The sequence below is a fragment of the Homalodisca vitripennis genome, chromosome 8, assembly GCF_021130785.1.
Source record: "Homalodisca vitripennis isolate AUS2020 chromosome 8, UT_GWSS_2.1, whole genome shotgun sequence".
Lineage (NCBI taxonomy): Eukaryota > Metazoa > Arthropoda > Insecta > Hemiptera > Cicadellidae > Homalodisca > Homalodisca vitripennis.
The window spans coordinates 78,716,862-79,005,219 of record NC_060214.1 but is presented as its reverse complement, the minus strand read 5'-3'; positions in this window follow the sequence as shown (position 1 = coordinate 79,005,219).

Sequence of the window (288,358 nt, the reverse complement as noted above, 5' to 3'; positions counted from 1 at the left end):
GGTGATATAGAATAGTTTACCAGAGGTGTAATGTAGATCATGTCGAAAGTGAAGCGAAACCTCTCTCTCTCTCTCTCTCTCTCTCTCTCTCTCTCTCTCTCTCTCTCTCTCTCTCTCCATATTCCTTTCTCTCGCAATTTTTGTTTACATTAAATACGTTTAATTAAATAAGAATACTTAAATATACCTAACATTAAACGAAGGTATGCCATCATGCGCAAGTCTGGACCAATAAGTTCCAATATCCATGACATCTCCACAGATCACTAGTTTACAGAACAATTCAAATCCATTATTTCGGCTACACCTAATGTATCTCTCATATAGCTTGTGTACTCATTGAAAAGACATTGCGCTAACAGAAGTAACTTGTTAGCAGTTAAAATCTTAAACCTTCTCTACCCCACTCCCATGCTTAAACTGAACAATTTGGGAAACGGTTCACTATCGAAGGCTATAGAGAGTAAAAAGGTCTATTGAAAATGTCCGACACGCATTTTGAGCACACTGACCAGAGTATAAAATTAAGCGCATTCTAACCTGTAGGTCTACGGTAAATTGTCAGTAATGGAATGTTCCATTTTTATTATTACCTGAAAATTAATTTGGATATATCTTGAGCGGCTATATAAGATGAAAAATGTTTAATATAGAAAATAATCGTACGTATTAAGCCATTAAGTATGGCTAAACAAATAATTACTCCTAATTTTCGGTAAACAAAGTTCACACCATGAGGTCAGCAAAAAGCAACTGGGTGTAGTGCAACTCAGTGAAGCAGTTGCCGGGTGCCGGGGAATGTGAACACCATACACGTGTTTTATGCTGGAGACGGAGGTTCACGCAACGTCTGGTGCATTCTGCAACAGAGAACATTTTATTTTCCAGACTAGAGCACGCAATACGAACTGTCGATGTCTCTACTAACCACTAAGACCTTTAACGGAATTCCGAGAATACTCTGTAAATACTAAGCGGGAGTATTTTTGGGTGCATAACGGAAGGCTGAAGACTACTCAGCTTGCCTACTCAACCGGGGCGGATCAGGGTTACTGTTGGTTGAGCGCGCCAATTGAGCTGAGGGTAAAACTATCTTTCTGTTGTAGGATCTATCTGTGACTTTCCGGGCGAGCTAGCTGAGTCGCTTTCCTAGCTGTTTTGCTACGAAACTTACTTAAGTACCTTAAAGGTACACACAGAAAACTAATACATATGACTGAAAACTATGAGTAAAAGAATTTCCTTCGTTACAAAATGTTATTCAATTTATTAAAAGACAACAACTCAAATAGGCCTATTGGTTAGAGCCTATTTGAGTCTTAGTTTTTTCATCAATACAAGTTCTAGATTCCTATTTCGCTATCGACAAACTAATGGTATCGGTATAACTGATTATATTTAACATTCTCTTCGCTTTGACTAAAATTAACCTAAGTATTTCAGTGCACTAAATGTAATGTTTGCATAAACCAGAGATCTCTATGCATAAATCTTAGAAATTCTACCTGAATAAGTTCAAGAATCTGAAAATATATGATTAGACAAAGGATCTTTTTAATTTTATAGCTCTGTAAGTAAACAAACCCACAAAACATGAGTTATGCGTTACTAAAGAAAGAGTAAAAATAAAATGAGGAGAATTTCTTTAAAATAATCCTTAGAACAAAATAATTTTGGTGCGTTTGGTTTTCGCTCTTCATCAATTCAATATTGCAGTGTCGCATATATATATATATATATATATATATATATATATATATAATATGTGTGTGTGTGTGTGTGTGTGTGTGTATCCTATATTATATACAGCCTCCTATATATATACAGACGCATGTGTAACTGATTGACTGACTGACATATAGGTTATACAAATTCTAACAAAGTTATAGAAGTAATGGAAATGTGAAATTTTGCACACACGTCGCACGTATCTTCAAAGCTCCGGGAAAAGTCTGAAAACCGGACTTTTTTACTTTTGAACCCCTCAAAAAAATTCCGGAACGGACCCCTGTTTTGCCCTTGCAGGCTTTCCTTTGAAGCCCGATAGCGGGCAAACCGTTGGAGCTAGCTTCGATCAGACGAAAAATCCGTAGTGGGGAATGAAGTGGGCTACAGAAAAGATCTTGTGACTTTTTGCTCTATCTCCATTGGTTTGGCCGCAAAACGCGATTAAGTGAATTTTTTTATAAAATTTGGCCTAAAAATTTACCTTTCGGGCTCGATAGCGGCTAAACGGTTGGTCGTAGCTCAAAACAAATTCTCAGTGAGATTTAGTAAACGACGTGATCTACAAGAAAGGTCCAGTAACTCTTTGCCCTATCCTCAATGGTTTGGCCGCATCACGCGTTTGAAAGTATAGATTTTTTAAGTTTTACGTGAGATTTTGTTTTCTGGGCTCTATTCCAGGCAAAAACCTAGTTTTAGGCCAGATTAAAAATTTTATTTTAATACTAAAGGTTGCTATCTACAAAAAAGGCTTCAGTGACCTTTTGCTCTATCTAGATAGGTTCGGCTAATAAATGTAAATATTTCGAAATTTTTATTTAAGAACTTTGTTGCTAGAGTCGATAGCGGCCAAACAGTTGGGTATAGCTTAAATGCAAAAACTTGTATGACTAAAAATTGATGGGATCTTCAAAAAAGGTCATGTTACTTTTTGTTGTATGTCTTTTAATAAGCTCTAAAAATGCTATAGCCAAAATAGCAAAATATTTGTCGTGAATTGGCAATTTTTGGAGTTTTAAACATATATGTGACTAATATTTGTGTAATTCAATCCAGATTCAGGCTTTGCTAGGTTAACGAGTGAATAAAACCCCACATTAGAAGTTGGCTGAGCGTTAGCTATGCGCCAATAGTAGATAGGGACAGAGTAAATTTTTATTTTGTTCACAGACACAACACCCTCTAAAAAAGGCACAAGTGTGTCATTAACCCCCAGTAACATTAACCCCCCCAGGGGAAATTTACTGGTATGACCAGATAGCCTCCTCAGTAAATTAAACCCCCTGATGTGTTAACCCCCCTGGTAACATTAACCCCCCCCCCAGGGAATTTCCTGGTATGACCTCATGTCCGAATTCTAACAATCACCAAATCTCTTAACCCCCATTGGGAAGTTCCTTGTATAACCAGATAACCCCCTGATGTCTTAACCCCCAGTAACTTTAAAACCCCCTCCCAGGGATTTTCCTGGCATGACCTCATGTCCGAATTTTAAAAATGACCAAATCTCTCTTATCCCCGAATTTGCAATCGTAAATTTAACCGCTTATCCCCGATTTTGCAAGCGTACATCATGGGGGCTTGGGGCGAGCCGAAGGCGAGTATATATTTATACAATGTCAAAATGTTCTATGTAGAAATGTCAAATCTACAGGTAACTTATTTCTTGAGATATCGTGCGGACATACCTAAAAAGAGAAATATAACTTTCTGAATTTTTCTGAATTTACAATCTGTTCCTGAGTCAAAAATCCATATTAGTGGTAAATTTTCTACATTCCCTCAGAAAACATTTAGCTCATTTTCTGGAATGATATATAATTAATGGTTTAGGATTTACTACTATTTGCCAAAATGATTACTAGTGAAATGTTAAAAACGGTGAGTAATATTGTACTGAAATGAAAAATTCTAGAACGAAAAAACTAAATGTTTTTATAGATATGTTTATTATAAAATAAGACGTATATTATAGAGGTATTCGGGACAAGGCAAATATTTAGACATTAAAAGTGAGAGGGATCATAAATAGCAAGCTCTCTGACGAGTGCTCTTTACAACTAATCTAAGATGAGTACTTAAAGCAGACTTGGAAGTGATGCTTTACCTCCAAACATTTTCAGGGATGAAACAGTATCAAGAGTCTCATGCCGACTTAAGCTCTACTGAGCGTTGTTTTATAAAACGTCTTCTACACCTTTCAGTACAGTTTTGGGGAAAGCTCAATTGCAGATTTCATAAAATTGTAGAATAATATAGTCACGTTGATTACTGAGAATAAAATTGTACCGTTTTAATAAAATTCATAATCAAGTTCTTTACGTTGAAAACAACAGTGATTATACATTGTTAAAAAAATCTTAATTTAAAACTTCCTTTTATTTAAAATGTTATCTCCTTGTATTTTCAATGACGTGTTTTTATTTAAGTGCAAATTTGTTTGATTTAACAAATTATCCACTTTTATTTCAGTTATGTGGATCTGATGGTGTGTTCCTTGAATGCGACAAACCTCACAGAAATAAAATTGAATTATTATTGTATTTTTTCTTTGTAAATTAAGTAACGGGACACATTATAATTTTATTTTTTGTAAAAAAGTAAAGCACAATTTACTATTTTTACAAATATAATGCATGCGTTAATTTATGTACATTTAAGGCACTGTGACGTCGGGGCCCATGTTCCCGCCGTCTGGAAGTACTGGAGGGGGAGGTCAGCAAGGTGAGCGCCCGAGGCGGTGTGTACGTGAGAGGACTCCGGCGCGAGCGGAAGTCCGAGCTCCCTGAGGGCCGATCTAGTGTAGGGTTTAGCCTAGTGATGGTCGTGACGCGTGGTGTCCGTGGGTTCGGAAGTGTTGTCGTATAAATAAAGTTGCTGTAATCTGAGCTGCGTTTGATTCCTGAGTACACCCCCTTCGCCCCAGCTGAGCAGGAGCGTGACAAATTGGTGGAGGCAGCCGGGTATCCTGAGGTGATCCAGAACCAAAGACGGATTAACGATCCCAGGTTAGTAATATAATATTTAATAGTAATATATATAATAGTTGAATATTTCTTTTTAAAATTCGGATTGTTTTTTAAGTAAATTGTATTAAGTTGAAAAAAAATGTAGATTGAAAGAACAAGAGAGAAAGTTAGTTTTTGATCCAAATAATTGTAGTTACCTTTTGAAAGCAAAGTGTAATTTGGAGTAAATAATTTTATTTGTTTTCTCGTAGCTTGTAAGCCGAACATAATTTTGTAGTCGTTGTAAGAGTAGCCTACTTAGCAGCCACAGTGCGTCGAACCAAGGTACCGGTAGGGGAGGCAACCTACCCGTGATGTAAACAAAGCTGGTTTCTTTTTCTTGGTGTGAATAGAATAATTTTGAGAAATAGTTTTTGTTTTTATAAAGTAGTTAAAAAAAAAAGAGAGCTTGTCCATGGGTAGGCCAGGTCAAACCCAATTGGTACGACGACTGTCGCGGCATTGAAAATGTTGTGGTGTTTTGAATAACCCTTGTGTTTCAGGGGAATATGTATATTTAAATTGTTGATTTGATTTGGATTGTGATTGTGATTGTGATTTGATTTTGTTTTGATTTAATTTTGTTCTGATTTGGTTTTTATTTAAATCTTAATTCGTGATAGGGTGGAGCAATCGTATGTCGTCCCCAAACATCAAGTTTAGTGTAAAAACAAGAAGTCAGTCAAGGCTGACATCAGTTAGTGAGGTTCCCGAAGACCCAGGACAACCCCAAAGACATCTTGAGGAAGTAAGAACCGTAGCTGAAGTCGATTTAATTCCCTACCTGGTAGTGGTCCTGACGGTGAAGAGGAAGTAGAAGCTATGGCTGAAGCCAGGGGGCCTGTTATTACTCCAGGAAAGTTCAGGGGCGGAATGGAGGACAACGTGGAGGAGTATCTAGCCCAATTTGGGAGAGTGGCAAAGGCCAATGGCTGGAACGAGGATAAGATGTTGGTTATTCTCCCCTGTTACCTGGAAGGCGCAGCTCTGAAATGGTACGAGAACCTAGAGCAATCTTTAGGAGCCAATATCACATGGGAGCGGGTAAAGAATGGAATGAAGGATAACGTTTCAAGCAATCGCTTGGGATGGACAGATGGAGTTCCGACTGCGGATGCGGATGCAAGGGGAGGAGGAGCCCGTAGAATCGTATGTACAAGATGTGTTAAATTTATGTTCAAAAAGTGGACCCCGGAATGAACGAGAGAAACTAAGATCAAACATGTTTTTAAGAGGATTAAGGCCATCTCTATTGGAGAAAGTGATGGTGATGACCAATGACACTCTAGAAAGCCTACTGGCTAACGTAAGGAAGATCCAGACCGCACGTTTCATGGCTGGACAGGCGGGTAGACCACCTACTGGGGGAAGTTCTCATCAAAGGCGACAACTACAGGGAACGCCAGTCAGCCATCCAAGACGGAAAGAACACAGGAGCTAGAAAGCAAACTAGAAAACTTAACATCCTGAATTTTGCCAAGTTAAGCATGCGTCTTCTAGAACAGCAGGAGAAGAATCGAGATACACGAGGCCGCATGACTGAGAAACAATAAGCAACAGCCAAGGGTTCAGTTCAAAGTTCCGAGGGAAAGAAGAGCACAAGATGGTGAACAGTATGGAAGTTGGAACCGAGGGAGAGCAAGAGGAGCCTACTCCACCTCGAATCGTGGAAGAACTAGTGACGGTCGAGTTGATATGCTACCAGTGCAATAGACCCGGTCATTATGCTGTTGCCTGTCGCTCAGGAAATCAGGGAAACGACAGAGGGAACCACTAAATCAGGGAGCGAGTGGTTCCGCTAGAATGAGCTCCCGACACACAGAGGATGAGCGTCTTGTGCCAAGAACATGAGCGCGAGAATGGCATGACACATGGAGGAGATACAACCGTAATCCACGCCATGAGTATATCGCCGTGGGGATTTTACCAACGCTATACCCAAGGAATTCCCTCGTCCCGAGGCCAGTACTGTTAGGACCGTGGGAGTATTGGAAATAAAAGGAAAATTAAAACAGAGGACAATGCCAATAATATTAGATACTGGGGCCTGTGTGAGTTGTGTTGATGAGAATCTGGTAGCCAACGTGAGAGACAGGATTAAAGCAGTACAAGGAATGAATGTTAAGACAGCCACCGATGAGCGGTACAGATTTTTGGGTAGAATAGAAATTATCTTAGAAATCAGCCACTGTGTGATATTGTTCCCAGTGTTTGTGGCCAAAGGAGTGGGTGACTGTTGTATCCTGGGTAACGATTTCCACCTGAAGTTTGGTACAACAATAGATTTCTCGAGGAGAAGAGCCCAATTTATAATCGCCAACGGAAAGAAAAATCTCAGTAGATTTCCTCAGCGCGGAAAAAAGGACGCCAAGTATTATGCGTCCACCTCCAGACCCCTCGTAGTTGAAGCACATACAGTTTGAAGAAAGACAACAGATACAGGCGAGAGTAATATGTGATGATTCTACTGAACTCCCTCCAAGAAGTCAGAGACTCCTGAAAATTAAGTACGAAGGTTTGATGCCCAATTTAGGAGTTATGGAACCAAAGGAAGGAATATTTAGAGAAAAATCTGTTCTAGTGCCCTACGGATTGACTCACGCCGAGCCACCTAACCAAGTATTGGTGATGAATCTGGCAGATGATAAAAAGTGCCTACAAAGAGGCGAAGTGTTAGCGGAGGTATATGAAATTTGTGAACTGCGAGAAGAACCGACCAGCGAAGTCGAGGGAGCAAGACAAGAAAAGAGCGAGCTTGAGGAGGCAAACATAGATATTAATCCGCAATTATCCCCAGAGAAAAGAACAGCCCTACTTAAACTGCTGACAGAGTTTTTAGAGACCGCTTTGCCTGTCTCAAATAGGACAGCAAGTGAAATGGCTGAACTCGAGCCTCAGTGGGAAATCCGATGTATATGTAAAGTCTAATAGTATGTCTGCTAGAGTCCAGAGGAGCTTAAGTGTGATAGGAGATTTCGCCCATTGGTGCTGTGGAGTAACGACCTAAACGACAGTTAAAACCTTTATTCACTAATCAATATTTAATGTCAAAATTTGAAAATAGTTTAAGTGAGCAAGTAACTAAAGCCTTTTCAGAAATAGAGAATGTCAATTTAGGTATGAAGAATTACAGTGCAGAAGTAGAGAGGACCTTCGCACGTGTCGTGGATGTTGGCGTTAACATAACCAAGTTAATCGATCGATTTCAGAAGCAGGAATTCACAAACGAACAGAGAAATGATCACAAAGAGTTTTAGTTTGTTACAGGTGAGGCGCGCACCATACAGTACGTCAGTTACAATTGTTACAACTTGTTACACGCCTAGAGATATTGAGTCAATGTCGAGAGGGGAAGATCCCGAATTCTATAATAACTGTAGATAAGCTAAGAGAGGATTTTAACAAAATTGACAGTTGCATTAAAAGCGGACAGCTATGACCTAGCGATACCAGTGGAGGAAGTGTCTAAATACCTTAAGTTAGAAATAGCTGATTGTGTAATTTCTGGTAACTCAATCTTAATAAATTTGCAGATTCCAATCAAGAAACTTACGTCCCAATGGAGATTGTATACCCCTCTAATAATACCTTTTGCGTGGAATAAACAGACTTGTACCATTAAGCAGGAAACGTCATTTTTGGTCAACAGTGAAGACAGTATGGTAGTGATACAGGGGGCAGCCTTGCAGCACTGTCAGCCGAATATTAATCCACTATGCTATGTCCCTAGATACGCCGGTGATGCTGTGTCCGGATCACGTTGCCCTAGAAAAACATTTATGGGTGCGACCATACAAGAGCTGAGCTCACTATGTGTATTTTCATTGTGTGTCAGGTGACGTGCCACTTATCACCCAGATAGACGGACTTCACCTATGTACTAACCCATATTGTTGAGCATTTTAGAGTTTGTGTGCAGATACACTTCGAACACTACAGTTAAGATAACAGAGCGTAAGAGCCTGGGTGGCACTACACGTGAGAGTGCCGTGTGATTGTAGCTTAGTCGCTGACTCCCACATTTTGGTTTCAGAAAGCTATCCGTGTAGACAGGAAGCGATAAGTTAGCTGTGGCACACATACTTCCAGCTTCGTGGTCAAAAATTAAAAACTTTGAAAATCACCTCTAAAATTAATCATGTTTCCAGCACTTTCGAGACACTAGACGAATGCTTAGACAACGAATGGCCTAGTCAGCTGCCGCACTGGAATTTATCTTTTCAGAACATAGAAAGTTAGAGAGCCCGACGCTTAAAGTTTTGTCAGTGGAGAGGGACATGTATACATCACTGTCAGCCGTGCTGCACTCCATTTATTTTTGTTTACTAACCATAATTGTTGTGAGAAATCCCATCTAGTAGGCTTAGGTATAGGAGCATTTGTGAGGGCAGAAAATGAAATAGTCTCCCCGAATCAGGAACAATTTATTGTGGATTTATTTTGTGGCATTATAATAATATTGGTTCTGATTGGTTGTCGGTACGTCGTGGGATTATGGGTAAACTGGAGATCCAAGGTATCGAGACGAAAAGGCGACGACATAGCGATGACTGCCAAACGTGACGTCAGAGACGATGGCTTGCCAAAGAACTTACCTATCACGGAGGTCGATGGAAAGGAGCTGAGAATCACTCTTGAATGGTGGGACCAAGTTCGTGATCAGGTATAAAGGATACCAGGTAAATCGTTGTAACCATAGATAAACTTCGAGGTAAACTGTATAATTGTGAACGTTATAGTGTATGATTAATAAAATGTATAAAATAAATTATTTCAGGAGATTATTGTTATCATGAATTCGGTAAACATGTAAGTCCAGTGTGTGAATGAAAATGTGGGGAGTGTGAAAGTTTGAATGAAAAAAAACCGAGTGGGCCACTCAGATTGAATGTGAGTGAATATGAGTATTAGCTAATATAAAGAGTTTATATTTCAAAACTGTTTATTATGATTGACTAGGTGAAATACATGTTCTGTTTTCAGCGGTACGTATACATACGCCAATATCAGCGTGGAATGGTTAGAAGTTGATTTTGACTAATAATAATTAAATTGTAAACTCATAATTATTCTGTAAATACAGGGGACCCTTGAAATAGTTTTAGAATTCCTAGATTTGGTTAAGACTTAATGTTTAAGAGGATTGGTACGTCGCAATGACATAATAATTTGTTAGTAAAATATAATTGCCTATTGTATTATAACACTGATGTAAAACAGTTAATAATAATTTATGTTGTTCTTCCAGTTGTCATTAACGTAATTATGAATTAAGCGTTGACAAGTTAGTTTCTAAGATTGTAACACTGTATACGAAACCAAATGTTGTATATGGTTATGCTAACCAATGTTAAGAAATAAGTAATTGCTTTTGTAATTTGTTTGTAAATTGGGGAATAAAAATAATCAAGTATTAGCTTGTCAATGCATACAAAGTAACTTATAAGTCGTTCGGGTATAGTTAGCTATTAACATATTCTTGTGTGGTATTGAGGTAGTTATGTTAAAAAGGTAGTTAGATGTATGTAAAGAGTAAAATTTAAGAGGTAAGAGCTTTGTTGAAAAACGAAGTCATTTCATGCTAAGTCTTAGAGCACCGGTGGGAAGTCCCAGTAGCTCAGGAGCCAGGCCGGTGACCCGAGAGGTCAGGTGACCAGAGAGGCCGGACGGCTACTGCTGACCACAGCTACTTTTTGTCACGTAGACACTGCCGCTGTGCACAACTTCAGTTATAAAACTTTGTACCACCTCTTGCACTGTAAAATATCTGTATCCTGTAGTACATGGTTACGCTTAAAATGTCCTACTATAGTTTGTTTCACTTGTCTTTGTTAATGAGTAGGAAGATGTCAAATATCTAAAAGCCTTGTCGTGGACTTATAATAACAATTATTTAGTTTGGGTCCCTATAATAATATCCACTTTGTAAGGTTATTATCTATAAAAAAAAGTGTTTTTTGCAATAGTAAGTTATAGTATGGGTAGATAATTAGGATTAATGTACTAGTTTAGTAATTTGGTAAATAGTTCTAATAATAATATTATCATGTTTGAATTGGAATATCGTCATTGTACTAGATCATAAGAAAGGGCAATATAGAGGATATTTTGTTTTGTATGACTCGCACAGAACAGCGGAATGGTTCCGGAATGTGTCATGAACTCATCTATTCATATACAATTATAATTTCTCGCTTCAAGTAATTATAAAGACATGTAAAGTTGATTAATGTATTTTTAATATAAAATGTCGAATATACCTACACGTAAGGATAGATGTATAATATAAGGGTGGAATGGACATCACCGCGGGTATTTAAGAGTAAGTTTCTATGAACTAATGTTTCTGTCAAATAAATGCGATTACACCAATAGCAAACATTGCTAACTAGAGTAGGTAGATAGGCTCTCGTAGGAAAACATGTTTTTTTGTAGAAGGCAAACCTTTGTGAGGAACGATTCATTGCCTGTTGCTGGAATAACATTAAAATTTAATAAACTTTCCCTGGAAATGTATTAGTGAAGCGGGTACCTATGGGAGCGAACGACTAAGGCTCGTGATCGGGCCGTCCCAACGCCAGAGACTTTATGTGTGATCGAGCCGTCCAACTTCAGAGACTTTATGTGTGATCGGGCCGTCCCAACGCCATAGACTTTATGTGTGATCGAGCCGTCCCAACTTCAGAGACTTTATGTGCCAGTGTAAATGACTGTCCCTGAGAAGTGGCTGCCGCAGTGTCGTTGTTCCCCATGTGTTTCCTCCACATCTAAAGACAACTATTGACTGTTGGAGAACCCCGACCGCTAGCCACACTGTTAGCGATACGCGGCGAAAACGTGAGGGTAGACGCCATAGTAACTTGTGCACGTGTCCCAGCCGCCCAGCTAAACACAACCAAGAGACCAGCTGCCAGGCCTGGAAGAATGAAGAAGACGAACTCCTAGAGGGCATCCACCCCAACAACCACCCTTAATTTTGGCTGGGGGTGTGTGACGTCGGGGCCCATGTTCCCGCCGTCTGGAAGTACTGGAGGGGCGGAGGTCAGCAAGGTGAGCGCCCGAGGCGGTGTGTACGTGAGAGGACTCCGGCGCGAGCGGACGTCCGAGCTCCCTGAGGGCCGATCTAGTGTAGGGTTTAGCCTAGTGATGGTCGTGACGCGTGGTGTTCCGTGGGTTCGGAAGTGTTGTCGTTTAAATAAAGTTGCTGTAATCTGAGCTGCGTTTGATTCCTGAGTACACCCCCTTCGCCCCAGCTGAGCAGGAGGCGTGACAGCACCAATTTAAAAAACATACTTTTTAGCTGAGCATTAGCAAAGACTATTACTCGAAAGGCTGGAAATATAGGTGTGTACAAGTCTGACGGCTTGTCTGTTCACATAATATCTCAAACATGAACTGACATATAGACTTAAAATTGTTCACGAAGACCTATTTCTGTGTGACGGACTCTGGGTTCGACAATGGTTCATGTCACTTCATGGAATTTGGCTGAGCATTTGCGTACATTTGCACTGGTATTATAAGTAACAACATCGGTGGCTACGAGAAAATTACAAGTAAAAATAATCATTAATGGAGGATTAATGATTTCCTAAAACCATATATAACTATTTTTCAAACTCAATTAAATTAAATATTTAGTCATAAAATAATAATAAATAAAAAGTGATTAATAAAAAAATAATTTTTCTGTAATTACAAACGTATTAACATATTATTCATTCAGTATTGCTTTCCTTTGGAAACCAATATGTTATACTAAAGACTATGGGATATGTATTAACTTGTTTGCGTACACAATTTTAAACTACAAGCAGAAATTAATGTGTAAACAGTATAACCATACTGAAGTTCAAGACAGACGTAAAACAAAAGGCTAGTTGGATTAAGCGTATTTGCTATTCTTGTTTTATATATATATATATATATATATATATATATATATATATATATATAATAAAATATATAATATACATTATACTACTATTATAATAATAATATATAATGAATATATACATAATATTCTATATTATGATTCTTCATAAAATCAACAAAGTTCTAAATGTTTTCTTAATATTTTGGAATTTTCCCCTGAAACTAGAAATTTATTTTTTAAGCCTTAAAGTAATTTTTTAAAAACCTAAAAATTTACAAAGCATTCTCTCTAGACCGAAATTAAACTTTGAGGTTAATCCAAAAAGTAATAACATCAAATGTAACGTGTGCAATTCTTGTAACAAGCCAAGATGCAACATTTTTAAGATGTCAGTAAGTTTTAAATCTTTTAAAAGTAGTGCAACTGAAAAACAAAATTCTATTAAAGGTAATATTGATTGCACTACAAAAGTCGTAGTTTATCAACTAACCTGTAAATTCTGTTCAAAAGACTGTATTGTAAAATCCATCACTCCATTAAGAGTGAGAATGACCAATCATCGGTTTGATATTGTTCATCAAAATTATGAGAGACCATTATCTACTCATGCGATTCAACACAATAAAAATAAATTAAAAAATTCCTTCAGCCTAAAAGAAATTTATCATTTAGAGCCACATCTCAATCAAAAAACTAATCTGATAAATTTAAGAAGTGTTGAAATTGCACATCAATTAATTTTAAAATGAAGGCAACAGATGGGTTGAACCTAAGGTGATTCGTTTTCCTTACTTATAAAAAGATTTAGTTTTATGTACATTTATTTACAAACATTCAAAATGCAGCTGATTGAAATCTTGTTGTTTATGGTATTTATTTGTAACAAATTTATGTAGGTTAGGTTTTTAATTCTTGGTTTGAGTTTTGTTTGTATGTTTTTAATTCTGTGTGTTTCTGATCACTGATTTCTGAGAACTCAAAAATTAAGAACTATTGTAAAAGTTTGTGTTAATTTGGTTACTAATTTCAATCTAACTCTAATAATAAAATCTTTTGTTAATGCGAATATTTTCATGTTTTGCCATTCGCAATATAACTGCTCAATAGAAATAGTGAAAAAGTATTTGAGAGGAAAATAGTAATATTTTTTTAATTGATGTATTTTAAACTTAAAAATCAGTGAAATGTTTTTTAACTTCATATGACTACTCAGGCTGCAGCAAAAGAAATAAAAATCATCTCAGATAAACTAAAACTATATTCTTTACTACTAAAATGAAATGAATATTCATAGCAGACCTGGGTTTTTAATATTGACTTCTACATGTATAAAGTGATATCAACATTTTCAGATAGACTTAAGCTCTGATGAAACTTAAAGCAAGCTTGGAAGCGATGTTTTACCTCTAGACATCGTTTGAGATAAAGAGGTATGAAGAGACAGAGACTGACTTAGGTTGTACTTATCTTTAATAAAGTGCCTCCTGAAACCTTAACCACTTGTTTACGCAACTTAAAGTTATGCCATGGTAGTTTACAGTAAACTAAAGCAATTTTATTTTTTAAAGTTACAACATGTAACGAAATATTTATAACCTAGATGTTTGGATTTCGTAATTATCTAATATATATACAACCGCATGTGTAACTGACTGACTGACTCACGTATACTAATTCTAACCTACTTCCAGATGAGTTAGAGACTTGAAATTTTGGTACACAGATAGCTTTCCACGTGTAACCACCAGGAAAATCCCGAAAAGTGAGAATTTTTCATTTTCAACCCCTCAAAAAAATTCCCAAAAAATCGCGCATTCTTCACCCCTGCAGGCATTTTTTGTAAGCCCGATAGCGGGCGAACCGTTGGAGCTAGCTCGGATCTGACGGAAAATTCATGGTCAGGAATGAAGTGAACTACAAAAAAAGGTCTAATGACTTTTGCTCTATCTTCCATGGTTAAGCGACAAAACGCTCGAACATTTGAAATTCCAGAGATTTTTTCGATAAAAATAATGTTTCAAGCCCGATAGCGGCCGAACCGTTGGTCGTAGCTCAAATCTGATTGACCCATCAAATTAGCAAATTGCGCGATCTACAGAAAAGGTCCAGTAATCTTTTGCCCTATCTCGATTGGTTTGGCCGAAAAAAAACGTGATTATGTACAATTTTGTTGTAACTTTTACGCGAAACTTTTGTTTTTGGGGTCGATAGCGGCGAAACCATTGGTCGGAGGTCAAAATAAAGACTAACGTTTTATTTAGGAAATAAGATGACCTACAAAAAAGGTCCAGTGACTTTTTACTATATTTCCCTTAGTTTGACCGCAAAACGCGATTAAGTGAAAATATTGGGACATTTTCGCCTAAAAATTTACATTCCGGGCTTGATAGCGGCTAAACGGTTGGTCGTAACTCAAAAACAAATTTTAAACGGGATTTAGGAAATCACGTGATCTACAGAAAAGGTTCAGTGACTTCGGGAGTTGGCTGAGCGTTAGCTAAGCGTCAATAGTAGATAGGGACAGAGAAAGATTTTATTATGTTCACAGACACAACACCCTCTAAAAAAGGCCCAAGTGTGTCATTAACCCCCGGTAATATTAGCCCCCCCCCGGGAATTTCCTGGTATGACCTGATAACCACCTGAGTGCATTCAACCCCCTGATGTGTTAACCCCCCTGGTAACATTAAACCCCCCCAGGGAATTTCCTGGCATGACCTCATGTCCGAATTTGACCAGTCACCAAATCTCTTAACCCCCCTGGGAAGTTCCTGGTATGACCAGATAACCCCCCGGAGTCTTATCCCCCAGTAACGTTAACCCCCCCTGGGAATTTGTTCAAATGACCAGACAATATCCTGACGAATTTAAACCCCCTGATGTCTAACCCCCTTAACATTAATCACCCCCCCCCCCGGGAATTTCTCGCCTTGACTAGATAGTCTCCTGGTGACATTAAACCCCCTAAACAACTTAAAAATAATGACTCAGGTTTGGGTTTTTGTTATATTTACACTAAACAATTCACAAAAGCCCACCAGTGCAGTCCTTTCTCCACAGCTCCGTACTGGCTAAACCAGACGTCGTAGCTAAAATCTGATGGCATAATCGAATGACAAAATTACATTTCCAACAAGAAAGGTCCAGTCACTTTTTGTCGTATCTCTAACGGTTTAACCGCAAAATGCCCTCAAAGTCAAAAGTTTTTACGAATCCGGAAAAAAATCTATGAAAAAGGTCAATTTTTAAATCCCTTGTCATTTACTTAATGTCCGGACTTAACCAGTCACCGAATTCCGCTTATCCCCGAATTTGCAAGCGTTTACTTTGGGGGCCTGGGGGCGTAGCCCCCAGCGAGCCGAAGGCGAGTCTATTGACTATAAACTTAAGGTCTCAGTTAAATATCTAAGTATCAATAAATTCTTATAGATTAACACTACTGTTTTAGATCTTAGACTTTCTTTAGCCAAAATCATTACACAGTATTTTCTCTTAAGAAATATGACCTTCTTGTTTTGGTTGTATGATTAGGATGCACCTTTGTTTAGGGAGAAGAGAGCATAATATAATTCTAAATGGATTCTTGCACTTTAGAACTTTCAGCAAACTGCAAATAAGAATTCATGTAGCCTTATATCAAAGAATAAAATAATTATGTTTTGTAGAACCTGTACCTTATATTATTGTGATATATTATAATTATAAGTTTGATTTGGGAGAAGAAATTGCTTACAGTATGCACCTGGTATTGTAAACTATTTACAGACAGGCCGTTTTATGGAACTGCGGCTCAAATTACAATTGTTTCACCATATTACTACAATTTAAAATTTAATCATAAAGTAATACAGATTTAGATATTACTCTAAGCGAGATGTTTGCGAGTTTTTATGAACGAATTTATAATTAGTAATCAACACTTAAAAACTTTTAGTGCTACAAAAAAAATTAAAACATTGTTGCTGAAATGTATTTAAACAATATATGATGGCAAAGTAGTAATTTGTTAGAAATTATTTACATATATTATAATATTATCAGCCTAGAGTTTTGACTGGATTTGACGCTTTTTGATGACTAAAAAAAATTTAATTACGATAAATTAAGTATGTCTCACTGTCATATAAGCAGGTAACTTTGCCAAAATACAATAAAAAATAAATGTAAAGTAAAATAAAATTAGATTTTACCAGGATAATATTAGTAATTTGAAAGCATAAACGATTACGAAATAGTTTTATTTATTTCTCAAAACGGTGCTGGAAATAGGGACTGAGTAAAGACAGTTATATTGTACTTTAGTGCGTTTAGTAACAAATATTTCCTCAGCGGTAATAAACCGTACTCTTTTTGTTTTATTGGAGTTATTTTATGGTAGTTATGGAATAGAAAGTTTGGAATTAAATTTTCACTGTTCTTTGTCAATGTAGTTTACGAATGATGCACAATTGTTTATTAATATTTAACCTCAGTATTCAAATTTACTAGGCAGAAACTTGTTATTGAAAAATGACGGAAAATTATGAACAATTGATTAATTTTAGTGCGCTAAAAATAAAAAAATATATAGATTTGGACCAAATATTGATTATTATTTTAAGAGAATGCTTATACTCAATTTGTTTAAAAAACTTATTTGTTCTCTAATTTTCTTTTTCACATCGTCGTTAAGCCTAGGACCAACTAAAAAACATTCCCTAACCATCAAACAAATCCGATGGAATAAAATGCACCGCCATCAAACTCTAAACCATATTTTACCACAAACCTATTTCAAACCCGCTGGAGAACTGAAGCATTATACAACATTTCAGTCTAAAGCTCAGTTAGTTCTCAAGATATATGTGGAAATACAATTAAGAATGAAATTTTCTAGTCATTTGAATGATAGGCTTCGCCAACACTTAGCCAAGAAGCGATTATTTCTCTAGCAATAAGAAAACTGAAGGATGAAGTGTCATGTAGTAATTTGAGATGTACAGTAAAAATTAGAATTGCAAAGAGCAATAATTAAATAATTTGAATATTAGAGAAGTTTTTTATAAATATTTTAGTCCTATTGGCAATAATGTCCTGTTTTAATTTGTGAATTTTATTCTTAGTTATTAAGGACCACATATTGTTCAAAGGAGTATAATTGGACATTCGTATCAGTAACCATTACTAATACGGTTGGATTATTAGAAACTACAGCCTGACAAACAACTTTATCATCAGTGGAGATAACGACTCGGCTCAAAATTGTTCAAGCGTGCCAAGAGTGAAAGATATTGCCAAGTTTCGACCTACACAAAGTTGTGAAAACTCATAATTCATAGGAATACATAAAATTTTAACCATTAATACCTCAACCAACAATAAATAATTAAATATTGTAAAATTTTTCATGAAGATAAGGAGATTGGCCAAACATGCTGCCGAGCACAAAAAAGACAAAATTGAAGAATGTTATGAGCTTAAAGAATTAATAAGCTGTTTAATAGTAGTATAGTATTTCACTTATTTAAATGAAAAACGAAGATATAAAGATTCTATATTTCGTGGGATGTGATACCCACATCTTCGGGGAGCAAAATATAAAAATCAAAGAACAACAAGAAACACAGCAAAGAGGAAGAAAATAACCAAAAATGTAAATACGCAAATAAACATTCAAAGACCCAGCTGTTACATCATTCATGTCACATAATGAAACTAATAAGGGAAGACCTTATTAATTCTATATAATAAGGTCTATATATAATAGGTTTTATATTATATATATATATTATATATATATATATATATATATATATATATATATATAACTTTAAGAACTCTTAAAGTCTTGCATTAACTTCTGGTCTTATGATAAAATGATCTTCTATATCCATAGTAAAGGCTCAAATATTTATTTAGAATAATTTAAAATATTAAACCTGAAATTTCTGGAAACTTTAAGATTGCCGATCACTAATTTAGTGTGAAAACAAATTTAAGTCCCTCATGCATTGGATTAGTTTTATAATGCTCCACATTGTAAACTGAATAATTTAATGAAATCTTGTCTTCGAATTTCACTAAAAATGTTGTAAAGAAAATAGTTTTGTCGAGTTGATGGAGGTAGTGATGAAGATGAGAGTGGTGCAGAGGGTAATTTAAATTAACTGAATTAATATAAGTTTGTAAAAATGTGTTTTTAATTTTTTATAGGAATATATATTTAATGTAAAATTTTCAAAAAATAATAAAATCATAAAATGTAGAATTTACTGAAAATAAATTAAAATAAATATTTTCACTGACTTTATCTAAGGCAATTTTAACATCATCTGTCACTCCGTGATGAGTGACAATGCTTCGTGAGACCTCTCCGAAGCTGAAAATGCTCTGATGTATATCGGATGGATCCATTAGCGTCCTGGTAAATTTATTGTTTGTGACCCAGCAATTTATACAATTTTAGAAGTTTTTTTAACTCGTCCCACGCACACATTTCATTTAGGAATTTTTAAAACCATAAGTTATGATAAAAAAACTGATATTGGATGAAAAAAAATGTGTATGTAAACAATGAAGGATTTTAATAGTTGAGAAATTCTAGCTCTGATTTTACCTTTGCCACTGAGTGGATTGTTTGATTATTCTTACTATATAGAAAAAATCAATTTCCTTGAAGGAAGTTTCAGCAGTGAACTACCTTAATTTATATAAATAATCCCACGCTAAATAATTTCATAATTTAGTTTTTTTTTATGAGTAGGTAAAAAACCTTATTTTTGCCGTACTCATGCCTTCACTAGTCAGCCTGTTCGATGATATTATCATTGACAATGAATGGGTAGTGAACAATTTTTAATATACAGTGAAAATTTGATTGTAGTGATAAAAAGGCAATTAACTTTATTTGTATTATATTGTACATAAAGGCGAAAGCGAGTGGATGCAAAAAGCTAGTCACAGACAAATCTTTAAGACAATTGTCTGTAACCGTGCAATCATCGACTCTTCATGTATATATGTATATAAAAGGTTTTACTTTAAGATAATGATAAATACAAACAGTTAAAAATTGTTTTTGGATAAAGTTAAAACGAGACAAAAGGCTTTTGAAAGTATATTCTTACGGATTTGATAAAAAAACTCTTTTCTGGACTTCAATCAACCTCATCAATCAGATAAGTGTGCACAGAACGAGCAAACAAAACTCGCAGTTCGTGACGGTAGTCCGACGAGTGTTCGATCCCTGTGTGTCAGAGTGCTGCAACGATTTTAAATGTGGACAATCGGTCTATTTAATTTGCATAAAAATTTTTATTTTAAATTATGTACCCTTCTAGTCTTGATTAATTATAAAATCTTAGTAGAAAATGATTATTATTTTCTAAGAAATTTTATTAATTAAACTGTTACTATGGCAATGTTACAATAATTTTTTAAAGGATTCAGTAAAGATAATCTTTTTACAATTTCTAATAATAATGAAACCATGCATAAGCTTAAATACTAAAGTTATTAGGTGCTGTAAGCTTTCAAGACGTTCATTTTGAAATATTTTCCATACCAATGCAAATGAAGTATTAAAAGAATTATTTTGTGTTTGAGAAACTATTGGTTGCCTGCTGTACTAAAATATATAATATTCCAGCTTAACATTATACGTTGAATAGCCTCTATGTTTAATCAATAATTTTGCTTGTATATGTCTGTAGCATGGAAGATACCTGGGATACTTATTGCTTGCAGGAGATTTATTTATAAAACATTAAAGTAATATCCATAAACTGATATTGTCACGTGTTAGAGAGGCATATTCATAAAGTCCAAAACCGAGACTTAAGCCATCCATGATTCAACCATGCACTCTGCAAGTCAAAATCTCCATCATCAGAGTGTTTGCGACTATTAATTGTATCGGTTGTGTATCTCAGTATGACCACACTTATATCAAATTCCTTTAACGATACTTTCCTACCCAAGCAAAATGATTATTAGTATTTATAGAATATAATATATAGAGACTCTTTGTTACCTATCTTTATCCGAGCGAGTGTTGATACCATACCCACGTACAACCTTTAATGAATATAAAACTTCTTAACAGTGCGATTAATAATATATGGCTGCAGTATAATAAGCGCCCACCAACACAATCGGAAGATATTGAATAATATTGAATTATTAGAATCATGGAGTTACATGACTATTCAAAGGACTGAAAGCATTACGTCCGACTAAATGATGTATTGCATATTTAGAAGAACAATATGGTTTGGCTAGTTTTCAATCTTAGACGTTAATGTATAAATATAATATACATTTACCACTAAAGAATAATATTTACTTACCTTAAGTATTGTATTAAGTATATACGTCACTGGTTGAGAAATAAATATCTAATGACGTAATAAATATTTAGATGAACTACTGTATATTGTTTTGCTTGTTTTCAAATGTATAAATATCAGTATAATCCACAATTTAAAATAATGTATATTTTTTACAAAGAAAAATACAGTACACAATAATTTAATTACAACTGAACAATAACATGTATTTAACATAAACATAGTGTGAATTATATACGTCACTGGTTGAGAAATAAATAAAACACGTAGGTTACTAGCCGCCATTATTCGACTACGAAACAAACTATTTAATTTGGAATTTATAAGGTTTTATATACATTACAAATTAAAATATTGTATACAATGATTATAATTGAAAACTAAGTAATAACACTTACTTACCCTAAATATTGTATTTAGGGATAAACATCACTGGTTGAGAAATAAGTAAGACACGTAGGTCACTTGCCGCAATTAGTCCATTACGAAATGGAAACGCATGATTGTAATTTAGAATCTATTAACAAACCCGTATGTAGTCTACTTAAAAAAAAAACGTGGAAAGAGTACGTCAAACTGAGTGAAGTTTTAGGTTTCAAAAATGGTAATATGAAGAAAGTATATTTTTATATTTAAAAGAAATGAATTGGGGTTTAAAATAGTAATTAAACTTTATTAAAGGTTCTCTTGAACCACGTTATATTACATAACAGGATGAACATCTTTAATTGAATTTTAAAAATGTTCAAGTGGATCACCTCCAATAATCATCATTTCACGTCTATACACAAATTCTGCAAGATGATCAGCAATGCACTCACTTCTGAAACCCGTTTAAAAAATATTTCTTAGTTGCTCTCCGATTTGATTCAATTGTTTGCGTGGTTGAAGAAGTCTACGGATCTATGAAGTTCGTACTGTTGTTGACAATATAATGATCATAACCTTGTGTTTTTTGTCCAAAATAAGCCTTCCATAAATCAGTTACAATTGTTGTTTCATGTTTAACATGCTTAACAATTAATTGGGTGAGTGATTCAGCATCGCGTTCATTTTTTGGGCAAATCTCTAAACGGAATTCACCACCTCTTCTCCCCCTTTCAGAAACGTCTACATGTCAGTGTTTATTTCCATCATGCCTATTACCCATGTACCTTCTACTAGTCTTCCACGATTAAATTTTCTTTTCCAAATCTTTGTTTCATTAATGTCAACTACCACTTTTTCGCCACCCAATAATTATTCCTTTTCGAATTTGGTCGTCCAACGAAACAAAACATAGCTCTCTACAATAAGAGAGCCAATCTGAAATTGTATTACTGCACGTACTTATACTGTTTAAACTACACTCATTTACCACAAGGTCATAAGTTGTTTCTTACCAACTTAAATAATAAATTATTTGTATTATGCTAACTTTGAATCTTCAAAAAAAGTCTTATATAGTGGGTTTATAGTCACATCACATATTTTCTGGCTTTTCTTGCAGCAAAAAACAGTCTAATTGTCACCTTTGATTCTGATTTTCATCTGATCATTACAAACTGTACACCACGGATTTAAAGGAGCTAGCTCCTTTTCTTGCAACCATTTAAAACACTGTTCAGTAACAATGAACACATTTTTAGCTATTACTTGCATATTCATAGCCATCTTGTCGTTGTCACTAGCCTTCTTTTATATAAACTAAATAATAATTGATTGCAATGACGTCAGTAGTAGGTATTAGCTGATATTGATCCTACTAGCAACAGCTCGCAAGACGTCACCTGTCTAAATAAAGCTGGGAAAGCAATTACGAACATCTATAGGTCAAATGTCGTATTCGATGAAATCGATATTTAAAATCGATAATTATCATCCGATTGTGTTGGTGGCCGCTTACTATAACGTATCCTTAATATTTATCTAGCAGGTTGAGTGACTCTGTATTATCTACCCTCATCCATGTCCTTTGGTTATACTACAACAATATGTTAACTATAGTAATTGAAAATTACCTTCAAAATGTCGTTGTGAATACGTATTTATCACATTGGTCAAGGATGTCTGTATTACCTTTCTGAAATATTGTTGTGAACTCGGTAACGATGAATTGACAAAGTATTTTACATACTTCTTGATCGTCATCGGTTCATCACCGTATTTCAATATTTACTATACATTTATTTTAGTTATTTTCCTGCCGGTATCTTCATGTCTTGTAAAATTATTATAAGTATCTTCCCCCGAAAACCCCATAGTACTGATGTTAAAGATAATACGCACCGTTAATTAATAATGATATTTTGGTTACCTTTGACAATTCCTGAGTTAATACCTTTAACATGTCATTTAGTTATTCAGAATGTTTATGTTACAACTGGAAAAGACTGTAACTGTCCAGGTCCAATCAATAATTAGGCCAACTGAAAGTGTTCACTCGGTGTATTCCTAACTTTAAAATAGTCCATTAACTAAATTCAAACTTAAAATTCGTTTAAAGTAAAACTTTAACGTCCCTGTTTGTTTTTAAACAACAAATTTATAATTTTTACAATTCAAGTGGTAAAGCCACATCCAAACCTTATCCTTCTGTTTATTAGAAAATTGCCTCCTAGATCAGAATTAGTAATAATTTTGGCTAAAAATGTAAAGGGGGCTGGCCCAGTATCGCAATCACTTTTGCATGGTTTTGGAAAACAATTTTGTACTCAGTCAAATATTGCCCAATTTGTTTTGAAACTTTCAGGTTAAGTCAAAATAGACTTTTTATACACACTTAAGAAAAAACAAAATTGTAAATATAAAATTTATGATTTTTTCAATGTTTGTTTTTTTTTTTTTTTTTAAAATCTTTAGTCTAATGTTTTAACATGATAAATAATCTACCTTATGAGAATAATTTTCACAAAATAAAATGTATCTTGTTCCTAGGCAATATTTTCTTGGCCTGAACTAAAAATATCTTACTACAATGAAGATCTGGTGAAAATTGCTCCAATACTTTTGGAGTTATGATGTAAATAATAGGAAAAAGAACAATGTTTCGGGAAATCGCAAACAAACATATCTTATGGATAAATTTACTAAAATTGTACTCTAAAATCCTCCAGCAGCATAAGAAACACCTTCCTTTTCCTTGTATTGACTTTCCTTTTCGATTCTAAGCCTCCTCCTTGCTCTCCCTTTCTTCCAGACTTGCCATCATGGTTCTTTTATTTGCGTCGCGCACTCGTCGAACGTCAAAAGTCTCCCATGCAGCTGTTGAAGTGTTTTCCGGGTTTGATTTTCAAGTGGTCTAAGCACTTTTGACATTGCATTATTACCTTCATTAAATATCAGGGAAGCTTCATGAGCAGCTATTTCCACAATATCCCTTCCTGCAAATCCTTTTTTAGGACACAGTGACCACAAAATACTGTTGAAACTTTTGTTGGAGTTCTGTGTTTTTTCCCATAAGACATCTTTGGAGGAGGTTTGGCATTGTTAGGTCTACAAATATTGGTTTTATCTCCAGCATGATGGCTTTGGGGATAGTGTTTTTATGTTTAAAAAGTCCCAAGACTGTTTGAAGCAACTGCTTGTTGGTAACGGCAACCAAGATTCTTTACCTTCTGGACAAAAATGATGGAGCGGCCTGCTCATCGTACTTGCTTTATGGTTTCCAGATGGCCCCATACTGCCTTTTGCATGTTTATGAGATCATTTTTATTATTTCTAATTGCATTTCCATAATAAATACAAAGTTGGTTGATAATAGGTTTCTGATAGCCTATTTTTACCAACTTATTTTTTTCCATCGCTAAGTACTTTTCCTTTGTTCTTGGTTTTGAATTTCATTAGTCTACTGTACATACGTTTTTTGGAACATGGCCTACACACTCTTCTTTCACAATACTCACACCCAGATCCATATGGTTCCACTTCACTTATTTTAGTAAAAGTGGATGTGTCCCCATCACCAATATATTTTGTATACCGTACACCGTGTAACTCCTCGGACCGATTGAAAATAATCTTCAATTCCTTCCACTTCCATGCTACCTGCAGAGCCAGAATGGTTTCTTTTGTACTTTTCCACTTTTCTTATGCTCTTCAAGCCAATTCTCATAAGCCACACCTGACTTGGGTCCTTTTATAGACCTACATCCATGGCAGAAAGACAACAGAACTTCGACATCAAGAACTTTTGAGTTTGAGCTCCGATTGCTGTACACACTCCCGTGTAAGGATGTATGCCCTCTTCGCATCCAGGTTCCATCTCCTGAGATAGTAATATCAGTATTCGGATCTGTTTCTGTTTTTTTTTACTTCTTCTTCCTTTGAGGCCTGAATCATACTATTATGTTTTGCAGCTTCCTTAGTCGCAAGCAAAATCTGTTTGTTGATGAAGTTTGTAGGTATTTTTAGAAAGGGCCGGCATATTCATTACCCTACAAAAACTGTTTAGGCCTTGTCCAATTGATATGCCATAAACTGCCCTCCTGTTGACTTCATAGGTTTTTGTTCTTTGTATTTTCAACTAGCCTACTTGTATGAAAATGTACCGTAGATTCAGGATCACAAGATTTGCAGCGCATTACAACTTTGGAGCCTAGTCCTCTAACATTAAATTCTAAAATATCAACATCTCCATGGCAGATCTTGCACACTAAACAAGATTTAATTCCTTCAGACAAACTCTCAATGTCAATAAATCTATAGCCAACAGGATCTTTTGTGATCTTAGGGGACTGATTCAGGCTAGGCCTAGATGAAGTGGGGATGTTTTATCTTTATCTTTTTTGCTAGACGTACTTTTATACTTTTCCTTCACATCAGTGTACTTGTTTCAATGAAACCTCCGCTTCTTGCTTCTGTACACACCCTTTTTACTCATTATAAAATCAGTAAAATCACACTGTATCACACATGAAACTATTTCACTCCACAAACTACAATAATAATCACCGAAAGCCAAAACAAACAATAACAATAAGTAAGTATGGGCCAGCTGTCTGCTGTAGTTTTGGTAACTGTATATCTTATGTCAGTTTTGAACACAGAGTTTTTCTCTCATTCAATAAAACCATAGAGGAACAAAACTCGAAGAATTAGTAAGGGAGTACTATAAATGTGCCTACATATGAATGACTGGAAAATAGAATCAAAACAAAGTCTTGTCTGACATACGTAATACACTTTTACCTGTAACTCCAGCCAAAAAAATCGTAATGCCCATGATATTTACATCAAATTAATTGTAAATAAACAAGAAACAATTAAAAAAAATATAAAAAAAATTGCAAAAAAATTTTTTTTTTTACTGGGCCAGCCCCCGTAAAATATATATTAATAAATTGCTTGATGCAATATAAATAACATAAAAAACACTCACACATACACGTCATATTGTAATATATAATAATCTATATTCATGTTATATGCGTAGCTATACTATACAATTCATTAAAAACAACTAACTATACTGTTACAGTTTGATATAACAAATTTATTTTCCTAATGTTGGTAGCACAAGTGTTCGTACAAATCTCTAAAGATTACTTCCCGCTCTCCATGAAGCTATAAACCTACTTCAGCCCTGTCTGATCCCAGGCTTCATTCCACTTTATCTCTCAGAGGCCGTTTAAAGGTAAACATAGTTTGCGAGTCAGAGTTCAGTGATCATCTTGGATTAACTGTTAAGTGCACTTCAAAGGATCTTGTTGAAGAGCGTCTCGTTCCTTGATTTGCATATCTTATACGATGTGACTGTTTTATTGGCTCAGTTTCTATATGCCTTTATGTGCTCTTGTCTTTATATTTAAAAATTTTAGATTTTTTAACAACAATATACATTTAAATTTAATGTGATTATAAAAGTTTACCTATAAAACATTATTGTAAGTATTTTATGATTTTTTTGTGTAAATAATATAATTCATTTCATTACAAAGACAGAAGCATTCTAGAAAAAATGTAATGTTTGCTACAGGAGTGCATAGAAGAAAAAATTGTGGACTTGAATTTAAAAAAGTTGGACATCGTTTGAAGAGGAATGACCAGCTCTTAAAACCAATCTTGAAATATATAGAATAAATATTTATAACACAGATATCAATCTCCAGCCTACATTGCTTTGATGGAGATGGAATTTGAGTATATCAAAAAGGTGAAATATATGAAACGATAATTTTTGTACCGATGTTCTAGTATATCGTATCGTATCGTATCGTATCGTATCTTGTATCTATAGTTGTATCACTGTGATATAAAATAGACAGTTAAAGAGATTGAATACCGTTACTTTAAAGGTATGTCTATGAGCAGCTGAATATGATCATGTATATTTATATCTATTGGAATGTTTTAAGTTTGTCAAGTTAAAAATAAATGATCCGAAAAATTAACCTTTCATATTCTCAACCATTTTGATACCTGCAAATTTTGAATAACGCCTCAAACTATTGGTTCTGACGATCAATTTTCTTTATATGAAAAATATCTCTACCGATTTCGATAAAAATTAGTTGAGCTATTGTAACTAAAATGTACCACCTGCTTTGAAAACATTTTTATTCCAAGACACTTCAACAAATAAAACTTACAAACAGCTTGAAGCTAGCTTGAAATTAATCAACAGATTTATTAGAAGAACTTCAATCTTACGTAGAACTCTTTGACCTTTATTATATAAAATGATTCGTTTCAATGTAACTTATTGTAATTGATAACCAGGATCTACGATATAGTAAACGTTTGTTAACTAAGTAATAACAAATTAAAACGTTTTAAAATAAAATGGTAAAACTTTAATTTTATACGAAGAATTCAGGACTAAGAAGTCCTCTCTTACCCTAAACCTGGGGGCAAAGGGCATAACGGAGACTTTAGAACCCCTCAAAATGCACGGTTACACATGCTATTTACAATAACAGGATTGCCAAGCTACCACCTATTTAAGCGTCACTTGACTCGGTTATCTTGCGATACACCGCACCACTTGTAAAATTAAATATTGATTGACATAAATCTCAAAAGGAAAAGTCCCTTATATCTCTATGATGTTAGCAGGATGGAAACAGCCACATTATATGTGAAGCAGGCATGCAGGTCAAAACTATAAATCATGATATCTGAGGCAAAATTACGCATATAACACGTAATGATTTATGTTCACATAGATAAAGACTGTCTCTACTCTTTTAATACACGGGACTTTCATTATTCATGTAAACAGCTTGAATTAATCCTTATCAACACGCAGTAACCGTACACTGACAGCCCAACCAAGCCATCATTATACCCCGTACTGCAAGAAAGGTTTGAAAAATTTTTGTCAATGCTATATGACATAACTTTTATAGTTGTAAAAATTCATATTTAGTTTTTATGTCTAATGTAAATTCTCATAATGTTAGTAAATAAAGGATTAGCAAAAGTTTCATTGTGCATCATAATTATAATTATAAACGAAGAGGATTGTATGACTATTTTATAAAGTTCAGACTCGTATCTAAGCAATTCAAAAAAGTTGGACCTTAACGGACTCTTTTGCAAACGTGGTTAACTTAAACCACTGAATAAAAGTATGTGATTTTTTACTTTTAAGCCTACTACGTTGCTGAATTAACTGTCTAGAATGCAATACATTTCATTAATATAAATTATTATTGTATGTATATAAATTATTTTTCAGATATCAGGCCAAAGTAAAGTAATACCTTACAAAGTTTAACAGGTTACTAAAAATATTTTGTGTTTGTGTTTAAAATAAGTTAACAAACAGAAATGCGGAATATGGTTTATAGAACCTTGCGATTAAATCCTTCACGAAATCTGCATTACAAAAAGCATACTGCGTCTCTTCTCGTCGCAAAAAACATTGGTCCACATTTTATGGAAATGAATAATGGAATGCTAAAATAGCTAATGGGATTATACATCGCAAAATGTTGCATGAACTTTTAGATCTAAAGTCTTTTGGTGTTACTAGAAGGAAAGTAGTGCTCTTTGGTTCTCACAAAACTGCACAGCTTTCATACTGCATTCAGCGAGATAACAGATGCAAGAAATGACTGAATACCAGTTTGGTATTGAGATATATTACATTCAACTAATCTTGATTCTCACTGGGATTTTTAATTTTGTAATTTTGAAAGACCATGTTTATATTGACAAGTCTGAAACCATTCAAGAGTAGGACACTGTTCGTGAAGAAATAGTCTAGTTTCAGATCTAAAATCTGAGGATTGTAATGCAAAATATAATTAAAAGAGGCAAACTTTAAAAGACTACTATTAAAATCCAATTAATGGACATAGTCGCGTTCAACTTCCGCTAGTCATACATCTTAAAACGCCTGAACTCCATATATATACAGTTAATATTATCTGGACAGTAAGAAAAAGATTTTATGTTAAGAAGACACCTTTAGTAGGCAATATATATGAGTAGGTTTGGTCCTTTATTTTACTATTATATTTCTGGAATAACAAATCTCATTTGCAAAGTAAAAAATTGGCAATTGTCTTATAAGTCTAAAGTATTACCAACCTCTTTTCTGAGCGGATAATTTGCACTAGAATTTCCCACGGGTATCATTTGTCACTGCTGCAACTTGTATACAGCACTAAAATATACATTCGTTTAGTTTTAATAAACCAGTATTACTAAAATTCAATAAAACTTTACATTTGATCTTGGAATCATTTTAATGTTTATTAAGTTATTAACCCTAGTCAAAAACATTAAAAATAAAATATTTTATTTTTTATTATTTGTTATCTAAATCTACAATAACGTCATAATCCATCCATTACAACTCTTTAGATATACAAATGTAATAACAATAATATTTGCCATTCTTAAATACTGCGGGAATTTTCTCTTAACTCTGTGTACACCAATTTCTGATAATAATCCATCCTTTGTATATAATTTAGAAAAGGAAATTTTGATCCATCCGGTTATTTCCTCGTTCAGAAGAACGATTAACAGGGTATATTATATATATATCTTGTCACGTGTTATAGTTTAGTATCAATTTGGATTTAAAACTTCCTGAAGACGGGAGTATTAAATCTCTCGAAATATAGAAGTGAAAAATAGTTCTTTTGTTTTCTTCTTTTATATATATATATATATATATATATATATATATATATACATTATATCTTATCTTCTTATAATACTAATCACTGTTTTGAATAGAAGAAAACAAAAGAATATATATATATATATATATATATATATATATATATATATATATATATATATATATATATATATATATATATATATATCTTAAAAAGTCTTGAATCTAAATATATATATGTTATTCTCGAAATGGTTGACGTATACAATAAATGAGGTTGAAAATTAATATCCATATGCCTGCTGTAAATACAAATAGAAAAACAACGCAAAAATTACTGAAACCGATGGATTAAGAGAAGCAACAGAAGCTGTAGGTAATATTGAGTTCGTAATTCGTTGAAATCTCAAAATATAGTTAGAATAATACACATGTTTAGTAATTATAAATAAATTGTGCAATTCATATCGTAGTGACTTGAGGTAAAAGGTACCAGCTACCTAAAGTCCAAGATAAACTGCAAAGCAAAGTGACTTGTAGTCAATTTAGGTTTAATACTAATTAAATCTCTTCGTTGCACTGTTAGGGACTTAATAACATGCAATAATAGTCACTAAAATCTGTACATTCTTATTGCCTGAGCGTTATTATTTTCATATTAGTGTTAATTCCTCTGTTTTTCCATTATGAAGGGTACAAGGTTTGGCTTAATGACATGACCTGAACGAGTAAACTTAAAATTTGCATCCAGCCTTATCAGAGGTTATCACTCAATACTGATGATATTCCCCTACCTTAAATTAGGAATATTGGGTGTATTACAGCTCATTGGTTCCAAATATAAAGAATTCCTTTTTATACATCAGTATCACTTATTTTTTAATAAGGTTTTTGCTGCTAAGTAGTAAACTTTGTTATTTGTTAAACTATTTCATAAAATCTGCTAGTAAATAATATATACCTAATAGTGCACAAATCTAATAACTGTTTTCGTATCAAGATAAAGTTACAAAATTAAAAATAAATATTCGTCGTTTTCAAAAGTCTGCGAAATAATGTTTTATACTCTGAATAAAATTATGAAAATTGTTTAACATTTGTAGACGCATAACTTTGTATTTCTATTTTTACATCCAGTCTAATGTACAGTGTGACGAATCATAAAACAGTCTAACCCCGAGCCACATCAAATATTTATATTTATCGTCGAGAAGGGTTATAAAAAACAAAGACGCTGCTGATGTACTCTTTACAGTTAATCTGAAATGAACACTCAAAACTGACTTGGGAATGACGCTTTAAGTTACCACTTAAAACTCCAGACATCTTTAGTGGTAAAGTGGTATCAAGAGACTCAGACTGAGTTATGTTGTACTAAAATTTGTTTATATAATACTCTCCACAACACCTAAAACCGCTGGTGTATTCTTTTACAGATAATCTGAATGAACATTCAAAACTGACTTGGTAATTATGCTGAAACTCCATAATCTTCATGGCTAATGTATTATCAAGAGTCTCAGACTGAGTTATGTTGTACTAAAATTTGTTTATATAATACTCTCCACAACACCTAAAACCGCTGGTGTATTCTTTACAGATAATCTGAATGAACATTCAAAACTGACTTGGTAATTATGCTGAAACTCCATAATCTTCATGGCTAAAGTATTATCAAGATTCTCGGACTGAGTTGGAATCGATTAGACAAAATGATTATGGAAATTTATTTTAAGGTAGTCATTTTATATTGAAACTTACTGTAATAATCATGCAGTACATGATTCTGAATAGTCTCGTTTTCCTCATGGTCCATTATGTCTTAAACAAGCTGCTACCCTATAGTTTTAAAATTCTAGTTATGCATAAAAATTAAATACAAAATTCGAGTATAAAAATTTGAATTAAAGACAGTTCACGAAATAATAAGATTAGTTCTCGTGAACATTTTTTTTTAGTGTAAATAAGAAATGAACGAGATGCCTGAATAACATAATGTATTTAGTTATTCCCTTTACTTTGTGTCGAGAAGAAATCATATTTCACATAGATAATGTACCACCGTATACTATTCTGAAATATAACATAGCAGCGCATGGTTCTTAAATGTAATGAAATATATAATATAACAAATAATACAAAATAAAAATCAGTTACCGTCTAAAAACACTAACAAAAGATGCAATAAAATCGATTTATTGCATACAAATTGTAGCTAAATATTTGGTCCGTAAAAATATAATTTGTAAAACGACCTTATATTACTTATAAAATTATTTTAGATTCCCATATAGGTTACAAATTCTGAGCATGAGAGTGAGCCACAAACAATTATTTAGAATTTCAAACCGAACAAAATTGTAGTGAGATTGAAATGATTATTTTATAAAAAATATAAATGACAGTAAAATGAGAATTTATTTCCAGGTAGTAATTTTCTAATGAACTGATTAGTAATTGCAGTACATGATTCTGAATAGTCTCGTTTTCTTCAACTTCCATTATGTCTTAACAAGCTGCTACACTGATGTAGTTTTAACATTCTACTTATGCGTGAAAATTAAAAACAAATTCGAGCATAATAATTTCAAAACGGAGACAATTTACGAAATAATATGATTATTTCTCGTAAAGATTTTATTTCTTGAATTGTAAATACCTAATAACATGTTTAAAAATATTATTATGTTATTGAAACGAAATGCCTGATAAACATATTTAGTTATTGCCTGTACTTTGTGTCGAGAATAAACCATATTTCACATAGATAATGTACCACCGTATACTATTCTGAAATATAACATAGCAGGTGGTGTTAAACATAGCTGCGCACTGATCTTACATGTAATGAAATATGTATACGTGTCAGGGATGGGTAGCATCGTAAAAGCGAGACCACTTTAGATGTGCGCTCACCAGCTTATCTGAACTAAGCTCTGGTAGTCAGGATATTTAAAACATTTACTTCCTGAGTCATTCCTGGGCATAAACTTACATGCAGGAGCCTCATACAGTCTTTACTTTTGATTAAACTTACTATAGAATGTCATCAACCTGAAAATTTGTTTTATTTCCTTTGGAGTGTTGGGTTTACCTATTAAACATAACGGGATATCGTAACACGGATTTTGTTTTAGTTATATATTCAAATGTTACGTAAGTTAGGATATTTTTATTCCTAATGGTCTGTTGTAATGTATCTTACTGATAAGTAAATTATCTAGGTTGAAATATATACACTAATTGAGTGGGCGTGAGCAAAGCATAACACAAGAGTTATTTCGTTAAAGCGAAAGAAACCACACAATCAATTCTTTTTGAAAAAAATCTATGTAGCACCTATGTTCTTCTAGATAAAGAATGGTACGCATACAGAGCACTCGAATACTATCTTAAGAGATTTTTTCTTTTTTCACCACCTATGTCCGCACTAATGGCCAGGGGACTTTCCGATCGTTACTTCCCTCCTCTCTTAAACGTGATGTAGCTCACGTCGGAAAGGTTGGACGGCCTAGGTCATAATTTGAGGTCGGGAACTACTGCGCTATACCGGTCCTTGTGCGCTTTTATAACATAATATTTTATTTCTGTCCGTCTATTTGACTATGTCATATTTTGCGAGTACAGACTGACCTAGAATCTTGAAATGTTGCGTGATGCCTCACAGATATATACGAAACAAGTTTGATGTTAGTGCACGTTACTACGCGTGATTTGGCTGAGCGTTAGCGGAAATTTAACTTTGGTCGTAAGGATAATCATGAGGGCTGGTTTGAAATTTCTGAGTAAATAATTTTCTAAAGAATATTAGTGCAATCATACTACATTTCATATTATGAAGGGTATATACTCGATATACATTTTTGAAACAAACATATTTCTAACATGTTTAACCCATTTTAATTGAGATTACGGAAGGTGTATATACATTTAAATATTGTACTTAACTTTGTTCACAATGTTCTGCAAGCATCAAAAAACATTATTTTAGCTAAGAGTTACAGTACCGTTCTAAAGGGGCAGTAAAGTTTAAGGGGTGACGGCTTGTAGATTAAATCTCTTTACCGTTTACTCTAAACGTGTACAATTTATTCAATCCAGTTTCGAAACTGAATATTAAAATTTAAGTATCTTTTTAAATTACAGTAATAATTTACTGTCAGATTTAGAAACTAGTGCGATAAATACAATACTATTTGTAGATAAAATATTTTTAAAGGGGTTCTGGCGAATTTCGTCAACTAATGCGTATAAATGAGATAAGAGTTAATATTATCAAATTAATAATTATCAAAATTATTGTTATATTAACAAGTATCAAATAAAATGTTACACCGATCGATGTATATTTAATTTTTGACAATACATAATGTTAGATAAATTTAGTTAACAAATTCTATCATTACAATACTGGATGCCAATTACATGTGTTTTAAATTATGGTTTGAAATTTAAACATCAAATGCATTTTAACCTCCTTGTAAACTAGCCTACGTAACATTCACATTATTAACAGGGAAATTATTAAAATGTATTTATATTTGTACTGTATGAATATAAGTATGAAAAGTTGAATATATGTAAATGACAATGGTTTATGTGAAGAAATTTGTTTTTCAGGGTCGTTTTTCTTAATACATTATTTTCGCATGCTGTATTCCTAATTATGTTAAAAATTTTAAATGCGAAAACTAAATATAATTTTTTGTGAGTAAAAAAAATATTGTCTTGTATAAATTAAAATATTCACTTTAATTTCAACAGTAGCTTTTGAATTTTATTTCAATATTACTTATAAATAGAGAGAGAAATTATATTCTTATGTAGAAAATTAAAACTGTAATAATAAAGGTTGAAAGGAACAATTTTAGATTTACAATTTTCACAATAAATTTTAAAATGCAGCACACATAGCACCCATATGATAATTAAATGTCATATAATACAGTGCTTAGAGCCGCAGAATACGACAGAACGACTCCGGTAAATAATAGGTAGACGGTAACCCATACACTTAAAGATACTACACTACGTATTACTGACGGTAAAAAATAGGAGAACATCAGTTTCCAAGAATCTTAAACTTCTTTTACTAGTAATGTAACATTCGTAATCGTATATTCACATAACTCTGTGTGTAAATAATACGTTAATAGAACAGACAAAATGCTCTTTCTTAGAATGGGTAATAATTTTCATTGTATCAGTTACTTAGGAGATAAATTAATTATTATTATGTACTAAGACACTAGTGTACTAAAAACGGGGTTACTGTTATGTGGAGCTACAAATGAAATTAAGCCATGAAGACAAGGAATTAAGCCGTCCTTAGATGGAAGGACAGGTAAGACATTAGGTATAAAGGGTGCATAAATGCCAACTCAACGATGTTGATCTTGCTTTTTACCTCGCTTTATCCGAGGGGGGGGGAGAGAACTCCTAGCTCGGCGAGAGCCTCTGGGACTGCAATGGGATCTACGGAAGATCAAGACAATTTCACTAAGAATCTTCACTAGCATCGGGGTAGGAACAAGTGCAGAAAGGAACCATCAAGAGGAGTAAGCTACTGCCTTCAGACAATGTCACTTCCTATGAGAACTTCGGGACACTATACAATGAATACGAGAAAACAGAGCACAAGTCCCGGGACGACACTTAAATTACCGCGAGAACAAAGTAATGAGCAACCGCAACCGGACCATGTCTCCAGAACGGCTCCTACAGTACTGCTAACGAGTACGAGACCCAAGGTCATAGAGGTCATAGAGACCCAAGACGGCACTACTATGCTTGAGAGACAACAAAGTGCGAGACTTAAAGTGACCGCGGCCGGACCACATCTTCAGGACGGCTCCGACGATACAACTAAATGTTCGGGCGTCTAAGAGCCGCTCCTGGACGGCAGGCAGACCGACAGATGAAAACACGCGATGTGACCACTAATAAGAGGCGGAAGTTAAATCGAGAGGATGATAAACACAACGGTGACTTGGGTAAGCTCAACAGTATTGATTTTGGTACAGGAATGCCCTAAACTATTTTAAAGACATCATTGATGATACGTTTATGGAGACGGGTCACTTTAAAATATGTGATTCTACTACAAACACGAGAGTTCACGTAGGATTTTACAAGTCAAGTGATTCTAGCTAATATGACCATATAGTAGATATTAAATTCGTTTGAATGGCTAAAATAATACATTATCAATAACAAATAGTATGCAGTCTTACCACCCTCCTATCAGCGAGTTCACCCCAAGAAGAGTTCACGACCGAAAGGATATTTGGAATATGGTGGTTACATTGACGAACCTGGACACACAGCATTGTCTGAGGAGAATATTTTGCGAAGTTACTCTCTATTGTATGGTGTAGCAAGGTTGCTCTATATAGGTGCTCGACTATAAACGTCTCTATCTCTTACGTTAAATAAACACAAATGTAGAACCGTAAAAAAATGTTTTATTTGTAGATCTACTAATGATTGAACTACAGTAGACTTAAGTAAAAGAATATTTATTTCACTGGCTAAACGTAAAAAACAGATTTCTCTAGATAAGACCTTACATCATAACCAAGTATTGTAATTTGTTTTGGTAAGAATAAAATTAATTTTCGAGAGTTAAACCTAAAGAAATTGTTATATTTTGTGTCAGTCGGAATAATATGTTTGTAATAATGGTTATTATACTGTAAAATAATAAATCACATGTAAGTACCATATATTTAGTAGATCAAGAACTGTTCGAGATAAAAAACATTTAGTATAAACAAGGTTTAAGACTTGTAATAAGCATTGCAGAACACTTTTTGCTTTTAATTTATAACCAGCGGAAAAATAATTTTCATTAAAGTGTTTGGATACGGTATAAGAATTTTGTTTCCTAGGAATATAAACGAGTTGTGGATTTTTTAAAGGTTCAAAGAGACGCCATGACGGTATTGTTATGGAGTTGATTAAATAAAACACTTGCGGAATATTAGATCGAATAAATATCCATTTATTACATACTATTCAATATAATATAATATTCACAAACTTAAACCAGATTGGATTTGAATAAACAATTTCTTATAAATCCGACACTCATTTATACTGCCACAAAACCAATAGTAACCGCATTTTATATTTAATTAGACACGAGTCTATTTAACACTGACATAGTCAATAATTATTAAATTCCATCTGCTATGAGTATTATAAATTCTTTCTGTTATTTAGCAAATTCACTTCAGGAGCTCACCTTCACTCATTGCGTCGCTGCAACTCCTTATATGGTTAATAGCGCTTCGAGAGCATTCGCAATCGACATCTTACCAGAATACGGACGTGCAGAAGGGAAGGACAGATAAAAGCGGTGAAAGATCACAGTGCCCAGCCCACCCACCGCCCACCATCCCGGAGGACGGAACACCTCACCGAGAGCTCTCTCTTCAATTACGCTATTCAGCTATTATCCCTTTTAATATAAACGGTATCTAAAAGTTTCGGTCATATTCCTTTATATTAGAGTTTGACTTCTTTATCTGGAACATTCTCCCACATTCTCGTAACAGTGCGAAATTGATTACCAACTATGATTAAGTAGCCGAGATATGCATAACGTCAATTCACGTACCAATTGAAAAATATTTCGGCATCCCTCTCGCCAGTTCTTCGTGGTACAACATTGCTATCTACAAAATGTTTAGGAAATGATGCAAGCATTCCAGAATACTTTATTTTTTCAGGTCTTTAGATAGCGAAGTTTTGAAGTTTGAATGACTGCAAAATTGTAACAATATAGCGTACATAAACCATGCCAAAGAAATTAGTCAAAATATTCTTAAGATCAAGTTCGTACAAATGATTTGGGTTTTTTTATGTTATATTATAAAGTGTTCAGAGAAATTATACTCAAAGCCTGAGAACTTTGTTGTTCATTCACTAGCCGTCATTATAAATACAAAAAAGATTGTGAGACAACGGTGCTATAATAACCTTATCATAAAACCATTAGCTCTTTTCAAGCCTTACTTTTATTGATTGGCATGGTTGATCTCAATATTTAAACAGTTTCTTTCAGTTACTTATTCAGTTAAAACTACAGATAATACATACTTTTATGAATATCTTGCCATTGAGATGTTTAACAAACGGTTTTGCAAGGACTGCATTAGCTTTAAAGTGTTGCATAAAAAACGCATATAGGCTAATTAAAAGGGTAATAACCATAAAAAGTTGAATTATTAGAGCAGAAAATACATATTATTATTAATTTTATATATATATTATCACAGTTCTATAACACAGTTTTATATAAATTTACTCATATCATTTAAAGGTAACAAATATTCATACTATCGGAAGTTGTAAGTTCTTAAGTAACTGGTAAACTCCCCATAAAATGCATTGGTTAAAAGTGCAATCTATTCCCTTAAACATTTTTTTTATCACAACATGATAAACAAGAGTGAAATCTACCAACTATAAACAGCTCCAGACTTAATGAATGATATAGGGGTTTTGTTGGGTTATTTGGTTGAAGTGTAATATTATAACTAAAACGTTTCCAACACGCCTTCCAGCACGGCGAGTGTTACTGACTTCCTGCTTGCTTGTTTATAAAGTTAAATACATGAAGTAGAGCAGAAGACAGAACATATTTATTTGTATTATCCAGGAACATCACATGATGCACTGTACAAAACCAAGGGATGTGTCTTGTAAATTGTCATATCTGTGACGTCATGAAGATAGACTCGAGGGAAATCACTTTCATGCCTCTCAGTCTCCTCTCGCACTGGAAACCAGCTTTATTGCAGTAGGCTTTGTGTAGCGAAAGTTTAATATAACCTGTAAGAACGTGTACTACATGGAAAGCAGACTTTAGGAAATTCTTTCACATTCCTGATTGTAACGCATCGAAACATTACTCCTACGTATCTAGGACTCACCCGTATGAATCCAGGTAATACTCTATACATACAATAAGTATAATAATTTCACTTCTAACAAAAGTAAAAGAATTTTTTAGGACAAATTTAAGAAAGGACCATACGGTCTCAATAAAGAAGTGTTTCTATTCTATTCTAAAATTATATTACTGCGTAGAGTAGAGATCCGCAAATTTCACAAAATCCCTTTCTATAACTTTATTATTAGTTCAACTGCACTTAATTATATAGTTTAAGAATTAATGAGTTATATTTATTAGGATATTATAGACATGGAGAATACTTTCTCTTGTCACATTAAAATCTGTACTTTAAATTACATTCATTGTACTAGTTAGCTTTTTAAACTTAATTCTAAAAAGCTCTGAAACCCATATTTATTGGAATTTTTTTCAGATTTTCTTCTTTAAAATTATGAAAATTAAGTTAAAGGTGATTAAAAAAAATTAAATCAAACTAAAAGTACAATTTTCTTATCAAACACAAATAGAATTTAAATTTAACTCAAAATAAAATATGCTTTTCTCTATTATAAACGAGACTAAAATAACTGATATAAATAATTCTTGAAAAGTTATTTGTACCATTTGTGCCAAAACCTGCTGCAGTTGGAGCAGTCTCAATGTTCAAACTGTCATTTAACTATGTTGTATGTACTTCCCTTGCAAGTTATTATTGAATAATATAACGCATCATTTTCGTGACAAATCTTTTTGTATTATTGTATTTATGTACTTCTTCACGCAGGAAGACTAGAGAGTGAAGTTTGCTATATAACTGCATATAGTACATAAGGAACTCTATTACGACATCAGGGTGGCAGAAGTCCACCTTATTAATTATGAAGTAAAAAGGCCAAATATATCGTGATTTCAATTACGTCATTGACACCTTAGTGAAAAGGACTATAATATTCCCCGTAATTCGACAATGTTCGTTCCTTATCATGTAGTATTCACAGTATCTCGTGCATATTGGTTATTCTCCACCCGAAAACATTAAAATCATATAGATGTACGCAACTACTATTGGCTTAATGCTGATGAGATGTAAATCTGCCACTAAATCATTGAACCAGTTGAATAAAAGGGAATTGTGGATGCACTGCCTGTGGGCAACGTCAAATCCTGGTGTATAACAGAATGTAATATTAACGACTAGGACCCCCTCACAATTCATTTGAGCTCAAAAGAATTCCAAGAACAGGGTTAGTCCGCTGAAGCAGGACGTAATGGTTGGTAAAATATTATTTACTGCCGCCAATAATTATAATATAGAAATCTCAATTAGCCAAATTACCATACACCACGATATATAATTAATAACCTATATACTGTATCTGAGCCTATATGTGCATTATACTCATAGGTGGCAGTTATTTTTACTGAAATTTCTTAATATCTCAACAGTATTTTGGTGTATATGTCCCTTATCTTTTGCCCTTCTTTCATTAACTATTCCAATAAAAATTATCAAAATATTATTTTTATTTATTGCAGTTATAAATTTACTTTGTGGTAAAATCTGGAAATTTGTTGTGATAAAACCTTATAAATTAAATGTGAGGGATAAAAGTTAAATTTTCAGTAATCTTGGAATAATTGTGCACTTAGTTAAAAGTAGCTATATGAAAAAGTGGTAAAAGCAATTTTTGTAAAACAAAATCTATTTCTTACTTTGAACCTAAAACCCCAGATAGGGGTGTTCGCTGCAAATTAAAACAATGAGCATCAGTAGATTTTGCGACGTCCGCTACTTCTGAGAGGTTCGTTGTCTTTGCTCATTTCCGGTTAATGAACAGCAGCACTACCGGTCTTTTCCTCCGGATTCGCTGGCAAACAGCACAAATTGTAAAATATATAGCTCTTAAAACTTATAACATTAGGATGGTAACATTTTTATTGTTTGTACAATTTTACTAAATCTCTTAATCTTAATTTGAAAATAAATACATATAAGCTGATATTTTCATGGAATTTAATACTACAGTTTTGAACAGACTACCACACTGGAATTCATTGGTTAAGTTAATGTATTTAGTGATATGTACTCATAAGGATATATTTTAAAATTAAAACCTTATAGATTTAATGGTTACTTAAAACAACAGGTCATGTAAAACATTTTAGGACACGATTTTAGGAAACATGTCGTTAATTTACAATGTTTTTCATTATTTCCAAGAAACAGGATTTAAACTATATTTTTTATCTAATTAGTGATACAGACATCAATAACACTACATTTTGAGATCTGTAATCTGATCTCTTGTGAATACATTTAGGTAAAATATATTTAGGTAAAAAATTTGACAATAGTTTTTAAATAGAAAATTAATTCTAAAAAGACGTAAACATGAAATTAACACAAAGAAATTTCTGACGCAGGAAAGAAAACTACTGAAAATATGGTATTACAAAAATGTCCAAAATAGTTGTCAAGTTTATTTGTTACCAATATTTTTATTTATACTAGAGTTGCCTTCCTTAAAATTACAAATAGGCTCAGAAATAGAATACCTTGCGTACAATATAAGTTAAAAAGCAAGTTTCAAACTATTAATTGCTATATATAATATAATTTTTATTTATAAGATCCATCTCACGTCATTTATTCTTAAGTATGTCTCTAAGGCAATAATTTATTTTCAGATTCCACGCGATCGGGTTTTAAATAAAACATTTTTTCATTATTTAGACCTTTTTAGAATATGGTGTTCATAAACAAATTGTATTTCAAAGCGAACTTGAGTTTTAAAAAATTTTAGTTTTAATTTTGAAGATCATCTTAAATCGCACAAATGCATTTCACATAGTATTTTACATATACTTATTACACCAGAACCTAGGTCCTACATTGTCAATTTTGATAATTAAAATTGTTCTGTAATATAATTAAACAAATAATGATGTCTCGGATAGGATAATGATAGTCCAATATAAAAACAAAACACTATGGAATATTTATCAATATTCGTATAATGTTTTATGCAGGGTAAGCCAATCATATGTAATATCTCGTTGAAGAATACCTTTGCCAGTATTGTGAAGATAGCGAGGGTTGACAGAGACACAATCCAGTAAACCTAGGCTCTGCATAGCCCGAGGAGAATATTGTAGCAAAACTCAGTCCTCATTGTCCACTTTATAAATGTTTGTGCTCGGGAATAGTCACAAAAAAGAGTGCTTCTTTACAAATCACTGTTTCGCGAAAGATATCTATACGTGTCCAATGCTTACGAAATTGCATGCAAAACCGAGGGTTAATGTTAGTATTCAATAAAGCCTTCTAAAAAACGTAAAAAATACACACCTTTTGCATCTCCATAATTTGAGTATGGTTAAGTTTCTCTTGCTTAACGTAGAACATGAGTTAAGGTGATCAGCATAATTAATAATGTTTGAAGATCTCAACGTACCAATAAACTTTATATTTAAGAAAAAATAAATTTAAATTTATTTATGATAATTTTTGCAGACATTGTAAGTTATAAAGGTAGGGATACAACAGTTATATTTCATCTCAGTTCAGTTATATTTCAGATATACATAAATAAACAAAAAAGCAGAACTGTGTAGGACCAATTGTGTTGATGTGACCATTTTTGGCTGTTTTGATGCGGTCCGTTACGTATTACAGATGGTCCACATCTGATAATGCGGTGAGGGCTGACATTGCGGTGGACATCATTCACTACACAATGTGATTCATGTATCGTTTCTTTTAGCCTGAATTTCCCGTTCCTAGGGATATAATTACAAGGCTTTTTTATAGCATTTAATAATCCAAGATGGATTATAAATGTAGAAGTTCTTAGTTAGAAGCGAATGTTGCTATAAATGTTTCCACCCCCTTCATGTGCATTGTTAAATTGCAAACTACGGGAGGACTACGTAAGGGGTTTATTAAAATTTATTTAAAATTAGTAAGCTTTAAACTTTAAAATAAGTTAATATCTTGTTATTTAAGCTCGATTACAATATTTTTGATTTTAGCAGAGAAACTTCAAGTTGTTTGCAAACCTCCAGCTCCTTATTTTCCTATTAGTACATTTAATTCAAGAGGACTATTTTATAACTTTATAATAAACAATAACTAAATTTTATCATTTACATCTCATTTGATTGTATATTAGTGTTAAGGAACATTCAAGGCATTTCAGTGATTTTTGTTTAACATAATTCAAATAACAACATCCATCACAGTATTTTAAATTTATATTAGGATTAAAAAAACACAAATATTGCACTAAATAAAAGCACAGAAATAATTGAAGATCTTTATATTATGTTTATTATATAAGGAATTTCAAAGAGTCTCATATACAGGGGAATAAAATAAAATAATTATAATGTAGTATGGTATTTAAATGTAATAACTGGAATGCTTATATTTAAAATTGAGTTGAAAAACTCATAATATTTATTAGAAGGAATGATAAATCACACCACGTGTCAGTTAGTAGACTTCGCTGAAACTGTATGTAAGAGTTGATAGTTTCTTGAAAAGCACTGTGGACAGAAAGAAAGTCACTCAAAACCAAATTTTAAGTTCCTCTTAGTACATAAAATCAAATGATTATCAAAAGACTATCCGAAGGATATCACTTACGCTAAATGGGTTAATATGTCATATTCTGAAGTTTCAAATAATTGTACACAGATTTAGAAAAAAATGTATTCGACGACTTTCTTGTTACCACCATAGTTACTTACATTACTAGTTTAAATTTTTTTAGTAATGGTCAGCCAAATCACAGGGTGTGACACACCTTCATGAAACATGATGTTGCCTGTGTAGAAATGAAGCAGGATGAAAAATATTACTTCTAGTTGTTTAGTTGTAAAAGATATTATTCTCTCGGCTAAACACTTTGCGCAGCATAATTTCCTTAGGTATAGATGAGTGAGAAACAGTAAATCGTCGGTTCGTTTAGTTGCAGCTCCTCCATCATTTCTTACGTAATAAGCAGCAGCACCGATAAATACTTGCAGTAAAACCATTCTGATTAAAGCATTACAAGAATTTCTTATCTTTAAATTAAAAAATCATTTATTATAACATTTAAACGTGATGGTTACAAGATAAGCGTTAAACCAAAAAACAGTTTGATTTATACTTTTATAATAAACAGCTAAGTTATCTCATTTTACTTTCTGTAGGAGATTTCTAAGTAAAATATGGATTTTTCTTATTAAAAAAAAAGAGGACGATATTAAAATTTATGGTTTTCATTTTATTTTTACGTTCGTTCATGAAAAATTCGAAAATTGCGGGGAAATTGTAATCGTGTCGTAAATAATGACGCCCAGACGTCAATTTAGAGAACGGTGGATCAGTTAGAGTGGTATTTTGAAACTCAAATATATATAAAATTTTGTACATTTTGTGTGCTGGAATACGGGTTTTCTATAACTAATATGACTATCAAATATGTTCAATAATATTTCATTATACATGCTTGACCTTAGGGATAGGTTCCTGTTAAAGTAATGTGATTCAGAACCACATCAGATACATAGAATCGATAAAAATTGATGATGCGGGGCCAATTTTAAACGTGCCCAGTTCCAGTGAATTGTAATTTTAAACGCAAATTTTGAGTTTACATTAATTGATCAAGAATATGTGAAAAATTTTTATTATAAGGTTATTTTAATTTACCACGGTCTTAGGGTTTTTTACGCAGTTTATTTTGTATTGTTTCTCCGTGAGTTTCTGTAAACATCAAGAATATGTTTACAGTAGTTCTTTCGTTGGACAACACATATAGGTTATTCTTGGACGTAACCCGTGAAAGTTGTTCTTTCCGGTATAAGCGTAAGGTATAGACAGTGTGCACAAAGACAGTACTCAAAATAACAATTTTTGGACAAACGTTTCTCTATTTTATATACAAGAAATCTAACTATCATACCTAGGAATCTGCCCTAGTTCATAAAGAAGTCAACATTGGAAACTGTATCAAAATCCGTTCAGTAATTTAGAAAATAGAGACACAAGCGTACCAACAATAAAACGAATTTATTTGGTATTATGTATTGATGATATATCGTTTAATCCTGAGATCATTTGTAACATGTATTAATAATGTTCCTAAAACTGTAATGTTTAAAATTATTTACTTCTGGAATATGTAGAAAAGAGTAGAATTTGCAATCTCCAATAAACTACTGATCAATTCCTGTTTTCTTTTCATTTCAATATAAACATCTTTTTTATATTCTTGACAGCTTAAATCGTATACAGTTGTTTATTATCAGTTAAATTTGGATTATTTTTCGGATATATATTGTCATATTTTTTTAATTCTAGAATATTTCGGGTAACGTTTCAAATATATATCTCCACAAGAACCTTTTTTGTACTGTGGTGATATTAGCGCTTTATTATTATTCATAACATTGTGCAATCTTCCTGGGGTATAATTTCTAAATCTATTAAAATTAGTTAATCTTATATTAATTATAAGATTTTCTAATGCTATATTCAACTTACTAAAGTTACATTAATCCAGTTCTAGACATTAAATTTAACTATCTGTAACAAAATATGACGGATATCATTGAAATATGAGATTTTGATTTACAGAACATAAATAAATTACTTATTTGTTAAGCTCGTGATCATTCCTGTTACGTTCAGCATGTTTAAATGCACTTCATTTTAATCCATATGGAATATTTATTCGCCGTGTTACTACGTACTTCATTGTACTGTATATGTATACATTAACAAACAGATATTTTATTAATTGAAATAGGGCATGGGATAAGATAACCAGTCCACCCACTTACCTCACCTGTTAATATTAAATAAATCTTAGTTAATTTGGATTTAAAATACAATTGTAGGAAAATAATTTCTAATTATTCTACCATTTTATTACATATCTACAAAAATTTATCCTATCACCTTGCACGATGCTTGTTAGTATTCAATACGCATCTCAAACAAATGGGTTGATCTTGAGATATAAAATATAAAATTAGAATGGCTCCTACGTAAACAATAATGTTTTCATGGTAACCAGGTCACTGGTGGAACACAATTTTTATCTCGTAAACATCTGGTAAGATTTACCTTGCTTATTCAAGGTACCAACAGTTTTGATAAGTTTCAGACAAAACAACATTTTATTTTTAAATTAAGGTACAATATGCTTATCTATTACCAATTCATTATATGATAATATTTTTTTACATTTTAGTTTCAAATCAAATCTGATCTCTCTTACAGAAAAACACACAGTGACAGATAATTTATATTAGAATAAAATTGAGAAAGAATCTCAAACCATCTCATAACACTATCTTCAGTGTAAAATTAGCTAACCTCAACAATTGTTATTACTTTTCGTTTATTCATGTTATTGTTATTGGTTTACAATTTTTTTTTATTCTATAATTTTCTCGTTGCCATCACAGTCAACACTGGTTAAGTCCAATATAAAACTTGTACCGAATGACGGCAACACATGGGGTTGGTGACTTCTGAGTTCGTAGTAATAAATACTCGAATTTCAAAGTTTATTTATAAGTTCAATTTAATTAATGAAACTTACAAGCACCACTTTTAGTTGGTAAATTAAATGTATGCCTTGCCACGTTGCTGCCAATTAGAGTACAAGAACTAAAAATATATATCTGATAGGTGGGCCTAAAATATCCCATGCTCTATGGAATTATGCCTACGATTTTAAAACTTTAAGATTTTACTTCCCTTCGCAATATGTAGACTCAAAACCCAGGCGTCGGCGTCTTGGCACGAAACATTGAAGCTGTAGTCTAAGAAGGGTTATTTCTAGTAGGTAATTACTAGAAGAGGAGTAGAAGTGATGAAAGTGGTAGCCATCTACTCAAGTAATACGTGAGCTCGCTTAAAACAAATTCGCGATGGTATTAGCCATTTTATGAGACAAAAACCTTACCACGACAACGTGCTCGTCAGAACGACGACGCCACAAGTTGTATCCATGTCAATCAAGCAAATTAAAGATCTTTAAGGGTAAGTTACTTTACTATTTACAACTTTTCTTTACGTTACATTTAATTTTATGTGTTTGGCATGAAAGGGCTAATTTAAAAATACGAAAATATAAATTTTACTTACGGACATAGCGCGCAAGGTGAAATCTGTCACGTAGTTGGGCTGCTACGAAGGGTTACAATAAAATATTCATACGCGTGCCAATTAGGTAGTTAGTCCGTCGATACTTTAGTTCCGGAACATTGGATAAAAATTAATATTAAGTTGTACTGGCTAACTAGGTTGTGAAATGTATTTTATATAAAATGGAACTAACTAACGGTACAAATTGTTCAGCCTTATTCCACGGAGTGACATGCATTAAAATCGAAATAAATTCAAAATTCAAAATATACAGATCTGTTAGTAATTCAGTGAGACAGACACTTAGAGAAATGTATTTTTTCCTGGTCCCCGAATGAAAGGATTTACTAAGGAACAGTCAAAACTTTCTTGAGCATTATCAATGTCTACTGAATCAGAGATAAACCGTGTATATTCTGAATGTCCTTTTCATATTACTAATAAATAATGCAAGATTTAAAAATGTATAACTCACAAAAAAAGCAAACATACCACACACATATAATATTCTCACTGGTTTAAACACAAGCAAACGTTATCATATAACTTTCGGGAATGTCTATGAAATAGTGATAAAAATTGCTTTTAATTCATATCTAAACTTATTAGATAAAAATATGAACAAATTCATTGCACTAGTTTTACTTAGCGGCCTTCCTATAATGTAAATTAAAGAGTGAGCTAAGAAAACATTGTCATAAAGTAGCAGAGCCTTCCCGCTACTGCTTCAATATTTCCTGGATATGATGTATTCCTAAATTATTTAAAAACTCATTCATAAAACAAGATATTTCTACCCACAAATGTCTCGTTAATGACTTCGCTCAAGTCTGTAGTACATTTCAGTTTAGACATATCCAACGACAGACTCACACGCAGCTAGCCAGACTGAAAATGCATGTTTGAACACCTGGCACACTGATTAAACAATCTGTTAGCCATCGAATGCAAGAAATCAATGATGACGCTCAATCAAATCCGATAGATAGATTCAACCTTGTAGAGACGATACTCCACTGTTTCAAATAACTGGTACAAACGTTTGCGATACTCACTTTTCAAATTAATCCCTGATATGACTAATATTAAAGGCGTTGAAGCTTTTCATTCGCCCCATTTAGACTTCTGGCCCAGTCAAGAAGCTCATTCAAGTTCATTCATGGTTCTGGTTAGACAAGCTGGTCCTGAGACTTGTTCTCCATTTTTTTTAAACTGCTACAAATCATCTGAGCTAATAGTCTAAGCGGTTATCCAATTCAACCTCGTTGTAGGTATTATTGAATATATTAATAATATATTCAAGGGAATTATTTTGGGCTTTATAATTGATACATTTATTTTATGTTTTCCTTCTGCATATTATGTACATAAGAACACAAAAAGTAATTTTACATGTATTTGAAAAATTACGCAAAGGAATAAGACCTAATTATCCTGTGACAAGCAACATCTGTTGGCTTCTTTTCCTCTTTATTTTAATTTTTTTTATAAATATTAGGAACATGCGAATTAGTATGCTAGGTTTTATAATGTAAAGCAGTAATTTTCATATTTTTACATTCTAAATTTCAAGGTGCTGAGTATTTTTAATGTCAGTGTTCAAATCTGTTAAAATATTCGTACTAAACCGGGAAAATATAAAATGAATCGGTCGCAAAGTTAGACAAACCTCATAAAAGATCGATCGTGCGTTTCTTCCACCCAAATTAGTGGAGCACAGAAAAATAGTTCTTTACTGTTTATCACAATATGAAAGTAATATTGGTTAAGTAAAGCTGCAGGTCAAGATACAGTACTCACCATTATTATAAAAGCAACTATTCAAAAAAAATTTCACTACGGTCGTATGTTGATGAGATACTGAATAATGATTCATAACGATTAGTGAATAATAATGTTGATGACACATGATATATACAATGTCCTCTATTTAGTATTGGGGTTTTTCGGAGTTTTAATGGTGATATTGAGGTAAAAAATGAAAAGATTAACTTTAAATGTCAGCTTTTCACACTCCTTAATCAGCCCTTATCGTATGGAAAGACGAATAAGACTTAAATTTTTTTCAACATAAACGAGATGCTACGGTAAACGCACGGTAAAAAATAATAAATAAATAATAGCATTTATATATAAGTGAAATTACATATAATGAATTTATGGAATATTAAAAAAAAACATATTCAGCGAAAAGAGTTTATAAATATGAAAAGATTCGTAAATAGTAATTTGGTTATGGATGGTTCATGTAAAAATATTAAGGCGACAATTCTGGAAATCATAAAAGTATGTACAAAACTGTTGTCCTAAATATGTAATGAATTATTGTTTATATAGTGAATATTTTATGTTATGATAATTATAATATCGTATTCAGTATAAGGTAATGGCATACATACATGTTTGTTTGTTTATTTGATAGTTACGTTGTACGTGTGAGAAAGCGTATCTGTATGTACGATCAACATAGACTGAAATAGTGCATGTCACTGACCCTGCAATTTCCGCCTGTCTGTCCACAGAATCACCCACACTTCGGTGTATATTGTGGGCCGACACTGCACTAGAGTCTTGCATCTTCTCGTAAATGTACATTCTTTCTCAAGATCACGTGCTTTTCATACAGATTGCCCCATGAAAACCTTTAATGTCTATTAAATTTCCGAGGCATATAAATTTATAACTTAGCTTAATGTTTAAGGCACATAAGGTACATAAAGTCTTGCACAGGTGAACGATAACAGATAAATCAACAAGATTTGGTATATCAACACTAAACCTAAAAATCTACTTTTTGAAGGAACTATCAGTTTTCTGTAATATCATGGGGACGTCCCGCAAGGAGTCAGAAGGAAATCTTAAATAGGAGCATAGGTCAAAATGCACATCATTTTAAAGGACTTATCTAGCAGAGTTTAATTCCGCAAACCGCACTCAAAAGGATTAATCCAGTACTTCCTGGATATATATATTACTTCCTACAGGGAATACGGTGTAATACTTTATTTTACAAGCGTGCATGTCAGTTAAAAGTTGATCACGGATTTTTTCTCACAAAAATACAGATTCTTTTCCAATAAATACCAGGTTTCAGGCGGAAATTCATTTTAGCTTTTCCAGGTAATATCATCTTTAAAGATTGTCTCGTAAAACCACTAAAGATGGTTCTTTTATCAGTTTAATTCTTCAAACTTTGGGATGGAATTTATCTTTTGAAAATAAATTTAAAACATGAGTTGGGATACGGGATGGGATTTTGTTATGAAAATAATTATGGTGACTGTAATATAAATAAAATAAGTTAGCCCTTTCTAAATGTTGAGCCTATGTATTCTATCTATGTTTCATTGCTGATTTTATATGAGTCTTTGACAATGATGTTGTATTCCTCTTAAATTTTCTAATGATCTGTCTGTGTGATTATTACGCTGAAGTAACACTACGGTAAATATATAAGTATTAGGAAGGTTGTTCAAGATAATAAAAAAAAATGTTATGCTGATAAAACTCAGGTGTTATTTATACTTCATGTGGTGAATTTTTACATTCTACGAATGTTGCAAAAGCAGACTCGGAAGCTGCCAAGCATAAAGTAACAATGTTATAACAGGTGGCATCTTGTTATATTGCATAATTCTTTTACTTAAAAATCACATTTATTTTATCTAATAATATGTTACATTTCGAAATTAGATCATGGTCTAATATTTCCGTGTTTTACTAACCTGTCAAAAAAAATTACATATAGGATGTTTTTTTTCTATGGTGGTATTGGAAAGATCTTGATTGTTTCATATAGAACACGCTATATTTTAATTTTTCATAGTAAATGTTAAGAATTTTCTATACTTAGCACTTGCTATATTTGTCTTAATAATGGACATGTAATTGAATTTGTGAGATGTTTTATAGAGTTAATCATTAAGAAAATATATTTATTTAAAGCAATTTGAATATTCTAACCTGAAAATCCATATTTAATTTTTTTATTATATATTGTTATTTTTAATTTTGTAAATGAGTGTTACTATATTCTGTATTCATTTCAAACCAAACCATTTAGTAACTGAAGCCTTTACAATAAAGAAAGCTAGTCATACAAAATGTTATTTTCTATTTATACCTTCTGAACGATCAAAGACACTTTTAAAGTAAATGAATATCCAATTTAATGTTTATAAAATATATTAGTACGAAAGGAAAATTTTAAAATCCAATGTGTTGTAAAAGTAGAGTTTACGTATAATTTGTTTACTCAAGAAACCGGAACATCATTTCTGTCGGTCCTCAAGATTTCTAAAGAGTGAACTGGGCTATTGAGAATAATGCGAATGAAATGAAATGTTTATTCTCTCTTTACAATCAATTAACAATTACAATTTATATTATAATATTATATTATTAATATAATATTATATTAATATTATATTATTGTTGTTTTGTTACAATTAATTGTAACAAAACAACAATAATATAATATATCTATATAGTGATCAACTAAGTGTTATTTAATTAGGACGCATTTTTCTCTTCTTGAAAACTGACGTTATAATGGAATTTATAAAACGAAACAGAAATATAAGCTGTTGCTGAATTGCTGAGAAAATAAATACACACGCAAGAGAAGATACATTCATCTGTTTTTACGTGGGAGTCACCAGTATTTTATATTTTCAATAGGGATTTTTACTGTTGTCTCCTGTTACCGTAGACAAACACACACACACACACACACACACACACACACACACACACACACAAACACACATCCAGTATGAAAACATATGCTATCCCCTGTAATATTATTTCCGTAATTATTCGATCGTGTCTCTCTTAAAGGATCTACTTCCAAAATTATTCAGTCAAAGTAAATTCGTTTATGACTTTTTTTAAATTCATGTCTTTAGTTCTTCTTTACAGAAACATATTATCGTATGAAAAATGTATTTTAGTAACTAGTTTAATACAGCAAAGATTTGTTCCAATTAATTAGTATTCAATTAGTTGTAGTGATTCAAGAGCCTATCCTTGACACGGTTTTTAAGGTTTTCATTGTGGGTGAATTTTTTATGTAAACAGGTACTCTATTGTAAAATTTGGGTCCGAGGTGTATAAAACACTTCTGCAGCAAAAAGCTATTCACTCTCAGTGGCCTGATCATTTCTATCTGCCTGGTAATATATCCTCCATGTGTTGATTGCAGATCAAACGTTACTTCTGGATTACCACTAATTTTTAAAAATAGTCATAGCAGTTTAAAAACTAATAGATGCCATAGTGGAAGTATTTTTAACAAAAAAATCAATGGAAATGCATGTTTGTCTATTTTTCCTAACAATAATTATAATGAATGATTTTTTTAATACTTTCTGATTTTCTTTAAATTTGTTGGAAATGTACTGCCCCAGCATGACAGACCATAGTTTAATTTAGAATAAACTAGTGCTTAATAAATTTATATTCATACATAGTTACGACAAATTTGTCTAATAAAAGAAAATTTTCTAAGAAATGCAAGTAAATATGTTCTAATTGTTTTTACAAGTACCCTCCAAAGAAAGTTTTCTTAAATGTGGAGTACTTCACAGTGTTGCCCTGAGTAAGGGTGACACAATCAAATTGATTCTGTTGACAACTCAGATTATAGTACTTCAAAGGTTCATCATATTTGTAAATGTTTTAGTTAATGAAAAGTTTATACATAATGATTTGTGAGCATTTAATAGAAGTCCATCATTACTGAACTATAATCTAAGATAGTATAGATCTTGTGTATAATTCCACAGAAGTCTTTTAGTTGGGGCGCTATAAGATAAAGCTGTATCATCAGATGAAACTCAGTTAGTTTACAGTAAAAGGGGCCTCTATAAAGATCATAATAACAATTAAAAATAATATGGGGCCCAAAACAGATACTTGCGGCACACCACACGTAATTGTGCTAGACTAGCTTTCGTAGTAACCAATACAAACAAACAGATGTTTATGATCTAAACAATTCATAAGCTATAAAACGCACTCCCACCCTATTCAGCTTTTTAGTAACAGCTCATTGCTGGCCGTGGGATATCCAAAAACAAACCTGATGCATTGGAACATTTTGGATTATTCAAATTTAGTTGAATCTGTTATATAAAACATTGTAGAGCCATTTCCGTGTTCACTCCCTCTATAAAACCAAACCGTGTTGAAGCTATAAAGTTATTATGGTATATAAATGGTATAAGTCTTGAAATTAATGATATTGGCCTGTAGTTTTCGACGGAAGTACTTTGTCCTTTCTCAAACATAGGCATAATTTTATCAAATTTTAGTTTTTCAGGAAAACCCCATCTTTTAAACTCTTATTAAAAATATCTGTTAGAACTAGAACTATGTGTGATGAGAGATTTTTTACTATTAAACTAGATATAGAATCAGCCCTAGGTGCCTTATTTCTAGATATCGAAATTATCAATTTTACTAATTCATTTTCTGTTACAGGAAACAAGGATTCAGGAGGCGAGCAAGTCCTGAACAGCCTCTCATCATCAATACTTTGGTGCTTTTGTATTTATGTATCGTAATCCAAATGTTACTATTACTAGGTACCAGTATCACTTTGTTAAAAAAATTAGTAAAATATGAAGTATGCAGTGCTTGATTGGTAGTGTAATATAGATCTCATACAATATATTTAAATAGAATGAAATAAAAATAACGTTTTAGTTGTAAAAAATGAAATATTTTTTTCCACATTGAGCAAATGCAAACTTTAAAATATCTACTTAATATAATACAATTGAAACACTATCAAAAAACCAACATGTATGAAAAAAGATATGAATTGTTTAATAAGATATTCCAACCTTGTAGACTTCCTTAATGTTGTAATATAGCATTAAAATCCTATTTTTGTATGCATTCCTAACTCGATGGTTTAATTTGTAAGCATGTTTACTTTTTCCTAAACATTTTGAATAGCTAAGACTTTTTGAAATGTTACAGGTTTTAAAAACTCACATTTCTTTACGTTTCCTAAATAAATGTATTAGATAAATAATAGGAGTTTTTCTCACTTTTTCAACTTTACGTTTAGGAATTTACAGCCTTTGTAGATAATTGAGCCTCACAGCAAACAAGGCGGCACTTCTAGTGAGTAACTAATTATGTTTATAAATAAATATTTTTTTTATATATAATTTGCGTGTAATATTATGTCATTTACGTCATCGTAAAAATTATTAAAATAGTAGCTATGAGATTAAAATTTGACAAACCGTATTCAAAAATTCACATGTATTATGTGAAATGTAACATTTGGAGAGTAGTGGTTAGATATAAACTCAAATAATTAATGCCATTTACGTACATATTACCATGCTGCTTTATTTATGAAACGAATCATACTCATCGATGTGTGTTAGCTTCTGAAGCAACCAAAAAGTCTGTGGATACATGAAAGTGAGGTAGTCGCGGACTTAACGGCTTTACTAACTTTCTGCTAATAATATTAATAAATGATGCATAATATTTTATAGATTTACTGTATATTTTTTACAAAAGTTTGTTTAGATAAATATAGTACAAAACCATAGTTAGTAACTCTATGACTTCAGGGTCCTAAAAGACTGTTCTTTAAACTTTAATCTAAAACGCTTCAGAATATTGGAATAACTTTGTGTGAATATTAATTATCTCAGGAGTGTTTTAAACGTCATAGAAAAATAACACGTGAATATATTGTGCTTTTTTAATAAGAAATTGCGTACGAAGTCACGGGTAACTGCTATAATACAATAAATATGTTTTCTCTTACGAGACATATATTATAGTACAATGAATAGCCCTCAGAAAATCTTTACAACAGACTCAACTTCAAACATATCTCACTTTGTCGTACCTCCTTACTTTGGTATCAAACGTAAATTATTTAACTAATTAATTAAAATTTTTATGTTTATAAAATAGAATAAAAAGGGTTATCTTATCTAGATGTTGGATTAGTATATTATTTGAATAAGAAGAAAAACATAAAACTAAGCAAATGAGCGTTAAATTTTTATCTACTAAAGTATTAGGAAGTTAACTAAACATTTATGGTATTACATAGAAATAAAATTTAGTTACATGTTTTTTTCTCAATTGACTAATATGTATAGAAGACCATTTTAGTAATCAGGCTTGATTTAAGTTTACTGCAGTTATTTGTAATAAATTTTAATCGTGAACCCCTAAATCACTTGTGGATTATCTGGTTACAAGCAACATCATATTGAAATAAATGTTTTATATTCTCCAGTCAAAATAAGGACCGGATGCCTATAAAGTGTTATTTATAGTCTATAATTTATTGTTATACCTGAGAGTATGGTGGGAAACAAGCAGGCATGTTAGTAAATAGAGCCTCGGAGTAATATGGGTACCTACTCGGGATCCTAATATCTTACGTGAAAGTAATTTTCCGCTTTAGGCGTCCCAGGGCTGTTACAATTACTCGGCAGTATAAAATTCTCCTGCTTAATTTATTATATAATTTATGGAGCAATATATCGATATCCAGACAGTAAAAATTTTATATTCACAAATACTTATTACATTTTGTTAACCTATTTCATAATCCTTTATATAGTAATAACAAAATAGTTCCCGTGTGTTTTTCATGAACTCGATCTAATAATTCATATTTAAGTAAATACATATATAATTTTATTTTTATAGTTTTATACTAGTAGTTGATGGAATCTTATGTTATAAAAATTTTGAGAGAGAGAGTGTGTGTGTGAGGGGGATGGAGCGATTCCTTGCGGTAACAAAGAATTCACAGACAGATAATTAGCAGTATATGTGTAAAAAAATATTTACGCCTGCTTGGAAAACTAAAGACAATTGTCACAGTAAAGATTAAGTAAAGAAATGCTCTCTTCCAAGCGTTATATTACACATTATTACATACCTACAAAAATATTTATTATAAACGTTCAACGCGTTTTCTAAACTATTAAGGGTTTTTGACATACAAATAACAGGGTATATCTTAATCCAGTAAAACCAAAAGTGTTATCCAGTTTGTTAGTTAGGTAAAAAACGTGCATTATATATATCAGTAACGACTTCCTTCAATACGGGTATACATCTAACCAACGAGAGAGAGAGAGAGAGAGAGAGAGAGAGTGAGAGAGAGAGAAAAGAGAGAGAGAGAGAGAGAGAGAGAATTTGATAATTTGTTTATTTCCCCTGCCATGGTTTAGACCAATGGTCCAATCCACCACCATGACAGGCATCAAATACACATTTACAACAAATACATGAGTTATGGCCCCTTTTACATTAATATACATTTTATTTTGTCTTATCATACTATTTACTTACTATTAACACTAATTTATATTTCGAAAAAGAAAACATATCCGTTTTTACACACAAAACGATACTACTATCATTATATTTTAGAGAGAGAGAGAGAGAGAGAGAGAGAGAGGGTTAGAGGAGAGAGAGAGAGAGAGAGAGAGAGAGAGAGAGAGAGAGAGAGAGAGAGAGAGAGAGAGAGAAAAAATTACTCGTACATGGTAAAGATATATTTACCTAACATTGCCCTTCCAAGCGTTAAGTTTTCCGTTATACTCTACAAGATTATGATATAACACGTTCTATAAACTATTAGGTGATTTTTTAATGCAAATAAAGAGGGGATATCTTAATCCAGGAAATTAAGTGTTATCCTTTTCGTTACTTACATAACCACATGCATTATTTATAATTAATTACGACCATTTATCAAAGGTATACATCCAAACCAATAATTAGCGTCAAATTTAAAAATAATTTTTTATATATCTATAGATATTATGTTTTTAAATTTCACCTAGAAATACAATTTTTATATAAATAATTCATTATCAGTTACCACATCGTGATATACGTTTCAATCAGAAAATGTTATATATATATATATATATATATATATATATAGATATATATATATATATATATATATATATAGTAAACGTGCAACGATAATGTCATGTGGTTTGGAGTGTGGTTATGAAGCTACTACGCTAATAACCATTAAAATATAATAAGTGATGGAAAATTTGTCTAATAGTTTTGTACACAAAATATACAGATCTAATACTGTATGAAGTGAAGGTTACATTGTCCATAAGAACCTCTCGGTCGTCCACTTTTAGAGTGTTTATGTAACACACGTCTTCTAACTATTGCCGATTTAAAATTAACTAAATTTTATTTTTTTAATCATACCTACAAACAGTGTTAAAATTCTTTGCAAACATGTATAATGGGGAATAATGTTTTGTAATGATATACATAGATTAATTCTCAACTAATTATCGTGAGCAATATAAAATAAGAGTGAATAACACCATTTTACTAAGTCTCGGAAACATTATTATACCACCATTCACCATTCTACATTACACTTGAAATTTCTATCGATGGTTAAGTGTATAACCATTACCTTTCTCAATGAAACATTATCACCCTCCAAGCAGTGTTAATATATTATTTCTAGTAGTCTCTACTCATTAAAAGTCAGCTTACACAGCGTCACAGTAAATAACACTTCACGCTGAAAGCTGTAATATATTCAACTCAAGAAAAGAGGTATCTCGCATTAGACTATATATACCTGCAATTAACGCGGCAATCATCGTATGACAGCTTGAATCCTTTGGATGTTTTAACCATTCATTACGAACTTTTTAATTAATTGTATCATTGATAACTGTACAATTACTCTAATCAGTTTTGAAATAGCACTCCACGTGTATTTGATAGCATAAAAGTATCAATGTAGAATTATATAGTAGAAAGATGTATATATATATATATATATAAATTTTATTGTTGTAAGCGATAATGGCGTTATTTATTATTACAGCTTACGAAAAATTATTGGCGCAAATAATAAATACCTATTAGTCTTAAGTACCCATGAATAATAGGATCATAACAAATTACAGTCTAAAGAGAAACTTTGACATCAGCGGTGTGAACAAATCGCATCAAAGGTGTTTAAGCGTGCCAAACTTTGGATGTAAAATAGGTATGGGGTTTAATCAGGAAGAAGGTACATTAATTGAATGTGTACATTTAAAAGTCTTAAAACGGCTTTATAAATTATTTTTCGGTTCTAAGAACTAGTATGAAGATGATTTTATTTTTTTCCTCTTATTTGTAATAATTTAAACTTTATTTTGCTTTGAGGATAAATTTGAAAACCAAACAGTTATATGTATGTATGATTTTATTTTTAATACGACGGATTCAAAGTATTTGTAATGACACTATATACGTTCTATTCAGTTTAAATATACTTTTCATACTTTAACAAAATCATTTTTTTACTAGCCTTTTTAGTAAATAAGGAGTGAGTGTACCATAGTTACTAGGTTGGAGGTTGGAGTATTTAGGATATTTTTCTTTCTATTTACATAAAAAATATTCTGTTTTATTTAAAGTAAAGCTGCTTGAATAAAACTTACTTGATGCAATATTTGTTAAATGATAGTTCTTTGAGATATTTGTACTTTTGAAGTTTTTAATGGGCGCCATCATGAAATAGAATCATGCAAAACTGCTATTATAAATTTTATAAATGGCCATTATAAATTTTATCATCAACGTAAAGATTGGTTCTTGTACGTAAGTGGGTTTTAGATAAGTATATGTGTTGATGAAAAATTCATATATACGTACCTAGACGGAATACCATAAATTTAATAATCTAAATATAGTTAAAATAAGTTTCTTATCAAATAAGGAATCATCCTCTAAATTATTCTACAGAACACTTTATATAATAGGAATGTCAATTTTGAACAATTAATATAATAAGTAAATGTTTAATTTACTGAAAAGATAATGATACATGTAACTTTGTATTTATTTCACTATTAATTAAGCCATTTTAACAGCAGCTGTCACCCCAGCAGATGAGTGAGAATGTTCCGTGAGACCACTCTGTAGCTGAATACGCTCTGATGTATATTGGATGAAGCCATTAGCGTCCTGGTAAATGTCAATGGGTTTGTGACCGGAAGACTCAGTGATATATGTGGTTTTAGTTAGTAAGGAGCTTTAGTCACCCCACACAACGCATTTGTGAGTTTTTCCTCGACCTTTTTATACAGTAGAATATTTTCAAGACTATTACATTGCATTTTATAAAATACATACCTGTACTAAGACAATGTAATATTGCAATAAGTTAGAAACTAGCTGTATTTATACCTTACCTACAAGAGTACAATAATTGACCTAGGAATTTACAATGCAATTTATTTATAAAGAATATGTAGTTATTCTTTTTTTATTACATAGGAAGTAAAAAAGTCAACTTAATTGAAGCAAGTGCCATTGAGTCCCTACCCTTTAATAAGCTATTTGTGTTGGTGAAATAGCTATATTTCATATTATTCAATCAAATAATATTTTTCTTTAGTTCATAAAAATAGCTGAGATTATTATCTTTTTAAAGAAACCCGCTTCCTTTTCAAGATTGCCTATCTATCCACACATCTTTTCACACGTCATTGTGGGTGAATTTTTAATGTAAACAGGTACTCTACTTTAAACAGGTACTTTAATGCTTGGTAAACATCGTCGCCTGCTTATTAAATAACACACTGCAAACCGGCGTCCCTCTAACTTCTAGAAGAAAATTACGTTCAGCGGACGGATGTTTTGGAATCACTCATGCGATTTTAGCAGGCGTCGGCGTGGATTTTTTCATCTTCGCGTGCGCACTGCTTCACATCAACATTAACTAACACGCTAGTTCATCGCCACGTGGTCTCTTTATTGGTCACTGAACACTATTATTGTGTTTTTGAACCACAATTATTAGTTAAGGTTTTTCAGAGCTGGCTTATTTGATCGATTTTGATTAATTATGGAGCAGCTCGTAGAAGTGAGAATGCATGCAGCGCCCTTGGATATTCGTGAGGATATGGCCCATCAAACCAACACCGTGTATCACCACCGATATATTTTCTTTTACTAACTGTATATAGCAGAACTGTGTTATTACCATGACTACTGAAACTGTCAGCAGCAATCCATGGTACACTTTTCTTAAACTCAACGTACACCAAGGTACACTATATGCCTGTATTGCGGCGTAAGATAGTAAACGAGTAAAAATAAAATCCAACCATCGATGGTTGGACGATCAGTTTGAGACCTTTAATCCACTAGGCTGTACAGGGATTTTATCAAACAGAACATAGGATATTCAATCACTGTACAATTACCATAGTTCTGTTAAATAAATGTGTCACAGGTAAGGATTTGAACTTCGCCAACAATAACTTGGTCCAATATCTAACATCGTAGGTATAGCCTACTGCTACTGCCTCTTCCAAAGTCTTCTCTTTGAAAATTGAGGTCTATATATAAATTAAAAAATTCAAATAATGCTGATTCAATTAAAATAGAGTTCATTTAAAAATGGCTTTCTATTTCAGAATTATTGCTCAGTACATAAAACGATACAGATATTCAAAAGGTTTTTACATTTTTATAAAATAATTAATCGTATAGCTTAAGATATATTTCGCTCTCGTATTTTAATTTTAATTATGTTACATCTGAAATTAAATCTTTACCCAAAGTAAAATATAACATATTTGAGGCCAATAACTTTACCGAAAACATGTATAAATACCCCTAATCTTATAATTTAGATGTTTTTATATATTAAAAACGTTAATGATAAAAATTTTGAAAATAAAAAATTAGAGTAGCAGATAAAATTTAAAAAAAAGGCATAACATTGGCATTATCTTGTCACAGTGATAAATGAATGCTAACAAACAATATTATACAGGGTGTTTGAAAAGTATGGGTACGGCTTAATATTTAAAAAACCAAGAGGTGATAACATCTATATAAACTTTGCACAGTGTCATTATGGCTATGTAAACTATTTTTCCTTGCTATTACCATGGAATGCCAACCATGGGGGGACGGCCCACAGAGGAAAACATGGAAATCTTAAATTGAAGCATGGGTCGAGTGATACCTCATTTGAAAGAGCTCACTTAGTAGAGTTGAATGCCGCAAACCGCATCTCAAGGTTTATCCAATCAGAAATGGCGGCTTGTTTTAGGTACACATTGTGAAGTACATTATGCGCTGCCATTTCTGACTGGATCGTCGTATTCTGGTGCGGTAGGCGGCGTTTCACTCTACTAACCAATGTGTTTTCACTGACTTTTTTTTAATTAGCAAATTATGTCATAAATTTATAAAACAATAAATAAAACTAAAAAACATTGGTATTTATTGTGTTTTATTCATTGTGTCAAACAACAAGGGCACCGCCTTGTGACTTTCATGAACAGCTGTGTTAAAAGCAAATTGAATCCAAGGGAGAGTTCTTGGTCCCAAGTCTCGTGATTTTTAGCATGGAAAGCGATGAGGGCTGATCGCAGATTACGGTTAAAAACGCTCTGCGTGGGAGGGCTGTGGGTAGTAAAGGCGAAGTCGTCACATGGCGGATACCGTGCCCAAAGCACATTCTCTTGAATTCATTGGACAAAAACTGAGTTCCATTATCGGATACTATAGTGGCGGGAATTCCGAAATGTTGGAAAAGATTGGTACGGAGCACCTTAGTCGTGAGCTGAGCTGTGGCGCTTCGTAACGGAAACAACCAGACGAACTTGGAGAAAGCATCTACACAGACAAGCAGGAACTTATTACCTGACTTGCTACGAGGGAAAGCCCCAACGTAGTCGATGAAAAGCTTCTCCAGAGGTCTCTCCGCCACTTCAGATGACAACAGACCCAGCTTAGCGTTCTGGGCGGGCTTGCTTAACGAGCACAGTTGACATGACCGTACTCGAGCCGCAATGTCCCGATCCATTTGGAAAAATGAGAGGTCCCTAATCTTCGCGATGGTTTTATGTATACCTAAATGACCGCCCACGGGAGAAGTATGGAAATAATGAAAAACCATCGGTACAAGAAGACTTGGCAGCACTAATTTGGGCTTTCCCCGCTGCCTAGCTCGACAGCAAAGGGTACCTTGGGACAGAAAGTACGGGGGGTGGGCACCTCCCCCTTGAAGCTCACAGATAATATTGGCCAGCTCTGGATCATTTAGTTGATGAGGGAGGATATCCGAAAAGGCCATAGGACAGTCAAGCAGCACAGTCCCACATACCGGCTCCAAATCCTGAAGTTGGTCGCCGGGAGTATGGTACATCCTAGAAAGCGTTTCGGCAATGATATTTTGCGTGCCACGCACATGTTGCACAGTAAAATTTAAGGGAAGATATTTGAACGACCCAACGACCAATTTTCCCAAGCTGACGAGGATGAGCGAGGAGCCAAGATAGTGCCTGGTTGTCGGTTTCAAGGAGAAACTCTTTATGTTCTAAAAACCTTCGAAATTTATTTATCCCGAACACAACAGCCAAACAATCCAGCTCATAAACAGATGAACTCTTTTTTTCACAGGGTGTCAATGTGCGTGAAGCATAAGCAATTGGCTGCCTGACGCCATCCACCTCCCTGAGGACAACACCGCCGCAATAGCCAAGGAGGACGCATCAGTTTGTAAGAACGAATTTTCGACCAAAATCCGGCATAGCCAACACAGGAGGCTGCATAACAGCTTCTTTCAACAATTGAAAGGACGTCTGTTGTGTTTCACCCCATTCAAACTTAGCACCCTTCTTGCGAAGCAGATTAAGAGGAGCGGCCAACTCTGCAATATTGGGTATGAAACGCCTGTAAAAATTTATCATTCCCACGAAACGTGCAACTCCCTTTGCATCTTTGGGAGGAGGAAAATCCCTGATCGCCTGGGTCCGAGCTGGATCTATGCAGACGCCCCGGGTGGGAAATAAGGTGACCCAGAATAGAAATCTCACTTTGAGCGAAACTCACCTTTTCCGGGTTGACGGTAAGGCCAGCACCACGCAACCTAAATAAAACTTCCTCCAGATGGGGTCAAATGTTCTTCAAAGCTCTCACTGTATACAAGAAGATCATCCAAATAGTTAAATACAAATTTAAACTTGACGTCATGGAAAATAGAGTCTAATAGTCGGGTAAGAGTTTGAGCTCCCACAGCTAAGCCCATTGGAACACGGGTAAACTGATAGAAAATTCCAGGGAATACAGAACGCAGTGAGAGGACGAGATTCAGGCTTCAAAGGTATCTGGGGGTAAGTCTGGTTAAGGTCAAATATGGAGAAAAAATTTGGCCTTACCGAAACCAATCAAATGCCGAATGTAGATCGGGGAGAGGTACCGAGTCAATCTCAATCTAGGAATTAAGCTTTCTATAGACCAGGACCATTCTGGACTTACCATTTGGCTTAGGGACCAGGAAAGCGGGACTGGCATAACCTGAGCAAGAAGGTTCGATAACTCCATTCTCTAGAAAGTTCATTAATGATGCTCCTCAGCGTTTCCATTTTAGGTGGAGCAAGTTTGTAGGGGTGAGAACGAACCGGACGGGTATCAGTGAGGCAAATCTCGTACTCAAGAAGCTTCGTAACACCCAGTTTTGGTGTTGGTGTGAGTACTTCTGGGAAGCGGCAACAAAATGCCCCTTATAAGCCTCAGCCTGCTCCACGGTCAGATGCCCCAACGGATCAGGAATGGAAACCCTATCTCCCTCCGCTTCGACTGCGGCAGCCCCATGAGAATATTCATCCAAAAAAGGTATTGACACCCCGCCGAGAAAAGCGAAAGAACACCGGCCATTGCCCAAGTTCAAAATCATTGCCAGTCCTCCGAATAAAATCAGCCCCCAAGATAAAAGGAAAACACAACTCCCCTGCCACCAAAAACCTCCACACCCAAGAAAAATGGTGGATTTTTGATTTTAAACTGGACTTCATGAGCGATGGGCAAAGGAGAGCGAGACGCCGTCCAGCAAATTAAAAGAACTAGGTTCAAACCTGTCGGATGAGACCAGAGGCTGACAACTCCTGGAAAAAAACGCAAGGATATCAGGCTGCGTGCGCTGAACCATAATCCACAAGGGCCTTCGGTTCACATCTCCGACAAGGACATCTACACGTTGGCAAACCGAGCAACCCGCTCTCACACCCAATGCAGCCAAGGAAGCAATGGTCTCCTTATTGGTGGACCTTTTACAAGATTTGACTTTATTACCCCTGTTTCTTCACCTAGCAGACACGCGCTACCAGACATATTTAGGTCCGGCAACTATATTATCCTTACTAACAATATTCAGGTTTTCTTCGAAGTGACGGATTAACAAGGAGTCCGGTTCCAGGTTCCCGGAAGATTAACTAGTCAGGAGGAACCAAAACTCCACCACGTGCCCGAGGACAATCCCGCCTCAAGTGACCCCCTCTGGTTACAACCAAAAACCAAGTTGGGGGTTGCCCACGCGGGAGTTGCAACCCCCTGCCCTGACCCTGCTGAAACCCGAACCTTTCCAAGAGGTTCACTGGGCAGATGTCCCATCAATCTCTCCCTTAGGAAATCCGCATCCTGGACTCCTCTGGATGCAATGCAGAGACGGTCTAGATCCGCCAAGACGTGGGTCTTGTGCAGAAAACCAAACGACAACGGGCCTCCAGGTTGATTCCCTCCAGAATATAATGTCCACCAGTTGCCTTTCGCTTAAGTCAAGACGTAGTATTTGGGCCACCCCTCGTATCTCGCCCACAAATTGACTAAGCGTCTCTCCGGGTGCCTGTGGGCGATAAATACGTTCAACTCGCAAACGCTCCATGGACACGACAGGTATAAAATATTCAATAACTTGAGCATGAAACTCATCAAAAGGTGCTCTTCGCTTGAGACAGTCAAGTAGGCGGTCACTTAGTGGTCTCAAGCAAAAGGGGGCTAAAATTTCCATAAGTACCAAATCGGTCATTCCAGGAAACTCCTGAATTTTGAAAGCTTCCTGAAGAAAAGCAAGGAGGTGATTTAACTCCAATCCATCGGCCTTGGGCATGCTCTGAAATATATAGGTGAGAGTGGGTGGGACAACTTGGCAAAGGCTGAACTAAATAGACCTGAGACATCATGGCCATCAACAACCGTCCCACAACCTACATGATCCATTAACACAGGATGTACCGAAGACTTTGAACCTCCAATTGCAGCAGAAATGGCAGAGGATACCAATTCCGAATCTCGGCACCCTGGAGCAACACCCTGAGGACCTGCAGCTCCTCCAAGCTCAGCAATACGAGAATTCGAAATTGACAGAGTAGGAGGCTCCTGAAAGGAGGCCCCTCTCTCTCTGACGGACCTAACCTCGACCTAGACTCTCCAGGGCTGACTGTAGTTTTTCAGAAAGTAGTAATGGCCCATGCACCAATATCAGCGGTGAGTCCAAGAGCCTTATTAAGCATTGCACCCTGGCGCAACAGTGAAAAATCTGGGAGCCCAAACGAGCCTTGGCCGACCCAGTTAAAGGCAGTGACCCACTATCAATGTCATCCACTAATTCTTCCATCCTAGTCGTGCAGCTAGCTAATTCATCTTCCAAACAAAATGATTCCTGCCATGTCCTCTCTAAGTTCAAACAGGCCCCTGAGCTGAGCTCTCAACCCCTTTACGTCCTCCCGAGCCTGCTGCCCCCCTAGACACGACCTCAAAAACCAGCTCCGGCTTCCGGAGATACTCAGGCACCAAAGAGACGGCCATATCAACTTCAAGACAAACAAAAATCTAACTTACTAAACTTAAGTAGTCTCAACTCAAAAGGCAACCAAACTGACGAGGCTCAATAAGAGTACCCAGCTCTACTTTCCCTGAGGCAAAAAAACCCCAGTAAAACCCCGCACAAATACAATACTATAAACACGGAATAAACTAACACACAAAACTCAACATTACATGCTCCCAGCCCGGGAAACCGCTTGGCAAGCCATAAACCACGCTCTGCTACCATCTGAGCCACACCCCGCTTCCGCTCGCCCGTACCACGCTAGCTTAACAAAGAACGTGCTCCCATTGGAGCGGAGCGGGGCCCGACTCACGGAGAGAGAGCAAGGAAAGGCAAAGAAAGAACGTGGATGGCCAGCCATAGTGAAATATATATATATATATATATATATATATATATATTTGAGAAGAAAAAAAAAACAAGGGGACAAACGCAGACAAAACTACCCAGAAAGGTTGCCTACTCAGGTGCACCCTGGAGAAACAAACTATAAAGTGGTCAACCCAGACTTATAGGATAAAATTAAAAATCTTTATAAATTTAAGTTAGATAGAATTTAGAGCGCCAAATTTCAAACAGGAAAAGCCAAAATCACCCGGAGTCCTATGGCACAGGGCGGGTTCCTGAAAGGATAAATTAACCTAAACTTAACTACTTAAAACTAGATAACAAACTGGATAACAATACTTAAATAACAGGCACACTTGAGACAATATCACAGCAGGGTATCACAGAGAAATAATGTCCTCAGGTAGGAAAACCTTAGTAGCCCGCCATGGCACCGGTGTAACGACCCGGCCCAAGAATCATGGGAGAGGCGGACATTGGAGCTGGAGCTCGTGAACCTCGTCAGTTGACACAGCCGTGTTTAGCCAGACATTTGGGGCAGAAACAAAACCCAAAACAAAAACCCAAAACTAAATAAAAGGGTAAAAACAAAATAAACTTCACTAGTAACGGTCTGAACAGAAGTGAAAGTCGCTACTCTCTCGATCCAGTCGCAGACGACACCAAAGCCTCGAAGAGTCAACGAGAGCAAACACCAACAACAAAATAAAACACTATAACAAAAAGAGTCGGGAAAACCGAAAGGGGCACGAGAATTTTGACCCGGCTCAGAACTCCAAATGACATCATAATATCATACAATTCAATACTATATGTGTATACATGGAATCAGATAAAATACAATTTTTTTAATTTCCCCGTAAAATACGTGTATATTACAGAACTACCGAAGTTATAACAATAATAGAGTAACCATCTTTTTACGTAATTTTTAGCCATTTATAATAATCCGCATTGTATGATTAAAAAGTTGTGTCTTTTATAAACATTATTATGAGTGATTTGCTACATTGCAATACATTCACTGAAGCTAGTAACTGATTTATACAAACTTCACAAACGTTTCTGAAAATACTAGTTATAAGGGTAAAAATTGTAGGTAATCATATAACTTAAAAACGTCATTATCTAGTACGTAAAGTAGATACATTTCATAAAATATTGTGAAGTAAACGTGTTTTCCAGTTGTAAATGTAGTGCGTACGTTGGTGGTATTGATGTTTTAACAAAAACGGAATCAGAACACAACTAATGGTTATTTGAAATCAAATAATAAATACCATAGATTAGACATAAAAAAAAACAATAATGTAATAAAATAAACATATTTCGTACATAAAATCCACCTAACTAATGAGAGATACCAAACAATAAAAAATATATAAAGCATTTATTTCTGAGGACATTTAGATTGATTTTCCTGTTTAATTTTTGCTTACAACAAAATCATTGTTTTGTGCATATTTAAAAATGATATCGTGTGCTGCAAGGGATTGTTTATGTTTGTTATCATTAGTTACATGGTCAATATTATGGTGAAGATTTTCACATAGAATAGTTTCTTTCAAGTTCTATCCAAAACTAGAGTACTTATAACTCAAAATGTAACTTTAAGTAACGTAAAATATCAAATATGGAACATTGCTTAGTTATCAACCTATAACGATAAGGTGTTTTGGAATTAGTAATTAAAAACCTGATATTCTATTTTTGATAAAAAGAAAAATCGCTGTATAAAATAGTGTTCCATAACAGCATGGGTTATTCAATATTATATTATTTTAAATTTAATAAATATTGTTTGCACAAAATGAATGGTAAATCTAATCAGGATTGCTTCTGTACAAAACACTAATACACATTTAAAAACCTCGCTCTCACCTATGACATACACAAATTAATGTTGTTCAGTTGTAATCAATAACACTATACACATTTATTGCACACATAATTAACCATCTTGTGCCATATTTTGAATATTATCTTATATCTGAATTATTTTATAATATTGGTGAAACGAATGTTACATTCAGCGTACAAATCTCTAAAGATTACTTCCCACTCTCCATGAGGCTATGAACCTACGTCAGCCCTGTCTGATCCCAGGCTTCATTCCACTTTATCTCTCAGAGGCCGTTTAAAGGTAAACATAGTTTGCGAGTCAGAGTTCAGTATACATCTTGATTTAACTGTTAAGAGCTCATCAAAAGATCTTGTCTTAAAACCTTCTTCTCTTTTCGTGTTTTGCTACCTTTTTTGAGTTGTGACTGTTCTCTACAGGCTTACTTGATATTGTGCCTTTACGTACTCTCATGTAAACATGATATAGCTTTAAAACCAAACTTTAAAATACTCTGTGTATATTAAAAAGAATTCAAACCCAGTTTTGAAAGTAAAGTCATTCGTGTAAACGTGCCTAAAATTAAGCGTCCATGACATATTATATTACGCATTTTTTAATTTTATAATATAAACACTAAGATTAAAGGGAAAGGCTATAAACATAAAAATAGAGAATTTAAATTAAAGCAGCTGGGTATATTTTGATGAAAACTGAGGTTTTAAACTCTGGCCAATAGTTAAAGTTAGATTCGAGAAAAAGTTTTATGCTAAGCTTGTGCCACAAAATCTCCCTGATCAAAAGGTTGACGCAAGCTGAATTAAAACAGTAACAATAACAAAAACAGATATTTGAAACAACTATGGTACGTGTGCCGTTATAATTAACGAAAAATTATTATGATTGAAAATCAGTAAACAACTTTGATATAAACACTTTATATTGGAAAATTACATATTGATATGGAGAACATAAATAGAAAGACAAACTTTGCCTAGAAACATCAAAACCTCATTTTTAATTTTTGATTGATGAATAGAAGAAAATTTCAAAAATAAACAATAATTACCTACAATATAGAATTATAACAACTATGTATCACGCCTTTCTAGGTTTAAATACTAATGTATAAAATCTTACTAAATATTACTGGGTTAGATTATTTTTAGGATATGAGTAACGAAAAAATTCAATGCTCTGCGACGTTTAAGAAGTCTTACATAGCATTTAAGTATTTTCAGAAGATAAAACGTATATCTAGTGTGTAAATCCAGCAAAATTGTAAGAGATGTTTAGATGTAATATATTCGTTCAGACGTTCGTTTGAGTTCGGAGATATTACTTTGGTATGTTATTTCTACCCTAAATCACTGATTGCCATTGAAGTTGTGTATAGGAAGAAAACTACGAATTAATAATTAAGTAAAATTTCGTTTAAAAGATACGATCCCTAACACTAGCATACAATTATTATATTAAGATTATAGTGTTAAGAGAATAAGTGGTAAAACTATGCAAAGTTTAAAATCAATAGAAGATATATAAATTTACTTTTATTGTAACAAACTTTATTAAAACTGCCTAAATATGGTCTAAGTGTATACAAAGTCATGTCACACTGTTCATTGTTTATAGGTACTCTAATATTATTTGCATGTCTACGAAGCAGATGTAAATTAAAACGGCTGTTTTTAAAGTTTTTGTTACTTTATATATGTCAACCATCATTATTATCTACAAAAGTAAAGTCGGTTACCGATTTCACAAAATCCGTAAACATGATAGTTTTCCAAAGAAAAGGTAAATGTACTTGTGGATATCAAAGATTAATTCTGTGATTTCGGTGTGATGTAAGTATCATCGATTGTTTTGTGAAAATCCCTCTTGCAGACGCAGTATTTATTCATGGGATAAAATTATTTACGAAATAGAATTATTGGGTTTATTAATTATTGCGTAATGAACAACGCTCGGACAGGTGGGATAAAAACAGAAGAATAACCTTGTCAAGAGGACATTCAAAACAGTCTGTAAGAGTCCAAAAAGACTGCAGAAGCGAGGACTTGAGTTGAATCCTCCTAAATGAGTTTTAAAAGCTATGAAGAAAATAGCAAAACAAAACTATAAAACTTTGCTGTTATTATTCTGAATGAAAATTGCCTGGGTTCAAACCGCATCGTTTTTGGAGATTAGGCTCGTCTGGAAATGTGCAAAGTTCTAATTTTAAACACTGGAACCTGTGAAAGAGTTACCACAGAATTCCTAGTCAATGTATGGGAAGAGATGAAAGTCCACATTAACATTTGCGTGATGACTCATGGTGCTCGTGCTGAGCACAGATACAACGACGTAAACTTGTTCAAAGTGCTTTTTCATCCTTTATGTTATTCTCATTATTGTGCTGAACGTATGTGCTTTTGTAAATCAAATTTATTTAATAGTGCCACATGACTTTTCAGACCCACTGTATTCTACATGGTAGGTGGGCGCTACATCAGGTTTCATAACAATACGATTCACTGAGTTACACTCACATAGTACACAGCTTTGTGCTTATGGCTAAATTGTTACAGTGATATGTTTTAATTGATAATTGGTAAAAGAACAAATCATGAACATGCTATTTTACGTAATGAGGTATACTAGGTGAAGTGAACTAAGAAATTACTGTTTCTTTGTATACTACTCAGAGAAGCATAACTGTGGATATGAAAATAACATCATTAAGATCATAAATATGTGTACGTGTCAGGGATGGGTAGCATCGTAAAAGCGAGAACACTTTTCATGTGCTCTCACCAGCTTATCTGAACTAAGCTCTGGTAGTCAGGTGATTTAAAATATTTACTTCCTGACTTCCTTGTGGGGGTAAACTGACTGTTGGAGCCTCATTTTGTCTTAAATTTGCTTTAACTATCTATATAATGTCTAATCTGTGCACTATTTTATTTCTTTCTGAGTATTTTGTCAAATCATTCAACAAAAAGGGTGACTTATATATTATATTATATGCCCATGTTTCGTTTTCTAAGGTATTTTCATGTCGAATGGTATTTTTTATCTTTTGCTGTGTTTTTGTGGTAAGAATGTTAATTTGGTATAAATATGTCTTCGAATAAGCTGAGCTTTAGCAAAGTTTATCACCCAAAAGTGCCTGCTCTCACTGCCAGCTTACCTGCCCGTCCACACTATGTGTTAAGAACGAACAGATCCTTGTGACCGAATTGTTTTGTCTGTATATGAAACATTGTTACTTATTGGAATTAGCCTGAAAGTCAGCGGGACCATTTTTACTATTCGCTAACAGATCCTTGTGACTAAATGTTTTTGTCCATATAGAAAACAGTGAGTTTGATATTAAACATATTAGTTATTGAAATTAGGCTGAGAGTCAGCGGTACCATTTTACTTGAGTCTTATGGGCAACAATCCATATAGCATTTTAACATCTGACATATTGCCACGCGTGGATTAACTATCCATAAGATGTGTCCTGAAATAATTCATATATAGGCTTGAAATTTGCATGAGTATATATTTTTTTCTACTGTGGAATCATTTCTTATCTGTATGATTCTATCACATATCAATCACGTAAAAACTCTTAGACTGGTTTTACTGAATTTTTCAATGGGCATCCTAAAGTACTTAATTATTATATAGATCTATTGTTATGTCGAATATTTCTCCAAGCTATGCTCCATTAGTCTCTAAAATTGCGGAAAATCACATCTTGATCTATAAAAAGGCATTACGGCTAACAAAATAATATTAGTTGAATGACTATGTTATACATAATCAACTCTTCCAAGTAAACATTGTTTTTTAACAGCGCAACCATATTATGAAATAATTAAATAAAATAAATTTATTTTTTACATTGATACCCGGAGTATAAGATAGAGTAAGCTTGATAATATCAAAACTTATTATCTCAACCATTTCTGCAACCACTAGTGAGCACAGAATAAGATTTGATAAATGTATATATATATAGTCTCTTAGAGCAGTTTCAAAAGAAAACTACAATCTTTTTATTTAAAATATTTCGTTGTAATCACAACTTTGTCAAGTACACTTTTAAGTCATACACAGAATAAAATAAGGAAACAAAAGAACTTATATATATATATATATATATATATATATATATATATATATATATATATATATATGCAAATTAAAAGTATCAGTAAATGTATACATTGTATTTCACATACAAATACTTAGTATGCAGTGCTGGATCAGTAATTAAATGTAGATATCAAAGGAAGGGTAATATCATTCTTTTAATGTGAATTTTAAGATTGTTATAAAATACGTCTTAATTGCCTTTATCAGAAGTAGGTTCCTCAAACCTTAATACACACACATACACATAAATATATATACACACACACACACACACACACACATATATATATATATATATATATATATATATATATATATATATATATACTTCGGGGAGAAAATAAATATTCAACTATAGAGCAAACTTTACTAAGACAAGATTAAATTAAAATGGTAAAATTCTCACTTTTTGACATATTTTCTTATTCGTGGCAAAAAAGGAAACTCCGCATTGGCGTAGGAAATATAACTCAATTATGCCAGAAGTGCTCCCATACGTGCATAGTGTACGAAATTGCATACGAAGCCGAGGTTAACTGCTAGTCTTATCATACCTTCATCTGTCAGAAGCTGTAAGCATAAAAGACCTCATTTGTGCTGAGAGCAGGTATCGGTATTAACTCAGCAGTAGCGTTAAAGGCCAATGGTTTATTAATTGAATCCGTTTATGCTCTACTCTAAAGGGTAGAAATAGTTCATTAAATTTCATCCATACATGAAACGTTAAAGTCTACGTAGTATATGAACTTAAAGTCTTTTAATATTAATGTAATAGTGTAAAAAGTAACTTAATAATAGCAATTTAATTATTCTTGAGGAACCAAAAAGATATACATCATTTAATAAACTAACTGAAAGTTTTAACATTTCACACTAACGATTCACATAGTATAGTAATAAATTATAGCAATTACTGTTTCGTTCATATAATTGTTATAGTTTGTTATTTTTGCAGATCCTAAGTTTGTGAAATATAGACTCCAGATTCTGTCATAAGATTATTTTATCTGAATGTAAACACCAAGTTATATTGTAAATTGAAGTGGTATTAGTAATCACATGTGGTATTTATTTGGGAATAAATCTTCATATATTTCGTAATTGGTATAGTTCAAAACCCGAGAGCCAACCCGTTTTCAATATTACCACAAAATCTATGATTTCTTCAAACACATATTATAATTTTCCCTAAGAATAAAATTTTCTATTAGCAGCAATTTCTTTGCTGGAGGAGTAATTTAGTATGTATCAAAAGGGTAAAAAAATTCAAGTAATAAAAATTTCTTATTTATCTTATTTATGTCTGTTTTATAAAGTTAAAAACATGACTTAAGTCATTCAGACACGAAAATATACTTTAAATTTAACTTTAAAAAGACTGTTTTCGTTTAAATAATTGTAAATTGCTTCCATACTAAAATATTTAAATCGATCACTATGTTTTGATAACGTTTTAATACTTTTTCAACATTAATTGGTTAGATGGGATTGAACTAATATTTAGTGTATATACTTTAGGATAAATGTTATAATACATTTTACGTGATAAAATCCAGGATGGGAATTTCATTGCATCTTTGGGAGTAGCTTTTACAGCCCAGGGCAAAAACTATAGAAAAAAGAACTGTGAAGAATTTATGTAAACCTTGATACCTGTTGGATGTATTTTTAGGAAAATAGGATTAAGCATTTAATATGTAAATTTTTTACAGGGGCCAAATAGAGTATATTTATCAATAAACCGAATGTCTTATGATATACAATGTCTTACTATATACTAGATATACTTATATATATATATATATACTATATATATATATATATATACTATATAGTATATGTCTTATGATATAGTATTTGTCAGTATTACCTAAAGTAGGCCATAAAATATAGTAAACGTGAACGGCTCTTAACAGGATTTGAAGCCAAGGAGGTAATAATCACATGCCAAAACTTTATTAAATTCCTTGGGATGGATGTATTCTTAACCACCTTTATCATAAATTTTAAAAATTTAAATGTTTTTAAACCTAACGTAGGTTTGAAGTGTGTTTACATAAGAGGTCGGAGCTCTAAGATTAAATCTTGTACATATACAGCTTACTCTAAAAGTTTCTTTATTGCATACATTTTAAACTCTATTGGAATTCACATTTATTAAAGAAATAATAATCAAGAACAGCGCATAACTAGTTTCCTAGTTTTAGAAATAAGTAAGAACAGAGGTCTCAGAGACAGGAGGCTTCCATATACCATGTACTACCAAAGTCACTGACCTGCCAGAGGATGGAGGCCAGAAACTCCCTCAGGCATTTTGGCTTCCAAAGATAAGTTTTATCAATGGCCAGGGGTTGCTGAAGATTAGGATTTACTAGAAGCCACTGGACTCTATTAAATCAAATTTACCAGTTGCCAATAGCTTTTTCCAATACAATTACTCTCTCAATTTGAATATAACCAAACAATGGAGATTCTCATGAAATCCAGTTATTCGTGCAAAATCTTTTTCTACTACAAAGTTTTATTTTTGAGACTATCGTCAGCGCAATCCCTTTCATCTGTTCTAGACGCGAAAATGGCTTGCTTATTACGTTCCAATAAGTGCCTGTGTACAGAAAATAGGTCCATAGTACATTTAACCTTCATGAAGGGAAGTGATATAGGTTGACCTGATAGTGCTATAGTACTATTGTACTGATAGTAAGATAGGCATGTTGCAATTATGTAAGTTGCTTGTCACATTATCCCGCAAAGGAATATGATATGCCTGTTTTGATATAGATTAGAGATATATAACTTATATGTACATATTATGGAATTTGAGTCCATCTGCAAACTTATCAATTCAACACTAATCGTTACCTAGTGATTTCCGTGCCATTGTAATTTGTAATTTGAATGCCTAGAAGGTTTTTTTTAATCCTTAGTTACATACATGATGTCTAGGACCTGGATGAAAAGTAAAGCCAATTTATAAAATCAGAAGTATTCGAGTTGAAGTAAGCCTTGCGTATGTATCAACTAATGGTAACGATCGAAATTAATCCAAATACACGATTTAAATTCGCTGCGGGAATATTCTAATTCAATATTATATTCATATACTGCTATTTTGATTGTTTATGCTAAAAATCATCATATTTGATAAGATTACGGCTATAGGTTATAAAGCTATTTATATTATTACTAGTGTTAAATTATAAGAAAATAACGGACGTGTTTCTTTCGTCAGGAACTGAACGGACGTTCAGTTCGTCAAGACTTTGACGACGTGTTAATGGCAAACACTTTTCGGGACTTGGCGGTGGTGCCTCTTACTAGCGTGTATTGTCCACACAGTACGAACATAAATGCAAATATAGCTTCAAATTATTTAATTCCAAAAGTACCAAAAGTAAGTGAAAATCGGCTTTACTGGGCCTGATATCTATTATCCGGGAACATAACAGGTGGCGCTGTACAAAACAAGGGATTTCTCTTGTAAATTGTCATATTTGTGACGTCATGAAGTTATACTCGTGCGAAATTACTTTCATGCCTCTCAGTCTCCTTACACGCTGGAAGCCTACTTTACCGCGGTAAGCTTTGTATAGCGGCAGTTTAATGTACATTTTATGAACGTGTATTATAAGAAAGGTATGCTTTGGGTTATACTCTCAAAATTTGTTAAAGTCAAAGTCATAGATCAAACCATCAAAGTCACTTGATTAATTATAAATATATTTGCTAACAAGCAGAACATTACTTACTAATTACTATTTTCTAGTAATTAGTAACTACTTCTTATATGTTTTCTATTGGTTACTAAGGGTTACTAATTTTGACTACTCTACTCTTTTTACTGAGGCTTTATTAGTTATGACAGTTTGGTATGGTGATAGGAAAAATCTATATTCGGAATCTGGCTTTTTATAAGTGTCTCATAATTGTTGCAAACGTACCATTTATATGCTTTATGCGTGGATGTAATAGCAAGCGTATATTTTATATGGGAACCAATTTCGTCCTTTCAAATTGTAACGGCTGGAGTGTAGCAAGATGTTTGACTTGAACAATGCGAAGTTTTAATCATAGTTATGCTGTCAGTTTTGTTAATTTTATTTCGGTTTAGCGAATTATAGTTTTATTTGTAACGTATTTATCTTTCACACTTTCGTTTACCAAAATTTTAGATAAAATATAATTAGACTATTTTACGAAATATTAAATAATCCAGAAAAAAATCTTTGACAGATGATCAGCTTTTCTTACGTAATGTGCGTGATAAATTTTGAAATCCAAAGCGTGTCTTAGTCAAAAACCCCAATTCTCTTAGTCTTTTTGTAAGATATTAAATTTTAAAAAAGTTTAATATTTTCTCACCATTTAATATAGAAAAATTTAAAAGTTTAAATTAAAATAAAAATGGTAAATAATAAAGAGGAGTTTCGATGCGGGATAAAGAACTACAGAAAATAGTGTTTTTGCGAAAATGATGTTAATTTACTTAGGGGATGAATAATTGTAATTAATTTTTTGGGGATTTTACCGAGCCAATTAGCTAATATTAAATGTTTTTTGGAGACTGGAATTGTATTTATAGAGAACTGACACATTCTCTTTGCAACACGAAGATTATTTCTTTGTCTTTTCAAACGCTGTTCCACTTTAATAAATATTCCATTTTTTATATATAAAACAATATGTTTAATATAAAAAATATTACTAATTCGTTAAAATAATTTGGTTTTAAAATAATAAAGTCATTACGTATATTCATATTATAAGGTGCTATGTCTAATATTGTTGGCTAAGTTTTTTTTTCCGGGATACATATTTACTGGCTCGGTCAAATTTAGTTTGTAATTTTATAACGCCTTTAAATGTACGTTAATATACCTCATTATTTCAAATATTTTGTTTTCATTTCCTTATTAAACCAAATTGTAGGTCATATGTTTATCCTACAATTGTTAGTCAAAATAACAAAATAATATACTGCAGGTCAATAACTAAAGTTCCAAAGTAGTTTCTTCGCTAAGAGAAGAATTAAATCAAATAGATTTGCACAATGGATTTTTATTTTGAGAACTAAATTCTCTGCAGTAAATATCAATATTATCATGATTATATAGATCAAACCAACCATTTTAGATATTTTAACAAAGAATGTTTACCAGTATTGTAATAATGGCGAAAGGTATTAGTGACTCAATCTAGTGCAGCTTGGTTCTGCATAACCCGAGGAGAATATTGTAGCAAACTCAGGCCTCATTGTCCGGTGTAAAAAGGGTTGTGCTCGGGAATGATCTCCTATACAACAGTATTTCTTTACAATTCTCTGTTACTGTAGGCGAGTCAAGAGACGACCCCTGGCCCAGTGAATGGTGGAGCTGTGTATTGTAGTGGTATCACCTTATTGCAGGCACTCAAGTAAGTAATTACCTTTATAACATTAGTGCCCAAGATTATATTTGGAGTCACAAGAGAGGTAATGAACGCATTAATTTGGCATTTTACATGAGGTGTGATTTCGTGACTCGCCTATACTACCTCAGAGATTACTGTTTTTGTAACTCCGCTTCTATATGCTACATCAAATGAAGGGTTATATATTTATTTCTCAAATATAAACAGGGTGCTCGTTCCAGTGTTGGTTTAAGGCCCTTTGCGATGCGAATTTGGTGGTATATTGGTGAGGCACAGGGTGCATAAAACCGAGTGTGAATTTGTAGAATAAGAGAAGTGAATGAATATAAAATATTTATTTATTATTGGTTATATTATGGTCAAATTAATTTTATAGTTATATTTATTAAACTTTTAAGAGAAAACAAAACGTATAAAGGCGAAAACAAAATCGAAAACAAGGTTTGGACAAATATTTCTTCTGCTGTTTCTCTATGTATGAAACATTGTAAATACCAATAAATAGCTCAATCAGTTCCAAATAACATAGAGGGATATGCGCAGTCTTTGTGCACAGTATTATCCACTTTTGTATATATATATATATATATATATATATATATATATATATATATATGTGATTAAATGTTTAATCAAATTAAATAAGGCTATTGCCATTTATACAATGTAATGTAAATAAAAGTCGTTTGACAGGTATTTGGTCTTCCGATCATATGTTAGTATGCTTATTTAAACGCATATGTGACAGATACAGCCAAATACAAAATAATTGAATCGGAAGAAGTAAGCGCTCTGTGGTGTAATGGTAGCACATTTACCCGGCAAGTGAGAGATCCGGGTTTGACTCCCGGCGGAGCAAGTACTTTTTGTGATTCAATTTTTATTCAAATTAAATAAGGCTATTGCCATTTATACAATGTAATATATACATATATATATATATATATATATATATATATATATATATATATATATATATATATATATAACTGATTAAGCTACTCAGTGGACTTCCTAATGTTGTTGTCTATCTAGCTATCAGCCTTTTTTTCTGTCAGCGTTTTCATAGGATAGCTTGAGAATTAAATATACCATGGACTTATATTTTTGCATCGATTTAATTCCTAAATTGCCACAATTATTTTAATATGGTCCATGAACGCCTATGAGATTAAGCTGAAAGTCAGTGAGGCCCCTCATTCAGGCGGATATCACGAGCTCAAATTGAGGTACAGGTTTGATTTTTTACATGAATTTTCGTCTTTTATCCAGGCAAAATTACGTTTGTTGATAGTGCTCCTTCTGAGGGGAATTTTGCTGGGTGCAATTTTAAATTTGTCGCAATATAGGTTAAACACCCTCTGAGTTCTATACTTTAACTGATATATATATATATATATTTTTTTTACGTAATTGACCTAAAAAATAATCTTGTCCAGCTTCTTTGTTTTTTCTGAAGGGATTCTCAAGAGCGCTTAAACTACACAACTGTGAATTAGTATGATGCCTTCTACCATGTTTACGCGAAGATTAAATATATGATGCTTAGTTATATAATATAATATGTATGCAAATTTGGAACATTTTTAAAATCTAGGAAAAATTCCTAGAAAGAAATTTATAATCCTAGCTTCGATATTTAATCAAACAATTTTATATTTAGTTTAGTATGCTCAAAAGAAAACGACACCCAATTCATGTGTTGTTTTATATACATAATAACAAATTTATTGGAAAAAAATACGGCAACACCTGAAGATTTATTATTGAAAGTTTTTGTTATGCATATTCCAAGTAAATATAATTTTAAAACATTTTACCCTTGTTTGTATTGTTTTATTTACACTTAAATTTATGCGTTTTATCTTTAGAAGGTCATGTGGTTCTGGGATATTCCAAACTTTAATATTTCCAAACAACTTTTCTTGGCCATCTAGAATTTCGTCTACGGGAGACTAAAATATAAGCTATACAGCGGCATATAATTAGTGTTTAATTGACTAGCTACTACACCTCTAAATATAGGACATATTAATATGATTTTCTTGAAGGTTACAAGATTCTGCGCAGAGGAACCTATTATCTGCAAACATCATTCCTGACAAAATATTGGAAAAATTTGGTACATATAGTTAAAAGTGTTTTAGCAATTGTTCTGCATTGTAAAGCTTAAATTAATACTGTATTAAAAGTAATTTAAAAAGAGAGCACTAGAACTGTAAGAATCTATACACTTAGTACTTCCTACTTATATATCTTGAATGTTCCAGAAAGAAGATTTTAAAACATATTTCTATGTACCGTTCATGAAATGTATCTCATATATTGAAAGGTGGGTTTAAAAAAAATTATTTCGGGCTGTAAGATAAAAAGATCCTTTTCAATGTAACTAACAGACTATTTCTTTCCTGATAAATCAAGGTTATGATATAAAATGACAGATTTTTAATTTTACGTACCAACCAATAACCCAATGAATTATTTTTATTTAATTGCTTAATTTTTGAAAAAAACCAACATTTTTAAAAAGGTAACCCAAAAAATGACTATAAGCATCCTTTACGGGCTTTAATGATGAAATAGGGAAGTTATACAGAAAAGCTTTGAATTTGTATAATTTTATAAACATATATTAATTAATTTACGCGATATATTAATTACATTCTACCGTAAAATTTTCAAAAAGCACACATTTTGATATCAGCGCAAAATGTGAAGTACTATTTTGCATAATGTAGAGCTCCAGTGAATAGTGTAATAATTATAATGTATGCAGATTATAATGAATATCGTAAAGCATTAAAATGAATAAGTAAGTAAAAAGTATAAATGATTATCAATTGTTTTCCTCTAGTTCTAAGAAATAAATGCAAAGCGTGCAACGGTTTTGTTTGATCTTATTTCACTTGTGATGTAACTTAATCATAGATATACTCAAAAGCTGAACTGAAGTGACATGTTGGCTGTTTTGATGCGGCCTGTAACGTTTCACAGATGGTCCACATCTGATATTGTGGTGAGAGTTGGCACTGTGGTGTACATCATACACTACACAATGTGATTCATATATCAGTGCTTTTACCCTGACCACAGAAAGGAACGGTATATTACCTGATATTAGGGACATGTCTACAAAGCTGTTCATATCGTGAACTGTAAATGTGTAAAGTTTTAATTGACGGTAAAGTAACCGTAGGTATTTTTCATCATTTTTGTAACTTTGTGGCATATGAATTATATACAACATGTTAGGTAAATCAATACCCATATTATATTTTTAATAAAGAATTTAATTTTAATAGTGAAGAACGTGTGCTGTTTCCTTTCCTATAAATTATTTAATTATAGCTCACATTATACTAAGCAATTCCGAATTTTAACATACTGCAAGCCTCAGTGGCAGATGACTGTCGGCGCTTGATGAAATATGCTGGTTTGACGAAATATTGTTTACGTGTTTGACAGGTCATTACCAGTATAGGCCAATAGCTTACCTAGTTATAATTGACCCTGATAGTTATTCGGTGAATATTGCTAGACGTCTTTTTAATCCAAAAACTCCTAAGGCTCTTCCGTATCATAATACAAATGTATAACATGACAAGCAATTGTCTCTTCAAGAGTTGTAACTAACCATGAGGCCAAGTAACCAGTCCAATTATTGTAGTGTATCTTAACAATAAGTGTCGAGTAGAGAAACTGGATGCTATATATAACAAAAAACTTTTTTTCAAGACCTAATTAATACCATATTCTTAAAAAAGAAATTCTATTTACCTTCTAGCTGATCAAATAGGTAAGTACGTATAATGTTACGAAAAGAAATGGCTGTTTCTCGGTATATAAAATGGAGTTTGGGAATGGTTTCTTCGTAAACAGGAATGTTGCTACGGTAACCAGGTTGGTGGCGAAACTCAATTTATTCCTCGTCAACATCCTTCGAGATTGCTCTGATTAAACCTTATATCACCTTTCGTGGTGATTTTCTTTATGTTAGTTATAAAATAGAAGGAATACACCACGCGCCACGTTTTGCACAACAGGCTTCTCTGAGGATGCATGCAACATTTGAGTATATAGATTATTTCACTTTGAGATTTCTTACGGACAGACATATAATCATAGAGTATGTAAATTTTAACATACTCGGTACGCAAAAGATAAATTGTGCTACCCTACAGAGTGATAGGCTTTTTAATGATTATTAACCAAAATAAAACTCTTTCAGTACTTGCCAGTAAACATTTAAGCTATATGCAAAATTTGAAGCCTACAGATAATAGATTTAAATATATCTTGATGATAGTTAGGTTACTTGTTTCACTACGGTTCATGTTAAAATAGCATATGCTTGTACTCAGTTTGTTTACAATTTACATCAGCAAATTGACGCTCATGCAAATCTCATTTTCCTTTAAAAAATTAAAGTTTCAATCAAAATTTCCAATTTAGAAGTCTGTTTGTAACAGAAATATCGTGTTGTACCGTTTTACTGGCACATGAGGGGTTAGCTTTGAAATTTAAAATAAACTTTTGTGAAGGTTTAAAAATAAAAGTAAATCTTCTGAAATAAATAAAGTTCAAACTATAATAAAACTTCTTCTTAAAAATAATAACTGGAATTAAAATTAAAATAAAAATTTCTTGATGACTTTTAAATTCAAACTTGTAATATATTCTTCACTCCCAAAAATGTACAAAGTTCTTCCAGCTTGTCATTTATTCAATTTTCAAAATTCAAACATTCACACTCAAATCTGATCTGGCAATTCTTCACTTTAATTTATCTTCAGAATTCAATTTTTATTTTGTTACTAATTTTATTTACTTTACTTTAAAAATTATTCTTCAGTGTTAGAGATTTAAAATCAAAACATTCTTCAGTGTTAGAGATTTAATAAATCAAAAATATTGCTGAAATCATCTGTAACAATCACAAAACTCTTTTAGTATTTTTACATAACATTTTATATACATGTGCTCACTGCACTAACAAGTTTTATATTGCACAGATCAAAAGGACAAGTTCCTAAATTGCCATTAAATTTAATTTTTACAATATTTCTTTCCCCAAAATTATTCCAAAATAACTAAGAATGTATATTGACTGGACTCCAGTTAAAAGGTTCACTTACCCGCAGGTTCGATGACAATTAGCAAAAAGATTTACTCTAAGCACAATTTAATCTACTCGTTACAATCACTCCCGATTAACTGAGATGGAGGTACGGCACGTCTACCTCACCCCACCTCACAATTTCGTTATCAAACACTGCCGTCTGGGATGCGTGCCTCGCCGATAGCAGCCTCTTTTATATAGTCCAGTCCCTATCATTCATCTGGGCCTACTTCTTCCACCGGTAATCCAGTTACCCCAGAATTATTATTTAATACAATCGGTACAGTGTACATATAGACAGGCAATCGTTATATTGTTTCAGTATCTTTAGTGATAAGTCTTGCTAAGGCTCAGCTAAAAAGTTTTTAAACACTCCCATTTTTTATATAAAACTATAATATTATACTGCTGATTGTAATAATGCAATACTTTGCAATATATAGCAAATTAAAAATTTTATATTACATACAGAAGCCATTAAGGTAAAGGGTTTAGTGAAACAGTATTGTACGCAATGATATTTATTAAAAATAATAATAAAATTCCCGTATTATTTAACCAATAGAAGTTCCTTATGACACGGTAAAGACAAGAAGTCTACAAAGTAGGAGTTCTCTAATTATCTTTGAGGCCTTATTTCTCAATAAGTGGATTGCATAACAGCTCGCATTTAATATCCAAACATTTATCTTGGCAAAGAATCTAGCCAGTATCGACTCAATAACTATCCAACGCTGGTTAATAGATGCTAGGTCCTGTTATTTAACTTACTTTTAAGCTATAGTAATTACTTTCCTTTTACAATTTGAATGATAGCGGTCTTAGATTTAATCAAAAATTTACTCGGATACTTTATTAATATAGTAAATAAGTAAAATTAATTTAGAAACAATTAACTCTATAAGTTTTAGAAACTAGAACATAATAAACAAATTAAAAAAACGTCGTGGGATGGATTCTGAAATTTTGCTTCCTAAACTCAACTAATGGGATCATAATAAGACCGAAGCAGCAAGAAACCTTTATACTGTTATGCAGTATTTATCTATGACAAGGTGGTAATCCTTTATAGACTCAGGTTACTTAGCAAAACTTACTGTGTTAGAGCGCACCTCTTATGTAATGATCTGTTGGTGTCTGTGTTCACAACAAAACACTGGTAATAGAAATAAACTTTGGCTAAGCTCGATAAGATAGACACCATTTGCTAAATTGCTCAATACTATGAGTATGACCACATACTTAATGCAGTCAGAAAATGCTCTAAATGAAATGAAAAAATGTCTTTATTGAATACAAATAAAAACGTATTCAATTGGTGAGGTTAGAACTATAAGGTCCTCTCTTACACGTAAGCATAACTCTGAATCTAGATAGAGACAATAAGACACATAAGACGAGAATAATTTGTACATATAAACTCTAGCAGGTTTTACTCAGTATCCTGGATCGGTAATACTACCTCGTCATAGACAAGTGTTTTACTGTGGTACAGAGGTTTTTACCTGTTTACATCTTATTACATCAGGTGAGTATAGGAAGCAGATTTAAGCATCTATCTCACGACAGCTTTAAGATCGAAGTGGAACTAAACATAGTGAGGTGCCATTTTGGTAAATATATTTAATTTTCGTAAAACTAAAAATTATCATTCTTTAAGTTTATATAAATCATTAAAATACGTAATATTGTTGTAAGACGGAAATATGCCTGTTGACAATTGTTTTCAGACGCACTAACAGTAAATAAAAGATTACGTTTCAAGATAAGTGATCTGATCACTTCCTCTGAACAATAACAGTGTCCATGGAGTTGACATATAGCATTTTTGTTGTGTTTCCTGACTGATGCGTGGACACAAGGCTCTCTTATGACTAGTTTTTAATCTGCACTATAGTAAGGTGTTAGGTTAGATTTTTACCTGAAAAAGAGAAGAGGTCTGAAATTACCTTAAAACGTACTGTTACTGATTTCATATTGTTTTGGAACTTTTGTTCCCATCAAAAATCATCCAACGTCATAAACAGATCTTAAAAAAGGAAGTTAAATTACGTAAAATGTTTTCAGAGGAATTTTTAATGGTGGTAAGTATCGAATAGCATATGCAACAATTAACATTACAACAATTGTAATACCTGATTTCAACGCCACAAATCTGACAAAATTCTGATGTGAACCATAAATTCGGCTTATTGAAATTTCAAAAAGTATTAGTACCAGATTTTGTATTATTTCGAATTACGCGTATCGTAAGCAAATACAACTGTGAAAAAATGGTTCGTACAAACACCCATTATTTTGTTGTAGAGCTAGGATTTTAAATTAAGTATTAGATACTACCACTATCTATGATATTACATTGATACTGACTTTTTGTTATTACTGTTGTGAATTATAATGTTGGTACTAATATTCTGACTTTTATGTACTCGATATTATGTTTATCTCAGGTCACAGAAAGTGTATGGTTTATTAAAAATTCAACCTAGCATTTCAAAACATTGTAGCAATTCTTTGTAAAAGAGATATCAGACGTTAGCTCCATTAATTTTATTGCTCTAATTGGGATACATACGGCATTGTACATTTTAGATATTGAAAACGTTACAAGTTTAAAATAATACAAGTCCATAAAGCGATTTTTTGCTCTTTAATGATGACTAATCATTCTAATAAGTGAGATAGGACTCTGTAATTCTGGTGGAAATTACTCTCTGTTATTTACGTAATAACCATAACAGAGAAAATATATTTCGCCACTTTTGACAACACATATATAAAATTAAATACTTATACTCCATCAGCTAAGAGCAATTTAGCATTTTATAAGAACACAACCTCATATTTTAACCGATAGAATAATTTACCGGTAAATCAATTTCTCACTTAGGAAATATATCTTTTAATTTCAAGGAGAACCAATTTGTGTATTTTTAGAATTCACTGCTTGCTGTTGTTAAAAAGTAGCTTTGCCACCTTTTTTAAATTCCAAAACTCTCTATAGTTAGTTCAAGAGCAATTCTTTCAAAGATATTTTCATCCTAAGGATGTTTTTTTGTGATTACCAATAATTCTTGGCTGAGCGATGGCCTTTTACTAAAAAAAGAGTAGTAAGAGTCTCATGTCTGTCTCTCTCTTATCCATAGATATGTCTCTACGATATCTCCAGAACAAAATTATACTTAAGTTGTGATTTGAACGAGGCCCAATTTATTTATAAGAAAATCTAGTGCGGTTATGGCGTATAATGCTCCATGGGATTTGATTGAGCGTTAGCAAATTTTATACAATGGTCTTATAGATAAGATAATCGGTATGTCAATAGGAATATTGGGGAAAATATGCTTGTAAACAAACTGAGTATAAATGTATCAGGTTTTAACAAGTGACATAATTGCACGCGTTAATATAGACTTGAAATTGTGGGTGCAATCTCAACGAAGCCTGGACTCAACACGTGATGTGGTTCACTCGATCCTTGTCAGTATTAATTTCAACATTAACTACAAAATATTCTTGTCATAACGTTCAAATACATATTCAGTTTAGAAATAAAAGGTAAAGCGTCAATTTTTTATGTACATGAGGCGCAAACCATTTACTCGAATCTATGTTGCCTCCTAGGAGGATTATATTCCTGATAATTTAATCCTAGATTGATTTCCTGGTTAGTTGGTTGGTATAACCCAGCTGAACCTCCACTGGGTACAGCAAAAACAGATATTACTTAGTTACTAGTCAACTCAATAGATTTCCAGGAGTTATTCATGATTAACCGAAAATGTCGATACATCAAAGTAACTGTATCTACGTTACTTTAACAACAGCACTAGTGTTACTGTCGTGGTTTATTCTTGATTAGGTAAAGTTGCTATCGTGTGGAAAGGTATAGTAAACCTAAAGGTGATTAAAAATCCCTCATTAATAAAGTACACTAATATAGTTTCTCCAGTTTTATTTTTCGTATTAGGTTTTAAGTGTAGTTACCATTCGAACTGACAGAAATACTTCGTGGAGTTATTGGAATCACTCCAAAGTATGATGAAACTTATGACTAAAATCCTTTCTGTGCTACTGAAACACTGTTTGAAACTCAGTCATTGGAATCGAACTAGAAGCCAATAACGGCCAAACGAACTTGATCGAATGTAGGCAAGTTACAACACAGTTTGAGTTAATTAGCAAAACAAGACAACACCACTAAACCGTAGTTTGGTGTTTGCAATCTTTTTCGTTGATAATTAAAATCATACGCTCACTGCCTGAACTATAAAATTTAATATATAAAATTATTTGATATATTTATATGTGTGTATATATGTGTCTAAGAAGAAAGCTTCTTTTATCATTTTGTATGGACAATCTACCGAACCAAATCGAAATATTTATTACTTAAAAGTTCCGAACCGAAGACATCCCTTTATAGAATATTTATCTACTTTATCATTCATGTCTATAAAACATGAGATCACACGAGAATAAAGACCTCAACGGCATTGATACAAAGAGCAATAATATTATTTCATTTTTTTTTAATCATATCCTCACATAGCAGGCATACGTCAGCTTGAAGGGACCCAAATATACAAACGTAGTTTTCTTCGTTTAGGTTTAAAAATATTCATACTTAAGTCCATCTGTTTGAATTTCTTTGGAAAATAACATTTCTTAACGACAAATAGTTAAAATAATATTGTTTCTTTATTTTAATAATTATAAGGAAATTTTAATTATTTTAACATTAATAATATAGCAATTTTACCCACACAAACGCACAAGAAACTATTAGGAAAAATACTTTTAAAGAATCAAACCCTCTTACTATCTTTCAGGAATAAGTAAGAATTCTGGACCGAAGTCACCAATTTGCCGTTGTCCTTTATTTCTAATCCTCTTCTTACATTACAATATATGTGGTTTAAAGAAAGAACTGATATACCTGAGCTTACTAGTTTTTCAACTAACAACATTTCTAATTATCAACTTTGGTAATAAATTATATTAAATAGTTGATTATCAAAGCTTGAACAAATGCTAGCAATTATAATTTCATGAAGGATCTCGTGTATAACCTTTAATTAGTTACAATTTGTTTCACAGGAATTTAATGTGACAAATAATAAACTTTAATAATAATAATAATATTTAATATATTGGTAGAAACGCATATTCAACATTTTAAAAATGTATTAAAGTATTTATATTATATAGAACGGTTGACACCTGGAGTAATTCAGAGAAAATCTTGTTAGACGTAGACGAAGCACAAATTAAGTTTTGACAGTAACCTGGTTTCCATAGCAACACTCTTGTTTGTGCAGAGCAGTTCTGAAACTGTATTTTATATAGATTAGAATGAATAAAACTACAAATTTTATTTACCTTGAAATAATAATTTAACTTTATTTAAAAGTCACTTCTTTGTGAAGAAAATTTTTTTTTAATTTTTGTTTATTATTTCCATAAGTCCTGTATTATAATAGTTAAATATTATTAAGCATAATAGTTTTATAAATAAAAGAAACTTATTTCTGGAAAAAACTTCGAATATGGAAAATAATGAAATTTCTATTTGCTCTTCGTATTTTAGCAAAATATTTGTTTCAGTTCCAGTTTATTCTTGTAACTGCAGATGGTGAATGTTATAGTAATAGATATACAACTGAATTTGACTATAATTGTTTATTCTGTAAAATATAAAGATTTTCGGAATTTTGTTGCGTATTCTTTTACATTTCTTGTAGGTGCTTATAAAACTGATATGATATATGATACTGAGTGTTTTTAATGTTGCAAAAAGTCTGAAGACCATTCAAATACTCGTTGGCTAACTTTTGGTCCCGTTAATGCTATTTTACATTTTCGCCCTTTCTAGGTTTAATCTCCGATATTGTTTTAAATTTCACTCTTGTTGCATTTGTTTGGTATAAAGTTTTCTCTTAAAAAGAGAGAAATTAAGTTTTTACAGTTCCTCAAGTAATGTACAGAATGAACCTCTACTCTTGTAAAAGAGATACAATTTTAGGGCTGTAATTATCGAAGCAACTTTGATAGAATGACTACAGATTGAAATGATCTCAAACTATTCGAGTTTATAGAATTAATGTAGGACTCGTATGTTTTACTATATTTTCTAACATTTTAATTTGATTTACTATTTAAAAAAAATACTCTACGCGAGTACTAAGTTTAAACTAAGTAGTACTAACGCTGATCGTGAGGAACTGTATCCATTTGTAAGAAAATTGTCTTAGTTTTTTATTTGAGTAAAAATTATATACTTCAAATATGTATTAATTCATAGTCCAATATTGTCTACTAAAAGCACATCATTGCAACAGTACATTTGAACGAATGAAAACCTAATAAACTAACTTTTTTAGTTATTTTAGTTATATCATCTCAGATAATATATGAATATCAGACAAAATGGTTTTACTGCAATGATCCAATGCGTTCAGCAAAAATTTTAAACTCCACTTAGATAGCCAATACATCCAATTTGTTGAAGTGACAATAGAAATAAAATACAATGCTCAAATCAGATACAATACAATACAATATTGGGAATGCCGATGGCCGGGTGGTCTAAGACTTTGGAGTTTGAGTCTGAGTTAGAGATAGCACAGGTTCGAATTCTGTCTATGACCGTTGCACTTTTTATCAGTACCATCGACCTTGTACTTTATCGACTCTCCCCTTTATTCTGTTTGATAAGATCCTCTCACAGGCCAGTGGCCTATGAGGACGGGCAGAATAAGGCATAAATGGAGATCGGCTTCTCCTTTTTAATAAAAAAAAAACAATACGGTCACATAAACTACACTAATAATGTTAACTCTCTATCACTAGTGACAGTTGGAATTATCAGTACTTTTGCGCGATAGTAATTTTATTCAGTAGACTACTCATATCTTAAGTAGGTCTGTGGATATCTGAAATTTTTGTAAGGAAGGTTTCTGGGATGATTATATATTTAAATCTTTCCAAAAACGGTTGCATGGTAGCTCAAAGCGTGCAAAATAGTATGGTTCCGAGTATTTACGACTCAAATCCATGCTATTGACTTACATTTAAAACACGTTTAGGCTAGAGCTCAAGTTCCATAGGTTAAAGGAAATGTATAAACCTTCACGTTCATCATAGCCACTTACCATGTACCAATGTGTTTCATATTTATCTAAGCCTGCTATGAAGTCCAGGAACTATTACACCCAAATATAAGTGTTCCAAGTAACTAAACCTCAGTCTAAAGTACCGTTACAAAATATTCGAATTCTTACAGCCATACAACAACCTGGGAACATCTGATTACTAAATTGAAACAATCAAGGCTTACGATGTCTGTTTTCATTCAGAATTTATTGATTTTTAGTAATAACACTGTCATTGTATTGCTCTCTTTCACAAATTTAGGTGAATTTTTTGCTATTTGTTTAGTCATGTTTTCACGTAGCTACAAAAAATATTATGAACATTGATTCCCTAAAATTAGAACGCATTAATTAATTTTAAAAATCATGAAACATGATATTAGTAATATCAGCTTTTTATTGCTCTTTTACTATTAATTTTAAAACAGCAACAGCAATAAAACTATGTCAATTTTAATATGTTCTATTGCCTTCTCAGTTTGAGTCTGTGCTTTGGCATAACAGTAATTTATAAAACCTTTTGAAAAACTTGAATATATGTTAAAAAGTATATAACAATGTATGTAATGAAAACCAAAACATTGTTACTAATATAGTATGAGGGATATAATTTAAAATCTGTACTTTGGCTTAATTACTTGTAAGTTATATGAAGATATCGTTATTAAATAATCATTTATATATTAGATTTAACGCAAGAAACTAGTCTTCTATACTAACACTCGTAAGTCCAATTCAGGCCTCAGTGCATTATTACAAGTTTATTTACAATGCTATATTTTACTATAGTATCGTTTGGACGTCGTGCTCTATCTCTTGACTTTAAATTACATTTGATGTGGAATTCTCACTTAATAAGCACTCTTTTAAACATTTCTTAACATTTACAGTTTATGTGTAATTAATAATAATTTAAACGGGGTACGGAGACCTTACGGTTGATAATTTAGAGCTGAGGTTCAAAGATGAATACATCATAGCATACTATTATTTTACGGTCCCTTTTTCCTTTAAATCCATCCTTATCTCAATCATTTATATAATTCGTTTCCTTCTTTTTTGAATAAAAAATGTATAAGCCTCAATATGAGTCATGTTAAAATGTTTGCTAAGGTTTAATGTAAAATATAAATTCTATGTCTAAATGTGTAATTATGTAATTGTTAAAATGTCATATGATCTACTCAATTTTAAAGATATTCATTGATACTACGGTTTTCTCGTTGCAATATATAGTTGCCTGTAAGATATAAATGTACCTTGATGTTCAGCCTAATGTTATAAGTGGTATGCACCTTCATGAAACACCTTGGACACTATATAGAAATAAATCTTCATACATAGACAGGCAGGCAGAAAATACATGTTGCCAGACTCTAATGTGATATATAAATAAAACGCATTTTTATTTAAGGCAAATTTGCTGTCACTCGTACAAGGGTGAATCATATGTCACTTTTTGGGGATAGCTTTACAGATAATTAAAAATACTACCCTCTAATTCCTTAGCGTCTTATTAGATAACGATGAGTACTTAGGGTTGGTGACAGAAGCGCGGCCCGTTACTTTTGTGGCTAAGGAACCAGTTCTATGTCAGCAGCTAACAAACAGAACGAAGGATAATGCAGTTTCAGAAGCCAGCTAGATATGGAAAGCACAAATCTAGCATTACTTCAATCAATTTTAATCCTTATAAAAATATTTGATTTAATATTCCAAACTACTATATTAACTTTAATTTATATCATTGTACCATACAAAAACAAACACAACCTATCCGTTAGATATCTCAAATGTTTAGACTTTTACTTTTGTAGGAAATTAAATTTCTAGATCGGAAGAAATATTGTCAATATAATGTCCATTCATTAAGTCTTTAGCCGAGCTGTATTAAAGCTTATCACTCTAAAGGACGACCCAATTTCTACGCTTTCTGCCTTTTTGTAAAATTTTCTTTACTGTATTACTCGTTACTTTTTAAATATCTGTCCAAACAAAATTTCAAGAATGAAATGAGGTATGGATTTTAAATATTGCACAAAATTTAAACAAAACCTATTACGTGAGATGTGGTCTAGCGTACACCAACCTTGTAATTGTAGGATTTGCCAATTAGGGATACTATTCATTTGAAAATTTACAACAATAAATGAGGATGATGCTATTTAGAAACACCGGAATATCCTCGACTATAAAATTCTACATTGATAATTATCTGCGATAAAATACACGAGGAGCCCTTTCAAAACATATTCTAGTAATCGTACAGTTCTCATTGACACGTTGAATGAAATTATTTTTAATGAATGGTTAAAGCAATCAAACGATTCAAGCTTCCATACGATGATTGCCGCGTAAAGTGCAGGCTCATATAGTCTAATGTGAGATACCTCTTGTCTTCAGTCTCGTTAAATACATTACAGCTTTCAGCGTGAAGTGTTATTTACTCTGACTCTGTCTCACCTGTCTTTTAATGAGTAGAGACTGCTAACAATAATATATTAACACTTCTTGGAGTGTGATAATGTTTGCGTATGAAAGGTAATGATTATACACTGAACCATCTATACAACTATGAATTGTAATGGAGAAGGTTGGATAGAGGTGTAATAACGTTTTTTCCGAGATATGGCGTTATTCACTCTTATTTTATATTGCACATGATAACTAATTGACAATTATCGTTATACATCATTAAATAAAAATTATTATCTATTCTAAGTTTTTGGAATAAGACGTTAAAAACTATTTGTAGGTTGTATTTAAAAAATAAATTTTGGTAACGTTTAAAACGGCTTCATACAACTCTCTAAACTACACAACATTCACTTTTCACTTTATAAAAGATTGTATAAAGTTTCGCATTGAAACCATAACATTAAAATTATAAATCCTGATTGAAATTTATCATATAAACACTGGTAGTCACCCAATAACATATATAATGTAAACTATATTTTCTGAGGGACACCTTGATCTTTGTTCCTTATTATCCTCTTGTTGCTATCTGTTATACCACCAGGGGTACCGAACGATGTCGTTGTTCCCGTGTCTATATCTTACTCGATGCCACCCCGTTGCTTCATTACTGGCGTCGTTTTGTTTCGTCCTTCAGCCCCACTTAGCTGATGACCAAGAAGTCATCATTAATGACACGAACAGCCAAACTGGTTGCTAACACTAACATGCAGCAAACAAGCATTAAAATTGTTATCAAGCAATTTAAACGCCCCCCTGACCACATAATTGAATCTTTTGAAGTTTTTTGAAGTAGGCATGTGCAAAGAAATCATTGGAAATATTTATTAACTTAAGAATGTTCCATTGTGTACGCTAACAAATTGTGTTCGCCATAGCTTTTTAGGGACTTACAGTGCCAGTTTATTTCTTCTAAGAATGCTTTTCATTTCATTTGAAGCACGGATAAAAGACCAAAGTGTTTTACTGCTCTACTGCATCTTTACTAATTATGTTTCCTCATATTTGATCTTCTTGTGCATTGAACTGGTCATCATGCACACGCACCAAAGCTTCTTGGGATTCCGTCTGAATTATTTTAATTTTTTCTCCTTGGATCATTTTTGTAACTCTCTTAAGCTTAAATAAGATTTCAGAAAAATATATCCTTGCTTCGTGGACTCTGAATTCCTTCTACCAGTATACCTGTAGATCGCTCTATCTCATACAGTTGCCTTATATTGCCCTTGTATCACCAATAAAATCTCTCAAAGAAGTATTATTCTACCCCATTGGTAATTCCAAATGTTTTTCACCCTTATTTTATACTAGTTTTTTAAATGTATAATCAATGCCCATAATTTTAATATTGGTGCAGCAATCCTGTAGATCTTAGGATTATGTTAATTTTGTTTAATATAAAATTATTAAATTATAATCACAATAACTATGTACAAGTATAATAAAATGGAACACATTAGTGAAAATTACTGAGCTAAATATTCAAATAAATATTGAAAATTTATTCTAAATTTTTATAATTTACAACTTTTATGGTGTGGTCATGATAGCAAAATGTACTTATTTCATTTTTTTCATTTTAGATAAGAATGTTTATTTAAAAGATTTCACACAAGTGTGGAAACTCATCTCAGAGTACAAAAGACTAATTGCTCTGTGGTTCCCAGTCCTACCTCGTCCATTTAGACTTGCGCTCACAAAGCGACCTATACAAACTTCCACTTTGTGGTGCAGCTACAAGAACACAACACTCAGTCATCTTTTACCTTACCATAGAAACTAATTAGTCCTATTATTAATACGCGGGATTACATAGGTTTTGTACGTGGCAGAATTGTCAAATTAAATACTAAAAGAAATATTTTAACACATAAAATTATTTTTTGCTGTACTGAACCTAATATTCCGTAATTAATACAATTAATTATATTTCAACCAGAAAAGTCTTTTTTGTACGAATATGCAAAGTAGAATTAGTAAATATTATTGTACTACGTAAAAATGTAATTCTACGTAAATCTGGATGGATAATATTATCAAGTTTTCCCGGATATTAAACACGTAAAAATAAAGTAAAGAGTATATTATTTTATCAAACAAAACGTTACAGCTAAGAATCCCTCTTTTCTCAGATTATTTCACAGTATAATGGTGGAGATATATTATTTGGTAGTGCAGCCTAATTTATACATGACATATTCCTATACATGCTTCCACCTCATTATAATAAAGTTTATTTTAATTTACAACAACTCTGCTAGGAAGTTTTATACAATTATGTACTACGCAATCATTTCAATATGTTGTATAACGTACTATACACAGCAGAGATAACTTTTGGCTGGTTTATACCTTCCAGTTGAACCTACGACTGGACACAGCAAAAACTGATGTGTCACTTAAATATCTGAGCAACAATATGGATTTCCAGGAGCGGCACATGATTAACCGAAGATGTTGAGATTCTGGGGTTCAAGGGCAAGTCGATAGGTCTAGTCTCCTGCGGGAGATGACTGTTGGAGTTGGTGGGGTTTCTTCCCTAACCTAAGAGGTTCTTGCTAGCCTCACCAAGGGTGTGCCATCCCCTGCCTACTTTGGTTGGAGAGGCTGCTTCAGAGCTGGCCTCCTCTTCTTCCGGGGAGACATGACACTGAGATTTAGTGCCCTAATTCATCCTCATGGATCTCAATAGTTGGCGACCCCTACCCCCTATCCTTAGCCATCCTGAATATCCATTCACTCACGAAGTAGCGCTAAGGTTCTTGTAGGACTAAGTGCAATTTATAAGTTTTCCTAAGATAAAAAATTACTATTATCAGATCCATTTAAAAATTAGACATTACCACTTTATGACCAAACCCATCTAGCTGTCGAAGGTGAGACTGGTTTTTTAGTTTTGTATGAGAAGTTTTAGTACATTTTACAATTAAAAAAGAGATCTAGAAAAGGGTTTCATTTCAATTACTATTTTAAATATAGTTAAAAATATTTTAAACAACTTTAGGATATCAAAATAAAAGTATAATAGTATTGTGACGTAGAGTCTCAATTATATTTAAGATTTAAGATTATATTTAAGATAATCTGAAATTAGTCTCCAAGAAGGAGTATGCCACACCACGTGTCACATAACAGGCTTCACTGATGTTCTTTTCCAACTTCAAATATATGGCTAATTTCATTCTCGATATGTCTTGCAGACAGATCGACAGGTAGATATCATCCAGAAAAGAGATGTTTAACTCCACTACAGACATAGGGTAACCTGTGTCAGACCACTGTGTGATATGTTTGACGCTCAAGTAAATTTCGTGGTTGTACACGCTCTATCATAGAACTGTCTTCATCTCTATGTAGAAATGTAGTTTAATGCTAAAAACTTTTTTCTAAGCTTTTACCTTTCCAAAAGCAGGAGAAAATTTTTAAATGAGAGACTAATTCGTGTTTAATCCTAGCTTTGTAAATATTTCTGTTTTGTAAGCAAAGTACATGCACAGTATATATTACAGTCATAAATGTTTATTATGCTACTGTGTGAGCCGTTGCGCAATTTGCTTAACAGGGCGTAACATTTATATATTCAATAAAGCCTTGTTAGAAGTTTTTTTCATATACCCTTTAACAGTTTACAGAACATTGATTTTATAATTGATGAAATAATTCGAACGAAATTATTAGGGTTCCGTAGTTATTATTTCTATATATTTAATGTAATGTACTTTACAGTCACATATTAACTAACAATATTTTTAAATGAGAAGTAAACAAATTAGAATGAAAATTCTGTACAACTTATAATACAAATGGTTAAAAGTGTGTGGTTACTGGAAATGTATGCGTCAAATAATATGTTATTTATATATTGTTATATTTTATTAATAATCAAACTAATGTTTAAATGTAGATCCCTGATTCTCAATTTTGAATCATAATGTTTGTTTTCATTGGATGGGCTTTAGCAAGACCTATCGCTCGTAGGGCTGGTCAAATTTAATTTCTGCCTGTTCACACGATATTTCAAAAACAAAATGAGCTCTAGACTTGAAGTTCTGCACGAAGCTTCACTTCTATATTAGAAACATTTGGTTTAATGTTGTTGCATGCGACTCTATGGAGTTTTGCTGGTTTACCGTATATTTTTACATTACTCTTATGTGTAACCATGACGGCAACAAGTCTAAAATATGTTACACGTACAGTATAAGTAAACCAACACAAAATGAATTCAAAGTGACTTTGTGTGTATAATGGTACCTTTTAAACACTGCTGTCAGGCCTATGTATTAAATAATTATTATGAATGAATAACATAGCAAGATCTCATTCGAAGACGAGAAAGATCTCATACGTTGACTCAAATATTGCAGGAACCTCATTTTGTAAGAAAATGAGTTTTACGATTTATGTGTATGGATACATGTCTGTCTATCTGTCTACATTACAAATTCAGAGTTAATGGAGCTAGAAATTTGAAAATTTTCATGCAAACTCAGCCAAGACTGTTATAAGTGGGGTAGCTTATTCTACCTTGTTTAATGATAATTTATGAAATACGTTTTAATACGGTTAATTAATAATAATAATTCACAATATTCGTTCATAACATGTTTAATATATATTTGATATTAATATTAATTTGAGCTCACGCTTTGGTTGTTGTAGTTACTGATATAATTACATGCTTGGATGGTAAGAATTAATGCTGCTTGGTGCTGTTGACAAGCGGAAATATTTTACGCTAGCTCTTTGCAATCCAGCGATGCTTTTCAGTATGAACCGGCTGCTTACACTTTTCACTGCGTTCGCTATTCAACTAAGATTCCTTAGATTTAACGTTTGGTTCTAAAGCTAATTATTATTCTAAATTTCTAAAAGGAGAGCTCCAAATCGTTTTAGTTAAACTTAACCTAACTTCTGAGGTAAAATTTAATTTGCACTTGAAGTTTTTTTATGTTTATGTCCTTAATATGTATAAAAATGTATAATAACATTTATATTAAATGTAAAACACGAAAACTAGTAAGAAAAACAGTTATGTACATTTTTTAAATGTTGAATGAAAGGGTGAAAGTTTTATATGTTTCCTTATTATAACAATAATCCAGCATTTTGGATTAAATAACACAAAAAACAATTGTAAACATTTAAATTTTTCTTTGAAATATGCTTGTTTAAGTATTTTCTGCATTTTAATTTAATTGGTAATTGCATTCATCACGTTACATAAATATTGCACCTCTTGTTCAATGTCTAACAATTACTGTAGTGATGATACAAATAGGGTGTTAATATAAATATCCAATAAGGTTTTTAAATCGTTTCAATGTCAGTTTAAATATAGTTAGCAAATTACGAAAACATTGTATAGTGTTATAAAAATTAAATAAGTCATTTAAAAAAGATCTATACACTGTTTTACAATCATAAATAAACAAAAATGAACATAGTGAATGATTCGATCACGAAATAGGTTTAAGTTACATACTGTCATTGTTATGTATGGTGGAGGCACATTTATTCTAATAATATAATCCTGTTTCACAAATTATGTTGCATACAATAACCCACCTGAAGTGTTATTGTTATGTTGCGTTTATTTTAACTATTGGGATATTTATACAGTGTTATGCTCTTAGTTTTTAATTATACTGCATTTAAGAGGGTTATTAGAGGGTGCACAAAGAGCAACCGCTGTTCAGTAGTTTTTCATAAACTGAAGGAAAGGTTTATTTTATAATGTAATTAATAATAATGAAGGTTATGACATGTCAGTCCAGATAACTAGCAGAACATCATTTTTTAAACACCTTTTATTTTAACACGGTGTAACCAGTGTAAGAGTTCTTTTTCATAAACTGTAGAAATAGGTTTCGTTTTAGGTCTAATTAGTAATACTAGAGGTAAAAAAATGTCAGTAAAGAGAATAAACAAAATATTACTTGTCACACAAATTTAATTTTCCACTTTATTTTTTCTTCCATTTTATTAGCGTGGGAGCAAATACAATTCTCCATTTTCATTAAATTTTGCAGGATACCCTTTAATTATTTTAGGTTATTATTTAATATTGATTTCACCTCTAGTTAAGTTAACCTTCTACGAAGTTCCGCGTTTTAATTTGACGCTGTCACAGACTTCACTGCTGGAATTTGGACTCATGAATGCCTAAATTAGTCAGAGTACTACTGCACGAGATGGGACAGTAAAAATACCTGTTAACAATATGCTCTCCATTTTTTTATTGGTATCTTTGATGTAACTATGTAAAGACGTTTTTAGTTTCTTATTCACCAACGTTTTCATGGAACTTCTAAGATGAACATGACTTCAGATTCCAAAGAACAAGTCTAAGATATTAGATCCTGCACTTAAGAAAATCTTTTACTGGAGCTAAACTCAGCATTCTTGATAGTTCTCAGGTCTGACGCCAGGGCTGCACCTCGTGTTTGTTACTACTCAATTATTCAATACCTCAACTCTAACTTCTCAGATGGCAGGCCTATTATTCCCTTTTACCATCCCTAAATTTTACGCAATTGAAGTTCACTTCATGGATACTTCAGTCGTTTTAATCGTAAAAAGATATTGTCCGTAGTTATAAAAGTTAAGGCGTTTAAAATTAAAACAGATTACACCCTGGATCACACTACGAACCAAAAGATCAGGCCCCGTCCACGACAAATATATAAGTAAAATCTTAGCTAAAACTGGAAACGCAAGTAAATGTTATACACAATAGAATCATTACAATATAATGCGTTTCGGTAGTTTCATGTTATTAGTTATAATTCTAAAACTCCATACTTGAAAAGTAATATTATCCTAGAGTATTTACACAATGAGATGATAATCTGAAAACTTGGATGCGAGGGGTAGTTTAGGTCAGCGGTGTCAGCATTATAATGCCTGGCTCGTTTGCCGTGTCACCTGGAATTAATGTCCCGCCTTCCAAGTTGATGGCTTTGACGAGAAGCTTTAAGCTGATTTACGGACCCTTCATAACTTATGTAAGGCGGCTTTCAAATTATACCACACAGGTCAGCTGTTACAATATGGTACTCTAAAATTAGTGATAAAACTATTATTGGATGCTTTAACGTTTGGAAACTAAAGTATTAAAACAATAAATTCTACTATACTAAATTAATTTAGTGCGTATAAATCGATTGTAGAGTTTATTTGAAAGGGACATAAGTCTTTATACTATTTAAAGTAACTTAAGTAATTTAAATATGTATTTAAGTATTTGTCAGTGTAGTCGGCTTAGTTTACAGCGGGTGATGAATGAGCAGGTAGTTCTCCGATAGCGAAAAACGCTTTTACTAATTTAAGCAAGAGGGAGTACTGCCCCTTACCCGATGATAAATGCTGGAATAGACTTAACCTTTCCTCCTTTCAAGAGATACGGCCGAGATCTAGAGTCCGCCCTATACTTTCTCGTTCCTCCTCTACATGAGGTGGCCCCTATCCTCAACGCTACCCATCCTGAATGTCCTGCTAACCCAGAAGTAAGCCTAAAGATCCTATTGGGACTAGGTATAATGAGGATTTTCTTGGTTTCTTGTACTAAGTGAGCCAAATATTCTTTTTTCTAAGTTACCTCGACAAGTTAAAGCTCTTGGATCATGAACATTAGGAACTAGTGTCATGAAAACTTTTTTAAGTACCAGAGTTCATGGCTAAATAGGACAGTCTTGTAGAAATACTCAATCCATAAATTACTACGACATCAAAGTAGCCCGTGCTTTTATATGGATTTCTGAAATTTCTCGAATTTCTCTTTGGTATTTTATGTTATTTTATATCATTATCTTTATATATTTTGGTAACAAATATCTATTTAAGGCCACTGTTGAGAAAAAGTAAATCTAAAGAGAGACTAAAAACTAAGTCTTTAGCTTTTCAGTTAACACTCTTATAATTTAATGTTTTTACTGAATTTTATATAATCCAAATAAAAACAATTACAGATAAACCAAAGGTTCAGTACGTAAGATGAAATTTGTAACGTACAACGGACATTGACAGATGAATAAAATCAAACATGTGCCATATCCTGTCTAAACGTATATAATTATTCATTATACTTATTCTTCTTGACTGTGATATGTGATTAAAACAATTGTACTATCTCCTGATAAAGCCAAAAGGGATTTTTAATACTGGCGGCGATGATTCTCAAAGTAGGAATAAGTCTATATGCTAAATATATTGAGACATAATCAATAGATAGATTTCTAAATGATTGCATTAGGTAGGGATGTTTCCATTCAAAGACTGTTGTGTGTATTTATTTTAATAGAAAATTTAAATAACTTACCTTCTTAAAGAGTTTTATGTAAAATATATTACCAGCAGAGGCTACAAAAAATGTTGTTAAATAAAACACTAGATACAATGTGTGAATTATCAAGCACGAGGCGCAATTGTGGTCCCAGACAGCAGAGAAATTACTTTATGTTTATCACCTTCTGCTTTATTTTAGACAATTTTCTGTCTGTACTTTGTGTATGTTAAAAAGTTTCCTTCTTTTTCCATCAAAATTTATAATTGATTATAATTATTTTAATTATACATTTAAATAATCTTTGTGTAAAATGTTTTAGTACGTATAACATACTTTCTGATATTTTTAATATTTTGAGTTCTTTTAATATATCTCCAATAAAGATATTTTAGCTGTTAGAAAAGTAACTTGTAACCTATGAAGATGAAACAACTGACGGATATTGAACTTAAAATAACTTAAGATAACTGCATAAATGCTAAATCCTATGTAGACTACGTAATAATGCTATTTATGAATCTACCAAACATGCTGATGGAAGAGTTCGGTTTAGAATAACCAAAAAATTACCGACGACCGGTCTGGAGTAATAAGTGTGGTTTAGTCATAAATTAAGTCCCACCAGTTTCCGTCACGTAATGATCTGATCATCATCACAATTTGGTGATCAAGAGACTTATCATCATTAATATTCTCTACTAAATTTCCCTCATCATTTTTTTAAGATTAATACTAATAAAAGAGAAAGCTAAGTTGACGGCTTACTATTCAGTTGATGAATACCTTAATGAATAACAGTTGTTTACAAGTACTAATTATTGAATTTTTAGACTAATCTTACTAAGCTTTGCAGATATGTAACTATTTCATGGTTGGTTTAGATAAGTTTATTAGTTTATTTTTAAACATTGACAATTCATATTTTTATCTTTAGCTATGCTGAAAATTATAAACCTATGTGAAGCTTATAATAAATGAAATATTTTCTCTTAGTGAACAAAAGAAGATTGCTAGATAAATAAGTAGAACTTTTTTGACAAAGGTAGTTTTTGAGAATTAGATATGTATATATTTTATTGGTCGTGATAATAAAGTAAACCTAAATATTAAACAATAAACACATTATACCGTTAATTTAAACGGACTGAGGTATAGGATTTTTGTTTTATGACTGAAGTAGGCTTTTTAGACTGAATTTTAACGCTTTTGCCTGGAGTAGGTTTCTTAAAGCACTTTCACACGTAGATATATTTGAATATTGAGTTTGGCTTAATTACACCTTCTACTTAGTGCAATGTCCGTAATATGACACTATCAAAGTCTTGATTCTTGGAACATGGAGTTCTTGTTCGTCCTAAACGGAAGATAAAATAGAACTAAAAACATTTGCGTTGAATTTTATCCATTCCACCATGTCTGCTATGTTTCATGTATAAAATTCGTATTTTTTAGTTCTCGTTACCACCGTGGTCACCATAAGACCAAAGCAATGAGGATCACTTCCTTGATATACCAAATTTGATGTAACATAAAACCGACGTGTAGCAATTCTAATTCTGATGTGTAGATAGAATTATACTAAATTGAAATTATTTAAGTGATATCATTCGAAAGTTATCATATATAATGCAAACAGAAATCGGATTTTTCATCAGCAATTGGTGAGCTACAGCTGGTCTGGAGCTGCAAGTGGATCTGGTTTTTATATGTTATCAGCAATAGAAAGGTAAACACAGTTTGGAAAGGATTAACGTGTGATATGAATGTGAAAACACAGATACGCTAATATATGAAGTAAGGAGCACTTAATACTTGCAAATAATACTTTATTCCACGTCAGCACGTAGAATATGTGGCTAACTATTTGAACCCCAACTTATAAGATAATTAGTTAAGCTTTTCATACTACTTTAGTTTGATTTGTTGTCTCCGAGAACGGTAAACGTGATTCTAGAAAGCATATTGACATGAGATCCAAATCAAAATATGGGTCCAAAACCGACCTAAAACTACAAAATCAAACAAAGATCTGGATATTTTACTAAGTATATGTATATATATATATATATATATATATATATATATATATATATATATATATATATACATATATTAGTAGAATATCCAGATCTTTGTATATATATATATATGTATGTATGTATAAAACTATTTAATTTCGTAAATGTGTATTTTATTTATTAATAGAATTAAGTGTGCTTGATTGGCCAGCCTAACACGTTGTTCCGTGTTTTATATTTATAGAAATAATTGAAGACTTGTTTTAGTACAGATTGACAGTGTTTGCATACTTTCCTTCACAAGATATTATTGATATTTAACAGGCTAGTGGTTTCAGGTCAATTTTATATTTTAAAGGGTAAAAATCTTTAAAACAAAATTCGTAAACTAAGAAGACCCTTTGGTTTAAATGTTGTAAACCTCGTATAAGAAACTCCACACTACTCAAAATGCAATTTTTATAATTAATATCAGCTGTAATGATACTCATTCATGCTATAAAACTATATAATATGTCTTGAAATAAAAAAATATAGCCTGTTACTTTATATTTCAATTATGTGTGCCTTGTTCCATATTTTAAATTTTTTAGCTGTAGAAAAGTTTGCATTTAATAAAATTACATTTAAAATAAAATATAAATGTCTTTATTAGAGGCGAAGTAGGACTATAAATTCCTCTCAATTAACCTCGTATTTAGTTTTTTTTATTCAAAACAATTACGAAAAAATATAAATTGTAGTAGTTCATACATCCGCGGTTATAAAAATAAAATTATAAAGTATAGACAATAATATTGAAAATAAGAATAAATTTATATTAAAAATAAAATAACTAAAATATTGATACCACCTCATGAAAAGTTATAATGTGTACTGGGCAATATTGCTATACTGAAACCAGGAAAATCACACAAGTAAACTAAGCAATTAACGTAACAAGCTAACTGACCCCAACTGCAGTAAAGTGTGGGCGAATCGTGTATAGTGCGGTTCAGTAATAACAGCTAGGAATAGTTTGTCCAAGTAATGTCAGTTATTAGAGGGAGCAGGACGTATTTGCGGTACTAAATTATTCAACCCTAAAGTGATGAAATACGTTGGCCTAACTCAAAGTTAATCCTTTGTTGTTTTATTATCAAAATTGTTATAGGTATCAGATAATCTATGAGTTTCCATTTTAAACTTTTGAATATCATTGATAATGGTGAGTATACCGTCTTTATATTGGAAAATTTTTAACTAATGTATTATAAGTTTATTGTTAACTAATTAATTAAAATAAAACATCCTGACTGGCATAAAATGTCTACGTCTAAACAAAATAAAGAGTGTATTTTTGTAACATTTTGGAACAGTAGAAATCATTATAAAAGAATAACTTATTTGGTAAATTATTGATAATGTACCAACACAAACAGAATTCAAGAATGAGGAGAGTTCTATTTCTTCTTATATGTGACTGATAAAAGGAATTTTCCGGCCGCTAATATATGATTTGAAATTAGATAAAAAACTAACATTAAACAAGTAACACAATTATTAGTCATGGTAAATATTATCCTACAATAATTGTATACACAATTAACAGCACTAGAACTTACGTACATTAATACTAAAAAACCAATATTTAATACTTATCTTTTTTTCTTTTTTTATCAAGGATATCTTCTTCAGACACATCACAAAAGGACTAGAACTCATGAAAGGAGTTCACAACATGATAATTACAATAATTAACGGTTCATTATAAAATGGGAAATACTAGTAAATTACCTTGAAAATATACAAAACAAAAACATTTGACCTGTTTCCTCTGGTGATTTTCTTTTATAATAACCTACCTTGGATTTGTATGCACTAAGGTATGCAACCTGTAAACATTCCTTTCACTACTTACATTCCTCACTTTAACTGGTACAGATCTGTTTTCTTCCCTTAAAATTGTAAACCTGAATAAAACAGAATATTAGTTGAATACTACCAAACTTGAGGGAATTTGCTTTGCAATTTACTTTTAGCAATAAATCATGACTTCTACAACGTTTTATTTTTATACAAAGTATAAAGTTAGATGTAATTTTTTATATTATTTAGCAAAATTGAACGGATTACAAATGAGTAATAACAAAATAACATGATAGTTGGATCAAATAAACGAAATAACTTTTTAGTAATGTGTGTTGGTTCAGTAAACCTCAATTCCAAATTAGGCAGTGTAACAAGAGGACCAAACATGCTGGGAAGTGTTTGTGTTTCCTGTAACCAAACAATTAACCACGACCATCCCGGAGCGCAGTGGTTTAATCCCCTTAATTAATTTCCAGTCAACTTGCGACGGTGTTATAATGATCTGGCTAGTTATAAATTGAAATTTTTTTATCATGAGAAATGTAAAGTAAATTATATAACACTTAGGGCTATTTCTTTTATTTAAATTATGTTTTGTTCAAAATAGAACATAATTTTGGAATTGCATAGCTATCTACGAGATAAAACAATAATATGAAAATGCAAGCAGATACAAATTTTAAAGGATGGAAAGAGTCAAATGGGTAATATAAATATGAAGAGTACATTTTGTAACTTTCCTGATAAAGGTAGTTTCCATTCTAGACCCTTTGACATAGCCAGTTTTTTATGAATACCAACATCAGGAATGAGAAATCAATGACCGTTTAGTAACTGTTGGAGAGTTTTTATTGAAAAGCAAACCTATCTGGGAATTTAATAGTTTTCTTCCTTATATATTTATGAATAATGGAGATAGCCGTGCAAGATATCCGACTCTAAATTCTTCTTAAACAAGATAGATGTATATCACTCCTAACAGGCTTGGGTGAGGTTGCATGCTAACTTTATGAAGCTGATTTTATTAGGCTACCTGTATTACTATATAACACGTTGAAACATTACGTGATTGTAATCAGTTTATTTTAAAATGGACTTTTTTAATGTACAACTAGTCGCTAATACTTAGCCAAATGCTATTGATTGACATGCACTGTTATCAATACTGCTTATACAGAAATAAAATTTAAGTAATAATTTCAAGTCTAGGGGGTAGTTTATTCTGCGGATATCGTGGGGCCAAAAGGACAGATTAAATAAAATTATCTATATATATATAAAAATGAATGTTTGTATGTTTGTCCTTTATGGAATCGTGAACTATTGGACCGATCATGATGAAAATTTGTACGTATATGTATTTTTCCACGGAGAAGGTTTATAAGCTATGCCCATCCCTTTCCCGATTCAGGATTCCGCCCCACTGGTTACAGAAATACCCATAAGAAATGCATTGCAGCAAACATATGTTAACGTCTTTTCAAATTTTTAATCAGCTGTTCTTTGTAAACATATATTACACTTATAGTTTTAAAGCATAGAGTAAGCTTAAGAGAAACGACAAATTTTGTTTAAACTGTTTTTGCAATCACTGTTAAACATAGACTTTACTATCCAGATAATACAATTCAAATTTGACGTAAAAATTCACCTTTAACTGCAATATTTATTTAATATAAACCATGCTCATGCTTGATCAGAAGAGTAATGCAGATATCATAATTACTATCTTACGTTGGCTACAAATATAAAGAATGTTATAAAATCAACCTTAGTTGTTTTTTTTTGACAGAAGTATGGTTCTCAAAACTCCGTGTGTACATATTCTCTCGATCGAGACAACAAAGCAAGCTCAATCGTGGCATCGGAGATATAACTAATTTAATCTAAAATTTATTATAGTAAAAAAAAAAAATTTACTAAGTAATATAAGGACTTCGGTTCTTAAGATTTGCGTGCGAAGCCGTGGGTAACAGCTAGATAGAGGCAGGAATATGGTACATACCTTCATAATACGCCCAAGAGGCTCACGATGGAACGACTATCAATTATCTCAGCAATGTTTAGAATGTGATAGAAAAAGAATAAGTGAATATAGTGTACTGTTTTCAACGGGAAATTGCGTGCGAAGCCGCGGGCAACTTTTGCAAAAAATTATTGAAATGCGCAGCAAAGCGCGCCGGGCCCGCTAGTAATATATAAACAAAAATTGTCTAGCCCCACTAATGACTTTTTAAATGCTCAGCTGATCATGTTATACTTCTGGCTCATTGTATAAAATTATTAGATTTTTGGTAACAACTGCATTGTACAAATATGTGACTGCAGAGATCACCTGTTATATATTCAGGACTTCCATTAGCCAGGAGAACACAAGCCATGTAGCAAGTACGTTACCTACGGTTTGGCCTACGGTTATTCCTTATTGGGCCTGCTTTTAATTTTTGTCTCTAATCCATTTCATCCCTCTCACCTCCTGCGCGTTATTTACGTTATCTTACAACTTACCGTGCGCAAAACACTTTTTTCAGTTCACATGTTGTACGGTTAACTACAATAGTTACTGCATCTACTCAATTGGCAATATACCCTTTTAGTTTTGATGAAATAGAAGGGCACCCTTGATTCAATCCCTTATTTTTATACTATGCCCCGTTTAAACTATCGTTTCCTATGTGTAGTTAAAGTCAGGGCTGTTGTCAGTATTATGCTATGACATTTTAGTGTAAATCTGTCATTACAATTAGTTACACTGTATTTCTCTTATTTTTACTCTCCATAAGCTCGATTTTATGAAGCCTTCTTTGGTCTAAATTGTTTTTCTTCTGTTTATTGACGAAATTTATTCTTACGGGTTTATTTTTACTGTGAAATATATCTAGCATATTTTTTTCGAATCGTTTACTAATTTTTTGTCTATGTATAAATATAGAAACATGAATTAAGAATTGACAGTATGAACCCCAATCCTTGCAAGTAGATTTTCCAGAAAGACTATTGTTTATTAACACCAAACTAAATATGGTTCCTTAAGTGTATGATGGATATATTCTAAAATTTTTTTTGTAAATATTCCATAAATTTATAATTTTTTTAGTAATTTTAAGTATTTCAGTGTAAGGGAATAAAATAAGCTGTAGACTTTACAGAGATACATGTAGAGGACACGATACCTTGGTTCTAAACGTGTTCAATCATATTTAATATTTGTATGTTTATTCTTAGAAGAACCTCATGGTAGAGATCAAACTTATCATAAAAAAAGTTTGGACGTACGTAAAGTATCATTTATCCTATATATCTAAATATCGATTATTAGCATTTCTATTTGTATCATTGTAATCACTATAAAAAGATAAACCACAAATCTTAGAGGTCACCACAAAGTTGCATTTTGTACGTTTTAGTAGGAGTATTGATGAATAACGTAACCATGAAAACAGAACAGAAATATTAAACCCAAGAATAGGGTATTTTACATCGGTTTCTATGACAAAACCTTGTCATAATATCTCTTGAGATTTCAAGGTGAACGGATCACAAGTGCAATATGTGGCGTTTACGCGATTTCTGGAAGTGTGATGGTGTCCCCGGGACTCCAACTCTGGAAAAAGCTCAGGAGGCTCTCACTGCTCTGACAGTTTTTCTCCCTTTCCCTAGCCCACCAAGCGCCCCCACTCCAATCCCAGCGCCTCGGCACTGGAGACATTGGAGGTGTGCCGTTGGCTCCCCTTTTACCACCGGACTCCGTCCGGTGATACGCCTAACAAACCCTTTCAGGGCTCAAAACAAAGTAATACTGAATTTTGACTAATAGGATAGTTAAACTAACTGTTACTAGGCAAAAAAAGCAGTAGGGCTGAGTGGATGCTAACTTGTCGGAGCGCCGGCTCCGACAGAGTGGATTTTTAAAACTTCTTTGTTGCAAATTCGGTTTCCATGGAAACCTAAAGTGCATAATTAAGAATATAATTCCTATTGATGAAAAATTCTTACCTTATTTTTAGTGCTGTGTGTAATATATTTTTCAAGCCTGTTTTTATGTTAAAATATAGATAGATTTAAACTATATTGAAGGTACAATAGTAACTAATAGAAAACCAAACATATATTTTTTTATAATTTAATTTACGAAACTGTAAGTATTACCATAACCTTATGATTCGGGGACAGAAAAATAATATTTTATATCTTGATATAATCTGTATTTGGATATAATAGATTGTAAAATGGTCATTTGCACTGTACAATTTAGATTATAATTAATTTAAGATTTCATATCTTGAGTTCGAACGAATTCTCATGATTTCCACTCACCCATTTACTCTCTTCTGAACGATGACTTCCTGGAATCCTCAATAAAGTCCTGTTCCTGCAACTAATCAGTTTCTACGTAAATACTTAACGCATATTCTTCTCCTTCGTCGTCGGGAGCATTAGGTACTCGTGACAGCAATTGTAAAATGATTCGCATCAAGGGGTGTCAAAGAGGTTTTAAAGGAACAATTTTACCCCAGCAGAGCACAATGAGTGCCCGTTAAGAAAGATATTATTCAGGGGATTAAAGCGACAGTTTACAAGTAGCGTGGCGGGGTCGCGCTGCGAGAAGACGGAGTATTAATGATTATGAAAGGTGGGACCGTGGCAAGAATGTGACGTGTGCTGGTGGATAATAGGACCGTAGAGCAGCAACCTCAACAGAACGGACAGAGGATTGCAGTAGATGTCACCTTGACCTCGGTATCTCCAATGACCTTGGGGTCACGAGAGAGCAGGGATAGTCCACGGAAGCTCCAGAGCTGAAGTCTGTAGACTAGCTCTCCCACGACTTAGCCCGCAGTTTCACACGTTTTGCACATGGATGAACACTTTTGGTTAGAGTGAATTTTATGTCCGACACTAACGTTGAATCTACTTTGTTATCACGATCAAGACAATCCGTCAAAAAGTAATATTTATTCTGGTTTAAAAATTTTGATTCTATGGTTTATTTTGACTTGTTTTCCGATTAAAAATATAATGTGTTGTATATAATGATTTCATAAAAATTTATTAAATATATATATATATATATATATATATATATATATATATATATATATATATATATATATATATATATATATACTTCCCCCGCTGCGACTCAAACCTGGATTTCTCATTTGCGGCGCGAGCATTCCACAACAGAGCCCCTATTTATTACGAAATATTATCTGTATTTGACGTTTTTGTCTCAAATATGTTTAAATAAATAAAATAGCCAAATATACGTTTAAAGGCTTTTTTATATTTATTAAATTACTATAAGTGGCAATAGCCTGATTTACTTTTCAAGAAACATTGAATTGTAGAAACTACTTACTCCGCCGGGACTCGAACCCGGGTATTTTACTTACTGGCCGAATAAATTACCACTAAACCACAAAAAAACTTAATTTTTACGATTAAAATATTTTGTATTTGACTGTTTCTGGCACATATGTGTTTGAATAAGGGGTGTCAGTCGCAAGGGCTCTATGATGTATTGGTATGAATACGGAATACAAATTAAATGGATGCGAGTGTGTCTTGTAATAGTAGTGTATATATTTATAATGTTACATTAATTATTTATGCTTGTTTTTATGCTAAGGTTCATTTAATATATAATTAAAATAAATGATATTATGTTTGGTTATAAATGTATATATAAATATTAAAAAGTTAAAAAATATTAAACACATAAACAGTTATACTACTTATTTTACATAAAAATATAAAATAGAGCTTGTTGCAAAGAATATAGTTGAAATAGGTAGCAAAAAGAAAGTTATGTTTACTTTGTGAAAGAATAGGTGTTAACATGCACCGGTCGGTTCTAACGCGTTTAATGAAAACCTTAAAAAATATTCACAGATGAGTGTGTACTTGAGAGAGCTATTTATTAAACTTAACTAAAATTTTATATAAATAAACTAAGAGCATACGGTTACAGTTAATATTTCTAAATTTACTTTCGTAAAAACAATCAACATTACTTCACGTATCAATAGCGATTGGACTACTGCTATGATTTATTTTTGATAAATTACTGTAAATCAGGTAATTATATATTTATAATTAAACCACTTATTATACATACATTTTTTATGATTGTTTTTCAACAAAACTTGTTGAATACTTACTACTAATAAAATTTTTACCATGATGTATTTACATGTGCATGGAACATGTAACTTTTTATATCCCTCTAGAGTTTAAAAAAAGTGTTTATACTTGTTAGGTCTCTTGGGTTTGCTTCTGGTGCTTTTAGGTAGGTTTTTTTATTGGCAATGGAAGTGCAGTTTTATTCCAAGTACGTAAAGTTTAATCCGTAATACGTACTGCTTGTAAAAAACATTAACTATATATAGAAAGAGTTTTGTACTAAAAGAGCACGAGTAGAGTATATTAGGTTTTAATCCATGTAATGAATATAGAAAGCAATGAGTGTAAAATGAAAAATAATGCCCTTCATGTTTTATTATGTATCGTACGGAATAAGAATACTTCTTTTATAATTTATGCATACATAAATAATTAAATCAATGATGACGAAAATTAAATTTTGAATTCTGATTTTACGCGATTTATTATAGGTGATAAATTCAAATGTATTAAGGCACATCTACTGTTTATATGTCACTGTCAAATGCAACTATATGTATATCAAAGAGAGTTAATGTTGATCAAAATTATTTATTTTACAACCATTTTCAACACTAGATTGGAAGGAATTATATTACGGTTACTTATATTATGTGATTAATAATAATATAATAATAATAATAATTAATGTGATTAACCGAAAAAGATTTAAGCAGCATATTATATTTTCTCTTTTGTAAGGATTCATGCCTTACACCTTATCCTGGATAAACTTAAAAACCCCGTCGGGACATTCTATTTAAAAAAAAAAAAAACTTAAAGTAATTTCATGTATTTAATAACTACACCAACTCAATTTCATTTTCATTTATCCATGTCTTGTCTATATTTAGGGAGTGGTCACCCTGTACACCATAAGTGGTATTATTATACATATTAATTAAAAAAAAACTCACATTTCATTCAATATTATTTAACGAGTAATATGAAACTATAAATAGAAAACAAGGCATTACAAATAATAAAAGTTAAAAATTCATAACAGAGGTTATACAAACTTATAACTAAAACATTTGATATACTGGTCAATACTCTAAATACATTTGCACATTTTCTCTAAAACATTATACAGTATTGTACTGTGAAACAGAGTATAAAAAGAGTAAAGGAGTAAAGGAGTTCATGGAAGTGTGGAAACTCATCTCTTAGTGCAACAGATTATTTGTTCTGTGGTTCCTACTCTTATTTCGTACATTTTAAACTGAGCATACAAAGGGTCCTGAACGAACTTCTTAATTTGTTGAACCTTCATCAAAAGCATCTAGAACTCATTAAAACTTATCAAAACAACTAAAGGATCAACCGCGTTAGATTTCTGAGGATCACCTGCTTATATTAAATATTAAACTTTTAGACATATCTTACCTCATATATAAAAAAATTCTTCGGTAATAATACCAGAAATGATGTGTTATAATATTAACTGTACAGTAAAAGATCAACACATTTCACTTTTAAACCATTATCTGATATTTCTTTTTTATTCTCTTTATAAGTAGGAGTAAGCCAAACTATGTATCGCTTAACAAGGGTTTTTGAGGTTATAGAATAAAATTAGTTTATTACTCGTTTCATTACTCATCAACCAAAATATGGTACTATGTATAATTATGTTTTAATCAGACTATGAACATTAATTATTAATCTGTGAATTTCTTGTTGCTATATGATTTATCCATATGACTAGCGTAATAACGCTCAGAGTTATATATTAAAAGAAGTGTAAAATGCCAAACTCGAAGTTCAGAACGACAAAATGAAGTTAAATGTAAAATTTGGTATTCCGTAGGCAGTCAGGAAGAAAGAAATTTCTTTTAGCCCCTCAAGTGATACACTTCGTTAATGCTCAGCTAATAAAATATCTGTTTGCATTAAAAATTAACTAATAAATGCACGTTATCTAGCAATTGCATAATAAAACTTTTCATTTTATCAACATTTACAAAATTCCAATTTAGAATTCCATAAAACCAAACGTCACAAACCTCGAACGCTTATCATAGCTTCAGCATAATCTGCTATAACAAAACCAGGTTACTGATCTACTGAAATAACATAAGATTCAGCGCTTGTGAATCTTATGTTATTTACAAGCGTTGGAATGCATTCAAGGCAGTGTGAAGCTCTTTAATCTCACTTTCTCTTCAGAATGTGCTAATATGTTAACGTTTCATGTCACCTCTGAGTGCCTATCTCAGATTACATGCTAAATCCTCAACATGTGTGTCTTCCTTCCTACACGTATTTAAATTTATACTTGTTTGAACGTTCTATAATTATATAACATTAAGGGTATCATACGACAAAATATAATACGAGAAAACATTTTTTAATATTTTTAATTTAACACTTTTGATAAACTGTAATAATGAACCAAAAAGAATCCATCGAGTTTACAAGTCGACTTATTTTATAAGGCCAGTTTCTCGTTTTCTTGAAAAATAATAGGTACGTCTTATAGAACAAAAGTGTCCTGTAAGCTCCTGAAATACTAAGAGATATATAGATTATCGTCATTCATAATTAGTTAGAGAAATACAGTTGAAACTTCCTAGAACAAAACCACGTTACTCTAAAAAAACTCTAATACTGCTTAGTATTATTTATAATTTATCTTTCTGTGATGTTTAGAAAATAACCATAAACCATTCTTAGCACTATGGTCTAACGTGTTCTCCTAAAATCACACGTGTCTGAGAATATAGTAATTACAGAATACATCCTCTGCATTTTCTGTATATTTCAAATACTTTTACAAAATATACTGTCTTGAAATAGTTTTATCTTTTATTTGAGTATCTGACATTTACTAAACGCGTATCACACGTAAAAGAATAAAATCCGAGGAAGATATTATTTTATGACTTTAACAACTTCAATAAACTCATTTGGATTTCAACAAAAATTATTACTTCTAACGACTAACTTTTTTATAAGAGAAACTTCTCTATCGAAGTCATGGAAAAAAAGTTTGCGTTGTTATAAAACATAAAATTGCTTTCTGCTCCTAGAATACTATGAGCCAGATATACCATATAATTTGAACATTAATTATTCGTTCGAGAAGCAATTTTGAAACACCGTAACTCCGAAACCACGCATTCGTAATCTCTGGAAAAATTGCCTACAAAGATTATCAGTAGGTATAACCAAGTAGGTTGTATGGCTATCCAATGCTTTAAGCAACAACTATGTATTCACTAATTATTTTGATATTGCACTTGGCTGAGAAGTCATTGATTAATGAATTTAAACTATAGAATGTGATAAATAAATTAGAGGCTGCAGTAGGTCCAACCGTACGAGCAGCATATATTCCAAGCTATAGTCAGGTTTTTTTTCTTTAGAGACAAATATATATCGATTCTACGTCAGTTTACATAAGATAGTACCCTTTTTGAGAACCAGAGCGCCAAGAGGCACAGTGGACGGGCACAAGATTTATAGAATTATATTGAAAGTTTACTTTAGAATCCTGCAGTATATATTGCATCCTGTACTTGGGCCAAAGAGGTATTTTGGAATATATAATTTCCATAAACTGAGAATTTATTAGTATAATGAGTATGTAGCTAATATTACGATATGTTTCTGAATGAATAAAGTGATATTAAAATTAACATTACAGTTGTTTGTATAGCTAAATTATTTAATAATGAAATTTTATAATTAAAATTGTACTAAATATTTGAAACCACGCATTTATATAAATATGTGTAGTAATTTTATTTAAATTAATATATTAATTTAAAAGGCACTATACTAGTTTTACTGATTGCCAATGTTCTTCTTAGCTACAATTATATTCTTCCTAAACTAAAAACATCCAATAATAAAATAAGTAAATTTATCTCAGAAAGATTTGTATTTTTAGCTGCTCAAAATTTATTATTTCACTATTTAACCTAACGATATCTCTTAAAAATTTAGTTTACATAAATCCATAGTATTAACAAAACCGTCGAATAGCCTACTTGGTTGGAAGAATATTCTTCGGTCTGCAATAGGCATTTGATTAGAGATATGTGATGCCTGCAGCTACAACTCTTGGACAGCAGGCATAGTTCTAATTTTAATTGTAGATAATAATTATTATGATTTCGTAGTACAAAATCTTACTTAATAAATTAAATAACCTTCTTATAATGATGCTATATATCTTGAGTTTATACGACGTACACAGAAACTTGTAATGTTCTATTTAATCACACCAATGATTAAATAATGATAGATTTACGTAGATTTTTTTAAATTGAGTTGCATATAAAAATGTCGAATACTACACGAGTACACGAGAAAATTGTTTTCATTTAATATCTGTGTTTTATAATATATGAAGGGCCTAAACATATACATACATATAATCATAAACTGAAGAAAAACTTGAATATTAAATATTAAACACAGCGTTCCTGAAATATATATAAGTCTTTTTGAGAATTTCATGTCCGTTGGTTAGTTTTCCATATATCTTGAGGAGAGACAGAGAGATAAACAGAGAATGAGACAGAGATGTTTCTAGTTTTTCGAGTTATAGGCTTTGATAACACTCAGTCAGTAAGACTTGTAACTGCTTTTTTGATAGTATAAATGTGATCCATAAGATATAGGTTCACCCAGTGAAGTGTAATCTACAGAAGGTTCATCGATCAAGATCAACCACAGATTTATCCTGGCTCTAGATTATTTAAATCGTCTTCATTAGTCTTGCCTGATTAATGCTTGTAGGGAACTTCTTGTTTGCCAATAGTATACCGAATATGTTTATCATGCTTGACAGAGGTAATAAACTTGTATAGTATAGCCTAAAAAACTTATCATAGAATAGATAATTATAATAGAATACACATTACCTGATTCATGCAACGACAACTATTACAATTACGCCCAGCTGTGGAGGGATTTCAGCATTTAACATGTAAAGAAAATTCCAAAGAATATTATGTATTTTGATATGAACATATTTTTGAAAACATGATGAATACAGACAGTTATTCACTTTATAAATCTTTGTATCAAAAAATTTTACAGTATAACATAAATTTCTGTAATTTAAAAGCATATTTTACATTAGACCAGTTATTTCAACTATAGGTATGTTAGAAGCACTGCACAACCCATGTCGCATAACAGGCTTCATTGAGGAAGCATGTAACATTTCAAATGCACATTTCATTTCATTGTCGACATTTACTGCAGACAGGAAGACATACAAACAATCATACACAAAAATTTTGATGCAACAAAGATATTTTTTCAGGGACTACTGAGGGATAAGACTTCCAATAACGCTTTGGCAAATTTCCATGGTAATACGGGCCAAAATATAGCTCATCATTCTTGGTCTTATAATAATCATGCAACATTTAACATATACAAATGAGATGTTTTTTCATGTCTTACCACACTATAAAATTTGCATTATTGTTCAAGTTAGGTTTCATAGCATTGATAAAAAGACGAGTAGCGCTGCAGTACGGAGAATACTACAAAGGAAAATAGCGACGTAATCGAATCTCTTCTCCAAGTTTTGAAACATTGAATTTCTACTCATTTGTTAATTTGTGAATGTTTACATTTTAAAATCCAGTAAGGTCTGTGACTGCACTCAATTTCATAGAATAAAATTATTATTCTGCGATTTTTTCTTTGCCTTCTTATTTTATTGCGATATTTAAAAAATCTTGTTCGACTATGTTTGTTTAAAACGTAGTATTGTTAAAAATTTAATAAAATAGCACAAAGTAATATATCTATATATATATATAGTATATATATCATATATATTATTATATATATATATATATATATTATATTACAACAGCTCTTATTATTCATTTACTGGCTAGTTTTATGTGTCTCATATGTTCTTGGAACAAAAGGCTTAGCTGAATAATAACCTAAATTGCACGCGTAGTAAACTTTTCTCTCTAGAACTTTGAAGGCGAACACCAACCTACCGACAAACCATCTTGCTCGCGCCTTGTGTGTACTTAGAAATAAAATGTTTCTATTATATATTAACTATTTAAGATTATACTTATATCGAAAGTATTACAAAAGTAAGTTTGTATTATAAATTAAAGTTACTCTTATTATGATATCTGCAATGATACTAGATTTAACACATGGATATATGTAGTGGCTGATTTCCATCTAATGAGGCCATTATTATTTTGCTTTAGACGAGTTTGACAGGGTTATTTGACTACTTCTTGTAATATGTTTTCTACAAAAATGATTCTTCTCCTACATTTATTGCGTCTTCCTTTTTATGGACTACAACTGCGATTTCGAAAACCAAGAATAACGACGCCGAGGGCAGTAACGTCGTCGCTAACGTTAAGGGAATTCAGTTACATAGTTTTATGAAATAACTAAGTTTCGTAGGAAAAAATTCAGAAGAATATTAGGACTACTAGGCTCAACCCCCCAGACATAGATTTGATTTATTAATATTATTGGTAGCAAAATTGGAAATCCATATTTTATTGAAAATTAAAAGGTTTGTAATTTTTATTTTATTTGCTGCCTTTAAACTTTTTATATGGACTTAGAATTCTTAGTTATTTATTACTACGTCCTTAGTAGCCGTAATAAAATCCTTATCCTTGCTATTGATAATTCATCTATATGTTTAGAGTTAATTCTGATGAAAGCCCGATGAGTAGTTATAGATTTATAAAACTAATCCTACATAATGTAAGATAATTTAACTAAAATTATTAATAAAAATAAGTAATAAATCATTTATTTCCCCAAAATAACAAACTGGATATTACAAACAAATATTTATTGCCCAGTGCTTAATAATAAATAATACTATTACATAACGTATTTAAAATAGCAGTAAATAACAAAATACAAAAAGAATGTTTTCTACTTATTTTATTTCTAATTTATGTACTTAGAGTAATAAAATATAAAAAGCAGATTACATCCTTTTAGGTTTTTCTTTCTTTTTTTTAAACCAATAATTAGGCCAATAAATTTATACAATAAGGGGATAAATTTAGGTACCCCTCATAAGGCTGTGCCTGTGTTGGGGATACTATATACAAAAAGGGTAAAAAATAAAAAATGAGTTTTATTGTAGCTTATGTAGTATATAATGTACTATTAGGTATGTTTCAAAGTTTAAATTTATTATAAACTAAATGTGCTGTATTAAATAAAAATGGATTTATGCATGACTTACAATATTAAAAAACAATACAATACAATATTATTCCAGGTTTTGTATCAGGTAAACAAATTTTAACATAATTTTAGAAACGTACTATAAGACATAAAATGTAGGTCCTTTAATATCTCCTTGTGCCAGGTTTTTTTTATGGAGATGAGTTGAAATAAAACTGGAGTGTATCTATTAGTTATCTTTATAAATTGCTCTATACAAGAAAATTATAATAATACGGACAGCGTTTAATTATAACGTTTCCTTTAATTACTTCCATTTTGTACATTTCACCACAAATCACTATCACTCGCGCCAAAGAACATCCATCAATCAGGATAAACCTCAGCTTTATCCCCGAGTCCAGATTGTTTAACATCGCACTTCATTAGTCGCTCTCGTTTTGATTAATGCTCGTTTGGCACTTGTTGTTTGCTTTGCATTAGAGTGTCTTCACTTTGTCTGCATGATATATAATTCGTAAAACACAATTTGTTTATTGTCTTGTACCAGATTAAAACTGGTATATGGCCAGTCATATTTATAATCAGATCCCAAAAACTTTTTGATTTTTATACCTCTTAGTTATAGTACCATTTGTATGAGAAATTCCCTCTTTAAAGTTTTAATGAAGATAAAAACTTTGCAGCTTGTTCTTAATGGTAATGTTATTTCTTAATTAAATTTTTTTTTTTTTGCTTTAAAGCATTGTGTTGCTATAAGGACTGGACAAATTATATCTGTCTGTATAGCTAGGTAAACTGTCTTTCCGCACGATATTTCTAGAACAAAATTAACTGTAGACGTTAAACTCTGCATGTAGCCGAATCTATGTGTAGTATACTATACTAAATATACAATAATAGAGCTTTTAGTTTAAAACAAAATTTCCAAAATCATTTCTTAAAATTCAATTACGTTAGTGGTTTTGCTTAAGTTATAATTACAGAACATGTATTTATATATAAATAAATATAAATTTTAAAATTGTCTAGGAGATAATTCTAGACAGGAGAGTGGAACTTTGTTCTCGTATCGTTGAGTTTCATGAGCCAGATATTAAATTGGCAAACTAAAATTATTTTTCACTTGAGTGCAATTTCTACCGCCAATGGTTCTGTAAATAGGATAATATTGTAACTATCACAACACCGCTAATCCACACATTGTTGAAACAGAATCTACTCTAAAAAAAATAAATGACTGTTTAGACAGCTGTCAGTTGGATTGGGGTGATATCTACGACATTACAGGCAGTACAATGGCTGGGAATAGGTATGTAGAGGTTTTAAATGAGCAAGTCTAGCCTCATTTTTATGGTTCCAGAAATGGATCAAGCAATCTTCCAACAAGGATCGTTCTCCTCCTCATTTCGTAATTCCTGTCAAGCGATTACAAAATGACAACCTTCCTGACCGTTTGGATTGGTCTGGAAGTGATTTTTTTTAGATTAGCCACCTCGATCCCCAAATTTAACTGTGTGTGATTTCTTTCTATAGGGTTACTTAAAGGAACAAGTTTATATACTCGTAGCTACAATAATGATGAGGAATTAAAAGCAATTATTTTAAAAAAAGAACTTCTCAGGTTACCGCAGAATATCTTTACAAGAGCTTGTGATTCATTTGAAAAGTATGTTACCAATGATGAGTTAAAAATAGCTGTTACCAGTATGTTACTATGGATGAATTACAGTCCGAATAATTGTGTACTGTAATTATAAGTTTTTTTAATTGGCTATGTAATAATTTCCTGTTTGAAATGCCTTATTTCTCTAGAATCTATCTCAATAAATAATTTTACAAAAAACCAATAATTACTGTTGTTTTTTACTGTTTTAAAAAGTATAGTTTTTGAAAATGTTACCATTTAGTTTCAACAATTTCTAGAGAGCTGAATTTTCACAGAATATTTTTGAACCCGAATTAATGAAATGTGTAGAGTTTGAAAATGTTCACTGCATAAATAATCAAGTAAATATAAAATCAAACGTTGAGATCTCTTCGAGGGACACCCGGTATAATATAATAAGAGACTAGGTAATATTTATTTACTTCGAAGATTTTGTTAGCCAGTCTTAGCTAATAAAATCTTTAAGATAGCAGCTTTTCGATTTAAAAAAAATTATTAACTCAGTTATTTTTTAAAATATACTCAAAATGACCATTTGGTTTATAAATAGAGATCTTTTACATTTTGGTTACTTTTACGTTAATTATAATTTGAGACATCTAAATCACATTAGAAGAAGTTCACAGAGTCCCCTGTTAGGCAAGCCTAGTGGCATTTGGTAAGAGGAAAACACATGCAGCAGCGTTATCCATGTTAATAATGTCGTTGATAAAATTACGTTTTAAAGTCCCGGTGTATGTATGACCAAAGTTATATTTTAGAAAGTAACCTAAATTTAAAACTATAAAGAAAATTATTAGTAAAGCTGTTTCATTTCAATATTGACCGTGTTGGTAGTAAATAAACTAAAGAAGATACTATTGAAAACCAAACTTACAAGAAATATTTACAACAAGACAGTATCTTATCAGTGGCGACAAGTTACACAGGGTTGTACATTACATTTAAATTTATCAAAGCCAAAAGCAATAATGGACTCAGAGTGGAAATGGAACGTGATTTACTCGCTTAAACGCAGATTTGTAAAGTTATTTCATTTAACTTCCCTGATAAGCCCATCTGGTGCAGCCGCTTTTCCTTAATAAGAATTGGTTAACGAGTTATTTTACTAATGCATAATTGTCCACCATTATTGCAATATATTCTTGTCATAATTAAAAAATAAGATGCTATCATTCATTACATATATATAAGTTAATCTTTAAAATAAAGTAAACATTTTTTTATATTCTGAAAAATTAATAGGACAAAAAACTTACTATAATTATAGTTACTATACAAAAAACTTATAATGAAGATCAAATTTATTAAATCATATCTCCATAAGTTTTCAGCGAGAATTGGTTTATTTCTGATAGCATTTTGATTTACTTTTAATCCAACAGCAGGCAATTGTAAAAAGAAATATCTTTTTTCCTAAACAAGACGTGTTTTATTGCCTATCCGAGATTAGTTTACACAAAAAGAACAACAGATTAATGTAATTAAGATTTGGTTATATGAGCATTTTGAGCATGCTGAAATGCATGTACTGTAATTGTGTTCCTGTTTAATTCTTTAAGATTTCCACCCAAGCATTCCTCTGACTGTGCTAACTAAACGCTTGTATGATTTCCTAAGACTAAGAATTCTTAGGTTATAGAGCTCCCGGCTTCTTGTTAGATCTGCTCTGGACGTTCTTGTATTTTCAAAAATTGAAGAGACCTAGATGGATTCAGAATTTGATAAAATGTTTGCGCTACTGCAATCAGAGAATCTATAAAATCCCCCTATTGTGATTTGACTTTTTATTACTTACTGAAATATGGGTATTCATGGCCTTTTAGAATGTATTTTTGTAGCAAACTTGCACAGCAAATTTCAAACGTTCAGCTCCTCTGGCTTATTTAAACATAATTAATTGGCCATGTATATTCTCTGAAAGGCTACAAGGTTCTAAAAGTTTTCCATCGATTGAAATGTACACTATCATGGTTCTCATTCTTCTTGTTACAATAATAACTTTTAAAATCTGAAACAATTTGGTTAAAAAGAAGACCAGTAGCTGTTATAGATGAACGTTTATGCTATTAAAAAACATCATATTATACCAATTTAAGTAAACGCAATGGGTATAAAAAAACGTTTTCTGGAATGTTGTAACTATGGATCTGCACTTCTTTGGATCTCAAAATCACTCCAGTGTATTCCTGAACAAAACCAATTACATAGAACAATTCATGTCGTTTATACCAATTTATAGTTCAATAATGGTAATATAATAGCCTATTACCATCGTTTTTTGGATATTTATTATACCCTTTTTGAACCGGCTATCCAGTTATATTCCCTTGCGTTAATATTTCAATTATAATTGAAATTCTAAAGTTTAGTTATATTCAGTAATTTATTAGCTATATACTTCGGCTTATATGTTTCATCGCCTATACTCCATATGTTGTCAAGATATTTGAGTACACAAATCGAAACGTTCATTATATATGGAGTGTTCAGTGAATGTTTTTAGAAATCATTTATACAAAAAATTTGTAATGCTGGATGCTTTAAAAAAACTTTTATATCTAAAATAGCCATACCTTACAGCGTTACGAAGTGTGAATAAAACTTCACCTCGAGCGATACGAGCGACATCAAATATTTAGATTTATCGTCGAGAAGGCTTGTAAAAAATTAGGACGCTACTTATGTACTTTTTGCAGTTAATCTGAAATGAACACTAAAAAACAGACCTGGGAGAATGATGCTTTAATTCCAGACATTCTTCAGGGATTAAAAGTGATGTCAAGAGTCTTAGACTGAATTATGTTTTACAGGTTTTGTTTTGTATATACTAGCCTCCACAACACTCCTACCACCTTTGATAGGCATTTTACAAATTTTCTTCAATCTATTAAAATTATAATACGAAAATACTTAACCTTAATATAGTTGCCATGTATATTTTGTATTGAAACGCACGTTAAACTTCTGGATTTTCATTAATACAAAATGAACTCGTGTGATTATATATTTATTTTATGTAATATATGCGTTTATTATAACTGAATCTCTGGGTACTTGATCGTTAACTGCTTATAAGATATATATTTATTAGTTGAGAGTCTACACCGTAGTAGACATATGTCCGCATTATATCAACGAAAAAACCCCTAAAATCTGCACTTGAAATGTCGAAAACATTATATATGATGAACTTCTAGTTTACTGAGGGTGTGTGTCTATACGTGGAATTTTTACACAGCTTCTTGGCAGCCTAGAGTTATTAGGATGGCAGTTTTACTCATATTCTTGGGAGCTGTAAAGACCTATATTATGACTGCCTACCCTTGTTTTTCCACATGAGAGTTCGATAAGTGAATGAGCTGTAGACCTAAAAATGCAATTGCAACTCCAGACAAGTTTAGTACGTGATATTTACGTAATATATTTTAGGTAAGACCTCTTTGATTTTTTATCATCTAAGTTTTCTTGGCTAATAATGGAACGTTTTCCAAGTCAAAATTAAAGTTGTGATATGCAGTGTGAGTTAAATGTATGGAGACACTCTCTGTTTAGTTTTTGATACAGTAGACAAAGATGAAGGGCTGGAAATCGGAACAACTTTATAGGAAAGAGAAATGAACTTTTAGTCACTGATTTGAACGTTATCATTTATCGTCAAATAGTTGTATTATATGGGACAATAATTTTATGTCAAGCATTTTTCTACTATGTTCATCAAGCAAATGAACATAATACCATGGTTAGAAAACTCAAAAATGTATGTATTTCTACTAAGCAATAATACCTCAATGGAGATCATTACTGGTTAGCTGCACTGGTATATATTGCCTAAGCAAGGTCTTGAACTAGTCATTGGGGAAATCATTCTATATATTCTCACGCACAAACTATATATAAAAATTTTAAAACAAAAAAGAATTACTAGTAATGAGAGACAATATACTTATATGACGAGAGAAACCCGTTAACCGTCATCATTTAAGTTTCTGCCGGGTAACCATAAGAAAACTTGTTATTTAACATAGATTTTTTTATATACGAGTTTTCGGAAATTACAGAATTTTCATAGCAACACATATTAGGGTAGAAGGCATTAAAATTTTATTATAACTCTTAGGACAAAATTGTATTCATAAAAAAAACTATAAATTTAATTTAATAACATTTTTCTTTCACATTATATTAATAATTATTGTATACGCCACTGTTAATAATGTATAAAATTATATATTATTCACGATCAGAAATGACTATATGCACAATATTTTCTTCAAGTTAGATTAGTAGAATAAATACTTAATCAAGAAATGGATACTTTTGGCATAAAATCTACAAAGAAATTATTAAGGAGTGGCAAAAAAATGAAGTTTATATCCTTCCGAAGGCAAACTCCTGTATTCGTATTTGCACAACCAGGCTTAACTACAATACTTGCCGCTAGGTAACACTTTAGATAAGGGTATTTTATTCTTTTTAAGGTGTTACAGTTTAGTTATCTTAATATTCTAAGCATAAGACAAAATAACCGTATTCATAGCTTAATGTAGAATTTGAGAAGAAAATAATACTAGAAGTAGATCAATAAAATGTAAATCTTTTGACGTCGTTTAGAAATATTATATTGAAACGAGACAAACAAAGAACTAATTATAATGATATATGCCGCAATGATGGGCAAATACTTGAAAACTACGAAAATATTATTTTTTAAAAGAATATCAAGTAAGGATGAAAATAACTACCAATCAAATGTATGAGACATTATGATGAAGATGATATATGATCATGACCCTGTACTAGACGTGAACTTAAATATGTGATATTTTATTAGATTCTAGGGATTCCATAAATAAGTAGTGAAGTTATCTGGATTTTGTTTACAACGTACAATTTGAACTTGTACATAAGATTAATAGTCTAAGTGAGGTTATAATTTGGTATAAAAGAAATTCGGACATGGAGATTTAGTTTTTGCCTTGCCTGTACATAAGATCTCACAGTGTAAAAAAGGGTTTCCTTGTGTGTGTCTTAAGAGGATTGCAATTAGTCTTTCTGAGTGTTCCAATACTGTTTAGGTTAACACAAATAATTAGGTCTGTATGCGCTCGCTAATTACTAAATCTCGAAGGAAGAGTAATTATTCCTCTGGGAAATGGGTAAACCTTCTGCAAACAATTTGTGATGGTTTGGTAACAAAATGATTAATCCTACGTCAGTATAAATCTACGTATCAAACTGTGTATAGGGAATAATTACGTAATTCCAACGTAAATTTTTCTGGAATTCTGTTATAATGCTATAGTAGAGTACTTCTAAATAAATTAAACATAAATATATTACGTTTAATAAATAGCCATCATTTACAATTTTAGAGTATTTTGGAGCCGTTAAAAGCCCTTAGGTGATTAGGAATAATTTAGATAATAATATTTTAAAGACAATATCAATATGAACCTAATGAAACGTTTGATTGTACAAGGAACGATCATTTCACATATTTTTACATACTTTAAACTCATGGAGTAAAAATTAATATTTTCTATAAAACATTATTCAGACATCATCTAAAAACCCTTAAATTCAACCCTTTGATATTCGGGCTTATAAGGGACCACCAAGTTTTATTTTTTAATCGAAACTGTGTGCTAACAGGAAGCAACAAAACGGTTTAAGTTCATTCAGAGATAGTTTCTTTATTCTGTTTAATTTCTGTAATTTACCTTTATAGGCTACTTAAAAATATATAATTGTAAAAGTGCACACATACATTTAAAGGAAAAAGTTTTTAGATATCTATTTTACTTTATAGGTAGATAGTGAAAAGTGCCATTATATTAAGCAGAAATTAAAGCTAGTGAGATAAAACGGTTTAGGTTGATTTCATAAAATACAAATTTCTTGATTGCAATGTGAAAAAAAGCGCTTGAATTAGTTATCTACGTATGCTGTCTAGGATTAAAATAGTAAGGAAACCCCAATAACAATATTTATAAATACAATTAAGAGAGATTTACATTAACTTAAATGATAAAATATATTTCTTATAAGAATATATATTTAGTAGTTGCAAAATAAAGGTATGATATACTTACGTTTAATAAAGAAAATGTCTTATGATTCCAGCTGGTGTAATTGGAGTAAATTTTCTAACTAAAATTATAAGTTTTTCTAAGATTTAGTTTCATATAGAATATTGTCATTTATACTATTTATTTGCATCAAAACGAGTGCAAAACGCAAGGAACTCATTCGAAGTATGAATTACTATTATATCTTTATAGCGTTTCCTCTTTCTAGTATTCGTCAGCCACTAAACTAAAGAAATCTGTAACCAAGAGTCTTAGGTCTAAGTTTAGCGTCCATAACCAATGGAAGCATTGATTTTCATCAAAGTACAAGGAACGTATCTTTGGCCTCTTTGCATTTTTCACAAGTAATTCTCGTTAATTTTTTGAGTGGTCTTGGACGACGCCTGTTGGAGGATTTCCATCTTTCCTCTGACGAAGGTGGTGCGCCCAATGAATGCATTACGCTGATAATTGACACCGATTGCTGTCCTCGGTTAAAGTTTAGAGTAATACTACAAGATTTTCCTCCTTACCATTAAAAACCACCTAAGGCTTAAGTACAACCACAAATCGTTAGTCTTACATTGTGGTCCACAAGGGCCAAATCAATATAAAGGTACTAATAAGCTCTTTTGTAGATTGCTCTCATTATTAAAAAATACTAAGAGTATGTTAAAATGTAAGGTTGCATACAAATAAATAAAACTATTTTTTATAACAAATATCCCGTAAACAACTTGAATTATATTTTAAGGAAATAGATTTCACGAAAGCAACAGATTAATTACAACCCGAGGCATCGTGTTAATCTGGAACGGATTTCGGAATCTGCCTCTCTCTGACATTTCTGTTTACTTTCGATTACACTGCTGTTGATTAGAGACACCATTTTAAAAGACCATTTTCTCGTTATCTAACTTAGTTTCTTGCAGATAAAAAAACACATTTAAGAATGTGTTACTTGGCATTAGCGGTAACAAAACAAAATTTGTTTCACTAGGTTTAAGGTTGAGAACTGTTAACCATCGAAATGAATATGCTAATAATTCGCTACGTGCATTCAAATTATTTCAAAAGTTGTAGAGGTAAATTAAGAAAAAACTTATAAATATTTAACAAAAAATTAGTGTTATTTAAAAAAATTTAAAATTTTAATATTTTTAAAATAATGGCAATGTTTATGTTGACTAATATATCAACCTTTTAATTATTAGTATTCAAGCCTTGCACATGTGATTTTAATTTACTACATAACATACCTGAACGGGTCAAGGACAGTAAATAAATCATTCTCGTCAATCACGTACTAATAAAATAGAAAAAGAAAGTCTAATATCACCCTAAATATAATTATATTACCTCTAAAAAGAGATTAAAAAAACACATGTACATTAACTAAGTAAATAGGAATAGCCGAATATAATTTCACTGAACATTAATTTACAAAAAGTACTAGCTCAGCCTGGATATGAACATGTATCTCTCACTTGCAGGGCGAGTGCGCTAACACTACTGTACACTGTACTGTATACTATATGCGTAAAATAAATGCGCAAAGGCTTCTTATAAAAAGTTTGATCCTTTGCTTTTATACATTGTACATGTGTGTTACGTCCATACATTTTCTTTTTGAGAACAAATTCCGTCGAAATTTAAAGGATTATATGGTTTCTTTCTTTTATGTAAATATATATATATATATATATATATATATATATATATATATATATATATATTTATATATATATATATTTATATATATATATATATATAAAACACTTTTTATAGGCTGTTTTCATAAAGTATAATCCGAAACTTCATGATGTTCGCATTATACCTATTTTCTCTGGAAATTTTATTAGTTATGACAGGTGGGCCAGAATGGTGTCCGGAAATAAGCCAACAGCCAAATACTTCTCTGGATCAAACAGTCGCAGAGTAGGTCTAATAATTTTTAAATTTTTTAACAGAAACTTAATATTGAGTTATTTAAGCTCATATTTGTTATATTAAAATTCGACAGTGAGCAAATGTCCGCTATCTTGAAATATGCACATACTTTGCATAATAGAGAAATGAAAAGAATGCAATTAATAATGGATTCTTTAAGAGCTAAACCCTGCAATAATATATGTATAAGGTTTAAAAAAATATTAAACTGGAAAAGTTCTATCATTTATACCTACCTCATTTATTTAAAAAATAAAGTGAGAGAATAAACTAATGAAAGATACACTAATGTCTTCAAATAACCACATACTCATTTTATAACAAATACATTTACTGAGAGTAGACGAACCCTATCCCTCGAAAGGCTGGGAATATTACATTTTTATAATATATCTAGATATGAGTTATAGTTAAAGTATATCATAGTTATGTGTTGACTATAGTAGCAAGATTTTCATTTCTATATGAAGAATATTGCGTTCAATAATACTGCATGCCACACAATGGCCATACTTTTACATTGGTATTTATATATAACTATGATGGCGTCGAGAAAGTTGTAGCATAAAAAATGTGTTAACATTACGATTAAAATCCTATTATATTATTATATGTAACGTAGTAACAGCTATAGTTATTTCAAATGTTTATACAACCTCGGCGAAGACTGATACGCGATATGTGCTTTGGTGTACTCCTAATATAATGCAATAATATGAATTAAAGTATCAACCATAGTAAAAAATACTAAATTATTTGGTATTTGTTTTATAATTTTTCAGAAGCCCACCCAAATGTTGACTAAGTACTTTTTCAAACTTATGAAGTTTAATTAGTTCTTTATTTGTGGTCTATTCTACTTGGCAATGTATTATGATGTCTTTTGTTTTACATAATCTTATGTTTAAATGTTAATTTCCTCTCCAATACAGATTTTACTGTGTTTGATTGTCTCTTAAAAATTCGTAAAACACATAGATAAAGGTTAGGATTAATAAAACAGTATTATTCTATCGTGTCGTGTTTATTTTTTAAGTCATATATCAGGTTTATATCTATGCGTATATTCGATATAACGGGGATTAGAGCTAACAAGAGTTTTAATTAAATGTGAGATTCAGAGTTTTGAAAATATTTACGGCACTTTCGTTCTACAACGAGAATCAATGAATTTCAATTAATTTCAGTTTAAATGTTAAGAAATGATGCTGTCCCTGATTACACGGGAAATGAATGAGAAGATTTCTCACAGAACGATCCAGTGCTTTACTGCTTTTCACTATTTATTGTTTTAATTACACCTAAGGAAGCGGAGTTTTATCTAAATCTATATCCCCTTGGAGAATTAAGAGATATAATAATTAGTTATAACAAAACTATAAAGTTTGTTTTATGTTTATTTATATTATTCGTATCTTCAACCTCGTTCAACCTTCAACCTTCAACCTCGTATCATGTTCATTATTAAGATCTAGTTTACTCTACTTATTATTACTAGTTGAAAAAGGCTGTTATCGGTTGAAAACTACAGAACGGTTTTAACATAAATGCCTTGTAATTGAAATTACGTGTTGCATGAAATTTAAAATAAAATAATTAACCCCAACCAAGAATTAAAAGTAATTAAAACATTAAAAGTATGGTAAGTTATTAGATCTTTATAAAATAATAAATATTAATTCCAGAAATAAAGTAAAACATGATAAAAATAACAGGTATTGAAATTCATTTATGTGAATTTGAAAATTACATAAACAGTCGCCGTAGAATAGTACATCACATTGGTTTTTACAAAACCATATACAACCATTTCTCATGTTTGGTGATATAACAGATTAATTAGTACTCTTTTAAAGATACAAGATAAAAAAGGTTTGTCAGACAGTTTCCCATAATATGTTTTCTATAATAAGAAAAATGCCAAGTTTTGATGCACGTTTTAAGCTCTAAAATATTTGTAATTAAAAGTGTTGGAAAGTATACTGCATAAATTCATGGAAAACAAAACAGCATTTTTTTTAAATAATGCATTATGACAAATATTAAAGATATTTCTAATATAAGTTGTTTTGTAAAATTTTCATTCAATATAAGTGATTTCATACTTTTATCTGGTACCGTTTTTTGGAGTATTATGCAATTCTATTAGTCGTAAACCTGGTAAATTTTAGGCATGATATTGTTATAGTTTACAATTAATATTATATTTCCTTGAAATCGTTGTTTTAATCATATCACAGTTTGTACTGAATGCAATAAATGTCAGAATCTCGGAAATGGTTTTCTTTGGGAATAGTTTAGAATATCCCTTAAAATTTCATATCTTAGCTATCCCTTTAGCACGATTAATAGCAGTATTTATCCTGCAATGAAAATTGTAATGCTGTAATTAAATTAATATCCCGGATTAGCACATAATATTGTTAATTGACTTTAACCATTAAATATCTTGAAATATTCTTGAATAAATGCTAAGTTAGGTGAAACTGAAATTTCCTTAACTAGTTATAATAATATTGTGATCAAAAAAGAATAATTTTTATGCATCAACAAGCCTGCAACACTATTATAACCCAATTAAAAAACTATTTTCCTTCAAAAATACTCATGGATTTTTAATATATGAGCAAATTAAACATTTAAAAATTTATGTGCGTGTATGATTTCTATGCTGTAACAAGATATTTGACTTGGCAATAGCCAATTCGAACAACGTAATGTGGTCCTGTCAATTTTGTCTGCTTAATACAATTATATGCATTATTGGTTGAGCTTTAACAAATCCTATCAATCGAGTGGCTGAAAAAATGTATTTTTTGTCTACCTGACTATATAGCTATGTGTCCGCACACATATCTCAAAAACTAATTGAACTATGGACTAAGCTTCATTTATATTAAAACAAATATGAGTTTGATGATTATGACTGGTATATATGTCTGGCGTCCATGGTACATGACTGAGCATTAGCGAACACTGTTACATTCGTAATATTGGGTAACCGTGTTGCGTAATATTATTGTTGCATAGTAACAATATTTCTAAACTAAATAAGTACAGTTTTATAATACTTTAAAATCTTACATAGTAAAATGTTTACCCTGATAAAATGAGCTATATACTTGAAATTTTGACCTATTACACCAAATGTGGTATAGTGTACACTCGCCCTGTTTATTTATTTAAGTGTAGGTAGGTACCATGAAATAAATGTACGATCAACGTAACCCATTTTACTGTTAAGGGTAGTTTTAAAAGCAGCTTAAACCAAGATTTATTACTCTTAACATATATTCCACACAAGAAGATGGTGAATGCTAAGAACTGTTACACTATACTTCTTGAAACATAATTAAGCTTTGAATATGGATCAATGATATAAGCGGGTTATTTTATAATGTGAGCACTTGACATTTGTAAGAACACTCATCGAGAAATCTCTTTGCATGTTCAGGGTATGACAAGCAATTAGTAACATATATGGAAAATCTTATAGGTAATCCTTTAAAATAATAGTTTGGAGGATTCTAATTTTAGGGTCTCCTTACTCTTATATAAACATTAATCAAAATTCTCCTGTGATGTACTACTTTTTGTGTGAAAAAACAATTTACTAATACGCTAAACTATATGTCAAGCGACATGTTAGGCAATGGTTTTATGCAAATGATCAAGTCGATTAAATAAATAAATAATTAATATAATTAATAATATTATTAGTATTATTATTATTATTTATCTATATATGAATTTAATAATTATTAGATACCTACATTATTTTTCTAAGTAATTTTTTTAAATAAAAACCATTTTTAAACATCTTGTTTCAATAATTGACTTATATTTGAATTAATGGGACTCGCTCTCCCATGCACAGGTGCTATGCACTTATGAAAGGAAATATTTTCAAAAGCATTAGAGTAGTCTCTATATAAGTATTCATTTTTTTACAATTTTATGTTTTGGTGTTAATTACTAAAATAATTTTATATTATAAATGTAAAATTGTGTTCATACGATTTCTAAATTGTTGTTCTATAATGGAAATTAAGATGTTTGATTGATTAACTGCTACATGTCTTATTCTTTATATGTTAAAGTGTGATATATTTTCTTTAATTATACGTAAAAATTCATTTATTTAAAGATTTTCATGTTGTCATCAAGGTTATTTATTAGACCAAGATAATGAAGTCCACGAACTCTTAGGAAACTCGTAGGTGATATGCATTATTGGTACTTCGACGATGTCTATTTCGAATTGGAGGTTCGTGAAAATTTAGTGTTAAGGTCAGTTCATGTTCATATATCGTGAAGGCAGATATAAAGAAAATCATTTCTGATCCTCAGGTGATAACGTTCTTTTTTTCAAAAGTTATTACTTAAAGATCATATAAAAAGCAAAGGCTCCACTTTCTAACGATATAGATTTGTGGCTAAATTTTAAATAATATCCTTTGAATCCTTAGGGTCTTGAATATTCTATTCTTGGCGTAGGTTGTACTAGTTTTCAACGTTGTTCACGTAGGATTTGGGAAAGGTTAAACTGTTGGGTTAGCTGTCTGTTAAATTTTTAATTTTTCAAAAATTTCTTTTACAAAAAAACAGATAATTGAAGGGTACAGGCAGTTTAGTAGCCAGTTGGATACTTAAAGCATTGATAAAAATTTATACGAGAAATAATTAACATCATTAAAAATAAATTTTTTATCATACTTAACCAGCTTTTTCCCTGAATATTCCATTGCACTATATTTTAGTAACTAACAGATATGTCATTAAGGAAATGTAAATTCGTTGTTTAAAATTTACATTTTATTTTCTCTGAATTATATAATTAAAGCCTGGTTGTCCGTATATCTCCACATTTTAAAAATGACTTGATACATAGACTTCCAATTTTGCGTGAGACTTCCTTTCTTTGCAGACAAAGTGGAGTTTACTATTTTAAATAACTTTTAGGATTTTATATTGCGTTAGTGAACATTTTCCGATTAGCAAATTAGTTCAAAATTATACCAACGCACATCTTAACATCTTACCATTTAATTAAACTTAATCCTATAAAATCTGTGTGACTCAGTAAGACATATAAACTAGTTATGCTCGATATAATTGCATTTGTTGATTTAAATATTTGTTTAACATTTGTTTTTACATTTAGATGAATGATTTCTATAGTATAGCATGATCTACTATAAGATTTGGGGTGAACACCACTAAATGATACCACTAATTAGCACAAGGGCACAATTTATCTGCTGTCTACCGAGGAGCTGTACACAGGATATTCTTAGAATGATATGGATTATAGACCTGTTTCGCGACATGCCATCTGGCGCATCCATACCTTTTACCAGATTCCATACTCTTACCAAATACGCAGTTCATGCAAATATTGTAATTTCAGTTAATTTCCTTATAAAATAATAAATTATGGCCAAAATATAAAATGGTATCAAAAATAATCGATTATCCCTCACCATACAATTATAAATGGACAGGTGCTGTCCTTTCATTATACACTCTCGTAATTATAAGTATTAGATGACACAGTGAAAGGAAACGTTCGTGATGAATGGTTGAACTACTCAAAGGATTCAAGCTGCCATACGATGTTTAGCGCGTAAAGTGCAGGCAAATATAGTTAAATGAGGATATATCTTTCTTCAGTTCCATTGAATGCATTACAGCTTTCAGCGTTAAGTGTTATTTACTCTTTATTTTCAATGTCTTTTAATTAGTAGTATAGACAACTCACAGTAACTTAGCGTGCGATAACATTAGTGAGGACGGTAGTGGTAATATTTTTTGATTTTTTCTTAATCTGTATCGTTCAAGGCGCGTTGAACGAATACGTATTTCTATTTTTGATAAAGCTGACTTTTCATTACCTATGTTTTCAAATAATAGATACCTCTATTATTTCGCTGTTTTTATAATTTTTATCTGTTAATCCTGTAAATATAACTTTTGACTCGTGTCCGTCCAGAATAATTGTAATTGCTAATTTAAAATATGAATGTAAAACACACACGCGCACACACATACACACACACACACACACACACACACACACACACACACACACACACACACACACACATATATACACATATATATATATATATATATACATATATATATATATATATACACATATATATATATATATATATATACATATAATGCTGATTATATGTAAAGAACCTAGACATATAAAAAGTGTTTTATTTATTTCTTGTGTTGCACTTGTGGACAGTCAAGCAGCTAAAATAAAAATATATTATAATGCTCAATTTAATATTGTTACAATTGGATCCTTTTTTCTCCATCCTCAAGAGAAAAGATAATCAAATGATAACAGGATTTCGTCATGTAGCATGAGCGTTTTAACTATGTAACACTCATTTTATAAATAAATCACGTTAACAAAGAAACAAAAATGAATCAATGTTTAGTTTCTTTACAAATTATACTTAATTACTTTGAAGATGGCATGCAAGCCTACAGAGCATCATTAAAAACATAATAACATTGCAACTTTCATTGTGATGGCGCATATGTTAAACAAACAGCATTTTAAAGTTCACTCATATTTGAGTACATTTTTACTGGATATATTTACCAAAACCACATTTACAAAATTTTGTATTCATTAACTATTCACTAATTAATATCTAATTATTTATTGCTGCTACTGGTTGAAAGTTACTGAATTATATACCAATTTAAGGGTTTGAAACATTTTAATTGAGGGTTCTTGTATGAGCATCTAAAAAATGGACTGACCTATAGGTTTGAAACTCTGAATAAAGCTTGATATATGTATATGCAATTTTTGGTTCGATGAACCTGCACCATATGTTCTCTACGACATTTGCTTGATCGTTAGGAAAAATTTTTTTACTTGTATTGTGGATATCTACGGTGGAATCGTTAAAGCTGTAAATAAATAAATAAAAAAAACTCATTTTAAGTCATATGAATTTGTAGAGAATAATCTGTAACTAAAATTGTATTACCATATAGACAAGAATGAGGTATATATTGGTGCACGTCCATCCATGGCGTTTGGCTGTGCCTAAGTCTCTCATTTGCAGTTTTCTTTATTTAGCTTTTACTCACACAATTTTCATTATTTTGGCCAGAGAGAAGTTAACATTTCTTTTATTTTTTCTTTTTGTATAAATGATTTCATTTCTGTCTGTAGTACACCTCAAAAACAAATAATGAGGTAGAGTAATGAAATATTGTATAGAATATTGCATTTATTTATGAAATCTCAGCGATGGCTGTTACAAGTGCAGTGGCTTGGCGAACTTGTAAATGGGAGAAACAAATAGACTTAATGGTTAAATTTACAATTATTCGAAAATATGAAATATAAATAAAGTAGAATTTACATTAGAGCAAACTTACTTTTAGAGGTTTTTTTTAAAAAAAAAGAGAAGCCGATCTCCTTTTATGCCTTATTCTGCCCGTCCTCATGAGTCACTGGCCTAGGAAATCAAAATAGAATCATTACAATCGTAAAAAGGCTTAATTGCACAAACAAGTAACCACATGTAACCCTACAAACTTTATAGTTTTGCTGCGGGAAACAGCAAAAGCTTAGGGCGCTTTCGCAACTTTAACGAGAAAATTCACGGATGTTAACTAGAAAGGAATATCAAGATAAAGAGCTGGTATCCAAAATAATTTTTATTATTTGTATATTAATTGACTTCCTCAACTCAGAGAATAACTGAACTTATAATTTAGAGATTTTCCCAGTCTTGCATATGATTACATCAAATATTGACTGACCACTTCTGCTGTGAACATACAACCCGTGAAGAAAATAATAATATGTTATAAAATTAAACTCGTATGTCATAGTTAAAATTGTTTTAAGCCGTTTTCATTATTCATTGTTCACTTAGACATTGTGATTAAAACACTACTTTCTCAGTTACAGCATGGCTTTTACTTTTTTCAATTTTTTAAGTCTTATTCTGTCCGTCCTCATGGACCACTAGCCTGTGCAAGGATCTTATCAAACAGAATAAGGGTGAGAGTCGATACAGTACAAGGTCGATGGTACTGATAAAAAGTGCAACTGTCACAGACAGGATTTGAACCTGCGTTATCTCTAACTCAGACTCAAAGTCCAACGTCTTAGACTACTCGGCCATCGGCACTCCCAATATTGCATTGTTACCACAGCCATTGTTTGATAAGTGTTCGAACCCGTAAAACCAATGTGATGAAAGAACTTGTAGTCTAAGATGAAAATGTCATTGCATTTGTTTACACAATATTAAAGTTTTTTTGTGATCCATTATACCTTTATCTCTTAAATAGTTGGCATTTTCTTAAGCTAACTATCGTAATATAATGTTTTCCATCAACCATTATGCACTCAATCGAGGATTATTGACAGTATATAACTATAAATGTACTTATACCGCTCGGATGAGCTTGGATCTGTCGGCCTTGTCTCTAGGTATCTTAGCCTCTGGATTCCCTAAGGTTTCTCAACTTGTTGTCCTGTTGCACTTTTGCATTGTCTATCAAAGTATTTTTTTTTTTATTTTCCGATAGTTCCAAATTTTCGACATATACCTAAATGTATTCAATTTATCATATTAGATTTCTGTGTCAGATTTCGTTATAACTAATATGTTTCCATGGTTTCAATATGAAATGGCTTAAAATAATATGTTAATAAATAGTAATTAAATAATTAATTTAGTATGAAGTTAAATGTTTGTAATCTTTATTTTTACTGTGCATTGATCACATTATAATGTATTGTACATAAAATAGTTAAAACTCTTGTTTTATGGAAGTTTATGCTTAAAACGACCTTTTTTGTGTAATACTATTAATACTATTGTTTAAAATTTATAAATTTTACTGAAACGTTAATCATCTTTTGTCTTAATTTTTTACATAATAATAATATAATTATATTTAAGGACGTAAATATTTTAGCTGCAAGCAGTAAATACTAAATTAATGTATAGAAGTGGTATAAGATAGCATATGTATACAAGATTTCAATTCCTAACATTTTTAGCACTCATTTTGGTCATGGTAGAATTGGTACATATATCATTGTAAAAACAAGCGGATATATTTTTATACCAGTCCCCTGTAAAGACTTCTGCTGTAAGAACAGATTTCTATTAGCCGTATGTATGTTCTTTTCACTGAATTCACAATTCAGCACAGCTTTTCTATGAATTTGACGTTTATTTTTCATTTCTTGTGTTCGGAAGTGTAATAATGAGAGATTGATTCCACAAATTCAATTAAAATTATGTTTTCTGCACATTGACGTTAACTATAATTTGATCTTAAACATTTTGTTGTTTTTGTTTGAATGAATATATAAAAATTATTTTGTTAAATATAAAAAATATTCATATTAGTAAGAAAAATCAAGCGATGTAATATTTAGTAAAATGTTTAAAAGCAATGGTAACTTTTATGCATTTATAAAATTAAACCAAACTTTGGATCTAATGTAATGAAAATTATGAAAAAACTAACGAGTCTTCCTGGTATAAATATTTAATCTTTGACAAATGTAATTTTAATTCGTATTTTCATCCTTCAAAAATCTTAAATAATATTGCGCCGTATGTGATATTCGCTTCTTGTTCTAGTGATGACGAAATGTGTTTATAAAAATACTGTGTTAGCTACGAGGTTTACATTACTGTAAAATGTAGCATTAATTATAATTAAAAGCATTATTGTAAAATTTTATAGAAAAAAAAATCGAAATATCATAATTCCTACAGGGCTCGACGAGATTAACTATTTAGATTTTATTACATATGTTTTTCCATAAATAGAGATGTAAAAAAAGTTATAAAACACTTAATGAATAAAAATATAAATACTGAATGATTTGGCTACTCGATGGGTTCAAGTAGCAGATTGCAATCAATGCCATGTGTAGAGGAAGTACATTCATTCTAATGCAGGAATTTCATTTCACCATTTCCGCTGCTATCCAACTGAAGTTTTGTTGTTATGTTGTTTTTCCATTTTATAAGTGCAAACTTTTTACTCTATTATACTCTCTGTTTTTCAATATACTTCATTAAAGAGGATAGTTATGGCTAAACGGTGTAACATTTATACTGTAGTTATTCACAAGCCGTAGTGAGATATTTAGTTAAGAGTTTTAGGTGATTAGAATGGAAGTTAAGGTGTGTCAGTTTTGAGAGAAAACATAATTTAACTACTAACACATATTTATTTTGGGCTGTACATTTCATAACTAGATTTCACTATACACTAGAGTTGCAAAAATAACTCAATAATTTTAAATATTATTGGATTATACAATTTATAGTTTTAGTAACACTGGACATAAGTAATTAATAAGGATATGGTGTGCTGAAGTTGGAGTTATTTTTCAATTAGTTCTAAGGTCCGACGTTAGAGCTGCTCCACTTGTTACCATTTAAAGCATTCGCTGCCTTACCTTTAACTACTCAGATTGTACTTAAAGATCTTTACATTCTTCAGTTTACAGAATTATATGAGTTATCTCTGAAATACCAATATAATAAAATATTTTATCCTATAGGAAAGTAGTTCAGTACTAATGTTTATTAAGTAGTGTTCCACCAATTGCTGTTATAATTGCAGCTAAGGAACAGCCTCAGAAAGTCCTTTAGGCTATGAACCATGTCCTTCTCAATGAACATTTCACACCAGAGTGAAAGAAAGCAAGGCTGGTTTTCTTCTGGGAAAAAGGGAAATCCGAAAAATATTCCCACATCGTAAAAAACCTGCCTCGTGGATACGTTTGAAAAGCTGCTGGAGCATTTACCTCTGGACTGACTGAAAGTAGAGTAGGAAAGAACTGGTGGTCTGTCTGAGATATAGTTTTGGTTCAGGTAGGGCTGTTCTACGGTGAGCGGTGTCAAGAAAGTTTTATACTTTATAGGTCATGCTTCAAACGGCACCACACGCATCAGACAAATCCCAGCAGTAACTATCCTAGATATCCGGCATGCCTTTAACAGTGCATCATGGCAGAAGATATTAGATAAAATGAAGTCAAGGAGAACCGAAGCTTACTTAAGAAGAGTGATTTAACAATACTCCAGGGGCAGGATTATACTTGTAAAGACTGAGCAACATTTCCTACAGGTGGAAACATCCAGTGGAGTACCTCCGGTCTCAATACTGGGATCCACTTTATTGAACTTGATTTATGACTTCGAACTTCCTTTCTCGAAAGGTATATCCTTGGTGGGCTGTGCTGATGACTTAGCGTTAATTTTGATTGTCTCGTCACAGGGACTTCACATGAATAAGGTGAACAGAGTCATTAGTCAGTACAGGTTACCACATTTAAGGTTAGAAATCGCACCAGAGAAGACAGAAGCTAGTTATAGCAGTCTGAAGAGTGCTCTTGGACATTAAATTTGAGGTCACCGGAACTGAGGTCGAAGAAGCCTCAAATACCTGGTAGTTTAGTTGGACCACTAAAGATCATTCAAAGACAATATCGAAGAAGTGTCTAGGAAATGCACTATAGTTTCTGACTGTATTAGCAGACTTATAGGCAATATACAAGGGCCCAGTACAAGTAGACGAAGATTGCTGACAAAAGTTATGGGTTTTGCAGACCCAATCTGCATAAGGGCTTTAGACTCGGCAAGAACTGGAAGTATGAAGTACAAAAAGAATAATGGCTCTAGGAATTTGCAGTTATTATATAACCATTCTAGATTAAGCAGAATTTGTCATAGCAGGTGTCCCGCCCCTAAGCACAAAAGCCCATGAAAGAATAGATTACCTAGGCATAATTGAATGGAACCTAATGAAACAAAGAATAGGCTACTGTAGCAATGACAAGAAAGATGGCTCTGCAGTCAGAAAGGATCTTGGACAACAACTCTGATCTCCGATACTGATACAAAAGAAGACAAGGCAAACATGATTGTGTCCTTACACAGTTTCTCTCTGGGCATGGATATTTCCAAAAATACCTTTTCTGAATGCAGAAAAAAACTATCAGGATATGTACACGCCATAGCATACCATACTGGGTTGTGTCAGGTGGGTCCAGCTAAGTAGACCGAGACTGTACTTAGTGGAGCTTAGCATGCTGATGAGTGATAACATCATAACTAAGATAATCAAAAGCTAATATCAGTGGAACAAGATGACATAAGTTGTTGAGAAGATCATGAGGCAAAGGAGAAGGAAGGAATCAATACACTAGAATAGTAGAGTAGTAGATGCCATGCTGCTGAGGCTCTGCTGGACTAAAATAATGCCTTTTGAGTGATCCCAGTTCCAGTAGATGAAGCGCAGGAGGTTTTATAGGGCAAACTTAGGAATCGTAAAGAAGGATACGAAAACGGAGTCACACTCTCGGGGAGAGGATCAGGGGGGTGAACATTTACTGTTACTATTGTAATTTATAATTTGATATTCCTAGTGCTCTTTTATTACAAATTTATGAATTTTACGAGTAGTTAGGTTACATTTATATTAATTCTTCCATTTTTATATGCTTTTTTGTTTTGATTCGTATTGCTTATAACTTGACAATGAATTACCAAACAATAATATTTTTTGCTTTTTAAAATTATTATATTCTGTAAATTATTGACTGTGTAAACTATAGCTTGGCTTCATTTTACCTCCCACTCAGTGCAGGTTCTCAAATTTTACCCTGTAACAGACTTGACTCTTGATATCATAATCCATATGAAAATATCAGTGATAAAGAAGCCTAAATCAAACTCTTTCCATCGTGTAAATCTACACTACAAACAAATTTAATATAGATAAAGTGGTGTTCTCGTTATATCATCACGCTCACAACTGAGTACAGTACAATGTTTCTGATACGATCATAAATCCCACTGGAGTAACTGAGTTTTCTACATGTAACTTAGATAAATGGTGGGAGGGGTTGATTCAATAAAAATGATAAGTTAAGCTACATTAAATTTTTACTTACTATAGGGTCTGAAATCTAATGCTGTCACAAACTTGACTCTTTTTATTTTTAATATCACTCTTTTTATGAGTTTTTAAATATTCTTTTTCCATACGCTTCCAATTATTTCTTACAATCTCCGCACGTAAGAGATTAAAAAATGAATATGTATCTCCATTACTATAATTTACTAAGTTTATAAGGGAATAGTAAATACAAATAAAAATAATAATAACAGACAATCAGGTAGAGCAAAGTTTTCTCAAGTAAATACCAGAGCCTAAACTACTCAACAAATTTGGGGAAAGATGACAATAGTATTCCATTAAGGAGATTAATATTCCTAAAATAAAAAGTGAATAAGCTTTATATACAGATTAAAATTAAGTATAAGTAGTGCACACTCTTAAAAGAGTCAAAATTGCGTAACTTCGTGATAATGAATTTTTACTGTTATTTTAAATCATTTACTTTAATAACATTCCTTCAAACTGTTTTAAACATTATTCTTTTATAAATAACATGATGCATATACAAAAAGCGTTTTTAATATATTAATGTTAGTGTGTGTTTTTATGTTAGTAAATATATTTGAGCAAATAATGTTTTCGCAGGTTAAGTTAAACACTTAATTTGCCACAAAAAGGTCGTGAAGTCAGGTAGATGCTGTCTATGAGTTGTCATGTACAATGAAATTATGAAAGAAATTAAATGAATTAATGGAAAATGGAAATGAATGAATGAAGAATGAAAAATGCCTTTATTAAAGAGCTGGAGTTAAGCTACCAACCCCTCTCCACTACTGAACCTTATATCGTAGTGTGGTAATATAAGAGTCTTAATTATCATAATCTTAAAATTAAATGGCAGGTACAAGACAAACCGCTTCAAACCGTGGATGCCAGCAAAAGTTCTTCTGCACGTCATCGTAACTTGGACAGTTCATTTGAGATTTGAGTTCATGAGTTCATGATTGTTCAGAATTTTTGTAATTTATTTCACTACTTTTAAGTTTAAGTTTCGGATGGTGCCGAGATTAATTTTGATTATTATTCTCAATATACCAATTATCATTGTATAATAATTACCCAAATAAAGATAAATGTAGGAAAATGTAATGTTTATAAAATCAGCGTGACCTTTTAACGAAAATTTAATTATTATTAAAACATGGTTTTACATTTACACTTAATTACGTTAAGTCTATTTTTTTTTCAGGCAAAGCCATAACTCTACCAAACATACTGGGAGAACTGTTTGTGTTGGACTAACCAAACAGTTAACCACGGCCGGTCTGTGGTAATCAGCGAAGTTTAATCTCCTTAATTAAGACCCAGCCACTACGCGTGTCATAGCGTCATAAACACCATCAAAATTGTTAATCAGAACTATATAGATTGTTTAGACTTGTAAATGAAAAGAACGTAAATCGGGTTTTAGTAAAATAGATTAAGAAAGACAAGTATCCGTTATTATTTAAGATATTCTGGTATTAGTTTTGAATATTTATTACTCATAGGCTATTATAATAATCTAAATCGAAATTATTTAGGCACTGTGGACAATAAGTACCGGCATAGTAACCATGCAAGCATATTGGGAAAAATTAAAATAATCATTATTAATGTATTTTATCATCTAAAACCTCTTTTTAATTACTATATATTTATATTTTATACATTAAAAATAGAGATATATATAATTTGGTATGTAATTGTAGCCTTTTAAGAAAAAGGTGTATTTTTTAACTTCTATTAAGTGTGTTATTTCTGAATAATTTTCTTTTCTTTTCGTTATTTTTATTACAAAGATTATGTATTAGTATGGAAATTTAAACGTTATTTTAAGTAACTGTTTTGCGTTGCTTTAAAATAAAAAATATTATTTAAAAGTGGTTTATAAACTATGTTTAAATATTAATTTTTATTTGTATTTACGTGGAAATAAATAGATTTTGATTTCCTGAAGTTGAAAACTGATATTTGGACTACTCCTATGATAAAGTAATAATTGATGTTAAATTGTAAGAATTGTATAAACTCAATTGTCTGGTGATAAAAATTCACATTTAAGCATAAATTTAAAAAACACTGTCTAAGGCTAAATTGTTTTCAATATTTTCTAATACATTTTACGATAGCAATATCTCAGTAGAGCGAGTTTTTCCTTTAAATCAATTGTCAGCTCTTAATGCCCTATCAGAGTTTCAATAATAGAATTCAAATGCATTAAAATCGTTATTTAAATTATTTTGAACGTTTTGTTATTTGTAGCAGGATTTTAAAATGTTATTTTATTATAAAATTGTAGTTTTATATTAATATATTGTTTTTATTATGAAATATTTTTGTATTGTTAAAATCATATATAGTTGAAAGAAAATTAATTCGTATAGATAAAATTAAAACTTCTGGAGCTGTGTTATATATTTTCCATTAGACTATGAGGATGAATCTCCTGAACAAAATCTTTACAGGAACAAGGAAAACCAAAATAAATTAGGAAGGAAATATTTTACTGGACATATTCAGTATAATCGCAATTATTTTATTTTTTGGATATTTACATAAAATATATAAACGTGATGAATGCAACTTCCTCATACTATGAAAATACTAAATAAGCTAGATACTTTTAAACGACTGAATAAGCTTTATTGCTGGAAAATGCTTTACAATTTATTTAATTTTGAATTTCTTCAAAAGAATGAATAGCTAAAAAAATTTGATGTTTATAGAATGTATAGTTAACTAATAATTTTGTATTATATACAAAAAGTTTCAATTATTTTTAAAGAATATTACATTTTTGTTATAATAACCAATATTGTACGTTTTTAAAGCATTACGGTTTATAATTATCATGGAAAAAAGGCTACATATTTTGAATTGTTACAGTTACAGAGAGAGAAATAATTAGTTGCAAATTAATTGAACGTGCAATACAACGTAAATTCAAGTGAAATTTCAATCTGCCATAAAAGCCAATGCCTAAAGTTGCTTTTAATTATTTTAAAGTTCCTCCATAGCACCAATTACCAAAAAGAATATCTTAGAAACTAATATTTGTGTTATACTAGCTTTCACAGGCTTTTTTCGTAAATTGTTTTATACCCAACGTATCCGGCACATAAGTCTGGTAGCAGCTTGTATAATCTGATTTTTAAAATCCCCTTTTCAGTTTTTTTGTGGTATTTAGTTTGTACCTTATGCCGAGATGTACGTATTTTCTCACTACAAAACAAAGTACTTCATTACACAGTTTATATTAAGGATTTATTACAACCCACTGATTTACTGTACATTGACACTCTGCCCAGATACGAAAAAATCACTAAAAACTTATGGATTGCCCAGTTAGCTTTAAACAGTGACTTACTTTTATCGGATATTATTACTTTTTTGGTGGGTTAATGAACGTCCTGTAATTTAGTTCAAACACTGAAAACACTGAAGCTCCAGGATTTTGGCGAAAATGCAGGTCTTTGAACAGATAGACTTGATGCAATGGTACCCGTCTCAAAGACTGCCACCACCAAATACAATATCTAAATAACGTAGTTTTAGGGAGAGATTTTAAATTCTATTAAATAAAAGAGGAACTGCATGACCAGATGTGAAAATTAAATGGGGAAAAAATAAATAATACATAATACAAATACATTCCAATACAAATAAATAAAAATACATTCTATAATTTATAAAACATACAAGTTTTAGATACTTTATTACTTACGCAATGAAAAAATAAATTTGCTACTTAGAAGTTCTCTGTTTTACAACTTTTAAAATACGTTAAATAATGCTTGAGGACAGGCGTCATGGATGCGATTTATATATATTTAAAAGTTGTAAAACAGAGAACTTCTAAGTAGCAAAATTTATTTTTTCATTGCGTAAGTAATAAAGTATCTAAAACTTGTATGTTTTATAAATTATAGAATGTATTTTATTAATTTGTATTGGAATGTATTTGTATTATGTATTATTTATTTTTCCCCTTTTACTTTTCACATCTGGTCATGCGCAGTTCCTCTTTTATTTATATATATATATATATATATATATATATATATAATTCATATTCATAACTGTGGTTATATATATCGAAAACTACAGTTAGAAATCTAAATACAGACGATTTAATTCATTGAAGTTACGAGACAGACTCATTTTAGATTCTCTAGTGAATATATAAATTGTTTTTTAAAGCTGCATGTAGAAATGTAATTATCCAAAGTAACTGATAAAATGATAAAAGATTCCGCAATGAATATTTAACTAACTTTTCTTTTTTGTTGAGAATGTTAAATTTGGCAGATCTGGTTATTTTGAATATAAAACGACAAATTAAAAAGTATAAAGTTTTAAATTACAGCTTAGCCGGGTAAACTGTTGTTTTAATTACCCCTTTGATGGGTCCATCATAAATTCATTGATTTACTAAGCCAACATTGAGGGAACACAGAAAGACCTTTCTTTGGTATAACGCAACCAACAAATTCTACTCAATTAACCCTGTTATTCGTGTTAATGAAGACAAGTAAAAATCTCAAGTGAAAAATTATAACTACCATGCAAAATCAAGCTTTCTAATTTAATTAAGAAAATTTAATCTATACAAAATTAAAAGAATTATTTTTGGAGAGGAGCCGTAACATATTGTTTAAACGAATTAAATAATAGAACGCACTGGTTATCACCTAATTGATTCTTCATAATTTACAATTACGGTATCAAACCACTAACAATGAAATACACTAACCTTTTATTTTTCAGTCCGGTTCATCATAGTTTATTAGATTAAATTCTTAGCACAGTATTAAATACATTATAGAATTTAGTAAGTATAGAATAACAGCCAAAGTAGCATGTCGTTTCACCAATATAACATGTGACATGTAATTATTTATATGTTCTAAAATTGAGATAATTGTCAGAATTCACCTTTACGCATAAACTTTATTAGTTAGTATTTGTTAAAATGCCTGCTTTGCGGTAAAAAGCAGATATTTTTCCTAATCTATCCCACTAAATCTCTTACTTTCAGTATGCTGAATTATAATATAAATATAAAATATCTAAAAAGTAAAATATAAGAATCCCAATTGATTCTTGAGACACTAAGAGATCCCAATTAGACCACCCAGCAGGCTATGAGGAAGTGTTTGTGTTACCAAGTATTCAAACAATTAACCTCCACAGATCCGGAGCGTGGTGGTTTAATCTCCTTGATTAATATAAAGTCAATTAGCGGCAGTGATGTAATAATCTTGTAGCTTAGAAAGTATCATTCGAATGTTATTATGGAGAAAAAGTTTCAGTAATTTTATCAAAATATATAACTAATTTTGAGTTAAGCTCCATTACATATTCCGCTTGGTCTTAAATCTAAAACTGGTGCACATTGGCTCCTGGATTCTAAAGACCACATCTGTCTGAGTAGATCCATTAAAGTTGGACGAACACGTTAAAAACGAAACCCTTCCTTTATTTCGACAACAGAGTCACATAGACTACTATTTAGCTAAGTTATGGTTACCCAGAACCTGTACAGTGTAGTCTAGATAAAAGGGTGTCTCATAAAGTGCTTAGTTTAATGCACTACAATGCCTTAGACACGATCCCAAAGGAAAGCGGAACAACTTTCTATACAAAACGCAGGTTGGTGATGATTCGATGCAAAAACTTACCCGTGTCAGACTTCATGGTGACCAAAACTTAAGGTGAAATAGAATTGAACTCAATATTTGCATTAATCAATCTTTCCCACCATAGCTAAATCTTGTTTAGTGTTTTAGTGTTGGCTAATAATTTAAACAGTGCATATGTATCTTTTATTTTTTTAACTAACATATTTTGTATTAGAACAGAGTATACTGCGTTGAAATTTTAGTATAGCCTTACTGAATATCATCCATTTTCTTTTCTGAACCATGTCACAAACAATAATATCGGTCCCCTTGCCTTACTTTGTTTCTAGAAGCAGAAATCTTTGTTAATGAACATATAAAAGAATAATCACAATAGGACTAGGCTTTTATCTATGTTTGATGCTTAATTTACAGTGGTGGGAAGGGAACCAATTTCCGCCTCGTAGACACAAAACGGGTTGCTTTAGAGGGAGAGATTATACAGAATATTGGCAATCGTTCAATTCAAATGTTTTAGTTTTCAATCTTTCCGAAATATATAATTTTGTAAAAAAACTATTATTAAATTAAAAAAATAATTAATGCTTATATCTTTTTTAATTATGCTAATTGTGTTGGGAATGAGTTACAACACCTCTACTACACAAGTAGGATTGTATTATCGCTTTTGCCTGAAGTAGTTTGGAAAGTGTGAAAATTTTAAACAAAAAACTGCATTTAGTAGTTATTTAGTTTTACACATAACTTAACTATAGTGTTTAGGGTTAAACAAAGTGAATATTAAGTTCAATTCTTTTCAGACTAATATAACTCAAGATTCTACGAGACAAGTCTGTGACAGCGTCAGAATTCAAACGCTGTACTAAGAGGAATATGAGTTTACAGCACCAGAATATAAAAAGTGTTATACTAAAACAGCACGAGTTTATTATATTAATATATGATAAAACAGTGAGTATAGAAAGCATTGCACTTTTAATTAAAAAACAGAACTATTAGTAATTTTTTGTTCTTTATCATGTAGAATAAAAACACATAACTGATTAATTTATGAATATACTTAAAATAAGATCAACGATGACAAAAAAAAAAATTTAAAACATGAATTAGATTTAATTTCTATACTTTTTATTTTTCTAATAGTTAACCGAATCATGCTTTGATATTTATGGTTTTCAATCAATATCTTGTGTACTTTTGGGCAAATCACGCCTTAAACCGTACTGACAATAATAAGAACAATATCTTCCTTTTCACATCTGTTTCAATATTATTTAAATTCTAATATCACACTAAAAATACAAACATTCATATTTAGTAAAACATAATAAAAGTTATGACACAGATATCAAAAACAAATACTGAGAACATGCTGTGGTTTACTGATAAAAAATTAAGTGGACTTGCATATGTTCTCTAAAAAAGTAGATAAAATGTCGTTGAGGAAAATAATAGGTAAAGAAAGCTAAGAAAAGGAATTCACGGAAGTGTGGAAACTCATCTCGGAGTACAACAGATTAATTTTCCAACTCCTACTTTTTCCATTTTGAACTAAGCTTACAAAGGATCCTGAACGAACTTCTTAATTTGTTGTAAATCAATGCAAAACAATTAAACACGTATTGAAACCTACAAAAAACGAGATATATTATTTTTCTGAGTAGATATATGACTAAACATTGTATATGTAAAAATAAATCTTAAATACATATGACACCACACATATTTTAAAATAGAAAACTTTTTTATACGTGTTATAAATGATCATTTAGAATAATTTCCACTCTACAATCAAGTACCGACGCACTACTTTTTAGTTCACTTTCCGACATCCCGTTTTTATTTTTTTATATTATTATAGAGTAGAAGTACGCTATACTATTTTTTTATGTTTATTCTAACAAATTTTATTACGTCTACATAAATTAATATGTCGGTTAGTATTGTAGTCAAAATAAAATTGCTAACTAATTATAATTCCATATTTAAATAAGCAGTTCTTACAGAATGTATCATATATTATAGATTTAAACTTACATTATATCACACAACCACTATCACAAACGTTATGTTTGCTTTAAAATACACAGCGTCGTATAAGTCAGTCAGGCTCTATTGTACTGGTATATAGGAACAGAAAGACAATGTGGAAACTCTATAATGCCAATTTCTACTCAGAATGTGCTAATAGGTAGACGTTTCAGTTAACTCTGAGTGCTTATCTCAGATTACATGCTACATCCTACATGTGTGTCTTTCTTTTTGTGTACAGTTTTAAAAATTTTACTTGTTTATTTCAAAGATGATAAATTAATTAATGGAACCAATGTGCTATACGTATGTGTTAACTCGTTATACGAGTTAATAAGTGTTATTACCATAACCTAGAGCAACATGTCTCAATTATTGCTCCTAATATTTATTAGCATATAAATATAAAATTGCTTACTTGTTAATAGGGATATACAAGTATCTTCTGATTCTAGAAGGGAGACAAAATCGCTATTAGCCACTCACTGAGGTCAATATATTAAGTTGAATGGTGTAGGAATCTAATATATATACGAGGGATATAGTTTATAATCATGTAAAGGTCTTTAAACATTTCTTAATGTGTATTAAAAGAAATAAAAAATAACTAATTTAAATTAATATTTATTTCTCGCTGTAATAGTCAGCCTCATAAAAATATTATGATCTATAAAGCGTATTACATTAAGCAATATAATGTAGTTTAATTTTAAATATATTTGTGTTATTTTAGAAATATGTAAATATATAACACGAAAATATATATTTGTTAAATAACACAAATATATTGAAAATAAAACTAAACATTTAATGCAAAAAGATTTTAATTCCTGATTGAAGTATATATAGGTATATTGAAAGATAATGAAGGAAGCAATGGCCGGTTCGGAGTCGATTAGATGTACTAACGATACGCGATTAGAGGTAAGCGACAGGTTGTTCGGGGCGTGCTGACAACGACAAGCCGGGGACAGTACATTACCCCTCACCGAGCCGGTCGGTATATAACGAGGTCGGTTACGTTGTATGAGGTGACGGAGATTTTAGGATAAGGTATAACCTCCATTAGACGTAAAATCAGACGGTTTAAATCCAACTGTTTTAGTGACCCTAATATTTAGGCTAATCTTATCTTTATTTGTGAATACTCAAGTTGCTCCTAACCCCGTAGTAAATCGATTAAGGCCGGTGTGGCGGTTGCATCTTTCCCCTCTATAGTCGTTACGTAGTCTGCTGCTAGTCTCGAGGGGTGATTGAGTGGGATCTCATGGTTCAAAGTTCACATGCAAGAGGCAGCAATGATGAGTTACGTCACCCGACTCGGGCTTCGGCATTGAGTATTAGACAGGTTCAATTTATGAACTACAAACTCACATGATTACGCACCGTGTCTGTTGAACGGCTTTTAGATCATTGCCTAGCTGCGCACAAAGTGCAAAATTCCGCTGAAATTAATTAGCCGACCCTTAAAACTAATCTCAGCTACCTTCAGATCTGATGAATGCGAAGTAAGATCGAACCAAAAATAACGTCACATGTTACGATGTAATATTATGCTCTATAGTACATCATTATATGTAAAGTAATAACCTTCATTACGACAGTAATTAATAACGTTATTCTTCAACTATCCGATCAGTTATGCTGGTCAGCGCATTTTTAAGTTATAACTAGGAATTTAAATTAGGAATATAATTTATTCCTAATTAAAAAAAGTAGGAAAATGAGGAAATAAAAAATAAAGGACTGAAAGGATGTTTCTTATTATTATAATATTAATTTCTAAAATAATAACTAATTAACAATAAACCTTAGCTTGCTTTTATATGTGTGTCTGGGCTTACCAATATTATCGACATAATATAAAACATGAAATTTTGGTGTGTAATAATAAGATTCATATTCAAGAACCGTACTTTAAAGTACAGAAGATTTTATATTTTTCCTATGTAGGTTACCCATTTAAGTTAGCAATATTTAATAATTTGCTTTATTTAAAAAATGTTTGTTATAAAAGTTTTGCACGTAATAATGTAGTCTCAGAAATATATTTTTGTTTTATATCTTTTAAATTTTTAACTTTATTTCCGAATGAAATAACTTTTAATAACATGTCTTCATCAAAGCGTTAATTAAGAGAAAACCGTAGGGATTAATTTGCCTATAAAATTATTTAGTTGATTGAAAGTCGTAAATATTGGGTAATTTTAATTGACTTTATGTTATCTTCTTTTTACAACATCATCTTTGGCACATCAAATGTTTTACGGCTCAAAACATATCTGATCAACATAAACCCTCTATTTTCCTGTGTTTATTTCTTAAAATTGAGATTGAAAGGTTTAACCCTCGTATTATTTAGTAGTTATAGAATCTAGCTACATCAGGCAGAACAATAATTCGACTATCAAAACAAATTAGGTTTCTGAACAGCCCTTCCTAATTAAAGATTGAGTATCGTAACAATTAGACCACTGAGGATGTTTGCTTTATCATAAAACCAAATTTTCTTCATTGAACTACTGCATAATATAGAAGTACTCGAGCTCATCGTATTAGAAGGCACTCGACATTGCGTATAATTCTTCCTTTAAAAGCAGCAAGTTTATGTAAGCTCATGACTTTGAAATTACCTGAATGCATAACAGCTATCAGGCTGTTGTGATATGTAACTACTGATATATATTGAATGTCTAAAACTTCAGGAATAGTATGAGATATAATATACTATACAAGACTGAGGGATTGATTTAGTGTGATTTTCTGGCATGAGACAACATTATGAAATGTGAGAGCCCTGATTCTTGGAACTTCTAGCATATTAAAGCTCGGAAAATAAAGTTATCGTTATTACAGTATAAGGAAAATATTCGCTACTGCATACTCCTGGTTTCTTGGATTTTGTAGTAATTCAAGTATCTCAAGAATTCATTGAATTTGATCATGTTTATGCAAAATATCCTACAACCCTTAAAACTGCCTGGTTTCTTGGAGATATAATCTTTAAAACCATCATAAATCTTGTATACTATACTCTTTTCAGGCTGACTTTAAGATCTTCTTCTTATGAATATTCATTTATAAAACTGGATTCGGTCAATACTTGGTACAAAAAAGTACGTTGCAGTCCAAAATGAAACATTACTTTACAAATTAGAAGTGTATAAAAAATAGCCAATAACTATCATTGGCTGAGCGAATATCACACGTGGGGCTGTAAAAATCTCATACTTGTCTTATATCTATCTTTCCGGCTGTCTATTTGTTTATTTATCCATACCACACCTCTAAAATTAACTGTACTATAGACTTGAAATTTGGCCTAAAGCTTATTGTATTTATGAGATAAATTAAGTTCGATGATGGCGCATGTCACTCCATAAGATTTAGTTGAGCGCTTCTAAATATTATTTTATGGATCTAAGAATAACGATGGTGGAAACGAAAAAACTGAATAATGTGGAAGCAACAAGTATACCGTCATATGAGATTAAAACAAGTGAGACTTATATTCATAGAGTTAAAAGAAATTTATCACAGAATGTACTCAATGTTACGAGTAGGTGACAATATTTGACGTACTTCAGCAAACTCTAAAGTTGTTATGCCTTCGCTAGCTTACCGAAAATTTAAGTGAACTCTGTTATTAAACCTAACTAATCCATGAAGTATGTTAGGCAACACGTGGTGGGGCTTAGTCTTACCTTGTTTTAGAATAAATCCTCGTCAATTATATTCTATGTATGAATAGTAAATTCGTTAACTCAATTACACCCTTAACAGAATTTTTTTTTATTAACCAATTTTATAGCTATATATTTTATGTCAAAATACATAAAAATTCGTTCCATCGTCTATTCATTGAAATTATTTCAAGTTTGTTCATATAAAGTGTAGTCATCTTCTTCCGTCGAAATAGATTTGTGTGATTTATTGTTGTCGACGAATATATTTTTGAGAAATTTTATTGTAGAACCTCAATTCCTTGTATGACTACAAAAAAGCAGTGCTAAGTATAAATAAATTTTAAAATAAAACAACGTGGCGTATACGAGTTTACGAAAGGCAGAAACACTTTCTACACAAAAATTTATATACATGGGTAGACTAAATTGAATATTTACGTCAAATATTATTTTAATTACGAGACATGGAATTTTACATAGTGATATTTAACAAAACAACGATATTCAAGGAATATAAACGAAAATTATAATACTACCATTATATAATTTAATTTAATTCAGTGGGTTTTACTAAATACACTGGGGGTATAATTATATGTAGTACTCTGGCCCTGCAACGCGTGGCCCTCATAAATAAGGACAAGGGAGATGCTGAAATCCCGTCTGCAACAGACCTCTCTGCATGGTCGTAACGTCAGAGAAGCTGCTCGCCGAAGCTGGTCGAAACGATCAAGGTAGGCGCTGACCTTTCTGACCGTCAGTAAGATTTCCGGGCAGGCTGCTCCACAATTGGAGCGGTGGCGCAGGTTTTAGACGGCTTAGGGGTGTCTTAGCGTTGGAATTATTGCAAAGGCTGACTTTCGTAATGGTCACGCTGGGCATGCGATACGTGTATTGCATTAAATATTTGAGGGTATGTTTATCTCTCGCAGAGGTGACGCAAATTGGCCACCAAGATCGCGCGATTTGACGCTCCCAAACTTTTTTATGGGGTTTTCTGAATTTGCAGGTCTATGCTAATAGACCTCAATCAACCGATGAACGTTAAGATCAACATAGCCAAGGCCATTACTCAAATTCAACCGGATTTATTCAGCAGAGTATTTGAAAACTAGACCACTCAAATCCCTACCATTGTGAGAAACCGCAGTGGACATTTAAACGATGTCACATATTGGAGTAGATATGAATATGAGGGTTTCTGGCGCACTTTTGGGACAGTCAGAAAATCAATGTAAAATACTGTCCATTGAACCATAAACAAATCTAAGAAATCTAACAGGAACCACGAATGGAAAATAACCGAATCTTTAGCTGTTTTACTGTTTCAAATGTTTGCTTCTACATTTATAAGCTGTTTTAATGAAAAAATCCAGAAATCTTCGAAATCTTTATTCTACAAAGTTAATTGTAACACAGTCTTTATCTTTAATAGTCTTTTTTTCCAGTAACAATCAAGTGTAATTTTTCATTTTTTGTTTAATTATTTAATCTTTTTTTCATCCAAAAACAGTCAAAAATCTGTTTGGCAAGTGTACTTTATAATCTTCCAACTCGGCAATTATTGTAAACCCGAATTTATCTTTCATTTTATCCAATGTCACAATTTTATACTTCTTATTTTTCTTCTAAATCAATCAATTTCTTATATTCTTTGAACTTTAAATCACCAACCTCATTTAATTTCCTTTAGTAGCTCCATTTACATAAGAAAAAAAATTATTGAAAAAAATAGTATAAAGAATTTAAATTGCCCCCTACAAACCAATATAGTACTATTTTGTCCTATAATTATACTATTTTTTCAAAAATTTTAAGTCTTAGTTTACAGATTTTTCTATAATAAATAGAAGAATCTACAGCTGTTTTACTACAATTTGTGCTGATTTGTGTCAAATTCTAGTAAAAATTCTCCACTTTTCAAAGTCTTGAGTTATACAAATTTTCCCTATATAAATAGAAGAATCTAACGCTGTTAAATCATAAATTCTGCTGATTTGTATCAAAATCTTTAAATTTTTCCTATATAAATAGAAACATTTAAACGCTGTTTCTACATAAATTGTGCTAATTTTTATCAAATTTTGATTAAAAAATCCTTAGAAATCTACTGAATTATTGCTATTTTTCAGCTTAATAAAAAGATATTTTATACTAAAAAGTAAAACTTGGCAGATTTCAAATTTTCCCTATTTAAATGGAGAGGAAAAAAGATATCCTGCCCGTACTGCAAAAAAGATGTTTTCGAACATCATTTTACCAGGCATTATAATTCAAAGAATCATCTGAAAAATAAAGATATTTATGAAAAAGAATTAAATTATTTGAAGACTTGGGCTAAAGAAAATCAAATTGCCGATCACCAAAACATGTATAATATAGAAAAATTGCGTGAACTAAAGAAAAATTTTAAGGAAAGTAAAAAAGATCTCAATCTATTTAAAGATGAAAAAATTCAATCAATCGCTGAGAAATTGTCCATTGAAAACAAACGATAAAAACTAAGTCTGAAATGATCGAAGAAATTGACAAAACTCTTATAATGAGAAACCTGAAAATATCATTGATGTAGAAGTTTTATCCTCAATACACGGTCTTTTCAAGCAATACATTTTAACAAATTTAAACGATAATTCCATGTCAATTTACAAATATCTATCAATTATGCGGTCAGAAATTAAGAGTTTAATCGAGAAATTTCAAGAAAATGTTAAAAATATGAAGGGTTATCTCTCTTTAGAATGCGAATACGAACGAACTTTAGTGAACGGTGAAACACAAACTTGTCCAATGTACTTTACTATAAAAGCAGACGAAATCTTTGACATAAACGACTTTATTACTAAGCAATTTAATAAATTAACACATCGAGAACAGACAAATCATCCAAATCGAGGTTCTGGATGGACATTTAAAAACGCTGTAAACAACTGATTTTGAGCCTTAATAAACACGAATTTATGAACGCAGGATCATATATCGATTTACCAAAGAAAATCAAAGATAAGAAAGCTTGTATAAATATCAAAAATAAAGATGATTATTGCTTTATTTATTCTATCCGATGTGCTATTGAAAAACCTGAAAAGAATGCTGACAGAGCAAAGCAAATACGAGAAATTTGTAAATGACGAGATATTTTCAGGTTTCGAGTATCCAATGTCCTTAAAAGATATACAATTATTTGAAAAACGAAACAGTAAAGCAAAAGTATAATTATCCGAAAATGTCTGTAAATGTCTATAGTTTTGATGAAAAACTCAATATTGTTTCCGTTGCAAATTTCAGAAGTTTATGACGCCAAATTAGAAATCAATTTATTGTATGTAAAAACAAGATGAAAAAATCTCATTATGTTTTGATAACAGATTTAAAACAAACTTGTATTTTCTCAGTTATCTAAGTGTAAAAATAAAAAATTTCTATGCAGAAGATGTTTAAGCCATTTCTACAATCTGGAGATTTAACAGATCATTAGAAATTTGCAAGCAACACGAAGTTTGTAAGCCAATTATGCCGTTTCCAGGTCAAACAACATCATTTACTAATTATCAAAAGAAATTTTCTCATCCTTACGTTATTTATATGGATTTTGAAAGCATATTAGAGAAGATTCCCACATGCAAAAACAATCCGCAAAAGTCGACTACAACCAAGATTCAGAAGCACATTCCTTATGGTTATACTCTATATTTAGTGTCGAATGTGACCAATCGTATGTACAAGCCGATATGTTATCGAGCAAAAAATGAAGAAGATTTGCCAAATGTTCCTGCAAAAATTGTTTGAAGAACTTAATAAATTATCGAAATACATAGCTAAAAAGTATAATTCTAAGAATAAAATACCTATGAAATTGACCGAAGAAGAAGAATTTGCGTACCAAAATTTCTAGTCTTTGTCATATTTGTGAATGTGAGGGTTTTTATAATCAAACAAGAAAAAAAAAGTACGAGATCATTGTCATTTAAACAGGTAAATTTAGAGGTTCAGCTCATTTATCTTGTAACTTGAATCCTCAAATTTCCTCAGAATATTCCAGTTTTCTGTCACAATATGTCATGTTACGATACTCATTTTGTACGTAAAAGAGTTGGCAAAACAGTATGGTAATGTTGATTTGATCGCAAACACAGATGAGAAATATATAAAATTATTCTGTAAATTCTGGATATGGATATGAGTTTGAAGATGATAAACCAAGAAAGTTCATCAAGTTTTCTTTCGTAGATACGTTCAGATTCATGGCCTCGTCCTATAGAAAAGTTAGCTAAAAATCTAAAGAAAGAAGACTTCAAACATACAAATCATTTTATACAAGATGGTCTGAACGCAATTCTAGATAGACAACCAAATGACGAAGAAGAAATCTTTAAAATTCTATCTGGAAAAGGAATATTTCCCTATGAATTTATCGACAGTATTGAAAAAACTTGATTACACAGAAGAATTGAGAATTCAAGATTTTCTATTCACTTTTGACAGACGAGAGCATATCTGAGAAAGATTTTCAACACTACTTAAATGTATGGAACAAATTAAAAGTAAAAAATCTAGGAAATTACTCCGATCTCTATAACATTCAAGATGTTCTATTGCTCGCTGATATCTTTGAAAATTTTAGGAATATTTGTTTGAATTGCTATAAACTTGATCCAGCACACTATCTAACAGCTCCCAGTCTTTGCATGGGATGCTATGTTTAAAATTAACGAAGATAGAATTACAATTAATTAGTGATTATAATATGTATTTGATGATTGAAAAAGGTATTCGCGGAGGCATTTCTCAGTGTATTAAACGATATGTGAAAGCAAATAACAAATATTTAAAAGATTTTGATAAGACAAAGCCCGAAAACTATTTGTTGTACGTCGATGCAAACAACCTTTATGGGTATGGGACTTATGCAAAATTTTTACCATATAACGAAATTAAGTGGATGGATCCTAAAACGTATACAACAGCAGAATGGAAAGAAACAATTTTGGAACTCACTGGCGACGAAGATTATGGATATATTTTTAGAAGTTGATCTTGAATATCGCAACAAATTTGCATGAACATCACAAAGATTTACCTCTTGCTCCAGAACATTATAACAACAAACTTTGCACAACTCTTTTAAACAAAACAGAATATGTTGTTCATTCTAGAAATTTGAAATTCTATCTAGAACAAGGTAAGATTTTAAAACATGTGAATAGGGTTATTGCGTTTTGATCAGAAACTTTCATGAAAGAATATATCGATTTTAATACTAGTATGAGAACCAAAGCTACAAGCGACTTCGAGAAGGACTTTTATAAGCTAATGAACAACTCAGTTTTTGGAAAATCGATGGAAAAATGTAAGAAATAGATGTGATATTAAACTAGGAAACGAAGAATTTTCAATGAAACAAGCTAAGAAAACGAATTTCAAATGTTTCAATATCTTTGACGACAACTGTATAGCGAGTCACATGTACAAACAAAAGGTTAAATTTAACAAACCGATTTACATAGGATTTTCAGTTCTCGACCTCTCAAAATTGCTAATGTACGAGTTTTTATTACAACAAATTAAAGAAGTTTGATCCAGATTTGAATCTGTGTTACATTGGATACAGACAGTTATTTTCTAGAATTGAAACGAGATCCTTTTAAAATTATTAAAGAAAATATAGATGACTTTGATACAAGTGATTATCCAAAAGATCATGAATGTTTCACTACTAAAAATAAGAAGGTAATAGGGAAATTCAAAGACGAATTGAACGGCGAGATATTAGAAGAATTTTGTGGATTGAGATCAAAGATGTACTCGTACAAATATCTAGACAAAAATCCAGTAAGATGTAAAGGAATTAAGAGAAGCGTTGTAAATAAAACAATAAATATCGAAAACATTGAAGAGATGTTTGTTCGAAGATAAAGAAGAATTTAGGGAGATGACTGTAATAAAAAGCTATAAACATGAATTGTACACAGTTACCATAAACAAGCTGGCACTGAAACGCTAAAGATGATAAGAGAATCGTTCTAGAAAAATAAGATCGATACAGTACCTTATGGCTATAAAAATGAAGCAAAATCTGATATATTAGACGAATTAAATAAACTTGGAAACTTTGAAAATTGAGAAAATAACCGGAAGTGTTTACGAATATGAATTGAGAAAGTCAAAGCTGTAATTTTTTCTATATAAATGGAGGCCCAAAAGAAGTGTACAATATGTCAAGAATTTAGACTTTTTGAAGAATTTTCTAAAAATAAGAAATACCAAAGATGGATTATACTATTATTGTAAAGATTGTAATAAGAAATATAGAAAAGAATTATATGATAAAATGGAAAAATTAACTTTAGAAGAGAAAGAATGCACACGCTGTAAAAATAGTTAAGAATATTTCTGAATTTAACAATTGGCATTATAGTAAAGATAAAAAAACAAGCATATTGTAAAGAATGTATTAGAGAAATCTTTGCTGGACCAGTTCATTGCGTATGCGGAAGAGAAATTCAACCAATTCTATAATCTTAAAAGAACATTTACAAACAAACTATCATAATTCGAATGTTTAGTAAAATTGAGTAACATTTTCATCGTGTAATTTAGATATTCTATAAATCAGTCGAGATTCTGCCATATTTGTAGTAAAATGATTTCCGTTGTATAAAATATATTCAAAGATTCTTTCATTTGGTTATACAGATTGATAGAATTTGGTTCGTCATCAATGAACAAAATCTCTAATTCAGGATAATTTTATTTTTAGATGTTTTAATCGGTTTGGTATTTCTCGTCGTTTCTGAGCTCTGATAACGTAATAAGGCCATTCCCACATGTGATTCTTCTTAATTAACACAAAAAACATGGTGTTTTTTCTTATCAAAATCTTTACATACCATAATCTCTCTTCATTAACTCCATTCGCAATTCTTGATTCTCTATTTTCAATGATTTCATTTCATCTTTAATTTGTAACTGTTTTATTTCATCTTATTAACTGCTTATTTTCGTTTTTGAGTTTGTACTCACCATATTTTCTAATGGAAGGTAATACTTCTTTCGTAACCCAATTTTTAAACAATTTCGCTTCTGGTTTATGCGATCTCAAAATTAAAGAATAAAGTCCAGATTCATTAACGAAAACAGTGTTATTTTTGGAAGTTTGAAGGTAAGCTATTTATAGCCCCCCCTTATATTTAGATTAAAATAGAAGTTTTTATCATCATCGTCAACGTTTATTCTGATCGTTTGCATAGTATTTTCATATTCTAGAATTTTTGCTACGTCTTTAGCCTTAAACCAGATCACATTGTTTTTCCGTCAACAATCGTAAAGATATGTTTGTTATTGAATATAAGTTGATTATTGAGTAGGTCTACAACTGGACTCCATTTAGATAAGAAAAAATTTAACAAGCAATTTTTTTTATTTTGAGTATAAAGTCCAGATTCATTAACGAAAACAGTGTTATTTTGAAAGTTTAAAGGTAGTCTATTCAATAGACCCCCTTGATTTATGTCTTTAAACATTGATTTATCATCATCAACGTTTTAATATTATTTGCTTGTCTCGTGTTTTCATATTCTAAAATTTTTGTAAGAGCGTCGAATCGACGCCCTTGTCAGAATCTATGTTTTCAAAGCTTTTTTTGTATTTTTCTTTAACATTGTCTTTATTCGTATTTTTTGTGAATATTTGTGAGGTGGCCCTCGAGGGCTACCTTATCTTTTAGATAAAAGTATTGGTATTTATCATCATTATCAACTCGTTTTGAAAGTTTGAAGGTAAGAACGATTCGTTCCCCCCTTGATTCATCATTCTTTCGACAATCTTAAATATATTGTTGTTTTACTCTCATTATTTATTAAATTTCCCTCAGAGTCTTGTATAGTTAGAACGATTTTTTGAATTCTTTTAATATTTTTTCTAATTGGAATATAATCGATTTCATTCGGTTTTTTCACTGATTTTTGATCCATAAGCAACATTTGGGAAAAAAAGTGTACAAAAATTTTCAGATTCTTTGTGTAAATGGTTCGGTATGATTTTCAAAACTAGGTTCAACGAGATTACAATGTACTTCAATTACATCAAACGGTCTAAATTTTGGCGTTTTATTTCCTAAATATACCTGATTTGGCTCAATAGTTTCTTGAACAAACCCTAATAAATCTACAATAATTGCTGAAAACATTATTCTTACTGGTGATTTTATTTGAATTTTATTAGAGAGATAAATTTTTTTGCATTTCAAACTTGTTTTTCGTCAAAGTTTAAAGATTTATCTGATTGTTTGAATGTTTTCAGATAATTTTTAAGGGAATTTTTTATTTGATCGAAAGTATAATATCCTTTGTTTAAACCCATAATATTTTGTTACGTTGTTCTCACTAAAATCCAATACAATAAGGAGAACTTTCCACTAATATTTATTACAAAATTGTCAGAATAAAAACCGCTTAAACCGATAAAATAATTTGATTCTTCCTCTAAGTGTATAGGATGTTCCAAGTTTAAAAACTAATTTAGAGCTTTCTGAAGTCAACTTGAACAGCTTCATTTTCGCAAGCGTTGCTTCAAGATGAAAATCTTCTATTTAAATGGAGAAATTTTTAAAGCAAAAAGATCAGATAAAACTTCAAACGTTTGAAGAAAATAAGAAAGATGAACCAATCAGATTGTTAATTGTTGGTTCAAGTGGATGTGGGAAAAAACAACTTTATTATTGAATTTTATCTACAATAGGTTGATTCCTTATTCCAATTTGTATGTTTTTAGTAAATCTTTAGAACAAGACGCCTATAAAAAATTACAAGAAAGATTTGAAAATATTGAGAAAAAACTTAAACAAAAAAAATATCACATTTTTATAATGCTTCTGAGGACATAGTTCCGTTAAGCGAATGTAAACCCAAATTCGTTAATCGTTTTTTGATGATTGTATTTTGGAAAATCAGGACGTTATTAAGGAATATTTCGTAATGTCTCGTCACAAAAACATATCTTGTATCTATCTTTCCCAATGCTTTTTCAAAGGTTGAAAAACAAGTTATAAGAAATAACCTGAATATGTTGTGTATTTTTAAGCAAGACGATCACTATTCGAGAAAGATTTACAACAATTATGTGGGATCTGATATGAGTTTTAACCACTTTAATGAATTGTGTGATAAAATTTGGAAGGAAGACTACGGAGTTTTAACTATTAATCTAACTTTGAAGCCTAAAAAATGGTAAATATTTGAATAAATTTTCCAATATAAACGTGTGATAATCTAGTTGTTTTCATGATTTCACGTTCACGTTTACGTTTTCGTGTTCTCGTTTTTACGTTCCACGTTTCACGTTCCACGTTCACGTTCATGTTTCACGTTCATGTTTCACGTTTTTACGTTCCACGTTCACGTTCCACGTTCACGTTCATGTTTCACGTTCATGTTCCACGTTCACGTTCCACGTTCACGTTCATGTTTCACGTTCATGTTTCACGTTCATGTTTCACGTTCGTGTTTACGTTTCACGTTCATGTTTCACGTTCGTGTTTCACGTTCCACGTTCACGTTTTACGTTTCGTGTTCACGTTTCCACGTTCCACGTTTCAAAATTTTCCTAAATAAATGCGAACGTAACTTCAGAAGAAGCGAAAAAACTTGATCAAATCGAAAAGAAATTAGATCAAAGAATTTAAAGAACAGATTCGAATGGATTGAAGAAGAACAAGAACTTATTCAAAAAATTAATCAACCTGTAACTTCTGCAATAAAAAAATGTTGAGGGCAAAAATTGAAAATGTTTTAAGCGATAATCAAAATTTAATGAATTTGGTTCCAGTTGTACGACAATTTGCTGATATTTCGATACCAGAATCTGAGTTTGAATTGCCAAAATTACCATCTTCAACACCATTTAGACCTCGAATCATTGAAGACTCTACCATAGTTGAACCAATAAGTCCTGGAACCAACGGATATAATAATTGGTGAAATTGGTAAAAAATTTCTTCCTAGAGCAAAGGATGATAAATTTGGTTTGTATTGGGACAGAAAAAAAAAAAAGTTTTATGATTGGAAATTTGCCCGTGAATTTTGAGCATAATGATATCATTATTAATGAAAAAACATATGAAGGAACTCAAGGTTTATGGAGATTATTAACAGCACTGATGTTTCCAAAAGACGGTTTATATTCTGAAGAAGACTTGAAAAAAGTATACTGAAATTTTATGGAAATCTGATTCAATTTACAAAAATAATGATCCATCAACTAAGAAACCAAAGTCAAGTAAAGGTAAAAAATATCTCAATTTGATTAAACCAATTTGGGAAAAACGAATCGAAGGATCAGGTGTAAGAAAATACAATGATAATAAGATTGAGTACAGATATATCGACGATTTGACAAAACTCGATGGAATTATTAATATATTTTTGCTCAAGAGAAGGCTGGAAATAACAATTTTTTGAATGAAAAGAAAGCAATTAAAGATTTTATTTTCGAACAAACTTGACGAAATGATTGAAAAACCTGATGGAATTAAATATTTAAAGCGAGTTTTGCCAGCAATAAGTTCATCTATGATTGAAGGTAGCGGACTTTTGAATGATTTTATCAACAATTTACCTTTTGAATTACACGTACCAACTTATCAGTATCTGGGGCCTGGCACAAAACTCGAAAAAAAGACTAAAAAGAGGAGATCCTGGTATAAATAAATTAGACCAAGCTGCTATGGAACACGATATTTTTTATGCAAAACATAGAGACACAAATTCCAGACATATTGCGGATAAACTTTGCAAGATAAGGCAATGGATCGATTTTTATCAAAAAGATGCTAGTTTAGGTGAAAGATTTGTTGCACTTCCAACAGTTGGAGCAATGTTTTTTGAAGAGAAAACTAGGAATGGGAATTGAAGAGAACTTGAAATTTTAACTATATAAATGGAGGTGAATGTAAATTTCAGCAAAAATCAGAAAGAAAAAATAAAAATCCGCTTTTAAGAAGAAAATACCCGTTAGTATTCAATTTAAAATAGATCAACTAAAAAATGGCGAAGATAAGATATTTTTAAACAAATAGACAATACAATAAACTCGAAAAACATAAGAAAAACAATAAAGGAACCAGAATAGAATTTTCTCATAATCAGTTGAAAGAACTCAAAAATGGTGGACTTTTGAAAGATTTATTAGATTTTGGAGAAAAATATTCCAGTTGTTAAAAATGTTGTTCCTTATGTTCGTAAAGCTGCTCCTATCGTTAAAAAAGATGTGATTCCTATTGTTCGAAATATTTTAAATTGGTTAGATAAAGTGTTGGAAGATGTTACAGGATCTGGATTAGATGAAAAAACTTTGAATTACGTGAAATCAAACATTGAAAAAAAAATTTGAACCTTTAACATTCGGGGAAATTGGAAGAAATCTGCAAAAATATTAAACATTTTAGAGGAATCTTATGAGAGATACATTACCTGAAAAAGTTTAAGAAATTTGAATGTGGAATTGTGAATTTAGACTCGATTATGGGAAGTGGAACGCATTGGATTTGTTATTATAAAAATGATAAGATAAGAATGCATATTATTTTGATTCGTATGGAAGAATTGAGGACAAACCACCGAGAGAATTGATTAAATATTTGAAAAAATCAAGCGTCTACTACAATGATTCTCAGATTCAAGACTATAAAGATCCCCCAATTTGTGGTCATTTATGTGTTTTTGTTTTGAATGAACTGAGTAATGGTAAAGATTTTAAAGAAGTTGTTAACAAATTATTGCTTAATAAATATGGATTCACAAAATATTTTTGACGTATTATGGAACACAAATTATTCAAAATGTAGATAATAGTTTCAATTTTGATAGTTTGAGAAATGAGTTTTGATAACAAGTTAGAAAATTTATTACAAACCCTTCCAGATTCAGATATGTTTGCTGTCTAGATTGAAGATTTTAAAGCAGAATATGATAACAAACTTGCAAATTTTCATGAGTTCAAATGAAGTTGCTGATAAAATAAAAACATTGGAAAAAGAAGTTGATGATGGTGTAAAAAAATTATTTACCAATTTAATGTCTCATATCGAAAAAGCTGATGAAATTACTGAAGCGATCAAAGTTGAAAAGAATTATGTTAGTTTGGCTAATAAGAAAAGAATTGTCGGTGTTCGACCTGGTATTGACAAACATGATGTTGTTGTTAAAGAACAAATTTAAAACCTCTAAAATTATCAGAAAACATCGATATTGTTGATTTAACATGATCCGAATGTTAAAAATGCCTTAGAATTTTAAAGGAAAAAGAATTAGCGGTGTTAGTAAAGGAATTAATCCATTTGATGTTGTTGTAATGATTCAATTAGAAGATCCCTATTAAAATGTTTAATGAACTAAAACAAAATTATGAGAATCATAAACAGCATGTTAAAGATTTTACAACAGAAGTCTATGACAAGTTAGAAGCCAGAAATAGAAGATCAGTAGACGATGTTGGTGAAATTAATGAAAAATTACTAAATTTTAAAGAGTCTTTTGATAAGTTTAGTTAGTTTAGATGCTACGAAAACTTTTGAGAATATTGGTCATAAATTTGTTGAATACAATGATTCTTATGCTGTCAAATTTCAAAAATTAGAAAAAAAACTTAATAATATGGAGGAAGATCTTACTGAAATAGGTATTCGCGTAGGGTTTTATGCACGATAAATTTTCCCTAAATAAATGGCGCTCATATATTGTGTGAGGTTGTAAGGCAAAAACTGAAACAAATGATATAAAATACTATGCAAATATCAATGGAGTTAAGAGAATTTCTGGAAAATGTGCTGAATGTAACGCAAAAAAGAGCCAATTTATAAAAACTTGAAATTTTTTCCTAATAAATAGAGATGGCGGGACATTACAGTGCTTTCGATCTTTTTATCATGCAACACGAAAGAGATTTGAAAAAAGAACATTGGGATGACATTTCTCAAAAATATGAATTATCCGAAGATATGATGAGATTATACGTAAACAAATTGAATTGGGTATAACATTGCTAAATATCAAAACTCTGTCCCCAGAGTTCATTCAGAAAATATACATTATCAATTAAAAGATCATATGTCTGTTCTTTGTCTCTATCAAACACTTGAGTATAAAATTTTTGGATGAAAATAAAGATACAGTTGATTGGAACAATATTATAGATAGCGGTTACTATCCTGTGCAAATTTTATTGAAATATGTGACCGAGATAGCAAAATTTAAGGAAGAGAATCTGAATATGACGAAGTAGATCATTAAAAATGACTCTAAATCTTTTTAATTATTTTACTAAAATTTATATCTTTTCTTATAAAAACGTACATTAGATCGATGAAAAAATGATACACGATGTTTAAAATTTCTAAATTTTCTCTTATTAAATGGCGGACTACAGAAAATATGCTAGTGATATTGAAAGGGCGGATTTTAAAAATTTCTATCCAATTAGTAAACAACATTTGAATGAACCGAATAAAAGAACTGAGTTTAATATTGATTTTGGAGATAACTTTTGCTCGTCTAACTTCCAGTTTTATATATTTCTGGAACTTTAACAAAACAAGAATGGTCAAGCATATCTTGGAACTGATAATGTTAGATTAATCGATAATTTTATACCGTTTTTATTTTTCTAAGATTGAAGTAAGAAAACACAATAAATTGATAGAAGAAGTCGAAAAACTGTGGTCAATTAAGCACAATTAAAGGAACTATTTCGTATTCAAAAAGTGATGTTATTTCTCAAACTTCTAATGGCTTTGAATCAGATTTTAAATTTGGTGTTTTTGAAGCAGCTGGAAATTTATCTCATTTTGGATTAGGATTTTTTGAAAATGTTACTATTCCGATCTATAAAGGAGGATTTTATCTAAGTTTTATAAGAGCAGGAAGACGATGATGTTGATTCTGAAGACTGCAACTGGAAATGTTTTGCCTGTTGATGGAAAAAAACAATTACAGATTTTTTTATTAGAGTTCCAATGATTGATTATTATAAAACCACGAGTAAAATTAGGTTGATTGATGAAATTACAAAAAGTCAAAACATTATGTTTAATTTTCTAGATTGGCAATGTAGTATTGAACAAAAAGGTATTTCGGAACAACTTATTCGTTCGATATCACAAATATTTATAGAAATATCTTCAATCCCAAGTTCGTTATCATCGTTTTTCAAACAGATAGACAGAATAATCAAGAAAAAAATCCTTCAAAGTTTGATAGTTTGGATGTAAAAAATATCAGAGTAAAATTGAACGGTTCTTATTATCCAGATGAATTACAAAACTTAAACATTTCAGGAGGTCTTTATCAGAATCATGTATCAGATGTATCAAGATTTTAAGAAAGTTTACTGTAATAATAAGGAAATGTATTACAATCCTAAAGAATTTTTAGCGAATAGACCAATTTATGTCATTGATACAACAAAGAGTTTGACAAATATTTCTGGTTCAAAGAACGATATAATTATCAATATGGATTTTCAAAATGCTGTTACAAACGCGATTTGTTATGTGGTTGTGTTTCTGAGAAATTTTTTATCATATGACGTGATTAAGAACGATATTAGAGAAATTCAGTAGTTAATGATGTTCATATTATTCTCTTTCATTCCTTCTAAAACTTCAAAAATATACTCTTTCGCTGATGAAAAATCTCGATTTCTTCCGGAATAATCTTTGTAATCATAAACAAAATATCCTAAATAGTTGTACAATAGAATGAAATTATTTCTTTTTATCTCGTAGTTTGAAATATAAACATAAACATTTGCGCTGAAAAATGTAATATCTCGGCAGACTTAGTTCCATTAGCTTCTCCACTTATTCTTTTTGTAAAAATGGAAGAGTATAATGCCAACTGTTACAAGTGTTATAATAGAGGAGAAATTATTGATAAAAGATTAGGTTTGTAGAGATTGTAATTTAATTTTGTACGAAAGACCTAAGCCCAAGAAATTTCGAAATAAATTAACATATTTGAATAATCTGCTTATATGAAATTACAATACGGAGACAAGAAGCAAACAAAATTTGTTACAGAATTTAGAAAACAGAATAAAAATTTTTACTTATCTCTTGGAACCATTGACCAAAATTATTTTCCTTTTCAAAGAATACATTAGGTTTGTAGGTTTAAATACTCACACGTTTATTATGAGAAGATTTTACCTATAATCTTTCACTATTTGGACATTGAATTTGACTACGATTTTAAACCTGAAATCTTTGATGATTTTATAGTACATTTGGAGAAATTAAACGAAGAACCTCTTGAAAAGAATGCGGTTTTACTCACATTCTCCCCGACTTCTCGAGTGAATTTCATTTTTTCCGTTTATAGATTTTTTATTAAGATTTCTGGATTTTTTCATTAAAACAGCTTAGAAATTAGAAGCCTACAATGAACAGTAAAACAGCTATAGATTCGGTTAATTTTTCATTCGTGAGTTACAGATTAGTTTATTGTCCTTTAAACAGTATTTTACGTTGATTTTCTGTCTGTCCCAAAAGTGAGCTAGAACCCTTTACATTCATATCTACTTATTGGCATATATATATATATATATATATATGAAGAGAATACTTATTGTTTTCTTCATGTAAAAATAAAAAACAAATATTAGTAAACTCTTTATATGAATTTTCGTATGTTAGCATACTTCTTCAGATAACAAATAGTGTATAAAGATTTACAAAATTAAATAATTAAACTAACTAAATAGAAAAAAGAAAAAGAACTGAAATAGAGCAATAAACAGGGGGAAAAATACCTCACATGTTTTATCATAAATACCAAAGAGGAAAGAATTTAGAAATTAACGAATGTTCAAACCTAAAGGAAATGTTGACCTTAAAACAAGTTGATGAGCAGTTTCGCTCCTTCTCAAATTAAACCTATTTATATTTTCGTTGCCATGCAATGGAACATTATTGATGCCTTTTAATTTGTAACAGTTTTCAATTTTGTCCTGATTATGTTCTTTGGAATGTACAGCGAGGGGCTTGTCATCACCATAAACAATACTGTAACGGTGACCTGTCATTCTGATACGAAGAGGGTTAGAGGTTTGGCCAACATATTGTTTAGTACAAAAATTACAATTTAGTTGATATATTATATTACTTAAATTACAATCAATTGTTCCTTTAATTGGATACGTTTTATTCGTTATGTTACTACTACTAAAATTTTGACTAGTGGACATAATTTTGCACGTACTACAACGTGGTTTTTGACATGGTTTTACAACCATTAAAAATTTTCTCTCGATTTTTGTGTTTAAGATTGGTTTAGACTAGCATATTTTTAAGATTTAACGGTCTTTCTAAAGATGACCCTAGGTGGTTTTGAAAGTATATCTTTAGTTTCCGATGATGACTGTAGAATATGGAAAGCAGTTTTAATTATAGGGTTTATTTTGTTAAGTCCAGGGTAGAATTTGGTAGTAAATTTAGGTTCATACAGAGGAGAAGATTTCTTGTAATTAAAATTTGTTGTCCTATTAATTAGATTTTTTACAAGTTTGTCGGGATAATTTTACTTTTTGAATGTGTTTGTTAATTTATTAACATAATGTGTGAAAGCAGACTCTTTGCTACATAAATTCTTTGCTCGAATGGCGAAACTTTTTGGAATACTTTTTTATGTTTGTAGGATGGCAACTAGTATAATTTAAGTAATTCATAGTGTTGGTATCTTTAACGTGAATTTTTTTTAAGGAAGCCTTCTTTTAAAAATACATTAACATCTAGGAAGGAAACGATTGTGTGGGAATATTTCCAAGTGAAGTTTAATGTTGAAAATTTGTTTAGGGAAATTATAAAATCTTTAAGGAGATCTTCACCATGTTGCCATATCAAGAAAATATCATCTATGTAACGATACCAGTTCAGAGGAAGTTTATTTTGGGAATTTAAGACATTTTTTTCAAAGAAGCCCATAAAAAGATCTGCATAAGAGGGTGCCATTCGTATTCCCATGGCTGTACCTTTTATTTGTAAATAGAAATCATCTTTGAATTTAAAACAGTTCATTGTTAGGATAAACTCTATTAGTGTTAAAGGGAAAGAAGTAGAGGGCTTTGAATGTGCTGATCTGGTGTCAAGGAAATTTTAAGTTGCGTTTATGCCTTAATCATGTGGGATGTTGGTGTATAGTGATGTGACATCAATTAATTGTGGCTAGGATTAAATTCTTTGTTAAAGGTTGGGTAATTTGGGAGAGTTTAACAACAAAATCATTAGTATTTTTAACATAAGATGGAAGTAATTTTACAAAAGGCTGCAGTTGGTCGTCAAGGTAACCTGATATTCTTTCTGTCAGGCTTCCATAAGTGGCAACAATTGGACGTCCTGGTGGTGGTCTGACATTCTTATGAATTTTCGTAAGTGTATAAAATGTTGGAGTTCTGGGGAATTTTGGTGTTAGTATGTATATAGTAGTTCTCTGTGATAAATCTTCGTCATTTCCTCGTTGTTCCAAAAACGTTTTTATGGTTTCTTTAAATTCTTTCGTTGGATCTGTCTGCAGTAGTTGGTAAGTTTCATCATGAGACAGTTGTCTCTGTACTTCATTACAGTAATCAATAATGTTTTGAATTAAAATTTTGTTACCCTTGTCTGCAGGTAGAATAATAATATCGTTATTGTTTTTGAGCGATTTAATAGCTTTAATTTCATTTTTGTTAAGTTATTCTTACATTTTAACGAATTTTGGAAAGATGAGCTTGAAAAATTTGAGATGATAACATTGATAAATTGCTCAACGGGATGATCAGGTGATAAAGGTGGAGGCTCCCAGTCGCTTTGGTCTTTAAATTTTTCCAAGCACCCAGGTAAATGTGAAGGTTCAGATTCGTGAGTTGAAAATAATGTTTAATACGTACACATCGCGCAAAATTTAAAGTGTCTTCGACTAAACTAATTTGATAAAATTTAGGTGTAGGACAAAAAGTGAGACACACTCACACACACACACACACATATATATATATATATATATATATATATTCGAAATTCTCGTTTTTACTTATAAAAATCTGTAAGGAATAACAAAAAAAAAGACTTTCATGATTTTTATACAAAAATATGTTTAATAAGTTACCTGAATGAATAAGAGAAGAATGCCTCTTTTCTTGTAGTAAGAGATCGCTGAGGAAACTCCTAATGCGTTCAGTGTTTTATTCTCTTAAAGAGTTCTACGAGTTTAATTATTGATTTATAACATTCCGTTTTACTTGGAATGTTAAGATACCTCGTTCTTGTTTTTGTTTTGTATTGTTTACACTTTACTTTATAAAATACTAGACAAGACACATCATTAGTACATTTTTGTAAAACTTTATAAATAATATTTTCCAATAAGGACTTAAATTTGATTGAATAACATATAATATAAATCTTGAAGACTGCAATTTTCAATAATAAAAAAAATATAAATTTAGTCTTATATGAAATTAGACAACAGCTTTTTTGCATCGGAAGTAAAAATAAAAAAAGTTGCTTTAACAGGCTGATATACACCAAGAACAAGCCAGGAATATTTTAAACTGCATATAACTTATAGATACCTGAATAATAAAGGGACTTTAATATATATAACCAAAGGGTGTACAATGGGTGGGAGATCTTGCACTTCTAGACTTATTTAGATCCAGAGCTTCCATTTAAAGTATGTTCCTTGGGGGAAAGGAGTCCCAGAGAGGAAGACCCGTGTTCTGAAAGGTTTTAGTTTCAGGGTTCTCTTAGAGGTCAGGATAATGAAGAGGCTGAAATATGCAAGATGAATTAGGTATATTGTTGGCAATGAGCACCGTATATATGGAAGATTTTAATAGTGGAACATGTTGTATAAAGTTGTATGTTTAAAATGTATTATGGCATTTTCTCCCAAAATAAGTTTTGGAACTGCCCATTTGGAGACTCTAGTGGCCATGACCTTATTTATTCTCCAACACCAAATAGACCATGTAATGCGATATGTCTAGTATTTTTAGAAGAGAAGGGATCTCTTTTATTCTCACGACGTACACCAGAACCAAAGGTAAGGTGTTTGTTTTTGTGACCCATACACTAATATTTGGGTACAGTGTTAATTGTATACCTATTAAATAGATACTTGTAAATCAATTTATGTGGGCTTTAAGCTGTTTGAGAGAAGAAAAGTATTGGTGATATGTTAGAGTTAGAAAAAGAAGTAGTAAGTTTCCTTGTATCTGAAAAACTGTTTCATAAAACATGCTACAACAATATTATAGAACAGAGAAGGTAACATTAGTATTATTAGTGTAACAAAAATATGCTATGTTCCTAAATAGTTTTAAACATGTATTAATCAAATTAGGTTACATTGCTGAGTTTATTAACTTACTTAGACAGTCGCAATGATGTGGTACATACGTTTCGATGTTTGTTTCAAATACAATGTAAAATTAACATTTCAGTACTAACAGACGCTTAACTTGTTTTTCTGTTTACCTATTTTATTGAATATGCATACTAATACTATGTAATGCATTATTTCCTATACTATGAATAAGAACTTTAATGTCATTTTGTGATAATATATTTATGATGCATTCTATAATGATTTTGATGCCTACTCCAACATAGCAAAATTATTCACAGAACTGTGGCTGTGGCTCTGAAGAACCTTCATCGATCAAGATGAACCACAGATTTATCACAAGTCCGGATTGTTTACCTCGTCATCATTAGTCTTGCCTGATTAATGCTTGTTGGGAACTTATTGTTTCCCTTACGTATATATATGTATATATATATATATATATATATATATATATATATATATATATATATATATATATATATATGCGCTATATTAATCCTTGCAGTGAAGGATTTCGTTTCATTACCTTATATTATAGGTTGTTGCTGTGATACCATCATTAAACGCTTAAAAGAATTTCCTAAAGTATAAGGTCGCATTTTTAAAACTTTTGCACACACTCTAAACTTATTCTTACATGAATATAAAACTTTGAAATTACATCTATATCCTCAGAAATTATGTCTAGGTTTAGGATTATAAGAAAAACTTATTGGTTTGGAAAAAATAATCTACAAAAACGTTTTATGCACAAGAAAAATTTATTTTAAATAAAATTGATATTAATAGAAAAGATTCTAGATAATTTTTCAAGCAAAACCAAAAATTAAATATAATTGGGACATTAAAAACTATAATGAATGAGTCCTAATGCTGAAGTACAGTATGTTTTGTAACAATAAAAATGACCTTTTATGGTTAAAAATACCAATTTATTATTGCACTCTGATGTAAGTTAATAACATCTTGCCTTTGACAACTAACACTTATTGACATACTTGCATAGACTTTTCAAACCAAATTCTATAGTATTAGTCCTGAAAATTTCTTTCTTGTTGTTACAAATTACCTTAAATCATGATTAAATAAAATACTTCCGTTTAACTTGAATGTTGATTACAGTGAAAGATGATAAACTGGAAATGTTGACTACGAAATGGAGCTATCACGAAACGATGCCCACGATCCTTGACCCACCCTTAAACTAATTAGCTTTAACCGAGACATTGTTCAAAAATAAAAACTGCTTCACCAGAATGTTAATGCTTCATGCTGGCTTGAATTGGAAGAAAATTATATTAAGACAAATACTTTGGACATTTGCTGCATTGTTCATGAAGAAAAACATTAATAAGATTTCTCAGCGAAAGAACTATCATACAACAAATTAATACGGTCTGGCACAGTTTACTGGAGTTTGGCTTTGCGATTTAGACATGCATGTTTATGTACCGGATATCTACAAAATTATACAGGATCTTAGTGATTGATTCCACAACGCAAATAATGATAGTTTATCCCCATTGGCTTATCACACTATTGTATATGGTAATACAACATATCGTATAATTTAAATTAAATAGTTTTTAACATTACTAAAAATCATAATTTTTACAATAGGAAAAGGTTTTTTTTATAAAAAGTTTTAACTATATTAGACATTAGACCGTTAATTAGATTATAATATTGTATATTAAAATTAAAAACAAAAGATTTAATGTGCATATTAATTTATATTTTTATTTAAATATATTCCTCGAAAAAATTATTCTAAAAATTTTTTAGAAATATTTTATAAATATTTAAATTATTTACAATATAAATATTGTCTTAATATTTACCTCAGCACGTAATTGAAGCGTGAAAATATTTTTAAAATATTATAAAAAGTTTATACCTATTCAAGAGATACAATTAAGGTAGATTTAAAATGAAATATAATGTATTCCCTTTTGTAATATAATTTTTATTAGTTTCTTGATATGTAAAATATATGCAACAATTGGTTTTGACAAAACCTGTCTTACATTGTGAATGAAATATTTCATGTAACGCACACGTCATAGTATGTATAAGCGATTGTGTTAAAATAATAATAATCTAAACTAGAAGAACAAGATACGTTTTCTATACGTAAATTGATTGGCCAAATCTATTTAATTTAAGTAATAGGAAACTGAATTCGTAAATGTCATTGTCTTGCTTTAAATAAGTAAGCCAAGTAATTCAAGTGAAACTACTATTTCTATCATCTAAATTTCGGTTCTAATAACAGTGTCTAAAATTACCATTTTAATAGCCATATATATATATTTTTTTGGAAAATAGATAAAATCTACATGAATAAATTGGTCGTCAGCTACGCTAGTTCCAATGGAGGTTGAAATTTGGAGGGAATAAAAAGCGTTAAAATTATGAGACAATATTTGCTTTCTCTAATCATTAGTTTTTTCAGCATTACCTAAATAAAAATGAAAAGTTTTCCATATTAATAATAGTCATAAAACTTCATGTTATTATATAGATGTACACAAAATTTCCTTTTTAGTTTGAAATTTATTAACCGTTTTTACGCTTGTTTGTAGAACGTATAGTTAGGAATAATACAGTGCCAGAAAAAGTTATCGTTTCATGTGCTTTCCCTTTTACATACCTTTCAGTTACGATTTCCACCAAAACTAGGGCAAAATATGATTGATTTTTTATCGTTAAACTCCTATTGACCTTAATAATAACCTATATTTGTTCTTATAGAATGCTATTTCGTTCCCATTTTATCTCTCAAAATGTTCTCAAGGTCGTATACTTAGGTTTTTAGAAGCGATAGTGATGTATGGTATAATATTTTGGGAGTTTTGTTGCCAGCGTGACTTTAATAGAGTTGTTATTCTACAGATGAGGTCTCCAATTGCTTTCTGGGAACTGAGCGGGACAGTCCGATCGGATTGCGTCTTAACGTTACACTCACTACTTATTTATCACACTCTTGTATTTCTTTTTCAGCACTAAAATCTTATTCCAATACTTAAAGTTATATTATACCCGAAATATATCCGAGCTCAGTAAAGAAAATTCTGTTATGTTTGTTCAAATACTCATTCCATTTCTACGGTTCCAAAGTATTGAACTCACTGTTGGAATATATTATAAAATCTCTTAATAGTAAAGTTTTTATACTTGCTATCAAAACTGGCTTAATAGAGACAATAATAAAAATATTACCAGTTGACTCTCGAATTCTTTATTACTATCCAATCTATTAACAATCAAAATTTTTGATATCATGAATAAATTTGTTATTTCTGGACACAAGTATACAAAGTGTAATGTTTACTTTTATTTAGTGCAGTTCTTCCAAATTCCGTAACGAACACAGACAAATAATAAAATGATAATAATTCATCTAATATTTACAGTAGAACAAGAAAGAGTAATCTCTCAAAAATATTTCTAACTTTTAAACACTAAAAAATCCTATAAAAATTAGTTTTATTTGTTATATAAAGAAATAAATTTTATAATATATATATATATATATATATATATATATATATATATAAATACAGTATTTTATATAATTATGCTGTATAAATAAGAAATAGACTCAAATATAAGGTGGAAACACCTCTAGCATCGTAAACCTGGGAGAGATAAAGCGGTATAAAGAATATCGTAAAGGTTTAACTTTGTTTAAAGCTTTACGCATTGTCGTATATAATAAGCCTCCGAGATAAAGTATAAGGAGTTTTCAATCAAAGTCTTTGGATCGATGTAAATTATTTTATTAAATATAGTCTTATAAAGCTCAACAACTACATTTTGTTATACATTTCTTATCTATATTTCTAAAGTGCATTCATTCTTCTCTTAAACTAGCGATGCTTTTATATCCTATAAATTTATAATTACTGTAGAAAATTATTCATATGTGTAGCTGTCTAAAATAAAAGTAACTGTTACGTTTTAGAAATTACTTGGATATTTATAATTATATGATTCATATTTTAAAATTAAAATTACTTAAAATTTTCTTGTTGAGTGTAACTGTTAACTATAGAAGTATTAATAATGAATGTGTATGGTAAAATGACTTTGAGCTATGGATCGAGTTTTATTCTTGATTAAATTACTCTTCAACAATTCTTAATTTATAAAATGTTTTTAGAGTGCTATGTTACAACACATTAAAAGATCATATTTTTCCTAAATTGACATTTATTAACTGAATTATTTCTTAACGTATGGTCATGGCAAAAGAATTTATAGAAAACACAGTATTTTTTGATTAAATACTACTGTTTCCACGTAGGTACACAATCAGCAAAACATATTTTATTTATTCTATGAATGAGAGCAGTATAATGTAAAATGTTATGATGTGTTAATTTTTGTTTTGGTTTACGAGTTAGAATCATCATTATAATAAAACACTATATTTTATAGTACTCTTTACTTATTCATACATATATATATATATGTATATATATATATATATATATATATATATATATATATATATATAACAATACGTTAGTTTGGTTATTTAAACGCATATGTGATAGATTCGGCCAAATACAAAATAATTAAATCATAAAAAGTAAGGGCTCTTTGGTGTAATGGTAGCACATTCACCCGGCAAGTGAGAGATCTGGGGTTCGAGTCCGGCAGAGAAAATACTTTTAGTGATTCAATGTTTATTGAATAAAATTAAAATCGGCTATTGTCATTCATACAAATTATATATATATATATATATATATATATATATAATACGCAATAATAAACTATTAATTTACTGTTAAAGTCAGGTTAATATGAAGCTAGCTAGTTAAATGATAGCATATACAATTATACGTCCAATACAAACCACAATGATATTCCAAAACATGAGAATTTATAGACTGTAGTATCACAAAACATTGACAATCGCCAGGTGCTATAATGGTCTCATTTATTATACAAGAGGATTCCCGCGCCGTCCTTGCTGTATATTTTGCTGTACATCAACACTTGTTTTTCCTCTCTGAAACCTTAAATCTATTTTCTAAAAGTCCTTATCTGTTTTAATTACTATTCTACTATATGTTTTATTTATATTGTATATGTATGGATGTTACCACTTGACTTTTTGGTTTTAAATTTTATCTCTGAGAAGAACGTTTTAACTGCACCTACTTTAAGAAAAGCCATATTATTTAAGATCACCCAAATGATTATAATTTAAAATTTATCTTCTGTATTACCTACTGAAATGAGTTATTTTCTATTAAGTTACAAAATAATTTAACTTTGCTAAGTTCTGTACGAATAAATCAGACCGTAGTTTATTTGAGAAATAAAGTTTTCTGGTCTTGTAATGTCAGTCTTGGCAGGAATTGTTTTAATTATTTAGGAATATATGTATAGAAATAGATTGAAATTCTTAAAATTAATTACATATTTAATATTACTCAATATTATTCTAATACTTTTGAACAATTATGACTAAGATATAATTATATTGGATAATCAAGTTTAGATGTTGAGTCAGCCGTTACTTTGCTAATTAAATCCTGATAAACTCTCAGCCATTCAATCATCAGAAACTCCAGTGTCTTAGAAACTGTCCAACTCTACGTTAACTCGTCATTAAAAATAAAGGCAAATCTCTGTATCTGTAAATGAACATATATCGTAAGATACGCCATGATATTAAATATGAAAAATATAAAAGTTATAAAACGGCGAAAAATCAGTTTGGATTGTTTTATTATCCTAACTTTTCAGAATTCTTATAAAATCTATTTTATTGTAGAAGACATAACTATGTAAATTTAAATATTAAATTTACCTACTTGACAATATGCCAACTCTTCAATCGCATTTGCATTAAAATATAACCGGTATATGTCTAACCTAAAGTAAAATAATTCAAGAAGTATTACTCATAAACAAATTTAATGAACAGTTTATATGTTTTGATAGGCAAAGGATTTAATGTGGTAATAATTGCAAGTCTGTGTATTCAACATAAACTTACCAAACTACCCAAGCCATGTGAATAATGGAATGTGAGGAAAGTTGTAATAAACAGTTCATTATAGGAATATAGAATGGAAAAGTATCAGGTTCTTAATATTTTATCTTGATACACTTAAAGTGATTAGTAAACAAACATTCGATTTCAATATAATACTATTTTGTATCTTAAAAATCAGTTGCTGACAGTTAAATGTAATATGTTATTGTTAGTATTACCAGTCTCTCTTGTAAAATAGTTTAGCTCACATTAAAACCATAAGAGCGTCAATATACAGTATCTCTCGCCCCCATAGCAGGACATAAATCCAGAAAAAAACAGAAATAGAAATTGATTATAGGTTTTAGAACACGTTTTGGGTGCATAAGTTATCTAATGTGCATGTTATCTACAAAACTAATTTATCATCGAATTAGTTTTAAATTTATCGCAATTATGTTCTTCTTCATGTGACTGTTATCTTCTTTGTTAACTAAAAACATTTTTCACGGGCTTTATAGGTAATCAGATAATCAGTTAAAAAAACGTTATTATAATAGGTAGGTAATACATTTAATTTAGCACCCACCTAAAAGAACAATAACAGAATATAATAAGTACAAAAAACAGAAAAATTACAAATATTGAGTTATGTCCCACAGTTCAAGGCAGTAATCTCGTTATAATATGTTCTTTTCCAAAATACATGCACAGATCCTTAATATTTTGAATGTAATTTTAATTTACGACATTTAACGTTCTATAACAAAAAACTATTTCCTAGCAACCGTTGAAATCCCTTGCCTTATTAAAGAGCTAAACGTAAAGTTAATATTTACTTCGAAATGTTTGTTTTTTGCAATGTTTTTGTAAATAAAAAGCATAAAGTTTATTAAATTATGAAAGCATGACATTTTCTAGTATTACGAATACGTAAGGATAAGAATTTCATTATTTTTCAGTACTTTCCTAACAAATATAGCTTATACCAGATTATTTTTTTTATCGTGACAGTATGCTTGTAGTAGTAATATATACCTATAGTTATAAATTTAAATAAACTATATATGGAGAAAAAAATACGTTTTCATATTGTAGCTGCGGCTTTGAAGTGAAAAACTGATTTAAATTAAGGTGTGTTGTATTTTGAAACTGATATTTTAACACAAACAGTTATTTGCTTATATTCCAGGAATTAGTTTAAATCATACCAATTAGTAGGCTTACAACAGTCACATAGGTTTAGAAATCAATAGCTTTGTCAATCAAGTTTACTTTAGAATAATAATTATTAAATTATTATAAATCTTTTTTATATATTCTAAATTAATTGTTTTAATAGTTTTAAATAATATTTTTAAGTTATGAATAAACATAAATTACATAATAAACTGTATATGTCTTGTTACGTTTATTTAAAGAGATAAAATCTAAACTTTTTCTCCCTACTCTTGAAACTAATATACAGTATTTCACTCCTGAGTTATCAGTTTATTATGACTATCTTCACTTTTAATCAACGTTTAATGGGTTCTCAACTAATTCGTTGATTTATTCAGCTAGCTCCAAGGAAACAGAGGAATGGTTTACTTTGACACGTAACCAACAACATGCCTCTCGACAAACTCTGTTGATGATGTAATTGCCATCCAATTCGACTTTAAATTTAAAATTATTCAAAACGTTATTCCAGGCTTGCTAATTATTTTACGATTTAATATTTCTGCTTTTTACAATTAACTTGTGTGGAATTAAATGTTTTTATGATACACTGATTAATTGCCAAAAGATTATACCTGGTGGTAACTTTGACCTCTTTTTCGGTACATTAGAATTTAGGTAATAATATGTTATATTTATATATGATATAAATAAAGACCCGTTAATTAGTATATAATGTAATTAATTTACGCTATAACAAGAGTCATGTTTCTGCTTAATAAGAATCTAAATTTTTAAATAAGTGTAGTAATAAATTCAAGTAGAATAAAGTGACTTGATACAAAACTTTGGCAAGCGTGCTTTTTAAGTGCTAAGAAAAATTGGAATTGAAATAAATAAATTAAAAATAAGTTTAAATAAGTGTAAAGAACACGTTCTGATTTTTTACGCAATTGTAAGGCAAGCATGGTGGAATTCCCTAAAAGGAAAAACAAATACAATAACCGGGATTTTCGGACATTTACCATCGTTATAGGTTATAAAAGATATAACACAACTTGTAGAGGATTGGTAGTATCCCACTGTGGCCTGTGCTAGTGTGATGTTTGGTTGTGATCCTGGTACTTGTGATTTGGGCTTGGAACTTGCATCCTGTGCAGTGACAACGCCTGGACTGGACTCCAAGCAGATTTTGTTTATGTTTGAACCTTTTCATTTTTTCTGTTCGTTATTTTTGTACGTAATAATACCTCTCCTTCCTCGTGACTAGAATATATTTCCAACCCTCGAACGATATTTTATATCTTTTATAAAAAAGATATCCTGTTATCCTTACGAACCTATCATCGTCAATAACAAACTATAAAAAAGAAATGCAGTTGTGTTTTTCATGTGACAATACTATTGATACAAACCGATTTTGAACAACTACACAGTTAATTTATATTATAACATGTAGATTAGAAGTCAAAATAAAGAAATAAAAAATGCTTTGTTAAATAAAACGGATTACTGATTAATTTATTTTATTCGTGTGATGGAGTTCAAATGTACGTAGGAATCTCTAAAACATGATAGGCTGGAAATATTTTAAGAAAGATATTCAAGCTGTAAATTTTAATTTAATTACCAAAGCCAAAGGGAATAATGGATTCATAGTGGAACGTGATTTATTCAGTGAATATAGATTTGTAAAGTTATTTCATTTAACTTCCCTGATAAGGTCGCCTGCTACAGCCTCCTTTTCTTAACAAGCATTTAATAACGAGTCCCTTAACTAATGAAAGTTGTTTCGTATTATTCTAGAATCGAATGTAAAAAAAAGTATATCATAAGAAAAGAACATGATATAAAATATATAGAAAACTAGCGATACTTTTATATCCTATAAATTTTAGTAATAATTACTCTAAGAAAATTAGTCATATGTGTAGCTGGTCTAAAATAAAACTAACTGCTACTTTTTAGAATACTACTTGGATATTTATAATTATATGATTCATATTTTAAAAATTAAAATTACTTACAATTTTTTCTAGTTGGTATAACTGTCAACTATAGAAATATTAATAATGAATGTGTAAGATGGTAAAATGACTTTGAGCTATGGATCGAGTTTTATTCTTGATTAAATTTTATCACTTCAACAATTCTTAATTTATAAAATGTTTAGAGTGCTGTTACAACAACATTAAAAGATCATATTTTTCCTAAATAGAGAAATAAGGAATTAAATAACATTACTATTCAATGAATTTTTTATTAAACACCAATCAGAAATCTAAACTTTATAAAACATGGTCTTATGAAAAAAAATTGGTACAGTCTTTGTAATGATAACACCTAAATTATTAATGTTTCCATGGATATATTTAGCTTATTTATAATTTAAGTCATAATATTTTGATAAAATTTTTAATACAATTTATAGGCAATTGGATAAGGTATATTCGTCAACACGTTATCGTGTTACACATTTGACTGGCTGTAATTACTGAACGATGGACTGCAGCTTTTTGTGAATTTACATTCTTAAAGCTAATGACCCAATATAAGTATGCTATGCTAGTTGTATTGTTCCATTCACTGTCTTTGGTCCCATATAGCGATTACAAGAGAAACCGGAAAATTAACTTTTAACACAGAAGTAACTTAAAAGGACTGGAAATATTTTCGCTTTTTGTATAGGTTTTCAAACATATGGTTATTATTAGAAAACTTAACAATAACTTTGAAACCCAAAATAAATACCATTTACAATTTCACTTAAAAACTCTAGTCATATGCACCTAAATGCGCCTAATTTTTATTTTTCACACTTACATAGAGCTCCACCATCTTTTATATCAGGAGTATTAAAAAGGTCGGGAAGGCAACATAATGGTTACGGGTCTTCATAGGCCTAAAAATTATTGAATTAATATTGAAATGTTTGGATATTTTCAATAAAAAAACTATTGTGATTAGAGCTAGATTTGAGCTATTTCACGTAAGGAACTACATAAAGTTATATAAACATGTATCACTCTTACGTCTACCGAACCACTGATTTCTATTAAATTACATCTTAAACTAAACTAGGCCATAGAGATTTTAATATATACCTGAAAAATTAATATGTAGATGCTATTGATTTAAATACTTAGTTTATATTCATATTTCAGTGACTATTTATACAGCGAGGCCTTTTATAGCCAAACCAAAAATGATGAGCTCGGTGGGTTTTGAGTATGTAAATGTTTAAAGAAAAACCAAAAAACATACCAAAAAACGGTGCTCACAGAAAATAGGCACTTTGATTTTTAAATATCGAGTCTTCTAACCAAAAATACATAAACTAAATGCTTATAAAAAGTATCGTTTTTTATCAGTTTAAATGGTATAAAAGTGATTTGGACGTGTTCCGCGAAATTCTATTCGGATAAAACCCGTATAAAGTTCTATGCTGCTGCAAAATTGGAGCAAATGTATATTTATTGATGGTCCCGCATTGCTAGTACATTGTGTATCGGCCAAAGACAACAATAGGTTATTCGATGAGACAATGATTTAAAACAGTACGCTGGATCGGCCCATTGTGTGTTAATAAAGCCCATCATAGTGGCTGGTGATTATCTATTTTTAACACGCTTTTATTAGCTTCCGGTTGTATCTATGTAACGGAAATCTTTGAGCATAATTTTCCAGCACCATTTCCAGAAGTGTGATTAATTTGAAACTTTGCATATGTATCAAGGACCGATGAAAAATGGCAATAATTTGATCATAGTTTTCCAATATCCTTATAAGGACCGCCAGGATTAAAAATTCTTTTATAGATCCTCCTGATGGGGCACCGATGACAGAAACGCACCAAGCGGGCTAATACTTTGTCCGACCCGAACATCCTTGATATATCATTCAAAACAATCATTTATAGTCAATCACCTCAAAATAAAATTATCATAAAATTTAATTATTTTCAGAATGAATTAATACAGAGTAAAAAACCGTGGGGTGCATTTTTGCTACATTTCATAAGTACTCCATATCAAAAGGATTAAGATCATTTATTGACTAATAGAATGATTGTAATATTTAATATATCAAGCACCCCGCACGCTTTTTACTCTGGAACTTAATTTATTCTGTTAATAAACTTACAATTGTATTATAATTTTATTTTGAGGTGATTGACTATGAATGATTGTTTTCTTGGACTGTCTACTACCATAATATGAACTCTTTTTAGAATTAAAAACTTATTTTCTATTTTTTAGTTTGGTTAGCTATAAAAGCGTGTTTTTTTAGTTTCTTTTTTAACTATTATTTATTATGAAAAATGTACCTGGTAGATAGACGTATATTTGTGAGAAATTTAGTTTTTCATCATTTAAGTATAATTTTGCAAGTTTTTGCTTTGGCATATGTATTATTTTTGTGAAAATTCGTTTCTCTTGATTGAAAATATAAGTGAGTTACAATAAAACTGGCCCTAGATATGGTTGGAATTGTTATGAATAATAAAACACAATCGAGTGTTTAGCCAGTATTAGTGAAATATAACTTTACATTGAATCATCACATGTTATAATAAGGAAATCTAAAACGATGACACACTCATAAGAGAACACCTCAAGTTTTTAATGTGGCTTATTTAAAACATCTACTTCCGGGTAAAATTGTGTTGATTTGCAACAGAATTAGTTTACCTTCCTCAACCATGATTGGACCTCGATTGGATTTGGACTTTGCGCGAGAGCTTTGTCCATAAAGTAATAATTTTTCCATTTAATATTATTGGTAAAGTTTGTCATCCACTCTAAATAGATATTTATAATAAAATATGTTGTAGACTTGATATTAAAGCTACAAGTGAACCTCCTCGTTCTTAACTATTCTGATTAAGCAGGTTTTGTTTTATTAATAACTAACTCGGCTTCAAGGTAATTATGATCATGTTTCTCAGACAGGACTCGTCCGTTTAATAATCATTGGATTTTACTGTCATGATATTTTTATGGCAGTAATATCTCATAACATTCATTTTCACTTTGTCAAGAGAAGATGATGGTGACCGAGGGGGTTAAAGAAAAGTATACTTATATATTTAATATTGGAAAATTTTGTAATGTCAGATAGGAAATTTTGAGGATTTTTAAGGCTGTTTTTTTCCAAATATTTGTGTCAGTTACTAAATCGTCTTATGGAGTAGTTCTTTAAAAAAATAATTTTTGTATAATAAATTATTTATATTACAATCTTAAATAAAATATCTTATTCTCAACTTATTGTACCTGGGACCTTAAATGTTAACTAGTTTAATAGTTGATTTGATTGAGCATAGCGATACTTTAATAATTACCATAACTGTCACGTAATAGTTAAAAAGTTTAAAAATTAGGATTGAATTTTCATATAATATACAGCAAATGGAAATATTTCCAGCAAGCACTAATCAAAGAAGTGTTAATAAAACAATCTGAACTATAAAATTTAGCCAGTATTTCTTTTTGATTAATAAAATATTTTGAAGTGAAAAAAGGAATTTTTAATACTTGAATTTGCTAAATGGAAAGTAAATAAATTTCAAATTTAATACGAATTAGTATATTATCATTGAGTATTTATATTAAAATAATTAATTGTGTTTGATTGACAATAAACGAAGTGCATATAAAGCTAATATACGTACTAATATCTATATTTAGTCTATTATATGCTTATTTTAATGCTTCGATGTTTTGTACTTTGAAGAAATATCTGTACCCACCGTAAAAAAATATGAAATTGTTTTCCAACAATACTAATATTTTGAATTCTTAAGTTAAATAATATTAAAAAGTTTTTAATTACAAGTATTTTTTTTTTATAATAATATAGTTATAATCCCACTTTATGTAGTAAAAAAATAAGCTAGTTAGCATTTATCATGAAATAAAAAATAGTCCTACAGGAAAAAATTTCAGTGTAAACTTAACAGACAATAATAATAATTATTATTCTGTCTCTTTAAAAGCAGTCAATAGAACTTATATCTGAGGAGAAAAACTATTATTTGAAACAATAATTTGTTATTGCAATTCCTTAGCTATATTTTTTAAAAACTAAACAATGAGATTCCAGTAGTCCTTCTTTCTAGCATGGACCAAGCTATATTTTAATGCCAAGAAATTACATATATTAATGTTGGCCTTAAAAATTACATAATAAATTATTTTTTATTTGTGATATATATTAGGCAGAAATCTCTATTTTTCTGTATGTTTAACTTTTAAGTGCTTCAGGCCTATGGCGCTTTCTAATTTTAGTGTTGTGTATTAGAAATTAACTGATTAAGAGACTTTAACAATTAACATAAGTTTCTCCAAATGTTTGAAATATATTATTTTCGATTTACGAAGTTTCCTTGCTTTGGGAGCTTCTGCCTCTGGTAGCTCATGAACCGAAGAAAACTTTTTATTACTACTTACGATTACACATACAACTAAAGGGATGTATATTTTTTCACACTTATTTCGTTATAGAATTACTATTGTTTATTTGAAAAAAAATACTTCATCCATTAACATAAGATATTCAAGGGAACTAACAGTGACTTCACAAGTTTAAAAGACGAGTTTATCTTAGGTGCACTTGTTTTGCACATCTGAAATATAGTCAAACGTAACCTAGAAACCCCTCATATGATCGGCAACGCATTTTACACGAGTGACAGTAAAAACAAAGCTTCTCATTTTATTATTCAACTAGCCAGTTTGTTTGTTTGGGAGTGTAAAGGGTGCCGAATAAATTGTTATTTAATTATACGCTAAGCTGAAAATATTAAATGCCTTTAGATGATATAATCATGCATCTGATGTTTTTATAGCATTGACGACTATAACATCTATTCTAAGCAACCAAACATGCCTCTACATTAATTTGTTAAAATTAATATTGTCTACTAACTAAACACACTGTTATAAAATCATAATTAGACTGTTGGTAAGGTTATAATTTCATTAAGATCCTATTTGTAGAAATAAACAAAGATGTATTATATCCAATGGAATGTCTATATTTGAATGGTTACGTTACAAAAACCAATTCAAAATTACTAATCGGTTTTGCGATACAGAAAAAAACCAATGTGTTACTTTCAAATTATCGAAGTAAAATTTCCATAAGCGCATAATTTATAATAACGTAAATAAGCAATCGAATTATCCTCCTTTAATGTGGTATACCTATTACAGTGTAGGGGGCGTCATAATCTTTAATCATTATCTGCCGACAATGGTAACATATCCAGATTTCCTCTGCAATTCATCTGTAGTGTAGTTTATCTAACGGTGATATAAGTTTTCACCGTAGAAAAAAAATAGAATAGTTATTCTACGGTTATCAGGTAGTTAACAAGAACAAAGCAACGTCATGCGTGGCACTAATGCACGATTAGTGCATTAGTTGGTGGTGCGGGAGGTCAGTTGTAATAGGACATCCGTTTGCTTCAGGTTAAGTGTTCAGAGGGGATTTATTAGCTCTTACTTCACGCAATAATTTAGAAGTTATTTGATTTAATTTTAAATCCTAAAATGACTAAGATAGCCAACTATCCCTCCTCTTGGTGTAAATTACATGGTGATTTACATAATCGCCTAAGATAGTAGGGGACTCCAAACCCTACATTTTCCCAATCCCAATATTCTTCTAGTCTTACAGAGGTGTTTACAGGACTATGTCTATTTAGACTAACTTTTCCTTAATTTGTACCTTAACTGAAAATAATACAGATGAAATATTGGTTGAATATAAATCAGAGTATTATATGAAAAGATAGGCGCACACCACATTACGTTTCGTTTGACCTATCAGTCTTCACCGAGGTTCAGTGTCAAAATTGTACTCAATATCTTATTACATAATTGACAAACAATCATGCGGCAAAACAATTTTTAAATCTCCTGTTAAACAGGGGAAATTGTTTTAGCCTTCTAAGTAATAAGCTTAAGTTATGTTCAATGGATAGACAATTAACACCATAGAACTCATTATTGCCTGTGTAAAAATGAAGATTGATGTAAAAATGTAAGTCTTCAGAAACAATATTTCTTACGATGCCTTGCCAAGATATTGGTATCAATACATCCGGTTTCATATCAGCTTTAGATGATAGAAGTATGCGCCAAATAAAATTATGTGAATTATTGGGATAATTAGAATAGATGAGTTCCCATGATACATAATAACATCTTTTTAGATATGCTGGGTTTGTTTGCAAATGTAGCTATTCTGATTTTTCTCTTTCCGTCATGGTTGTGTAAAAAGAAATTAAAAATATTTGCTAACGCTCAGCCAAATCCCACAGATAGCCATACTCCTTAATCTAACTCAGTTCTCATCATATAGAAATGAAATCCAAATGTCAGTTTATTCAAGATTGCCTGTGAACAGACGGATATATATATATATATATATATATATATATATATATATATATATATATATATATATATATATATATATATTCAGTCTCACGATAGACCATGCTAACGGTCATCCGTTTATTTATACACTACCACTTAGAATTTCTGTACTTACATAGTACAATGACTGACGACGTGTAATACAACTAGAATATAAAATCCTCAAATGAACAGAATGTTTCATCTATTTTTCAAATAAGAATTTCAGCAGACAGGTTTTTAAGATATGTATTGTGACGACAGTAGACATAGTAGCATTTCATATGCGATGATGAACTGACATTTATCACCCGGAGTTTGTCTTCGCTTCTCATATTATTTAATAAAATTCGTTATAAACCGTCATATATAAATAGAATATTTTAATATTTTTACATGTTTAATTTTTGTTGGAATAAATTGAGTACTACAGTTTATATAAATTAGTTATATTTTTTATTAACTTTCTATAAATGCTTTTTTTTAAATGCCTTATTTGCATTTTAGAAAAGTCAGGGGTTAATTTTAAGTAAACATGTGATCAATGTGAGCATTCTTCAAATATGGAAATTCGGTGAATACATTTTTTTATAATATTATTATTATTTATATTAATTCATTTAGTTTAACTAAACTTTAAACTAATTAGGACAGTATTGATCTTATACGAACTGCGGTGATGGAATAAAACTACAGGGGCAAATTGTATAAATTATCACACAGTTAAAATAGTGAAAGCTACTATAATTGTCCAAATTACAACCCCCCTTTATTCTATCTATATCTATACTATTGTATAAATATCTAATAATTTGTGTGTGTGTGTGTGTGTGTGTGTGTGTGTGTGTGTGTGTGTGTGTGTGTGTGTGTGTGTGTGTGTGTGTTGTACTGAATCACATAAAACTAATTGACTGTTTGTACTGAAAAGTGCATGGACATTCTTAGGGTCCTTAATTAAAAAATAGGTCTATTGCTCTTTGTAAAATCCCTCCAAATTTCACCTCGAGTGTCTTAGAAAGTCCCCTAACACTCCATTATCCATTACAATTATGGATGTGGTTTTAATCTTGAGTTACTAAAAGAGTTTTTAGTAAAGAATAATAAGTTTAATAATTGATACACCTTTCAATAAGAGATCTATATATTTGTTCTTATTATTGTGTCAAATTCAGTTAAATTTTTAAAATGTCATTTTACATGCAAACGCTTTTCTTTTTCTATATTAAATATATATGGATTTATTGAACTACATTAAAATACAATAATTTAGTACATCATAATTTTATTAAGAAAAAATCTAAGGACTTTGACCTTGGTCTCTCTTTAGATCCTTTAGGGGTTTTCCCCAACTGTCTAAAATGTGTTTCTGATATCGTTGGAACTTTTCATTTTTGAATTATTGGAGGGAATTTCGAGAAATTCTCACTCAGACTTCAGTGTTCCACCCTTAAACTCAAAATAAAATGTACAATAATATTGGAACATATATACTGTAAGTGATTATGAATTACCTCAGGATAGTTGTGGAAGTTAGAAGAATGTGCTTATCGTGTCTGTTTAATATATTCAACGATTCAGTAGAGTAGGTTATAGGTTTTAATATTTTTCTTAAAACTCCTTGATATCTTTGAGATGATTCAGAGTAAAATCAATACCGGTGAGCTCATCCTGTGACCATCAATCGATTGAACGGCCGCTTCTTATTGCTGAAGCGTGTTCCCGTTTATCCGTTTAGTTGTCTGTCCACCGTCCAGGAGCGTCCCTTAGATGCCCGAAAATTTAGTAGGGGATATGTGGTCCGCTCGCTTACAAAGTGTTGCCCTTTGTTCTCTCTTGGGCAGGGTAGTGCCGTCTTAGGCTTCGATGCACTACTTATTGTACTCGTTAGAAGTGTAGTGTTACTGTACCGTCGCAGATGACATAGTCCGGTAGCGGCTGCTCATCCATTTGTTGTCGGGGTTGTGAAAGTGTCTCGTTGGTATATAATCATATGTGACATGGTAGTCAGAGGTCACTCCAAAGCCGTACTTTATTCTTGTTGCAGTCTCGTATTGGAGCTCTCCGCCTCTGGGTCTTTTGGCCAAAGTAGTGCCGTACGGAGTTTCGATACCCTCTTTCTCGTACCCGATAGTGTGTGTATCGCAGCTACTATCGGAGGTGACGTGGTCTGGCCGCGGTTACTTATCCATTACTGGTTCCTAGACCGATGTCAGGTTTTAGTGTTGCTGGCTTAAACGAGAACTTCCATTAATACATACTATTGTATTACCTAAAACTATTATTTGGAATATTTTTTTTAAATTATAAATTACTTACACCTATGAGGAATTAAATATATGAATGAATTTTAAACACATAAACAATTGCATTTCCCTACCTCACACTTCGTATCATATTTGAGATAACCTTGAAAGTGCATTTTACTATTCCTTTGTACTATAAATTTAAAGTTATTCACATATGACAACGTAAAGTTTTTCTCAATATTTTTGCATCATACACCAATACAGACAAACATAATATAAATAAACAGTTTTTCTACAAAAAATAAATTTTTCTTAAAATAATTTCTTATTTGTATTATTTTTTCTAAAATTTGGCAATTTCATTCGTATTATCATCTATTTAAACACATTTACTTTATCACAGTAGAGTGTCTCGTATCACGATCAATACTTATGACGAATGTAAAACTATAAATTAACCGTTTATAGGCATACAATTTTTGATGGATGAGACCCACGGACAACATACGGTACAAAATTTACAAGAGCCTTATTTATGACGTCAGTTTTATTTAGAGATTATTATTTAGTCATCTCTAATAATTTTTTATAAATCAAGAAAAACTAATTAACTATAACTACACACTTAAAAAAACATTCAAGTAGATCATAATACAGTATACACCGTAATATAGATATTGTACCAGAAAAAGTTACTTAAACTAAAAAAAAAGAAATCTCAGAATCAACAAAATGTAAAGAAAACTTAGTAAGCAAACATGTGACATAGTAACCCATGAAGACTAATAAAATGGGTTGTAACCCTGACACTGAAAGAAATCTTAGTAAACCGTTTCACGATCTTATATAGATTAAGAATAAGGGTGAGCTTATGCTTAAGTCTATCCTTCTTGGGATATTCATATATGTATACTTTTATTTATGATCTAGAAATTAATTTAAAAAACATTTGTAGTGAAGTACTATCACTGCTATGGTTTTTTCCAAACAGTTAAAAACTTAATAACTTGTAAAATTGCACGATAAGGTCCTTTATGATGTTTATAAAACCTTTAAAAACATTCTTGTAATAAAATTTTCAGGGAGTAATGTTAGCTTGTATGTAATTCCCTTTGAGTAGTACCCTATTTCATAATATATCAATATCCTATTTTTGATTCATTTATAGTTAACATATAGTATGGATACATTCAATACCTCGGTGTTCATAATAGAAGTTTTAAAAGCCAACATTATAGCTTAAATCCTAATTTTGATATAATTTGTATGATATATCGTTCTAGGAATGTACATCCAAAGGAAACCCAAAGAAAATCACCTATTTCGAGTGTAATTTCATGTACTAACTCTGCCTAATTTTGTTACCAGGAAGAGAGTATTTCCAAAATTTCTGATTTTTAATGATTGAGACAAGGAGGTAACAACGCTAAATGTAAATTAAGCAAGTACATATCATGCTATACAGGCTAAGTGTACAACGAGCTGTGCGTGAGAAACATTTTAATGCGCTATTTATTCTTAGGGTACATACTCAGGATTATCATTATTATACAATATATTGATATATAAAATAATAAATTTTAAGCTATTTACGTCAGTTAATATTTTCAATAACTTTAGAAGATTTTCAGCAAACATCTCTATATTTTCCACGAAAAACAAGACTTATTGTTAAAATGATTCTTAGGTGGAAAAGTTACAAGCATAGATAAATATAAGGTTGGATGGATATTTTGTTTAAAAGACTTTTGACAACTTCTGTTACTTAAGTTAAGTATGAATGATCTATGAAGAGTAGGACTTAATTTAATATTAAATGCTTTTGATTAATCAACAGGTAGAGACTATTTAGCGCATTATTTATAAAACCTGATTCTATTAGGGGCACACTCTCAGAGTAAACAGTACATTAATGTATTCATCACATCCTTTCCGTTATCTACTAGGTCAGCTTGGTAAGAGCCTGTTTAATGTAAACTTCTTGTTTAATATTCTAGTTACAATAGGATTTATTTTTATTATTCTGAATAAGAATCCTTGCTTGGAGTTGAAATAGTTCAAGGAATTCCAGACATGACCCAGTGACCTTTAGACCTATCGTCTGATTTAACTACCCGTTGGGGGACCTACTCGCGTGGTATCTATCTAAGTACGTCCATTATCGTTCAGTAGAAGCCCGAAGAGCCAGTTTTACCATTGGAGCCGCTCTAAGTAAGATGGACCATATACGGTAACGGTCAATCAAAATTTTTGCCGTGGGAGTTGTTCTGAGCACCACATGCTCCGTAGTCTCGTTTTAGAGCAGAAGCGGTCTTATTTTCTCTAAACATAGGGTCAAGGGTATTGAAACCCCGTTGTATACTTCGCTGACTGTAGTGGCTTTTTGGGTCTCGAAGCCTTTTGTAAACGCGGTTGCCGTAACGATGCCACTTTGAGCTTTTTCTCGTGTGCGATAGCAAGATGGATTCCCGTCAAATTTCTGTTCTCCCACGATAACAATGAATATTGGTAGGGACAAGAGGGAGGTCTCGGTGGTGACCCGATCTTCTACAGCCCAAATCGAACTGAAAGTGCCGCCATCGTGAGCCAGGCAACTAGAATAGGGTCGATGAGTTGGCATTACTACTTGTTAAATACACCAAATTTTGAAATTACAGTCCTATACTTTCATTTCCAGATTTACATGTTTAAAATTTTATTAATAACTAGACTTATTTTCTTCATTACTTGTTAATATCAACATAATTCACTGACTATTACGGCGCTAAACTACGGTTTACTCCCTGGTATCTAATGTACTTAGAAAGTTTCAAACAAAGGAAAACCTGCTAAAAACTATCACTTCAATGGTGGTATGAGTTGTGTGATCGTGTAGGAGTAAATGAATAATTTGAGCGCTTGAAAGCAAGGGCAACATGTAACAGGACATTTTAAAGTTTCACTTAAAGTACAAACAACGTGTATCTTGATCCTTATTATATGAATGATGCTGAAGTTGAGTTCACCATTAAGTGGTTTATAAAATGCTTCTTTTGTTAGTAATAACTCATCCCATAACACCTCAAATGCATTTTAAAAACCAAACAAATTAATATAAAAATTATTTCAATTAAATATTTTATTAAATTGTATGACATCCTTTAAAATAAACTGAACTTTCTGCACTGTAAGTTTAGTGCAGGTTCGAATTACCGAAGCAGTAAAGGAAGAATTTAAGTTAATCTATATATATATATATATATATATATATATATATATATATATATATATATATAGATTATTATTTTTTTTTGATATATTTGCTTATTTACCTACTGTATATCTCTTGAAAATGTCTTAAGACGAAATATAGAGAATTTTTATGTTCTTTTCTTCTTATCTTTTCTATTCTTATTGAAGATATATATATATATATATATATATATATATATATATATATATATATATATATATAAATTAATGTTTGTGTGTTTGTCCTTTATGGAATCGTGAAATATTTGACTGATCATTAAGAAAATTTGTATGTACATGTATTTTTCCATGGAGAAGGTTTATATTGTATGGCTATTGATATAACTTGCCATCAGGCGGTGCTGCGAACATAAAAGTTTTGAAAGCGCCTCCAAGTTATAAACTGCAATTACTACACAGTTACGTATATTAAGTAGTCAAAAACTATTTGAAGGCGCCAAGATGGTGTACATTTGTCTTAAAATTAAATTATTTATGGAATTTAAAACTTGAATAGAAGACCACTTTATAATACAAAGTACATGTATGGATACAAATATAAAAACATACACTTTCGACAGATTTTCCTGATCGTGGCAACAAGGCCAAATCTAAATCGGTGTTGTAAACATAATTCGCTTGAACCAGAATTGTTCATACATGGGCAAAGCTTACGAAGAGAGTGTGAAGCCGCGGGAAACAGCTAGTCCTTAATAATCGATTGATTTGACACCATCAAGCGTGATTAAACATTGTGATGATATTTGAGTTCTTAATATTCCAAACTGATACTTGGCTATCTTGAGTAATATTGAATAGAGTACTATTCAGAATTACTATTGAATACATTTAATACTGCATAAAATCACCGTCCAATTTATATATATAAAATTTTTAATACAGATTAAATAACTATAATAAATATATTTTAAATAGTTCAAACCCATTGAGCAAATTAAAATACTTAAAAACATAGACCTAGAGAATTAAGAGTTTTCAAGAGAAATGCAAATTACTTTGGTTACGATAAATTGCACAGTGGACATGTTTATTAATAATTCAATAAACAATATATTGCAAATAATAAATTAAAACATGTCTCCAGTGGTAGTTTATAGTTTAACTCTATAGCACAACATAGTCATAATATTTAGTTAGATATCTCATTAAGGCAGCTTACATACATACACTTCTTCTACTGGGTAATCTGAATAAGATTTCACAGTTCTCTTTAAAACGTTTGCTTTTAACTCACTCTAGAGGTGAAGTGGCATTACAGAGGTTTGTGGTGTCTTAAATGAAAATTCATATTTCGAGCATGAAACATATATCAAAACCTTTGCATGTTATCTAGAGTTGTTAAATCCTTTTATTTTAAATTGTACATGACACACTAACAAAAAATAACACAACAAATGAACTGAAAATAAAATAATTTTATAAGGCATTAATAGTAAAAGTGCCAGCTGAAATATAATTAATATATTTAGCTGTATATAGCTAAGGTTTGTAACGAACAACTTTTGCAAAAGTCTGCTCAAATGTACAAATGATGCAAATGCATATTTAATGATGGTTCCTCGTTGCCTGCATTGTTTATCGGCTGGAGAGAACAACCACAGTTATTTTATGAGGGGATGATTCCCAACAGTACGCTGAATCGCCCTATTGTGCGTTAATGAGAGCGTTGGTGGGGTTGGTGATTGTCCATGTTTTGTCAAAATTTCCTGATAGATCCGCATTTATTTATGAGTTATTATGTTTTGCTCATTTGAATAAAAGTAATTAGCGCTTACGACTAATGGTGTATTAACTTTTAAGTGTTTCATAAAACTTCGTTTCTCAAGTTCTAAAACAAAATATAGTAGAAAATTCAAGAAATATAAAAGAGTATACTCAGTGTTTTATACAAAAATTTATACTGATATTCCTTTTCTTACTATGCTGAACACTTGATAATGATTGCCCTAATACCGTATATTTATCTGAGTGTTTTCTTTTGTTCTCTTAGGACAGGAAGTTTAAAAATTGCACCTAGTCCTATTAGGATTTTTGCGCTGCTTCCGGAGTGACAGAATATTCTGGATTGGCAAGGTTGGAGGTAGGGGCTACCTCCTATCGAGATCCATGAGAAAAAAGGTTTGGCAGTAATTTAAAGTAATTTCCTCTCTTCAGAAGCGGACGCGACCTCTCCAATGACAGCAGACAGAAGGTGTCACACTCTTATTTAGAAGCTAGGAAGAACCTTTGAAATTTTGGGAACGTACCCCTCCAACTCCAGTAGTCATCTCCCTCAGTAGACTAAATGTATCAAATTACCCTTGCACATCGGAATCTCGACATTTGCGGTTAGTAATGTGCCGCTCCTGGACATTTCAAAGGTTGTCCAGATGTAAATGAAATTTTTTCTGTTCCCAATTGGTAGGTTGAACTGGAAACGAGCCTTTCGTGATACCTGGGTTTATTCTAAGTATTAAAAGTGTCGTTTATTTGTGTTTCATAGTTTTTATGTTGTGGCACACATAACCATTGTATTATACTTAGAATATAAATATTTATTGTTGTGTCAATGGAGAAACAGGCCATTGTCTTCATTAAATAAATATTTATCCCATAAATAACTAGAAACTTTTGCAAGGTATTGTCACATGGATTTATTTAATAATTAACGTTTAACTGAAAACCCCATAATTTTAATACAAATATCTTATGAATAAAATAACTTCCACAGCTGGGAAACGTGAAGTAAGTAAGACCTAATATCAGAATTGAGAAGCAAAGGAACTTAAAAAAAAAGTTTTAGTTACAGGACACACAAATTATGCTGAGTTATTGATTAGGATACATGGAAGTATTACGCTAAGGCTATCCTATTGATGGACATGCACTATAATTAAACTCACTCTTGTCGATGTTTAAACAATTTTCAAGCAATAATTATTGTGCCTGCGAAGTGTGTGAAGTGTGCAAGAGCGACTGAATGTGTTTCTGTTTTTTAAAATTATTTTTGCATTGTTGGTTTGTTTCTTTACATTTTAAATGTTTAATTATAATAATATGTTCGTAATTTATTTTTATGCAACTCTGAGTGTTTTATAACATTTTATTACAAGTATGAAACATTAAACTATTTTCTTCTTATTAAATTATCGTTACTTTTCTTTAACATTATTAAATATATGTTTTATGAGGTTTAATAGTATAAATGGCCTGTCGGCAGTAAATCATCGCTTTGATGAAGGTATTTTTATATTATTTTATATCTCATAAAAAGTGTTATTTAATTTATATAGTTAGTAAATGAGTATTTTCCTGGTAAACATTAACAAACATGATTCATCCATGTGTTTTATTACACTTTTAAATTTGTTTAGTTTTTTTTTTATTTTTATGCTGTTAACAACTTTCTACAATTTAAAAAAGTGTATTAAATAACATTTCAACAATTGATAGGGTTTTTATAAAAAAATCTCAGTATACCTTCTAATGAAATATTAATTTAAAAAATATAGAACCCATTTTCTTCCTTTTTATGTAGTGAAAACCCCGTATAGGTCAAAACTATTGTAAGTCAAAAATATTTATAAAAAATAACCGCGTTTTTTCACAAACATAATTGTCAGTAACAGAAGAAGCAATATATTCCAGTTACTCTTGTTTTCAGTTTTCTTAATTAAAACATTAAAACAGTGAAAATTGTTCACCTTTAAACATTATTTGTTGTGTAACATAAATAAAATTTAAATTCCAATTTGAAGAATATAATATATGTTAAAAATTTTGTTACATCACAGATAATGTGAAACTTACCTAGTAACACTCTTAAAATCATAAAATATGTGACAGGAATCAAATAATTTGATTATTCAACTAGCCAGTAATGGTTTTTTGGGAGGATAGCAGTTAAATCTTTAATTATACGCTTAGCTGCCATTTTAATTGGGCGTTGTATAAGGTAAACATATACATTGACGTACTGAGCCCAAAAGAGGAAATACAGGGGTTTCTTTTCCTGTGTTACACCACCAAAAATGCTACTAAACTAACGCTTTTGTTGGCTTTTATTGATAATCAACTAAACACTAAATCAAACAGAATAGTTAGAGTCGTTTACAGGCTTTAAATTGACTTCGATCTCTTTATATATGAGCTGTACAGTTTATTCTAACAAATATAATTAGTAAAGAAATTAATATTATTATTTAATCGTGCACAGAACTAATATAAATATCTCATACTCTGATCATAATAATTTATGATAAGTGAAATATTATAAACCACTAAAAACCACTAGTGGTTTTATTATATCTGAAACCACTAAAATTTCAAAGATACATTATGTAAACTTCAATTGTATCTTGCTCAGTCGTGAAACATATCGTGTATGTGGAAGTAAACATTATGCATAGAGATATCTCGCAAACGAAAAAGTGTTCTTAATGAATGAGAATAGTAATTGACATAAGTAATTAAAAAATATAGTTGCGTTGTGTTCCAAGGCATTGTCCGACAACTGATAGTCTTGCGTATGAGTCCGAAGTGTAAACAGTTCATTACAATGTTCCTCACATCCTGCTCGTTATCTATATGCCCTGTGTAAGTACCTGCTTAAATTATGTTTACAGATATCACCACTTTGTGCATTTCCTCTCATTTAGTAACTGCCTTAGAGGATTCATATATATATATATATTATATATATATATATATATATATATATATATATATATATATATATATAAAGTCATAAAAATTATTTTTTGTGAGATTCTAATAATCGGTTTTCAACTTTTATTCGATTGCTGATATCGAATGGATTGATTGTTTTTATCCGAATTAATTAATTCAATATTGCAATTTGTAATTATATAATTCTAACTTAGTTATATCTATAGCAATTTTTAATATAGGTAAAAAACAAAAGAAGTAACGAATTGATAGTGAACTCAAAATAGCGATCGAAATGAGGAAAGTATATGAGATATTTTTATATACAAATGTGGGTTTTCTCCTGATTACCCATGGGGAGAATATTTTCCTCTATTTCACAAAAGCGTTTGCTCACTGCTATCCAGGCTAGCTGTAAGTATTCTAACGTTTTTCTGATAGGTAGGCCATAGTTAGTTTTCTTATTTTGTAACGTTATTTAATGTAATTTATGTTATCAAAATTGTTATGTATTATAACTACTGATACGTACGGTTTTCTTCCGATATGGAACTTTCATAATATATATCAAATCATTCGATAATAACAATCGAATAACGAGTGTATGACTTTAAAAGCCTCCATATTTTTAAATATTCGTGTATTATTTGAATATTGCGTGAATCATGATTTTAAACATCTTTAGTTTACTAAATACGCTCAAAGGAAATAAAATGTCGTCCTTTGAAAGGCTATTGCGGGATATTGTCTGAGCGTTAGTAAAGCCTCTCATTCTTGGGGTGAATAAATTTCATTTATGTCTATCTGTCTATATGGCATTCGTCTCTCCGGACGATATCTTTAGAAAAACTGACTTACATAATTGAAAGTTTCAAGGAGCCTTCATTTATTTAAAGGAAACACTGAGATCAATGCTAGCCATATCCTGTCATGGGATACGGTACACGTAAAGATAAAAAGGAACTTAGCGTAAGTGCTTAACGAGTGCAAATCTTAACTTAAATATGTAAGTTATTCAACAAACTACGTGAGGCAATGCATTTTAAGACAAACTCTCAGTTGATATATGTCAGGTAATTATCTGACATGGGTGCCGCTCTGACAGCTGAAGTCACAAGATGGATCTCAACATCTGTCAACCAAAGTGTGAATGTCATGAATCGTCAATGCAATGTTCCTTTGGAGAACTTTGATAGTACTAAGCTCAGATATCACGTATGAAGCTTATATAAAAATCCATATGAAGCAATACGAAGCTATGCTCTTAGTTCATATATGTCACTTTATAGAGTCACATGCAGTGCTGATCTGACAGCCGACATCACATAATATATCTCAACATTAGATGTCAACCTAAGTTTTAACTTCACGAATACACGATGCTATGTGTACATTAGAGAACTTTTATCGTAGTTAGCTCAGATGTCAAGTTAAAAAACTGTGTACAGCAATATATAATTTGAAAGTTAACTCCCGTTTGACATATGTGAGTTGATCACCTTACTTGAAGTGCTGCTCTGATAGCACTGCACAAGATCAGTCACAATATCTGTCAACTAAAATGTTAATTTCACGAGTAGTCGATGTTATATGTTCATTAGGAGGACTTTTATAGTAGTTAGCTCATATATCACAGTTATAAAACTATGAGAAGCAATATAAAAGGAAAATACATTTTCAGTTGATATATGTCAGATGATCTTACTTGAAGTGTAGCTCTGACAAATGACGTCAGTTGTGTCTTAACGACATTTGTTATCAAAATTTCCGTTTCACGAATAGTTAACGTTAGTGTTTCTTTGGAGCATTTTGCTAGCAGTAAACTAAGGGTTGTTTGTATAATATCGTTCACTACGGTAGATTATAAACGTTCTTTCTTAGAGATATTATTATTAAGATAACACGAACGGAAAGATATTTAAATATAATAATAAATTATAATCATTCACAATATACATAACCTATAAATGGTGACATCATTATTTTATTCTAGTAGTATTAAAATGAACTTTCATACCTGATACACTTTAAATAGGCCATCAGTCACATTAATAACATATGAATTATTGTAATTGTAATGTAAATTGTGTGTTTCGATGCAAGAAACACTACAATTGCTTTTTTCATCTCCTCTATGTAATATATGCGGGTCGTCACTTTACACTATATAGGTCGGGATAAATAATAAGACGTTACATTTTTAGAGTACCATAGCTCTAAGACCGCTCAATAAAGGAACGGACGGGGGACACGGAGGTGGACTCCGTCATGTAAGAGTCTGGTGGTGGACTGCTGGCTAGCCAGCTTGGACCGTTTTTTGGTTGTAGGGTATGGCGTGATGTGACGTCACAGGAGAGCAGTCTATGAGCATTCTTTATTCGTATTAGACCACATCGTATGATACATCGCCTGACAATACATGCTGCCCGAACATAACTGGTGCAGACATTTAAATATTGCTATAAGTTGCATTACCAACTTAGTATTTATCACACTAAATACACTACAAATCTTCCCCCTTAAATACATAAGTCCCCATACAATTTTAGAAATTTATGAATTAAATTGTTTTGAAACAATTCTCCAATTTTAAATAAATTACAATAACATTAGAAAATTGACATTATATCTCTTTTATTTTTTGTAAGTATAGATTATAGAGAAAAAATACAAACTCCTTAAGGGGCGGCGCCAGATATGCGTCATTCGGCAAGCACCGATTGTTTGACGTTCGGCGAACTAGTTGTCTTGCTATTTTGGCCGATTAAACGAGCAGACGTCTACACACATGTGAGGTTTTCCGAGCACGTGTTCGTTCTGGGAATAGCAAATAATCGTCAACATGGGATGTCGATGTTGATGAATGAGCTGCTTCTTGCTTATCACGCTTTTATAATTTTAAACTGGAGGATATTTACTGCTAAAAATGAAAAGGAAACCTAGAAGAAGGAGATGGTGGGCGGTATCCGTAAATCGTAATAGAAGCCAGTAAGTACCTTGTAAATAATAACTGAATTTTGTTTGTTATCCCTGGGAATGTTGGGACACTTCTCAATATATATATAGTAATTGCAACTAAGATTAAGCTATAATATATTGTAAGGAACAGCTTACCCAATGTATTTTGTATATTTAGTTAGGTATTCAGTTTTCAGCTAATACCGTTTTTTTTGTAAAATAAAAAAATACCCCCGTCGCAACTTACGTACTAAGCATATTTAATATTTTCGATGACACACACACATACAACACACATAGTATTTATTACATGGGGGGGTGTGTTATATATATATAATATATACACCATGTTTTAATGATAACTTATATAGAATATATATATATACAGTTATCATGATCTTGGGCTTAGGGGGGGGAGTCTTACCATGCCACCTACAGTAATAATTAACACTTTATTGCATGGGGAGGTTTCTGATTTCAGGTACAGCGGAACAAACTTATTAGCAGATTTGTTGTTTAAAAGAGTCCTTCCTGGACAGTTTCCAAAACTTCTTTAAAATGGTCTAATGAAGATGTTTAGTTCACTACTAGCAAAAAGTAACACCTTTGATTGCTAAGAAAGATACAAGTGGGTGGTGTGAAAGCAATACCACCGAATGAACGTTTAGGGGGTGGAAATAACCTTACGATTCCCCTACAACAGGAGATATGTTTTAAAAGCCTGCATGGTTACTGTGGTTTAAAGGTTCACCCCAAATAAATATCAGAGATAATTCCAGAAGTATGCAGCTTCTCGCAATAATGGTAGTACTGAAGGATGATATTAAGGTAAGCATAATAAAAATTTTCAAACTCATTTTGGTATTCGTCACGGTTGTACAAGAACATTTTACATCATTTACGTATTATTGTTATTAGGTTTAGCATTTTAAACAATAAGTATATATTATTTAGTAACATATTAAGTAACCAATTATTTAAATTTGGAAAAGTAGTTTTCAAGTCCAACATTTGGAGGATGTGTTCACTATTTTCAGCATCAGAACATACTACAACAGTTCCAGAGAGAGCATGTAATTCGTTGGAATCACTTGGAACTGTGTACAATGTTTAAAGTTTCATCAGGACATGGGGATGAATTTACAGAAGCTGACGAGGAAGGTGATGTTGCATGAAGTAGGTGTTTGCCCGATGTTGCAGGTCCTTTCACCATTCCTCATTTTCAAAAAGAACCGTTGTCAATCCGGTGCATACATATTTTTTTTTCCCTTGTAGACTTCGTCCATTGCGATTTTAATTTTGCCGCAACTAAATTCGCCGTATATGTCACATAAGTGTTTTTCTTTTTTTGGTTGAAGTGATTGTAAAGTAGTAAACGCAGCATCCATCTTCTTTTTTATCTCAATTTCTTCAGCTGTTTCTGGACTTTTTTTCGTGGTGGAGGTTTAAAAGGAAGATGAGGCATAGTTAGGCGAAGTTGTGGCACAAGCAGGTAGAAACAATAGCTGAAAAGAAACATTACAATATAATGGAATAAAATATATATGCAAAGCACAATTTTGTATAAAGTCATGTTGTAAAGTTTACAAAAATAATTAAAGAAGACAAATTCATTAAGTATCTTAATAACTCCAGTACTACAACGGTGCAAATTAGGGAACTCCCCACACACGAAATTTAACGGTGATGGATAGTCCAATAGAAAAAAACACATTACCTTCGTTTCTTCTGTTCAGGAAGGCTCTTCCCTGCTGGCAGATGGTAACGATTATCTGATAAATTTGTGGCAAATCTATGTTCCTTTCTCGGCTTGAATTGCTCTTCATTTTGGAGGTGGAGCCACCTGAAATCACAAATGTAGTAACTTTGTATAATGTAAAGTATTACAATTGACACTAAATTTTATAAAATAACATTTTCAGCTTCCTGCTACTGCGACTGAGTGGAGAATAATTAGTCGGCATTTCGAGGAACTGTGGAATTTCCCACACTGCATTGGTACTATTGATGGGAAACACGTAACAATTCAGTCACCAATCAACAGTGGATCCGAATTCTTCAATTTATAAGAAATACTTCAGTATTGTACTCATGGCGCTGGTTGACGCTGAGTATTGTTTTATGTTCGCTGATTGTGGCTGTCAAGGAAGACTGAGTGATGGTGCAAGTTTTTTTTAAAAACACTGTACTCTACAACAAAATAAAAAGTAAGAAGTTTGAATTTACCTAACGATGAGCCGCTACCAGGGAGACAAAAACTGATGCCGTATGTATTTCTTGGTGATGATGCATTTTTGCTTTAAGTAAGCGACTCATGAAGCCATTTCCAGTAGCCATGAACAAGGTAGCAAACCCCGCATTTTTTTTAATTACCGTCTATCACGAGCCCGAAGAATAGTAGAGAATACGTTCGGAATAATGGCTAGTGTTTTTTCCCGTGTACTAAAGGAAGCCAATGCTACTACAACCTGACAAAGTGGCACTAGTTACTATGACCTGTGTTATTCTGCCATAATTTTTTAAGAAGAAGCAGGACATCACGATCGATGTACACTCCAGCGGGAACCTTTGATTCTGAAGATAATGTATGGTTACAGGAGGGTCGTGGAGGGAAGATACCGCTGATATGACATCTATGTTACCTCTACAGAAAGATGCCTAGGAAGCCAGGTACCCGCAGCAAAGGAATACAGGAGAAGAGTTTGCTGAATACTTTATGAACAATGGAAAAATCCCCCTGGCAAAATGACTACAGTTAAATACATGTGTACCCTGTACCATTGATTTTAATAATAATAAATATATAAATATTTTACCCTCTGAACTAAGTGTCTCTCTTGGCAGGTTTTCTTTTTTTAAAAAGAAATCTTTGAGAAATCTTTCCATGATTTTCATAAGCAAACCAATTTGGTTTGTATATATCATCAGATCCGGCTCCACTTTTACAGCTTTCCTTAACCTTTTTCAAACACGTTCTAAATGAAGTCCATCAAAGAGTCTTTTTTCTTTTTCAATTCGGTGACAGAAAACTTGTTTTACCCATCTTGCTTTCGATTCTTTTCCATGCATCGTATATTTCATTTCTATTTTTGTGATTGGGATGAGAAGGGTTCCAAATAACTGGTTCATTCTCATAGTAATTGTAAGAAATCCAACACCAACTCTCATTAGTTGAGGCCACTCCATACCTTAAAATAAGAATAAAATTATTGTTTATGTTATTTTTATTTTTTTTCTTAAGTTCATAAAATGTTAATGAGTTAATGGGGAACCCCGGTCAATAACTGTATAGGACATGAAAACCCCTTAAAATTGTAACTTTAATCATGACAAAATATTAAATATTAATATTTGTAGGAATTTTTAAAACATTTAAAGAATTCAGTTTATAATTCAGTAGCCTGGTCATTTCACTAGTTTTCAGCCAAATAAGAACTACTTAACCTCAATTTAAGAAAATTAAAATTCCGTCTTACCCAATAGTCAATGAGGCACTGATGACAAAATTGGAAACCGTGAACAGTTCCTTATCTCCCTAACCACAAAGCCGAATGTGTGGAAGAAGCAAAGTTTAGCCTTTTCCCAAATATTCGACCACTTTGATGTGTGCAAAAGACCGACACTGAACGGGAAACAACGAGCACTAATGTTTGCTGCTTGCCGAATAGACAAACAGACATCCACACTGCTCGCGATTCGGCGAGTCGCTGCTCGGTGCTTGACGAATGACGCATGTCTAGGCGCCGCCTTTTATAATCATTTAACACAAATCAAAACACTTCAATCAAAACCAATAAATCTGAATATAGCAATTATTAACACCTTGAATGAACACAATTAACAAATCGATAATAATAATACCTAAACAATATTAATTATATAACAAGTCACAATCGGGTTGTATTTTACAAGTCCATTTTTAGTACAGGTTTACGATCCCTTAGTGGGTATCGTCTAAGAGTGTCATTTGTTTGGGTGAAACGCTGGAACTGTTATTGTTTAAATTCTGTACGTGGGCTGGGGCTGTTGCCCCTGAGCGTTTCTGTTTATTGTTATGGTTTTTTGCGGAGAGGGGGCGCAAGGTCGTTGCTAAAACTACTGGCGACCCTGCACTTCGCTCTGTCCCGCGACTGTATATCGACCGTTTTCTTCTTCCTGCGTGTGCTCTGTTGCCACGCTTGCGTCTGGGGCTGTAGGCATTGTTGTCAACTCAGACATTTCTGGACTACACTGTAAACCTATCAACTGTCGATATGTCGTTTCCACCCCTCATGCCCCGTAATTTAGTTTCAAGTAAATACGTGATTGGTCCTAATCGTGAAACTACCACACCTAGTATCCACTTATTTCTACCTCTGTAATCTCTGGGTATGATTGGTGGTAGAATAGCTAATCGTCCTAGTTTTACTACCCCTATAATACAATTGTTGTTTTTTCTTGATTATCTGACATTATTGTTTTAAAATTTGGGGGAATTAAATCTAACTTAGATTAATTTTTATGTCTACATAGCTTTAAAAGTATGACATTTTTATTTAAACACTGCAAATAAGTACCTATGACATTAATATTAAGATCATCATCCGAGATTTCATCTTTTGACCTCACTATTTACAGGTAATCTAGATAAACCATCAGCATTGCCATGATTTTGGAGGACTTAACATACATAATCTCATATTGGAAACCACTTAAAAACAAAGCGTATCGTTTGTAACCTACTGGATGCGAAAGCCGGTAACCCTTTCTTTGGTCAAAAAATACCACTAAAGGCTTATGATGAGTCTTTAAAACAAAAACTGTGTACCGTATAAATATTGACTAAATTTATTGACAGTACCAAATACAATGCTTAATGCTTCCTTATCTATTTGTAAATAGTTTTCTTCTCTCAGCGCAATTTAACACTCTACTTTTCGAATGATATAGGTCTTTCTGTACCTCGTCGTGTTGAATTCATACTCAAAACTTACGCAATGCCATATGGACTAGCATCACTGGCTACCACTAGTGGTAATGCAGGATCATAATGCGCTAAAACTTCAGCAGAGATTAAAACTTTTGCTTAATCTCTTGTAATGCCTTCTTACATGTTAAATTAAATACAAAATCGGTATCCTTTCTTAACAACTGATACATTGGAGTCAAAATAGTTTGAGTTATACTAGGAATGAAACGTGAATAATAATTAACAAGACCAAGGAAGGCTTTAAGCTATGTCACATTTTGAGTTTAGCGGCCTTGACAATTGCTTCAACCTTACTAGGTGCGGTATGCAACCCTTGTTGACTGATAACAAAACATAAATATACTAAACTTGTCACAGAAAAATTTACATTTGTTTTTTGCTCACTGTAAACACATTGTCTTCAAGTCTTTGACACACTAGTCCTAAGTCTATGCATGTTGTTCCTCATTGTTCTTACCTGTTTTACTAGAATGTCATCTAAAAATAACAGTTACCCCCGGGATACCTTGTAATGTTTGTTCTATTATTCTCTGGAAGATTCCCAGTACTGAACTGATACTGTGTGTAGGCCCTGGCCTACATTGGTTGTCAGCAAGATTTATGTTGTCCGTAATTAAATAAAGTTTTTTACCTTCTAAAACGTAAACGCACGCGCAACAGGACTTTCCCTAAGCGGTTAAATATCAAGAGCCCTGTGCGCCCAATCAAGGACGGTGGGTTTTCTAGCAGGACGGACTGACAGCCGTGAGTTTATACTGTAGGCTTTGTCTTATCTCAGTTGAGTCATCAGTTCCTAAGAATGACCCTCAGATCAACAAGAAGACGAAGTACACGTCACGCTTATCACAGTTGGCGCATGCGCAATGCAAGTTTGTTGCTGCCAAGTGCACGAATCAAGATTTACCCAGTCCAGTCATGTAGATAAGCGCTATAGCTTAGCTGATAAGGACGCACCAACTGATTTTGCCGTTTTCGCCTTCAATTTTGTCACTGCATTATTCGTACTTATCTGTGTTACAAAAAGTATCTCATTTTTGCAGACAATACTATTGAGATACATTATTTTATTATTGCCTTGAGAGGATGCGTGTATGAAATTGACCTGACGCAGTGTTGTTTTCTGTAGTCCAAAATCGTGTTTTTTAATACTGGAAGAAATTCCTTTTACATTGTGACTATTCAATTTTTAACAATATTACTCTTCTCTTGGTCTATATGTCATTATGGTTCAAGACAATCAAACGAAACTGTTTATGAAACAACTGAATCTTTTAAACATGATACTCATGACATTATTGCTCCGTTTAACACATGAGTTAAATATTTTGACCTCCTAGCTATCCTGAGGCTGATTTAAAAAATATAATTTCCAAAATATCTCAGCTACTGGAAAATGTTGACGCGATTAACAGTGAATCTGACCGGTGCACTTTATCTCTCCAGTGTTTATAAAAATGACATCCAACTTTTTGACGTCTAAACTTGAGCTCGAAAAAGAGCAAAGGCTACTAGAGATGAATAACTCTTTCAAAATACAGGACATAGTCGAAGGAGAAAAGCAGTCACTGGATGAGAATATTAGACTTTTGGAAAGCGCTCTTCAGGAACGTGATGCAAAGGTTTCACGCTTAATAGAGGAAAATTTCTCTCTTGGTAAAAAAAGTTAACTGTGCTTTGAAAAGCTCTTCCTGTGAGATGAAAGAGAAAAAATGGCTAGTTTAGTCACATCTGCAAAGCATCTTAGTCTTAAGTTGGATTTATTAAATAAGGAAGTAGCTACCTTTAATAGTAAGCCTTACAATACTAAAGATAAGTGGGGTTTGGATAATGACATTATCGATAACTATTTAATTGTAAACATGTCAGAAAGCGCTAACAAGGACATCATGTTTATGGGTCCGGCATTCACTCAGGCTGTCAAATTGAGTTGTCAGAGGATGTAAATACATTGTTATCACAGTCTAAACCTTTTACGTTTGTAAATATATATTTCTTAGTGTAAATAACAGTGTTGATGTAAATAATGCAGACTCGGGGACTCACTGGTCTCTACTGTTTGTGAACAGAACCAGCTCTGAAGCGTACCATCTCGACTCCATGGCAGGTGTAAATAGGAAGTCTGCTCACGAGGTTGCTCTAAAGATTGGCATTATGGAGGGTAGCATTTTTGAGATCCCTTGCTATCTAGCAAAACAATGGTTTTCGAGTGTGGGTTTAATGTTATCTTAAATGCCAAGTTTATAAATCAGTATTACTGTATGAACGGTATTCAGACACCTTTTGGGGACTGGTACAACACAAACCGTTCCCTCATGTTTAGGAAGGGAGCACTTGCCTTCTAATGGGGGAGATTTGTCACATAAGGCTGTTACACAAACCTATCAAACTAAATACGGGCCTCTACTAATAAATGGCAAGTAAGAGTAAGTAAAAAACGTAATAAACAAAAATCAATAGACAACAAGGAAGACGTCAATAAAAATAAATATTTGACGATGACAGATGAGATTATTTCTCTAAAAATACAAAACTGAGCTCTGTCAATCTCGAGGTACCAAAATGTTTTTTTGCTTCTGACTTGTCGGATGACTTATCAAAGGATATTAACAGTTTGAAAAACAAATATCAACTTCTTGAAGATAGAAAAAAATACAGAAAAAAATTACTGTGTTTCGAGAACACAATCCCTTCAGCGCCCCCATTTCAACACCAACTAAATACCTGTAAGTCAGAACCTGACTTGATCCCTTCAATTTCTGAATCCAACACATCTACTCCAAATCTCCGGCTGAAACGGAAACCACGGATTATGCCAAACTTCTGAACGAAGGGGAATCTGTATTCAAGATTTCTTTTCATAGCAAATATTGATGATTTCCTGAAGGGCTTTAGACCAAAACAAGCACCCCTCAGCCAAATAAATTCAAAATCATTACAATCAATCAAGTATCAGTGAAATGACAAGTCAGTCAGTGCTGAAAAAGATTTTTTAGGGAAGCGACGACACATGAAACCAGACAAATGGAAACCCGCTCGTGGACCTGCTGGAGACATTTTGTGAATTCCTCCGCAAGAAAAGGTCAAATAAGTATCTAAAAGATTTTTCACCAAAATGCAGACCGAATGAAGAATAAAATAGAAAGATTTAACCATTGCCTTCATGAGCTTGTTCCGGATGTAATTGTAATTTCGGAACATGGGCAAAATGGGGATGACATGGCCAATACGAGACTTATAAACTATGAGTTGGTGACGCTCACATCGTTTTGCAGAGAAGGTATTTCAAAAGGAGGAATAGCAATATATAAGCATAATAGTAATACAAAATGAAGTAACAACATTAAACATTGAATATCTTAGCACTCCTCTTGTTTGCGACGTTTTTCTTTTTCCAGCTATTTCCATTGGTCTCAATAAGGAAAACTAATCTACATGTTCTAATTGGCATATATCGTCCCCCCAAACAACGATAAGCATGCTTACTTGCTGACCCTAATGACACTGTCTTCGATACTGGAACAGTGGAGATCACAGAAAAATGTGGTTTTCATTGTCGGTGAATTTAATGTCGATGGCCTCAAAAACATCCAGAGAGGGGAGTTCTTCTGAATAAACTACTGGCAGGTTTTCATATGGAAAGAATTGATCTGGCCCCGACTAGAGTTACTCCAAGAAAACCTTCTCCTCCATAGACATTGTGCTGTGTCTCTGCAGAGTACATCGGTGATGTCCCAACGTGCAGGTCCTCCATACAGGAATCTCAGACCACACCGGCCATCTGTGTAAGCCTCAATTTTGAAATAAAAAAGAAAGTTCCACTCCTGTCAACTCGTCGTCACATCAACAGCATAAATCTTGAAAATTTTGAGGATGCGTCTCGACCGCCTTCAATCAATTGACTGTGGATGACGCGTATAACAATTTTCCTTACCATTGTAACTTCTGCCCTTGATACTACCATCCAGCCAAGAATACCTAGACAGAAACCACGTAAATCAATTACTATGGCTTATGATCACGAAGCTAATCAAATGAAACAAGAGTTCATACAAACCGAAAAATGCTTTTAAACTGTACGGCAGACAAGAAGACAAAAAAGATCATCTGACTTAAAAAAAGCCTATGATTTAAAACTAAAATCATTGAGAAAGCAAGCTAGTGCCAATTTTATCGCTGAATCAAATAACAAGGCCAAAAGCAATATGGACTGTCATTAATAGCGAAAGAACGAGAAAAAAACTCAAGAACAGTCACTTGCTTCTCGATGGCGTGGAGTCCCCAGTAGTCCCCCAAGAGATGGCCAATAGTTTTCAACAAATTCTTCACATCAGTGGCGGAGGATACGTTGAACAGGGTGGACAAGGGTGATCCTCGCACAATTTCCCAGCGGGGACCTGAACATAGCCTTCCCATTGACAGAGTTTTGAGCCAACATCGAAGAGGGAGTTAAGTAAAATAATACGTAACATGAAGAAACAAAACTTCAGCGGGGCTAGTGATTCTCCTCTGTGATGTTGAGGGGCTGTGAAAAGGAACTGCTTGAGCCGCCGACTTGGTGTCCCTGTCCTAAGAATATGAAGTCTTCAAAAGTGATACCCCTTCACAAACAAGGAAGCAAGCATGATTTGGAAAACTACAGGCCGATTTCTCTGGTCTCTACCTTTTCAAAAGTTATAGAGAAAGTTGTACATATGCGGATCTTGTGAACACCTACAGAAGAATTCCATACAACTCAGAGAACAACATGGATTCTTAAGTAAGAAGTCAACTCTGACTGCTTTAAGTGGAGTTGGTGGAATACATCATTGATAGGCTCAAGGAGGGACATAGTGTGACGGTGTCTACCTGGATCTGAGCAAGGCTTTTTGATTTGCCCTAGGTCATGAGCTAATCCTGGCTAAGCTCAGTAAGCTTGGATTCAGGGACTCCGCTTGGAACTGGTTTCAGCAATTACCTTCAAGACAGAGACCAATTAGTTGAACTAAAGGCACTTCGACAATAAAGCGACCACCTTCTTCAGGTCAAGTCAGCTCCCCATTACCAGAGGAGCGTTTTCCACAGGGGTCCGTGCTGGGTCCTGTGATCTTTATCCTGTTTACCTACGATTTACCCAGAATACACTCAAGAGTTCTGCAAAACAATCATGTATGCAGACGACTCTGTCCTTTTTGTCATCCAGTATTACTGCGGGAGGATTTTGGAAATCAAAGGTTATATCGCACTTGGTCTGGCCATGGATTACTGCAATGGGGAATGATTTTAATGGAGGTCTTTAATGAAACCAAGACGAAACTGACGCTTGTTATGGGTTCAAAAAGAGATACCATCTCTGAGTTTCCCCCCCTGGACTTCAAGGTTGGTGGAATCCACCAAACACCTCGGAATCGTCATCGATGGCAAGTTGTCCCCCCTGAGTGGGTTCAGCACATTGCACCTAAACATTTCTTATGCGGCAAGCTGAATATGACTAGCGTTATCTCTTGGGCGCAAAGCTCGCCCTGAGACGGGTTAAGTCCGTCAGCACATTGAAGCCGTTAAAAATTACATGCCGTGGGCACTTTTCCATCTTCGAGAGCCATCTGAGATATGGAGTTACTCTCTGTGGGGCCTCAGCTTCCTCTCTCAGCTTCAACTCGAACGTGTCCTCACAATTCCAAAAGAAAGCTCTCAGAGTTATGGCAGATTTCCTGGAGTAGAACGAGAGCTGCCGTGGGCACCTCTCTCTCCCAACGGTCCTTGTGCGCGGTCTCCTCTCTCTCTGTCTGTCTCTCTCTCATCTCTCTCGTCTCTCTCTCTCACTCCACGCTCTCGTGTCTGTCCTCTCTCTCATCTCTCTCTCTCCTCTCCTCTCTCCATCTCTCCTCCGTTTCTCTCTCTCTCTCTCCTCTCTCTCTCGCATCTCTCTCATCTCTCACCTTCTCTCTCTCTCTCTCCTCTCTCTCTCTCTCCTCTCCCCTCTCTCCATCTCTCTCTCTCTCTCTCTCCTCTCTCTCTCTCTCTCTCTCTCTCTCCCCCAAATAATAGGCGATTTTGTAAGCATACAATCCTTTGTGTGTGCTAAATGTACAATACTTTTGACTATCTACATCTAGTTTAAAGCTGCTGATAAGCTGAAGATAAATCTATTTTAGAGAATTTTGCTCCATTTTGTAGGCTGGCAAACATTTCTTTCTTCAATTTTCGGTAAACGGGTGTCGGTCTACCTCCTCCAAGAAAGGATTTACAGTTATTTTATAATCCCCACAAGTTCTTATTTCCCCATTAGCCTTAATAATTGGTACAATGGTAGTCCCCCATTCACTGGTATCTACTGGTGAAATAACGTTCTTTTGTTCTAGTCTAGTCAGCTCGGCTTCTACTTTTTCTTTCAGTGTAAAAGGTAACGTCCCTAGGTTAAAAGTATTTTGGTACTTACATTTTTGTTTAACTTTAATTTAGAAATTTAATTTACAGGATTTTTATACCAAACAAAGTAGAAATAAGGTGCTCTCAATCTGCAGGGATTATCAGACCATCTATTTGGTTTGTACCACAAGAATCCGTTTTCGTACTCAGATTAGGTTTTGACGACCTAATACACTCGCATAATGGATTAAGACCCAGTTTGTAACACCCATGTGGTTTGGAAGAGGTGCTTCAGTGAATTCCCCAGTAATATTACCAAATCTCACTTGAGCGCAATAGTTATGTTTTTTTGGTATTTAGATAGAATAATTAAAGAACTCGTTACAGAAATGCCGAAACAATTTAAAGTTTTATCCACAATTTCAAGTGATCAGAAATAATTATAAAGATGCTTCTCTTAAAATACGTAAAATTTTCAATAATGCACACCATTTGAAACCATTTTTAAAATTCCAATTCTTGACAATTGAACGTGTTTATCCACCCCCTCGATTTTTGGATCCCAAGTAGAAGTAACACTCGTAACTTTAAATTGATGAATATATTTTAAAAACGTATAACTTTATAAATTTGATTTAGAGCGGACATATTTTGTCTGATAAAATACAACACGTGTGGTCTGATACACTCTGGATATACAAGAAAAGTAAAAGACACTACTCGTTCAATAATTCTTGTTATCGTGAAATTCTTTCCCTCAATTCGTTTAGCTTTTAATCTCACTTATTAAAGTTTAGGTAACTGTATCTTCCTGTTTACGGTTGTGCTATCGTTTTCTTTCCTTTTTAAACTATAGAGTTATTCAACTGGTGAGAAATTTTACATTAGCCTGAGCTGAAATTAATGACTAATATCCCGCACCATAATAATGTAGGCCTTTCAACATCAGTGTTTAAGATAATACAAAATTTTTTTAACTTTACTATATTTGAACTACTTGTGACAATGTTTATAAAGGAACCCGCCTATAAATAACTTTTCATTGTGCTACTCTCTGATTGACAATACAACTAACATGTCAATAAATAATGTATATTAAGTCGCATGTATATAAGAACACTATTCTGAGCATGATGTACAACTTATACAAGTTTTTTTTTATTTCCAGTAAAAAGTTAATACCTAAAACCGCAACAATACCTAATTGGTATTTTATGATGAACAACTCGAAAATCTTTGAATAATTTATTAAAATCAATAACTTTGAATAACGTATACTTGGCTGGTCTGTTTACTATACCGCAGCTTGTCACTCGCATTCAACGAGGGTGCGCGACGCGCTGACAGTCAGCAACATTCGACTGCTATTTTTCAAAAAGGGCAACAGTATATATGAACTGCAATACATACCAATCCACCGCCGAACATACATAGTGAGACAGATCCGTACACTTCAAAGACTTAAAGAGAGTATTTTGTAACAAAAGTTGTATATAAGAAGGACTTTGGCACAAGACACGTGAATTTTTATTCAGTTTTACGTCTCTCTCTCTCTCTCCTCTCTTCTCTCATCCTCTCTCTCTCCTCGCCCACACCACCTCTCTCTCTCTCTCTCTCTCTCTCTCGTCTCACTCCTCTCTCTCTCGCTCTCTCTCACTCTCTCTCACTCTTCTCTCTCCCAAAACATAGGCGATTGTAAGCATACAATCCTTTGTGTGTGCTAATTGTACAATACTTTTGACTATCTACATCTAGTTTAAGCTGCTGATAAGCTGAAGATAAAATCTATTTTAGAGAAGTAGGCTGGCAAACATTATCTTTCTTCAATTTTCGGTAACGGGTGTCGGTCTACCTCCTCCAAGAAAGGATTTACAGTTTATTATTATAATCGCCACAAGTTCTTATTTTTATCCCATTAGCCTTAATAATTGGTACAATGGTAGTGTCCCCCATTCACTGGTATCTACTGGTGAAATAACGTTCTTTTGTTCTAGTCCTAGTCAGCTCGGCTTCTACTTTTTCTTTCAGTGTAAAAGGTAACGTCCTAGGGTTAAAAGTAAATTTTGGTACTCCGACATTTCTTTTTAACTTTAAATTTAACTGGTGCAGCCCTTGTAACATCCCAACTTTATCCGTAAATACATTGGAAACTCTCATTGTACAGTAAGTTTCTACTACTTGTTTGTTGACAACATACGGATTGACAGATGTTTGTTTGTTTACCTCTACAGGTGTGTTGTGGCTTCCACTGTCCAGCCGCGCATGGGTCTGCCGCACTGGCCGCCTGCAGTTGGCACAACCCCACCATACTCGTGTGATCAGCTGACTGTACATTGTTTACATTACTGGCACCCTAAAACTGTCAAATCTAATGCTTTTGCATCCAATCACGCCCTAACAAGGGATTAGCCCCATTAGCACGATGTATAAAGCCTAATTGTTTCTCCTTACCTTTATGTTGTACATTGACCATAACTTTACCTAAAGGTAGTGATCTTTTTCACGTGTATGTGAACTTAATACTAAGCTAGTTTTGGATGCATGTTTTACATTTCCTAACTTAGTCTTACAAACTTTTTCTGACATAAACTGAAACACAAGCTCCACTATCGACTTCAAACACAATTTCCTTACTTTCCCACTAATAACTGTACCGTTTTTGGCTCAATTTTATATCAATCTTAGTTTCTATTTCTTTAACCGTAAATACAGGAAATGTTAACCTGTATATTGGAAATGTCATACACATCGTCATTGTCTTTATGTTTCCAGTGATTATCTGAACCTGACTACTATGCTGATTCTTTACTTTCCTCTACATAGTGCTGCCTAACCTTTATAAAAATATTGCTTTTTATTGCTGTAAAACTGTTTCCCCTTTAGCTGAAGGCTCCTTAACACCTATTTGTAAAAACATTTGGTTTGTTGTCATTAGGTTTTGTTAACATAATTTTTCAATCTACAAACTCTTTTCAAGGTGTCCGTTCTTTTTGCAATGATTATACGTGTACTCCACGAAACCGAACATTTGCGATGCTGTGTGTGTTTTCCCTCGCTTGTCGCAACAATAAGCAGTTGATGTCTCCCCAGCGCCTTCCCCGCCGTCCGATGACCGTCTCGTGTCCTCTGCTGCGCTGCTCGCCGCCTGTGTCCTTTTCTGTATCGACCCCCGCTGCTCTGCATCCGGTGAATACGTCCTCATGTAGTTGTCATCTGGGCCGCCCCCTTTTCAGCAAATTCCATTGCATTAGCTAGTTTGCAGAAGCAAACGGCTTTTTCCTCCCCGAGAAGTCTTTTCTGTATCTGTTTGGTCTCGCAGACCCGCGACTGGTCTGTCCCTTAAGTAGTCTGGCAATTTATCACCAAATTCACAATAATTAGATAACTGTTTTAAATGCACTATGTATATCGCTAACCTTTTCATGATCCAGTTGATGTCCGCCCACTAAATTTAAATCTTTCCGTGATAAAAGAAGGCTTGGGATGCAGATGAGATTAGCTATAGTGTCCACAATTTCCTTGTACGACTTTGTCAGATGGTTTGTTGTCTGGTGTAAATTAAGTCTTTCAGTAACGTATATGTCCTTACACCCATTACTGTCAACAACGTGCTTAGTTTCTTTGAATTATCGATATCATTAATACAATCAATAAAAAGCTCAAATCTCTCTATATAAGACTGCCACGTTTCTTCCGCACTATCAAAATAACCCATAAACCCCGATAGTTGCCGTTTTGTGACTTCTTGTACACTCCGTAATAACTGTTTAAAGTGTCCCCCGGTAAAAATAATCGTCTAACGACATTAATTGTAGCGATAAAAATCAGCCTGTGCGCTGCTTACACGACCATGTATAGTTTATATCGATCGGGGGGGGGGCGCGTACCTTTACTACTCACGACCGTTACAATGTCCCGGAATATCCGTGCACATTTTCGCGGTTATTTGAATGTGTTTATTAAGTTTGTTGGCCTTTCTCGCACTATATCACTGTAATTCACTGTTACAATGTCCCGAATGTCCTTGCACATTCGCTGTTAGTTGCACGTGTTCCTTACGCTTGTTGCCCTTTGTCGCAATATATCACTGTAATTCACTGTTTCAACGTCCCGAATGTCCTTGCACATTCGTTGTTATTTGCACGTGTTCCTTACGCTTGTTGCACTTTCGCAACTATATCACTGTAATTCAATGTTTCAATGTCCCGAATGTCCTTGAAAATTCGTTGTTTATTTGCACGTGTTCCTTACGCTTTTTTGCACTTTTCGCACTATATCACTGTAATTCAATGTTTCAATGTCCCGAATGTCCTTGAAAATTCGTTGTTAGTTGCAAACGTGTTCCTTACGCCTTGTTGCCCTTTCGCAATATATCACTGTAATTTCCACTGTTTCAACGTCCCGAATGTCCTTGCACATTCGTTTGTTATTTGCAACGTTTTCCTTACGCTTGTTGCACTTTTCCGCACTATATCACTGTAATTTCAATGTTTCAATGTCCCGAATGTCCTTGCACATTCGTTGTTTATTTGCACGTTTTCCTTACGCTTGTTGCACTTTCGCACTATATCACTGTAATTCAATGTTTCAATGTCCCGAATGTCCTTGAACATTCGTTGTTATTTGCACGGGTTCCTTACGCTTGTTGCCCTTTTCGCACTATATTACTGTAATTCACTGTTGCAGGTTGTGTTTTCCTCGTCGCCACTGTAAGCCGACGTTTCCACTATGTTATCCTCGTCCACCACTGTAAAAGCGGTGAACGTTTCCACTATCCCATCCTCGTCGCCACTGTAATATATGCGGGTCGTCACTTTACACTATATGGGTCGGGATAAATAATAAGACGTTTCATTTTAGAGTACCATTGCTCTAAGACCGCTCATAAAGGAACGGACGGGACACGGAGTTTTACATGACGGAGTCTGGTGATGGACTGCTGGCTAGCCAGCTTGGACCGTTGGTTGTAGGGTAGTGGCGTGATGTGACATCACAGGAGAGCAGCCTATGAGCATTCTTTATTCGTATCAGACCACATCGTATTATAAATCGCCTGACAATACATACTGCCAACATAACTGGTGCAGACATTAAATATTGCTATGGGTACATTACCAACTTAGTATTTATCACACTAAATACACTACACTCTATTGTAATGTTACCTTCATTAATATAGAGTACAGTTGTCAAGTATTCAATTAGTCATGTGTGATAATGTTGGCATTATCTAGTGCATGAAATAAATTATTAATTTAGTAAGTCCGAAATTTGTGTGGTATACGGATAAAGTAGATGCATATTATATCACACACATGAATTAAACATAAATGACTGGTAACCAATCTACGTGACTTATAATGGCTCTAGTAAGCTACGTTTGTTTATAATATAACTAATATATATATTCATTTACGTATAATATTATATAAGCTTGGCTTTATACTGTATAAAGTAAACTGCTTGCATGATGATGATATATTATTTTTCAAAAAACTTAAACCTATTTATAGAAAATTAAAATTGACATCCAATTGAGGCTTATTTGGTATAATGGTATAAAATGCGGTATTTGGTATTATAATCCGAAACAACTGTTATTATTCTACTTTCTAATAACATAGTGTTTTGTATCCAGTTGAACAAATAATTTCATCCATTTACATTTTTAATCCTTTAGTCAATTAAATCCTTCAGAATTTTAAATTTCCATTACAAATTTATTAATTTCATTAAATTTACAAAATTAAAGCCCTACATCAGTTTCTCAAATTTTGTATTTGTTAACTAATATCTATTTATTGGTTAGTTTTTCTGTATAGTTATAGAAAAATGACATATACCCACATACCATAATTTCTTAAATGCAATTTATAAATACTTACAATAAGTAAATTTTTGCTCTAAACAAAACAAAATACACAAATCACACACATCAACTTGTAATATTTTTTTATTTACTAACTAGACATTTTCCCACAATATTATATCAAGATATATTACCTTTAAAAAGTTAAAGACAATAAACAACAAACACTGTAATCAAATAAAGTTTAATTTTTCTTTATGAACGCCAACCACAACTTTCACGCAAGTGTAATATTTTATGGAACAATTATTTTAAGGAGTATTAAACTGAGTGCTCGGGATTATATTTTTTTAACTAAGCACTATATTTTTTGAGGACAGTTATATCCTAGACTTATAGAATTGTTTTTATTGTTAGTCCTGAACACATTTACAACACTTTCTTGGTTCTTATCTCTTTATGCCCTCGTTATTTACAAAGTTTTATTGTCATCTTTCTCTTCTTCAATATCATATTGACTGAAAATCGCTTCAAATTGTACATTATCTCAAAGGATGTCTTGTATTTGATTTTTAAAGGAGAAGAATCCTTTTAAAATCGCACAATATTAGTGATATTCTATATAAAAACCATACCCGGACATTCAGAGATCTATTTATAATCTTGATTTTTAAGGTTGAATCTAGGATAAGTACACACAAAAGATTAAAAGCTTAGGTTAAGGAATTGACACTAGGTACACTAAAAAAGGTAAATTAATCACTTATTCCAAAAACATTTAAGGACCGAACTTTTATAGGTGATAAAAGTAAACTTTGTAACAAGTATTTAACTGGTTATGTAATATGAAAAATTTGGCTTACCCTTTTGATTATTGTAATGTAACATCCAATTTTATCTCATAAGTCTTCTAATTTTAGAAAGTTTTTATGGCTAACTTAATACACTTTGTACGGATTGCCTTTTTGATTTGCTGTCGTCATAACTTCACTGAATTGTGCCGGATTGTAAACAAGGCCATATTTTTACTTGCATTTTTATCATTGAATGTACATTGTCACCTTCATTTTGACTGTGGCCTTTGATGAAGAAGTTAAGATTAATAGACTTAATCGTAAATGTGTGTAGGCGTAAAAGTACTGGAAAAAATTGCATTATTTTTGTTATCAATACACTGCCTTATTATAATATAAACTCTAAAAGGAAACAAGAGTTTTAAGGATACTTTTAAACTTTCTCTAATGTTTCCAAACATTTCAAGTCTTTTTTTAAGTATTTTAACATTTAAAAAGTCTTTGTTTTCTTTCAAGCAACAGCAAAAAGCACAAGGTGCACCATTAGTGTGTTAATTTTGCATTTATCCTATTTTGTTTTAGGTTTAAGATAAATAATGGAACATCTATTACCTACGTTGTAACACAATGTTTTACTGCCACGGTGAATGCACCGCTCTTGACGATGCTTTTCGCAACTAAAACCATTAATCTTTCTTTACTTTCCCACTCTGTTGGGCCTAAGACTAATGGACCGTCACTCTCCGATTCCGTTAGAGTTCACCGTCACAAACGTTTTAATAGCAGTTTCCACACACGTGGTGAGGGTTTCCCAAAACGCTTAAAAGCTAATTACATGCAATGAAGCTGTAAAACCTGAACTGTGTCTACAAATGCTTACAATATTTTGAATGACTAATATATTGTATATATAAATGATTATGAATTTATTAAATTTCATTATATAATTTTATTGGTTTCATTATTATTAGTACATTATATAATTTTAGGATTTAATGGGAAGATTCTGATCAACATCAGAATGTTAAAGATTAAAACCAAAGATTGTTTATGATTGAAAATATAAAAATTTAAAAAGAAATTAAATATGTACTGGGTCTATACGAAGCTGGGCCAGGTAGATTCTAAATATTATAAAACAATATTTTTTTAAAATATTTATGCCTATCTAAATTTGCTTAATTATAAAGTTTATAATAGTTGTTGAAATGCTATTTTTAAATAAACTTTTACTTTGTTCAGTAGAGTAAAAAGAGTCAGTAAATTAATACGTGATCAAATCCTAGACTACTGCATTTACATCCATAACAGTCAGTAATAGTTTTTGTGTTGAGGAGTGGTATAAAATACTGTAGACCATATCAGAAACCAAACGGTAAAGCAAGTACTCTGAAGTATACACGAATGACATCTTAGTCTTCTGTTTTTCAGCTCTGATAGCACCTAACATACCATTATTATAATGTAAATTATATCAATAATAAATTTCAAAACTAAATCTTTGAGGAATTGGACCCTTACCTATCAGTTTATCTTATTCCAAAAAAATTCCTGCTTGAAAATACCTTGTTAGTTGGAATGTTCTTTTCATTGATGGCATGCATTATAAATATATATAATTTTGCAATAAATATTGATATCACAAAAAGTACTTGCTCCAACGGGACATATAAACCACACACGTATATTACACACACACACACGGACAGAACACGGGCATATACGGGGTATATGTGTTGCTACGGGACATATATTATATTTGTACATACATACATATATGTATATATATATATATATATATATATATATATATATATATATAAAATAGACGAGTTCTTACCTGAAATAATCAAACGTTTATTTCAATTAAGCAATGTTTTACTAGGTAATTTTCCATTTCGATAAACACACATACTTATAATTAATAATAGCTTAATGTGTGAAACCTGGTATAGGAGTCCGGTTTTTTTTCCCCAAGAAATATTAAAATTGTAAGTCTTGTCAGTATTTAATATCGAACAGCATATAGACGTTCAAAATAAAAATACAATTATAGTTAAAAGTACTTTACGATACAATTAAAAAGATTAAATTAAAAACTGCTAAATATCATGTATAATTTTTCAAGCCAAATTCTATACAGAGAATAATTCATTAGGGTTATTTTAAAAACGTAAATTAAGAGGAACCAACAAAGATATACAAGGTACATTTTTAACATGGATTAAGAGTAGAAAGGGCAGTTATGTATAAAACAAAGGTTGTGTTCCCAACCCTGTAACACAGGCAATAAAACACGTGGAATTACTGAATAAGGGAAATGGATAGCTATAAGGGCTGGTTGTTTATTGTGGTACATATGTAATTACACCTTACTATTTTATAGTGTTTAATACAGGATGGCCAAATAATATAAATACAGTGAAATATAAGTGAGTTAAATTAAAATTTAACGAATAATTTCGTAGGAAATAATTATATATTACTATTTAATTTGTATATTAATGTGTGTATTGGTTGCAGCTATGCAATAGTTTATTATTAAAAATCATAATATACAACTTAATATCGCAAATTTTAAAGGAGTTTTTCAGGAATATAGGCCAAAATTCCTTCTGATACAAATTAGGTATGCTAATTTCCTAAGCATTAGCTAAGACTTTCACTCTAGGGGGTGGAACTATTTAATATATGTTTCTGTGTGCATATGCACCTAAACCATGAGCAGGATTTTTGAACTGGAAACTTTGCATTAACTTTCATTTCCATATAGGCAACAATGAGTTGGATAGTACACAATATAAACTTAGAACAACAGTTATCCTCATTTAATCAAAAGTCAATAATATTTATACGTTGCATTTCGCGTGTTTTTACCAAACACTTGTTCATATCTTGTTTGCTATTTTAAACTTAGTCAACATGTTATAAATAGGAACTTAAGTGACGTCAAACTTTTCTGTGACAACTAAACACATAATGACAGCCCACACTAGTTTAGTATGTAACTTGCATAGCATAAAGAAAACAAATCAATGTATTATCTACACAAACGTAAGAACGCGACCGAAACTGATCGCGTAAGATGCCTCGTTTGATTACTCATGTAAAATTGCAAGTCTATAACTCTTTTAATTAGTCAATGTGCGTTACTATGTCATATGCATGACTGAGCCATAGTTTGGACGAACCGCTGTCAAATAGCAAAACTGAACTTTGCTCTCTGAACAGGTTGGGCAACCAATGGAAATAAAATCCCTGTTAGCCGGCGTTATTCAACAATATTTGTATATTTCTACAAATCTATAAGCTCTGGGTTACGTCAATAGTATTAAATATAAATAAATAAAAAGAAAACCCAAAAATTGGAGGATAAATTAAATAATTATTTAAGTTGTTGGACTTTGGATTAAGTGTTTTATTATTATTATAAAATTATATCACTGGCCACACTACTATCAATAGTGGTCAGTAAATTCCAAAGAAGTTATTGTGAATTATACTTCGTAATTTATTGATAAAATAAAAGAATATTTTTTATTATATTTGAAAATATAAAATGAAGTACTCAGTTTATTTTCAGATGACGTTGTTTTAGGCTTTTTCCATCGCCATCATGGTTACCCCTAACACATATTTAAAAATGGAGATATCATAATGTCGAAACCTGTATTTATCATATACAAATGAGTATTCGTAAAATATTTCAAGTTTATAAGTCTCTTCTTTCTTAAGCTATCGTGCGAACAGTTAAATAGATAAACAAATAGAAATACATTTTGTCAGTCATTCTAGAGTTAGGCGTCACTATTTCTGAGCCAAAAAGCCTATTCAGAGATGAAATTGATAAATAAATTAGTGAAAATTAATAATGCTGAAGTGGTTTTATAAATTTTTTGTGATATCTGTTAACTCGTTTACCATATCCTAGTTATCCCAACTGAAAATTAACGATATTGTTATACAATATGATATTTAACGACCTTTAGAGCCTAAGTTATCATTAGAATATTATTATTAAGTACTAGATCCAAACTAAAAAGATTATATAACAACCTGATATATTGGTAAATAAAATTGTAATATAAACTCAAATATTAGGGGAGATAATATTATGTGATTGCAAGGATAGAATACTCGTACATACGTAAATCACTATTTCTAAGTTTTTTCGCTATTTTTGCATTACTTCTATTAATTTAAATATAATTAAAAATGTATTATTAAAAAAGTTAGTACTATATAAATGTGTTTTGGTTATACAGTTTCTAGTATTTTGGTAATTGTGAAAGAATTTTCTTACAAAATTATTAAATGAAGTTGTAAGCGTATATTTCTTAATTTTTGACATAAAGAGGGCCGGCACTTTTCACAATTTGTTCTAATATCCAAATCTTTGTAAAGGCCTGCAGGATTTTGCTATACCTTTTATAGTTTCTATCTTACATGTTTTAAAATAAATGCAACAAAACTATGTATAATTTCAATTAAATCATGGAGCGGTTATAGCCGGGTGGTAACAATATAATCGTTTTAGTCAAGATTGCTACTTAATAATGTGATAAGCATACATGGCGTTTTTACATAAAAAGTGAATAGCAAATAAATGCGTTTAGTAAAATGTTATTACTACATTATATATAAGATAACATTTATATAAAATAATAAGATTCTACAGGCTGTTTCGTTTGTTTTATAATTTCAGATGTCAAATATTAGGGTGTAATATTCATTAACCAGCCAGTTCCATGAATATGTTGCACAACCTCAAAATAACTGAATAGCCTTATCTCTGAGTTGCCTTCCATCGACTACAGTTGTAGACAATTACTGTAATAAGTTAATTGATTGATAAATTAGTTTAGATTTAGTGCACTGTATAATACATTTGTGTGGCAAGAAAAATATATTTCTGCAGAAGATATTAAATATCTTTCCTTCATTAAAATAAATTTCCACGTCGATTACTACTATTTAAATAAGTGTCAAAGTTAGAAAAACTAGTGTCAAGTTACAAAATTATCTGAACCTAGACATGTTGGTAATAATGAAGGGGACAAGAACATGAATTCTGTTTGACAGTTTCCAAATAATTTTTGGTTGAATAAACACAAAATGTCTCACTTCATATTTGTTACTTTTTAATACTGCCTAGGCGTTCACATTTAGTTCTATTTTATAAATAAAAACATATATTTCGAATTCAATGTTTGTAAGTTCATATACAACTTTAAATCATACTTTTAACGGTTTTGTTCATAAAAGTATCAATAAATATATACAGAGTGTTCATAAAAGTATGCAAAAATCTTACGTGTCTGATATTGCTCATGACCAAAATATACTCCTAAACATAGCTCGAGAACTGTGTCGTGTCCTTGAGCAGCAAGCAGCCATTTTGTATTTTTATGCAGCAAAATTATAATCTATAGAACTAGTAAAGCTACATATACCATACTTTTGAACATAGGTTATGACAAATAAGAAAAATCTTTTTGCACAAATCTTAAAAGACACCACATATTGTTCAACTTTATTATAATTCCAAAAATACTAATTTCAACGAAACCTGATAACGCATACGCTAGCATTGCCACTTAAAATGTAAGCTTGCAAATGTATTGCTTAGAGCACCAATCAATATTGTCAGTTGAGAGGCATCACACGTGTTCAGAGATAATGTTTTGCAGCAATATTTGATTTCTAAGTTAGGAATAATAAAATTGAAAATTAACCAATGTCTACCAATTGATGAAACAGGCGTTCTATTGGTGTTACTTGAAATATTAAAAGGTACCTTACGTCACTTGCCTCGTAAACGGCTTCGCTGAGTTTTCAAGCAAGATGTAAAGCCAATTTATCATTTCATTAGAATTTATATATATATATATATATATATATATATATATATATATATATATATATATATATATATATCTAGCCATGTTGCATGTTAAAATGCCATATGACTTTAATAAATATTTTTCACCCATATTTAATCTGAATTTTGGTTACCTAAAGATATTTGTAAAAACTTTCGTTCCTGATAAGCTAAACGCAATGGAGTGGCATACACCATCCAAGACGATATTGCTTACATAGAAATCAAGTGTTATGAAAAATATATACTCTATATATCAGTTTGTTCTTGAGATATCAGCGGACAGCAGATGAATAGAAATAAACTTTTTACGGGTCCCCTAGTGATAGGTTTTCGTTAAATCATTCTCACAATTCACTAAGTATTTTGATAAAGCACTATTTAAATAAGTATTTTTTATATGAATAGCACTTGATAAAAGTTAGAGTGAAAGATTTCCTACTGAACACAAAGTGTGATACAGAAACACATAGTGTGCCTACAGTAAAGCAGGAAAATTGTAAACTTACAGTGATTTCCCTTGTGTCCGGAATCATTGTCACACACATGCCTGTTCGTGCAAGCCATATAGTGTTTCGTCTTACTTTAGTGTTTTATGGGTTAAGCAGGTTTCTTCATTTATTTATATTTTTTGAGGAATGGTTGCAACAGTGTTTCGTCTTTAAACTTTCAATAAATAAGCTTACTTTAAACAAATACGATACAAATGAATAATAATTTGTACATATTTTATATTACTTATTTGCTGAAATTCTGTAGTTTGTTCTTAATTTTACCGTTGGCGAATTTAATTATTTTATTTTACCTATGTCAGTTTTCGTTTATAGTTTGGATACATGGTAAATATTCTTATGTACACAGACTTTCATGACCATAAAAGATTAGTAGTACAAAAAATTAATTTATAAGGGCTACAAAATCTCATATAAATGCAATGTTGTACAGGGTATGAAAAAATTCCCGCATTGGCTCAGCAACTCCCAAAAGGTTGCAGGTAAATCAATGGGTAACAACCACTCTTTTGTCATGTTAGAAGAATGGCCGCAAAAATTCAAAAGATAATCTTAAATGAGAACATAGGTTAAGTAATATATTAAATTAGCAGAAGAATATCTAAACTGTAACAAGTTGTGAATAAATATACGTGCAAATATAGGGTATCTACAGAATCTCAGAGAATGAATACGGATAATTTCAAACGGCCATTAATTAAAAACTATTAAAAAAATGAACCTATTTTAATGTAAAATTTAAAATGATTTATTGTTTTATGTAGCATGGGTTAAAATTTCAGCTTTCCACGCTAAAAACAGCATCGCATTGGCAGTCCGTTATCGTGAGTTCGATGTCTGTGTCGCAACTGAAGGCACAGTGTACAAGGATAGTTTTTTCTGCTTCCCGCCCTACATAAACAAAAGAAACATAAACTGAAGCAACGAGCTCAATAAATCGTACTTATTGGTTATGCCAGACATAAATATGCTCTATATTTTACTGCTCAAGATAACTATAAAATCAAATATCATTGTTTTGTGTAGCATTTATTTCTTAAATCTGCAATCTAATATCTTACACAATAGATTATTACCGTAACTCATGACTACAATATTCTATAGAATAAATTAATCGTATCAAAGCCGTTAGGAAACACATCAAAGATGCTGTGTATCAAGTAAATGCACAGTATCTCTTAGATATGCATATAAACAAACGTTAATTAATTATGAAACCACATCACTAGCCTTATGTTCAAGCACATGAAATAAATTAATTAACGAATTAGATTATTAGTAATTAGTTAGGACTATTTGTTTTAGAAGTAAACATGTATCGCCAAAATTCTAAAGACATAAATTAGTCTTTTACCTAAAGCACAATGTTATACAATCTACGGCAGATAATACGAAATATAAGTCTACCTACTTGTGTTACTTTGAGAAGCCGAAATCAATTTCCGGTAGAATACTTGTTTTTCGTTGAGATTTTAATTTTTCTATACTTATGTACGTGTCTTGTTTTGCAAACTGATATGCAGAACTATATAAAACCATTTTTTATTTTTCACTGTTTAGTAAATCACTTGCATAAAAGTAAATATACAGTTGTATATTGTTGTTAATAGTTATATTAGTAATAACTAATAAAAACTTGTACAGGGTGAAAGCAAAAATAATGGGTTTCATTACTTCTCGAACGTTTATATTAAAGAACCTAATCCTTTCCTAAATTCGTATAATTAAAATTACAGAAATGTCAGTTGATTATTTTCGCTCAAATGCCGCTCTGCGTACCGACTACGTCTCAGCAACATCTGTCAACTAAAGTGTTCATTTGACGAATGGACACTGTCTTTGTTCCTTTTGGGAACGATGTCAGTATTAAGTTTAAGATTTATTCTAGATTCATAACATGCTATTAATCAGGATAAGGTCTAAGATTAACAAACGCTGTCTCCTTCAGTGAAATGGATTATTATTAATTTTCATTAACGCTGTTACTTATAAATCCACCAAATTTGTATAAATGTAATGCAAATTGTACAAAGATTATATTTTTGTCTAAATGAGTGGGGCAATTTTGTTGTAAAATTTACAGGTAATTATGTTATTAATGTTGGTTTTAATTTTTTTATGGTGAAACATTTATGCTGAGCTTATCTACATTACACCTTCCGCCTAATGTACCAACTGAAATCCCACCCTGTCAGACACTCGACATCACGCAGCACGGAACGAAAGGGGAAATTGAGTTTAACTGAATATTCGCATCCTTCCCACCATAACTATCTATTTCCTTATCTATTTATATATAACGTAGCTACGTTAGAATACATGACATAGCTATGTAAGCTCCATTATACAGTTAGTTGAGCTTTTAATATATGGAACTTTTATTGTTTTCTTTTAATGCAATAAAAAACCTTCTTAAGCTATACAGAGTGACTTTTATGTCCAGGCACACCTGGATATAATTTAAACGGCCCGATATATCTATGTAAAACCGTGACCCTACGTATTATAACATATTTTTTTAATTTTTGAAGTTGTTTAAAATTCCCCCCCCCCTTTTCTAAAGGGGGGTAAAGGGGGGCAACTGAAAATGTTCAAATACAAACCCCTATCATGTGACCCACCATTTTAAAGAGAATAAAAAAATAAATTCAATAATCCAAACTAGAGGTCACTACGTTTATTTTAACTGATTTTATGACAAATTTACAACAAAAAAATCTGTAACTGTCTCGTCCTGTCTATCGTAACATGAGTCAACACTAACGCAAATTCTAAAAACAGTTACCAGTTTTAATGTAGCAGATGTTCAAACTGTTCACCTTCGGCTGTTTGACAGTGTGCTAGACGTGTGTAAAAACTTCAGACATAATAGGGGTTATAATAGGTATGGTTAAGGTTTTATATAGATATCTCGGGCCGTTTAAATTATATCCAGGTGTGCCGGGACATAAAACTCACTCTGTATAGTGTTAACAAGTTTTTTTTATGTTAGGTTTAAATACTGCTCGGGATATTTGTCTCATGGGGATTTCACTGTGTAGAGAGTATTTAAATTATTTCACAAGTGAGGATATACTAAAGAGAGTAAATACTAATGCCTTGTACATCGTATATATATTTAAGGAATTGTATTAATGTAAGCCCAGGTTATACAATAAATTCTATTGATAGGAGCACCGCACATTAATAATAACGACCTAACGGCCACTAATCTATATTTTATAAAAACAAAAACCTAATAGATAAACCTAAGGGAAATAACCCCAAAAGAAAGAATTAAATAGTAAGCCATACTAGTTTTGGTTGAGGTTGAGGATAAAAGGGAAAGTATCTAAAGGGTTAAAAAGTTTAAAGGAGTATTTTAGATCTCTCATGCTATTTTACTAAGCGTATAACACTTAAAACCAATCATAAAATCAGCCAGCTACTCATGTACAGAACTATAAGTTAGCGATGATCAGTCTCCTTATATCTTTATATGATGTTAATATAACTGTCTCATTTATACATGACGATTGGTTGTAAGTTTATAAGCTAAAAATTATAATCTGATATAAATGATATTGTTTAATATGGTTAACCCTTTCAGACACCGACACATTATTGGGTAATAATATATTCCAAATTTCTAAACTTATTGTTTCCATATATTTTAGGTAAAACATAATGTCTATAGTGATCTAGTTGATGGATAAGGTGCCAGGCCTGTGTTAATATTCCACTAATGTATTCATAAGTACTGCTCCCAACTATTGTATCATATATTACTATATCATGTAACTGATATGGGAAAAATTGTATATTGAGTTGGTTTTCATTAACAAAAATGGTCAACGCACCCTTATTTTATTTTACAACTCTGATCGTGTTTTATGTTTTTTACACAAAAATAATAAATACTTTAACATAACCTTTGAACTGTTTCAGTATAAATATTCCTGTTAATACAATTATTTATTAAATAAATTATAATTAAATGGCATACAGTTGTTAAATTGACATGCAACCTGTGTTTTTTAGAAGTCAATTCTATAGAAATTTATCTGTTCTTATATCACACGTAATAAGGAACCCTTGCGTCGAAAATAACAGCGTTTTTATTAAAGACTTAGTGATTGACTTAACATAAGTTGAATCACGATCACCTATCACTGCAGAGTACGAGCGTAAACATATCTTTGCCGGAAATAAATTTATTATTTATTTCCAAACAAAACGTGCTTGAAAGTGATGATTATAATACTTTATCTGTGCATAAGTACTGAATTAAACAAAACAATGAAGGGTGCAGTAAAGGAATGACTAAGAAATTGGAAATACAGTAAATCTAGCAATTCTATACACTGAATACATTACTTTCAAATACAAAATCGTACCGGTAAAAATATTCCATTAATTGTAGAACTCAGATATAAAGGTAAATAAAGGATTAACCCAGAGCGCTACAGGGGAGCAAAGATGAGAGTTAGTTGGGAGAACTGTCAACCTTTTTTTGCTTAATTCAACAATCATCAGCTTATTAGTCATTCGCTGGAGTCTGTGTTAAGTAAGATTTATTTATTCTTATGTTAAACATTAAAGTCATTTTGGTTTTTACAAATATTCTATACAAATTAAATGTAACTTTTAACATGTAGCATTGTTTTCTTTCTAATGAAAATAATAAAGTTTCTTAAGATATAAAACGGTTAAAAAACTGCCTAGGATACAAAAATAAAACGAAAAAATCTTTTCCCTAGTTGAGCTGGTTTAAAATATGAGTGAGCAGGTAAATGCAATTTTGTCTATACATTAGGTAATAATTATTGTATTATGGTTTAAATTTTGTTACCTATATAAAAAGGAGTTAATTTTTTCTAAATAGCATGTCAATGAAAATAAACTTCGTTTTGGTTTACATTGCCTTTCTTTAGCCATCTTATTAATTAAGCCCCTGTATTTAAATATAAAATTATGTCTAAGCCAAAGATAAATACCAATGTGTTTAAATCCAGATTTCTAAACTTGATGGAATACACAAATATATGAAAAAAATGAATTATTTATATTGGAATCATTATTATGGCCCATTAATAATAATAAAAAACTGAACTAACAGCTTTTTGATTAATTTTAAACAAAAAAAGGGCGAAACTAATCTACATAGAAAATTTATAATTAAAGTTCCCTTTAGTTATATGTTTCAAAGAATTGCATATATACTTAAAATTTTACATTATTTTTAATTGTTACTGATATATCATTGTGTAAGTTGATTTAGAGTGTGATTTGAAAATCTGATACTGGTTTCAGTGTACTGCTAGAGTAAGCAGTGAATTGCAATATTCCTCACATCCTTCCCGTTATCTACTTGGTCAGTGTAGCTTGGTAAGTGCTGTTTAATTCAAACTGATTGTTAACGCCCTTAGGTATGTTGTAACTCAAAGAGTATATATCAAGGAGCTCTTAATATTTAATAATTTTTGTATTTCTGACAAAAAGGTATCAGCTGGTGAACACATGACTAGAGTACAATAAACTTGATAAAACACTGTGATAATCCTTTTATACATTTTTATACACTAATTATTCAAAATTTACCAGTAATGTAGTATAATTATAATCATAAGGACTTTGAAGATAATTCAGAATATACTTTCATGAAGTTCGTGTATACTTTGTATAATACATTTTGAATAAATGTGTAGTTTCTTATCGATCTCGAATAATATTTGTAAAAGTACAACTGCAACATATTTTCTCTCATTATTTAAAATTTAGATTATGATTTATATATATAAATGATTAGTTAGTAGTCATTCACTTTATTTATTTTCAAAAAGACTTGTTGCATTACCCAAAAAACGTATATTTTCCAACCATATCGTTGAAGTTTAAAACAAAAACTATTATGGAATATACATAAAATAAGCCAGACAAAAAAACAATATAATGGGTTTTATTTCATGAAACAGGTATTATGGTGAAATTTTACATTAAGAATTACTAAAATAAAAATAAAAATATTATATAGAAGATATAAACATAGTTTCACTGGCTCCATGAACAGTACTTCTAGTGCCGAAAATGCAATTTTAACCATATGAAAATAGTATAATAAAGGAGTTAATAATAATTGAAATCCAAAAGATACATTTTTATGTTATTATGTGTCTGAATAAATATTTCTTGACCATAACCCACACTTTTCATAAATAAATTATAAAATTAATGTATAATATCTCAAATATGTATTTATCTTTTGTGCTTTGCTACGTATATGGTCCAGGAAGCAAGAGCCAATTTGCCTTTTATAAGCATGTAATATTTATTTCACAGTTTAAATCTATAGAAGAATTTTGAATAGATATAAATCGATCGTCATCCGTGCTAGGTTGAATGAAGATTTAGTGAGGGGGCACCAAAAACTTAAAAGATTTAAACAATATTTTTTTAAATAGTTTTTGAGCTTGATCACTAAGCCTATAAATATATGTTAAACATGTTAAATTAGACGTAGTTAATCATATATAGACTGTGTTAGTGAATTTTGTAGTTTCTACATCTCTAGGTGCATAATGACTTTGATTTATTAACTTAGGAAAAATTTAATCTGAGAAAAATGTGATTTAATATGTTTAAACCTTTAGATATCTCCAATTTCAATATCAACCAAAGCTAGCATGTCCTAATACTGGTTTCTGTTTTATAAAAAAACGATTCTGTTGGTTTAACGAAAAATCTGATTTTTTGGTGTTATAGTGCAAGTTAGCTGATATCTCACTGACTGTGAAATAAATATTTCCCAGACACAGTTAAAACTTTGATAACATAAATATCTACATCAGTACAGTCAAGATAATTAATTTACATCTTTCCCTATCTTGTCTTGTGGACGATTAGAAACAAAACTAATGGCAAGATATTCGATTTAATGATACATTTTTATCATTTCATTGGGTCAATGCAAACTTAGGGTATGTCTTCAGGACCAGAAGGACTTTATAAAATGTAATTCTGGTATTATATTCTTAGTTTTTTAATAATATTGTACCGTTTTACTGCCACATGAGGGGTTAGCTTTGAAATTTAAAACTTTTGTGAAGTTTTAAAAATAAAAGGAAAAAGTTCTGAAATAAATAAAGTTCAAACTAAAATAAAACTTCTTCGTAAAAATAATTACTGAAATTAAAATTAAAATAAAAAACTTCTTGATGACTTTTAAAATCAAACTTGTAATATATTCGTCACTCCAAAAATGTACAATGTTCTTACAGCCTTTTATTCAATTTTCAAAATTCAAAGACTTTCACACTCTAATGTGATCTGGCAGTTCTTCACTATAATTTATCTTCATATTTCAGTTTTATTTTGTTAAATTTTTTTTCTTTACTTTAAAAATTATTCTTCAGTGTTAGAGAATTAAAAAATTCTTCAGTGTTAGAGATTTAAAGATATTGCTGAAAGCATCTGTAACAACCAAAAAACTCTTTTAGTATTTTTACATACAATTTTATATACATGTCCTCACTGCACCAACAAGTTTTATATTGCACAGATCAAAAGGAAAAGTTCCTAAATTCCCATCAAATTTAATTTTTACAATATTTCTTTCCCCAAAATTATTCTAAAATAACTAAGAATGTATATTGACTGGACTCCAGTTAAAAAGTTCACTTACCCGCAGGTTCGATGACGATTAGCATAAAGATTTACTCTAAGCACTTTCGAATTCTACTCGTTACAATCACTTCCGATTAACTGAGACGCGAGGTACGGCACGTCTACCTCACCCCACCTCTCAATTTGTTATCAAACACTGCCATCTGCGATGCATGCCTCGCTGATAGCAGCCTCTTTTGTACAGTCCAGTCCTTATCTTTCTTCTGGGCCTACTCCTTCCACCGGTAATCCAGTTACCCCAGAATTATTATTTAATACAATCGGTACGTCACCCAAGCTCAAAACTGGCATTACCGTGGAAGAGTCCTACTAAAAGAAAATTATTATTAAAGACAATCGTTACAATATTAAAGTAATGATTAAAGTAATTCTTTATCGAGGGGGGACATTGAGAAAGTTTGGGCGTTAACAATTTTGCTATTGATACGTGAAATGGATTTTACCGCATAGTCTTCTACAAATTATGAGTCTTATTACCCAGAAATTCAATCGAAGTTATTTTTTTACATTGATAGGTACGTGAATACGAGTACTATTATGACAGTCACCAAGGCCACTTTCTTCTTAAAATATTTTATTCAGGCGGAGTAGTATTTCTTGTTTTGGGTAATACATTTACTCATATGTCTACCAATGAATCGTCCACTTGAGACACAGTGTTATGGATTTGAAAAAAATAGACAGAAACTTATATTAACATTACGTTGTAAATGTTATATGATCGTATATAATAGATAGTTGATTAAAGAGATAATATATTTAAACGTGTTACTTATTTATTACGATTGTTATAAAATTTATGTATTACTGGTCCATATTGATTTAAATTTGGTCATACCTTTTAAAACTAAGAATATAATACTTATAAATGGAAATACACTGGATTAATGTATGGTCCCTAATTTTTTCCGTTATATGGATAATCTGCGAATGTAACAAAATTAAACCAATGTTGTTTGATTGATAGTTTATTTTCAATAAGCCAAATGTATTGCTTCGAAACTAGTTATATCGTTTTGGGTAAATAATCTTTAATCATGGTACCTCACGAAATTTGACATTTTTAAGATAAAAATTTTTATTTGGGAATCAATTTATCGTTGATTTTCATGGATTATAAGTTTAGCTGTTTACTCTGACTCGTGAAACCACAGACTACCAATATATATATATATATATATATATATATATATATATATATATATATATATATAAATTTACTACACCTAAAACATTTTTTTTAATTTTAGTTAGAAATTAATAATGAAGTTACCAAACCAAAAAGATACAATCTTCTGTTTTTAAGAAATTTTAAAATAGATAATTATTGACATATAAGGTTTACGAATACAGTGCAGTCCATGTTTATAAATTTCGTTTAGTTTTCATAGATTCAGATACAGAAAAAATTTACGATTTGTAGTTTTATTTTCCCTCCTGTCACCTGTATCCCAAAAATATTTTATAAATTTTCGTATAATAAACTTAATTCGGTGGGTACAGCTGTGTTCTCATGGAACAGTATAGTATAACAGTTGTGTGACTATTACCATCACATAACACTTTCTTTTATGATGAAATATGTTTAAATGTTACCCAAGCTGTTCTCAACACAGTAGACGCGTAAGTAAATGATGTGTACATATATGTAACTACATAATCCAGAAATCTCATTAAGGCAACTCACACACACGAACCGCCTCGAGTGGGTAATCTGAGATAAGCTCTTAGAGTTGACTTTAAACGTGTTGCTTTTAACTCATTCTGGAGGTAAACTGGCATCAAAGAGCTTTGCTGTGTCTTAAATGATCCTTCATATTTAGATCTAACGTAAAAATACCTGCGTATTACCAAAGCTATGAAACATTTTATCACATCCTTTGAAAATAAGTACGTTTTTCCTTAGTATAAAACGTTATAATCAAACTAACTATATGTAAACCCAATTTAGTTTTCACAAAAATTTATGATATTTGTAATACTTATGACCTTGAAATAATTATTACACCTTTTTATACTAACAAAACAATGATTTTTATTTGTAGTAGTTTTATATTTTTAACTTATTTTTAATTTTTAACAAAAATTTAAGGTCTCATTGAACTTAAGCCTACATGAATTTATCAGCTGCTTCTGGAGTGACAGAGTGAGTAGAATTAGAATTTGGCTTTTGACGAGATCTTATGAGGAAGATATCTAGCACTACTTTTATCCTGACTCTTCCGGCCAAAGATGTTAGGGAAAGACCTACTCTCTCATACTTATTCTTTTTAACCTTTAAGTCTAGAAATGACCGATCCCCTCCATTTGCAAGCTTGTGGAAATAATATATACAATTCCCAAAAGACTTCTCGGAAATTGTTGCTCCATCCAAGTCCATCTTAACCGGACACATAGAGGTTAATAGTACTCGTAAAATATGTTACAGAAATAATATAGTTTAAAATGATTTATACCATCTAAAATTTAAATCTTTAGTACAATGTTTCTGTAATAAAATAGAACTAAAGTAATAGAAAACATGAAAACTTGTTATATCCATAGTAAATTAAATAAGTATCAGTAAAAGAATATTATATTCAAACAATGTATTTTATTTTGTACCTCTATTATTTTTTACGGTTGTATTGAGAATGATTACTATTTATTTAAAATATTTGTTAATATCACATTCCATGGATAAATGGTATTTCACTAATTTATTAATTAGCGGAGAGTTAGTGAAGCCCAATCAGGTGACTGAAAACTTTCCACTTTTTCTTAATATCTGTACGTTATCCTGAGAACGAAATGACATCATATACTTGATATTTTTTATAGATTTATAAAGGCAATATCGATATCGACGATAATATATGTCACTACATGCAATTTTGCTAAGCGTTATTGAAATGTTTACATTGCTCTTATTGGTATACATGATGGCAGACAAAAAACTCGCAGAGTAAATACATTTTAAAACAAACTAAGTACAACCATACTGCATTCTCACATGCAAATAATACGATGTACCTACATCCTCGTATCATATGTAGGTATTATCTATTATCACATACTACAAAATCCATCATATAAAAGCCTGTTACTTGAACTTTTGTGTAGCTTACTTATAATTTTTGCAATAAATATTAGTTAAACTCGTCGTGGATAATATTATTAATTCCCATTTTCGACTTATCCCCAGAGTACAGAAATAGATTCGATAAACTATAATTTTGAGAGCCGTATAGTTTTGTAACGATTAACGTAGTACGTATATTGCGTAATGTAAATTTCTTAGTTTCACCTATGTGTATCTCGTTTAACATTGAAACTTCAAAATGTAATCAACTATTAGATTTCTACGTTATAGAATGGATAATATATATATATATATATATATATATATATATATATATATATATATATATATATATAGATATATATATATATATATATATATATATATATATATATATATATAGAGAGAGAGAGAGAGAGAGAGAGAGAATGATTATATACTCTTTAGAGATTCAAATGCTTAACGTAAATATGATACGTCCGTTAGTTATCACACTGTGTAAAAACAATATATACAGTCAAGATAAACTCTGAGTTGATATAATACGTCAATTGATGATCTCACATGAAGTGCCGCTCTTGAAGCTGCCGGTATAAGATGGATCTCAACCTCATCTGTCAACGAAAGTGTTCATCTCAAGAATATTTAATGTTCTGTGTAGCTTTTCAGCACTTTTTCACTATGGTGCTAAGGATTTTAAACTTTTTCTCATTATATTTTTCTATTATTCCCTTTATTATTAATTTTTGCAAGTTATTTAATTGATCTAATGTGGTGGGTATTCTAGGATCCGGGAGCCAATTTACAATGTATAAGGAAGCACACATAGTCTTAGAAATCTTGAAATTCGTATATAAATATTCCTCAAGAAATAAATTAATCATGGTATAAATGACTAAACGGGAGGTAATAAAATTAAAAAAAAAAAATATATATTTCATTCTTATAACTCTGTTTTTTGCTTAAAACAAACGAACACAAACCAAACGACAGGTAATTATTTATTCTAGCTCTTCCTAATAGTTATGCCAATGATAATTTACAAATATTGAAAGAATAGAATTTATTTCCTAAATTTTTTAATTTTCATCTCATAAAGACAAATTGCTGCAATTTCTATCTCATTATTTTATGTTATATTTTTATAGTTAACGAAAGCCATATTTTCGAAAGCTGTATTTTTCAATTTAATATGAAACAATTCATATTTAGATGAAACATTCTTATTTAGATGAATACGACCCAAATTAGTTTTGAAATTAGGAATTGTGTAAATTCTATAAAAAAATCTAAAATAAAACACACAGGGCCCAAAACACTTCCACTTTACCTCCTCTTTTCATATAAAATTTTCATTAATATGTATAGTTCCTAGATAATCCCATTCGTTTAATATAAAATTACATAAGATTAACCCCTACTACATAAACTATAATGTTAGAACAACATTACATTATTATATATCAACATTGAAAACTAATTTCAGAAGGGATATAAACCTAAATCACATCCAGTTGGGACTTTGGTTTGTAAATGTTACAAGGAAGAAAATCGAACATGCGTTTCGTAACAAGTAATAACAATAATAATAATAATAATTCTTTTCTACCAAAATATACAATACATTTAGTTACAATAACACATACATATCTATATGCAAACACAAAATATACAATCCATCACAATTACAATAAAACAAAAAATGCGTATATATATTTTTTTGAATATATATATTATGTTGCCATGACAAACCGGGATAACTGCTGTATCGTGTAAGTTTCACGATACAGCAATTCTGGAGAGTAATTGCATATGTTTAGTCACATGTTAAAATGTCATGTGATTGTAGAGAGTTTGTTTATGAATCTGATATTACTGCGATTTACAACCTTAATGTTTATACATAATACTCGTACTCATTTAATCCTGCAGACTAACACCCAGCCTAATGTCAACTAATGATATACACTATCATTGAATTTGAAATTGCGTAGTTAAAAATAAATTTTCTTCCAAATAACTTCCATATTTAGGTCATTTCTTTCTTAAAATATTGTCCAAACAGATAAAAAATAAAACTTTTCTTGCCCTTTGCTCTATTATCCGTAAACATAGCAAAGTAAAAATCTAAATATATTTACATAATTTAATCACTTTAATTTAATATTTATTAGATCTATCGAATCTCTTACAAACCCATTTCAGTACGATTTTATAGTATTTTTAGGATATATTTGGAATAAACCAAATTCTGGGAATGTGGTAGTGGGTTTTAAGCTAACTGACTAAAGGTCTTGATGATTTGAGTTTATATATTTAACATAATATGATATTGTGTATAATGTAATATGTGAGTAGATAAGGTTATTGTAAGATTTAAACAGATCGACCAGACTTTCGGGTCAATTGATTTTCTAGCCGACCTTAAGTTTCTTATATTAAAGTTTTTAATAGAATAGTAGTGTATGAAATGATATTTTTATCTACTTGAACAAATTCTCTGGCCAAATTATACATCTTCATTTACCTGAAACGTTAGTCAATTAAATCGTGGTTGGTAACCTAGTTAAAATATAATTATACCATGGATCAATTTAATCGGATCAAAGAGGTTTCCTGGTAATAATCAGTAATTTGTTTCGTTTCCTGGTAAATAAGTACTTTGTAACCGGAAACTTAAAAAATTAAAGACTAAGCCCTCTTAATCGATTGGGAACTATCATAACTTAATATAACAATATTTTAACTGTTAAAAACAATCAGCTGGTAACATAGCTGTAAAGGCCTTAAATTAACTTCATGAAACTCTTTTTCATTTTGAATCATATTATATGTTATATATCTACGTTTGGATCTGTATGTAAAAACATGTCTTCCTTTTTAGGCTCTACCAACATTAATTTAGTACTGACTTGAGATGTTTAGCATATTTTTTAAAGGCTTTACCCGGCTAGTGGTGCATGTGAACAAGTTCATGCATTGTTCCATTCCGTAAAGAATATGATTTGCTGAACAAAGCGTAAAAAGGATTACCCAATCGCAGGTATAGCAGCCAGATGTGCAGTTCACTGCCGATAACACACACGTGTGCTTGCCAAATTATCTGCCGATATATCACACACGTTTTGGTGACTATAGTTTGCATTTTACTATGTTTTACGCAGTTTTTTATATCATGTGTAATAATATATAAAGGACTTTTCTGCTATGGGACAATGTAATTTTAAAATAAGTTATTGAGTATATTTAGTAAAACGAATGGTCCTTCCGACTTGGTGGCAAGAAGAATGCAAATTTGTAAAATGAAAAATTATGAAATCATTTACTGTGGTATTAAGATTTCAAAAGATTTCAAAGAGATTTTTCAAAAGCAGTTAAAAAAGTTTATCTGTTAAAATGTTAAGAAATTTTGCAAAACATTCAAAACACTTTTTCTCAATGTTTCTCAAACTATGCTGTGAGTTTTATTTTAATGTGAAATGGCCGACATAGAAGATTATTAATCTGTAGAACGAGTTTATAAGATCAAATGTTTACCAAACTGCCATTTCAATTGGATTTATTTCTGCGCACGCACACACACACACACACACGCGCGCGCGCGCGTAAATGTTTACAGCAGTATGAAGATCGAAATATGCAATGAGTATATTTTTAAAATTGAGATATATAATTTTTGTATGAGATCTAGTGTGTAAAAATTGCAAAAATATTCAACTATTTTTCAATTATCACCTGACTTAATATGCCGAAGATTTCAAGGATATATGACATTTGTTTAGCCCTTGAATGAGGCTGAAATAGGCTTTGCTAATATATACTTAGCAAAAAGGATTATTAGGCTATATTTATATAAATGTACTCTAAAACATTCAATACTAAATGGTAAGTTGTGATATTAGAAACAATCATACTTGAATGTTTTATGTATCTTTATTATAAATAAACTTAATCGTCAAAAATTGTGATCTACAAAATTAGTCTTTCTTCTTAGTTAAATCACTTATATTATATTATACAGATATTTTAATTATATAATTAAAAATTCAATCCATTTAAATGGAAACGTGTATTTTCCAATAAATTTACTAAGGAATAATTGAATGGGCCATATGTCACGCATATGTACACATTATTCAGTGCATAAATGCATGTGTTCTATTGTGTGCGTGGTCAGAGTTGAGAACACAACCTTTGATTCGTGGATAACGGTCTTTAACCGTTAAACGCAGTTAACTTAATATATGTATGAGAAACATTGTGATTGCATACATTTACTTTTTACTTTTAAATTACATTTATAAGATATACGGTAATATTATCTAAAGAATAATTTGAAATGAAAATATTATATTACAGATTTAGCACATAGTTTTCTAAAAATAAAAAAATTTTACAAGATTTTTTTAAATTATTTATGATCTACGTATTACGATTATTGCTTCATGTGATTACAAATTGACAGGAATTTTATTTTGTAACTATCTTATAGACTGACTTATTTATTACTCCTGCCATGATAATAAAAACTACTATTATTTGTAACATAATAATAATAATTAGGTAATGGTTATAATTAAATGAGTGATACATTGATGATTGTAACAAACAATTTACACAATTTTACTGGAGACAAATTGTCACTCCAAACTTTATAGATATCTAATGTCTTATACTTGTATCTATAGTGATCTTCCAGTTCTATCTGGGTCCAGTACCTAGACACATCAAGTTCTTTATATTATGTTATTTAAAAATATTACATGAAACTTTTAGTGTACTTTAGGTAGCAGTCCTCATTTGTTTTATGACTTATTTACTTATAGTACTAATATCTATTACTCTGATTTAGTAAGAAATTGCAAGAAGGTAATATATCAAATCCGGTTGGTTTTTACGTTGTAGTTGTAACTTCACTAGCTACAGCAAAAGCGTATGTGTCTCTTAAATCTCGAAATCTCGAAAAACCTTTAGATGTACAAGAGAATTACATAGCTAACCACAATTTTCAATATATTGAGATGAGTGTTGTATCTTGCCCTCTTTACTTCCAACGGAGCTATCCTTACATTTTTCCAGGATGACATATACAGTAGCCGCCATCCCTCCTGAAGAGATTCGAACAGGAGACGACCCCTTTTTTACATTACCCTTCCCGTATGTCCTATTACTACGGTAGGTAACATAGCGGTCCTCTTGGAACTTATTTCGATGAGAGGTTCTTCAGATTCTTGTCTAAAAGACAAAAAGAGTATGAAATTAGCCTAACAAACTTTGTCGCTTAATATACACTATCTTGCTTACAAAGATCATTAATTAATAGATTGATCATTAATTAAAAATGTAAAACGTGAATGCTGGAAGCACTCAAAGTTGTAGTCTTGGATAAAATAAAACTCAGCGACAACGTTAAATTCGCCTAAAACAAAACCACGACGGTATTAGCCATTTATTGAGACCACTTAGGATTCAAGAGAAAGTGGTCTCGTCAGAAAAACATCAACACGCTATAATCAATATTAATCTGCCAAATAAATCATCAACCAAGATAAGTTACCTGACTATTTAAAAGTTGACTTAATTTTACATAAAAAATTAGATGTCTCGCATAAAATTGCCAATTTATAAGCAGGATCGGTGGCTTAAAAATTTACGAGAGAAAAGTGTACCAATTAGGATTAATCCGCCAAGAATCTAGTTCCAAGAAAATCGGATGTAACTTATATTAACCAGTAACAAGTAATAGGTTTGCTAAAGTATGTATGTACTAATATGGTCCAGTTTAATCAATTCAATAAAACTTAAAATACTCGTATGTTTATTTTACGTTAAGCCAGAATTTATTCATCTAATGTTTTTAAATATCGAGAATAATAATAGTATATCAATTATAAAATGTACTTTTTACTTTTATAATTTTTTCAAGATTATGCAATACTCCTTACCAATTGATTTTTATTGAAACGATTTTCAGGCCAATAATCTATTTTACTGAAATAAATGAATCTTCTCCCAAAAATATATACCTGAAAAGGATTGTTCTTGAAATTGAAGTTGAAGTTAAAGTAATATTAAAAATTGTACATGCTAAAGTCTGTTTTTTGTAGAAAGCTTGTGTAATCATATACTATATATATATATATATATATATATATATATATATATATATATATATGTGTGTGTGTGTATTACAATGTTTATGTTTAAAAGCCCTGTGAGTGCCCATGTTATATATCCTACATGAATAGTCAGACTATAAAATATAAATTACGGTGTCTAATAGTCCAGTCAGTAACAGTTGGTCAGATGATATTACAAGTCAGTTGTCAACTCCATTATACCCCTGAGAGAGGAGATAACTTTGATTATAAGTTAACTCTAATAGTGATATTTCAGAACTTTTACATTGAAGTACTTCAGATAGTGCAATAAAAAAGTGTTGTGATAATATTGAACTGTACATATATTTATCGATGTTTTATAATCAATACAACAGCATTTTATTGATTCGATTGCAATTTAGTATTCTAGAAGTAATGCATTATGAAAATAAAATTTGTATTGCTTACAAAATGAGCTTAAACCCTTTATTTTAATTTCAAATTTTCGTGATCGTATTCAGTGACCGAATACAAAAGTAAATCCCTAAGAGATACGGATTTATTTTTGATTAATTATTGTTTGACCCAATATAATTATAATTTTATAATATTATTGATAAGTATGGATTTTATTGTAAAACCCGGAATAAACAATCTATTTAGGATTATTGTTATATACCTGTATGACTCTGAAACTTTCACGTTACTTTGTATTAACCTATCTCAGTAACCTACTTTATATGTATTAAAATTGATTGGTTCCTGTGCTTTGGGATCGTGCTAAAATACTATAGTGTGCATCTGATTTGAAATTAATAACTTATATATCTACATTACACGTGTTGTGGTATAGGTATATCTGATACCGAAACGATGCTAAGAGTTCCTTTAGATCATGTTCATTCAGGACTTTTATTGAATGTCTACAGACGGACGATAAACATATAAATTTTTAGATTGGCACCAAGGGGATGTTGAATATGAGCTGAACCTAACGTTAACACTTCATATCAATAAAACCTAAGTGACAGATTTTATTATGTATTTAACGATTTTTGTTTTCATACATGACCTTTGAACGTATCTACTAATCCGCCTTTTTAAAATTTTAAGTATTTTTATGTTATTTAATTTTATATATGTATATATATATATATATATATATATATATATATATATATATATATATATATATATATATATATATATATATATATATATAATCAATTTTTAGTCATGTCACAAATCTGTATTAGTACCCATCAACTGTGTTATTATAAAGATAAAATTTATCAAAAAGAGTGCCAATTTATCAGTGTAAGAAACCATTATGTTTGGTTGATTGGTAATCATTTTTCGATGATCCAGTGAATATTTCGGTTTTTGTTTGTTTTCTCTTTCATATAATGTAATGTTTAAACTAGTCAAAATATTTTCTAAAGGGTATAAACTCTCATGTGAGTTTGTTTAATTAAAATGTGTTCATTACTCGTAATATATTATTAGTAATTGAACTAGACAATTTTTCACAGTTTTACCATCATATATTTAATACTTTTATAATAAAAATATTCTATATTACCAAAAATATTGCTTTTACTTATTCAAGAATGTATTATAGGGTGATCGATGTGTTAGTTTTAATATTAACTGAACTTGTCTGCGATGTGTAAATATGTGGAAGAGGAAGCTGCAGAATGTGCAATATCCGTTTAGCTGACATACGATTGCAGTTTCGTTGTATGCTTCTGCATCTCGTGAACATTTATTCAAATAGTTACATTTGGAAAATTAAAAGCAGTAGTTATAAAATCAGAATGTTATGGGATGTTTATTTTATAAAGTTGGTTGAAAGGTACATGTTACTTGTACCCCGATACATTCAATATAACATATATAGTGCATTAATATTTTATACATGACCGTTAATTATTTTAATAAGTAGTTAATTCATAAATTAATTTAGAACTAACGCTATCATATATGTAACCTGAGAGTGGTTATTATTCACCATGTAGTAAAACCAACAGATCGTGTCTAAGTAAATCGGCATACAATTATATAAACCAACATAATAAAACTTTTCCTTCACTCGTGCTTAGCCAATGAATATTTAGTTGTGTTGTTTAACAACCTAGTAAATTTTAAATTTGTAGATTTTAATATTATAATATATTTATTAGTTAGTTGCCAAACCTGTAATAAAGTACTATTTTTATTCAATCACATTTAAAGCATAATTTTATTAGTCACCTGTATTGCTTCAATTCACACAGTCATTTTGAAGCATTTACATTGATTTTAGTTCATCTTAAAAGCAAATATTAACATTGAAAAGTTTGGCAGTAAATTTTATCTCAAAGGGATATAATGTTTTGCGATAAAATTAAAATTCGAGTTTAAGGATATAAAAGAATACACATAACGTAGCTGTGGTAGGAAGTTTGATTCAATTGAATTTTTAAGTTTAGCTCAAGTTCACCTTCCTTTTAGTTGCAGCGCCTGTCACTGTTTCAGACCTGACTCCTGGAATCAGGAGCCATGTTCGTCTGAAGAGATCCAAATAAAGTCAACGTCGAAGAAGCTCAAAACGAAAAATGTTCATCGTTTCGACATTAGAGACACCTATAAATAGGTGAATTTGTAGTCTCGTTTTTTACAAAACTGAGTACACTAAGATATGATTGACACAATCTCTGATTGTATATAGACATCTTAACGACATTGTAAGTCTAATGGCACTGTAACCAATCATTTTCACTAAAGAAAATTCTTAGTTTTATGTCATATTACTTCATGTGATGTTTAAAAAGAAAACAGATAATATGAATCCATTGTTTTATTGGACCTAATTTGTAATAAACCAAGAAAAGAGAGATATAATAATTTATATACAGATGTTGTATTGGTGATATGTTACGTGAGTGCTCTCTTTGTTCAATAAAAGTACCTCGAAAAATATGCCTGTCGACCATAAACTTTAGCAAAACAACAAGGTTGTGCTTGGATGTGCGCCAGGGCAAGCACAGCAGAAATCATTTTAAAGGACTTTTTATAACAACGTTTATATTAAAACCTTCTCTCATACACATTAAACTAAGATCAATTAATTAATTCGTATTTTTATGGATGACTGTTAATAAAAGAACATTAAAATATATCACAACAGTATAAATAGTAATTATCTTCTATGTACATTTATTGTCTTTTCAAGCTAGTTTTAGATTGTAACTTAAAAATGTATTCCATGTAACTTGGCTTATATCTTAGAGTTTACGCCATGACATACAACCATTAAAATAACTCAATAAAATAACCAACTATTTTTCAATTCAGAGACGAGTCGATAATGGAAATAAATCACGTCATGTATGTCTATATGTGAAATAACTGTTAAATTAGTTGTAATTGTGTGTTAAACTCTGTATTACTCTGCTACTGCTATATAGGTATTGCAATGATGGAGTCGGTCCGATCTGTCTATGTCATCGAAGTAGCCAAATCTGTAGCAAAGGAGACTGGAAAACAAGTGGGCTATGACATAATTACATAAAGATTAAAGTATGAAACAGAATATGTTGTGAAGTTTGGCAATATGATACCTATCTATGTATGTCGATAAATAGTGCAGTGTCTAGTTGTAAACTGAAAATCTAGAAGACAGTATTAAAATAAATGTATTAACTATAAGGTATAGGCCTTTAAACGTTCATACAATATTACAGTTAGCAACGAAAAATTGTGATTGGCTTATTCTTTAATTTACCCTGTCCCACAAAAACAGATAAATTTCAATGATTTTAATTAAATAGTTGAAATTTATTAGAATTTAGTTGAAACTCTGACTTAATAGTCTTTAGACTGGGAAATAAAATATAAAAATTGTCAAAATATTTTGCACCTAAAAATTACAAATTCAATTCTAAGATATTTAAATTTGTTCAAGTTAATATTTCATATCTATACTATACGTTATGAGTCAAATATTTCCTACAGAAAATATTTGACTCATTATCTATTTGACATTTTATGTAGTCCAACATTAGATCTAATCTGTTTAAGAATTTAAATGGTAATTCATGGTTCGTTGATGAAACTGAAATCTTTATAAAAAGTTCTTTAGTTGCTTGTACTACAAGAGGAGATAAATAATTCGGTCATCAGCCTACAGTTGTTATTATGGGAGGGACCAGTATAGATGGGTATTAACTAATAATGATAATAATATAAAAATAAGTTTATTATTATACGAGCCAGTTTATAATATTATTATATTAAAACAACAAAATAATAGAGTTTTTTTACGAATAAAACAGATAATTATTAAGTACTGTACTAAATGTTCTACTCTCACAATGTAAACCGTATACCATAGCACTGATGGCCTAACTTTAAAAAAGCGAAATTTTCAAAATCTGTAAAAAAATATCAATTAGTAAATCATGTTTGGGTTGAATATTTAAAATATCGATTACATTTTAAGGATCAATACTTATCAAATTTGAGATACCTTATATGTTAATTCAATAACATTATTCTACGCAGTTTAGCTCAACAAAATATTTACGTATTTTCTTCTATACATACACTTCCTCAAATTTAAACATGTAGTACATGTATTTTATTTATTTTCCATGATTTACGTTCTATGCAATAATATATTTAAATCCCATAAAGAGATTTCGAGTTTATACATAACGCTTTTTTACTAATATTTAACTCAAGTACAAACTGTCCTCAAACTCTACATATTCCACAATATATAAAAGATAAATCACGTAAATAAAAAATGTATATGTCAACAGTTAGTTTTGTAATTAGCTTATACGTTTAAAAAAAACGTATAAACTATGACTACGCACTTTTAAGTATCTTTTTGAAACAATAACAATTTTAATTATTGTAAAAGATATAGTTTAATCTTATGTTTCCAATTTATTTGTTTTGAATTACACACACACACACACACACACACACACACACACACACACACACACACACACACACACACACACACACACACACACACACACACACACACACACACACACACACACACACACACACACACACACACACACACACACACACACACACACACACACACACACACACACACACACATATATATAAACAATAAAAGAAAAAGACTTCATATAATCTTTTAATATTCACACTAATTATTGTTTCGAAAGGATAAAAATGTGTATACAAACAAAGAATTAAAAGTAAACACATAATCAATGTTTTGGACGAGCCGAAATTTTCTATTCTGATTTAAAGAATAATTTTTTTTAACTCCATGGTATATTATAAGAAAAGGGTTTTATATTAAAATTTAGATTAATAATACAAAAAGGCGTTCTAACAGCTTAAACTGTAATTAAATATTAAAAAAATTGGTTGTTTTCAAGTTGTACATTCTTAAAAAATAAAAACAGTTAGAATATAGTAAATACATTGTTTTAGATTTGCTACATTAATTTTGACTATTTTTAACGGATAATTTCTTATTTAAACCAAAAGGTAATTTTGACTGAGTGAATAATTGATACGCTTGTTCTAAATAATTCTAATTGAATTTTGGAAGAATCTTTTGGTACTTTGCAAACCCCTTTTAATGTGCAACAATTATTAAATATTTCGTTATGAGCCAATGCATGTTGTGAAACCAACTTGTCGTCTTTTTTCATGGATTAAGACCGATGGTTATGCATCCTAATAGACAAGGGATTTTTCGTTAAACCAATTTAGTAATATAGACAAAATTTGCATGTCAACTGATAGATTACATTCTTCGATTTACAGTTAATGTTATTTGAAATTTGATATGTTTTGTTAGTTGTGCTACTAATCTATATATATATATATATATATATATATATATATATATATATATATATATATATTTGTAGCTTTCATACAAATGCGATGTGAGTAAAGTGATAAATATATTTAAGCTTTCAAGAGATTGTGTTGAAACATCACCCAAAATTTGTTGTTCCAAACTAATGCATGCTAGACCTGAATAAACCTACATGAATATTCAGCTAGCTGATGAACCTTATATATCCAATATTTGTACAAAAATATAAAAATAAGGTGGACTGTTACATGTTAAATAATTCCTGTATAAAAGCCTTGTAAATCATGAAAGATTCCTGTTTTTATTTTTATACTTCCATAATAAGTTTTATTTAAACTGATTATAAAATAAATACACTTACAGAAGGGTTGTTTATTACATATATTATATTATTGAATATATATACATATATCACATATATAATACGTGGTCCTCGAATCTCTTTCTTGATATTGCGTCTGCCTAAAGGCTCATTAGCTATCTTTATGTGCAATTTTACATCATTGTGTAATTTTAAAGCTGGCATCCTTATGGTTTATCTTTGGAAAATGTATCAACAATAGTCGACTAGTTAAAAAAAAAAACAAACAAAGAACCATTTCCCATATAAGGAGATCAATTTCGTAGCATATAGTGTACTAATTGAATGAAAGAATAGCTTAAGAGGCCCTAAGATTATATTAATTTAAGTAGTGGATAGCATGATTTTTTAAATAGCTTTCTATTTATACACCAAAGCCCATACTGTGATGTGTTGGATGTAAGATAGTACTATCTAGTACTAATACTAAGAGGTACCATGACAGTACTGAAGTAAAAGTTGTTTACGGTACTAATATACGTTATTTTGCTTTCCTGTTACTAAGTTTTCATCCTGAAAAATATAGATCTTGGACCTGTTGGTGTTATTTTTAAATCTGTAAATCAGGTATATCAGATCACCATTTATATTTATTTCATATTCTAATCAAACAATGCAGTGCTACCAGGTAATCAAGAAAATCGACAGATTTAAATCAGCAAATTTCTACGACAGCCACTGTGAAATTTAATTTAGAAAAGGAGTTTATTGTCGTATATTATTAATTTTAAACTTTTATTTAAGCTAAATTTCTGCACAGGTCACAGAACAATAATAATAAAATGTATATTGAGTAATGAAATTAATAATTTATTCTATTCAAATTAAATATGTATTCTTAAAAGGACACAAGTTTCTCCAACAATTGTTTATTTGTTACACGAAGCCTTTCAACATCACACGTCATGGTATTGTAAGTTGTGAGTTAGACATTTTAAACAATATAAATAATTTTTACAATTTCAAAGCAGTTATCATGTTTCATGTTCCCCCCCCAGTAGGTAAAAACAAATTTACAAAAGATTTCTGTAGAGTAGTATACATTAAAAAGTTAATATTATTATAGAACGTTTTCTTTAGACTTTAACAGTGGTGATGTCCAACAGTTAGTGAGTAAATTTTAATAATTCTGTATTATTTATACTCCATTTTTTATTCGTTTATCATCCACTAGATTGCATTGAATGTTAAATAATGGCTTACCCTAAAAAACTGTCTTTTAATAGGCCTCCTCTTTAGTTGGTAATAATAGAAATTTCATTTACAGATATTCCTGTTCACTTTTTATAAATGTTTTATCATAGTATTAGTTAATATATTGCTAAATTTCTTATTAACAATGTACCGAAGAAAAAAATCTTTTTCTAAGTATTGAGATGTATTGCTAAGATATTTCAAGGACGATAATGTGTAACAAAGATGAGTTAAAATAAGCACATATTATGTAACTAACTACCCTCGCCTTTTATACCAAAGCTTATTTGTCATAATACATTTTCTACTAGAACGTCCAATAAGGTGATGGTATCAGGGCCATTATTTGGCCACATTTCCGTTCAGATCTAACTTCAAAATATAGGTTTAAAATTTGTTTTAGTGCAACTTAGGTTCGCCACACGTAACCCAAGCAACTTCCACATTGTATACTAATAGTAGTTTAAAAAAAAACTTTATAATAATAAATGCGGTAAAGTAACAATTATTAAAATAAAATTAGTTATATTTATGGAAATGTTATTAATTTCTTATTAGCAGTGTTTATGAAAACCAGTATGTACCTGAGCACCCTCTGCACTGATTTGAACTGTGTATCACGGAACTGGCCAGACCACGATACAAGTATGAGAACTCGGTACTGGAGTGTTCAGTGTTAATTCCATTAGGATTAATCTAATAAAGTTGAAACTAAGGGTAGGTTAAAATGCTTACAATTTTGTGTTATAATGATGATTTCCAACTTTTATAATCCATGTTTTTTATATTTCCATATATTTTGATATATTTAACGTAGAAACAATTCTGTACGTTTATTTATATTTCTGCAACACAAAATGATTGTTTTGTATAGATTTATTATTTTTAAATACACTGAGAATTTATTTTTTATCATTAATTAAACAATAGTTCATTTTAGTATTATTTACATAATTGGTTAAACAAAAATATTAAAAGGCTCTTGGATCTTTTTGTTCAAATTTCATAATAAAGACCTTGTTAGCGATTCATTATTTTAACTTTTATTCAATTCCTTAAAAGTATATTTATTATTATGTCATATTTTTAGGTATACACTACTAACATTTATTCATATAATTTTCAGTCAGCTATATAAAAACTTATTGTGCTAAAGCACTACTATTTGCCTCCAGAAAAATGTCCAGTTTTAGTAACGCAGCTGAAAGAAATAAATGTACGATATGTTTTTCGATATGATAAATTATGATCAATCAAGAATTTTACTGTGAAATTTCCAATAAAAAGATGTGTACCGTAAATTAGTTAATTAAATTTCATATAATTTAAATTTCGCAACCTAGTCAGCCAGTAAAATTTAATATTATTTTTATCCAATATTTCGGAACTAAATTATCGGCGGAGTAACTACCTAATTGGCACGCGGATGAATATTTTCTTCTAACCATTTGTAGCAGCCCAAATACGTGACCGATCAGACCTCGCGCGCTTTGTCCGTAAGTAAAATTTATCTTATCGTATTATTAAATTAGCCCTTTGATGCCAAACATATAAAAATGAATGTAACGTAAAGTAAAGTTGTAAATAGTAAAGTTACTTACCCTTGAAGATCTTTTATTTGCTTTATTAAGATAGATAAAAGTTGTGGCGTCGTCCTTAACGGCGAACACGTTGTTATAATAAGTAATTTGTATCATTAAATGGCTAATACCGTCGCGAATTTGTTTTAGGCGAGTTCACGTAGTTCACGTACCTGATGTATCTCACGTGTTGTTTGAGTAGATGGCTACCAGTTCCCAACTTCTACTCCTCTTCTAGAAATAACCGTTCTTAGACTGCAGCTTTAATGTCTCGTGCCATGACGCCGACACCCGGGTTGTGAGTCTACATATTGCGAAGGGAAGTAAAATCTTATTGTTTTATAAAGTAGAACGTCGTAGCCATAATTCCAGAGAACATTTGATATTTTAGGCCCACTTTTAAGATATTCGTTTTTAGTCCTTGTGTTCTAATTGGCAGCAACGTGGCATTACATACATTTCCTTTACTATCTAAAAGTGGTGCTTGTAAGTTTTCATAATTAAACTGAACTTATAAGCAAACTTTGCATTTCTAGTATTTATTACTACGACCTCAGAAGTCACCACCCTCATGTGTTATCGTCCAACGGTACATATTTATAGACGTATAATATACGTGTCTATATATGTAGACCATAACTGAATGTACACTACAATTTAATAATAATTTAAATGCTCTAAAACTTTATAATAATATAACAGAATCAGTGTAAATTCATGCACCTAATTCTTATAAATTCTCAAAGGCCAATGAATTATGAAATTGTTGGTCCAAATGATCAAAATAATATTCAATCATGCATTAGTTAGTTGAAAATAAAGCAAATAATATAGATGTAGAAGTGTTGCAAACAGCAATAAACGATTGATAGTAGTACCAGAGATAACGTAGAGGGTGTCGGAAAAAGAACGTATTCTTTCATAAATGAAATTTCATTTAACCACTGAAACATTTTACTAACAGCAAAACAATCAGCCAACATCCCGATGTTGTAATTTGGCATTACGAATTTCTAAGAACTTCTTTTTATGAATAACATCAGAAATATGGCGTCCTTCTGACTTTATACTAATTAAGATTTTCTCTTTGAAGTTCTCTATAACTGTTGTCAAAGTGTCCTGTGATACTAGATAAATTGTACTATATATAGTTTTTTTTCTAACGTGATTGTAAGTTGGAAGTTGGCAAGGTGATGTTTGTTTGCTTATAGAAATTATATACATATAGATTATATTATATATATATATATATATATCACATTAATATATATATATAAAATATTATATATATATATAAAATATTATATATATATATATATATATTTTATATATATATATATACATATACAGAAAGTGATTTTAATTTTAACCCGGAATTTCAATATTATTAAAATTCATGAAAATAAGGAGGCTCTGATGAAGAGGCAACTTTACGGGAAGTAATCAGTGTACTGATTTTTCTAAGTAGTATTAGCAGGATGTATATAATCTTAACACTCATGACAAGGATTGGTGCAAGAAATATTTGTGTAACACCGTGGTTTATCAGCGTGGGTTTCTACGCATTTTGGGTCAGCATAGTTGTCTACCGTTATAACTAAAATCTCTGTTGCGGGTGTATATGATGAATGAGTGCAACTTGTAGAAACCTATAAATTAGATATAAAAGCATTGCTAAATTTATCGATAATAATTTAGTTTATGATTAATAACAACATTTGTTTCATTAATTTGTCATTTATTTTTATTACATCTACAACCTTTTGAGTAAAGTAACAAGAAGTGTTCAACATAACTGAATAGGTTAAAGTTTCTTTTGATAAAATTTGCCTCCACTTTACTCTGTGGTCTTTTCACCTTGAATATTCAGTAAACGTCTTTGAAACACTTTACATGAAATTGGTTATTCAGTTAAAGGAGTTTTCTCATTCCTTCTTTAAAGAAGAATATAGGCTACTATACCGACATATTCCTTGGAAGTGCTGACTTTTCTATTTCATATACACAAAAGAAACGCCGATAGAATTCAAGTTGAATCGACACGGAAAGAAAATAAATACCACTATTACTTTTTTCGCAAGGCTCTTATAATTTTAACGTGCTTTTTTCTACGATACATTTTTCTTTGTAACTATAGAGAAAAGGAATATTAAAATAAAATTATACTACAGTATTATTTATCCTAACCCATCACATACAGAAATATATAGATTTACAGTTTTTACTTCTTATATTTATGAAATTGAATAAATTCACTAATTTAACTGTTTACTGTAACGGTACACTAGTGTAATTACAGCAAAAAGTAAATTCGCAACACAAATTTTTCGTTAAACAGTAACAATTAAACCTAATAACGCTATGGTTGACTCTACCATTTAATAAAATATTCGAAACGTATTACTTCCTTAGATTTTACACTCCCGGTTATAGTTTGCGATAATATAGGAGGTTATTGGTGTATAATTTTATTTTAAATTACCAGTCTCTTATAGGCTAACCCAATATTATCTACTTTTCAAGAAAACGTACGGATTATAACAGTAGTTATTTGCTCAGCTGAACATAAACACAATCATTTGTCGAACACAATTTAAGTTTACTTATGAATAAAAAGATACACAAGATTTTCCGTTCTATAAATTTTGTTTCTTTACTATAACTAATATTAAATACTACATTATTACATTTTCCAATGGTTTTAAAATAATAAATCCTCTACGAAATTTATGGTATTGTATGTAACATTAATTGTTCCAATTTGTAAAAGAAAACGTATTGTTTTAAATAATGCGAAATGTCTAGCATAAAATAATACATAATTTCAGAGAACACATCAACAAAACACAATAATATAGGGCATTATCAATGATTTACGAATCTCGCTATGCCTTAGGTAACGATGTAGACTTATAGATAAGTTGTAATTTGCGTTTACATATTAACACGTTATGTAAAATACAGAATACAGTTTTATTCAATTAGGATGGGTATATTTATATTTATTTGGGCTTAATTGACTAAAGATTCAATAATATATAAATAAGCTTTTACACTCATTTGTGTGACCATGGTGTGGGGAATTTCGGGGTAAGATAATTTATCTTCCCGATGATAAACTTGATACGGGAATCCTTGGAGATAACTCTGCATATAAATAGTGATATATTGTACATATTTTTACTTTTTTTTTCTGAAATTGAATAATTTCAAATTACCCACAAATGCCCTGCGTCACTCGTTAGTGGACAGGGAATTGCTTCATTCTAGAAAACACTTCCTTACCTAAGTAATTTGTACAAATCATGATATATATATATATATATATATATATATATATATATATATATATACATTAAACTGTATAAATGGCAATAGCCTTATTTAATTTCAATAAACATTGAATCGCAAAAAGTACTTGCTCCGCCGGGAGTCGAACCCGGATCTCTCACTTGCCGGGTGAATGTGCTACCATTACACCACAGAGCGCTTACTTTTTCCGATTCAGTTATTTTGTATTTGGCCGTATCTGTCACATATGCGTTTAAATAAGCAAACTAACATATGATCGGAAGACCAAATACCTGTCAAACGACTTTTATTTACATTAAACTGTATAAATGGCAATAGCCTTATTTTAATTTCAATAAACATTGAATCGCATATATATATATATATATACATATAAAATATATATATATATATTTTACAAAACAAGTTCATATTTGTCATTGTAATATGTTTTGGTATTTATATATCCAAACTTTAGGTAAATTATTATGTCTTGGCTTGTGGATTGTCACAAAAGAAACAATACAATGGTTTTATTTTCTTTCTAATCATATCTCTTAGAAAGAGAGTCTATAAATTATGTCAATCCTTTCTGGAATATTGGGTTATTTTGATTACACGAAGAAATAGTGTTCACGGATCGATAGTTTATGTTCTCACTCTGCAGTGATGGATGATCGTGATTCATCTTATGTTAAGTCGATTACTAAGCCGTTTAAAAGAGAGCTGCTGTTGTTGGCGCAAGTTTTCCTGGTTCTATCTGTTCCAAGAAAAACTATGATGTTCGAACATTACCGCTTTAGAAAATATAGTTTATTTTTATTGTTTAGAATTCTTATTATACCATTACATCAAAACTAAGTATATTCTATTCGCAGAAACCCGCGACATTTCACGTGATTTCATATTGAACCTCTAGTATATCATAACATTTTTTTATAATAATTTAATATCCATGAAAATGATTTACTGTCACTGTAACATATGCTCAACTCCTAATACAATTCAGAACAATTAAAGTTAAGTTCTATACCAATGTTTGAGGCCCTAAAGTGCGAAATATATATATGTATATATATATATATATATATATATATATGTATATCTTCATGGCAATTATTTAGTTTATTAAGAGCTTAAGACATTTTGCGTCAAATTCATCAGAGCTGCAATATAATTTTAAGTTCAAATTTACGCAGCATATACTTTAGCTCTCAAAACTAACTAAAAATCGTCCGTTTTTTCAAATCAAAGTAAACATTTGATGTAATTTTTTCTGTCCACAAAAGGTTTAATTGTAAAATCAATAATTTTTTATTTGTATTATTACTAAATTGGGCAGTACAAGTTAAAAAAATAACACTGTAATTAGAGTTTAAAAAAAAAATTTTGAATTTAAATCTCCAATTATGACAAACCTTTTGATAGAGCATCCGTCAGCTGAAGTAAGTTATTGTAATAAAAAAATAAATAAAACTTTAACAAATGTTTAATTCTAGAGTTCCAAATAATTAATTAAATTATTTAAAGCCTTGGAAATCAACAGTTTTAAAATATTTAATTATTCAATTGAATAACAAGAACTTTTGAAAAAATAAAATAGATATTCGATTGCTCAACTGAACAACCTAACTGAATTTCCAGTTCAACTCTCTTGTTGCTGTCACTGGCACAGCTGTTTAAACTGTATCAGCTGACATTGTTCTGGTTGACACACGATTATCTGAAGCCGTCAATCATTCACCCAGTCCTACTCGTGCTCTTGAACGTTGTGTACTGTATTGTCATTAAATTAGTAACGAGTGGTAATGCAAATATTTTCTATTCAGATCCAATTTGACTTAAATATATAATTTGTCTTTATTATAATACAACAATGCATATTGGTAGAGTAGCTAACATAAGTGTTTAATGTAGCTAAAAAATTATAAACAACATATAATACTTTTATAATTCTTAATTGTAGTATTTTAACTCAAAATTCATCTAGTTTATCTTCAGGTACCATCTGGGTTAGGGTTTAAAAAATATGATTAACATTCCTTTTAACTACATTTACATGTATAGCTATCAGCTTGATAGTTAAATTGTTTGCCTAATTTATATTAAAACTTCCATCAAATTTTATATTTTTGTTAAAACTTGTTTATAGTTTAGTAGTATATTAGAAATAATATTGAAACTTTTAATAGTTTCCAATTGTTCTAATTTGACATAAGTTGACTTTTTGCATATCTGTAAAATTTTAAAACTGCATATGTATATGTTTTATTGAATAGGTCATCATATTTTGTCTCCAATGCTTTTTTACTTTAGTTAAATCTAATTTCGAATAGGCCTCGTTTTCCAATGTAGTGGTTCTGACATTATAGACGTTTTAACTTGCATGCTCAACTCTTGTTACGTTTGGAATTTTGATATTAGTTTCTTGAATTACGTAACTTTTTATTATAAGGCCGGATTTAATAATACATGTTAATTTAGTTTTATTATTTATTCTATAGTGTTTACACTAACCTATTATGTACCTGAAGATGATCATTAAAAACTTACATAATAAAAATAAAAGCCTCTTATAGGATTTTACTTGTTTATTGTTTTTAGTATTGCTTGTATATATGCTGTGTCTTCTGTTAGTTTTAAAACAATCATGCAATAATTTAGCATTTAAAACATAACATTGTATGCCCTGAAATGTCAACAGGTATCAATAAAACCATTTTTTAACTTATGTGATTATACAATATACTACAAATTTAATGTCAATAATTGGTCATAGTTTGTCATTTCTTTCATCTATGATATAAATTAAATCTTACTACTTGTAATTACTATATGTATCACTATACGTCAGCTGATAATACATTAAATTAAAGAATATGCAAAATTAAACGACAATGAATGGCTATTTGTGTTTTTTAACTTTCTATCAAAAATACTGTAAGTGTTTACGGTAAATACATGGTGTAATTCAACTTATAAAGAATATCATATACGGAGTGAACCAAATCACGTATATTACTGATTGTAAGAAGGGTATAAGAAGTATGTATAGAAACTTCGTTTCAAATGTTAACTGCCTCCCCCTTTGTGATAAAATAATTTACTTTCAACCTCAAAATCTTTAAGTGGTAATTTTGGGAGTTTGGGCCTTTTTCAGATATTTTTATTTGTAAATTTGGTTGTATAGTACTTCATTTAAAAACTTTCTTGACACAAATATTTTTTTAATGCTAAAAATGTATTTTACTGTCAATGCACATTGTTAAAAATTTCAAAAAGTAAAGTGCTTTAACAGTGTATTTTACTGTTAATTTTTTGAACAAATTATAAAACTACAAAATAAAAAAACATTCATGACGTACCTGTTCAAAAAAACTTTATGAAAGTTTACTTCCTCAAAATTGTCGGCATTAAAAATTATTTAAATTTATTAATATGTAGAATTAAATCTAAAAACTTAACTTAGCCGAATACGAGTACGTAAAAATCGACCGTATAGTTAGTGTTTTACCAATTTATAGGTAGTAACAAACAAAAATAATTTTTAAACTTTGACATTATATTTAAATTCACAGAACTTATACAACCGCATACAAAAAAATGCAACTGTATTGTTAGCATTTTATCGATTTAAAGGTATTAAGAAACAATAACCGTTTTTAATCATTTACCTTATCTTAAGCGGTTTAGTTTCTGTAGGCAAAAACATCAAATAAAATTATTTAATCATTTATGCAATAAATTGTAAGGGGAGGTTTAAAAACCACCATTACTTAATATACATTTTCAAAATATTTATAAAATAAATGTTATTAACTTTTATGTGATGTTATGGTTAGTTTTATATGCAATTGAGGGGAATATTTACTGAATGGTATGGTGAAAATGTACCTCATCCTAAGGAAGAGATAAGAACTAGATCCAGAATTTTGAATTAATTCATTCAGTAACATGTCAAGTTAGCTATCCATAAATGTTTAAATATGATGAAAATTACTTTAAAACTAAAATTTCCTCATTATATTTAAGCACGAAAATTATTTATTTACGTAATACGAGCATAATATTTGCGCAAACCAATAAAAAAGTTAAGGAACTGGCTATGTCCTGTCTTCAACAGATAAACCCACAAACTCGACCAAAGAGGCATGTACACAGCAAAACTTTGGCAACTAATATAGCTCTTTGTAAAAAGATTATTTATGAATTCACCAAATCTTAGGCACAATAAATAACGATACAAACTACGAATCAATGGACCTGAACGCAGTCTGATGAAGTATTCTACACTGACCTCCTATAAAGTGATCTTGATAGAAGTGGTATATTTGTAGAACATCAGAAGGACAAGTCGACAAAGAGGTGTCGGTTCCGTTACATGCAAAAAGATCAATTATGACGATCTTAAATATATATATATGTATGTATGTATATATATATATATATATATATATAAGAATAAGTACATAAGAGCAAATATATACTTAAATTTTGTGGTATTAAATCACTCAGTGGAGATTTGGAGCGCTAAATGTATTAGAAAGGTGTATATTATATATAGGTGAAGAGTTAGTAAGGCATCTTATAATTACATATAAGTGTGCTATACATGCTATAAAAAACAGGGCCACTTGATAAAACTAATACTGAGAGCCTTCCGTCATTAGTCATTAGGAGTAGTCAGAATTAATTCTGTACATTCGTGCTAAAAACAGTTGTCTGCCCCTTACTAATAGAAATTAAATGTTTGCGCTTATGTAAGAATAAATCGTACCAATCATTCCATAAAATACATTCTACTTAAACGTGCTTATTCTTAAAGAAAATTTAGAGCTTATACTTCAAGTAAATAATTCCGGAATATTAAAAGACACTAGTACTTCTGCGAACAGAATAGAGCATGCCATTTTCGCCATACTAATATTGACAAATGACACAGTCAAACTGTGGGCCTGTTATTGACCGATAAAGCAATAAAGAAATAAGGCGACATTATATAGATTTTATATTCCTCTATTTTCAAGGGATCTTTTGAAACATCTAAGGGAGGTTGAGGAAAAATGGATTAAAAATCAACCATATGGCAACATATAAGGTATATAAATAACATGTAAAAAGTATTAATACTATTAGGACACTTTAGGGAGGAATTAACTGAAAAATACCAGTTAAAGGTCAGAGATCATCATGAAGTAATGTTATATTCATCTTTGTTTTGAACCCGTATGAAACCTGTTACGGAGTGACACTTCACACCTTCCTTTTAACACAATGTTTAACTGCCACGGCGCATGTACTGCTCTTGACGATGCCTTTCGCAACTAAAACCATTAATCTTTCGTTAATTCATTCATTAATTCATTAATTCTTTTCCACTCTATTGGTTCCGAGACTAATGGACCCTCACTCTCTGATTCGGTAGATTTTACCTTCACAAATATGCTACTAAACGTTTAGACTCACTAGCAAGATTTTTGCTCACAAGCCAAAAATTATTGGATTTATGGTATGTAATACAGTTTAACACTCTTAAGTATTTATATACAGTTATAAGATCATTTTAAATAATATGATATTATTGAAATTTTGTATGAATTAAAGTGAAGTTATAATTTATAAGTATCTGTTCTGTTTTTTCGGAGCCTTTTCCAAATCATGCGATATCGCCTATTGTCACATTTGATCTTTTCAAAAGGTATGATACGACATTGTTACAGATAATTCTGTTTGAACTTATTTTAAATGAAACTTATTTAGCTGCTATGGGTGTAAGTTTTATGTCATAATCAGTTCAGCTATGGATGGTAATACCAAGTGAAAGCCATTCTCAATCCAAAAAAATACTGGCATTATGAATATTGTTAAACGGTAATATTAATTTCCTACATAACTACTAATAAACAGATAATTTGTACTTGCTGATATTCTAAATACAACATATTACCATATTTGTTCGAAAGGGCGATATTGGCTTATTAAATGTTTTATTAGCTTCTTGTCGCTTTCACATAGGAAGGAAGCACGAGATAAAATGTAACCAACACAGCAAATATTTTAATCCGTGCCATCTTATCAAGAGGTAGATAAATAAAAAAGAAAACTATGGATATGACTTCTAATACGTTGGTCACTGACTCCTCAATCTTAGTCAATATTTCACATGCATGTAAAAACACACTTAGATTTCATCAAATACTCCATGATAATAAATTATTTATGTACAGTTAAAATTGGTAATAGTAACTTATGCCACGTGACCGGGTTTAATGATGTTGCATACCAAATTTTAAGTCTATAGGTTATTTCAATAGGCGTTCCTACGTCAAGTTCAAATGATTTGTTAATTAATCACTTATATTCTCATTGCTATAGTGGGTACTTATGAATGAAATTTAAATATTTTTGCAAACGTTTAAAACATTTTGAGTGCCATCAACCATCGCCGAACATAAAGTTGCATTATATAAATGTAAACATTTTTATAAAACCAACCAGAAAAAACTGTAAATGTTTTCAATTAAGATATTCGATAATGATGGGCTTCTTGGCATTTTGAAATGGCACATTAACAGTGGTTTAAGGGAAAACGGAAAAATGAACAGTAACATGCCTCAGCCAAACTTTCTTTCCCAAACTACTGCCCTAAAATCAGCTGAGTTACTATCATAAAACCCTTATGAAATCGATGCTTTTTATTTAGGGGAGATATCCGTGAACGTTCTGTTTTCTTTATAAAGGCAATAACACTAATGTAGCTACTGCAATGTTAATGAATTTTAACTGTCGGAAGTAGACTCCGTTTTACCGGTGTAGCCTTTTCGGTCCCATGTATGTACTATATATTATATTTATTTCATAGAGATTAAAAGACAAACTCAACTATGGGACTGAAGATTTCTTAGACCAGAAATATAAATAAAGGAGAAGACGTCGACGATGTAGGTTTCCAGACCTATGTATTTTTATTTTCTTGACCGGGGCAGCCAGAAAAACCTAGTTATGATTTGAAAATACTGCCTAATTAATTAGAAACATAAGTGCTCCTACGGGTAAAAAATTATACAACAGCCAGGTTAAACCCTTATCCCTGAACACACATAAAAACTGTAATAATATGTACATCATGAATACTTACCTACGTTTCGAAACTTTCATAATTTTGTAGTAAGAAAAAAATGCTTATACTAATTAGTATAAGAATTTTAACTTAGAATATCGTTATATGTTAAGTTAGATATTCACCTGAGGAAGAGATCAGATTGAAGATCTCGAAAAATAGCGTTACTGAATTTTTGTTCAGAGAAATCTCGTTTCCTTCATAGTATAAAAACTGAGCAGCAGGAAATAGTGGAGTATTCATAAAATCCAATAAGAAAGACGCTTTTACATTTTATTTTTTTATATGGGATAATAGCAGAATAAGTACACCAATGAATTAACTGTAGTCTTTAAAACTCACATGCCACCTCAGTGAAGCGAAATGTTCTGTAATAATCACTTTCAAATTCGTAGTGATAAAAGGTTACTTTTTATATAGAATTTTAAAATGTTTTATTAATAAAAATCGCGTATTATATCTGCTGGATTATAAATACGATAGCAAAAAAAACGTTTAGTAAGGGAGTCGAGAATCGTGAAAATATTTCTTCTTGAAAGGAAAATAAGGACCTCGTAAACATAGCAATATACAGAAACTGCTCTGGTTTCTGTTTCACATCGATTTGCTTGTATACAATCTTCAGAGTTTATTTGACGTTATCCAATTTATCTACAATATTTTTTCCTTGTGACATTAATAAGTTACCATCAAGCCATGTTACATTTGTCAGCGCTTTATGAATTGAAAAAAAGTAGTTTAACCACATGGATAAAAATCATACTAATTCGATTTAACCTTTTTTTATTTGAATGAATAATAGAAGCTGCAATCGTATAAACAAGACCAAATCTATTGATCCTCGCACGAAATGAAAGTTAAGTAGTTTTATTCGTTTCCACCTAACAGAAAGGAATAGTTCAGTAGAAACACATCAGAGAATGTGCCGTGTTTACGGAGAAAATATCATGTCCTTGAAAATTGTACGTGAGTGCCTAATCAAGTTATACTTCATTTTGTGTAAAAATTACGTAATTATCCATTTCATTATACTTACAGTATTATTAACACATTTTTAAGCAAATATAAAATTTATCAATAAAAGTGCATTAATTATTTTTCACCACTGATCATCTTTGTTTATTATTAAATATTATAAATGGTTTCCTAGACTTTTAATGAATATTTTCAGGAATTAGTTCTGCAATAAAGTGAAAAAAAAACAACATTTCTATATTAAACTCTTTTTACCTTAGTAATTATCCGAATGGATGCTATTTTGATTTTAAACTAAATTATTTAAAATTATAGAACAGCTTTCAAATTCTTCAGTAAGTAATATCCATAGGCAGATATAGTAAATTTAAAAAAATTTTTAAAGTTATCATTTCATTACATCTGAATCTCTGGAGTAATTAATTAACACGCTACAAGGAGATGGAATCCTGCTATAGAGATTCAACTGGAATAATTAGCTTTACCACAGTACGTGGAATAGACTGAAAGGGCACGTATTCAATAGCCATTCAGCTACTTCCTTACTTGGGTAAGTTTTGGCTCAAATGTTACCAGGCTATGTTCTTACATTCAAAAATACTAATTTCTCCAATTTAATTTCGAATCTGTAAATCTACTACAAACATTTGTTAGCATTTATAACTATAATTATACAATGTGTCTATAATTAAGACAACTATAATTAGTCAGCACGATGTCTTAAGAACATATATACTCTAAAGTCTGGGTTAAGTTCCATAACTATAATAGGAACACCTACGACGATAATGGTGCAAGTCAATCCCAAAAATTTGCCTCAGCATTCGCAAAAGTTTTAACATTATTATTATAGGAGAATATACTATAATGAAAAATTTCAAGGATAATTAGATTAGTAAACATGCTGAGTGTATTTGTGTTTCATTTTAATCTATGCATAATAACACATGCAGCATTAGGACATTTTAGCAATATACTGGAATTTTATTATGGAATTCGCGGCCAAGCCATTGTTACACAATGCGGGCTGTCAATTATTCCTTACTTCTTATTTTTGTCTCTAATAAAAATTCAATGCGATCAATTAACAAAATAAGTAGAACAATATAACCCACTGGTCACTGATTATTCTAATGAAACATATAATGCGTTGGACTCCATAATATATATAGTAATATTATACGATATAATAAATAATACACTATTACAACTAATAATCTATTATTATAAATTAATCAGTTATTGATCATTAACTTAGATATTACGAACACTATTCATGTATAAAGCAAGTTGATCGTATCATTGCCTGAGACTTATATTTCCTATATTCCTACACGGTGTACAATATCTATTAAGGTTTCAAGGTAGTGGCTGTTCAAAGTTTGGAAAAGGAATCGTTATATATCCGTTATTATCATTTATAGCACAAAATAAAAACCATGTTTTATATCCTATATTATTTAAAATAAAGTTTATTCCAACGTGTGTTTTATTTCACGTCAAGTATTCAGACAACCAGCCCACAGGATTTTAAATAGCACACAACTTTGCAGGATTATTATGTATAAAACAAGCACCAGTTATCGCTTTAAAATTACTTGCGAAGAAGATAACTACAGAATTTCTTAAAATATTCACTCTAAACTTGGTATAGAGCTATCATTTGTACGTAAATTATATGAGTTCCTTACTTAGACTTAAATCATATAACGTTTCAAGATGGCGGCCATTCGCATTTGGGAAAATTTTCTATCACAAGTTTTTGAAAAGATAAATTTAAATTGATAGTTAAAAAAACTGGTAATTTCAATCAATATTTACTCTACTTATTTCTCTATATCTTTCCAGCTTTCAGGGTAGTGGCCGTTTAAGGTAATAAAGGTTTACAATTATAAGTGAATAAACATAATTTCCAATTAACTTCAATTTTATTTTCATGAAGTTACACAGATACAGAAGATGTGCGCACTGCTCCACCAAAGCCAACGAAAAGCGAAGGAATATGATTTGTAGTGGCTGTAAAGTCACTCTTTGCAAAGGAAGTTTTTTCTTATTCTATCAAAAGATTGTTTTTTTTGTAATATCAAGGTTTTTGCAAATAAATTTATGTTTGTAAAAATGTTTGCCTAGTCAGTTTTCAAGATTATGAAATTAGTACATTTTCAGTGTTAATTTGTTTTAAAATGAAAACACTAAGGGTATAGTCACATTAAAGTTGTTTGAATGAAACAATAAACCCATAATATATCCTCAAAAGGATATATTGAGATTATGGTCTCGTACGAAATTTTTCTTTCTTCCGACTGAACTGAAAAGGATATTAATATCAATTATGATTTTATGTTTTATGTGATTATGTTATGGCAGTTCGTCCTTAAAATTAAAATACAGTTTAAGTTAACAGTATACTTATTAGGAAACTTTACTGCAGTCTTACGATCAAAAATATGTTTTTAGCAACTATAATCAATAATATTTCATAAGTTAAATAATTACCTTTTGAAAATATATCTGTCTACAAGAATTTATTTATAATAATTAAAATAGATTAAAAAAGCTGTAATTAAGTGTCAATTATTTACAATAAAGAGACGGCTCCATGCCTAACAAACTAAGAATTTCTCGTACAGCAATAATAGTCTGTCTATAAATTGTATGAATTATATACAAAATAAAATACATACAATTTAAAAATAATTAGGTATTCTTACATCTAATAATTTATTACGTTGTTTAAATACGCCACTGTATTTCTAACGCTTTTGTTATTGAAGGTTCTATTGGAGTAGGGCTATAGATCAAAGGCTCATATTAGTGTAGCTCTGCTGCATGTATGTGCCGCTAGCTAATGTAACCTACCGACCCTGCAATATCCGCTATTCTGTCACACAATCTCTGTCGCTTTGACTTACGATATCGATCCCTATGAATCATTACGCCTAGAGATGTAAGTTAAAAAATATGTATGATATATTCTATTGACTTATCTGTGGATATATTTAAATTCTTCTATATCATAATTTTCAGATCAGCTGAGAACCAGGATATCTACAGAGAACGTATTACGATATTATTCAACGTTCTTTACACTTTATTTATAACCAATTTATGTAAATTACAGAATATTGACCCTCTACACAGAATCATGTAGATATAAAAACTTATTTCTAATATTATAATGGTGCATTTTATGAGAGTTGGTCAAACATTTATCAATTTAGGACTAATACGAGTATATTATACTCGTATATTATCAGTTCGGATTACAGTATTGTATATAATGTACATAACAAATTCATATGATTATAGTCTAACAATCGATGTACAATGTTGATATACCACAAAAATATACTTTTAAAAATAAAGCTAACCACTATTTCCACTAACCAACTTCAAGTGAGTTATGAGGTCAACTAATTCTTGAATATTTCAGTAACCTGAGACCATTTTAAGATACACTTACTGCTGTTGTGGTTAAATTGTTTCTGGATTTTGTAAAACTTTATTTATCAAAGTAGTCACGCCATTGTACTGGATTTTCAAACATCATAAAAGGACTGTTAATTTTCCTTATTTGGTTTACTAAGATTTAAAAAATTATAATAAATCTTATTTAAATTCTTCACACTGTTGACCGTAGAGTAAGAAAATATCTCTTTGAGAAATGTAAGGTTTCAGTGACAATAAACTTTTAACTAAATATTGGCTATGCGGTGTTTGGGCAACACTATAATACAGATGTCAAAGACAAAATTACTATCCAACATTTTTCTACATTTTAAAGACTTACTGGATAGTCTCGTTGTTGTATTTTAGCAGAACTAGACATTTCAGACCTGTGCATTGCATGTTTATATATTTCTTTGGTAATCGATAAAAACCAACTCAACATTAGCAATACAGAAAATTTAATATACTCGATCACGAAGGCGTAACCTTGTTGAGCCTACGAAACTGTGAGTGAAGCTGGGGCCAAATTCTAATCAGTGATAGTTATAAAGTCTGCTATGTTTAAAATTACAGTAGATGTTTAAGATATCATTTTCCCTTTTAAAAAATTGAAGAATCATTAACTATCATAGTTAAAACTGCCCTGAATATATTTATTATTTTTTATTTGTTTTCGGTCTTCTTTAAACCTCATAATTTATTTAATTTTATATAGAATAAATAATAAAAATATAATTTTATTTATTTTATTGCCGAAAAACTGCCAAATTCTTCTTGTTTTAAATGGGGCAATATGTTATTTAATGTAATAGACATTCTTTGAACTCCTGATTGATATACACTTTCTTGATAAACGCAGCAAAGAAGAAAAGCATAATTTGTTACTTTTCGTAGACTGGGAACAATGAAATATTGTGGGATAAACTCACGCACTCTTAACTTTCATTGTTTTTACACGTTGCCAATATAAAAGTATCACTTTTTGTTGTAAAAGATTTTCTAATTTTCACACAATAATGTATAAAAATATCTGGACACAAACAAGCTTTAACATACAGCTAAATTACCCTTTTAATAATGACTTATTTATTAAAAAATGGAACAAATGTTTAATCCTGCTTCTTCGTTTAATCCTGCCGCCGTTTTATTTCGTATCAGTTCTTTCAATGTACTTTCAGATAACTTCTGTTATGTTTTTTTTATAAAGGAAAGAGGTTTTTCCTTTTTTGGCTAATTATGATCGTTTTTTTACACAATGCTCTAGGATTATGTGTGGGGTTTAGTTTTATTAAGTTATTTATACAAAATATTATATTGTTGAACGTAGTACTGTGTTTAGAGTACTTTATCGTATCAATGTTTCAAGTCTCAAACAAATGTTTATAAACCAATATAACTAATTCAAGAAATCAACGAGGATCTGAATATTTTCAATAGTATAGTTTTCGTATTTGAAATTTAATTTAAAATTTTTAATATGTATTTGTAGGCTTATGAAAGCATAACATAAACTCGTATTTAATAAAATATTTCTTTAAAGCGTAGTAAATTAAAATATTACTTTTCAATTAAAACGCACCCTCTTATTTGAAATTACACTCATCTAATTTATAACCTCTTCAACATTTCTAATGGCATCATACTTCTATTATACATTTTTCCACTTTACGACATGAATAAACCTATATGGTAAATCTAAAACATATTCTATTCCAAATTATATTTTTTAATAAATATTTCTTGAAACGGTAACATATACAGGATGTTTGATGAGGACAATATAAGTTAACAAGGTAACAAATATTTATAGGTGTACAGATTATTTAAAGGTCTATTATTTACTTATATCCTTACAAGGATATCATTAGTAGTTGTGAAAAAACGTATTTTAACGCACTAGTGCACTTATATTTTTGTATACCAATTATTTGACATAAAATAGTCGTTTAAGATATTCTGTATCAAACTAATACACTCCATTTCCGCTTTAATATTCATGAATATTCAGCATACAGATGAACGTTACATATCCAACAATTCTGCCAACGTAACAAAGTAATGCCCAACTGTTATTAAAGTCAATAATAACTTTCTGCAGCTACGTATTCTGTCATAAAGTGCATACCTTATAAAACAAGATTCGTGTTATTTTCATTAACATTGCAAAATATAGTTAATTAACACACAAAGGGATTATATTTTATTTTTTTTGAATCGTAATTTATTAATCGTTATCTTATTATACAAACGACATTCACTGCCAGGTTCTGTAGAAGTTGATTATCATAACACGTTTATACGTTATACAGAATACATATAAAGAAGTGAAAGTTTGTAATAAAGTTAATATTATCTTGTTAAATTGCTAGTGGGATTTTGTGTATATGTGTACAGTTATTAAGCTGATATTAGGTCACTGGCCACATTAGTACTACAGAAATATCAATTCTGCGTAATTTTTCAGGAAAACCAAGAATAAGGTTTATATAGCTGGTATAAACTCGCCAGCCAGGTAAACCTACATTGGGTAAAACGAAAACCGTGTCCCTCATACGGATATCCATCACCGGATGTACTGAAAATGTTGAGATATTTGGGTAGAAGCGTAGGTCAATAGGTTTAATCTACTACAACGGATGATTGTTGGTTGGGGTAAAGCCTTATTATTAAAGGCTGCAACCAGCCACTCTATATTTGAGAGAGTGCTGTCCCATGCCCGCTTTCACTGGAAGATGATGAAACAGGAATAGAATCCCCTTCGTAAAAGGTGTTATGACTAATATAGTCAACAATCCTTTCTCATATTATCTGCAAAGGTGCTCACACCAAAGGTAAATTTTAATTACCCTGATTATTCTGTCACTCCGCATTAAAGCGCAAAGTAAAGTTTAGGACTAAGTGCAATGAAAGATTATGTTTCAGCTTCTGGACCTAAATTTAAAGATGTTATGAGTATTTACTTTTGAATCCGACTTTCACCAACTGGTATTTATACATTAGATTTTATTCTTACTCGATAAACAATACGTAAGAATAAATATACATGTAAACACGAAAAATTTAAACACATTAATTTTATATCACGTAAAATAATGCAGAGTGTTTATACGAGGGATCTTGTAAATTACATCAAATATATGCAAATGGCAGTTCTTCGAAATATTTTTATCTTCTCATATCATCAATAATCTAACTGCACTAGAATTAAAGTATTTTACGTGGCTGTTTGAATTTTAGGTCTGCTGTCAGTCAAATCAAGTGAAACGAACATCTATTTTAATTGGTATTATTCTCTTAACAATCACTTAGAGCTAATCTTCAGTAATTAAAGGTTATTCTGTTTTTTATGAGCTAATATGGTAAAAAAGTCTAAAAGAATGATATAAATGTTACTAAAAGTTTAAACCAATGTAATAACTTAAAACTTTAAAGAAAAAGTTGGGATTTAACTATTTGTGAGGTTTAACACACTTATCATACCAAACTTATTATTAATCTTGGAAATATATTTACAGAAGTTAGTACATGTCTCATATATCAATATGAGATAGGAAGGGGTGTGGATTAAGCTTCATTGAGCTTTAATTTTGTATTATAATGTTAATCATTATTTTATATAACTATGGTAAGTGTTAAGATCAGTCAAAGCATTAAAGACGACTACTGGATTGAGGTCAGTATAACCACCATTGGCCCGCTGATAAATCGATAGTAGACAATCTAATCAACATGAGAACAGGCCAGATGCTGCAAAGTCCTTACTTTACCTGTACCCAAACGTAGACAGAAAAGAATAAGTAATGTAACTGGAAAGGGTGTTCTTAGTGCTTGTAATGATATTAATATTTTTAATGTAATATACGTTAATAATAATAAAATAAAGGCAAGGACTTCTTATGAGTGTCAAAATAACTTATAATAAGATTTAAGATGTTATATGTTAATGTATTGTGTGTTAATTTTTGAGGAAACTAATTTAAAGTTAAGCTGTAGTATTCTATTGGATTTCAAATCAAAACAACAGAATATCACACTATCACACTATACACACTTACACACACACACACACACACACACACACACACACACACACACACACACACACACACACACACACACAGTTGTTTTTTACTATATTTATTTACATTTACATAGCTTTAGTTATTGATATTTATTATGTTTAAAAAGTAAGTAAAATGTGGAGTAGTATCAGTGCGTGGTTGGGAGGGGAGTATACTTTGGGGTTTGTTAAAAGTATGGTTTGTTAACATAATTTGTTAAATGCATTAAATGTATATATTTGTTATTAATTATATTATTTTGCCGTAAATAATTTGGTCTCTATTTTTTTAAATTGTTATAGCACTGTAATGGATGTTTATTTATTTAACATAATGATTATTTAATGAATTCTGATGATACTTTTGACTGCCTACGGAATGATGTGTATCTTTGAAAATTATTTATAAATGGTTAAGTGACACTGTTTGGACTGCCAATATAATAATATAAGGTGATATTTACGATGTGCAATGTGATATCCCGCACGCGTCCTACAAATTTAAATAATTAAAAAATGCAAACCATTACTGAGTATAAAGTGTTTCTGACTTCTGACACACACACACACACACACACACACACACACACACACACACACACACACATACACGCACACACACGCTTACATATATAATTTATACGTATGATATATATTTCCTTTTTATTGTTTGATATTGTAACACTAATTGAGTTTGTCAGTACTTATATAAGGCAATACTTTTTGCGGGATTTTTAAAGGTTTATTAGGGCTAAATATAGATATATTAAAACAATAATATTAGTTACATTTTGAAATTTTAGAATGAATAACTTATAAGGTCCACATTTTCGCCTGAAAAAAAAAATTATTATATTAATATTAACACGTTACTCATTACACATTTACATAAATAGAATATGAATGCCATCTTACATCGTATGTTACATTGTTTTCTTCGCAGAGCCGTGAACACAGTGTTGAAATTCATGTATGTTTGGTAAAGTTCGAATGACGTACTATTTTTCATCCAGTGATTGATCCAGCTGTCCAAGGAATGCCCTAACCTGTTTCGGACAGTTTTATAACAGGTCTCCGTGCTGCCAACATTTATAAAAAAAAAAAAAAAAAACACCTTTATCTCTCTTAGTTACCAAGAGTCGTGTAAACGTCAACCATTCGTTACATGGGGTATTTCGTCATATGTATATTTAATAATAATGGTATAATCTTGTTTTTAAATGTATTAATTCAGCAAATTTCCAGGTGCCATCATCGTTACTAATAGGACCAAGGAGAGATTTTAATTAACGCTCAGCCTAATCTTATAGTGTGAAATGAACCATCATCAATGTGGGTGTTGCCTACGAAGAAATAAAGCTTCTTGCATAATCTCAAGTCTACAGATCTATTCTACTTTGAAATATCGTTTTATAAATTCCTTGGTCTCTAACCAAGTTTTTATTAAGAAAATCGCTAATCTTATATTATTATTATCATTCTTCCTAAACTTAAAAAGACAATAATATATGATTTATTAAAAGTCGGTTTATATTAAGAATACATTAACCAGCTATTATATAATGAATCTCTTGTAGTTTATTATTACAATGTACGCCTTATACTACAATATTTCATGGCCTGATTTAAAAACTGCGTAATTTTCCCCATTCGCTCTATGTAGATATATTGGTAGACTCTTGCTTGGGTTGAATATTGGTAATTAGCATTACTTTGTAAGTAAACATTTTACACTCGAACAGTATTGGAATATGGATTAATTCTACATTAAATAATATTGAAAAAAATTAACGTAATTATTAATTATTTTTCATTACCATTTCAAACATTTGAATTATTCATATATCGTTATCCTACAGTAATATATGAAGTACAAACTCTGAGTAAATTACAATTATTTTACAGACAATTTTGAAAATATATAACACAACAGAGCTTTATATTTGCTGAACAGAGCTGTTCAGGCATGTCGCCTCTGGAACTCTCTTCCTGATGATATCCGTATTAGAGAAGGTCGAGCTCGTTTTGGGGCGGGGGTCAGGGACTTGTTGCTGGGCGGTCTGTAGGGGTGACGGGTGGCGGTGCTCGTGGCGTGCTTGTGGTCGGGCTGTGTGTTTGAGAGAATGAATGTAGCAATAACAAGAAATTATTTAAAAAGTAAATTGTTAATTTAATTTTAATTTATCTTTGTTTGAAATTTTTCTACATATTCAGCTGATAAATTTGATTTTTAATTATTACATAGTAGTATATATTTTGGTTAAATTTAAATTTAAAATGGAATTTGTTATAGTTTTAAGGTCATTAAATGTAAATATGTATATATATATATATATATATATATATATATATATATATATATATATATATATATATATATATATATATATATATATATATCTGTATATTATGTGAGGTTGAGTGGTAGAGAGGGCTAAATAGCCCTAACTCCGCCTCTTGAATAAAGGCATATTTCATTTCATTTCTTTATAGTATTGGTTAGCAATATATGCATTCTCACGCATGTATGTCTAAAGTTGTTTTAGTTATTATATCACAGTTTATAGTAACTCACGTCTTCAAGCAAACCTTAAAATATAATTTTTCCACACTAATATTCTAAATTATTTTAATGGTTTAGTTTTGATATCCGAATAAATTAGTTTGAGTGAAAAATATTACTTTTATAACATAAAAGTGCTAAATGTATAAATAAACGTTCAATAAGATTTAAGAGCGTTGAGTTCAAACAGCATACTACATATGTTATCCCATACTAATGCATGTTAGTGCTGAATTAGTCTACATGAATATTCAGCTTGCTGATGAACTTCACATACACAATAGTTGTACAGACTAAGACCAACAGATACTTTGAACGCAATTTTGTTGGATTTGCAAATGTTTGAGTTTTGAACTTCTGGTTCAAAATGTTAATTATATTTCTGACACCAATGAAGAGTTTGCCTTCTTCCTGTGATTAATAATATGTTAAAAAGTATATATTGATAGTTGTTTTATTTTCACTACTCCGGTTTTAGTAATTTGTGGTTCAAAGCTAAATTTGCTTGTTCACTGATTAAGAAGATATATATACATGCACTGGTCTGAGAAGTCTACCTTTTTCAAATGACAAGTTAGATAAGTTTCATAACAGTCTAATAAAGTATATTAAAATTTAGACTATGTTGTCGCGTATATCTAAAATGCTAGTAGTTACCCACTGCTTCGCACGGAATTTAGTAGGCGTTGCATGTATATAACTACTGTTGGTTCGAGTGAATTCTTATTTACCATGTCAATGTTAAGTTCGCCTTACCTGGAATAGGTATTTAGTATAAAATAACAGAGCAGTGAAATTACTCCAGGCGTAGCTGTTACCGTCTGCTTCAAAGCGTCTTTTGAGTAAAATCCTGACGTTATGTTTTAGGACTTATTGTTAATTAAGAAATATAGATGAGTAATTAATTACTCGTGGATATATCTAACATAGTAAAAAATATGGTTAATCTTGAGACATTTTATTCACTGTAAACGGAAACAAATATAAAATAATAAACAATTTTAATACAGAAGCATAAATTATATTTGATAGGCTCATTTCGATAATATTACAACATTGTAGACACAAAGGTGGTATTTTGTTGATAAATAAGCCGTGAGGTGTAGCTTGGAGATATTTTTTAAAATAATACTATGCCTATATTCATCCTGCACTTTATAATATTATTTTGATAGACGTCACAGTTTCTAGGAAGATTGCAATTTCCTTAAATTGTTCGTTCCTATCAGTACGACCAAAATAGTTCTTTCAAAGAGGATTTCAAACGACTTTACTTCATTACCAGTAATTAATCTATTCCTATACCTTCTACCATTTTCACATGTTACACACTAGACTTCATTGATTGTAACATAATCTACACGCTTGAAACGATAGCTGTAATAATTGTTACAAAGTTTACCATCGTCTTACATTAAAATTTCCTCCACTTTAGTCGGTAATGATACACCCATTTTCACCTTGAATACTCCAAATTTCCTTACTAGTGCATTATGAAGAATATAACAAAAATAACATTTCTTTGAATTTTGTCCACTAAAATAGTTAAATATTAAACATAATTAATATTTTTAACGACGATGAGCGGGACAGTATGAAGACGGCACATTTTATTACATTAAAATTATATATCAAGTACATGCTTAGCATATATAAATAGAGCATATTATGAGAAAAAAATTATAAATAATTTATTTATTATGAAGTGTTTTATTAAATTGAACTTGAATTGAAGTTGTTATATCCATAAATTGCATTGTAATTAACACAAAAGAAACAATATTAGTATAACAAATAATTTGGTTACTTAAAATTATGCTTAATTGAGCAATAAAAAGGGTCTTTTACATACAGGATTGTCCGTTATTAATCTTTGCCATATAATTGGTGTTTTCAGCTTAATTAATTTCTAAAACCGTATTAATGGCGTTTTTAGTTTGAATTAGCTTCACAGAAATTTGCTTTAAATATTTCGATAAGACCTTAGAAAATTAGCTGACTGAAAATTTGACAAACTTTAAAGGCCTATAATAAATATTGAACAATGATATCCTTCAAATGTTTCCTAGAGAAAACAATTGTTCATTTTATTTCTTAAATATTTACACATCGTGTTCCTCGTAAAAGTACATAAGCTATTCTTAAATATATTTCAAGTCATATATTCTTTTTCCTTTATATGTTTATATATGGGTATACCGAGTACAAATCTTTTTACTTATAATGCTAATCATACATGGGGGTCTGATTAAATTCCATTTACTGGAATTTAATCAACCCCCATATATTATTAGCATTATAAGTAAAAAAAATGTGTACTCGGAATCATGAATACGCTCAGTCGATAACATATACATTGTTAACTTCATGGCTGATTTTGCGCTATAAACGTATTAAAGTTAATAAATAGGGGTTAAGTTTGGCTAACTGGGGTTTCAGTTTCGTTACAGTATTATATTAATACAACATAATCACAGTTTTTAAATGGTTTTATATACTACCTGTGTAAGACTCTCTTTGATTACTTTATTTTTGATGTCAACTGTTATCAAATCATACTTTAGAAAAGTTTTTATTCTACAATATTAATATTTTTCCACTTATTAGCAAACTGATATGCTTTGAAATCAATATATACACATTTGATATTGTCAAAATTATGTAAAAAGTAAATGATATTTCATTGCCTAAAAAGAAAATTTTATTTATTGATTTATTTAATTTTTTAACAATATTGACAATACTTCATAGGTTTTATAATACGTTATAGTTTTTACGCAACGAGGTAACTGTATACAGCGAAAAGATTGCTTACGTTCTCACTCCTTAGTGATGGATGATCGTGATACATCTTATGTTAAGTCAATCACTTATGTCGTTTATAACAAAACTGATATTGTTCTTGTTGGCTAGAGCTTACCTAGCTCTGTGTAAGTGGTATAATAACATATTTTACATTGTAAGACAATACTTTGTATATAATATAATATATATTATAAGACCCATATAATACTTTGTGGTGTCGTTCAACAAGTATTTCATAAAAGAATGAAAGTTATATACTAATCTGATAATCAACATTATTATACTTACTGAATATTTGTGTACGCGATTGAAATAATTGACAATAACACAAATTTGAAAATTATGTGTTATGTCACGTTACCAATCTAAACCTAAACCATTGTATAATGTTACACTTATATAAGGTTATAATAGAATAAATAGAATAGATTATAAAAACTGGTCTGAATTTTAATTTCAATGTGGGGATCGTCCCATATGGTCGGTTGACCTAGTGTGGTAATGCCTGATCGTTTACGAAAGTATGGGCTGGATATGACCTAGTCTATTATCTCTCGCTCTTGAAAGTGAGGTCAGTATCTCTACCGCCCCTTTGTCCCTTTGGGAATCAGGTGAGGTCCATATAATAGCGTCCTGAAATATTACAACTTTTATTTTTAAGGAATTTACATTTATTCAGTATGTTTAAAACTCTGAGATAAAATATATTTCACAAGAAACATTGTGGGTAATATCTTTTGCAATATAAAGCACCTTTTTTATTTTTCAAAAATAACACAATCGAGATTTTTTTAATTCAGCTAGAAACTACAATACCGAACCAGGCTGGGCAAAGAGATCAGTAATATTGTGCCGTCTGCCATTTTTATTTTGTTTGCCGGTGGTCGGGCCAGTAACTATACCGAGCCTTTTTTTCTATTCATGGCAATAGCTTGGATTGTCGTGTGGGTTGTCGATGGGTTTCTAACCCCGTTGCTACATGTCCTGTAGATATTACTTGCCGGTACGTGTTAAATGCTTATAAAGTTAAATCAGGATTAGTTCTTCCTTACACTTTTCGCCTGGAACTACCTTAAAAGGAAGACGTGCTAATGAGTACTGTGGACAGAGAAGCAACCATTTTTCAAAGTTGGATGCATGCTCCCTAAAAGTCTCGGCACGGCGAGGTGGTTTTCAGTGTCGTTCCTCCCTTTCTATACAGGTCCATGTGCCTTTAAGATTTTTTAGTGACCATTATATGCAAATTTAGTGTCAACTAAATTTAATTCATCGCTAGATATTTATAAGAATAATGTATGTACTGAGGTTCTTATTTTTGTTATGGCAGTTATTGTTTCCAAAATCCATGTCATTTATTACATATAGTGATGATATAAGATTAAACATGACTCGGTGCATGTTCGATAATTTATGCAGACGTTTTCGTGGTACCTTGAGGAAAAGTTTAATATGCTGATTGTATATAAACATATCCCTAATATAATATTTCTTATGCCATTTAAGAGTGATACAGTTTTTATTACAAAACTATTTACATTCTAAACATAGCTTATAATTATAATCTTTATTTTTTATTCCGAAAGAGTAGATAGGCTCCAATATAAACTGTAATCACCACTAAATGAATATCGTCCAAAGTGCCTCATCTGCCATTTGCATTCCAGCACAAGGCCTTTTACTTTTGACGGGAACACTGTCAGCCCAAAATTGTCGGTTTGGCATAAGATTACCGTCAATCAATCTATCAAGTACAAAACAGGATTCGAACAGTTCCATTATGTTTTTGTAGGAGACAAACATAAAATAATCATCACTAATAATAAAAATTTTATAATACTTTATTTTAATTTGATATTATTACTATCGGTTTTCATTTGTAACATAAAATTATATTTTATAACCCATAGCATCGAGATAATATATTCACAAAGCTTCTATTGTAATATAAATGAATAAATTTTGATGTAATAACAGTTATGTGTTTAAAAATGATGTTTTAAATTATAATAGGCTTTCTGACATTTACCAGGGGAATGTATACATAAATATAAGCTAACGACGTTCCAAAGATTATAATCTACTCTCTTTGCCAGTTTTAAAAATACCTCAAGGCTTAAGGTTAAGCATTTAGGAATACTTAAAAATGAAGCTAAACTTTTCGATGAGCTCACCAAAATCGAAAATGTCTAATGAAAATTCTAGTATAAGAAACTTGAACGTGCATCTCAGAGTCCGAGCAACTTCTGAAAAAGCGCACTGCTCACTACATCCGTAAGCCCCTAGGAATGGTGAACGCCGAAGAAAGAAGCGATGTAATGGTTTGGCAGTGCGGCATGCCATCTTAATTAAATAGAATAGGACTGCGATGGTGAAGAAAGTGAAAATACAGACGTTCTTCGTTCTTTATTTCGGATACTAAATTCATATTTATTGTTCGAATTTAATTGGGTGATTTTTTGAGTGCTATATATTGTTACGCGTTCTAGTTATTTATTTACTGGTAGCATACCTTCGATACAGGGTTGTCTTATTGGCATATCAACTAGTTTTATTTATTAAGCTCAATTAATGTAATCTCATACAAACTAAGATGAATTGAAAATGAGGAAATAGTCGTAAATTTAAAATTTCGCTTCAGCATCATTAATAGTGGAGAATATGAATCACTTTTGAAAAATATGTTGTAACTTACAATTAGTGTGTACTAATAAACATATAAGGGGTAAGCTACACAACTTTTTCCATAACATAATTTCTTTACGTTCTATGGAAATCTTAGTTCCCTATATCCTTTTATGTTTCATAAATAATGTTTTCTAATTTTAATTATAGGTTATACTACTTCGTTAGGGATTTCAAGATAAAAATCACTTACGTTTTTCGTTATGATGGTAGTATCTTCAGAAGAGAAAAACGATAAATCGATATGAACTTCGTCTTATCAACTAATACATGGTTAAATAACGAAAATTAAAAAACACCAAAAAATACTGGTAACATTTAAATATTTCACTTGCACTTACAAGGCGCGTCGTCAGTTTATTTTAACATAATATGTAACTTTAGGGGTACGTATGCAACGCCCTGTAATGGATTACTCACTCTACTTATCATATTTATAAAAAACTTAGGAGTTTCAACAACAAGAAAAATAAACAAATTGAAATTTTTTTTTAATTCATGGCCTTTGGTTTATTCCATATAAAGGAAAAATTATTAACGAACATTCTCATTAAGATTTACAATAGGAAACTCTATTTCCAGAACTATTTTTGTTACATTTTTCGTGAATCAAATAATACACAAATTTACGCATGTATAAAAGTGAACACATTAACCCTAATGTTGTGTTGCATATAAAGTTATCAGTTCCGTTACCACGTGTTAAATTAATTTTCAAATTTTCATTTGTCTACAGTGAATTTTTACAAATGTTGAGTTTTGTACCAATACTAAAAAGAAAATAAATATAGAATAGTTAATCTAAACCTGTTTTGTAGATAAATAGTTGAAGAAAGGAAGATTATTTCAATTAAGTTAAACATCTAAATGAGTTGAGCTAAATACGATTACAAAAATGTGATGAATCAACATTGAAACCATAGAGATCAAGTTGAATGAATAGTATCTGAGCCGTATAAAAGCTTAGAAATAGAACAAAAGGTCTGGATGAAAAGCCAAGATCTCAGAGCGCGTCTAGAAGATGACAGTGAGGTAGTCGTCCTTATTTCCACTGACAACTTATTGAAAACACGTAACCTATTATACAATGGACTTCTCTCACATTTTGTTGTTTGATGTGTTGGAAAACTGTGAATTAATCCCTTTCTAATATTAAAGCGTGAAAACCATAAGTTTTATTCCATGTCAATGGGTTTTTAATTTAAAACATTACAATGTCCTGAGGTAAAGCGAAAAAAGCGTAAGAATATTGAGTTGCTGAAAGACGATCTTAAATAATTGTCAAGGATCCAAAAACAAAATTACCCTCAGAATCTCTTTATAGCACATACAAAATGTTTCCAGCATATAAAAGGACCCCCCCCTGATTGCGACACCATAACAAAGTATTCTTTCGCAGTAGTTTAGGCAAATTCAAGAAATTCCTCCTAGTTTGTTATTAAAATGTTTATAGCAAACAGAGCTAAATCGGTGCTAAGCAACAAGTTTTAAACATAAGTCGAAACGAAAGGTGTCGTTCAAGCCAAAATATAAGAACTTTATTAAGGGAGAATATTTATGTTTAAAATATACAGGTTCCAATGGTTCCAATTCCAATGTTTAATTTAGATTACATAGAATTTGTGTTTTTTATGTTTATTAGCAGTCAATTACCCTCAAACGTATCCTGCAGTTACACAATATGGCCTATGCTTTATCAAAAAACCCAAGAATGAGACATCAACAGCAAACATATTGAGTTAATAAATTTCATCATAACATGAATGTCGTTAATGTTGCAATATAAATTTTAAATAAGAGATTATGTAACCTTAATAACTCCAAGTTCCACCGATTTATAAAAGAACGAAAATGAGTCGGAGGAGTTATTTATCTGTAGTCTATGTTGTCTTCCAGATAAAAAGTTCAAAGGTAATTGAGAGTAATTCCTCTTACCCCATTATGTGAAAGTCTATTGAAGAGAAATATTTTTTAATTATGCATTGTTTATTCAGTGCAAACTAGTTTTAGAATAGAACATTTGAGGAAGAGATTGCACGCTAGGTCTCAGAAAGAACTTGTTCTATTATTGTAACACAAAACGGATGTATATCCTTAATCGTATCATTTATTTTGTAATAGTTATATTCAATAAATTTTTTGTAAATAAATATTTTCTACCTTCTATGGTATATCTCTTGTAGGTATAACTATTAGATGAGCTGTTACAAAGTTAATTATTTTAGGAATACTTACGAAAAACATGGTATCAATATTGATAAGAACGCCATTGAAAATATTAAATTCAAAATATTAACACACACACACACACACACACACACACACACACACACACACACACACACACACACACACACACACACACACACACACACATATATATATATATATATATATATATATATATATATATATATATAGCCTGCACATATAACTAAAAACGAACCAAGGTTGTACACACTTACACCTTAATTATTGCCCTAACTTATTTGATTCTTCTTCTTTAAATCACATTTTTTGCACCGAATTAGATAACTGTTTATGGAATATCATCTCGTAAAGTTAACTCTTGTGTTACTACCATATTATAAAATCTATTTAATTTGGGTAAGGAAGTAAATTATACATTTTTACCACATAAAAAGAAAGACAGAAGGTATTTTTCTATTTCATCTTTGTAAATTTTTTTTTTTTTTTATAATGTACTATTTTTTGCACATGATGAGTATGATAGACTTCAACACTCTAAACGTCGTTTTATACATTTTGCAACATATATAGTTGGCAAATTTCTGAAATCGTATTATGCTTCAATGCATACAATTTGCGACTTACAGCACAGTTAAAGCATCTTTAGTAATGAAGCATTAAATAATACAATTTTCGCACTCTCTATTCTGAGGATCAGTTGTCTAGAGCTATTTGCGCTAGTTTTCGTTAGGAAAAATCACATTAGGTTAGGTTTTATGGAGTTAACGATATAAAGATTTTAAGTAACTTATAATGTAGCCGGCATTTAATATTTATATTTATAATTACCATTTGTTTTTTATCGGTGTTTAGATTATTATTAAACTACAACTAAAATAAATGTAATTATTTACCTATTTAAAATATAATTTAGTTTATGTATTTTTATTTTTTCATATAAGTATTTAATATCCTCATTTTGTCTATACTAAATTTTTTATGCTGGTCAGTAGTATTATATTCAAAATTAATCTTCATTTAAAACCGTATTGAAATAATCGTCCAAGGATATTTTAAATTATACTAAAAAATACTCATACTAAGTTTTTATCTCGAAAGTTGTGTTATATTATCATGTAAATTTATTCTAATAAGTAATTGTGTGCTATAGAAGGTATAGACAACTGGTTTAGTAAGCGCTTCATTTTAAATATGACTGTTGTGTTTATAGAATGCATTATAAATCGATTATTCTAAATATAAGTTTAATGTTAAAGCATTCCGTAATACATCAATGAATTTCTATTATATTCCAAATTTATATGCAAGCTAGAACATTGGACCTAGAACACTGACAGAATTTCATTAGCAAGTCTAGACCGCAGACAGTTTGGCAGTGTCATAGTGGTAGCGATAGCCGCAGAATTGGTGAATGTGGGAACAATTGCGTTGCATATATGAGGGAACAGACGATTTATTTAGTTAAAAGTAAGGTAACTTATATAATTATCACAGTGCTTTAAAAATCACAAATATTTATTACTGTAATATATTATACAGTATACTTTCTTTACAAATATAAGATGTCATTATTTATTTGTTTAAAGGTTATTTTTGATGGAATTTTTGTTGAGATGAATTTAATTATAAATTTTATATTTTTATTGTGTAAAGATTTTTCAGAGAATCTTCAGTGAGATGCTTTATATCCATAAAATTAATTATCTAAAGTGCTGCTATACTTTAAATGTGGGATAAAAATGTTAGAAAATATGATTATTTATTTATATTCTATCCAAATATGTTTCAGTTATTTTAAACAGTTAATAAAAACAACCATCATATTTAAACAACTAAAAATCTGAAGGATTTTTTTAAGAGGTTACTTTAAAAAATGTAAGTACAAATTAAAATACCTACATTGCTTATGACAGGGATTGTAATGATTAAAATGAGCAATGGATTAAAAATCCATTTTTCTTTATATATTCTAATCGAAAAATGTCCGTGCACCAATGCAACTATAATTTTTTTAACAAAACATGTAGTTAAATTTAAAATTCTATTCAAAATAATGTTTTTAAAGAAAATTAAAAATGTAATGTCTGTGCTTCGAAAAAATTTATTATTATTAAAATATACGGGAAATTTTTGTAAATGAATAAATGATTTTAACACACCTTTTCAAGTCGTATTGAAAATAGTTTGAAACAATTGGATAACTTTCACGAAAGTGGATCATTACTGAAAATAACATTAAACGACCACATTTATCAAAGTTTTCAATTCCGAAAAGTGAATGTTTAAATTAGTTAATGAGGTTGTTCATTCGAAAATGAGTTAGTTCATTTTCCTTTAAAAGAGGCCAGTCTAATTAATAATGTTTTTTGTCTGTAACCAACCCAACTTTTACCCCATGGGGGACTGGCATCCTCATCGGCATCAGCCACTGTCCCAGATGGGATCGTGGGTGATGTACCATCCTCGTCGTGTGCTGCAACTTCTAAGGGAGTGCGCGGCAAGGGGAGGAAGCCACCTTCCCTTATCACTATTCCAGTGACAAGGGTAGAAAACCTTTTCCCCCTCTTGGTTTGGCCCTGAAATTGAGAGTAGTTACCTTTCCTTTCCTGATGTTCCCACCCCTACTTTACCAACAACCCCAGACTAAGGTGTTATGCGACTCGTGCTGAGAGTCTCGTGGCACTGGGGGTATATTCAGTGTCTTCAACGGAGCCTTCTGGGAACCAGGGGACACCCAGTCGTAATTACCCTTATCTTCCTAATCGGGTCACTGGGAAGATGGACTGCAAATACCCGGTTCTCGTGGGAATCGAGAATGGAAAACAAAACAAAAACAAAACTGAAACTCAAGAGGTAAGCGAAACTCAACCAGAAGAGCTACCGATTGAGCAATTAAGAGTGTCTGAGATGACCCCAATGGAGGAAGACAGACTTCTCTTGTCAGTTCGGCCGGAAGAGCCAAAAAAGAAACGGCTCTCGAGAGGCGAACTACGAAAGCGGAGGATTGAAGAGGCTGTCGCTATAGGTGAGCCGATAATCCCCCGAAAAGAAAGGCAGAAGAGGTGGGAAGAGAAAAACCGAACTCTGATAAAACCACACAACGAAGACGGTTCCTCAAAAGGGAATTTGGTTGTTGTCGGGGCTTCAGAGCAAGGGAAAACTCATTCCGTACCAGCCCAAAAACAACAAACCCCAAGCTATGCAGGTGTGAAGAGGCTGCGATCGCAGTTGACACCTGAAGAACAGGGAGGGGAGAAAAGAAGAAAGGGGCATGATGGAGGTGTCACTAAGAAGACACCCGAAACATATGCCGAAAAGATCTCTGTGGAGAAGCAGGCTATTGTCTGGCTCGAACACCCAGAAGTTAAACTATCGATGGAAGAAGCCAACTACCTGAATAAAGTGCAGGGCAAACGCGCCTTTAAGGGCAAAACGTTAGGATGTCCAGCTGTCATGTTGAAGGTGGAGCGATAGTGGTCGGCTGTGTAAACACAGAAACTAAGGTGTGGCTGGAGAAGCAGGTCCAGGAGCTAAGTCCTTTCGAAGGAGTTCAGCAGAAATTGGGTCCAGCTAAAAGTCTGATAAAGATTTTCAAAGTGTCAACTTTTATCCCTAAGGACATTGTGGTGGACAGCAAGCAAGAACTGTTCGAAGCCCTAAAAAACCAAAATGACCTAGACACGGATTAATGGACTACTGTTGGAGGGAAATCTAGCACCAACGGCGAATTTCTGGTCCAGATAAACCTACACCACAGCAGAGCAGCTACGGCAACACTCTGCCAGAAGATCCTGGCTGACGACATAGGCGTGGTCCTGATCCAAGAACCATGGACCGTTGGCAGCCGTGGGGATGGGCACCGCTAAAGGTAATTTTATATACGATTCTGGCAGTAACAACCCTAGAGCATGTATATATGTCAGTAACAAAATCAAATCACTAAAAATGGCACAAATGTGTTCTAGAGACACAGCCGTGACAGACGTTCACTTGCAAACAGGTGATGGCAACATCAGAATCATGTTTGCAGCGGTTTACCTCCCATACGATTCACCAGAACCACCGCCAACTGCGGAGATGAGGCGGATTGTGGAGTTCGGAACTCTTACGCGGAGGCACCTGATTGTCGGTTGTGATGCGAATGCCCACCTCACCGCTTGGGGGAGCAGCAACATCAACAATCGGGGTGAGTGCCTCTTGAATTTCATAGTAGAATCTAACTTAGTTATTATGAATCAAGGCCGTAAACCAACCTTTGTACAAAGAAGAGGTTCAGGGGTAAAAGAAGAGGTCTCAGATATAACTTTGACTAGCAACTATATTGCAACTAAAGTTTAAACTGGAGTGTGCTAGATGAAGCATCTGCTTCAGATCATAGGTATATCTCCTTTGACATGAGGTCGTATAAATGAGACCTAAAGAAACCCAAAGAAATCAGATTGGGTAGCTATCAATGCAGAGCTAAAAAGCAATCCAGTAAGGGAAATGGGTATCAGGGGCAAGGGGTCGAGGACATGGCGAACTCTTTGCAAAACGCCATGATAGAATCGTACTACAAAGCGTGCCCCGTGATGGAAAAAACTCAAGGAAAAAAGCATGTTGGTGGAACCAGTTCTGGAAACCTTGAGGAAAAACCTTCGCAGAGCATATGATACATGCAAACGTGCACGGAACTGGGATAGGTACTCTGCTGCCCTAACAGAGTACAATAAAGAGGTGACAAGAGCTAAGAGAACCTAGAGATAGCTCGTCTAAGGAGGACTGGAACTGTGCAAAGACTGTTATCAACTACCTAGGGATAAAACGGGCCCTGGAGTCTTTTAAGCTGTTCAAATCACCAGGTATAGCATGTTTCCTGCTTTACTGCAGGAAAGTGGGGACATGGTGATACATCTGCTTCTACGACTGTTTAGAACTAGTCTAGCGACAGGAGTCATACCCTCATCCTGGAGGACCTCTAGGGTTATATTTATCCCGAAGCCAGGTAAACCCTTCTATGAAGTTGCAAAGGCTTATAGACTAATAAGCCTAACATCATTCTTCGTCAAAACCATGGAGAAGGTTCTGGATAGGCATTTAAGGGACACAGTCCTTATCAACCGTCCCTTACATCCAAATCAACATGCCTATCAGAAAGGTAAATCTTGTGAAACAGCCCTACACTGTCTGGTTGGCAAGATTGAGCAAGCTATTGAACAAAAGGAAATAGCTTTAGCAGTATTCCTGGATATAGAAGGAGCTTGTGATAATACGAGTACTCACTCTATAGTGTCTAAGCTTACATCCAGGGGTACGGAGAAAACTGTTGTCAGATGGATAAATAACATGCTTAAGAACAGAAGAGCACATGCATCTCTGTGCGGAGTCACAAGAGAGGTCAAAACGCAGCGAGGATGTCCACAAGGAGGTGTATTATCACCAAGCCTGTGGAACATAGTTGTGTATGACTTACTCTGGACTATGAATGAACAGGGTATGTATGCTCAAGGCTATGCAGATGATGTTGTCATACTCATAAGAGGCAAGCATATGGATACGTGTCTGGAAATGATGCAGAGAACACTGGCCATTGTGGTGCGATGGTGTAATGAAGAAGGACTTGCAGTGAATCCTTCGAAGACCGTCATGATACCATTTACAAATAGAAGGAAACTGGAAATCACACAGCCAGTCCTATGTGGGGGCCAGATACAGATAAGCAGGGAGTTAAAATATCTAGGAGTCAAACTAGATGATAAACTCACCTGGAAAGGTCATCTGGAATACATAATCAGCCGATCTCAGACTACATTTATGATAGTGAGACGTGCGGTAGGATGCACATGGGGGCTTGGACCCGACATGTCACATTGGCTGTACACGAGAGTCAACAGGCCAATGATGGTGTATGAATCAGTGGTATGGTGGCCAAAAGTCCAACAGGTGACTGCCGCAAAAAACCTGACAAAGGTACAGCGGTTGGCATGCTTGGGGACAATGGGCGCCATGAGAGGAACACCAACCGCTGCTATGGAAGTAGTGCTAAACCTCCCACCCCTAGACATATTCGTCATAGGAGAGGCTAGGATGGCTTCCTACAGACTGAAGTGCAATGGGAACTGGCATCATCACAATGCTAGTAAGCACTCCAAGATCGTTGACATTCTCAAACTGGATATTCTAGAAATGATGTCTGACAGAATGGCAAAGGTTACGGACTGGGAAAAACCATTTCAAGTCAACATTGTTGATAGGAAGGAATGGTCAAAAGGTGAGCCTGACTACATGAAGAAGGCTCTAACCTGGTACACGGACGGGTCAAAGACTCTGAAGGGTACTGGGGCAGAGGTCTGGGGAGCCAGACCTAGGGTTAACTTAAGCTTTAGTCTAGGTAAACTGGCAACTGTCTTTCAGGCTGATGATCAAGATCCCCAGGTGTTCTTATGCATACAGAAGAGGGGTTGGAACAGGAAAGCATTGTTCAGAAGATCTCATGGTTTTGTAAAAGCCTGGGATTTGATACAGCTTAAACGTGGGAGAGGGTGCACAATAAGCCGAATGGCTGAGAGGCAATTACCAGGAAACCTGGCTCTCTGTTACAAAAAAACCCCAAATTTGCTGTTCGTGAAATAGATCTGGACCATAATCAAAAATATTCTGTTAAATTAACGGATTTTAAAGTCGAAAAGTGCTCCAACTATAATTGGACTCCCCTCCCAATATAGATTACTCATTAGTTTGAACAAGACATCTTCCTGTTTCTATTGAAAAGAGCCTAAGTTCTACTAATTATAAAAATAGTCATTTCATTTCAAACAACTATCGTCAGATGTCTATTCTTCCTATTCTTAGTAAAATATTTGAAAAGGTTTTTCTAGCACTATTACGTCTTTATAGTTTTAACTGTAACCAAATTTATATGTACACACCTCACTAGATTTAAGATGCATCCTATAAAGCTAAAAATAAATCCTGTCTGGCGTTTCTACAAACAATTAATTTCTGTGCACCGTTCTTCTGTCAACAGTACATAGAGTAAACCTGAGCAAAATATAAAGCTTTATAATCAGGTCACTAAGTTATCAGACACACCTCTTATCACTCACCTAGGGATACGTTAGAACTTCTTTGTAGTCCTCCCTTAACTCATGATATTGATAAACTTAAAAACATAATATAGGCTGCAGTATTTTCAGGGAGAGAAATGCACTTTTCGTACAGTTATTAAGAAACTCAACGACTTTGTGTTAATCGTGCAGCTGCCAGAGGTCCTGTATAACATTTATTATACAACAGTACACATTACTTTCTTGTAGGTATTTAAAAATACTATTTGATTGTGCGATGTTATTTTTAAATTCATATTGCCCTTTAAACACTCCCATACTTATAAACACGCTGTAGCATAAAAAAAACATTCATTATTGATTGAAATAAACAATTCATACCTTCATTACAGTTAACATTGAAGCCCGTAGTGCCAGTTTTAATGTAATATTTTTACTTCTGATAAAATACTAATAAAACTTCTCATACCTTAATGTCCGATTCAGTAAATTAAAATTAACATTTTTAATGTCCGATTCAGTAAATTAAAATTAAAATTTTCAATGACAATATATGAGTGAATTTGTATAGGTTAATAAATTACATAAAAACGTACTAAAACATATAACTTTACAATTATACTCTTGATGTAAAATGTTGTTAATTTATAAAATTATTAGGATTTCAGTTTGATTAAAATTTTTATATTTAAAATAGATGGGTTGATTTACATTGTTAAACATAGCAAATAAACTAAAGTGTTCGAAATAAATAACAAAACTAGTAAATAATTTTTATGAAACTTGCCTAATAATTTATCTTTTAAAGCTGTCGTATTAAATATTATATATATCTAACGTTATAAATCTTGCAATAACATTGATGATTTTAGATATTTTATATTCTACAGTTTTTTTAAACAACATAATGAGGGGGTTTATCTTCTTATCTTAAAAAGCATTGGAATAACACATAACACAACTACTTAATCACAAATCCAGATTGTAAAAGACAAGATAAGATAAAAATATCACAATGACAGTCTTTAAAATTTAAGGTGGATAAAAGTCTTCACTTTTAACTGACTATAGGTATGTTTTGTTATTTACATGGTAATCCAGCCATAAGGTCTATAACACTTTTAGTTTAAATCAATATAAAGGATAATTTTCATTTATTTCTATCTTAAGAACAAAATCACTTATACATTTTAATTTTCCACATAATCAACAATATACACGTTAAATAAATAATTTAATATGAAATACATATTTAAATTGTACAAGTCTTGGATAATCAGTGCAAAACCCTAAGGGTGTTGACAAGTTACAAATTGAGTTTAGTTAACTACCTGGTTACCTTAGCAACAGTTCTGTTTTGATCTGAATTTAGTATTACGTTTATTCATTTCATAAAAAAGTAATGAACCAGACAATACAGGAAAAGATACTTATTGAATAAAATGTTACGTGCTATTAAGACAAAATATTATTGTACAAACCAGCTTCACGATTGTTGTATTTTTATGAAATGTTTTATCTTGATATTTGATACGAAACTACATAAAACCTAGTGGATGGTTATGAAAAAATATATTAAATGTGTATTATTGCGGATGTACGGGTAAATGTTCTGTGAAATAGATTGCAATCATTGTTGGGTAAGCACCAAAACCCTACATGTTCCATTTTCTTGGTGGATCTATATGTCAAATAATTAGAAGAATCTAATAACCTACTATCCTTTTCCTATCCTAAAAGTAACAGCGTTTATATACGTTATCTCTATTAATGACATGATATAAACCTATAGTAAGTATAATGTCTAATACTGTCATTCTCCTTAAAATGTCAAAGACGTCAACCATTCCTCACTTAACACTTTCGTTGACAGAATTTGTTCACATACATCTTGTGACCTTAGTACACAGTGCGATCTTAAAATAAGATTATTTACCAAAATATACAAACACTGAATTTATTTTTCTTTATTTTTTACATTATATATTGTTTTACACACATTAATATCCACGTCTAACTTCTTGTCACATAAATAAAAATGTACTATCTAGTAAAGTATTGAAAAAACAGCACGTTTATTTTTATATATATCATAACTAAGTATCTTATTTAATTTTAAATGTAAGTAACTAATCTTAGGATTAGAGTAATACTAGTACTTGCATAATTTAAACTTGCAATTTACCTAATGGATTTGCTCATAATTTATCTGCAACGTTCCATGTAAATGACTAGATAGAT